This window comes from Budorcas taxicolor, chromosome 6, assembly GCF_023091745.1.
Source record: "Budorcas taxicolor isolate Tak-1 chromosome 6, Takin1.1, whole genome shotgun sequence".
Taxonomy (NCBI): Eukaryota; Metazoa; Chordata; class Mammalia; order Artiodactyla; family Bovidae; genus Budorcas; species Budorcas taxicolor.
The window spans coordinates 26,481,029-26,733,718 of NC_068915.1; the positions used below are offsets into that span (position 1 = coordinate 26,481,029).

Consider the following 252,690-nt stretch of genomic DNA (forward strand, 5'->3'; position numbering starts at 1 on the left):
TGTCGTCTGGTAGAAAAGCAGCACTGATATTTTGGCATCAGCTGGTGACTCAGTTATCCTCTCCATTCACTAGGTCTCTCTTTCTGTCTATTTTGCTTGATTCAGAACCAAACAAGCATTTGTTGAGCCTGTATTCTATACCAGGCTGTGTGCTGGATGTGGGGACACCGGAGCACAAGGCACAGCCCCTTCCTGAAGAGACGTGCAGCTCTCAGAGTGAGGGCTGCTGGTGGATGTGGAGGGAAGGGGGTTCTCGTGGGAGAAAGACCTGGAGTAAGGATTCTGGGCACACGTTGGGGTCAGAGAACACAGCTGTGTTCTGGCTGGAGTCCACAGACTGCAGGAAGGGGAGTGTAAGAGATCAGATCAGGCAGGAGGGTGGGACCATATCACGTGTTAGGAGTTGTGGCTTTCACAATGAGGATCCTACGGCAGGGGTGTCAGAAACCATCCGTTGCCTGCTGCACCACCCCAGCTGTTGCCGTGATGAAGCTGGGCAGAGGAGGAGCCATGCCTGCCACAGCTCTTCAAGGACAGCTGGTCTAACTTGGGATGTAAGAGGCCTGCAGATCCTGAGATGCCTGAACCAACCGTTGTGAGCCTACACTGGTGGTAAAGGACAGTTTGGTCATTTGGATGTGGAAGCAGTCAATAAATAGAACCTGGAAGGTGTGTGCTCTGACTGGGATAAGAAATGGTACATCGTGCAGATGTTCACCACTTGGATGGCCCAGCGATCTTACTTCACAGATGTGGCAGGGTAGAACCTCTGCTGACTTCTTTATGAAGAAGTCTATCAAACAAATGTTGACAATGAAAAACCCTGTTAAAAAACCCCATCTACCCAGTCTCCCTGCCTTTAGGCTAATAAGGAATTGTCTCTATTTGACTAATGCGGGCAATGAGGCTAAAGTGAAGTCGCTCAGTCGTGTCCAACTTTTTGCGACCCCATGGACTGTAGCCTACCAGGCTCCTCTGTCCATGGGATTTTCCAGGCAATAGTCCTGGAGTGGATTGCCACTTCCTTCTCCACGGGATCTTCCCAACCCAGGGATCGAACCCAGGTCTCCTGCACTGTAGACAGACGCTTTACCGTCTGAGCCACCAGGGAAGGCAATGAGGCTAAGAGACGTTAAATGACTGTCCTGAAGTCACACAGCTTCCATGGGCCTTGTTGGAAGCATGAAGCATCTCCCAAAAGCACATCTTTGATATGGCTTTGTTCTAAAAGAAAGGGTCAATATGAGTTACAACAGGATTTTTCTAACCTAGTTGACCATTACATTTCATAAATAAGGACAATCACAAATATTTTAGTATTTCTTTTAATATATTTGCACCTAGATCAAAGGATAATAATCTAAACAGAGAATGTTTAGATTTCATTCATTCATAAGCACACATTACATAGAAAGCATGGGGCTAGGATTCTTCAGAGAAGAATATATAGTACATGCTTTCTCTTCTACTTGTACGCACACTAATATAATCCTAAATTGAGTTCTGTATTCCATCAACGTAATAAAATCTATCCATTTTGACATTGGGCTGCTCGTTATCCAATTTAAAGCAAAGGTTTTTTTTGTGTTTTTTTTTTTCCAATTAAGAGTTTTTTAAAAGTAGTTTTAGATTCACAGAAAAATTAAAGGTAACGAACAGAGATTATACCCTGTTCTTATATGGACATAACTTCTGTACCCCACCAGAATGATATATTTGTTATAACTGATGAACCTATATCACTATTGTTACCTGAAAACTGGGTTTTCCTCTTGGTGAGTTTTGAGCCAAAAGGTGCAACCAAGCCAAAGATCAGGAAAAAGACTTGCAGCAAGTAAGAACACTGAGGCTCTTTCTCAAAGCAGTGTCTTCCTGAATGGCAAAATTGGGGAAGTTTTAAGCTAAGGTACATCCACGTACATGACGCAGCTTGGGAGGTCCATAGAGTCCAAGGTTTAGTTGATTGAAGTCACAAGGGTCAGAAAAGGTCAACACTGTCATCCCTTAGGTTCAGGATGATCTGGTCGAGGCTTGAAGCTAACCTTTACCATTGGAATAGAACTGGGAATCTTTACAACTGATTTATTATCTTTGCTGCTGCTACTTCTCTTTCCTGATTGCATTAATTACCAAGGCCTATTCAACGGCAAGTGTTGAGGCTTAGCTCACAAAATGACTTAGGCCCAAAATGCCTTCTCTTACATCAAGAAAGCTATATGCCTAGTTCTCTTGCTCTGGGAACCCCCTATCACATCTGCTTGCATTATCACTCAAAGTTCATAGTAAACATTAAGCTTTACTCTTGGTTTTGTCCAGTCTATTGGTTTGAAAAAATGCATAATGACACATACCCATCATTATGGTATCATATAGAAAATTTTTACTGCCCTAAAAGTCCTTTGTGCTTCACCTATTCATACGTCCCCAATCGCAGTTCTTGGCAATCAAAGGTCTTGTTACTGTTTCAATAATTTTGCTTTTTCCAGAATACCATATGGTTGGAATGATATGGTATGTAGCTGTGATACTGTGATTTGTAATAAGTAATATATATTTGGTCTTCATTGAATTTCTATCACAGGGCTCCTAAAACACTTGGAATTTGCTAAGCCAGAAGAGCGACAAACGGGTCTTTTATTATGTCAGTGAGATGGCCTGTGGACTGCATCTAAGACTGATTGCCAGGAGAACCAACCATGGGCTGAGACAGCTGGAGCTTTTAGTGCTGCCCCTGACCTCCAGGGAGGGGAGAGGGGCTGGAAATTGAGTTCAGTCACCAATGATTTAATCAGAGGTTCGGTGACAGATGATTTGATCATTCATACCTATATAGTGAAGTGAAGTGAAGTGAAGTCGCTCAGCTGTGCCCGACTCTTTGCGACCCCATGGACAGTAGCCTACCAGGCTCCATCCATGGGATTTTCCAGGCAAGAATACTGGAGTGGGGTGCCATTTCCTACTCCAGGGGATCTTCCTGACCTGGGGATCGAAGCCAGGTCTCCCGCATTGTAGGCAAACGCTTTCAGTTCAGTTCAGTTCAGTTCAGTCGCTCAGTTGTGTCCGACTCTTTGCGACCCCATGAATCGAAGCATGCCAGGCCTCCCTATCCATCACCAACTCCCAGAGTTCACTCAGACTCACGTCCATCGAGTTTGTGATGCCATCCAGCCATCTCATCTTCTGTCATCCCCTTCTCCTCCTGCCCCCAATCCCTCCCAGCATCAGAGTCTTTTCCAATGAGTCAACTCTTCTCATGAGGTGGCCAAAGTACTGGAGTTTCAGCTTTAGCATCATTCCATCCAAAGAAATCCCAGGGCTGATCTCCTTCAGAATGGACTGGTTGGATCTCCTTGCAGTCCAAGGGACTCTCAAGAGTCTTCTCCAACACCACAGTTCAAAAGCATCAATTCTTCAGTGCTCAGCCTTCTTCACAGTCCAACTCTCACATCCATACATGACCACAGGAAAAACTATAGCCTTGACTAGATGGACCTTAGTCGGCAAAGTAATCTGCTTTTGAATATGCTATCTAGGTTGGTCATAACTTTCCTTCCAAGGAGTAAGTATCTTTTAATTTCATGGCTGCAATCACTATCTGCAGTGATTTTGGAGCACAAAAAAATAAAGTCTGACACTGTTTCCACTGTTTCCCCATCTATCGTCTGAGCAATTCCGATGTAATTACCAACATTTGCTGTTGTTAGTGTTTGATCATTCTGAAAAGTGTACAAAATTTTATCTGTATCTATATGTTTATGTATCTATTTATTTCCAATGGTTTAGTGGCAAAAAGATAAACCTAGGAATCTAATGAGGATCCCAGCCCCATTACTTCCTAGCCATATGGCCTTGGGTAAACTACTTGAAGTCTCCATTTCCTAAGTGAAAGAGGAGTGAAAACGTTGGCTTCAAGCTCAACATTCAGAAAATGAAGATTGTGGCATCCGGTCCCATCACTTCATGACAAATAAATGGGGAAACAGTGGAACCAGTGGCTGACTTTATTTTTCTGGGCTCTAAAATCACTGCAGATGGCGATTGCAGCCATGAAATTAAAAGATGCTTACTTCTTGGAAGGAAAGTTATGACCACCCTAGACAGCATGTTAAAAAGCAGAGACATTACTTTGCCAACAAAGGTCCATCTAGCCAAGGCTATGGTTTTTCCAGTGGTCATGTATGGATGTGAGAGTTGGACTATAAAGAAAGCTGAGCACCGAAGAATTGATGCTTTTGAACTGTGGTGTTGGAGAAGACTCTTGTGAGTCCCTTGGACTGCAAGGAGATCCAACCAGTCCATCCTGAAGGAGATTAGTCCTGGGTATTCATTGGAAGGACTGATGTTGAAGCTGAAACTCCATTACTTTGGCCACCTGATGTGAAGAGCTGACTCATTTGAAAAGACCCTGATGCTGGGGAAAGATTGAGGGCAGGAGAAGAGGACGACAGAGGTTGGGATGGTTGGATGACATCACCAACTCAATGGACATGGGTTTGGGTAAACTCCAGGAGTTGGTGATAGACAGGGAGGCCTGGCGTGCTGCGGTTCATAGGGTTGCAAAGAGTCAGACATGACTGAGCGACTGAACTGACTGAAACAGGCCATGGTAATGGAAACCTCATTTTGAAAATATTAAATAAAGCAACATGTGTAAAGCACACAGCAGTGTCCAGTCACATAGCAAGCACTTAATGAATACACATCCTTGCCTTCTCCCCTCGTAAAACATATGGTTCTGGTCACAGTCATCTCACTCTCACTCCCTCTCTCTCTCTCTTTTTCTTTTTTTTTTTTTTGGTAAAGTACCTTGTATTATTATTATTTTAAATTAATTAATATTTACTTATATTTATTTTTGGCTGCGCTGGGTCTTTGTTGCTGCTTGCAGGTTTTCTCTAGTTGCTGTGAGTGGGAGCTACTGTCTAGTTGCAGTGCTCAGGCTTATTGCTGAGGCTTCGCTTGCTGGAGAGCACAAGTTCTAGGGTGTGTGGGCTTCAGAGTTGTGCTCATGGGCTCAGTTGCCTTGTTGAATATGGACTCTTCCCTGACCAGGGATCCAACCCATGTCCCCTGCATTGGCAGGCAGATTCCCAACCGCTGGACCACCAGGGAAGCTCCTGGTCACCTCTCTTTATTATGACAACACTTCTCTATTATCTTACCATTATCTCCTGTCAGTTACTAACATGACTAGACTTAACCTTCTGATTTTTAAGGATACAGTTTTAACTTTATTTACAGAATAATGATGAACTTAAAGCTATTGCCTTTTGTTTTACTAGGGGCTACACAACCCATAGAATATAACTTAAAGCAGTATAGAAACTAATATTACCGGCTCTTTTCATGTAGTGTCCTTTTAAATGAATTAATGATCAAATTCTCTAATCTGAAGAAACTTGTAGATTATTAAAAACCCACCAAGTAATAATATATTGTCCTGATGGTTTACAGATTCCGTACTTAGATTACCTATCCAGAAACATTAGAACTGAGACTTAGGTTTCTGTTTCTAAATGTGATAACCTTCAAAGGGAGATTATTAAGCTGTTTCCCATTAGGAACGTAGCACATAAATAAGTTATGCCCACATGCAGAATACCTCCCGTACAAGAACTGCAAGAGACCCACCAGAAGCATTGCAAAACTTCCATAATTAGAACAAAGCACTGGGACAAGCAATGGTGGTGGTAGAGGAAGGGGGAGCAAGGAAGGAAACAGAACTTAAGAGAACTGGTTCAAACCTCAGTCAAAAGAATTAGGAAACTGGAAACTCGATGGTCCAAGCAAGATTTGCCTTTGTTTATTTCTCCAATAAAAGTAAAGGAAACCATAAACAGTGGGAAAATTCCTTCCACCTCCCCAAGGGGAGATAGAAGGGGCCTAGGAAGGCTGTCACCCAGATTTATAAATAAGAAACTGAAACAGAGCCAGTTTTCCTGCCATCAAAATGTGAGCTCTTTCAGATGTAGCTAATGATGGGCACATTGAGCTAGGACAACTTAAGTTTAATTCCGGAGCACACACATCAAATGCTTGGTTATCTTTATCCTACTCTTCTGTTATTGCCATAAATGATGTAAATAGTACATTCTCTCCTTTGGGAAGAATAACAGGAGTGACTGTGGTTTGTTTTCTTAACTCTTCTGTTTGTGTTGATACACTTGACCAAGGAGAAATCTGCCAAACGTAATGTGTAAGCGATTCAATGTGCAGCTTGAGGCTGCAAGTTGCTTGAGGAGGAGGACCATTATGGTGCTCTCGTTTTTACATCCTTCGGTTTCTAGCTTGTGGATGTGGGGGAAGGGTCCACAGAACCTGGCTTTCAAACGAGAATTAGGGAAGGGTTCCTAGAGGCCTGAGACTGACCTCCTCCCAAGGACCAGAGAGAGCTGTTCCCATCGACTGGAGGAGGCAAATTTAGATGTGGAGTCAGAGGAAGGGCCCTCCCTCACTGTACACCTCTCAAGCAAATTGCAGAGAGAAGGTAGTAATGAATCCTTCAAGGAAATCCTTTTGTGCATCCTAGGTATGATAATATCCTGTATGCATTAAACACTTAGACTGTCTTCCACTGGCATTTCTGCCTTGTTCCAGCATGTGACTAGCTGTGGATCCCGGGACCACCATGGCGGATGGACACCCTCCCTTCCCTTCCTCACCCCTCAAAACGTCTATCTTTTGGGCTCTTCTCCTTCCATCTTTACTCTTCTTTTCCTTCCTCCTTGCCCTCCTTTTCTTACTCACTCATCAAATCAGCATTGTCATCCACTGTTTTTCACTTAAGATGCATCTTCATAATTATAGACCGTCATTACCCAATTGGACTTTCGAGTGGTCTTAACACATCAATAGGTCAATGGCAGTCAAAGCAACTGTGATAAATTAGTCATTTAGTTCAGTCATAGTACCACTTCTAGTGGCAAAAAGAATAAATTGTGCCATAATACTACTAGTATTACCTACTAGGATTTTTTGAGACCCAAGTGCCAGAGAGGCAATGTGCTAGGTATCTATATATATCCAGGCCTCACACCACCCGACTGACTAGCTACAGTTATTCCTTTATCACATGTGGGAAAACTGTGGTTTAGAAAGAAAAATGAAGTCACTTACCAAAGCTGCAGTTGCTCAGCTAGTAAGTGATGGACCCAGATTTGAACCCAAGAATTTTGATTCTCCAACTTAGACTCTTACTTATTATGCTCCCCTGCATTGCTTCCTCTAAGGAGAATAAAGGGTACCATTCTTGTCTTATTCCCTTGAAGTTTCAGTTATTTTGTGTTCAAAGATCTTGTCACATCAGTTTTTTTAAGTAAGGTCTTGTGAACTTCTAGGAGTCTGAAAAGTTGCCTCAAAGTCCTTTAATTATGCAAAAAATCCTTGTTTGGGGATGTAATTCCACGAATCTTTTCAAAGATTTTCTTTGACTTAGCGATCTTATTTTATTCAACCCAACATCTATAATTTAATACTCTGCTCCAGCTTCTTCTAAATGTTCCATACACTGTAATGAATGTTAGGACAAAAACAGGAAGAAAACTCAGGATCTTAAAACTGTTTTCTTTATAAAAGGCGATGAGTCAGACTTGCAAAGTCCACAGCACAAAAGCTCTTAATAATGTTAATTCTGTGGAAGCAGTGCATACCACTCTCTTTTATGAAACAAAACTTCCTTTAGATGTTTGTTCTATTTGTGGCAGATTTTCCAAATTTAGAGTAATGTTCTCATTCCTTGCTGATGTGTGGTAGAAGCTTTATTGAGTCAAAAAAAACCATGACAGTCCCATATCTATCACTGGGAGACCTTGAGTAAGTCTTTGAATTCTTGTAGAACAAAGGCTGATATAGTGAAGGCACCTCTGGACCATCCACCTTTCCCCCTCTACCCTGTGTCCTGGGGTCTTTATGGACCATCCCAACGGTTCCCTTGCCTACTGACTTCCTGTTGGGTTCAACCAATGGGAGGCACCAGGGTCTTCCCAAACCAGGGATTGAACCCCAGGTCACCTGCATTGCAGGCAGATTCTTTACTGTCTCAATCACCAGGGAAGCTGGTAGAAGATCAGAGGAAGGCATGTTTATTTGACTGGCTCCCTTCTTGCTAGCAGTGTGTGGCAACTGCCACATTCCTCTCTCAAAGGTCATTGCCTCTCCTACAACCACAGCTTTTAAGTTCCAGGGACCACACCCTCCCTTTACCCTTCCTCTCCCAGATCAGCAATGGCTTCTGGTCTATGTTAACCCTGTCTGCACCCTGATACAAAAGATACGGGTTTAGGTAGACCCTAAAGTTTCTTCTAAGTAGTATCGCTTTTCAATAGGTTCTAGAAAGACCTTTTCTTTTGGGAAAGGAGATGATTGTAATGCTTAATTGACAGAATGTGTCCTAATAGGAGTTAGCATATGTAAATAAGAGGATATGGGACTGGGAGTCAGAGGATCAGCATGCTACCAAACAGGATACAACCATCTTCCTCTTTTTAAAAAAACTGGTAAAATACACATAACATAAAAATTACCATCTTAACTCTTTTAAATTGACAGTGACATTAAGTACATTCACATTATTGTAGTACCATCACTACCATCTGTTCACAGAACTCTTCATCTTGCAAAACTGAAGCTCTGCGGTCTTTAAACAATTAATATTTCTCCTGCCCTCAGCTCCTGGGAACAACTGTTCTATTTTCTGTCTCTTTGAACTTGGTGAATCTAGATACTTTATATAAGTGAAATCATACAGTGTCTTTTTTTGTGACTAATCTATTTCACTTGGTATAGTGTTCTGAGTTCATCCATGCTGAGCATGTTTCAGAATTCCCTTCCTTTTAAAGGCTGAATAATATTCCATTTTGTGTATGTGCCACTTTGTTTTAATCCATTCATCCATCTATACACACTTGGGGTAGTTCTACTTTTTGGCTACTGCAAATAATAATGCCACGAACATAGGTGTTATGGATACCCAACATTGGATACCCAAATGCCATGAACATTTGGGTATCCAATACCCAAATATCATCTTCAAGTCCCTGTTTCCAATACTTTTGGATATATACCCAGAAGTGCAAGTGCTGGATCATATGGTAATTCTGCTTGTAATTTTTTAAGGAACCAACATCTTGTTTTCCATAGTGGCTGCACCCATCAACAGGGCACAAGAGTTCTGATTTACTCTGCATCCTCACAAATCATTTGCTATTTTCTGTTGTTTTTTTTGATAATAATCATCCTCTAGGTATACGACTTTGAACCAATATTTATTTAGTGCCTGTTCATCCATTCACTGTGTTAGGTACTAGGAATATCACAAACAGATTCTGCTCTAATGGACCTTATAATTCTAGAGGAAAGAGCGACAAAAACAAAAAAGTGAAATAAAATAATTACAAATCTTGAGAAACACTGTAAAAGAAACATAGAGATGAGACAGAAAATGATGGAAACTTACTTATGGGGGGAAAAAACCTTCTCTGAAGAAGTAACATTTAAACAGAGATATGAAAGAGGAAAGAAAGAATATAGAAAAGAGCAGACCAAGCAGGTGATATGAATGTGCAAAGGGCTGGAGAGAGCTTGGAGTTGTAGCGGGAGCAGCAGTGTGGTAGGGGTGGGGGTGGGGGGCTGGGCCCGGCACAGACATGGAGAGGACACAGTAAGGGCCTTGTTGTTCAGGTCCTTATAAAGCCACATTTTAGATCTGAGATTTTGCTCAGTGTTCAGTATGAGGCCATTGACGTTTTCCATGGGAGAATTGCATGCTCTGAACTTTGGACTAAACACTGACCTAAGCTTCTGCTCACCAGGTGTCTTCCCAGGAGCCCTTGCAGCTTTGGGGCTGTGGGTCTCTGGCTGCTGGAAGCTGCATTGTACAAGGTTAAGGACTCATGCTCTGGAGTCAGAGATAGTTGGATTCAAATTCCAGTTCTACCACCTACTCACAGTGTGACTTTAAAAACTTTACTTAAGTCCTCAGAGCCTCAGGTAAATAGTAGTTTCTTCATCAAATTGTTTAAAAGTAAAATGAGAAAATATATGTGAATCCCTTAGTGCAATGCCCAGCATACATTAAACTTTAATACACATTAGCCATTATAGTCATTCATTTAACAAGTTTTTATTGAGAGCCCATTATGTCCCTGGCTCTGAGCTAGGTGAGAGGGGTAAAAAGGTGAGACCATTGTCCTGGTTTTTAGAAGCAGCAGCACATCTAATTATAACACAGAATGCTAAATGCAATGGGAGATGTATGGGTAGGATATTATAAATGCACAGAGAAAGTACGTTCAACCTAGACTGGAGATGCGGGGACAGAGGAGTTGCCCAGAACAAGTGATAACTGAGCCATGTCTTAGAGGATGAATTGAGGGGAGTGAAGGGCATCTGGACAGAGAGGGCCACGTGAGCAAAAGCAGAGAGACAAGCAGCAGCATAGAGTGCAAGAGGGAAGCATGCTGCAGTTTAGGGGCTGCCAGGATGTTAAGTGTTGGGATAGGAGGCTCAGGAGAGCCAGATGGGGGCCAGATCAAAGAAATTCTTGCATAATAGAACTTGGAGCTGATCCTGTAGAAATAGTGAACCATTAGAGGATTTCTAGCAGTTTAATGCTCTGTCCAGATTTGTATTTTAGATAATTCATTTTTGGCATGTATGGAAGATGGATGTAATTGGGAAAAGAATGAAGGAAAGGAGAACAAGTAGGAGGCAATTCAGTAAACAAAGAAAGAGACAGTGTGAATGTGAATAAGGTCATTTAACATAAGGATGGAGAAGATGAGGCAGATTTTCTAAACATGAACCCCTTATTGCCAAATTCAGACTTATATTGAAGAAAGTAGGGAAAACCACTAGACCATTCAGGTATGACCTAAATCAAATTCCTTATGATTATACAGTGGAAGTGAGAAATTGATTTAAGGGACTAGATCTGATAGAATGCCTGATGAACTATGGACGGAGGTTCGTGACATTGTACAGGAGACAGGGATCAAGACCATCCCCATGGAAGAGAAATGCAAAAAAGCAAAATGGCTGTCTGAGGAGGGCTTACAAATAACTGTGAAAAGAAGAGAAGTGAAAAGCAAAGGAGAAAAGGAAAGATACAAGCATCTGAATGCAGAGTTCCAAAGAATAGCAAGGAGAGATAAGAAAGCCTTCCTCAGAGATCAATGCAAAGAAATAGAGGAAAACAACAGAATGGGAAAGACTAGAGATCTCTTCAAGAATATTAGAGATACCAAGGGAACATTTCATGCAAAGATGGGCACAATAAAGGACAGAAATGGTATGGACCTAACAGAAGCAGAAGATATTAAGAAGAGGTGGCAAGAATACACAGAAGAACAGTACAAAAAAGATCTTCACGACCCAGATAATCACGATGGTGTGATCACTCACCTAGAGCCAGACATCCTGGAATGTGAAGTCAAGTGGGCCTTAGAAAGTATCACTACGAACAAAGCTAGTGGAGGTGATGGAATTCCAGCTGAGCTGTTTCAAATCCCGAAAGATGATGCTATGAAAGTGCTGCACTCAAGATGCCAGCAAATTTGGAAAACTCAGCAGTGGCCACAGGACTGGAAAAGGTCAGTTTTCATTCCCATCCCAAAGAAAGGGAATGCCAAAGAATGCTCAAACTACCACACAATTGCACTCATCTCACATGCTAGTAAAGTAATGCTCAAAACTCTCCAAGCCAGGCTTCAGCAATACACGAACTGTGAACATCCAGATGTTCAAGCTGGTTTTCGAAAAGGCAGAGGAATCAGAGATCAAATTGCCAACATCTGCTGGATCATCGGAAAAAACAAGAAGAGTTCCAGAAAAACATCTGTTTCTGCTTTATTGACTATGTCAAAGCCTTTGACCGTGTGGATCACAATAAACTGTGGAAAATTCTGAAAGAGATGGACTCCTTCTAGCTTAATGACCCCTACCTATGCTCCTTGGGCAGAGTGATTCTAGTGTTATGTGACCCACATTTGCCAAACACACCTAATTAGACCAGGAGTTACCATATCTAACCCTCAAAGAACCATAATCCATAATCTAGCCAAAATACAGTCATCTTCTCTCTAGATTTTGACTGGGAAGTACAGTGCCTATAGTGACAGGGTCATGGAAATTAGGCATTTGAGGCCCAGTTTTTCCAGTAGTCATGTATGGATGTGAGAGCTGGACCATAAATAAGGCTGAGTCCTGAAGAATTGATGCTTTTGAACTGTGGTGTTGGAGAAGACTCTTGAGAATCTCTTGGACTGCAAGGAGGTCCAACCAGTCAATCCTAAAGGAAATCAAACCTGAATATTCATTGGAAGGGCTGATGCTGACACTGAAGTTCCAATACCTGATGTAAAGAGCTGACTCATTGGAGAAGACCCTGATGCTTGGAAAGATTGAAGGCAGGTGGAGAAGGGGATGACTGAGGATGAGACGGTTGGATGCTATCGCCAACTCAATGGACATAGTTTGAGCAAGTTCCGGGAGATGGTGAAGGACAGGGAAGCCTAGAATGCTGCAGTCCATGGGGTCGCAAAGGGAGGCCTGGGATGCGGCAGTCCGTGGGGTCACAAAGAGTCAGACATGACTGAACAACTGAACGACAGCAAAGCGTCAGGATGGGAGATGGCCCACGAAACGCCACATACAAGTTGAAGTTCTGTGGAGGGCAGAAACCATGAGAGTGAGAGGATGCTGAGCTGCTGTGTGAAGAATGGGCAAATGCAAAGAGAAGCAATGGTGAAAACCCTCTGTACGTGGTTGTGTAGGGAGAGAAAGACAGTTACCATGAGGTCTGACTACACTTCCTTGAGATCCTATCATATTTCTTCATGATTCTTTTTACCTTACCCTGTTTGCGGGGCTCCTGTTCTTTGTAACCAGTAGACTCTGATCTAAACAAGTTCATATTCCAAGACCCAGAAGCTAAAATAACACCAATGCTGATATTAATGTTGGCTTAGCCCTTTGGGGCTGCTATAAGAAAAAATACTGTAGACTGAGTGACTTAAACAACAAAAGTATATTTCTTACAGTTCCGGAGGCCGGAAGTCCAAGACTAAGGTGATAGCGAATTGCCTGGTGTTTGGTGAGGACCTGTTTCCTGGTTCCTAGACAGCTGTCTTCTCCCTGTGTCCTCGTGTGCTTGGATGAGTGGGAGAGCTCTCTGGGGTCTCTTTTACTAGGCTACTCAACCCGTTCATGAGGGTTCTGCTCTTATGATGTAGTCATCTCCCAAATGCCCCACTTCCTAAGACCACCACAGTCAGGGTTAGGATTTCAACATTTGAATTTTGGTGGAGGCACACAGATAGCCCATAATAAAGATAACACTAATGACTTAACAAAGAAATATGAGTCATATTCCCAGTTCATATATGACAGCTGAGACAGGTGTTTGGAAAGGCCTGTGGTTCCGTTGCTGGCCAGTGCAGGGCAGGATTCACGAGTGGGCAGTCTGGCTCTGGAGCACGTAGCCTCTATGCCCTTCCATCCCATGTGATTCCATATACCCATACACCCATGCTTGGGGCGCTGAGGCTGCGGCTGTTTGTTGAGAGTTCATTACAGGATGCCTAGGAGGTAAAGAGTCAAGGCTCCCAAAACCACACAGCAGGTTGTAGGCTGCCTTAAGATACAACGTGTGCATTGTATGAGCGTTAGCAAAAACAGCACAAATGGCATTTCACTCTCCCTCTCACGCTTCCACTTTGCAGTATCTTTATTCATTTTCTACCCATCATCTGACCTGCAAACCCATGATCTCTCAAGAATACTGAGAATGAGTGTGTGTGCATGCTCAGTGGCTAAGTTGTGTAAGACTCTTTGCAACGCCATGGACTGTAGCAAGTCCGGCTCCTCTGTCCATGGGATTTTCCAGGCAAGAATAAAGTGGGTGGCTGTTTCCTACTCCAGGGGACCTTCCCAACCCAGAGATCCAATCTGACCCTAACAGTATTAAAACTCAGGTAGATAGTTTTCAACATGAACCGCAAGTTGGGCCATATAGTGACAAACTGTCTCACCCACTGATACACAAATCTGGCAAGATCTGTTACTTACAGAGGCACTTAGTTTTTGAACCTGTTCTTCTTTCACTGAGTCATGTCCAGTTCTTTGTGACCCCATGGACTACAGCAGGCCAGGCTTCCCTGTCCTTCACTATCTCCCAGAGTTTGCTCAGACTCACATCCATTGAGTCAATGATGCCATCCAATCATCTCATCCTCTGTCACCCCCTTCTCTTCCTGCCTTCAGTCTTTCCCAGCATCAGGGTCTTTTCCAATGAATCGACTCTTCACATCAGGTGGCCAAAGCATTAGAGCTTCACTTCACCAACAGTCCTTCCAGTGAATATTCAGAGTTGATTTTCTTTAGGATTGGCTAGTCTGATACCCTTGCTGTCCAAAGGACTCTGAACTTAGCAGCCACCAGTTTTTAGATTTATAAATTGAGAGCTACAGTTAACCAGCTCAGATGTTAGCAGGGTTTTTGTATCCATTACTAGCCTCACAGATAGACAGACAGACAGACACAAACACACATGCACACTAATCAAATAAGGACAAACTAGGCGAGGGGAATGATTAACTCCTATCTGATAGCACTAGTTCCATAACTAGTTAGAAAAGCTCATTTTTTCCTGAGGTATCCATAACACTTTCTCCTGCTGCTATTTTTGTTTGTTTTTGTGTTTTTTACAAGAAACAGAAATAGAATCTCAAAAACTGTAACATTAAAGAGTGAAGATGGAAATTTCTTTCCAAGATTTATAATGAAGAGATAGGTTCTCCATGTAAATAATGAGCCCAGCATTTCTATGAAGTGAAATGAGGTCAGTCATTTGTAAAAGGTATGTTGTTTCATACTGCAGCAGCTCCCTGGGCCATTGAAAATGCGGCGCACGACCATGAGTTAACGCTTGTACAGGACTGTATATCTTTTAATCCAGCCTGAAAGTCAGCCCTGAAAGCAACGCATTTAACAGGGGACATCAGTGGCTCACGAACGTTCAGGAAAAGGAGAGACCTGCTGACATGAATGTTCAGGAAAAGGAGAGAATGCGAAAAGAGGCTTTCTGACTTTAAAAAAAATGTTTTACAAACAGTGGCAATGAAGGGAAAAGACCATCCTGAGAGACGAAGTGGGAAGGAAGTCCTCAGCTTCTCCCAGTGTGGTTTCCACACTTCTCTGGCCCCGGTTGGCCTTAACACAGAACTTCTGAGGTGCTGTGAAGTCCATAGCCTGCATCCTTGTCTGTGAAGCTCACCAGGCATTATTTATCTAGTACACATTGGTGACTCAGATGGTAAGTGCGCCTGCATTGCAGGAGACCCGGGCTCAGCCCCTGGCTTGGGAAGATGCCTTAGGGAAGGATATGGCAACCCACTGCGGTGTTCTTGCCTGGAGAATCCCATGGACAGAGGAGCCTGGTGGGCTATAGTTCATGGGGTCACAAAGAGTCAGATGCCACTGAGCGACTTACGCTTTTCATTTTTCACTCTGCGTTGTTGCTGGAGCCAGGGTATAGCATCGCCCTCAGAAAGTGTGCCCTTGTGATCTCAGGCTCTGACAGGAAAGCTTCCTGGAGAAACTATGAGGATTTGAGCTTAGAGAGGGGAGGTTCCTGAACACTACAGGAGGGTTCACTAGACATCAGCTCTTTTGCTATGAGCAGTTGATACAACGGCTGTTCCTGGCTATCACACGATGGCCTGTGTCAGAGCAGGCCCCAGGCGTCCTTGCCCAGATGTGGAACTTGGGGAGGAGCCTGCAGCCTACCCCAACCCCCTGTGTTATCAACCTTTAAAAACCTGGCCTCATCATGAAACGTGGCCAGTTCCGGCTGGCTCTCTGAGGTGGGTCACTGAGAGGTGCATCCCTTGACCCAGGGGGTCACGTGCAAAGCCCAGCCAGTCATGGGCCCCACCACAAATTCCTGAGCCATCTGTTTTCAGGAGCCAGAGTCGGCTTGGTGTTGGGGAAGCGCAAACAAGGAAGGCCTGACCTCTTAGAGCCTAACGCCTAATGGCTTGTTTTCATGTGTGGTGGGGTTTGGGGCTGAGAGGTGGGTGCTGATAAACAGGCATTAAAGAAGCTGTTAGGCACGCAGACCCCAAGTCAGACTGCTTGGGTTCAAATGCCTCCATTTCAATCTGGATGGCCCCGATTGATTGCTGTGAGGATTAAATGAATGAAAATATACACAAATCACTTAGAACAGTGCCTGGGATGCGTAAACACCGTGTAAGTAATTACAACAGTGTTGAGTCTTACTGAGAGGGATGTCAGTGTGGTCTAAGGATTAGCGCGTGTTCTCTGAGGGGGAGCCATTCAAACAAGTCATTCAAGGATGAGTAGAGGAGGGAAGTTGGGTGGCGCCTGCTCCAGAATATAGGGCTGTCCAAGGGGTGGCATTGAGGGCACTCAGCAGAATCGTTTCGGTTGTTGTCGTTTTGTAGAAACCGTGTTGTGAGATGAGTACCCTCCTGGTGCGGGACACGGTGTTGGAGGGATGGCTGTCTGAGTATCAGTGTCCTCATCTATAAAGAAGCTCACTACTCGGGAAGAGAAGATGAAAGATGAGGAAGCAAGTGCATGACTGAAGGCTGTAAGGACAGCAAGAAAGAAGCAGTTACTCACTTGGGGTCTGATTTAATAATGGCTTCAAAGAGGAGGTGATGGTGATGGAGGTTGCCAAGTGGGGAAGAGATGTTTCATTTTGAGCCAAGGGCACAGACCTGTGACTTGAAAAGTGAAAGTGAAAGTCTCTTAGTCATGTCCGACTCTTTGCAACCCCATAGACTATACAGTCCATGGAATTCTCCAGGCCAGAATACTGGAGTGGGTAGCCTCTCCCTTCTCCAGGGGACCTTCCCAGCTCAGGGATCAAACCCAGGTCTCCCGCATTGCAGGCAGATTCTTTACTGTCTGAGCCACAAGGGAAGCCCGACCTGTGACTTAGGCAGCACATTCAAGGATTAGTGAGCAGTTTCGGGTGACTGCAGCAGAGAGGGGGTAGGGAATGTGCAGGTGGAGGGTGGGGCAGGGTTGGTTAGAGAGGGACCTGGAAGGCAAGCCCAGATGTCTGGATTTTATCCTGGAGAGAGTTTAGAAAGAGCACTCTGGCAGAGGTGTCGGGAGATGAACTGATGGTGAGGGAGACAGGAAGCAGAGGGAAGAATCAGGAGACTGTTGCCATTGCCCAGACAAGACATAGTGAGGGACGGAACCCTGGGCAGAGAGGGCAAAGTGAAGATGGGAGAATGAAAACCAGAGGTTGATCCTACAGGCTTGGTGACTGGTTGACTGTGGGATGCCTCCTGATGGGGTGACTCAACGAATGGTGTCTCAGTCACCCTGGGGAAGGCTGGCCCAGCACTGACCAGAGAGAATGGACGCCTTCCAAAGGGCATAGCTGTGCTCACTGAATTAGTTATCTATTACTGTGTAACAAATTACCCCCAAGCTTACTCTCTTAAAAGAAACAATTTATTTTCTCGATATGCTGTGCTGTGCTTTGTTGCTCAGTTGTGCCTCTTTGTGACCCCATGGACTGCAGCCCTCCAAGCTCCTCTGTCCATGGAGATTCTTCAGGCAAGAATACTGGAGTAGGTTGCCATGCTCTCCTCCAGGGAATCTTCCCACCCAGGGATCGAACCCAGGTCTCCCCCATTGCAGGTGAATTCTTGGGAGCTTGTATACCGGGCAAGTGGGATCACTGGGGACCATCAGAGGCTACCCTGTGTTATTTGCCCTGTGGGAATACTACCCAGTATTGCTAGTGCTTGACTTTTCAAGAAAAGTTGAAAAGTTAAAATTTTATATGAAGTCTTCCCATTTTAAAATACTGGCCTCTAATTTAAAAATTAAAAAAAAAAATACTATTGACTAAAGCAGATCTCTCAAACATGGCCTGTGCAATGCTATTATGAAACCACCATTACAGAGACCACAGTAGAAAGAGCCGGATTGGAAGGGAGGGGACAGAGGTTTCCTTTGTCCTTTTATTTGGAAAGCCAAGTCATTGTTAAAGTGGTGGGCGCTTGAGAAGTACAAATGCCAATCATTTGATCCAGATAACTGTATTTATATAAATTCTCCAGTCATATTGGTAAAAGTGACTAGTTTTCATTAAAAGCAAGCCTTTGATCCCTGATCTGACAGCTGCACATCTATATAAAATGAGACACTTTGACATCCTCAGCTCTGAGCTCAATTGGACAGGTGGTTTCCTGCACACTAATGGAACAGAAAGACAATTGAGTACTATTAGATAGGAGAGAAGGCTCTCACACACAGGAAAACAGCTTTTTCCTTTGAAGAGAAAAAAAGAAAAACATGATAAAGAACAGAAAATGACTGACAGAATCGGAGCTTCCCAAATGTCAGAAGAGCTGTTTCAGCTGCACTCTGGCCTCTGTTAGGGAAGATTAGGAGAGTTTTTAGACAAGTATTGAGCATACCTTAGCATTAGCTGACTCAGGGAGCAATTTGCTGGTAAAATAAGCCTGCTCTTGGAGGATGTCAAAAAGCTAAGATGCAGCTTGGGTTTTTTGTATTTAAACACAGCAAACACTTTGATAAAGCTTAACTTATACACACTCACTGAAAACATTCATAGGCAGGAAAACTTTAGTGTAAAGCCACCCTTGCTCCGTCGTTCAACAAATACCTATGGAGTACATACAGGTGCTGGACGTGGGAGGTGTTGGAGGAAAGACAACCAAGCCCACTTTGCCCCATTGCTCTATAGACTGGAGGACAAAGTAGATATTAACCTAATAAGGAAAATATACTCTGTTGCATATGGAGGAAGAAGGGGCCCAAAGGGAGCTTTGCCCCCTGGTGACTTGGGAAGACTCCCATAGGACCAAAAATTGAGTTACAGGTCACCAGTTCACGGTGGTGGGGTGAGAGCACACTTTGGGTTGTTAATCATGTAAATGGTAATTAGGAGCTATCTTTTACATAGTTCCAACTCAACTTTGGGTTTCCTTTTCACTATCTAAATGATTATAGCACAGGTTGAAAAAAAGACAGCTCATAGTTGTAGTAGAGCCATAAAGTAGAAAATAAAAGGTCCTACTGTGTAGTATAGGGAACTCTATTTCATATCCAATGATAGACCATAATGGAAAAGAACATGAAAAAAGAATGTATGTATATGCGTAACTGAATCATTCTGCTGTACGGCAGAAATTAACACAACATTGTAAATCAACTGTAAGTAAAGTGTGTAAGTAAGTGTTAGTTACTCAGTTCATGTCCAACTCTCTGTGACCTCATGGACTGTAGCCTGCCAGGCTCCTCTGTCCATGGAGTTCTCCAGGCAAGAATACTGGAGTGGGTAGTCCTTCCCTTCTCCAGGGGATCTTCCTAACCCAGGAACTGAACCCGGGCCTCCTGCAATGCAGGCAGATTCTTCACTGTCTGAGCCACCTGGGAAGTCCCTCATCAAATACATTTTTTAAAAAAGTTGAAGATTACTATTTTCTTTTGTTCTTCCCCCATAAACACCAGGAATGACAACTGTGTCATTCCTTTTAACGTTCTTTTAAAAAATCTTTATCTATCAGCCTTTGGTAATGTATTTTAAGTGCAATGTATTTAATTTGGCTTGGAATTCTGTTGCCTTCCCTTTTGTATTATAACCTAAGACCCTCATTTTCAAATATCATCATTGCTATTAACTACCCTCACGTATTTACATTTCAGGATTTTCCTCATGGCTTGAACCTTGCTCCTTCTTCATTTGCCTATGGGATTCAACTCCACGGAATGCCTGATAACTCACCAGCCAACCACAATGATCAGTCTCTCACTCCAGGGGCCTGGAGAAGGGACTGAGGTCAGACGTGACTGATCTGCTGATCCCATGGAGCTAGTGACAACAAACATTTTAGATGTCACAAAAGATAATTGATGAGAATTAATATTGGTGTTTATACATAGACATAAGCTAAGAGTTTTAAGTTAAAAAAATTAGAAATTTACAAAACCACCCAATATTTGGCCACTCTATCTCCCCATTTAATACAATGAAATTTAAATTTTTACATCTGGGTTGTTCAGCAGTCTTGGCAAGTAACTGTAAGTTAGAGAATCCAAATGTCATAAATGTTGCTTTTATAATGTATCCCATTTGTGACCACAGCTTTACCTTTCTATTCTTGCAATACATATCTTATTATTAAATTGTGTGCATTTTATAAACACATGTGAGATTGGTGGTGGGAAGTCAGCCAAGAGAAAATGAGGAGATCATGGGAAAATCTATTTACTTTCAAAATTTTGCTGGAGCTAATTTGCAAAGAGAATAACCCACACGTGGATTATTGAGGGTTAGCTGTGTAATCCCTGAATAGTACAACACTGGGTAATGATCGCTGTTGAGAGAGATTTTCTTTCAGTTTCTGTATTTCAAGGATTTTACATATATTATCTCAAATTCTTACAATAAATGTATGAGGTGGTTATGATCACACACATTTTCTAGATGGGGAAACTGAGGCCCGCAGAGGCTAACCTGCCCAAGGTCATAGAAATGTTATGGGTGGAGCCAAGACTTGACATACCTGGGTTTATCTACTGCACAACATTGTCTCCTTTGTCCATCCATTCATCCGTTCCATCATGAGTGTAGTGTACGAAGACCTGCCTTGATTGTGGGATAGTATCTGTAGGTAACAATTAACAAAACCATTCAAAGGAAGAACAAATAAGAGGTTAACATCTTGATTGTCAACAGTTTAAATGGCAAAACATAAAAGGAAAGGATTACTTAGCAGAGGCCAATGTCTATATAAGAAGCAATCATTTTCTCGAATCAAAGATCTCTAGTCAATAGATGACAGTCTGCCAGAACATCCCAGCTGGGTCTCTAAGTCGCAGCTGTGACATCTCTCTCTCCATGTGTGCTGAGCTGCTTTAGATGTTAGTCTAAAAAAGTGACTTTTCTTTGATATGTAAAGTTCAAAGGAACTTTGTTATACTGGAGTTTACTTACAAGTTGAATAATAGCATATAGGTAAAAAGAATTCTGGGTTGACTGGTTTGCTGTGGCTCCACCCAAATAGCAAATATTTGGGCTTATTCAGGAAAGCACAAAATGACAAAGTAGCAATGAAGGGAAATGGACCGCCCAGGAATCTGGAAATGGACTTTGATGCCCTTTGGTTTTATTGTATAGTCAGCCAAGACAAATAATAACCAAAGTGGTAATATTTTATCTCCCGGGCTTATGTGCAGGCTGGATAGGAACTCCACTCATAAAAAATACAGCCCTCAGAATTCTTCTGAAGTGGAGAGATTCCACCAATTACTTTTTATTATTGTTATTATCATTACAGGCATACCTCATTTTATTGCAATTCACTTTACTGTGCTTCACAGATGGAGAATGGAATGGCAACCCACTCCAGTATTCTTGCCTGGAGAATCCCCTGGATGGAGGAGCCTGGTGAGCTACAGTCCATGGGGTCACAAAGAGTCACACATGATTGAAGCGCCTGAGCAAGCACGCACATGCTTCACAGATATTGTGTTTTTTATGGATTGAAAGTTTGTGGCAACCCTGGATGAAACAAGTCTTACTGGTATAATTTTTCCAACAGCATTTGCTATGTGACTGTCACATTTTGGTAATTCTTACAATATTTCAAACTTTTTATCATCATTATTATTATTTGTTATGATGATCTGTGACTGGTGATCTTTGATGTTCCTACTGTGATTTACTGAAGACTCAGATGATAACATTTTCAGCAACAAAATGTTTTTACATTAAGGTATGTGCAAACATTTTTTTTAGGCCTAGTGCCATTAGGTGCTTGATAAACTACAGTGTAGCATAAACATAATTTTATGTGTGCTGGGAAACCAAAAAATGTGTGTGATTTGCTTTATTAGTATTTGCTTTACTGTGGGGGTCTGTAACTGAACCCTCAATATCTCTCAGGTACTCCAGCATTACTATTATCATCATCATTATTAATTTTAAAAGAGAAAAGCTGTTCACATCTATCTTAACACCACTGCTGTAGAAAACCTTTTCCTTCATTAGATTAAGAATGGAGATGTTCCATGAGATGTTTCTTGCAGAAGAGTGGGAAGGCTGTTGACCCCACGCCCCATTCCACATTCTAGGCTAGGGAATCGTGGAGAGAAGAATAAACTCCCCCCACCTCCAAAGATGTCCACATTTTAATCCCCTGAACTTGCAAATAAGCTATTTTACATGGCAAAGGACTTTGCAGATGTGATTAAGGACAGATACAGGAGACTCAGGTTCAATCCCTGGGTCAGGAAGATCCCTTGGAGAAGGGAATGACAGCCCCCTGCAGTATTCTTGCCTGGGAAATCCTATGGACAGAGGAGCCTGGCAGGCTACAGTCCAGGAGGTCGCAAAGAGTGGGACACAACTGAGTTACTGAGCAAGCTAGTACATTTGTGGTGATTTGTTCCCAAAGCAGGAGAAAATAAATACAGGACAGAACAAATCAAGGCAGTTGGAGGTTCTGACCCCTTTATCAACCTATTTCTCCGCCTAGCAGTACCAGCAGCTTGGTGGGGAAGACATCCAGTGATCTATAGCTGTTTAAACTGACTGAAGTCAAAACCTGTTAAAGTCCTTGTTACTTTTATTGATCTAGTCTTTGTTTTCATACTAACTAAAAATAGATTGCATGTTAATGCCTTTGAAATTTATTTATTTGCCTTTCCCCTATCTGAAGATCTAATTTGTTGTTCAGTTGCTCAGCTGTGTTTGACTCTTTGCGACCCCATGGACTGCAGCACACCAGGCCTCCCTGTCCTTCACCATTTCCTGGAGCTTGCTCAGACTCACGTCCATTGAGCCAGTGATGCCAGCCAACCATATCGTCCTCTGTCATCCCCCTCTCCTCCTGCCTTCAGTCTTTCCCAGCATCAGGGTCTTTTCCAATGAGTTAGTTCTTCCCACCAGATGGCCCAATATTGGAGATTGAGCTTCAGCATCAGTCCTTCCAATGAATATTCAGGGTTGATCTCCTTTAGGATGGACTAGTTTGATCATCTTGCAGTCCAAGGGACTCTCAAGAGTCTTCTCCAACACCACAGTTCTAGAGCATCAGTTCTTTGGTGTTTAGCCTTCTTTGTAGTTCAACTCTCATATCCATATGAGAAAAAACATAGCTTTGACTATACAGATCTTTGTTGGCAAAGTAATGTCTCTGCTTTTCAATATTTGTCCAATTTGGTCATAGCTTTTCTTCCAAAGAGCAAGGTCTTTTAATTTCATAGCTGCAGTCACCATCTGCAGTGATTTTTGGAGCCCAAGAAAATAAAGTCTGACACTGTTTCCATTGTTTCCGCATCTATTTGCCATGAAGTGATGGAACCAGATGCCATGATCTTCGTTTTTTGAAGGTTGAGTTTTAAGCCAGCTTTTTCACTCTCCTCTTTCACTTTCCTCAACAGGCTCTTTAGCTCCTCTTCACTTTCTGTCATAAGGGTGGTGTCATCTGCATATCTGAGGTTATTGATATTTCTCCCAGCAATCTTGATTCCAGCTTGTGCTTCATCCAGCCCAGCATTTTGCATGATTTACTCTGCATTTAAGTTAAATAAGCAAGGTAACAATATACAGCTTTGATGTACTCCTTTCCCAATTTTTAACCAGTCCGTTGTTCCATGTCCATTTCTAATTGTTGGTTCTTGACCTGCATACAGATTTTTCAGGAGGCAGGTAAGGTGCTCTGGAATTCCCATCTCTCAAAGAATTTTCCACAGTTTGTTTTGATCCACACAGTCAAAGGCTTTAGCATAGTCAGTGAAGCAGAAGTAGATGTTTTTCTGGATTCTTTTGCTTTTTCTATGATCCAGCAGATGTTGGCAATTGATCTCTGATTCCTCTGCCTTTTCTAAATCCATTTTTGACATCTGGAAGTTCTTGATTCACCTATTGTTGAAGCCTAGCTTGAAGAATCTGAAGACCTAATAGTGTAATTTAATTATTAACCAGAAGAGTGCTCCTGTTATTATAAAGAAACCTACCCAATAGCTAAGGTCTCTTCTTACTTAACACTGATGCCTTCAGTTAAACCAAGGAATACAAAACCAAACAGAATTTAGTGGCCTACAAACCAACATTATCATTACTGCTACTTTAACAGATACAGACTTCGGCATTTTCTAATTTACTGTCACCAAGCCTAAAAACAAACCTTGTGTACTTTCCATTTATAGACATGGTTAAGAAAATCATTTGGTCTGAGGCCTACATGAAAATAAGATACCAAGGAACAGCTCAAATTAACTTTTAGTAGATAGGTTCTTTAGTTGCAGACCTTTCTGGATTGAACGAAAGCAAGTCCTCTGACTCCCTTGGTTAAACAAATCAGGTAGACATCTTGTCTTTGAGGATCATTTTCTATCCTTTGTGTTAGATATAAAGGACAGAGGAAATGCTTATATTTTCCCTCATGACTCATAATTTCCATCCACATGACCACTTTCCAATTCTTCTAATAATTCCTCTCTCATTTACCTACTCTCTTTCCATTCCTCACAGTCAAACATTGCCCCAGAAGGGTTGTCTAAACTTTATTTCCTGCTGCCAAAGTGCAAATGATCAAAAATTAACTATACAAAGAACATGGGTGTGAGCAAGCTTTTGATCATTCATTTAGCATCGTGAAAGCTAGGCTTACCATGAGGTGAGTGAAATTTAAGCTTCCCAGTTCCTCTTGTAGAGGTATCCTTGCACATGTGGGCTCCTTCAAAGGTCCTGGGAGGGATCCTGACACATTCACATAGTTATAGAATTTTGTGCACTTTGCAAAAAAGTAAAATACTTTCATGTGTCACAGTGTAGTCAAGCGGTGCTACTAAGGACACAAGTGTTTTGGGGATCTGGTTACAGGAAAGTTGAGTTGGGGGCACAGTAAGTTTTGGCTCAGGGCATATATATTTATGAGGTCCCAGTCACTCATACAGTTTAGCTATTCCTGGCTGACCTGGTACAGAATGACTTTTGGACACTCTTCCTGCCCTTGAGTCAACTTACCAGGCATTGTGGCTTGAAGGACCTGGGTCAGAGGTCATGTCAGGATAAGAATGTGTCCTGTAGCACCTAGCACTGGAAGTATGTGGGGAATAGAAAGAAACAAGGTTTGCAATGATTAGAGCCAGAAGCAATTCTGTGGAAAATTGCTCCAAGTGTCAGATGTGTGAAATTATAAGCAGGAGATTCAGTTATCATCAATGCCGTATCAAAGCAGAAATTCTCTCTTGTCAGGAGTATACTTGATTATACATTATATATAAACTCCAAATACATTTTTCTAGAAATCATCTAAAATAGATTTTATTAGAATTCCTGTCTTTCTGGCTCACCATCCTGTAGCAGTGAGTACATCTGTGTGTGAAGTTGCATGTTTTATGCATTGCATCTATCAATAATGAAACACAAATTTTGACCAGACATGCTAGAGGAAGACACTTTTCTCTCTTTTGAAAACCGTATTACAGACTTGGTGCCACATGAAGAGGTGATCAAAAAGCATGCAGCCAAAGTATGTAGGAAAAAAGCATTATGAAAGGATGTGATGTAATTGAAAAACAAGAATGTTGCCTTTTTCTAGATTTAGGGATATTTGTAGTATATCATCTTTCTAATATTTGTGATTAGTTTAAATTCCTTTTTATTCTAAATAAATATTGACTTCTGTACCTAAGTTTTTATTTATAATTTAATACTTTTAGAGTAGATTGACTTCAAGCCTCACCAAATCTAGACGACTCCTGCATTCCTTTCTATTTGTTGCGTGCATGCATGCTAAATCGCTTCAGTCATGTCTGAAGTGACCTTATGGACTATAGCCCACCAGGCTCCTCTGTCCATGGGATTGCCCAGGCAAGAATACTGCAGTGGGTTGCCATGACCTCCTCCAGGGGATCTTCCTGAGCCAGGGCCTGAACCCATGCCTCATATGTCCCCTGCGACGGCAGGTGGATTCTTTACTTCTAGCACCACCTGGGAAGTCCTCTAATTGTTGAGTACTGCCCAAATTTGGCAATTTGTGGTGGAGACCTTTATTGTTCACTGAACGCCTTTGGTTTGTTTGGTCATCTTTTAGGTCTAAACCCCACTGGGAAAATAAGAGAAAGCAAACTAACTAAACATTGCTATACCTCTGAGAGCAAGCTTACATCCTGTGCACAGCTGTCAAACAAACATTAACACTTCCCAGTCCTTTTCTCCGTCTTTGCTTTTAGGGGACCTCAAAGTAAATATGCCTGGACTTGTTTGCTCAGGCTGCCGTAATGAAGTACCACAGACTGGGCAGCTTCAACACGGTGTTAAGGTGCTGTCTCTCGGTTCTGGAGAATGGATGTCTGAGATTGATGGGTTGGGCCCTTCTGAGTGCTGCGGGGGAGAACCTGCTCCATTCCCCTCTCCTAGCGTCTGGTGTTTGCTGTGGTCACTGGCGTTCCTTGCTTGTAGTTGCACAGCCCCCATCTCTGTCTTCATCTTCACTCGGCATTTTCCCTGTGTGTATGTCTCTGTGTCCAAAAGTCATCCTATATAAAGGCCCACCCTAATCACTTCATCGTAACTAATTACATTTGTTAAAAAAACCTACTTCCAAGTAAGGTCACATTCTGAGGTAGTGGAGTAAGGACTTGTATTTTTCATGTACATAATTCAACCCATAACAATGCCTTAATTTTTTTGTACCTTTCTTCATTTTAAAAGCAAGAACAATAAAAACCCAATCCAATAAAGTGGTCATCCCTCTGTATTGCTTTTGGGAATGTGAATTAGAATGTTAGAAGAATAGAATTTAAGTTCATACTACAATGTGAACTCCATAAAATCAGGGGCCTCATCTATCTTCCCCTTCACTCTAACATCAGGTGCGAAAGATAGAGCTTAGCACACAATAGGTGCTTGACACACACTTGTTTTAAACAAAAGAATGATCTTAATATGCCTACACTAAATTGTTAAGGTTTACTAATGCTTAGAAACCCAGAGAGAAGTGTTGCTAAACACCGGAATCTTGACTAAATAGATGGAGTCACACAGCCTGAAAATCTATCCAGATGAATACTGAATACTTTTGGTCTTTATAAAAATAATAGATTTTGTTGAATATGATGGAGTTAATCTCACTGTATGGAAATATATGTGCTATATGTCTTCCTTAAACCACAAATAAGATTCCCAATTCCTTCTCCACTAAGGAACTGGTAAAAATCCTTAGGTAAATCTTTTTCAGCTTTCAAATTCCACTTAAAATTCCAAATCTCATAGAAACTCAAAGAAGGACTTGATCCTCTGTGTTTGATTAGGTTCTCCTGGTACTTATTCTCACAAATTTCAAAATTTGTTTTTTTGTTAGTTCTTACCACTTTTGAACTTCAGTGATAATTTCTGTTATTTTTGTTTCAATCTTAGCTTTGCTACTATCTATCCTAGGAAAGACATTCTTTGTCTTTTTCACTAAGATAACCTCCAGTACTTGCTTATTGCCTGTTAAATATTTACTGCTCAATAAACAACTGATGAGTCAACTAATAAATTCATGAAAGACTGAATAAGGGAATAGGCATGGAAGTGAGACTAAGTGAGCCATCTCTAGTCTAGATTCCTCTGCTTTGAACTTCACCTGAGTTCTGTTGCTGATCATCATCTTTCCTATGCTGGTTTTGCAAGAATGTCATTTTCTTTCCTTGTAGTCCCTATTTCTCTGCAGAAAATCTCTTTGCCTTGAGTTTGCTCAAAATAATAGCCTTTATGAATCTTATCTCTAAGGAAACTTTGTTTTCCTTCGGTAAGCTCGGAAAAATGCCTACTGCTGCTTATTTGTTATCAGAGGAACTTCCCATTTTATTGCAAGGCCCTGAAGCTTTCTAGTCCTTTAATCTGGGTTCTCTGTTCCTGGTCAGTAGTCTCTATGTTCTGCCTGCGTTGTGTGGATGAAAGCTAAATTCTTCTTTTGGTGGATGAAGTAACTTACTGATTAGGGTCAGAGCTACAAAGAGATTCCCAGTGGAGAGAAATATGCACACAGTGAACCTTCCTTTGTAACATTAAGAATTATTATTAATAATATTTCTGGCTGTAACAGGGAAGACTATTTCCTAATTTAACCATTTCATCCACTTTATCTGTGAAACTTTTCTATTGTTTCCATTTTGAAGCTATTATAAATAATCATACTTTGGGGGGAGTGGTAAAAAGTTCTCTCCTTATAAGAATTAATTTTTTAAGAAAGTCTGTAAGTGGAGTTATGGGGCCACCCATTAAGCATGGACCTTTTTTTAAGGATCTTGATACAAATTCAAGTTGTTTGTCTAAATGTGTATCATCAGAACAAAAGAAGGACTTCTTAAAGACATATTGTCTGAAATCACTGGTAAGTGGAATCCAAAAAATAAGACCAAATAGTGAATATACAAAAAAAGAACCAACTCAGAGATACAGAGAACAAACCAGTGGTTATAGGTTGGGGGAGGAGGGGCAAAACAGGGAGGAAATTGAGAAGTACAGACCATTATGTATAAAGTAAATAAACTACAAGAATATACTGTATAGCACAGGGAATATAGCCAATATTTTTCAGTAACTATAAATGGAATATAGCTTTTAAAATTTGTGAATTCCTAAGTTATACACCAGAAACTTTTATTGAACAATGCCTCAATAAAAAGATAGTAAAGAAAAAGTTTTAAAAAAAATTTAGTAAAGTTCCTCTTTACTGAACTCTTAAGACTGTATATTATGATTTTAAAAAACTAATCTTTAGTAGTAGTATTGATGAAAAATATAATTTATTATCTTATTTCTTTGATAATTATCAAGAATCAACATGCTTGACTAACTGGATTTTCTCTTTTGTGAATATTCTATTGACCATTTATCACTGGGCTCCTATTGCTCTTCTTATCAGTTTGTATAAACTCTTTATATAGAAAACATATCAACTTTGACATTTTATTGAATATATTTTCCTATTTTAACGTTACCACATGGTTTTTTGTGCATAGCACTTTTTATTTTTATAGATTCAAATCTTCTGGTCTTTTGTTTTATAGTCTTCTGTTGTTTCTAAGCTTAGGAAATCTTCCCCCTTTTATAAGTAGATGCTATATTTTCTTTCTAAAAATGTTTCTGTTTTTGATACTGATGTTTTAACTGAAGTATAGTTGCTTGACAATATCACATTAGGTCTTTATTGTTATTTTGTATTTTCTGCAAATATTCCTACTGTTAGAATTTTAAATATTTAACTTTCTAATCAACCTAGAATTTACTTTGGTGTGTAGAATGAAGTGAGAAATCAATTTAGTTTTCACATTTCTTGACACTTGTCCCAACATCATTTATTGAGTAATTTAATGCTTAATTAGGTTTAATATGCTTTCTAATGGTATAAAAGATTCCTATATAAAACAGGGTCCATTTACAAGTATCAAAAGCAAAATTTCTTTGACAGATTTTTCTCAAACAGCTGATACATTTTGTTAACTTGCTCCAGGGACACCAGCAAGGTGACTGAAATAAATGTGCCAGTACAAAATGAAGGGGTTGTATAGTGGGAGACAGAATACTTACATAAGCAAATAGCTTATTTTTAAGTAAGAAAGATTTTCATTTCATTTCACAATGTCATAAAAAACATCATGTCCATATCAGCTGTTATAAGAGAAATGTGTGGTGAGATGGTCCATTTTCCCAGGTGGACATTAAGCTTTGCTGTTAGGTTTTAGAATGATGTTGTTAGTTAATAAAAATAAATCATTGATATTTTTTATGGGAGTTATATTAAACTACTTATTTGGCTTCTAAGACTCCAAACTCTCAGGTTCTTTGCTATTCTATTAGTTGCTTCCCTTCAGTTTTCTCTGCAGGGTTTTCTTTGTTGTCTCAAGCTCTTAATGTTGGCAGGCCCGGGGCATCTCTCCGGGCATTCTTTGCATCGATGACCTCACCCAATCCTCTGCCTTTATGTTCCAGTCTCTTGCTGACGGCCTGAGAAGTTCCCCTGAGTTTCAAATGCGTGGAAACTGTCTGCTCAGTATCTCCACTAGAAGTCTGAGAGAAGTTTCAAATTTGGAATGTTCAAAATACAGCTCTTGTTTTAAACCCACAAGTCCTGTTCCTTTTCCAGTCTTCCTCACCTCATTAAGTAACTCTAGCATCTAAGCCACTTGCTTCCACACAAAAATCAAGCAGCCAACTATGATTCCTCTCTTTCTCTCATCTATCTTACTCAGTTCAGTTCAGTTGCTCAGTCGTGTCCAACTCTTTGTGACGCCATGGACTGCAGCACACCAGGCCTCCCTGTCCATCACCAACTCCCGGAGTTTACAAACTCATGTCCGTCGAGTCGGTGATACTATACAACCATCTCATCCTCTGTCGTCCCCTTCTCCTCCCGCCTTCAATCTTTCCCAGAATCAGGGTTTTTTCAAATGAGTCAGGTCTTCACATCAGGTGACCAAAGTATTGGAGTTTCAGCTTCAGCATCAACTTTTCAATGAATATTCAGGACTGATTTCTTTTAGGATGGACTGTTTGGATCTCCTTGCAGTTCAAGGGACTCTCTAGAGTCTTGTCCAACACCACAGTTCAAAAGCACCAACTCTTTGGTGCTCAGCCTTCTTTATAGTCCGACTCTCACATCCATACATGATTACTGTGAAAACCATAGCTTTGACTAGATGGACCTTTGTTGGCAAAGTAATGCCTCTGCTTTTCAAAACGCTGTCTAGGTTGGTCATAACTTTCCTTCCAAGGAGCAAGCATCTTTTAATTTCATGGCTTCAGTAACCATCTGCAGTGATTTGAGAGCCCAAGAAAATAAAGTCTGTCACTGTTTCCCCATCTATTTGCCTTGAAGTGATGGGACTGGATGCCATGATCTTAGTTTTCTGAATGTTGAATTTTAAACCAAATTTTTCACTCTCCTCTTTCACTTTCATCAAGAGGCTTTTTAGTTCTTTTTCACTTTCTGCCCTAAGGGTGGTGTCATCTGCATATCTGAGGTGATTGGTATTTCTCCCCGCAATCTTGATTCCAGCTTGTGCTTCTTCCAGCCCAGCGTTTCTCATGATGTACTCTTCATAGAAGTTAAATAAGCAGGGTGACAATATACAGCCTTGACGGCTTCCTGACCTGCATACAGGTTTCTCCAGAGGCAGGTCAGGTGGTCTGGTATTCCCATCTCTTTCAGAACTTTCCACAGTTTGTTGTGATCCACAAAGTCAAAGGCTTTGGCATAGTCAATAAAGCAGAAGTAGGTGTTTTCCTGGAATGCTCTTGCTTTTTCAATGATCCACTAGATGTTGGCAGTTTGATCTCTGGTTCCCCTGCCTTATCTAATCCAGCTTGAACATTTGGAAGTTCACAGTTCATGTACTACTGAAGCCGGGCTGGGAGAATTTTGACTCAGCCCATCAGCAAATATTTTATGTCTATCTCCAACCTCTATCTGGATTCCACTTTTGATTTATCTACCCCATTATTCAATATGGACCTATTTTTTCTAGCCTGAGTTATTGAAATAGTCTCCTAATTGATCTCACTATTCCGTCTCACTTTGACCTTTTCTATTCTCAGTAGGGAGACCAGACAAATCTTTTTTTAAATGTAGTTAGACCACATTCTCACCTGATTGAAATCTTCTAATGGCTACCATCAAACTTAGGACAAAACCCAAAATACCTGTGTGGTCTAAAGGCCCACATATGCTCTGTCCCTCATTACCTGTGTCTTTGTCTTCTGTGATGCCCATCTCACTTTTTCCGCTTCAGCGACACTGGATTACTCATTATTCCTGGAAGACATGGTTCTATGTCTGGTCTTTGCTGTTCTCTCTGCAAGAAACACTGTTCCTATAGACACCCACATGGCTTTCTGCTGCACTTTCTTCAAAATATCTGTTCAGATGTTACTTCTTTAGAGGCCTGTCCTGACCCTTCTATTCTAAACAGTATCTCCTACCTTTCATTCTCTCTTAAAACCTATTTTACTTTTATTCAATGCATGTATCATTACTAGACATTTTAGTAAAGTAAGTCTTTGTTTGTTTGGTGTGTCAACTCCGTAAGTGTCTACAAACCATGCGGGCAGAGTGTCTGTGTTTTTCCCTGCTCACCTGGCTATCCTCAATACCTAGAATTTTGGTAAGCATATAGTAGGTGCTCAATAAATACTTGTTGATGATCTTGATTAAACCTGTAATATTTTGAAAATGTTTATAACAATGTCTTCCTGCACAGGAACACAGTGTGTTTTTCCATTTTCTCAAGCTTTAATACGTATATCTCAAAATTTTGCTCTTTTCTTTGAATAGGTGAAAGACATGCATTAAGGCCACTACTAGGATGTCTTATTTTTTGTTACTGTGTATGGGCTCTCTATATTAATTTTTTCTCATAACCATCTCAAATCATTTTTAGTACTACATATAAATATATATTTTAAAAGTGTGTGCATGCTCAGTCATGTTTGATTCTTTGTGATCCTATACACTGTAGCCCACTGAACTCCTTTGTCCATGGGATTCTCTAGGGAAGAATACTGGAGTGGGTTACCATTTCCTCCCTCAGGGGATCATCCCAACCAAGGGATCAAACCGCATCTCCCGCATTTCCCACGTCTCCTGCGTTGCAGGTGGATTCTTTACCACTGAGCCACCGGGGAAGCCCCATGCTTTACAAGTGTCTAGCTAATAATTTCAGTTATGTTGGAATGCTTTTTATTTCTGCTGGCTCATCTTACATTCATACTCTTGTGTTTAATCAACTTTTAAGATTATTTCTTTGGACTAATATAGTGATTTCACCCCAAAATAAACATCATTTTATCTCTCCATTAATAATATATACTTTTCATTTTGTATTATGTCATATTGCATTGGCTATAACTTTCAGAACAATATTAAGTAATATTCCTTCTTTTCTACATATTTTTAATGGTGATATCACTAATGGTTTACTATTAAATATAATGTTTTACTATTAAATAAATATTGGTTTTAATCTTACACTGTTTTCTTATATTAAAGAAATATTTTTTAATTTATACTCTTAAATATTATTAGGGGTTGGTGTTGAATCTTATCAAATACATTTTAAGCATCTATAAAAGCATTTTTTTCTATTTTATGTAATTATTTGATGTATTATGTTAATAACTCTCCTATTATTTAATGATTTCTACCTCCCTGATTATGGTGAATGATTCCTTTACATACTGCATAGTGTAACTTGATAGTATTTGCTTAGCAAATTTGTAGACATTTTATGTCTCTCAATATGTGCTGCTGGGTATTTTAATCCAGACTTTTCTTGCTGCTCTTTCTTCCCTTTTCTTTCTACCTGCCATTTCACGAAGTATTACTGCCAACCCTTAAATTGTTACTGGCCAACAGGTAATAGGGAAGAAGGCAATATTCTGCTTCAGAATCTTGTCTCAAAATTTGAAATAGCCCTGTCATCATCTCAATGAGTAAAGAGAACTGAGTGGTGGAATATCTATAGAGGAAGGTTTCCATCAGTCTGGGTGAGCAGAACATTACCTTGCATGGTAGACAACAGCTTGTCCAGCCTCCGTTTGACATTGCTAATGAGAACCACCCTTTGATGAGAGCCTTTTCTGTGTTTGGTACCTTCTACATATTATATCATTCAAACTTCACACTACTCCTAGGAGCAGCATATCCCCATTTTACAGATGGGGAAAGTAAAACTGGAGGATTAAGTAATGTGAACCAGCTCAAACAGCTGTTGGGTGGCAGAGCTGTAGTTTCAACACAGGGCTTTCTGGCTCCTCTTTCTATACAACTACAGGCTCATGGAAGAGTGCTCTGAAGAGCTCAGCCACAGCTCAGTAAAGGGGAGAAGATACCGCCATAGATAACCACACTGCAAGGCAGGATACAATGACTGCCACGAAAGAGGGCCATGCATAGTGTTTTCCATTGTGCTTCAGATTCATTTGGAGGCTGCGGGAGCCTTCAGAGAGGGAGTGGCTCAGAAGGGAGGAGGGTCTTCTGGGCTGAGAGAGCATTGAGAGTGAAGGCAAGTAGTTACGAAAGCCTAGGACATGTTTGCAAAAGAGAGAGAACAATGCTGTTTGGTTGGTGGATTGTGTGGATCGTGCTGCTGTGTAACTAGAGATGAGACTGGAAACCTAGATTGGGTTCCTACTGTGGCACCTAAAAGATAGATGAGGGAGTTTATGTTTTAAAAGGTAGGCCACAGGGAATCATTGTAGTTAGATAAACAAGGGGCTAACAAAGTCAGGTCAATGTGGATCAAAGAGGGTGAAGATGGGAGAATGGGAGCCCTGTAAAGTGGCTATAGCCCCTATAGACAAGACATAAGGGGAGCATGGTTGAAGCGGGGCAGTAGGAACAGGAGGCTGGGATCTAATTTAGGGTCAGAAACAGGGGTGGGCTTGTTAGGCTTGTGCAGATAGGATGCTGGGAGCATAGAAGTGGCAGAATCAAGGATGCCTTCAGGTCACTGGAAGTGTTAGACACTAAAAGAAGAGCTTGGCCACTAACAGATAGAATGACATCGGAGACAAGGCTGTTTGGTGGGTGAAGAGCTTCTGAAACACCCAGATAGGGGATGGATGTCTCCTGAGAGTTCAGATTGCAGCTATCTGCCTGAAAATAACAACTGACATTGTGGGAGGGAATTATCTTAGGGAATGATCTTAGTGAAGGTTGGTGAGCTGAAGCCAAGCAGAGATTCTCTGCGTAACCCTAGTTACACATCAAAATGACCTGTGGATCTTAAAACCAAACTAGAATGAGGTAGCTGAAAAAGTTCCATCTGTATATCTGTAAATTCAGAATCTCAGAACCCAGACTCCTGCATAATTTAATAGGTCCACAGGAGAATCTGTTCTACCGAGTCGAGAACCATGAGTAAGGGGCAGATATTAGCTGTAAGAAGTGAAGGAAGAAGGAATGATACAGGTCTCTTTCCTAACCCGAAGAGAGATGTGCCGTCTGGATTTCTCCAAGTTTCCTCTTTTGCATCCTTCAAGCGTCTTTTCACTTTGTGGATTCTATCCACACCTACGTATTATAATTGGGAGCTTTTGGCTGCTTTAGCAGGCATTCACCCTTCTTGTCACTGGATGTTGAAGAATCAGAGTGTGTGAGAGCTGAAAGGAAACAGTGGTTCCAGTCCAGGGGTTTGCCAACTTTCTCTAGCATGGGATACTTTTCAGAAAATGAAATCTTATATGAAACACGAACATGGTAGCAGATAAAAAATAGAACCATTCTGAGAAAGCCACAGCCTAGAACCCACTTGTTCTTCCCACTTGTCCTGAGCAGGGAGAGTTCTTCCAGATCAAGATCACAAGTTAGGTCTAACCTGCCCCCTTTCAGTCAAGGGAACAAATTGGTTTTAAATTTTTTTTTTTAATTGGAGGACAACTGCTTTACAATATTGTATTGGCTTCTGCCATACATCAACATAAATCAGCCACAGGTATACATATGTCCCCTTCCTGAACCCCCTCCTATCTTTCTCTCCATCCCACTCCTCTAGGTTGTCACAGAGCACTGGGTTAAGCGCCCTGTGTCACACACCAAATCCCCACTGGCTACCTATTTTACATACAGTAATGTATGTTTCCATGCTATTCTCTCAATTTGTCCCACCCTCTCCTTCCCCACGGAGAAGGCAATGGCAACCCACTCCAGTACTCTTGCCTGGAAAATCCCATGGACGGAGGAGCCTGGTAGGCTGCAGTCCATGGGGTCGCTAAGAGTCGGGCACGACTGAGCGACTTCACTTTCGCTTTTCACTTTCATGCATTGGAGAAGGAAATGGCAACCCACCCCAGTGTTCTTGCCTGGAGAAATCCCAGGGATGGTGGAGCCTGGTGGGCTGCTGTCTATGGGGTTGCACAGAGTTGGACACGACTGAAGCGACTTAGCAGCAGCAGCTCCTTCCCCAACTCTGTCAACAAGCCTGTTTTCTGTGTAGGACATGGAAGCAACCTAGATGTCCACTGACAGAAATTGTGGGACATATATGCAGTGGAATATTACTCAGCTATAAAAAACAATTTGAGTCAGTCCTAATGAGGTCGATGTAGGTAGAGCCTATTATATAGACTGAAATAAATCAGAAAGAAAAAAAAACAAATATCACATATTAATGCATATATATGGAATCTAGAAAGATGGCATTGATGACCTATTTGCAGGGAAGCAATGGAGATGCAGACATGAGAAACAGGTTCTTGAGCAGTGACGTAACTGATCTAAGGTGGTGAATTAGTTAGGGTGGATTCTCTAAGTCCTTATACAGTTTTCCTTCCTTCACAGGGTGTCACCACCCCCTCTAACGTCACCCTAAAATTTCACATTCCGCTTCAACAGAGAAAGGTGCGCAGGGAATCAAACGACCCACAGTCGCTTTGGTGCAGGGTTAAGTTAGGGAGGAGGCCAGAGCTCTGACTGCCCTGAGTGATGTGCTTTATCTGCAGGGATAGCATCTGTCTGCACTGCTCCAGTTTCTGCTCTCTCTGATAATTTTGAGTGGCCAGCAAAATCGTTATCTGCCCAACTCCGGGAGATAAAAACCTTGTTAGTCTTAAAGGGAGCGTTTTAGTGGTTGAAATTTTGTCAGCGGGATGAGTATGGAAAAACTCTGTTTCCATACTGTATCTGAAGAAAAAAAGCGATGAGACCTAAAGAATGATAGCTGAAAATGAGAACAGTTAAGTGTCTCTTGCATGTTTTGTGTGATGGTCAAAAGAGGCTACTCTGAGGTTTATTTGGCATTTAACACACTTTTGGCCTCTAACCTGGAGGAGGGCATGGCAACCCACTCCAGTATTCTTGCCTGGAGAATCCCATGGACAGAGGAGCCTGGAGGGCTACTGTCCACAGGGTCACAGAGAGTTGGACATGACTGAAGTGACTTGGCACGCACGCATACTTCCCAATTATCCCAAAGCTATCTCCTGATGGCAATTCAACTCCTTGGGAATGTTTGTCACAAAAGAAGGAGACACAGATTCTTTTTTTTTTTTTTTTTTCTTTTCTGTATTCCTTTTACCTTTGTTTTGAATTAATTTCAAACATTTAGAGGGTCACTTAAATTGTTCAAAGAACTATACACCATTCAGCAAGATTTATCACTTATGAACATTTCACTCAATTTATCACTATTTATACAGATTTTATATTAGAGGCTAAGAAACATTTCTGACTTTGAGGAGCATACCTTTAAATTCTCATATCTTTAAAAATTTATTCAGAAACTTGAAGGATTTTCCCCAAACAATTTCACTGAGGAGAGGTAACTTCTCTACTCATTCATTCTATTTATTTGTACAATGTGCCATTGCTGAATTGAGTTGCTATTATTTAGTAGTATAAAACATGGCTTTAGGTGAGATCATGAAAAGCTGGTCCATTTCTGTTCCTATGCAGGAACATTGTCAATCACAGGATTCATCTTTCTAAGGAGACCTGGAGCATGATGTTCCTTTTCTTAGTGTCAGGTGATTCTAGAATCTACAATTTAACTCAAAACTTCTTGTTAAAAATCTCAAAAAAAAAAAAAAAAAAAAAAGAGTGGTTGTTATTTCCAAATGGTCTCCCAACACCCTGCAAGAAGTTGCCCTTCTTTCATTTCTGGCATCATTGCAAATTTTCCTCATCAGTGTTGTAAGGAAGGACTTGGTCTTTGTGTCCATGGGGGAGACAGTGCTCTAACTACAGATCCATCTTTAATTTCTGGTGAAGTCAGCAGCAAAACAGCCAGCATAGAGACTTTTCCCAGCTGCGGCCACCCCATGTAGATGACTAAACCTCACAAGCACCCCGCCGTGCAGAGCAACCCCCATACAGCTGCTTATGTTAGCACCGAGTTCCATCTCAGAGGCCAGCTTACATTTATACACATAGTAGCACTAAAAAATAAAATTAGAAGTTCCATAAATGAATAATTCAGCAAACACATTCTGTCTTTAATATCTGGAAAATTCATGCTGTTTACATTTTCTCCCTGACTCTCTCTTTCTTCCTTTAATTTATATCAGGAACCAGAGCAGCTGTGGTATTCATTTCCAGATTCCATCCTGGGCTTCTCCTCCCACCTTTCTCCTCTGCCTTGGGCCACTCCTCTTCACTGGTGGCTCAGTGAAGAATCTGCCTGCAATGTGGCATACCTGGGTTTGATCCCTGGGTCGGAAAGATCCCCTGGAGGAGGGCATGGCAACCCACTCCAGTATTCTTGTCTGGAGACTTTCCACGGACAGAGGAGCCTGGTGGGTTACAAGCCAGGCAGTCGCAAACGACTGCAATAGCACAGCATATCCACAGAGATTGGGACTGGCCCCTTAGCTCGTACACTGAGGAGACGTTCACCCCAGCACTGCACACTGCCCCAGCGGCAACGGTTCAAGTATCATATATAATAATGATAACAACGCCTTGGATTTACAGAGACTTCCCAGTGAACAAAGCATACTCACCTTCATTATCCCCTGAGATGACAAGGCTTGAATCCACACAGGGCAACTCCCTCCCCCCGGGAGACTCAAGGCACACTTTGAAGAATATACTGAATCTCCCCAAATTCCCTGGTGAAGAGCATTATCTGAGGCCTTGTTAAATATTCAGATTCCTGGACCCCAAACAGACCTGCTAAAAACGAACATCTCAGGGAAGGTCTGGGAATCTGCATTTAGGTCAACAGACCTAAATGATTCTTATCACCAGACAAGACTCGGAAATACTGCTCTGGAAAGATTTCCATCATCCTCAGTGGCTCAGTGCCAGCAGTCCTGGGAGGACCCAATGACCACAGTGCTGGGCATTTATTTATATGTTGCCAGTGGTTTGTTAATAGCAGGGTTTAAAGGAGGTTTGATGCCAGAGAGCCCAGGCTCCATCTTTGGCTGTAGACAGGTACTCTGCCCCTTCTGCTGCTGCTAAGTCGCTTCAGTCATGTCCAACTGTGTGCGACCCCATAGACGGCAGCCCACTAGGCTTCTCCATCCCTGGGATTCTCCAGGCAAGAACACGGGAGTGGGTTGCCATTTCCTTCTCCAATGTATGAAAGTGAAAAGTGAAAGTGAAGTCGCTCAGTCATGCCCCACTCTTAGTGACCCCATGGACTGCAGCCTACCAGGCTCCTCCGTCCATGGGATTTTCCAGGCAAGAGTACTGGAGTGGGTTGCCTTTGCCTTCTCCGAGGTAGCTACTCTAGATGGAGGTGAATCACAAGAGACTAAGGAGTTAAGAGGAAAGGGCTAGGCATCTCAGTAACAGTGACTGACCGCCTCTCTTTCTGGCCACAGCGCACAGCTTGTGGGACCATATTCCCCTGCCAGGGATTGAACCTGGCCCCTGGCAGTGGAAGTGTGACATTCCAATCACTGTATCACCAGGGAATTCTCTTAACCTCCTCTTAATTTGTACAGGCCTGATAGCTTAAAACTCAGCATTCAGAAAACTAAGATCATGGTATCTGCTCCCATCACTTCATGGCAAATCAATGGGGAAACAATGGAAACAGTGACAGACTTTTTTGGGGCTCCAAAATCACTGCAAATGGTGACTGCAGCCATGAAATTAAAAGGCGCTTGCTCCTTGGAAGAAAGTTATGACTAACCTAGACAGCATATTAAAAAGCAGAGACATTACTTTGTCAACAAAGGTCCATCTAGTCAAAGCTGTGGTTTTTCCAGTAGTCATGTATAGATGTGAGAGTTGGACTATAAAGAAAGCTGAGTCCAGAAGACTTGATGCTTTTGAACTGTGGTGTTGGAGAAGACTCTTGAGAGTCACTTGGACAGCAAGAAGATCAACCTAGTCAATACTAAAGGAAATCAGTCCTGAATATTCATTGGAAGGACTGATGCTGAAGGTGAAACTCCAATACTTTGGCCACCTGATGAGAAGAACTGACTCATTTGAAAAGACCCTGATGCTGGGAAAGATTGAAGGTGGGAGGAGAAGGGGATGACAGAGGATGAGATGGTTGGATGGCATCACCAACTCAATGGACATGAGCTTGAGTAACCTCCAGGAGTGCTGCAGTCCATGGGGTCGCAAAGAGTCGGACAGGAGTCAGTAACTGAACTGAACTGATGTTGCATCTGACCTAGGTTTGCAGTTTGGTGTGTTCTCCTTCCATGGGGGTTGACAAGTCTATTAGTAGTACAGTATATAGGATTAGTAGTCCATCAGTATTATAATACAGAGCTGTTTCTCTGCTTCTCAGAGAATCTTCTCTGCTCCAGGCAGTCTTGGAGGGAATGTGGTGGTGACGGACCAGTGGGAGCAGACTGGCAGGTAGAAGCTAAGTTCTAGAAGCTGCAACTTGAGACCATATACCTTTCTGGGGTTATGTAAGGCAGCGAGGTGCTAGGATTCAACATGTAATACTTTGGTTAATGGGCTTCTCTAGTGGTTCAGCGGTAAAAAGAATCTATGTGCAATGCAGGAGATGCAGGTTCGATCCCTGTGTTGGGAAGATTCTCTGGAGAGGTAAATAACAACCCACTCCAGTATTCTTGCCTGGGGAGCACCACGGACAGAGAAGCCTGGTACACTACAGTCCGTGAGGTCGCAAATAGTCAGATATGACTTAGCGACTAAACAACAACAGCTTTGGTGTTGGTTGAGTCGCTAACTTATGTCCGACTCTTGTGACCCCATGGACTGTAGCCTGCCAGGCTCCTCTGTCCATGGGATTTTCCAGGCAGGAATACTGGAGTGGTTGCCATTTCTTTCTCCAGGGTATCTCCCCAACCCAGGAATTGAACCCAAGTCTCCTGCATTGCAGGCAGATTTTTTACCAACTGAGCTATGAGGGAAGCCCCAACAACAGGCTTTGGCTAATCCTCACTCATTATATTGAGGGATGATGGTTTCTGTTCTGTACCACAAATTTTAGTTTCCCATGGTGACGTGAGGTATTTATAGAGCAAATCTGCACATAAAGTTTTAGATTCCCAGTGATCTTAGGCCTATTTTATTTTTAGAGGATAAATGATCATTGAATTGAAATAAAGCATGAGTTAGCTTTTAGTTATAAACCGTTACTGTGTATTTTGTGCCTGATAACTTAACCATGTCACTCTGGGATTGATGAATCTGAAGAAACATGGAACTTTATTGGCTGTGGCTGTGAATCTAGTGATGTGGAGATGCTGGATTTATGTATGTTAATTTGAGTCATATGCAAGTCAAAACACGCATATTTTTAATCAGCAGATGGTTTAGTATGCTTTCCACACTTGTAAAAAATGAAAAGTACTGCAAGCTATTTTTTGCCTTGTCATTCACTCTGTCAACAGTATTTATTGTGAACCCAGTGAATGTGGTACATTTGGGTACAAGACAGAGTTACAAATGCAGTGGAAAATAGGTCCCCTTTGTAGGAGAAGATAGGATAAGCATGGACACAGATTTTGCTCACTTTAGGCTTTGAGGAGAGGTTCTCTAAGGTTACCTGTGTCATTTGAACTTTTATGCCTCCATGGATTTCTTATCTATTATAATTTCAGAGCTGCTTCATGACGGTTTTTGTTTGACCTTTCATTGACATTTTGTACTAAAGTTATTAACTAATTCATCAGGTAAGTACATGTGGCATACTTGCAAGGTAACATACTACAGAGAAATCTGATCCCTGCCCTCAAGGAGTTTGTGGTCCAATTGAAAAGGTTGCTGAGTGATTGAAATGAAAGCTCAGGTCATCTACTTACAAGGTAGCTAATGCTCTCACCAGGAGCTTTCCTGGTGGTTCAGGTGCTGAAGTATCCTCCTGCAATGCAAGAGACCTGGGTTTGATCACTGGTTAAAGAAGATCCCCTGGAGGAGGGCATGGCAACCCACTCCAGTATTCTTGCTTGGGAAATCCCAAGGACAGAGGAGTCTGGCAGGCTACAGTCCATTGGGTCACACAGAATCAGACATAACTGAGCAACTAACACTTTCACTTTTTCCTATTCTCACCATCGTAACCCCAACTCACTTCAGCTATGTTGGATTCTCCTAGAAGCCTTGAAAGGGGCCAGAGCTCCTCTGGGGAGAGAGAAACGCATGTGGTTGGTCTCCTGTGTGAGAGACTGTGTGCTAGAGAGAGACCTCAGCTTCCTGATTCCTCTTTCCACAGAGTGTTTCTGCTCTCAACAGACTTTCTTGGGTTGCTCGTGATCAATTAGCAAACAATAAAGTTTACCGGGGAAGCTCCTTTTTAAAGGAATACTTGGATAAATCCCTCTATAAAATAGATCCATTAATTTATATGCTTCTATTAGATTTCCCTAAGCGGGGACACACATAACTTATAGCCTTAGATGCATATACTGGATGTTTAATTTTGATCATAGACTTCAGTGAGCAACTTATTTCTGTATTTCGAACCATTCTTCAGTTTGTTATTTGTTGTAAGTGTAGACTTTTTTTATTGTGCTAAAATATAAAGAGCATAAAGTTTACCATTTTAACCATTTCCAACTGTATAGTTTAGTGGCAGTAAGTATTTGCAATGTTCTACAACCATCCCCCAAAGAAGGCAAGGGCACCCCACTCCAGTGTTCTTGCCTGGAGAATCCCATGGACAGAGGAGCCTGGTGGGCTGCAGTCCATGGAGTTGCTAAGAGTCGGACACGACTGAGCGGCTTCACTTTCACTTTTCACTTTCATACATTGGAGAAGGAAATGGCAACCCACTCCAGTGTTCTTGCCTGGAGAATCCCAGGGACGGGGGAGCCTAGTGGGCTGCCGTCTATGGGGTCAAACAGAGTTGGACACGACTGAAGCGACTTAGCAGCAGCAGCAGCAGCACAACCGTCACCAATATCTATTTCCATAATTTTTCATCATCTCAAATAGAAACCCTGTACCTATCAAACAATAGTTCTTTCTCCTCAACCCCTGTTACTCCCTATTCTACTTTCTGTCTCCATGAATTTGCCTTCTTTAAATACTTCATATAAGTAGAATCATACAATACATGTCTGTATATATCTGTCTTCTTTCACAAAACATAATGTTTTCAAGATTCAGCCTTGTAGCATATATCAAAATACCCTTCCTTTGTAAAGCTAGTAATATCCTATTGTATATCTATTATATTTTGTTTATCCATTCATCTGTTGATGGACATTGGGCTGTTCCCACCTTTCGGCTCTTTTGCTGCTGTGAGCATTGGTATACAAGTATCTCTTTAGGTCCTTGCTTTCATTTCTTTTGGGTATATACCTAGGAGTAGAATTTCTGAATCATATATTAATACTTTTTGAGGAACCACTAAACTGTTTTCCACAATGGCTAGACCAGTGTGGTTAAGTATAAATATTAAAACTTATTCTTTCAGACTCCTGAACTCATTCAAATAAATAACTCAGATACTCAGATACACAGAAGATATTCTGTCTTCATAAATGGAACAAGTTTTTGTTCCTGTGGTTGCACCTTAAGGCTACTATTATAGAAAAGAAAAAAAGAAAGAAAAGAAAAAGTAGAACTGGAAGAGTTTTTTTTCATGATTCTACATCACATTGTACTTGGTAGAAATTGTAGCAGTCTATTCTGACCTGTGTCCTTACCTCTGTTTGTTTATTTCTTCCATTTCACTTTTAGGGCAGAAACCATGATGAAAGGTGCCTTAAGGGGAATTGTGCTCAATAAATAATTGTTGTTGAGTCAATTGATTCTGCATAATAAAACTTAAATGAATATCTGATGAATCTGCTAATATATATTCCCTGTTTCTGGACATTAAGTTCAATGCTCCACCAATACAGATATATCACAAAAGCGAAGTTTTTAGAAGGCAAAAGAAACCAAATAGTGAAAGAGGAAATTACTAGATAGGATTAGCATGTCTAGTGTTAAATGGGGGCAGATTTTTGAGGAGCTGAAATACTTAACTGCAAAATAATTTGAACTGGTGATGGATGAAAGGAAGGGTGGGGTTTTGGGGTGGAAATGGAACTTTGAGATTGTTTGGAGGTAGGAGTGAGTTTGGAATGTAAGGGAGCATGCGAGAATGTTTGCCATGCAAGAAAGGAAACAGACTGATCCGTGGTGGAAAAGGAAAACACTCAAGTGCTAGCGATATGGGGCAATGAGGTTGGAACCCTGACTGGTAACCACAGCCTGGAAATTGAGATGGTCTTGCTTCTGTTCTGATGGAGGGCTTCTCTGCACTATTTGGGGGCATCTGCAAATGGGAAATATAATAGGTTTAAGGTTTTTTTCCTCTGCAGAATGAGATCAATCATATAAAAATATTTATTAATGAAGAAAATATATCAAAATGTTGACAGCAGTTTCCTTTGGAACTGTTGTCATGGGTGAGTTTTGAAAACCTTTCGTGTATTGTCTAACTATTGTATAATAAGTATATCCTACTTTGGAAATCAGAAAAAAAACATAACATTTTCATCTTTTTCTGAAAAGTGCAGTTTCAAAAGTTCACATGCTGTTGCTTAGGAATTTTTTTGGTCTAAGTCATAGAAACAGGCAATGACTGATTTAATCAGGAAGGAGATCCACTAGGAGGAAATAAGGTAGTTTACAGGACTGGAGGGAGACCAGAAGAACCAGGGAGGATCCTGAAGGGCAGCCTCAGGCGGGATGTCCAAGCGCACAATCAATGAACTCCAGGTAGCTTTTGGTCTTTGCCTCCCTCTGCATGATATCAAGTAGGGAGCTTCTGAATGGCCAAACGTGTGTCACGTGCTTGCCCTTGGTAAGGCCTGGCACCTTGATTTAGAGGCCTTGCTGGCTATCTCCAAAGCAGGAGGAAATTGAGGTGATATTTCCAAAAGAAGGTGGAATAAAAAAAATCAATGTCTGCTCTGTCATATTTTGTAAAAGAGAGAATTCATTTTATTACATAAGCAATTATAATTGATTTTTAAAAGTGAAACAACTATGTTCTATGTATGCTTGTTTAATCATATTTCTGAGACAGATATGCTTTCTTCATGTTCTTCCTGGGGCCCTGAAAACTAGGTCTTTTTAATCGGTATGTGCGGGCACAGGATGAGAGGGGTACGGAGGTGATATTGATCCTGGGGGATCCATTGTTTTTTTAGAGAAATATTTTAATATTTTAATTCACTCACTTTTCAACTAAAGAACAGTAGGCAAAATATTTGATTCATTAAATACAACAAATTTATATTAGGCCAATTAAAAATGCTTTAAGTTGATCTCATTGGATTTGAGGTGAGATGACTTGCTTTAATCAAAGTTGTTTTTTTTTTAAATACTTATTTACTTTTATTTTTGGCTGTGCTGGTTCTTTGTTGCTACATGTGGTCTCTCTAGCTGTGGTGAGCAGGGGCCACTCTTTGTTGTGGTGCCCGAGCTTCTCACTGAAGTGGCTTCCTCAGTACTTGTGGCACATAGGCCCAGCTGCCCTGCGGCATGTGGAATCTTCCTGGAGCAGGGATTGATTCCCAGCCGCTAGGCCAGTTGGAAAGCCCTAATCCAGGTTTTTTGATTTGCAAATGCAAGATGCCCACTTTGAAGCAGCTAAGCCACAGTGGAGTACAATGGAAGTATTCTGTCTAAAAACTTCTGAAACCTCAAGGATCGGGTTCTCCTGAAGAAATCCAGAAATAGAAAGCCTTTAAGCAGGGCCGGAAGCTTTTCAGAGCACAAAACACACCACTGTGTTCGCGGCCCATGTTGTTAAGAGTCTCTGCCCCTGCTTCTCTTGATGTCTGTGCTTCCTTCCTCTTTCTGCAGAGAGTGAGTCTTGGCCTTCTCCTGGAAACACAAGCCTCTCCAGCTCTCCTAAAAAAGCCTCACCTCCCTTTCTACTATGCAGGGATTCCTTTGTTAATGAATCCCAACATGAGAGGGACACACTCAGGGGCTGGCCCAGCCTGGATCAACCCAGGCCTGTCAGCCCTAAGGTACAAATGAGGCAGAGGTGGGGAAGCACTTTGTGGTTGAGAAAGTGAGAGAAAGGGGTGGGTGTGAGTTGGGCAGACTGTGCTAAAGGTTCCCTCTGTAATTGCTGAAGAGAGATAGGAATGGTTGGGGAATAGAAAAGAGGAGAGGGGAACAGTGGTACTGAGAGAAACGTGGAAAACTGGTGGCTATGCAAGAAGAGAAATCAAAGGGTTCGGGAGGAAATACCAGAGGACAGTGTTTAATAAAATAGAATCTTTGAGCTGCATGAAACTGAAAACCTTTCTTACAGTGCCTTCCCCAGCAAGTTCTCTCCTGTGACAGGAAGTCCTGAGAGGTTAAGTCAGCGAGGCAACAGCGGCAAGAAGCCCAGGTTCTTTTCACTTTCTCACTCTGCCCGGCTTGGTACGGTCTTTATTATTGTCAAATGCAATTACATCCAAGGCCAAAAAGAAAACTTCTGTTAGACGTGAGGGAACAGCAAGCAGATTCTCCTCATTGACCAGAAGTGTGTCTCATGCCCATTTCTGAACCAAACACTGGTCAGAGCCAGGTCTGGCTCAGAAGGTCAAGATTCACCCAGTGGAGCTGGACCGGGGCTCATTTCCCCAAGCATACGGACCTGAAAAGAGCAGGGACGTTGGAAGAGTGGGTGGGGAGGCAGTCGTCAGTGCTGGCCACAGAGAAGGAAAAGAAAAATATAGGACTAGAGGAGCAGAGAGACAGACAGTGAAAGACAGAAAGGAGGGAGGCAGAAAGGTGGTGGGGAGAGCGAAATACAGAGAGAGTGACAAGCTCATTAAATCTGGTGTCTTAGGTTAAAACGCTATTGTCATATCTTGCTGCTTAGCGAGGCAACTATTGGAAGAACATGCTTTACCTATCTGTACTGCCATTGAAAGATTAATTATCTTTTCAGTAATTAAACTTATTAACCATTTTTTTCAACCTCAGAATTATAAAGGAGATGGCTGTAGGGGAGTCTCAGGGGAGAAAATTACTCTCATTGTTTTTTTCCCCTTAAAATAGGCCAGAATTTATTGAGTCATGAGAGGTAGTGCTGAAATAAATATAATGATTACTTAGTTATTTGTTTGTCTTTACTTATAATTTTATCTTTGTCATTGTGAAAGCAATATAACCACATTAAATAGAAACCAGAAACAGGAAAACACAATCACCCACAATTCCATAGTCTAACAACTATTATCATTTTGAAACAAGTAACACCTAAACTTTTTTCATACATAGTCTACTCATTAACAAGGGAAAGTGTGCATATATAAATTTTCCATTCTTCTTTGTCAACACAATTTATTATTATTTTTAAAAAATGGCAACCTACACTGTATACCATTTTGCATCTTGCTTGTTTCATTTAACTTTCCTATTACTTTGAGATATTTCCACAAAAATAAAATTGAACACTGCAATACAGTCACGTTACCACATATTCTTTATAATCATCCTCTTTAATGCCTGTAAAAGATTTGAGTAAATGACTCACCCATTTTTAAAATAAATATTTATCAAGCACCTGAAACACTGGCTGGGCGCTAGTAATTCTGAGATTAAAAGGAGATGGACCACACCCTTGAAGGAGGGAGCAGCACAGTGGAGGAGACAGGCAGGTAAACAAGTAATTACAGGTAACCTCCAAGTGCCAAATTGGGAGAATGTAGGAGGTGCTGAGGAGATAAAGAGGGAGCCTGGAAAATGCTGATTGGAAGTGTTGAGGATAAGTAACAGGGCTCAGCTCACAGACACAGGGCAAGGAGAGTGCTTAGGGAGAGAGCAGGAATGATGTGTGCAAAGCAGAGAAACACGAAGCAACGTCATGGTCCAGAGTACAGGGAGTTGGGTATAGCCCCTATTCTAGCATCTTCAAGCTGTCACCAAGTTTTCAATACTGCTGTGATGTACAACTTGCGGCACAGGACTTTTCTCATATTTTGGAGTATTTTGTTGGCTAGATTCCCAGAAGTGGGACTGCTGAGTCAAAATGTAGGAGCACCCTGACCTACGACATATAACCAAAATGCTTTGCAAATGGATGGAATCAGTTTATTATGACACCAGCAATGTATGAGCAAACCATTGCTTATTATCTCTATATCTTTACCACTGAGTTAACGTCTATTTCTTTAATTACTGTTAAGTTAATTTTCACCATATTTATTACTATCTGATGTCTTTGTATGTGATCTGTTTTCTGCTTTTATTCAATCACTGAGATTTTGTATTTTACTTTACTGTATGAGCCCTACTAAGATATTCATACTTTTTTTTATATTTGCTGTCACCATTTTTTTGGTTTAGGTTTCTATGTAATACTGATCTATTTGACTGTGTTGGGTCTTAGTCACAGCATGCAACATCTTTGTTGGGTCATGCGGGATCTAGGCTCAGTAATTGTTGCACTTTGCTTGCCCCGCCACATGGAGGATCTTAGTTGCCTGATCAGGGATTGAACCAGGCTCCCTTGCATTGCAAGGCAAATTTTTAGCCACTGGACCACCAGAGAGGTCCTCTATGTCCTTGTTTAAAACAATGTTTGACACATAGAAGTTTTAAGCTATTACCCAGTCATCTCTGTTGATTATTTCCTTCTATTGCTTCTAAGTTGAGAAATACTTCTAGCCAGAGGTTTAACCAATAGTATTCTATTTTCATGGGAAAACATACCGATGCTGGGAAAGATTGAAGGCAAAAGGAGAAGAGGCGGCAGAGGATGAGTGGATAGGTAGCATCACAGACTCAATGAACGTGAATCTGAGCAAACTCTGGGAGATACTGAAGCACAGGGAAGCCTGGCATGCTGCAGTCCATGGGATCACAAAGAGTTGGACATGCCGGTGCAGAGGTTAAAAGCATCTGCCTGCAATGTGGGAGACCTGGGTTCGATCCCTGGGTTGGGAAGATCCCTTGGAGAAGGAAATGGCAACCCACTCCAGTATTCTTGCCTGGAGAATCCCATGGATGGAGGAGCTTGGTGGGCTATAGTCCATGGGTTGCAAAGAGTCAGACACGACTGAGCGACTTCACTTTTCACTAGTGACTGAATAACAATTATATTTTCTGGTTTGCTTTACAAAATATATTTAACTCATAAATCTTCCTTGAACTTGGCTTTGAAATATGAAATGAGAATTCAGCTAGTCCCCCTGCCCCAAATTACCAGAGTTATCTGAACTTCTTCTCTGTTGGGTTTTATTTCAAAGACAAATCCTGCGTAGGATCAACTCAGTCATCAGCTGGATCTGATTTCTAGTACTTTTCTGAGTTGTGTCATATCACCTTAAGAGAGACATTTCCTCTGACTTACCCAGGAATCTGCAATAACTGCTCTACTTACATATACGAAGAATTACAATATGGCATCAACAGCTTATGTAAAGTGTGGCAGCACCTTCCTGTTAGTGGGGAACCGGCTACTAAGGGCAGACTGCCTTTGAAGCCCACCAGATTGGTGGTAGTCTGCTGTGTGCTTTGGGTGGGTAGAGGACATTTTCGAGGTAGAGACGGTTATTTCATCCAAAGGGCTGAAGTCACTGTTACCAGTGTCATAATTCTATGATCTTCTGGTTCTTCCACCTTTGTGGGGACCCTGGCTCCTACCGGTGACCTCAGTATAGCCCCAATCCCTCTCAAGGCCAAGCCTGTTTAAGTGTGGTTTATGGCAAGAAAAAGTAACTTCTTGCTCCTCCATGTAGGCTGTCAACTAGCTAGCTAGGTTTTGAGAAAAGTGAGGGGGTGGTTAACTAGGGAAATGCTATGCCAAATGTTATCAAGCCTATTAAAGGATCTCTTGGGAGCTTAGAAAGCATACAGATTTCTGTGCCCAGTGCCAGGTTTCACTGGTATGGTGCTGAAAAATTTCCCTGATCTTATCTCTTTGCAGCTTTTTCAAGCCTTTTTTTTAAGGCTTGAAACACCCACAGATGTTTACACACAGTTCTGAGCAGTTCTTCATTCTTTTTTCGTGAAATACTGATACCTGCTTGCCAGCACCTATGACAGTGCCCCAGGAGGAAGGCAGTTACATAACTAATGGGCACACATGCTCAGGTAGGGCTCCAAAATAATATCCAGCTTCGTTCTCTCCTTCCTCAGAGGTCAAAAGCTTAGTCGTTCATGATCCGTAAACCCAATTCAGATTCCCCAGAAGACCATCCTAGAACTCCAGGATTGCTCCTTAGAGTGAGGACCGGTCAGGGTCCTTCGGCACTATTCCGTCTTGTGGGGGCATCTGCAGTCCGGATTTCTGTCGCCGACAGGCCCTAGGGCAAGGATCCTGTCGTGCGTCGGATTCCTTTGGACCATCTCTCCTACCTCGTCCCCGTCTCCAGGATAAGCCTCTCTCTCTCGCAGGTGGGGAGGCTGAGTTGGAGCCACATTCAGGGGAATTCAGGGGACTTTCCTATGCAATCCTCCGGGTTCGTTCCCCTTTCCCGTCTCTTCCCCCACCCCTTCCCGGACATCTCATCCTTCCCCTTTGCTCCTAGCAAAGTCTGTGACCTCTTTCCTCTCCGCCTCGGTGGCCCCGCGTCTTTTCTTGCTACAAAACCAGGTGGTGGAGCAGGGGGTGTGAGTGAAGCTACACCCAGAAGGATGCTCGTCCTGCAGTGGAGCGCAGGGGGAAGGATTCGTCCTGAGGATCCCAACTCAACCAGCTCTCTCACCCCGAAGCGATCCTTTTCCCCAGGTCCCTCCAGAAGCTGCCTGCTGCCGCCGGTGGCAGACGGGGACCATCAACTCCAGTCACTCCTCCAAGGCTGCTCCCACTGGGCGTGCTCTCCGGGCATCCTTACACCTCCCTTCGGCCTGCCATCCTCCCTACCTATCCGCAGTGCTCGGGGGTCCGCGGAGCTCCTGGCTGGCCTGAGAAGGGGCGGGGATGAAGCGAGCGGGAGGAGCGGAGAGCTCTGGAAGGAGGGGGCGGCGCGGCTGCGTTGTGCCTCCCGCCGCCCGGGAGCGCCCGAGCCCGCGCGCGCGCGCACCTCACGGAGGCTCGGGCGGCGGGAGGCGGGCGGAGCTGAGGGCGGTGCGGGCGGAGGAGCAGCCGGTCGAGCGGGCGGAGCGATCGGCGGGCGGAGCGAGGGGTGGGAGGGCGCGCGCGAGCGGGCAGGCGGGCGAGTAGCGTCTCCACCAGCATCCGCGGCGGTCTCGTTTGCCCGAATCCCGGAGGCTGACCGACGTCCAGCGGACGGGCTTGGGAGCTCGCCTGGTGCTGGGGGCCAGCCTCAGCGAAGCTCGGGGCTTGCAGCGTGCTTCCCTGCCCGCCCGCGGCCACCCCGGCTCCGGCGGCCTCGGCGCGCGCCAAGGGCTGGAGGTGCGGGAGCCACTCTCCGCTGCTCGGTCCCTGCGCTGCTCAGCCCGGGTTGGCCGCCGCGCCGCGGCCCCGAGCGCCGCCCCGGATCCCCTGCTTCCCGCCGGCTGCTCCGAGCAACGGTGCTCCGGGGCTCCAAACTCGGGCTGCCGGGGCAAGTGTCTTCATGAACCCAGAGGATGTCCGGGAAGCATTACAAGGGCCCTGAAGTCAGTTGTTGCATCAAGTATTTCATATTTGGCTTCAATGTCATATTTTGGGTAAGTTGGAGCGCTTCTGGGATTTCAACTATTGTGGCTGATCGATTCGCGACGATTTCGCGCACGTTGCTCTCAGCCTTTACTTTTCGCAGCCCCTCGGGCGCTTGTCGGAGCTCGCAGAGGCGTTTGCCTTCCGCCCTTTCAGCCTGCGCGTTGGAGAAATAAACATTTAATCCTTTCTAGGAACGCGAAAAGGTAAAAAGAAAAACGGAGCCGGAAAAGGGGCACCCAGGCCTTGAGACTGCTTTTTAAGGGACGAATAACGTAGATGCAGATGAAAGAAAGGGTTCGGCAGTTGGAGCAATGAGCAACCACTCGAATGAGATTTGCTCCCGGTGGAGTATGGATGTTGGGCAGAGCGTGGTGTCATAATAGGGAAGGCTAATCGGACAGAGTCGACCCTGAGGGCCACCTCTAACGGGGATCTGATTGGACGAGGGCTTGGCTCCGTGTTGCCGCGGCCAGTCTGTGCCATGCTCAGCGTGTATCTTCTTGCACCATCTCGGGCTTTGTGTAGGATGCAGATGCGGCGGTATATGGTTCTGTAATGTGCACGTAAATAACGCTTCCTGCACGCTCTTCTCTTCGTCTCCTTCGGGAAAGCGCTCCTTTTGCATAACGGACTGACCAGTGGGTGTGCGGGGTGGAGGTGTTTATTTCTCTGTCTGTATTATTGTCAGGATAATAACAAGTCACCAACATATGTTTCAGTGTGTTCGCACCTCACGACCTGCTTTTCCGAGGAGTGACACATAGAGCGGGCCGTTTTGGGGGAAACCTTGGAGAAATGCAGAGGAGAAGGCGTACGAGACATGTTTTGTGGGGGTACCGGCAGAGCAAATGCTTGAATGAAAGGTTCACCATGCTCTGCTGGCACCACAGTACGCTGGGCACCTACTGTAATTAGGCTGGGATGCCTACTCTTTTGTTTTGTTTGGATTCTCTTCTTGGATCTCACTAACATGTTCAGCACCCAGACAAAGAGTTCACTAGGACAAGGGGAAACGTTGCTTCAAAGACCGTGTGCTTTTTCTTCTCCTTCCCATCCCTTTCCATCCTCTTCCTTACTGGGCACTCCCTTGGCCCCCACTATTCCCCCCATGGAAAGTAAAGATGGTGGCTGGTTGGGGTAGTGGGGGCTGTTCTTCAAGTTGCCGTTTAGTGTGGATTCAGTGTGAGGTCAACAATAATCCAGTGGTGGTGGTGGGATCAATGATAATCCACAGCAGTCTGAACATGGGGTGTATTTGTTTTGATTCTCCTTTAGTTTTGGCCATTTGTTTGAACATATACATTGATGAGAAGATTTGTCAATACGGCTCTTCATATTGTTTTCTTCCTACCACACATTTACTAGGCTATTTTATTTATTCTGTTTTCTCTCGGAGTGCCTTGCATTGCTCTTGCATGTTTTGCGAAAGGGAATGAGAGTGATTGGAAACCACTCTCTGTGTCGGCATGCCATCTGGCCTCAGGACTGAAAATGGGGTGGCGACACATGAATGAATATCAGATCCAGTCATTCGCAAGCCACTTTTTGACAGAGGTTGGACGTGATTCCTGTTAGCAGTCACCCCCCTCCCGCCCCCAGCACAAACACTGCTACAAATGTGGGAAGAAGACATTATTTTCTTTCCTTGCTTCCTTTTTTTCAACCCTTGTTGGACATATTTAAAAGTCAAATTCCTGGGTGAGGCGTTTTGGTTTTATCTGAACTTGAAACTTTCATGACTTTGAGAGTCAGGGACTACCGAATTGGGACTGGATCTTCTTGGGGTGGTGAGTTCAAGCCTCTTGATTTTACTTCCAAAAGCTGAACATTTCAGCTACCAGGCAACAAAAAGCACCCAGGGGCTTTCTCTGCAGTTTCATAGCAGGAGGTGGAAAAGAAATAAAGGGATTTGGGCCTGTTTCCCTGACAGCTTGGTGCAATTTTGTAGTGTGTACAGAGGCACATTTAGTGTTTTCTATGGCTTAGGTTGTAGCAAAACCTCTGGAATTGTAGAGAGCTGCAAAGAATTGCAGCCTGCTTGCATGGAGAGTTCCAAAAGAAAGTAACATTTTGTCTGATTTTGAAGGTCTTCATCTCTTGGGAGGAGTTTTATGGGAAGCCTGAAAAGAGACATAGCGCTGTGGAACTAAACCATCTGTCCCAGGCAGAATAGTTATGTAGATGCCTTTGATATAAAGACCCTTCTCTGACTCTGCTGTCTGTATACACACCTTGTCCCTCCTTACTGTGCCTAAAGTCTTCCACTCATCTACCCCCTCATACTTTTGCTATCCTGCTGTCTGCTTCAAGGTTACCTCAAGTTTGGGAATTATTTGGGAATTATGGAATCTCTGAGTTTGCAGTGCCCCAGTCTCTAGAGTGATGATCAGCAGGAAGGTAGCCATGATATTTGATGACAGTAATTTAGACTAAGATATTAGTGACTGAAGAGCCGGGATTGGTGGCCTGATTCTGTAAAGTTACACATCTCTGCTCTCTACAGTTGCCGTCCTAACTGTGACTGCTGGATTCAGCAGACTGGGGCTACTCTAACACAGTTATGAAGAAGACATTGATTACAGAGAACATGGTTTCCTAATCTTTCCACACCGAAACGCTAGCAAAAAAATTTTTTTAAACATTGTAGACATTTTGAAATAAAGTTCTGGTAAAATAAAAACTGAGAATTTGGTAGCCCTAGTGCTAAGCGTTTGGTTCTCTTAGTAATGAGCAGTTTGACTTTTCACTACTCAGTTAACTGCCCCGGCCTCAGTTTCTCAACTGTTAAAATGAAGAGTTAGTTCTCACTCTGACAGCACATATAATAAAATTGGAACAGTACAGAGAAGGTTACAGACAATGGCTCCTGCACAACGATGACATGCAAATCCACGAAGCATTCCATATATTCACAGCCACTATGGAGAACAGTATGGAGGTTCTTTAACAAACTAAAACTAGAACCACCGTATGACCCAGCAATCCCACTCCTGGGCATATACCTTGAGAAAACCATAGTTTGAAAAGATACATACACTCCATGTTTCTTACAGCATTATATCCTTGGAAGCAACTTAAATGTCCATCAACAGAGGAATGGCTAAAGAAGATGTGGTGCACATATGCAATGGAATATTATTACCCAGCTATAAAAAGAAATGAAATTGTACCATTTGCAGAGATGTGGGTCAACATAGAGACTGTCAGAGAGAGTGAATAATTCAGAAAGACAAAAACAGATATTGTATATTAATGCATATATGTGGAATCTAGAAAGATGGTATGCTGCTACTGCTGCTGCTAAGTTGCTTCAGTTGTGTTCGACTCTGTGCGACCCCATAGACGGCAGCCCACCAGGCTCCCCTGTCCCCTGGGATTCTCCAGGCAAGAACACTGGAGTGGGTTGCCATTTCCTTCTCCAGTGCATGAAAGTGAAAAGTGAAAGTGAAGTCGCTCAGTCGTGCCCGACTCTTAGCGACCCCATGGACTGCAGCCTACCAGGCTCCTCCGCCCATGGGATTTGCCAGGCAAGAGTACTGGAGTGGGTCGCCATTGCCTTCTCTGAGAAAGATGGTATAGATGAGCTTATTTGCAAAGCAGAAATAGAGACACAGATGTAGAGAGAAAACATATGGATGCCAAGGAGGGATAGATTGGGAGGTTGGGATGGACATATGCACTACTATGTATAAAGTAATAACCAATGAGAACCTACTGTATAGCACAGAGAGCTCTGCCCATTGCTCAGTGGTGACCTGAATGGGAAGAAAAAAAAAAAAAAAAAGCAGGGGGGAATATATGTATAGATATAGCTGATTGTAAAGCAACTATACTCCAATTAAAAAAAAACAAAAAATGAAGAGTTAGTCAAGTTGTAAGTTTCTTTCTAGTTCTGAAAAAAAAAGAATGGGTCTTTTGAGCTCCAATATGCTGGGGAAGAAAAATATAAGAGATGGGCACTAAAATATAATGAAAATAGCATATATTGGAAAACATTATAGACTTTTTCTCTCACTGAGATTTGCCTGAAAGTAACTTTTATTAATTAATTAATTTTTCCCTCAAGGATTCTTTCATTTGAAAAAATCTTTCCCTAATTTCTTCTTAGCTTATTCACTTATTGGTGTAATATGCATACTTTTGTGTCCCCACTGTGAATCTCAAATGTAGTCTTATGAGTCATTAAATATATTTTTAACTATTGGAGTTAGAGTTTCATGTGTAAAATCTGGATCCTTTTATATAATACTTGTAATGGTATTCTGAGTAACAAAGTCAACATCTTGTAGATTCCTTTCTCATTAGTTATCACAAGGTGGTGGTGGGGGACTCTTATTCACCCTATTTTATATTGGAAGAACTCAAGCCAGAAGGGAATTGACGTTGTGGAGGGTGTCACCATACTAGGACATTTCTTGGAAAACCTGAGACTGCTCTGGGATAGGGGAGGGAAGAGAGAGCTTCTTTTGGGTAATGAACCTCCACACCCCATCACCCAGCATTAATAGACATTTTGTTCTGGACCTTTTTAGGATCTGACTCTAATACTTAAAAACTGTTACTAGGCAAGTAAATTGATATCAGTATTCTGGTTATCTATTGCTATATAACAAACAACCTCAAAACTTAGTGGCTTAAGATGAAACTTGGTTATATCTGACAATTCTGGGATTTGACCAGGCCCTGCTGGGCAGTTTGCACTTGGAACTGTCCATTTCAGTTGCAGTGAGATGGAGCTGGCTGGAGTTAACTGAAGGCTCATTGGGGTGGGATACCCAAGATGATGCCCCCACATGACTGGCAGTTGGTGCCAGCTGAGAGCTCAGCCAGGGTTGTTGGCTAGAGTACCTCAACGTGTTTTTTTCCCTTCTCTAAGACTGGAAGAAGCAGCTTCCAGCCAGTAGACTACTCCTTGAACTGGTGATGGACAGGGAGGCCTGGCGTGCTGCGATTCATGGGGTCGCAAAGAGTCGGACACGACTGAGCGACTGAACTGAACTGAACTTGCCATTTCCTTCTCTAGGGAGTCTTCCTGACCCAGGGATCGAACTTGCATGTCCCTCATTAGCAGGCGAATTCTTTACCACTGAGCCATTTTTGTTTATAAAGGAAAGGTAACATTACCCAGTGGGCTTCACTGGTGGCTCAGATGGTAAAGAATCTGCCTACGAAGCAGGAGACCTGAGTTCAATCCCTGGGTTGGGAAGATCCCTGTTGGAGGGCATGGCAACCCACTCCAGTATTCTTGCCAGGAGAATCCCCATGGACAGAGGAGCCTGGCAGACTCTAGTCCATGGGGTCGCAAAGAACTGGTCACGACTGAGCGCCTAAGCACAACATTATCCAGTAGAATTGTAGGTTTGAGGATGCAATCGGATAAGATATTACCAAGCACATTGTCTCAATATTTAACAAATGGTGGATATGATCTGTGTCCTTGTCTCCAGATTTCATACTGTTTCCATCCTGGCTATAGAACTTCTAAAATAACCTTAGCCTGGAAGTTTGTCATTACTACCAGGTAGTGGTGCTCCTCTTGATGTCTACCAAGGAGATGGGGTGAATAGATTCAACAGATTTATTCATCACTTATTTGAAAAGAGCACTGTGGATCAGTGGAAGCCTTAAATGACTTAGGAGAGCCAAGTCATTTATCTTCTCTTTGCTGTACAAAGATTAGAAAGCCTTGGATCCTTGAGGCCAAATTTCTCCTTGATGTGCTTGCAAATATTACATTGTGTCTTTAAGTGCAGGTTTACCCAGGTTTGATGGCAGAATGTTGCATCTAATTTGTTTCCACAGGGCTCCAATTCTGAGAGAAGAGAGATTTAGAGAACCTTGTGGGGGGCATCAAGTTGGAAGCCTTATCTTATGATTCACTGTAAATTGTAAGATGTTCTGGAATGATGATACATCAGCAGTTTATAAGTCATAATTTTTGTTTTAATTTGCTAGACATCTGTTAGCTTCGATGGCAACCATATGGGAGTCTAAATTGCCTTTTGAATTACAGGGAGATGGTAGGAAGAAAGCTAAATATGGTTATGAAAGTGTCAAATGGGAAAAGTGTAAGAAGGGTGTGTAGACTTCAGTGGGGAAAGTAATTGACTGCTGACTTGCTTGGTCTGGCCTCTCACTCTTGGGTCAGTGAGAAGGCACCAAAGCATTCTCGCATGATGATATGCCTGGAAGATTGAAATGAAGCCAAGGGGAAGAGTTGGAAAACCAACTAATGTCTCACCTAACATAAAATTGCCAAGGTGAGCTCATTTAGAAGGATCACTCTGTCTTAATACGTCCACAGTAGTAGTTAGTTGCTGGCCAAAGGTGAAAGCAACCTGTATTTTAACAGAACTTTATAATTACGGTGTCTTGCTTCTAAACATTTCAAAGCATCATACAAGCACATCATGACATGTTTGTGACAGATGTAGAAACTGAAGAACAGAGACGTGGAGTGACTTTTGAGGTGATGAACAAATCAGGGTCCACTTTTAAAGTGTTAAGTCTCTAGCAATATCTATAGCCCTAGCTTCTTACTTTAAACTTAGTTTAGAAGATGTTTGTTACTCTAAAATAAAACATCAAGTAAGTCATTTACATCTGTTCATAATTGAAAAGTGATAAGGTTTTTGCATATGCCTCCTTAACACCACCCACAAGCGAAGAAAAGTTAGGATGAAAATGTTGTTAAAGAGTATGATAGAATAATAAACTATTGTGTAGTCTATTGACAGTTCATAAATGAAAAGTGGAATATTAGAGACAGTGTTCCTGAGTCACTTGCTTATTTCCATATGGAACGCTGATGACTATCTTAAAATGCTACCTTCAGACTTCCAAATCATCATCCTTCATTAGGCTATAAAGGCTTCAATTGCAGGGACTCTCAGTTATTTTCATTTAAGTGCAGTGTCTGGCATATTGTCTGGAACACAGTAGGTGTTTAATAAATGTTTGTTGAGTGAATGAATTACGAAATCATTGGAGAGTACATAGACTTCTTCTCTACTCACTATTCAGGGAGACATTTTCCCTGTAACATCTGGCCAACCCTCCTCAGGATGGATTTCTTTGGGACCACTTTAATCACTTGAGAGTTTCATCTTTCCTGCAAACTAGATGGAATCATTCCCCCGGAGTGTCCATTTTCCTAATTTACTGTTGTTGAATTTTTATTTTTATTTTGGAACAGTCTCACACCTGCAGAGAAATTGCTAGTGGTACTATCTGTTTTTATCCTGAATCATTTGAGAAAAAGTTGCCGGCAAATGGCTATCACATACCAATACTTCAGTGTATATTTCTTGAAACTAAGATGTTCTCCAAGACAATCACAGTGTAGTCATCAGTCGTGTCCGACTCTGCGACCTCATGAATCACAGCACGCCAGGCCTCCCTGTCCATCACCAACTCCCGGAGTTCACTCGGACTCATGTCCATAGAGTCAGTGATGCCATCCAGCCATCTCATCCTCTGTCGTCCCCTTCTCCTCCTGCCCCCAATCCCTCCCAGCATCAGAATCTTTTCCAATGAGTCAACTCTTCTCATGAGGTGGCCAAAGTACTGGAGTTTCAGCTTTAGCATCATTCCTTCCAAAGGAATCCCAGGGCTGATCTCCTTCAGAATGGACTGGTTTGATCTCCTTGCAGTCCAAGGGACTCTCAAGAGTCTTCTCCAACACCACAGTTCAAAAGCATTAATTCTTCGGCACTCAGCTTTCTTCACAGTCCAACTCTCACATCCATACATGACCACTGGAACAATCATAGCCTTGACTAGACGGACCTTTGTTGGCAAAGTAATGTCTCTGCTTTTGAATATACTATCTAGGTTTGTCATAACTTTTCTTCCAAGGAGTAAGCGTCTTTTAATTTCATGGCTGCAGTCACCATCTGATACATTACCACCATCTAAATCTTAGACCTCATTCAAGTTTCTCAGTTATTCCAATCTTGTCTTCTAAAGCAGAAGAATTCAGTTCAGAAGACACATTAGTTGGGTCTTTTAGTCTTTTTCAGTCTTTCAGTGGTCAGATTTTTGACACTTTTGAAGATTTTAAACTAGCTGTTTTGTACAATGTCCCTTAATTGGGGTTGGCCCGCCATTTTCTCATTCTTAGATTCAGGCTGTCCATCTCTGGCAGGATAATTACGGAGGTTGTACCGAGTTCTTCTTATTGCATCCATCAGGCAGCACTGATTTCTGTTTGTATTTGTTCCATTACTGATGGTGATCACTTGACTGAAGTGCTGCCTGCCGTTTCTCCATCATAAAGTGACTTTTTTTCCCTTTTGTAATTTATGTATATATCTTGTGGCAAGTTATTGTGAAATTATGTAAATAGCCCATTCCTCATCAAAATTTCAGTTAATTAATTAATATCAGTGGGAACTTCTGGTCTCTCTTTCTCCAGTATGTTTTAATTGAACTGTTACTCTCATTACTTACTTTAATGTTCCCGTTGGTCCCAGGTTTGACAGTCAGTGGCAGTGACTTTATGCCCTTTGACTCCCATCATTCTTTGAACACATCTTTGCTTTCTTTCAGAAAAAGATATTCCAAGCTCATTTTGTAATTTACTAGTGTCATGTTTTATATCAGTCATTTCTCCAAGGAGCCCTAGTTCCTTTGCATAGAAATGATCTGTAGAAACCAATATCTAGTTGCTAAGTATGCTTATTGCTTGGAGGCTGTCACCACCTCTGGGCCCTTTTAATGGACAGGACTGTGGAATATGTGTGTATATACATATGCACACTTAACTCACGTTTACATCTGTGTTTCTATATCTAGCTATATATTTTCAAAACCATGCGTTCACGCTGGTATCTCAAATCCCTATCTGACACCACAGGGCTGACTTTAGTATTTTTCTTTTCCACATTTATAAACTACCTCTTTGACAGTGAGAATCCTGGCTCCCATTTTTCTTAACAGTTTACTCATTTGATTAAATCTCCCCTTATGTAGCCAGTCTTCCACTGCTGCCGATGACCCTTACCTGGTTACTCTCCTTACCTGTTGGTGCTCCAACCTGCATCCCACTGTGAGCACCTTTCTCTGATACCCGGCTCTCGTCTTTCACATCTCCATACTCATTCCTGCACAAAGGCCTGTCTTCCTTTGTCCCTTCTCATGGCTTTAAGACTGAATTTTTCAGGAAGGAGAAGGGGAAGGGCCTGGGTTACTCTTGTGTGATATAAGACTTCTCTGCCTCTGCATAGACCTTCATTATTTAAAAATTCCTAGACCCTTTGCTTTCCATCTTTAGAGGCGCTTAGGTTTTTCATGTTTTCTTCATATCTGCCCAGATTATTGTACTCTGCCTGTGGTCCTATTAATGGAGCAACCAGAATGGAACACATTTTTTTCATGTGCTGTTCTACCATCCAGAGAATGGTGGGTTGTTATTCTCAAAGTCCCCCTTAAGTTCTAGGTTAGGAGGTAGAGCCTGGATTCATCTTTGAATAAGCTACTTTTACACGTTATTGCCTCAGTTGCTCATCTAAAGTAAGTAAAGTGTCAGTTGCTCAGTCGTGTCTGACTTTTGTGACCCCAGGGACTGTAGCTCACCAGGCTCCGCTGTCCATGGGATTCCCCAGGCAAGAATACTGGAGTGGGTTGCCATTTCCTTCTCTAGAGGATCTTCCTGACCCAGGGATCAAACCCTGGCCTTCCGCATTGCTCATCTAAAATACAGTGAAAATAATTCCAATAGCTTACAGAGTTGTTATCCAGTATTAAATGAGATCATACACACGAAAGTGTTAGTTGCTCAGTCGTGTCCAACTCTTTGCAACCCCATACACGGTAGCCCGCCAGGCTCCTCTGTTCATGGGATTCTCTAGGCAAGAATACTGCAGTGGGATGCCATTTCCTTCTCCGTACATGTGAAAGTGGTTTCTAAAAGGTCATTCTTTTGGTACAAACAGTAGTTATTAACGCAGGCTAAACTGCACATGCTTTTTCTGGCAGCCAGAGAACATTGTTGGCTCAAGTTGAATTTCTAGTGGAATGAAACCTTCATCTCTTTTTCAAGTGAACTTCTTTTAAACCTATCTCCCTAGGCTAAGTGCTAATCAAAAGCCCTAACCCTCCAGTTAATTATTTGCATTTAGATTTAGTACTATATATGTATCCTATTTAAATGTCTTATTCTGGCCCACTGGTTTTCACTTCCTTCCAGCAGCTGTAGGCTTCCTTAAGGTGTATGGGGCCTGAGTGGGAGGGTTTCTGCCCTTTGTTGCTCCTGGAGCAGCTCAGATAGTAGGTTTGGTATTTTGGTATACCATGAAGGGTTTTGCTTGAAAAAGGGGGTCTACTGCTTAAACACACAATTGAAAACCACCATCCTAGCCTTCAGATAAATTTCAATCTTGAAGGTCAAGGCATGTTTAGAAAAAGTTATTCCTCATACAGGTTTTTCTCTTATGGATTTTCTTCATGCATTGGAAGTCCCTCTCCCTGGCTAGGGGCTTCCCTGATGTCTCAGATGGTAAAGAATCTGCCTGCAGTGTAAGAAACCCAGGTTTGATCCCTGGGTCAGGAAGATCACATAGGGAAGGGAATGGCTGCCCACTCCAGTATTCTTGCTTGGAGAATCCCTTGGACAGAGGAACCTGATGGGCTACAATTCTCGGGCTCTCATAGTGGAACACAACTGAGTGACTCACATTTTCACTTTTCACTTTCTATAAGGTTGGTTGATATTTCACCCCTTTATAGACACAGCAGCATAATCAGTGAATTGTTAGGAACTTTCAGTCTTCCCACCTGGGAATCTGATTCCGTAGGTCCAGGATGGGGCCCTGGTATTAGTGGGGATTTTTTAAAATCCCTGCAGGTGATTTTGATGTCCAGCTGAAGTTGAGAAGCTCTAGCTTGTTTTTCTTAGCAAGATATGTCATCTCTTGCTATTACTCTCTGGAGGGTCGCTGGGGGAGCTGGGAGTGGGTGGTATAGGGCTCTGACCAGAGGGTGACTGGCTTCGCTAGCACACACAGCTAGTGTTCTTCGCCTATGACAAAAAAAAAAAAGTTATGTGGCCTATTTTATCCCTCATGGAATTTTTTATTAATCAAAAAATGCCAGTTTATTTTTAAACCTGAAAACCCGAAAAACAGAAGGAGAAAATCTCCGCTAGAGAGAACCTCTCGTGCTGCAATTAGTATGCTAAAAATTGGCATCGTATAGGGGTAGAAGCTAGTTATTCATGAGGCAGGAACAGTGAAGAAGCAGACGTTTAGTTCTTTTGCCCTTGTGGCCCTGCACACTTCGGTGCAGTGGACTGGGTCTAACCACGGACGCAGGACAGCAGACTCTGCTCCTCTCCACACACCTGCCTCCCTGTTCAAGGTGCTTGGGTTCCTTTCAGCCTGTTTCCAGAAGCTTCTTCCTGTGCCCCCTGCCCTGAGTGGACTGGGGGTGGGGAGAAGGGGAGCTGCTCTCTGCACCTCTGTGGCGGTTTTGTTGACTTCCCTCTGCCGACATGCCAAGCAGGGACGTTTCTTCTCTCATATCTAAGTTTGCAGCACTGTCATGAAGAGCTGGCAGAAAAGCAAACAGGAGAGATCTTCCAGTTTTCCTTAGAAAGAGAAGTTTCAGTGTGCATAACACGTTTTTTCATTTTTTTTCTGACTTCTTTTTATCTACTCCCTTTTGAAAGAAAGAAAGAAACAAACAAAGAATTAGGTGTTCAATATGGCTGGGCACCTAAAGTGGAAATCTTTTGAGAGAAATAAAATTAAAAAAAAAACTTTTATGTTATATTGGGGTATAGCCAGTTAACAATGTTGTGATAGTTTCAGGTGAACAAAGAAGGGACTGAGCCTTAATATGCATGTATCCATTCTCTCCTGAGCTCCCCTCCCATCCGGGCTGCCATAAACATTGAGCAGAGTTCCATATGCTATACAGTAGGTCCTTGCTGGTTATCCATTTTAAACATAGCTGGGTGTACATGCCCATCCCTGACTCCCTAACTATCCCTTCCTCTCATTCTCCCCCTGCCCCCAGCCCCGGCAACCATAAGTTCTTTCCCTAAGTCCGTGTGTCTCTGATAGCAATAAAATTTTGAATTAAAAGCTGAATGATTTCTCTGAGATGTTTAACTGGAGCATAGTTATCAGCACTCATAAACAAACCCAGAATGGTATACACATTCTGTGGTTAGCACTATGTTATTATCTGTACATAAAGAATCATTAATTATGAAATAGAAGGTATAATATTTAAGTAATGTAATCACCAACCTCAGTAACAAAATAGCATTAGGAAGTGGTTGGCCAAACATTTTGGCTCTTCTCATTGAAAAGGCATAGTAATATTCTATAGCTCTTCCAACTACTATTTACTATTTGGATAAGTATTGCAAGACATAGGGCTCTTTCTACTTGTTGATTTTTTTTTTTCTAAATTATACTTGGCACTTCATCTTGAATTTCTAAAAATCTGGAGGGAACAGCTGGTGCTCTAATAAATATTCAGGCCAGCTATTTTAATGCTTTGTACTTAATTAAGTCGTCCTAATAAAAAAGGAATACTTGACTTAAGCATTTCTCAAAGTATAATGTTTTGCTTCCAACAAAAATTTCCCCCAACTGTTAATATTTCCCCGAAGCAGCCTTAAAACTTAATTCTGCCAAGTGAGTAGTTCTAATCACTTCTGAAGCATTTAATGCCAAAACTCAGTTTTCCTGTTTTAAGGTACAGTCCTATCAATATAGCCCAGCCCCTTAACTTGTGAAAATTCCACAGTCATTGACCTTTTAGAAGAATTCTTTGTAGGGTCCAGTATTAGAGAGTAATAAAATGTTCACCCTGAGTTGGGGATTCTCGTGGTCTGGTGGTAGGCAGAAGTCTGGTAGTAAGGAGTTTGGATTCTGAATGTGTCTGAATTTTTACCCAGTTTTATCCCCAGACTTGTGATCTTAGGCTACTTACTCACCTTACGGTTATGTCTCCTTGTCTGCAAAATGGCATTTTTAGTAGTAATATTAAGACCCAGCATCTATCTCATAGTTGTGAGGATTTAGAGGAGTTAGTATATATAAACTGCTTGGAATGATCGATAGGTATTAGCAATTATTGCTCTTATTTTTCTCTATGCCTATAGTTTCATTTTGGTGGGTTTTTTTCTCTTGACTTCTTTCAGAACCATTACAGTAATCTTACACTGTAACATATATTTTTTTGTTCTTTATAATGTTCTGCCTACATAAGTACATTCCCAAAATAACTAAAGGGAAAAAGGATCTAACAAATGTTCACAGTGTTCTTTTCATTGTAGTGAATGGCATGTAAGTCTTATCATGGATACCAGACCATGAATTCCTGTCGATTGTTTATTGTTAATGTTCCCATCTTTCTTTACCCAATTGGATTCACTCTTCATTTTCTCAGCAAAACCAGACGGTCTCATGTTGGTGTTTTGTACTGAGAAGCTGAGTTTCTGTTGTTGGATCTTGGTGTTAGGCCTAGCACCTGGGAGAAATAGAAACATTTTATTAAAATCTGTTAAATCTGGATATTTTCAGAACACCTAGATGGCTGTAAACATATGTATTTAGCTTTTGTAGTATCATAAGTCCTGTATATTTTAGTCATCGTTTTACTCTGTATTTCCAACACATTCTTTCAGGTTGTGAAGGTGAACACTGAGTTGGCAATACAGATAATTCAGACTTTCCCCTGGATGTCTTTCCTGCTGATGAAGAAGTAGGATTTTGGTCAGAACTTCCAGTATTCTTGCCTGGAGAATCCCATGGACGGAGGAGCCTGGTGGGCTACAGTCCACGGGGTTGCAAAGAGTCAGACACGACTGAGCAACTTCACTTCCCTTCCCTGGATCATTGACTAAATAGGTTGCCCTCTTGGTGAATGAGTGACCGCCTCGCTTCTCCTTTGAAGTGTCACTGAGGTGCCCATAGAGTGTTGCACTTTTCTTCCAGTAGTGACACCTGACGGAGAAGGTGATGGCAGCCCACTCCAGTACTCTTGCCTGGAAAATCCCATGGATGGAGGAGCCTGGTGGGCTGCAGTCCATGGGGTCGCGAAGAGTCGGACACGACTCAGTGACTTCACTTTCACTTTTCACTTCCATGCATTGGAGAAGGAAATGGCAACCCACTCCAGTGTTCTTGCCTGGAGAATCCTAGGGACGGCGGAGCCTAGTGGGCTGCCATCTATGGGGTCGCACAGAGTCGGACATGACTGAAGCGACTTAGCAGCAGCAGTGTCACCTGATGCAGAAGACCTAGGCTGCCCTATTTCCAAGCATAATTCTCTCTCTAATTGGGCTTAACTCTAGGAGAAAGGGCCAGGGGATGCTACTTCAGTAGATACAAGGAGCCTGGGCCCTCATTCCCATGCTGAAGTTGTTCAGAAAGCCCCAGCCATTGAAGGAAGAGAGGAGGGATGACGGGAGGGTTAGGTAGAAATTTCATTATATTATTCATTAGTAAAAAAGATGATCTAAGTGGCACAACTGGATATTATAAGAGGACTTAAATTTTTTTTTTTGATTGGAGGGTAATTGCTTTACAATGTTGTATTGGTTTCTGCTGTACAGCTATGTGACTCAGCTGTATGTATACATATATGCCCTCCCTCTTGAGCCTCCTTTCCACCCCATCCCCATTCCATCCCTCGAGGTCATCACAGAGCACTGAGCTGGGCTCCCTCCCTTCTACAGAAGCTTCCCACTAGCTAACTATTTTACACGTGATAGTGTAGATATGTCAGAGGTACTCTCCCAATTCACCCCACCTTCTCTGTCTGCTACTGTGTCCACAAGTCTATTCATAAGGGCATATTTAAAGTCATTTTAGGTTACCCACAGCACCCCCAAAGTGCTGCTTTATTTGCGCTCACTGACTTCACCATCCATTGATGGCTTGTGACTTGCCAGGGAAGGCACTGGGGTTTCCTCCTGGTCCCCCTGCCCTCCACTGGCTGGTTTTCAGTGAGTGTCTGAAGGATGGCTGGCTGATGAGCCAAAGCAGCAGATCCCAAATAAATGGCCTGCATGGTTTCAGACTGACTTTTGTGCTACCCCTAGCGTTTCTCAACTTTAAAGTCACGTGGGGAATCTTGATTAAAATGCATTTTTTGGTTCGGTGGGCTTGAGAAGGGCCTAAGATCCGGTTCATTAACACGCTCCCAGGTGAGGCTGATGCTGCTGGTTCACTGATCTCATTTTCAGTTGCAAGGATCTAGACCATTTCAAACTATTTTTCCTTTAAATCGACTCCATTTTTAAACCTTAAATACATTTATTTAAAAAGGAAACTTGAAAAATATCACTATTCAGATGCATACAATGACAACTATATGGGTTGTTAACTTCTAGGTAGCTCTTGGTGCCTGCTGGCAGGCCTGAGTTGCAGACTTATTTTCCTTTGTGACAGTGGAGGTTAACAAGTATACCAAGTGCTCAACATCCTGGCATCAAATGGAGACTTTCTCCTTGACTAGACCAGAGGATTAGGAGAGGGTTGAAAAGGAAATGACTTTCTTCTTCTAGGTTGTTTAATGCTATATTCTAAAATTGTCTCCTCTGTCACCAGAGGTCACCAGGGAATCCCACTTTGGGGAACAGTGCTTTTAAGTAATTTGCAGGAAGACATGCATTTATAAGCTGAAACCTACTAGTAAGATGGATGAACCTCTAGAGGGAAAATGACTGGGGGGATGTGTTCAAATTTTCGCCTACTCTAGGTTCTAGTTCCTATTGGGAAAACAGAGGGGTACTCCCAATTTCTGAAGAGTTGCTAACCCCAGCCCCAGTGAATAATTACATCTTAGGTATGAAAGGGAAAATGCTTTGGGAAATTGATTTAGACGAACAGATAGTCAACCTGAAATAGTTGGAAACCTATCTCAGTGGGCTTCTACCTCTACTCCTCTGTCTCCTCTTCCTTCAGTTTACTATTGATTATGTTCAATTTGGAATGAATTTATTTATTTGCTGCATTTTTTAGAATTTGTTTTTGTTGTTCAGTCGTTAAGTTGTGTCCGACTGGTCGTTAAGTTGTGTCCGACTTTTTGCGACCCCGTGGACTACAGCATGCTAGGAGGCTTCCCTGTCCTTCACCATCTCCTGGAATTTGGTCAAACTCATGTCCATTGAGTTGGTGATGCCATCCAACCACCTCATCCTCTGTTGTCCCCTTCTCTTGCCCTTAGTCTTTCCCAGCATCAGGGTCTTTTCCAATTAGTCATTTTTTTCACATGAGGTGCCCGAAGTATTGGAGCTTCAGCTTCAGCTCAGTTAGAATAAGGTACTTTACTTACACTTTTCTAATACATCAACATTAATATACTTTTTTAAGAAAAAGAAACTGTACTGCATTTCCAATAATAACTTTCAGTTCAATTTTATTAAAAGTAGAGAGTCTTAGTCAAATCCTCTGAGAGCAGTGAACAAACACCCCAAAAATACACAAAAAGCCCATTTTAGAATTTTAGTGGCGGGCATCTACAAGAACTAGGATTTAGCAAACCACAGTTACTTAACTTTGTGAAGTAAAAATGTGCTTTTCCATCACTAGCTTTTAAGCATTTCTTCTGACTTTACCAGCATTTCCCCCCTCAGGACAACATTTAGAATAAGTATTTCAACATACAGAACAAATACCTTGTGAATAAACATCAATTTCACACAACAACAATGACAACAAAAAATCAATAAATCTGCTTTAGGCAGTTGAAAGCCCCTGTGCTTTTAAAGGAAGGAGTTATAGTGTTCAGTAACTGAAAAACAAAGCCTTCCAAACTTGAGCTCTTAGCTTTAGATGTTTTTCAGCATGACCTTTACTTGGGCAGAAAAATGTAGTTGGGAACTACATTGTTCCCACTGGATGTTCGTTGAAGGTATCTGCTTATTCAGGGATGGACAGCAACTGCCCACATGGCAACTCATGTGAGTAAAGCTACTTAGTATTTTTTTTTTTTTTCCTAATCTCATAACTGGAATCCTGGGGAAATAGTTTTGTTTTTTTTTAAATTTTTCTTTTTAGTACTTTTTAGCTTTGTCTGTTGGTTTTTGAAAGAATAAACTGAGTGAAGAGGTGACTTGATAAGATCATTATATGTGGCATTTTAATTTTTTTTTCCTGTCTGTAAGATTTGATAATCCCCTAGTATTCTTACTGTATGCTCTGAGAGTTTTACACTTGCTTTCCAGTGAGGGCCTGAAACAACTGCATAAAAGTTAGAAAATAATGTCTTATTCATCCTTTTATAGAAATGAAAGGATTAGTTTCACTAAAAAGAGGACTGAAATATCTTTTATATTTTGTGAAATACATATATTCCATTTAAAATTGATATATATCCTTGGAATTTTTGCATAGTAAATGTTGATTTATGTCTTTGTCTTTTCTTTTTTAAAGAAGTAGATACATGCTTTCTTTGGATAAAGAAAGAGACACTACTTAAATGACTATATGACCTCCAAATAATTTAATTGGCAAGAATACTGGAGTGGGTTGCCATGTCCTTTTCCAGGGGATCTTCCTGACTCAGGGATTGAACCCAGGTCTCCTGCATTGCAGGCAGATTCTTTACTGTTTGAGCTACCTGGGAAGCCCTAATTTGTGATAAAAGATTAAAATTTCCTTATTATATTTCCTATCAAGATGCAAGGGCTTCCCTGGTGGCTCAGATGGTAGAGAACCTGCCTGCTAATGCAGGAGATGTGAGTTTGATTCCTGGGCTCGGGAATATCCCCTGGAGAAGGGAATGGCTACCCACTCCAGTATTCTTGCCTGGAAAATTCCATGGACAGAGGAGTCTGGTGGGCTACATACAGTCCATTGTGGGGATTGAAAAGAGTTGGACAAGACTGAACAACTAAAACTAACAGTATTAAGATGCAAACTAAATGAAACTTTTTTTTTTAAGTTAAAAGTAAAACTCGAGAGATCAATCTTAGTACCTAATACTTAAGCAGGAAAAAACACTGTTCTTGCTGTTTTGATTCTTGGATGAAGACTAGAAAATAAACTCTTTTGAAGTATGAAATTACTACAGCCTAGCTGGAGGCACCAACAAATCATTAATGATTGCTAGGAACCTTTCAGAATGCAGCTTTTTCATTTCAAGCATTGTTTCTATTGAATCCCCCTCCTCCCCCTGCCCCCTTTTCTGTGAATTTAATCCAGAACTGAGAAGATAGGACTTTATGCTTTGGGGGTAACTAAATCTCTTTCTCATACTTTAAAAAGGGTAGCCTGCTGATAAACCATGGAAGGTTGAAACTATTTTGAAGAGGAAAGGCTGTTCAAATACTCGAGTGTTCTTTGGCAAGTATTTTCAGTGGTCAGGTATGGGAACTACCATTTAATTGGTCTTTTGCATTCTTGATTATAGAACCTCAAGACTTACATATTGAAATGGACCTGAAAAATCGGTTCCACCTCTAGGTATTGGCCCCCTTCCCCACCTTTTTTCCCCTCTTAATGGAATCCTTTCTTTCTTCCCATCAACCTTTGCCTCAAAGCCCCCAATTTATAAAGCAGGGACAGCTGGTGTTCTCCGCACAGAGCGTCTCCATGGTCTCAGCGGTTCCGGCCTCGCTGTGTGGGGAGAGCACGGGGAGGGGATGGTGGCGGGCGTCCTGGTGGATTTGCTGTTGTGCTGAGGACGATGGAGAAGGTATCTGTGTACCGACTATTCCTTGAATGAGGATGAAGTTGGCATTTGACCTGGAAGCTGGGTGCTGGCTGAACTGCCCAAGTTTCCTGAGTCCCAGTGCTCTGACTGCCTTTGGTTCTACTAAACAGTTTAGGGTGGTCACTTTGATTAACATCAACCTTACTTATGTTAAGTAAGTATTCAGGTTATTTATTATGCATTACTCTTGTGCTTTGGAATGAGCAGACTCAAAAACTCCTTCGTATGGATTCCATATGTGGCTTTTAAGTCAGCAGAGATGCAAAAGCTTCCAATTAAATTGCACATAAAGTTGCACGTTGAATAGATTAAGCTTGATGGCATAGGTATTATCTGAAATTCTTTGTCATCTCTAATATTGTTTATGTTTCATTTAAACAAGCTATTAGGTGTTGGGTGATTCTGTGGTGATGAACTAAACCTACGAATTCACACATGTCCTATTTGGGTTTTTTATTTCTGAACGAATATGCCCATGGGATTTGTTATTTGTTTTGCACTGATGTGCTCCAGATAAAATTACAAGATGATTTTTTTAAAAATGATACATTTACTCTTTGTTTCTTCCTCACCCCAGCTTCCCACTCCCCCTACCCTCTGCCCCACAAACAATGCAGAGAACATTGAGAAGTTTAAAATAGGGGTTAAGGGTTCAAACATTGGCCTTGGCACTGTCAGGCTTTGTGACTGTGAACAGCTGTGTCATCATGCTGGTCTGTTTCTTATGGGCAAAAGTGGCTGACTGTAATGCCTACCCCTAGGATGATTATAAGGATTCAATGAGATGGTGCACAGGCACAGCCTGAGGGCGCAAGTGCTCCGTGACTGCTGACCTTGGAATCAGGTGTGGAATGGGTGACTGCTTAGGACAGGTGTAGGCTTTTGATTCATTATCACCTGGGAAAGGTGTTGTCAGAGTCCAGGAGCCTCAGCTTGCTCTGCTAGGGAAGTGCTGGCTGTATGATAGGACTTTTCTGGTGGAACTTTGTTTCCTTTGGTGTTTCACCTATTGGAAGAGATTGTATCTCCAGGCTTCCTTTGGCAACTTCCTTTCCTTCTTTTCCTTCCTCTCAGATCTGTCTGAGAGTTTAGGTTTCGAGCCAGCTAGCTGCCCGGTTCCCTTGCCTGCTGGACCCTGAATTCCTCTCCCCTCATGTTTAGCTGCAGCTGTTCATCTTATCCATTGTTGGCATGACCCGATCACCCCTCCATTTCTTTAATCACAAATACCAGCATTTCTCACGGCTTGCCTTAGAGGGTCATTCTGAGGCCACGGACTTACCTGTTGTTTTTTTTTAATGGTAGTATATGTAGAATATTACAGTTCCAATAAAATAATAGTTCTAATAATAGAAATATGTCTGGAAAAATTCCTAAAATATAGCAGGTGTCCAGTAATTGTTAACTGAAATAAGTTAATATGTAGTAATTTTCTTTCTCAATAACCATTTTTCAATTGATGTATAACTAATTTACAATGTTGTGTTAGTTTCAGGTATACAGAAAAATGATTCAGTTATACATATACGTATTCTTTTTCACATTTTTTCCATTATAGGTTATTGTAAGACATTGAATATAATTCTCTGTGCTATACAGTAGGTCCTTGTTGTTTATCTGTTTGATCCATAGTAGTCTATAACTGTTAATCCCCAAATCCTACTTTGTCCTTCCCGGTCCCCTCATCCCCTTTGGTAACCATAAGTTTGTTTTCAATCTGTGAATCTATTTCTGTCTTGTAAATAGTTCTTTTCTTTTAGATTCCATGTTCTATGTGGATATCATATGAGATTTTTCTTTCTCTGTCTGACTTACTACACTTAGTATGATAATCTCTGTGTCCATACATGTTGCTGCAAATGACATTATTTAATTCTCTTTGGTGGCTGACTGTCCACTCTATATAAATACCACATCTTCTTTACCCACTCATCTGTTGATAGACACTTAGGTTCCATGTTTTGGCTATTGTAAATAGTGCTGCAGTGAACATTGAGGGTACATGTGTCTTTTTGAATTATGTTTTTTTCTGGATATATGCCCAGGAGTAAGATTATAGGATCATATGATAGCTCTATTTTTAGTTTTTTAAGGAACCTCCATAGTGTTCTCCATAGTGGCTGCACCAATTTACATTCCTACAAGAAGTTAGAGGAGGGTTCCGTTTTTGTTTTTGTTTTTTTTGGTACCCTCTTCAGAATTTATTGTTTGTAGACTTTTTAATGTTGGCCATTTTGACTGGTGTGAGGTGATAGCTCATTGTAGTTTTGATTTGCATTTCTCTAATAATTAGCAATAATGAGCATCTTTTCATGTACCTGTTGGCCAAATGTATTATTGTCTTAGCTTCAGAAAAAGATTAGCATCCACCTGGGCCCCTCTAAAAAAATTTGTTATGCACAATTAGGCATGTGTATGAAGTTTAATTTATTAATATATAACTTATTTTGATTATAATTACAGATTTTCTAATTTAATTTTTATTTAGATACACATTTTTGTTACAAATGGTGTTCTATGAGCTGTTGAACTTTAAGGGATCTGGCATTTTAAATTGTTTTCCACTGTATAGGAAGTAAAAAATACGTCTGAAAAATCACTGACATTATAGTAAAAGCAAGCAGTTTCCCTCCCTGAAGTTAGTGCCTTTCAGAGTGTGAGCATTTGTCAAGCGGACTTTTGTCTTGTTTTTCGTTTCCCAAGTTATCATAAGTGATTTCTCTTCCTTCAGCTATATGGATGAAGATTTCTGGAACTAAAATTTTTCCCAGATTGAGACTAGCTTCTATTCACTATTAATATATAGTTGTTGTTGTTCAGTCGCTGTGTTCGACTTTTTGTGACCCCACGGATTGCAGCCCGCCAGGCACCTCTGTCCATGGGATTCCCCAGGCAGGAGTACTGGAGTGGGTTACCATTTCTTTCTCCAAGGGATCTCCCCAACCCAGGAGTCAAACCCGCATCTCCTGCATTGGGAGATGGATACTTTACCTCTGAGCCACCAGGGAAGCCCCATATACACATATATGTATATATACACTTTATTTTTTAACCTTATTGTGCATTTCTAACTATAGATAAGTTTCCAAAAGTAGAGGAGGTGAAGCAGGAAGGGGGTGGAGATGCAGAGGTGGTTTTGGTTACTGTACTGAGGGAGGGATATGCTTGAGAGATCTCAGACTGTGCTGTTCAACAATTAAAGTATGGGGTGTTTCACAGCACCTTTCCAACGAAGGTCATAATGTGGCTGCTTTTGCAACCCATGGCATGAAGAGTATAGGGGGCCTCCCATGGAGGAGTTGTTGGGACCATGAAGCCCATAGGGACGGTCATTCAAATTGATGAGAGCACACAGGTTGCTTGGAGATGCTCCTCCACATGTCTCTTGTGTCCTCCCTGTCTTGCTGGGTGGTCTAGAAATGCTCTTGGGCCATTACTTAGGGTTGTGTTTGTGGCGAGCAACGTTGAAAGATGAGATCATGTCTCTCTGGGACAAAGAGAAGTCTCACCTGCTGCTTGTTATAAAGCAGAGGTTCCACAGCTGTGACTCGGACATAAAGCAGCACTTCTGTGGCTTCCTTCTGGGTGCCTCAGTGTCACTGCTGTTGGACTTTGGGTGAGGAGGACTGGCAACCATGGCGCCCATGTTGCCTGCTGTGCTGTGGATAATACAGTCCTTTGTCTCTGACCCAGGAGTTTTATGTCTTCTGCCAGCTTCCATGAAACAGTCCTGAGGCTGATTTATTACCTTGGAAGCAGGGTAAAAGCAAATGAGGACCAGACACAGGTGTGCTGTGTATAAGTTGAATATATCGCCAGTTAAATGTGTTCAGATGTGTCCTATTTAGGACATAATCGCCTGGGCCTCACCTACCAAGAATGTGGTTAGGAAAGCCAAGTTTAGAAATCTCAGGGCTTCTCCGATTTCCCAGACCTGATGAGGGCTTCTCAGATGCTTCATAGCTGTACCCCTGGCCAGTGTGACTCCAGGGAACCAAAGGAGACCAAGGCACCCTTTTACCAAGAAGTGTAGCATCCTGAGTTAGAGAAGACGGAGAGCTGACGCACAGGAATGGCTGATGTTAAGAGCGCCAGGCAACAGGATACAGGATTACTGGTGGCAGTGGAGGAGGGCCCAGAGTGCTGGGAGCCTCGGCAGCCCCAGAGGGCACAGACAGGGCACGTTGCAGAGATTGTCAGGTATCTGGCCCTGAGAGATGAGAGATGGGAAAGCCTGGGCCAAGCCTCGGACAGAGCTGAGCAGGAGCAGAAAGTGCTCATCTCAGAAGCAGCCTGGCTCTGCTGACTTGGACTGGGGAAGAGACTTTCTGTTTGCTTTTTGGTACGTGTGGAATGAATTATTTTCAAGCAATCGGTGAACCGGCTTCTTGGAAAATGACACTGAGATCACCTCCAAGCCAGTATAGGAAATTTAGAGAAGCATTTGAAATGGCACCCCACTCCAGTACTCTTGCCTGGAAAATCCCATGGATGGAGGAGCCAGGTAGGCTACAGTCCATGGGGTCACAAAGAGTTGGACATGACTAAGCGACTTCACTTTCTTTCTTTTAATTAACAGTAGTGTACCTATGAAAGCCAAGTAAGAACATTTGTTCAGAAGAGTAACTTGGGTGTGTGTTTTTTCAAATAGAACTGTAAAAGCCTACTTACTGGTTATCTGCAGTAGATATTTACTTCTTTATCCATCAAAAGAATAATATGTCTGTGTGGTACTTGTTCAGTTGCTAAGTCATGTCCGACTCTTTGCGACCCCAGGGACTATAGCACACCAGGCTTCCCTGTCCTTTACCATCTCCTGGAGTTTGTTCAAACTCATGTCCATTGATTCGGTGATGCCTTCCAGCCATTTCATTCTCTGTCACCCCTTCTCCTCTTGCCCTCAATCTTTCCCAGCACCAGGGTCTTTTTCAGTGAGTCAGCTCTTATCAGGTGCCCAAAGTATTGGAGCTTCAGCATAGTCCTTCCAATTAATAATCTCAGTTGATTTCCTTTAGGATCGACTGGCTTGATCTCCTTGCTGTCCAAGGAGGCCTGCCATAAAGATTCTAGATGGAGAGAGGAGTCTGAGGATGCAAATATATGAAATAAGTTGTTGTTATGTTGCCCACTCCTGTTTCCAGTGTGAATCTCATCAGCAGCTAGTCCAAACCGAATTCTAAATAATAATTTTCATTCACTTAATGATATGTAAAAATGATTAACTTCCTTCAGTCACCGGTTGAAATCCATGATGACTGCTAGAATCTGGGGGATTTGCAGATTAGGTTAAAAAAAAAAATCCATGGATGAGGAAGTGAACTTTGATGGGGAAGTATCTTGGGAGTGACCACCTATCCCTGAAGGCTGCCATCACTCATAGCTGCACAGATTGTGAACTGCACAGCCCTCTGGGATGTGCGTGGTGCTTGCTCCCTGGATTGTGCACTGTGGCAGCTTGCATGCATTGGGCAGCCATCCAAAGGTTTAAATAAGTGGCCTATAAAGTGGGTGATCCTTTTAAGTGGAGTGGATTCAGACATTTCTGTTAGTGTGATAAGCACCACCTGTGCCTTTCACCCCTTGAAGAGGAACCTGGTGGTGATGGTGGGGGCTTCTCATGGGGAGTGGGAACTTTCTGCTGAGGGAGAGGGTTCCCCAGGCTGACAAGGACTGCTCAGGTGTCTCAGGACCTTGAAGACTGAGCTAAGAAATCTCAGAAGAGAGTCTGCAGTCCAGCTGGTCATCATTGACACCAGGAAGACCTTAAGTCCTGCGTATGCCAAACATCTTATTGTCCCCTTGAAGCTAAGCAAGTCATTTTTTCACTTTTATGTTAATAAATGAATAAGCTTGATCACTCATGTTCAAAATAATGAATCCTGTTTATGAAATAACTCTGCAGTTACCTTTAATTCTTGAATCCAGTATGTTTGTTATCAAAATGAAGGGTCTGCTAACCAAGTTCTTTTCAGTTTCTTAATCCAGTTACTTTTGCTGCTATTGTTTGGTGGCTGAGTCATGTCTGACTTTTTTTGCCACCCCATGGACTATATAGCTTACCAGGCTGCTGAGCCACCTGGGAAGCATATATATTTACTTTCTTTTAATTATGTATGTGAAGTGTTAGCTAATGTAAATACACGGATGAAGAGAAATCATCTTTATATGGAAAGTTATTCTGTTTCATACCTCTGCAAGTAGTTTTAGGGAATAAAGATCTAGTATTAACATATAAACTTTCTTTGCCATTCTGATAGCATTCTCCCATAAAACTTGTAATTGTGCAGGGTGGATTTAGGAAGGGGCTAACCAAGGACTTGGGAGTAGATCTCCCCACGGCATGGAGATGCACCACCATTGACTTCTATAGCAGCCTAGTTTTACTCTGTCATTCAAGTTTTGAGATACATGAGCCAAGGAGAACCTTCATCTTTGGAGCTGGGCAGAGTTACCAGCATGGCACCCTACTCCAGTATTCTTGCCTGGAAAATCCGATGGATGGAGGAGCCTGGTGGGCTGCAGTCCATGGGGTCGCTGAGAGTTGGACACGACTCAGTGACTTCACTTTCACTTTTCACTTTCCTGCATTGGAGAAGGAAATGGGAACCCACTCCAGTGTTCTTGCCTGGAGAATCCTAGGGACGGCGAAGCCTGATGGGCTGCCATCTATGGGGTCGCACAGAGTCGGACACGACTGAAGCGACTTAGCAGCAGCAGCAAAGTTACCAGCCTCTAGTGTGTCCCTGTTCCCTTCCAGGTGAGCTGACAACCTCCCGGAGAGCCTGAAGGACCCATTTATCATCTCTATACTCCTTCCACTAGCAGAAGTCCCTGTTTTACATAATAGGATTTTGAATAGTGGGGAGGGCAATGGGACTTGGCATCCTAGGTCTGGGTTTGAATCTCACTTCTGTTACCTTCTAGCTATGTTACCCTGACTCATCTTAAGCTTTTTGAGTCTTAGTTTCCTCATAGGCAAAGTGAGGATGCTGGAAAACAGTTCTCCATAAATCTCATGTTTCTTGCAGGATTCTGCAAGCTGAGGTACTAACCACCTTTGTTCTGGATCATCTTTTCAAGGATGTTTGTAGAGGAAAAAGCCTTGGAAGATAGACGCGCATGAAAAAAATATTTGGGCTCCCTAACTTAAGGGTCCTGTCTTGTAGTGCAGTTCATGTTGTGATCCGTCTCTGCATGGTCCTGTGGAAATTGTTGCCCGGGGGACTGGGGCAGATGCTGTGGCTACTGTATTGCTGTGAGTGATGACCCGGCCTTTGTCTCTGACCCAGGGATGGCACGGGTCCTGCTGGCATCTGAAACTGTGGTAGGCTGACTTGTTAGCTGACTAGTAGGTTGAAACCTCAGAACCTACACAGTACTGTCAGCACTGATACCTGCTCAGTCTTAACCCTATCAGCGGGTTCTCTCATTCTCTTCTCCACCACCTTTCTTTGCCTTGGTTCAGATCATCAGCATCTTCATTTGCAGGGCTGTAATTCTCCCTTCCTTCCCCCACACTCCATCTCCCAGAGCCTTCTCTAGTGGTTAAATCTGATCCTGTCACATCACCTGCTTTAAGTACTTACTAGTATGTGTCTGCTCAGCCGTGTCTGACTCTTTGCAGCCCCATGGCCTGTAGCTTCTCTGTGCATGGGATTTTCCAAGCAATAATACTGGAGTGGGTTGCCATTTCCTCCTCCAGGGGGTCTTCCCAACCTGGGGATGGAATCTGCATCTCTTCCATCTCCTGCATTGCCAAGTGGGTTCTTTACCACTCGTGCCACCTGGGAAACCCTTAAGTACTTAAATGACTCTTAATTTGGATGGGATTAACGTCAAACTCCATTGTAGGGACTTTGCTTATTTCTCATCTCTCATCGGCATCCTGTTCCCCAACCATACCTGTATGGAGCAAAGACATAGGCAAATATGGTGTCCATTATAAAGTATTTGGGTTCCCTAGGTTTACTCTAGGTTCCCTGAGAGTATTCTGCTGTGATGCAGTCTGCGGTGTTTGCAGGCGTCACCAGGTTCTCTCTGCACCATCCTGTGGGAATAGGGGCTTGGTAACTGGCCCTCGATTGTGAACCTATTTATGTTTGCTGACTATAACTTTGCACTTAGCTCTGCTTTCAGTGATTTGTCTGCCATTTCTGTGTTCTATCAATGGTGTGGTATCTACCTTAAAAAGTTGTAAAGAACAAAGAGGCTGCGAGTGCAAAGCACTTATCTCAGGGCCTGGGGGGCTGCTGCTGGAGCTCCTGTAATTGTTCTTCGGAGAGCTGTTTCTAGAATTACAACCTTTGGGAATGCTTTGCTAAACTTCCACTAGGTTATCCCACCCCATCATTTAGCTATACTTCATTTAGCCATTTTGTCCTTCCGCATATATTTCAGAAATGTTTTGAAAACCGTGAAAAATACATCAACATCTACTACAGTACTGAAAAGAAGGAGGTTATATATTTTGCTTCTGGCCAGTTGGATGGCATGTATAGAGGGCGACTGTGGGATGCTCTTAGCTACAGCGTGCCTGGCACTCTGCCTTTCTCAGTTTGAGTGGTTCTGGGCAATCTGTTTTGTTTTGTAGTCTCTCTTCTTCCTTTTAACACCCAGTTTTTCACCTCACAGTCTTTGATTCACAGCAAATTGTTTGTTTTTAAAAGGATACATCAAAGGTGGGTTTAAACAGTTAAAATACAAGCTGGCTATTGTGAGTTTTACAAGCTGTCAGATCATATGGATTGTGTTCTATCTAGCTAGGTCATCCTTGGAACCATTTTAAACAATGGTGAAAATATGAAAACCTGAGGCAGTAAATCCCTTCCTCCTATAGGGATTCTGTCTGTGGAATTACACCTCCGTGGGGCCCTCATCACAGGGGTCGTCTCTGGTCTGATTCAGTGAGGGGGTTCCTTTGCCACTGTATTTGAGGTGTTTGTGGACAGGACCTGAATGAGGTTTCATTCCAGGTCTTGACAGGGCCTGGCTCCTAGAAGGCATTCCAGAAATTGTTCTGCATGCATGAATGCCTAAGTAAGAGAATGTGAGAGGGTCTGATTAACTGTTAGCCCAACTCAGACTAATTTGTTCCCACTTCGCTGATGTGGAAAGATGTGCTGGTGCGGGAGCAGGGGCTGACAGTGGAGACTCGAGGCGATGGGAAATGCCTGTTTTTCTTGGCTTTTTCTCTGCTGAGCTCCCATCCTGCTTGACCTCTCCCTGGAAGTTCAGCAGGTGTGGCTGTGGACGAAGCCCTCAGTACGTCACCCTGACTTCTGTGATCCGTTTCAGCTCAAACCTAGAGGGCTTTCCAAAGATTGGGTGTCTTTTGTTGCTTCTCCCACACCCTCCAGTTGGGTTGATAACCTCTTTAATTCCTTAATTCTCTCCGCCTCTATTCCCTTCTCCATCTGTAGAGACTTCTCTCTGATACAATTTTGCATGTCCAGGAGACTGTATTTCCTCCCAGAACCACAGATTCCTCCTTTGTGTTTTAGGACCTTTGTGTTTTTGAGTGAATTGGAATATGTCTGGTAAGATAAGAGAGAGGTGACTGTATATTTTAAAAAGTCTTGTTGGGGCAAAGCATCCAGAACAGATTTTCCTCTGTTTGTGGACTGCTTTCATAGCAAACGCTTTGTAATCGGCTTCCCTGGTGTCTCAGACAGTAAAGAATCTGCCTGCAATGCAGGAGACCCAGATTCGATCCCTGGGTCTGTAAGATCCCCTGGTGAAGGGAATGGCAACCCATGCCAGTATTCTTCTCTGGAGAATCCCATGGACAGAGGAGCCTGGTGGGCTACAGTCCATAGGGTTGCAAAGAGTTGGATGTGACTGAGCGACTAACACTTTCACTTTGTAATCACATACAAATTAAACTGCATTGAATGAACTGGTTTTATTGCAAAGAATACATTTACTGAAAAAGGGAAAAAAAAAGTGCACATATGCGTGTGTCAGTTGACAGTATTTGAATATTTGAAATCTGGAACACAGCACTCTCAGATAGGGAAACTTTACATACTGTCACCCAGACTTTGGTCCCAGACAGTCTTCCTTTGTTAGCTTATGGAGGGCCCTTGTGACAAATCTTCTCAGTTGTATGTACTTGCCTGCTTGTGCTTTCAAGGTCACTGGGGAGAAAAATTAGAGCTTTGCAAGCTAGAGGGTATGATACGAATGTAAGTTGTAAGTAATTTTTACTAGGATCATTGTTAGTTATGTGCATGGAAATTCTGACATACAAGAGAGGCTGGACACTGTTTTGTTTTTTATTTGTGATATATTTCATGAAAAGCTAACCTTTTAGGGGTCATGATACGGGATGATATAACCACTGTAACCAAAATGATTCCTTTCCATTTATTTATCATATCCTCTCAAAGCGTGACTACTAATCATTTTTAGTTCTGTTCATCAAAGTGATGAAATAAATGGGGACCAGATGTGATTTTATAGATTTTCAATCCTAGATTTCAAATCCTAGGATTTGCGATTTGAATACCGTCTCTAAAGATAAAAGGCAAACTTCCTGTATCACTCAGAGCTCTTAATAACTTCATTTTCAATTGTATTATTGGGTGATCTAACTAAAGAGGTCACGACAGACACCAAGAATATTGGATTGTTGAAGTGAATCTCTCTTTAGATGTGGTGAAGGATTCGTTGGTTTGTGGAAGAGGGATAATTGTGGTAGGGTAGTCTTAGCATTTTGTGTTTTGTTTCAACATTCTGTTGCTCAGAATGTCCCCTTTGACTTGGGAAATTATTCATTTTGGATGACAGGCTACATAGTGATCCTACTGAAAGCCCGAGGATGTTAATCACCCTGGTCAAGGGTTCCCCTGTCGGGCGTCTTTAGAGCAGGAGGCCCTCCCACAGGGTGGGGGAGGGAGAGGCTGTCACTGGGCTCTGATTCCGTCCCAAGGTAATTTACACTCTTGAAACCCTGGCAGCCTGTACAGATGTGCATGCTTTTAACATTTGGAAGTTGAGAACATTCCCTGTGCACCTGGGGTTTTAGAATGTGACAGTGGAGGCATCGAGGCTGTTTAAAAAAAAAAAAGAAAAATAAACACAGGGTAGGGAAAATCCCATGGACGGAGGAGCCTAGTAGGCTGCAGTCCATGGGGTCGCTAAGAGTCGGACACGACTGAGTGACTTCACTTTCACTTTTCACTTTCATGCACTGGAGAAGGAAATTGCAACCCACTCCAGGGTTCTTGTCTGGAGAATCCCAGGGACGGGGGAGCCTGGTGAGCTGCCGTCTATGGGGTTGCACAGAGTCGGACACGACCGAAGTGACTTAACAGTAACAGTGGTAGGTAGGTGCATCCTGTATCAGAGGCTGACAAACTTTTGACTGGAAAGGGTTGAAGATGCTAATGGCATCTTTTGGGGCCAGCCAGTGAGGTCCTTGCCATCCTCAGACTCGGGCAAGCTGGTCTCCAGTGGGCAGTGTGTCTGGGAGTGCCTGGTGGGAAGCACAGAGCTCATCTGTGCTCCAACTTCCCTGCCCATCTGTAGACTCAGAGAAGGTGATGCGGACAGTGCCAAGTGATCTTGTTGAATTAAAAAAATACAAAAATCTGAGAGGCAGCATGAGCAAGACCCGGGTTAGTGAGGTCTGCTATGGCCCAGGCCCCCGGAGACGCCGTTTCTTTGTGTCTGACTTGGAGCTGCCGTGTGCCTGCCTCAGGGAAGACTCTGAAGATTAGAGCAGGAACATGCTCTGTGAGACACTTTCAAATTGCTGGGTCCCATTAGGGGAAACGGGCTTTTGTGGCACCAGCCTGAAGATAATTTTTATCAGATCCCATCGCCTGAGGTCTCACAACAATGACAGTGGCAGGAGCCCCTCTTAGACCTGGCTTCTCTGCACAGCAGCCCAGCCAGACAGTGGAGAGGTGGTTTCCTTCGTGTTGTTCCCGCAGGGCTGGGGAGCCCCCAGAAGACCCTCAGAGGCCCAGGTAGGCAGAGGTACCAGAGAAGCAGACAGACAGCAGAACCACAGATGAGAGCGTGTGGGTGGATGCTCAGTCATATCTGACTCTTTGTGATCCCATGGACCATAGTCCACCAGGCTCCTCTGTCCATGGGATTCTCCAGGCAAGGACACTGGCGTGGGTTGCTATGCCCTCCTGCAGGGGATCTTCCCGACCCAGGGATCGGACCCATGTCTCTTATGTCTCCTCCATTGGCAGGTGGGTTCTTTCTTTCTTTCTTTTCTAATTGGAAGATTGATTGCTTTACAGAATTTGTTGTTTTCTTTCAAACTTCAATGTGAATCAGCCATAGGTATTATCAGTGAACCACCAGGGAGGCGCTGATGAGAGCACAGGTGGGGTCATCTTGAGGATGTCGACTCGACCGGCCGGAAGCTGGGGCAGGAAGTGCGTGTTAAGGCTCCAAGCTTCTGGGATGTGCAGGTGGACCTCGAGTCCTGATGGGTTCCACGAAGCTGAATGCAGCCTGCCTTGCTCTTCTGCTGCCTTTCAGTCGGAAGGTTGCATGCAGATCGGGGGTCTCTGTTTGCTTCGAGTCAGCTCAGGCCCCGGTATCAGCAGGTAGAAGCGAGGCCTCGTGGAGACTTTGCCACTCGAGTGGTTCAGCAAAGCCCTTGCAAGGTTTCTCTGTTAGTTAACAGTCTACAACAGGCGGAATTTGGATTGGCTGAAAAGAAAGGTGAAATGAGGTAATCGGAATTCTGTGATTTTTTTTTTTTTTTTTTAAGTTCTGGCATCTTGTGTTCTCTGCCTACCAGAAATATTCCAGCAGAACCGTGATAATGCCTTTCATGTGCTAAGCCTTCCAGATGGCAGTTGCTCAGCCAGGGAGCGAAAGAGGGAGTGTTGTGTTGGAGATTTATGAGTAAGTTAATGCCCTTCCTCGCGTGACCCAGTGAACTCTTGCTCGCTCTCTGTACCAGCATCCCAAAGTGCTCAGGCCTGCAGGGCCTTTAAAAACCACCACTCCTTATTTTAACGGGCGGGTTCATGTTCCGGCTAAAAGGAGTGTGTCATTAGCTTAAGGTGCTTTCTAAGACAGCTTTCTGGAATCTGGGTAGACTCTGAGTTCCTTGAGGACAGAGGTCCCCCCTTCTCTGGGGAGCACCCGTGTGCCGGGGAGCATGGCATTGGAATCCGTGGGCTCCACCTCAGTGTCTCACTGTTTGTGGGGTCCTGCCCCTGGCTGAGGCATCCTCCTCTTACTCTCTCGCTCCAGGGGTGTTCACTGAGCCTGCAGGCCTAGGGCTGCGGTACAAGATGGACTGGAGTTCTCAGCCTAGTGGAGGAAAGACATAAATACACATCACGGGAAGCGGTGTGTAAGCCCGAGGAAGGAGTGGTCAGGCAGTGCTTCTCAGGAGGCTGTGTCACTGCGCGTTTTGAGGCGGATTAGGGATTTGCTGAGCAGAACAATTTTAGTATATGTGCTGCCATGGCAAATAGATGGAAAACAATGAAAACAGTGACAGCCTTTATTTTCTTGGGCTCCAAAATCACTGAAGATGGTGACTGCAGCCATGAAATTAAAAGATGCTTGCTTCTTGGAAGAAAAGCTGTGACAAACCCAGACAGCATATTAAAAAGCAGAGACATTACTTTGCTGATAAAGGTCTGTCTAGTCAAAGCTATCTTTTTTCCAGTGGTCATGTATGGATGTGAGAGTTGGACTATAAAGAAAGCTGAGTGCCGAAGAATTGATGCTTTTGAACTGTGGTGTTGGAGAAGACTCCTGAGAGTCCCTCGGACAGCAAGTAGAGCAACCCAGTCAGTCCTAAAGGAAATCAGTCCTGAATGTTCATTGGAAGGACTGATGCTGAAGCTCCAATACGTTGGCCACCTAATGCGAAGAACTGACTCCTTGGAAAAGACCCTGATGCTGGGAAAGATTGAAGGCAGGGGAGACGGGGACAGCAGAGGATTAGATGGTTGGATGGCATCACTGACTCAACGGACATGAGTTTGAGTAAGTTCCAGGAGCTGGTGATGGACAAGGAGGCCTGACGTGCTGCAGTCCATGGGGTTGCAAAGAGTCAGACATGACTGAGTTACTGAACTGAGTAGAATACTTTCAGTTATTTTTTTTTTTCCCAAAAACAACAAACACCCCCACCACCCACGCCAGCTTGCTAGGATGGAGAGTGGATAATGCATGTTGCACTTGGGTGTGTGCCGCACGGTGGACAGACACGGCTGCAGTGATGACGCCCTGAAGACCTTCTCCTTGCTCTGGGTCCTGTTCTTTTCACTTGAGGGCACTTGCAGCGTCCCCTGGGTGCCTCTCTCTGTGACGCCTTATAGTAGATACTTAGAGATTGTATACTTAGAGGTTGTTGTTTAGTTGTTAAGTCGTGTCTGACTGTTTTGTGACCCTGTGGACTGTAGCCTGCCAGACTCCTCTGTCTATAGATTTCCCAGGCAGTCTTCCCAGAAGACTAGAGTGGGTTGCCGTTTCCTTCTCCAGGGTATCTTCCTGACCCAGGGATTGAACCTGGATCTCCTGCATTGGCAGGCAGATTCTTTACCAATGAACCATCAGATTAGACCACTCAGAGGTTTATCTCTGTTAGTTTTGTTCCCCCAACTAGATTTTAGATGCAGGGCAGGGACCACCTTGTCAATATGAGCACAAATACATCAATGCATAGAGTGTTGAGGCAACGCTAATTGAGTATTTCCGTATGTCATTATTACCTGGCTCTGTAAGTATGACAAGGCAGTTCAGCATTGACTCTTAAGTATAAGCGTATTAGATTTTTTTTTAAAGAAATTACAAATTTGTGATCAGCTTCATATCTCCAGTTTGTTCATTTGTGGTCATCTGTTTAATTTGTTCATTCACTTAGAAGGCTCTACCTTTGTGAATAATACTTGTCTTTTCCTGCATTGAGGTTTTTATTTTATCTTTTTAATGCCGTGTTTTTACTGTGCTGGAGGTTTTATTCTTCAAACTTGATAATTGTTTTGCTAAATCTCTATCTCTTGGATACTAGCTTAGAGCGAATTCTTTTCTACCAAGTACTTTTTAGAGTGGTTGACCATAAACCATTTGAGAAATCACTGCTTTTATTAATGACTTTTGAGATTTAACTTAAGTTGATAATAGTGGAATGTCCTTTGAGTAGAAAACGACATAAGACAGTGTTTCACTGTGCAAACCAGGGCAGAGATGAGTTTCTGATCAGAGAATATAACATCAATAATTTAGGTTATTGTATCAAGTAATGTAACACTGGGCAGTAGGGATTGTTTCTTTTTAATTTTTATATGATGTTTATGATGTGGTAAGCACTGTTCCCAAGTACTGCTTGTATATTAACTCATTTAATCTTCCTAGTGATCCCATGAGGTGTCTTTGAGTTCTTTACACTGTACTGGTGAGAACACTGGGGGACAGAAAGTGTATGACTTGCCTGTGGGCATGGTTGTGTGCCCATGCACAATTACTCTGGGACTAAAGATATTCTGATTATATATAGAATGCAACTGGGAAATTGGGAAATATTTGAAAAGAAGTTAAAATATTCATTCTTTTGACAATTTAGGGCAGTTAACATTTGTTAAATTTTTTGCATTACAGTATCTATGTATGATGTTTTTCCTTTTTATTTTCTAAAGTGTAGTAAGATATAACTGTGGTGGTTAGTTTTCGAACTCATGTAGAGGGCTTCTAAAACAAACAGCGTCACATTTTGATAAGCTGAGAGACTTTCAAAGGATTCCTGTTCCCATAGCAAAATGGTTTCAAATGATAAACTTTGCCTCTGACAGTGAGGCTTGTGAGAATGTCTTTGGAAGAATGTGAACGTAGTTTATTCTGCATAATGTTATTAACGTGTGCTTTCTCTCTGAAGTCTAATAATGCAGAATTTATTATATAAGACATGGTTCAGTTTTGGTGTCCTTGCAAGCTGGGTGTTTTGGCATCAGTGCTGGGGTTGCAGGTTCCTCCACTTTGAGGGACCAGGCAAAAGACAAGCCACTGAGGGTCAGAGGTGGAGTGTGGTGAAGGGTCAGCCACCCTTCTGCCCAGTGTCTGTGGTGGGGGGTGGTGGCGGGGCTGCTTGCCCGCAGCTGATGGTTGCCCAGAGAACATGAGCCTGGGTTGCCAGATCTAACCAGTTCCCAGGAACAGTTAGAATTTCACGTTTTTAAAATGAGCAGTTTCTCAACTTCACTGCTTTGGAATAAAACTTAAAACCATCCGATCTCAGAGAGCAAGCTGGATCCCGCATCCAGAGGATGGCAGGAAATCGGAAGGTGCTCTCTACCTCTGCGTAGACCCCTGCTGTGGCCCTGAACCGCTTTCTCTTGCCTCGATTGCACTGCACATAGCTGCATCCCTGAGAAGTCGTATGTAAGCTAATTTCGTTTCTTTCCTGTATTTTAAAATAGCCTTTTCCCTTACTAGGGAAGGTCTGGGAACTTCTGGCGAGTTCTTTTTTGTGCAGCATGCCTCTTTTGTATGTTTGTACTAGAGTGTTGCTTCAATTGGAGAACGCTGTTAGTTTTCGCATAGCGCTTGAGATGAGGAGGTCATTAGTTAGGCACCCTTTGGGTCACTCAGAGATTCTTATGGCTGTGGTGTTCGTCGTCATACTATTTGACCTGTCAACGGAGCTGTAGATGTTTGGAAGAGTGTTCAGTCCTTAATACTGGCTTCTAAATTCTAGTCACGTTGCCTGTAACTTCCAGTTTCAAAAAAACCATGCCAATCTGTTTCTTGATACCCTAGTGCTGTTCCCCCCCACTCTTGTTTTATATTTAATCATTCTCTTTGGCTCACAACAACAATCCAGTCCAAAGATTTACTTTTTCTGTTTCCATCCCCATCATTATTTTTATGTGAGAAGTATGTTTTGAGTTACAGCAATTCATGGAGATCAAGCCTCTACTCTGTAGGGAGAAGAGAGATGTCATTTACTACAGAGTTTATACAGACAAATGTCCCGCTGCCTGCTGTTTCCACTGTAATCCGCGGGCTTTATTTGTGTTACACTTAAAGAAAAATGACCATATTTGGCCTGACTCTAAGCCAAGATGCTATGGGCCCAAAGTTTTTCTTGGAGGAGTGGGGGAGCAAGGGGAATAGAAATATTTGGAAGAAATAGTCTTTTTTCCTCCTATTTTATTCATTAGGCATTTAATCCATAGATTATTTAATGCATTATATTCACTCATTCACTTGTGTTTTCTTCGCCTCCCCTTCCCCCACCACCTTCTTTCTCCTTTTGAAACAATTCAGAACTTAAGGGAAGCTGCAAGAATACTAAAAAGAACTGCTATATATATACCTTTGTTGACGGACTCCAGGTTTCTTTAGATTTCCCAATAATGTCCTTAGAGCAAAAAGTTCCAGTTCAGAATAGCTTACAACATGCAGCTATTACGTCTTTCTAGTCTCCATCCATCTGGAATAGTTCTTAATTCTTTCCATGTTTTTCATGATTTTTTGAAGATTGAAGGCCAGTTGCCACAGGGAGTGTCCTTCCTTTTCTTAGAGAGTGTTCTCTGTTCTTCCTTCAAAACCCGGCTTGCATTACCTTCTCTGAGAGAAGCTGGGCTGTTCCCATGAGGAGCTGGTTGTCTCTCCTCTAGTTTCCTACAGCACTCCGTTAGTCTTTATTTGAGCATTTATGATACTCATTCATTCATTCATCTCTCCAGTGAGTACTTTTTAACTTCTATGTGCCAAGTGGGATGCATTTAGGATCAAAAGAGATTGAAAAAAAAAATGCCTGCTTCTTCTGAAGCTTACATTTTCAGACACTAAGAAAGATACAGTAAGTAAATTGGTAAGGAGACTTACCTAGTGGTCCAGTGGCTGAGACTCTGCACTCCCAATGAAGTGAGCATGGGTTCAACCCCTGGTTGGGGAACTAGATCCCACATGCGGCTGAGAGTTCTCATGCCTCAGCTAAAGATCCCACATGCTGCAGCTAAGACCTGGCACAGCGAAATAAATAAATGAATATTGAATAAGCAAACTAGTAAGTATTTCAGATACTGATAAGTGCTAAAGAGGGTAAAATTAGGAAATAGTGTGCGTGGGGGGAGTGGGTAGGTGGAGTGCTTCTTGATAAGGGTGACTGGGTGATGCTGGAGCAGAAGTGACGTGATCTGACTTATGCTTTGAAAGGAACCCTCTGCCGCATAGAGGGGCTTCCCAGGTGGCTCTAGTGGTAAAGAATCTGCCTGCCAATGCAGGAGACATAAGAGATGTGGGTGTGATCCCTGGGTTGGGAAGTTCCCCTGCAGAAGGGAATGGCAGCCCATTCCAGAATTCTTGCCTGGAGAATCCCGTGGACAGAGGAACCTGGTGGGCTGCAGTCCATCCTTAGCGTCACAAAGAGTTGGACACGACCGAAGCGGCTGAGCATGCAGGCACGCACACTGTTACATGGAGAAGAGCAGGTGTGTGGGGATGAGAAGGGTAGAACCAGGGAGGCCAATTAAGGGGCTGCGATAAGCTCTTTGCATGGTTGTCTGAATCCTGTCTAACTTCAGGATACCTAAGACTTGCATGCACTGTTTGTGAGTGATGCCGAGTTCTTCACCAGGAGTGAAATTCCTTAGCCTTTACCTGTGTCAGCAATCGCCTCCTGGTGCTTTTCACATGGATGGTCCTTGAACCACAGGTTGATAAATAGAGTAACAAGTGATTTTGGAATGAGTGAATAATTGGTTTGTGGAATATCGTTTAGAGACACTTGGATATGAAGTGTTTCCACTCTTACTGACTCATTTCTTATAAACATTACTCAAAAAATTATTCGTGGTAGTATAAATTTCCTCTTGCAACTTATCTAGCAGGTAAGGATCTAACTAGGCAAAGCTATTTTCTTTTTAAAGATGAGATGTGTGTTTCATGAAATAAAACATTCTATTCTGACATGCTGTTTTTCTGCCTGCAAGTACAGGGTTTCAGAAGGAATGAATAAATTGTGCTAATAGGATTCATTCACAAAAAAAGTATTAAGTGCATTCAAGAGGAAATTGGATTCAGGGAGTAGTAGGTTGGATGAAGCCACTACAGACATGAATGAGTATTTTAGAGCTGGAGAGAACCAGATCTGGCTTGGCATTTTCTTGCACTAGAGGTTCACAGGACATGTGTCAGAAAGAGCCCTGGAAACAGAGTTGAGTGTAAAGCAGTCAGGGATTTCTCTTTCTTCTCCTTGGTGAAGTATGTTCGGTCTTGCGTGGGTAATCTCGGGTTCACCGTGAAAACAAGCTGTGCCTTGTTTAACTGTCTAATGTTGTGGTCAAGAGCACAGACTTGGGAGCCAAACTAGCTTTGAATCCTCCGAACTCTCATGTGACTCCAGGCAACTCCCAGACCTCAGTTTCCTCATTTGTTTTTCAGTTCAGTGACTAAGGCACGTCCCACTCTTTCTTTACAACCCCTGGGACTGTAGCCCGCCAGGCTTCTCCGTCCATGGGATTTCCCAGGCAAGAATGCTGGAGTGGGCTGCCGTGTCCTTCTCCTGGGGATCTTCCTGGACCAGGGATCAGACCCATGTGTCTGCTGCACGGGCAGGCAGATCTTTATCACTGAGCCACCCGGGAAGCCCTAGTTTCCTCACAAGCTCATTATGGGCATTAACTGTCAGTCCTCATGAGGTACGTAGAACAAGGTTGGGCATATTGTACTCGTTCAATGATAATTAACATTTTTCTTCCAGCCTCTATTACTGGTATGACTCTGTGCGACACCAGAGACAGCAGCCCACCAGGCTCCCCTGTCCCTGGGATTCTCCAGGCAAGAATATTGGAGTGGGTTGCCATTTCCTTCTCCGAATATTATAGTTCAGTGCGTTCAAATCATATTTTGCCTTCTAGCATACTACAGATTTTCAGTTGTTTTAGCATGAGTGTGGTTATTGTGGCTAAAAGTACGTTCATCTGTGCCTCTGTGTATATGAGGAATTTAAAGGCTTCTGTGCAGTGTTTATCCTTCGTGTTTATGACCAACACTTTCTGGAAGTAGGTTACCATCACGTTTGTAACATTGCTTTCCCCCAGCTATGAGAGAGCACAAGTACCTGCTTCCCTGAGTGTGGTGAGAAGTAACGAGTGAGTTCATATTTGTGGCTCTACTGCATTAAGTGCTAATTAACATCAGTTACTGCTCTTTTATAATCTAAGTGCCCTCATCAAGCTGATGCTCTGAACCAGGGCCATCGAGAGGACTCTTCTTATGTACTGTGGGAGATGGTGTTTTATAACACATTGGCTGTTTTATTACTTCCACATCTAAAACATAATGAAAAGTACTCCCCATATGTAAAATTTTTATACCTCCCCAACAACAACAACAAAATCATGTACCCACTTCTCGTAGAACTTTTAGTAATAAAATGTTACTTGGTAGACAGGTGTTAAGTGTTTGTCTTCTGGAAGATCACTGCCTTTCAATTTTGACTTTATTTTTTGTCATCATTGTGCTGTGGTTACAACTGTACTTAGCAGTAACATTCTGAGAAGTTCCACAACAGGTTTTTGAAGACCTAGTACGGTAGAGGCAGTTGTAGTATTCTGGTTTAAAATTAAAAAAAAAAAAAGGTTGAATTTCAATTTCTGTGTCACCAAAGGCAAGATTTGGAGTGTCTACATGTCCAGACGTTTGTCTGTAAAACAGGGATAATAATACCTTTGGAATAACGTATGTCAAATACCAGGCACAAATACCAGTGCATGTGGCTAACTGGCTAATATTCACAGTGATTTTATTACTTTTTCCAATGTGATTCAGTTGTCTAATGTAACTGGAACCAGTTTCCTAGTTTTCTTGTAAAGCAGAAGATATGTTTTAAGTCCTAATGTCCATTGGATTTCTGCCAGCTATGGACTTATAAATAGCTAATTTCCAGGCTTACTCTGGAAGGACACCTCTTCTGTCAAATGGTAATATTGAATCTGAAAGGGATGTGAATATAGAGTGAGTAAGGGAATTGTGTGTTGTGTTCAGATAAAGCAATTCAGTGTAGTGCGATTTTACATTCCCCGATTTTGTATCAGTGTGGCGGGTCACCAGAGGAGTCGGCTATCCAAGCACAGGTCTGTACCCAGACGTACCCCAAGAGGGTCGCAGACTCGGTTCCTCTCTCTCCACTTGAGACAATGTTTGTTTAACCCCAAGAGATCTTTATTCACCTAATTAGAGGTAAAATTCAGTTCCTTGGAATGTAGGCCTGAAAGGTTTGGCTACACCCTCGAGTGATATGTAAAGCTTTATAATCTCTGATATGACATTTGAGGTCTTCCCTGTAGCTCAAATGGTAAAGAGTTTGCCTGCAATGCAGGAGACCAGGGTTCGATCCCTGGGTTGGGAAGATCCTCTGGAGAAGAGAATGGCAATCCACTCCAGTATTCTTGCCTGGAGAATCCCCTGGACAGAGGAGACTGGCGGGCTACAGTCCGTGAGGTCGCAGAGTCAGATACAACTGAGCAACTAACTACTACTATGGCTTTTGAGGAACAAAGTAATCTAAACTGTAATTTTAAAATGGGACAGACGTTATTACAGGTTTATTCTTAGGATTCTCATCTTTTGATTTGCCTCTGTAATTAAATATCTACTTCTCAGCTGGGAGGGTGGGTAGAGCAAGGATTTTTCTTCCACTTGAATCGCTGAGGATTTCTTACTTTGAAGTCGTGCGCAACTGTCCTCCCTGGCTTTCAGACACTTTGATGAAACAATAGGAACTTGTTAAGTACATAACCAGATTCTTTTCATGCGGCTCCCTGATGGGAGGTCTATTTTAAATTAGGTTTGATATCCAGACTGAAAAGCATGTATTCACCAGTTCTGATAAAAAAGATCAAGTAGTTTAACCTCTCACAACATTAAGACTGAGGGAACTAAACCAGTGCCTCTCTGTTACTCTCCACCTCCCCTCCCCACTGAAAAAGGAGGGGGTGTGGTAGAGGAAAAAGGAAAAATGTAGGAAGAGGTAAAATGATGCTTATCTGATTCTTAAAGTATAAGGACTTAGACTCTTTTCAGATCTTCTGTTTCTTATTACAGTTTTCTCTCTCTTTTTCTGTTGTCATTTTTTTTTTGATTGTCTCCTTTCTGTTTTTAATCTATGAGTTTTACAGTTTTGCTACATCTGGTTTATCATGCTCCTTTTCACAGACTCAGTTTTCCTTTCTCCCACCATTCATTTGGAGCTCCTAAAAGACAGGACCTAGCCTGTCTTTTCCTGCATTCTGTATTTTCTCTTGAGAATCTCCTCCATGCTTCAGGCTGCTGAGTCTCAGAATTTTAACTCTGAGCTGACTGTCCTCTTGTCTAAGACGCTCCTAGCTGACATTTCCACTTGAATGTTTGAAAAGGCATGTCAGAGCCAGGAGTCCCAAACGAACTCAGACTCTTTCACAAAAGTTGATTGCTATTTGTTTCAAAGCACACATCTGATGTTTACCCCATTTACTTAAAACTTTCCAGGCAACCCTAAGACATCATTGATGGCAATGGAAATGGTATAGCCACTGTGGAAGACATTTGGTTCCTCAAAGAGTTAAATGATGAATTGCCATAGGACTCTGCAGTTCCACTCCTAGGTATATTCACCAGAGAATCAAACACTGGTGTTCATATAAGATATGACTGGGAATGTTCACCAGCACTGCTACATGTAATAGCCAAAAAATGGAAACAATTCAAATACCATCAACTAATGAATGGATAAATAAAATACACACAATGGACAGTTATTATGCTATATAGAGGAAGGCAGGCTACAAGATGGACAAACCTTGGAAACATTATGTAATGTGAAAGAAGCAAGACACAAAAGGCCACTTAATGTATGATACCACTTATGTGAAATGTCCAGAAGACACAAATCCATAGCGACAGAAAGGAGAGGATTAATGGTTGCCATTAATCGGGAGAGAAGGAGAAGGAAATGGCAACCTACTCCAGTGTTCTTGCCTGGAGAATCCCAGGGACGGAGGAGCCTGGTGGGCTGCCGTCTATGGGGTCGCACAGAGTCGGATACAACTGGAGCGACTTAGCAGCAGCAGCAATAGAGAGAGAAGGGAACAAGATTTCCTTTTCAGATAGGAAAATGTTCTAGAATTCGATAGTAGTAATTGTTGCACCATAGTGTGAAATGACTCAGAATCACTAAATCACTTTAAAGTGGTTTAAAATGGTGACTATTTTGGTTCCCCAGGGCTACTGTAACCAAGTACCACAACCGGGATGATGTAAAAAGCAGGCATTTACTGTCTGGAAGGTTCTGGAGGTCACATGTCTGGCCGTTTCCTCTGACGGGCGCGAGGGTGACTGTCCCACGCCTCTCCTGGGCTTCTGGCGTTTGCTGGCATCCTTGGCCTTCCTTGGCTCATGGACCCATCGCCCCAGTCTCTGCCTTCATCTTCGCATGCCAGTCTCCCTGTGTGCTCATCTGTGTCCAGATTGTCCCTGTTTATAAGGACACAGTCCTATTGGATTAAGACTTACCTTAATTGTCTCACCGTAGCTAATTACATCCCTGGTGGCACAGATGGTAAAGAATTTGCCTGCAATGCAGGAGACCTGGGTTCAATCCCTGGGTAAGGAAGAGCCCCTGGAGAAGGGAATGGCACCTCACTCCAGGATTCTTGCCTGGAGAATTCCATGGACAGAGGAGCCTGGCTGGCTACAGTCCATGGGGTTGCAAAGAGTCAGACGTTACTGAGCCTCTAACACTTACTTGCTTAAATAATTATATCTACTGTGACCTTCTTTGGAAATAAGGTCACATTTTCTGGTCCTAGTTTTGACTTCATATGAATTTGGGGAAGACAGAATTCAACCATAAAAGTGACTTTTATGTGAATTTTTGCCTCAATTATAAAAAAAACCATAACCCTAAAAACAACCGTCCAGGAACTTCTCACTGCTGACAAGTAAGAGACCACAGCCCCGAACATGGTCTGCCCTTGCCTTCCTCGTCAGCCCTTTGCTCCTTTTTCTCTCTGTGCTCCGGCCAGCTGGCTTGCTCCCCAGTGCTGGGCATGCTCCCTCTGACCGCAGGGCCTGTGCTGCAACCTACTTTTATTCCTTTTGGACCATCCCCTTGCTTTGTGTTTGTTGGAAGCCTTTTCACCCTTCAGATCTCAGCTCTGATGTTCCTTGTGTGTGTAGGACTCGCTGGTATAAGGCAGGCTGTTTTACTACAGACACTACCTCTTATCGCTGGGTAACAAAGCGCTCCAAAACCTGGTGTTGAACAACCATTTTGTTATGATCTTTGATCCTGTGGGCCTGAACCTCAGATACACTGAAGATGGCTTGTCTGTCCTCTGTGATGTCTGGAGCCTCAGCTAGGAGATTTGAGCCTCGGGGGCCTAGACTCATATGAGCGCATCTCCCCTCTTGTGTCTGGGGCCTTGACTGGTGTGACTCAAAGACCAGGCTTGGCTGGAACTGTTGACCAGAGCTCCCCTCCAGGGTTTCTTCATGTGGCTTAGACCTCCCCATGCAGGGAGTCCTTGGGCATAGTTGGACTTCTTACACAGCACTTCAGGGCTCCAAGACTGACCATTGTATTAAATAAAAAGGAGCAGGAAGCAACATGACTTTTGTGACCTCTCTTTGCAAGTTACATAGGATCGTTTCCACCCGACACTAATAATGGAAGCTGTTGGAGCCTACCCAGATTCACAACAAGGGGACACAGACCTCACCTCTCAATGGGAGGAGTGTCAGAATCCATAGCCGTGTGTAAAGACTGCCACAGTGCGCACCGATCCATGTTCCTTCATAGTGCTTCTTTGCAAATGACTCCTTTGTGTCCTTATTTGATTCATTTCTGCCTTTCCAACTAGGCAATCAGCTTGTTTTGCTCACCCTAATATTCCCAACATCGAATACAACAGATGGCACATAATAGGTGCCTGGTAAGACTCTGAAATAAAAGTTGACTGTGAAAAATTAAAAAAGGTAGCAGGGGAAGACATTTGCTTAGATCATAAACATCACAAGCATTCGTGGCTGATCCGAGCACAGCCACCTGAGTAAGTGTGCCCTGTGGCCTGTAGCTTTATTGTTCCATCCTTTTGATCTTAGCTGTGGAGCAGTAAATCTGTGGCTGCCTTGTGACTATCGATATTGCATGAGGTGCATGAAAGTTTTTACCCAGGAGAAAGTCATAGATGTCTGAAATAAAGCATGGCAACAGTAGTATAAGTGAAGCCAAATGTTTGCTGAATGAATGCCCCCAAAGAGAATAAACAGCATTAAAAATTTAAGGTTTAAATAGGCTAATATTAATAGGGTTTTTGTTGTGTGTTCACAGATTTCTGTGCTTGTTAGGTGAAGAAGGGGAGGTTAATAAGGAATACAGTTTCCTTTTTTTTTTTTTTTAACCCACTGCCTATCAGAGCTGTATGGTACTGATCATGTTTATTTAACATTCTCTGCAGAATTTAGAATGAGAGTCTCCCTCTCATCTCCTTGGCTTCTCATTTCTTTTAAAAATGTCAAGCCTGAGACAGATGCACATGTAACTTTGCCAGGCACACGGTTCCCTTGTCCCCCCAGCTTCTGCACAGCTGCTTGACATCTGTGCTACAGACTTGGTAGATGAGTGCCAATTTCCCTTCCTTGCCTGTGAAAAAAAGATTTCAGGGAAGTCATTTACACAGAGCTCATAAAATGCAGAGGGATACAGTTTGATAAATTAAAATGCAGTTTTAGTTTTTGCTCCCACACACCTAAGCTCCCAAGCCTGAGTGGAGTAATGTCAAGAACACTGGCTTTGGAGTTACATGGACCCAGCTTTGACCCTTGACCCTGTTGCTTTTTATTGATGTGACCTTAGGCAAGATAGTTACCCTCCATATGCATCCTTCACTTTAAAACGGAGGAGATAATGACAGAGCTGTTTAGAAGAATCCAGTGAGATTGTACTTATAGAGATCCTGGTGCAGTCTGGCACACAGTGAATGCTCAATCAGCGTTAGTTAGTTTATGACTATTATTATACAAATGGAGCTGCTTGGGGTTTACTTGGAATTTAAATGTAATGGTGTTGGAATGGCTTTCAAAGAATGTTCCATCTTCTGGTTTTGCTCTTAATTGGAAAGTCAGTTTATGCTCTTTTTAGGTCTGAGATATTTGTGTTGTTCGAGTGATTGTTTCTACCTTATCTGTAATACTTACAACTTTTGCTTTGAGAAGTGACTGTTAAATATAAATTGAAATGGAGAAATGGTTTAAAATTCTAGGACTTTTAACAAACAGAATGTGTTTTTCTGGCGTCTACTGTGGTTAATGCTGCCGGACAGAATACATGGAGGGGTTTGATTCAGGATGTCTGATTTAAAACCGGCGGCCCCCTTGCTTCTGGGCAAGGTCACCCGTGAGAAGGCCTCATATTTGGCTCAGAAGGCTGTGGCTAATCCCCACTTGTGTAACCAGGGACAGTGGCAGATGCCACGGTGTGTTTTGAAGTGAAGTTGGAGGAGGGAGGGCTTTGTAACAGATGGTTTCTTGATATCTGGGGCCTGTCCAGCTCTAAGCTTTGAGAACGATGGGCTGGACCCCGAACATGTGCATGTAGTCCTGACTGCCAGAACAGGAAGCGAGGGCCTCGGGTGGTGTGTTCGGGGCAGCTGCTGCCACTCAGCTGGCTGGCTGGCCCTGCAGCACTGGCTTCCCGAGGTTTGGTGAGGCCGTTGTGTGTGGCTCAGTAACAAGCCATGAGGTGGGAAACCCAGCCTGGAATCCGAGAAGGTCGTAACCACTTGGGGGCTGTCAGCCTGTTTTGGAAGGAGTGTCAGCTACTGTGCCCCGTGGTGCTTGTGCCACCTTTTGTGCAGATGGAGGTGTGTGAGTGTGGGAGCCGAAGATACGTGTGTCCTGCATCCATCTGCCTGGTGTCCTGGCTTCTGTGGAACAGTAAGCGCTGCTTTGTGGGAGGGCTTGGCTGTCCTCTTTGACATTAGCCTCCAGAGACTAGGAGCTTATCCCAGACTCTGCTAGCATCCTTTGATACCTTTCTGGAATGATTAGATCATTCTTGGCTGGGTCCTAGTGTTTGGCCTGCCACTCACTGGCTGGGTGTCCTTGGACAAATTACTTTCTCTCTCTGTGTCTAACTTTATCTATATAATGAAGAAGCTGGGCTAGGTGAAGTCATAGGTATGAGATGACCTTTAATGTTCAACTCTGATTAAACCATTTTATGTATATATTCATATATCTTGGTATTTGCTTCTTTGACTACTGGGCTTCACAAATTTGCTTTGGTACAAAGTAAGACACGCACTCTTTCTTTTGCATTTTAATTCTTCCCTAAAGACTCAGGTGGTACTTCCCCATATCTAGTATATGGTGTAGAATTTTAGAGGTGTATTATTGCGATGGCAGTAGAGGCTGTCTGGTCAACTCTGTCACATTGAGAGAGTCTGAGACCCAGAAAGGTTTTACCACCTGAGACTGTGCCTCTGGACCCCATGAGGACCAAGGCTGTACTTGGTTCACCTTGACATCTCCAGTGCCTCTTGGGCATCACATCCAGATAATTTCTCCATCAGTGCTTGTCAGAATGCCCTTAGGTAAAGCTGATTCAAATAAATTCTCACCTGGTTCATTAGGTTCTAAAATGTGAAGTCACCCATGTTCCAAAGTACTGTTTTTAGAACCAGTGCCAGGAGCCTTGGGTCTCTTCTTCCGCATGGTCTTGGTGAACATGGGCTGGTTCTCAGGAGCTGGGCTCAAGCCCTGGAAATACTCTTCATGAGAGGTCACTTCTTTCCTTCTCCTCCTCTGCTATCACTTTTTTCTCTGGGGTTTTAATTTGTATGAGGGGAGCAGAGGTATAGTTCTGAGGAGTGATGCAGATTCTGTGGAATACAAGAGAAGGAAGAGCTAAGTGGGTTGGGTTAATAAGGAACTAAGAAATCATTGTGAAGGGAAAATGCAGCCAGAAAAGCCTTGCAAATCTACCTAGTGTGTGGATCTAGTTCTTGTGTGAAGCTCTGGGAAATTGGAAATACTCTCTAGAGATTGCATACACATTGTCTAAAGTGAGTTTCAGGGTCTTTGTCTGGCTTCTTCTTGACTGTCGTTTTTACTTACCTTGCTGCAGCCATCCTTGCTGGAGCCATCCAATGCTCTGTATGCCATTTCCTAGGACTCTGCTGCCAGCCAGATTTGGCCATTTCTGCTTTAATTCCACCACTTCTTCCTAATTGAAATGGACACATTTACCTTTTTTCTTAAGGATGCAGATAGTTCTAAGTTTAACATTTCTTCCAAGTATAAATTTCAGTAAACAGTAATAGAAAAAAAAAAAGGTTGATAAAAGGTTTGTAATTATGCTACACAATAGCAGATTAATTACTTAAGTATGTTCTCTCAGTTTGTAATGAATAGTCTAAATGTGGCTAAATTTTAAGTTATATCAAGAAATTAACTTTGAGCCATCATGTGATAGCTGAGAAATAACTTTGTGGGAGGAAAGATAAAACAAGAGATGGCTTCTGCTTTCTGATGACATTCACTTTCTGGAATCATGTCTCTAAGCTCCTCTGGTGTCCTTGAGGATCTTCCAGTCTCCTCCGATTATCTCCCTTCAGTCCCCATTGACTTTAATCCTCTTTTGGCCTTCTTGATTCAGTATCTAAAAGATTTAGCACTAAGTCTTGGCTGTCTTCTCTGCATACCCCACCCTCCACCCTGGATCATCCCAGACACTCCTGGACTTTAAACACCAGCTGCATGCTAGTGGCTCCCAAACTTACATTATTTTCTTCCTTCTAAGACATTAACTTGTTGTTCAAATAACTCTTGAAATTCTTTCTCAGGTACTTTAGAGGAGCTCCTTCTCTTGAGATGTATTTTAACTCTTCCAGTGGATGCGTGTGGATTAAGTCATCCAGTAGTAGTAAGTTTGAGGTACCCATGTGGTGGCGGTTTAGTTGCTCAGTTGTGTCCGACTCTTTGCAACCCCAGAGGACCCCAGGCTCCGCTGTCCATGAGATTTTCCAGGCAAGCATACTAGAGTGGGTTGCCATTTCTTTCTCCATATTCTAAGGTTTTAACTTTAAAAAACATGTCTGAAATTCCAGTGAGTCCAGGAATCAATGTGTATATTTAATGTGGTCTTTTTATTTTCCCTAAAAGCACTGTTAGGAAATCTCTGTATCTGAGAATCCAGAAATAGCAAGAGTTAAGGACTTGGGCTTTCTTAGTCAAGAGAGAATCTGGGGGACTGAGAGCAAAATGATTAGAAGGAAAGGGCAAGAAAACCATAAAGGTGGGGATGATTGACTAAGTGAGGCGGAAGAGCACTGTGTTCTCTGGCTTGTGTACATTTTGTCCAGGGATATCGTCGCAAGGGTTTTCAGAGAATTATGACTTTGGGCTCTCTTGGTCATGGGTTACATGTGACAAAGGAGATGGGACTCTTGGGACTGTCTGAGGATACAGATGGTGTCCCAGGCCTCACAGGTACTGGGCTGACAGGTTTGCTTTAGATCCACAGCAGCATTGGGATTGTCATCAGCAAGAGTTCAAGATCACCACTTCCTCCTTGAAACCTGCTAAGATGACTTATTGTGGGTCTAGCTAATCACCAGCATCTCCATGTCAGTAGAACTTTGACTTCGGTACTTTGTCCTCTATTGCTGGTCATCAGGGCCTCAGTGTGTATGTGTGTGTGTGGTCAGGGAGGATGGTGGAGGTGGTTAGCTCCAAGGCCATTTAATTCAGGCCTTGCCTTCATAAAGGGCTTCAAATTTATCCCTTTAGTGTTCCCTCACTGGAACTTGTACATTCAGTTGCAGACAAAAACTGGCAAGATTGAAAGAAGATAGCATTCATCATCCAAATTTAGATTTGTTTCTCATTAACAGACATTCTGCCTGTAGCGCCCTATGAATTAATATGTTTTATAAATCTTGTAACTGTCTTATGAAGAGCATAATTAGTCAGAAGTGTTTGGGTGTTAGAAATGTTAATTTATTCAATGTAGGCATTAAAATGTCTTGCCATCTCTTTATTTTTAACATAACTGGGAGAGTGAAGGGTTGAGAGTGGCTCCATCCTCTTGACTCTGAGAGGCCCTGCTGAACTGTCTTCCCCATTGGCTGTCCAGAGTCTCACTCTCACTTCTGGTCCAATCAGCTGGGAGCGGGGCTGTCACCTGATACAGAAAACTTTGCCTCCTGGGTACCAGCCTGGGACCTTTTACCTCAAAAAGTGCTGTAGGTGTGACAAGCTCATGACTGAGCTGAACATGAGGAACCTGGGAGTCTGACTTACAAGACTGAAGAATAAAGCCCTCAGCAGAACTCTGATTTAGGCTTGAGATTCCTGAAGTTTTAGGCAGCTCAGTTCATTTCTGTGCATCTCCTTTTATAAACTACAGATGAATGACACCAAATGACTTTTTGAAAACTGAAGACTGTAGAACTCATTTGTGCTTTGAGATATTGAGCCAGCACTCGTTAAAAATGAAGTAATTGTTCAGGCAGTTGGCAGTTGTTTTGGTAAAATTTCAGAGATCTATGGGAAAAACAGTTCCAGAAATAAAAAGGGGGTAAAGAGATGCAAGGGGCCATTTTGTTGGCTAGATGAAGGCTGGAAGTGATAATTGGTTGTGCTTAGGGAGGGATAAAATTGGAACGTGATGTAAAAAATGCAGCTTGAGTCATTGTTGGTGGGAACTCTGAAATGATAAACTGGTATTCAGTAGTAATAGTGACCATGCATTTTGAATTCATGAATCAGCCTCCCTATCCCTACCCCCATTTCTCTGTATCAAACTGCAATGATTTATATTGTAACCATCACCAAGAAATACCTTAGGCAGTGCTGGATTGCATCAGGCACGCAGTCATGTCTAACTCTTTGTGACCTCATGGACTGCAGCACGCCAGGCTTCCCTGTCCATCACCAACTCCCAGAGCTTACTCAAATTCATGTCCATCGAGTCGGTGTTGCCATCCAACCATCTCATCCTCTGTTGTCCCCTTCTCCTGCCTTCAGTCTTTTCCCAGCATCAGGGTCTTTTCCAGTGAGTCAGTTCTTTGCATCAGGTGGCCAAAGTATTGGAGCTTCCGCTTCAGTCCTTCCAATGAATATTCAGGACTGATCTCCTTTAGGATGAACTGGTTGGATCTCCTTGCAGTCCAAAGGACTCTCAAGAGTCTTCTCCAGTGCCACAGTTCAAAAGCATCAGTTCTTTGGTGCTCAGCTTTCTTTATAGTCCAACTCAGTCACCGTTTATGCTGTTGTTACACCAAAGGTTTGATGTCTGCAGTAGGGGCTAGAACGAGAAGCTTTATGGGGAAAGATTGGCATGTTCATAGACATTGAGGTACGCAGTCTGGGACCTTGTTACATTATGAGAGAAAGGATTTTGGACCTTGCATGCACCTTTGTATGACTAGGGAGCACAGGATTATTTAGGGGCAAAATGGTTGTAACTACTCAACTAGTCAGTATATGTGGATTCTTGTTCATTCACAAAAATAGCTTTTCTGTGTGCTTGTGGAAACTGTAATATCCTGGATGGGTTTTATTACAATCATTTGTGGTGCAGTCAACGTATCTGGAAATTGTATAAGAGAGTAGAGCATAGACGACTGCTATGTCTGCAAGCCTGCTGCTTTCTGGGCAGATTGTGCTTATCAGAATTGTTGCATTACTGTACACTTTTATTCACACTTCTTTCATATAGAGCAATTGGCGTGGTATTCCAGTGTATTATTTTGCCAGGAAAATGCCAGCTCAGTACTCCTCTCAATAGGGCATTGTGTGTCTCAGTCACCTGTGGAATTTAAAAAGGGGCTCAGCCCTGAGCTCTGTGTCTTGGTCTCTAGTCCTGGGCCCATCACTGTCCTTCTCATTCTAATGCTCCTTCTGGCTTCCATTCCTTCTGTAAATACATATGGAGCTGTTGACTGTCTCTGAGATGGGTATAAAATGGCAAACAAAACCAAAGTGATTCTTAACTTCTTGGTGTTTATGTCTGCAAGGGGGTAGGGAATAAATGTATAAATAGTGCAGGAAACAAATTTCTCCAATTCTGTGGACAGAGAAACAAAACCCAGGGGGAGAATGAAAGAAAAGGGCAGGAAGGACAGTGTAGGTGGGAGGGAAAGACTGTCTGAGGAAGTGATACTGCAGCTGACCCAGGGAGGGAGGGCTGAGCTGGAGGCCTGGGAGCAGCGGGAGGGCGGCGGGCGGGAGAGAGAGGGAGGAAGGGGGGAGTGTGTTTCTAGAGGAGATGGCTGCTCTGTGTCTATTCTGCATTCCTTTGGCCTTGAGATTTCAGGATGACTTGCTTGAGTGTCCCTTTAAAGGCAGTGGGGTCCTTGCCAGTGACAGCGGTGTCACTGTTTAGGTCTGCTAAAAAAAAAATCCCAGGTGTCTGTTGGCTTTGTCTTGGGAGTTGTAAATGAATTTCACTTGAGAACATTACAAGAACTGAAAGATTAGTTTAAGCAAAAGAATTTAATTGAAGGACGCATCATTGTTCTTGCAAATCCTCTGATACTTGGCTGTTGTCTCCTAGCCTTTCCATTCAGTGTTCACTCTGCTTGGAGTACAGGGCTCTAAGCCTTCACCTCCAACCTGTCTTTATGTAATGCTTGCAGCGTTCTTTTTTTTTTCCCTCCTAGCACATGGAAGGGAGATGGGAAAACGAGTTCACTTAGCTGCTCTTCTTTGAAATGAAATATACCTCCACTTCCACTGAAGGAGTTCTGGTGGATTTAGTGACCGGTAGTGGGTTCTTTGGACAGGATTGGGATCCCCAGGAAACATTAGGTACAAGTGCATTGCTGATGATAATGCTGCGCATGCGTGCATGCTCAGTTGTGTCTTGCTGACTCTTTGCAACCCTGTGGACTGCAGCCCACCAGGCTCCTCTGTCCATGGGATTCTCCAGGCAAGAGTACTGGAGTATGTTGCGGTTTCCTCTTCCAGGGAATCTTCCTGACTCAGGGACTGAACCCTTATCTCCTGTGACTCCTGCATTGGCCGGCAGTTCTTTACCACTGAGCCACCTGCGAAGCCCAGTGATGTCGTACGCACTTAAAATTTGGGACAGGGGCCTGTGTACAGTTGTAGGGTGTGTTTTTGGCAGAAGGGCCACATGGCCGAGGGCTGAATCCCCTGAAATGTAGCCCACTCCCTGCCTCCAAGGCTGTGGCCATGGATCAGCCTGGAGGAAGGGATTGTCGTTTTGCAAATTTGTCATGAAAGCAACTGAGCAAGCCAAGCCTGTTTCTAAAATGTCCCAGCCATAAGGGCTGGCAGTGACCCTGCCTGGGAGGAACGTCAGGACTCTGCCTTCCCGCCCAGGGATGCGCTGCCCTGACCTGACCTGGTGGCTAAACCATGCTTAGTCCTCATTACACCACACTGGGTTGCCTCACGTTCCTCTTTTGGTGTGTCAGCCGTTTTTAATGGGCATAATTGTGCAGTTAGTGCATACGAATCACATTTGTAAGTATGCATTGTGTTTTAAAATATTTTCATCATCATGCTGAACTCTCATTTTAGCTTGTCCAGAATAATAGTGTGGCATAACTCAAACCTAATTTCTTTCTGAGGCAGTACTTTCCACAAGTGTGTGGGGCCTGAATTAGTTACAATTCATTATAGTTATAATTCATTCAGACACTGCTTCTTAACTTTCCAAAGCATTTGTGCATTAATATTGCATTTGATTCTTCTTATTGATAAGACTGCGCAGATACTTTTATCCTCAGTTTATAAAGGATGAAACGGTGGGATGGGAGATGTTAAGGGGCCCATGCTGCATGCGTGATGAATGTCTTCATTCGTGCCCAACTCTGCGACCCTGTGGACGGCAGCCTGCCAGGCTCCTCTGTCCACAGGATTCTCCAGGCAAGAGTACTGGAGTGGGTTGCCATGCCTTCCTCCAGGGGATCTTCATGACCCAGGGATCGAACCCAGGTCTCTTATGTCTTTTGCATTGGCCGGCGGGTTCTTCACCACTAGCACCACTTGGGAATCCCCAAGCAAATTAAAGGTTGGAATTAGGGCTGAAAGAGGAGTTCTCTGCTTCTTTCTGGACTTAGTCATGAGGTGGATTTGTCTCTTTTTGTGATGCATGTACCTCCAAGTGCAGTGGTCCTCAGATCATAGTCCAGAGGGGAGCAGTAAGGACTGGAGGGGTGGCTCTGCCTTCTTCACCCCTGACCCACATAGCTCTGCTTGCCCCCATGTCTCAGCTAGTGGTTCAGGTGGCTGTGTCTTTAAGAATGTGACCCTGTAGAGAAAAATAAGTATCATATGATATTGCTCATAGGTGGAATCTTTAAAAAAAGCCTACAGATGAGCTTATAGAATAGAGTAGAAATAGTTACAGATGTAGAAAATAAACGTATGGTTACCAAGGGGGAAAGGAGGGAGGGATAAACTGGGAGATTGGGATTGACGCATACACACTACTACATGTAATATAGATGACTAATAACGGCCTACTATATAGTACAGGGAATTCTACTCAGTACTCTGTAATGGCCTATAAGGGAAAAGAATCTAAAAAGAATATATGTATAACAGGTTCACTTTGCTATACACCTGAAATTAACGTGTATGCCTGCTCAGTCAGATGCAACTCTCTGCAACCCCATGAACTGTAGTCCACCAGGCTCCTCTGTCCATAGGATCTTCCCAGGCAAGAATACTGGAGTATTCTGAAGTATTTATTTCCTACTCCAGGGGATCTTCCCGACCCAGGGATTCATCTTGAGCCTTCAGGTTTCCTGCATTGGCACAAGGATTCTTTACCACTGCACCACCTAGGGGGACTTACTACCAAAAGGAGCGAGAGAGGATGCTGGGGGACTGTCTCCAAATTATTCCTCATTCCTTTTCTAAAAATTGAGGTGTAGTTGACTGATACTATTGTGTTTCAGATGTACAGCATGGTGATATTTTCCAGATTATATTCCATTAGAGGTTATTACAAGACGAGTATAGTTCCCTGTGCTGAGCAGTATACCCTTGTTGCTTATCTATTTTATATATAGTAGTTTGTATCTGTTAATCCCATACCCCTAATTTCTCTCCCCCTTTCCCTCTCTCCTTCGGTATTCACAAATTTGTTTTTTGTGTCTGTGAGTCTGTTTGCATATACATTCATTTGTGTTGTTTTTGTGGATTCCAAATATGTTGTTCAGTCACTTAAGTTGTGTCCAACTCTGCGACTCCATGGACGCATATGAGTGATAATTATCTCGTATTTTTCTTTCTTTGTCTGACTTATTTCACTAAGCATAATAATCGCCCTGGGCCCGTCTATACTGCTGCTAATTGCATTATCTCAGTCTTTTTTTTATGGCTGAGTACTATTCCATCATGAGCTTGTGCATATGTATGTATGTGTGTGTGTGTGTGTTTGCATTTTTTTTTCCTGGATATGTACCCAGGAGTAGAATTGCTAGATCGTATGGTAGTTCAATTTTTAGTTTTTAAGTAACCTCCATACTGTTTTCCACAGTGGCTGCACCACTTTACATTCCCACCAACAGTGTGTAGGAGGCTTCCTTTTTCTCCACACACACTTTCCAGCATTTGTTTCTTATAGACTTTTAATGGTGGTCATTCTGACAGATGGGAGGGGATACCTGATTGAAGTTGCATTTCTGTAATAATTAGCAATGTTGAGCATCTTTTCATGTGCATGTTATTCACCTGTGTGTCTTCTTTGGAAAAAATGTCTCTTCATGTCTTCATCCTTCTTAATACTAGAGTGACGGAGGGACACTCTATGAGTGGTTAGCTAATAAAGATACATAAAGAATGACTTCAGAAGAACATTTTATGATGGTTCTCCTGTAGCTGTCAATTTACCAAACTGCTTTTTATACATAGACTTTCATGTTTTTCTTGGAGTCCAGTTCATTCCCTCAGCAAATACATATTGAGTACTGACTCTGCCTGAGCAGTCCAGTGGTGGATGGTACTTGTAAGGTAGCCTGGGCCAACCCTGCTCATAACTCATGATGAAGGTCTTGCTTTGGTGGCTAATTTTGCACCTTAGACAAGAAGGAGATTGGCTTACCTGTCATCAAGTTTTCAAAGAAAGATTTTTGCTACTGAGCGGAGCTCAAGGAGGGAGGGCTGTGTGGGCCCCAGGCGTTTCCTGTACAGCGGCAGAGCTAATGACGCTGCAAATTCTTTTAGTCTGTTTTGAATTGAATGAGGGGCCCTCCTGCTTGTTCCATGAAGGCAAGGTGCGCACAAAGCCGCAGAGATCAGATAGTCAGCCTCCTCTGACTTATGTGTGCTCTTCTGCTCAGAACCCTCTGCTGCAGCAGGTTGTCATGCTCACTTTGGCTCAGCTCTGTCTGCCTAGGCCTGTGATTTTTAGGGGGCAGGCCCTTCCTACCTCATTAAGTAAGATAGGGAACCAATTCTGCTTTGACCCTCAGGGAAGAGGAAGGAGTTGAGGGCATCAGGGGTGCTCTGAACTGAGAAGTGGTAGTGATGGTGCACAGTGCTACAAGTGTTATCCTTTAACACACCCATGAGTCAGAGGGATATCTTCACTCAAGAGGTTGGGGACTGGGCTGGGAGCCGTGTTCTTGTCCCCCATGCTCCATGGGCTGCTGTTCATCTCCACTGTCGGTCAGAGAACACATGCCCTGCAGACACCTGACTTTGTACCAACTTGGTGATTTTTACTGGGAGGACCTGCAAGAGGGACGCAACAGGGACAGCCTGCTTTTTCCGTCTAGCATTCTAGGCACCACTTCCGCTTTTTCCCTGCTGCTCTCTGCTGCCTGCCACTTCCCTCAGCAGAAGGGCTGGTTTGGGTATTTCTCTTCGCTGGCCACTGTAGGGGAGTAACACGGGCGCTTTAAAATATCCAGTGCCCAACTCCCACCTCCAGCAATTCTGAGTTAATCAGTTATGGATAAGGCTTGGGCAACAGTATTTCTTTTTTTTTTTTTTTTTAAGTTGTTTTTAGTTGAATTTCATGTTAAGATTGGGATTGAAAATTCTGGTCTAGGTGGACTACTCAGTGTTGGTGGGATTTGTTTTTCTTTCTTTCTTTCTTTTGGCATCCATTTGTTTTACTACCCTCAAGATCACTGTGATTTTCTAGTCCACGCTGACATGCTATATAAAAACTGTTAAATATGTCTTACACAAGGGAGTGATACAAGGTGTGATTTACGATAAGAGATATCTTGTTGAATAAAAAGAATGAATACAGTGTATTGATGACTGCAGATTTATCTGAGGGAACAATAGGAAGGATTTTAAGGCAGTGGTGGGGGAAAAAGAAGAAACAAGCATCTGTCTTTCAGGGCAAGAACTAAGGTTTTGGACTTAGTGGAAAGAGTTCTCAATAAATTCAAATCACTGGTGAATTTTAACAAACATTTAATGAGGAATTAATTACAGTCCTTCTTAAACTCTTCCACCAAGTCTCAAACTCATTTTATGAGGCCCCATTACTCCTTGGAAGAAAAGCTATGACCAACCTAGATAGTGGGCTTCCCTGGTGGCTCGGAGGTTAAAGCGTCGGCCTGCACTGCAGGAGACCTGTTTGATCCCTGGGTCGGGAAGATCCCCTGGAGAAGGAAATGACAATCCACTCCAGTATTCTTGCCTGGAGAATCCCATCGACGGAGGAGCCTGGTGGGCTACAGTCCACGAGATCACAATGAATCGGACTTGACTGAGCGACTTCACAACCTAGACAGCATATTCTAAAGCAGAGACATTACTTTGCCGACTAAGGTCCATCTAGTCAAGGCTATGGTTTTTCCTGTGGTCATGTATGGATGTGAGAGTTGGACTGTGAAGAAGGCTGAGCACCGAAGAATTGATGCTTTTGAACTGTGGTGTTGGAGAAGACTCTTGAGTGTCCCTTGGACTGCAAGGAGATCCAACCAGTCCATTCTGAAGGAGATCAGCCCTGGGATTTCTTTGGATGGAATGATGCTAAAGCTGAAACTCCAGTACTTTCGCCACCTCATGCAAAGAGTTGACTCATTGGAAAAGACTCTGATGCTGGGAGGGATTGGGGGCAGGAGGAGAAGGGGATGACAGAGGATGAGATGGCTGGATGGCATCATGGACTCTATGGACATGAGTCTGAGTGAACTCCGGGAGATGGTGATGGACAGGGAGGCCAGGCGTGCTGCAATTCATGGGGTCACAAAGAGTCAGACTTGACTGAGCAACTGAACTGACTGACTGATGATACCAGAACCACAAAAGGACACTACCAGGAAAGAAAGCTACAGGCCAATATATTTTTAGGAATGTGTACAATGGAATGTTATTCAGCCATGAAAAATGAGGAAACCCTTCCATTTGCAACATGGATGGACCTTGAAAGCATTATGCTAAGTGAAATAAATCATACAGAGAAAGACAGATACTGTATGATCTCATTATATGTGGAATCTTAAAAAAAAAAACCCAAATTTAGAGAAAAACGGTCAGACTTGTGGGTACCAGAAGCGGGAGGGGAGTTGGAGAAAGGTGATCAAAAGGCATAGATTTCCCATTATAAGACAAGTAGTAAGGGATGTAACATACAGCAGAATGACCAGAGCTGACACAGCTGAATCATATATAAGGAAGTTGTTGAGAGTGTAAATACTAGGAGTTATCATCACAAAGAGAAATTTTTTCCCCTTTTTTTCTTCTCTTTTTATTGTATCTGTGTATGAGAGGTTGGATGTTAGTTGAACCTATTGTGGTAATCATTGACATCTATAGATCAAACCACCATAACGTAGGTCTTATACAGTGATGTAGGTCCATTATTTCTCAAAACTGGAAAATAAACTATTCAAATCAGGGAGAAATACTCAGGGGAGAGACTGAAGGCAGCACTGTGTGAATTTTTCAGTGGGTAAAAATAAGACACTGCATTTATACAATCTGTTTCCTCTGTAACAGCGGTGAAGTGTTAGAATGCTTCTCTTCAGGAAAAGAAAAATCTATATCACTTAATATAGACAGTGAAAACCATTGGCGTTCCGGGTGGGGTCAGGAGACCCAAGCTTCATTCTGCCCCTGTCAGCCTCTAGTGTTGGGAGCTGCTCTCTCACAGATGGCCGGTCCTCCTGGTGATTCAGGGGCAGGGACGGGGAGGGGGGTGCTGGGGCCCTTTAGCTCTGTGTGGAGCTGCGCTGCTGGGCGTGTTAGTGCAGGAAGGACTCCATGTGGCTTCCTGCAGAAGAAACCAACCATCTTCCTTGCCATTTCTCTAGCAAGAAGGGACCCAGATAGGGTGCAGGGTCGGTGAACACCTTAAATTACGTTAGATGGTGTATATTTGAGGGTGTGTGTTTTTCTGGTGGAGAAGTCCCATGGCTTTTAAAAATCGGAATCCTGAAGGAGTTCAAGGACTATAAAAGGAAACGAAGGATTCCTGTCATAGGTACGTTTGTCTGCAGTCAGGGAAGAGGATGTCTATGTAATGTAGTAGAGAATTCCATGAATTGAAACAGGTTTTTTCCCAGTCACAGTCTAGCAGCTTATGTCTAGCATATGACTCTATAATGCATATGGTTCCAAAGTTAAACTCTGACGATTTCTCAAAAAATAAAATGCCATTTTATTAATAGTTACAGTGTATATAACTTTTACTGCAGGCATTACAAAAATTTATCAAGCTGTACTCTAATTGTAGGCAAAATATATTTAAGGAAGATTGTAACAATGTAACTATAGGCAACAAGACTGATAAAATACAAATAAATGTACCGAATAATTTAGGCTGCTGCTGCTACTGCTGCTGCTAAGTTGCTTCAGTTGTGTCCCACTCTGTGTGACCCCATATACGGGAGCCTACCAGTCTCCCCCGTCCCTGGGATTCTCTAGGCAAGAAGACTGGAGTGGGTTGCCATTTCCTTCTCCAATGATGAAAGTGAAAAGTGAAAGTGAAGTCGCTCAGTCATGTTCGACTCTTAGTGACTCCATGGACTGCAGCCCACCAGGCTCCTCCATCCATGGGATTTTCCAGGCAAGAGGACTGGAGTGGGGTGCCATTGCTTTAGGCTGATGAAGTTGCTGCAAATGAGCGTTACATTTAAGTTGGAGCTTCCTGGAAACCAAGGTAAAAAGAGAAACATGCTGGGTATTATAATTCTTTCTTGAAGAAAGCAAATTATTTTGGTAGGTGAGATACTGTCTGTGGTTAATTTCTAAGATTTTATAGCATATCTCCATGTATGTGTCATCGTCTATGCTTTTACCAAACATAGGGAATATCCCCCCACCCCCGCTCCCCACCACTTCTACAGTTATTTTATAGGGAAAGTCTTTGTGTGGAATACTTAGCTGTTGGGATCCCAGCATGTGACTCTGAGGTTTCTCTCTCATCTTCCTGAGAACTTAGTTTTCTTTGCTGCCAGCAATTGTAGTAGCTGACAATGCAAGATTGAACTCTGGAACTGCAAGTATGTGGCTAATGAGGGATAGTGTGCTTTCCTTCAGGACCTAGCAACATCAGTGGTGACTTTCTGCTATGGGAATTCAGGATCTTGACCAAAATATCCGAGAGCTGAGCTACGGCATGGTGCCTTGTTATGGCCAGTCTGCTGCTTGCCCCTTACAAAGAACTGTTTCTCTCACCTTCTTGCCAAGGGCGTTCGCTTCACGACTGTTCATACATGCCTCAAGGTTGAAAATGTATTTTTTAAATTTGGAATGTGAATCGTAATAAAGCCTCTTTAGAATCAAGTTATGTTTCTTTTCTGAACTTCAAGGCTTTCTTTTCTGCTCCTTTTCATCCTTAAAAAGTCATACAAATTCAGGAATAGAAAAGACTTTTTATTCAGTTCCTCATTTTCTTCTGTGTGTGTTCAATAATTGTGTAAGCTTTGGCACTTAAGGCATTACTAATAATAGCTTTTAGGTTGTTTCGGAGAACTAAAAACACCAAGTTTTCTAATACATAAGTATTTCAAGTTACATTTCCTTGATAATAGCCTTTCGTCTGGAGTGAGGGGTAGAGAATGAGGTAGGGGGTGGGAAATATTTAAATGCATAGTTTTTCAGAAGGATCTGTTTCCATGATGATTTTGCCTTGAAATAATATGTGGTGCAGTTAGGTGTTTCCTTGTCTTCCTGGGGAAGCTCATGAGGGTGACCTGATATTGCTTTGGAAAGTTTTGTTCTCTGAGTATTTTGTGTTTGTCCTGTTGTCTTTTGAGAAGTACAGATCTGAGCGTGAACCTTTCAAATTGAGGGTGAAGCTAGAACTGTACGTGACCAATTAGCTTTATGTAGTAAAGACTGTTTCGAGGGTGCAGGTGATCTGCAGAAATAAAATCAAACTTCTTTGGGTCTGTTTTTTTGCTATATCACATGAAAATGGTTCAGTGGATTTCCCTTGATTTGGAGAGTACCTTTAGGGTGTTCTGATGTAAAACGCAAGTAGACTCTTGTGAGGTGCATAATCTTAGATGGTCCTGGTTGCCTGGACCAGCTGAGAGCGCTGTACAAAGAGACACATGTTTATCCGCCCTCTGGGAGAAGTGTGCCAAAATAGTGGTTTCACTGTGAGCCCACATCAGGTAGCCAGGGCGCACTCTATTCCAGGGGCAGAGGAGCAGTGGACCTGCTGCTTGAGGGCAACTCCGTGAAGTCCACACAGCAGAGAGGAGCTGGGAAGGTGTGCATTTCACAGGGATGCTTGATTTTCCTGAGCAACCCTGGACAAGCTGCTAAGATATCAGAAACAAGCAACCCAATGCAACAACAACAAAATACACAATGCGCATTAACTGAAAATGGGTGAGTTTTAAGTAGCTACGTGTGTATCTCCATTTTAAGACTGTTCAGAAGTCTTGAAAATTGGTTCCTCCTACAGTTATTCACAGGGATGGAGTAGAGTGCTACAGGGCTACGTGATCCACGGTTGATTGAATCCATGGATACGGAGGACCGACTAGAAGTCATATGGGTTTTTTCAACTTGCAGAGGGTCAGTGCCCCTAGCCCCCACCTTGCTCAAGGGTCAACTGTATTCAGTGGGATTGACCGTTTGGGCCTGAACTTGTTAAAAGCTTTGTCAACAGGAGGCATTTTAAATTAGCTTTATAAATGAACTGCAGTATCCTGTAGAGTAGTTGCTAAAACTTGTATGCTTGTCTTCTTGGCATTCCTTATTTTAAAGGCTCAAGAGAATCCTGCAGAAGGACATGGTGAGGGCAGCTGCCATGGGAAGAGGTGGAAGGGCAAAGGGACCTTTGCTCATCTCACCTCTGTAGTTGTAGGTCAGGAGTCTTGTCCACAGGTCAGTCCTGGCACTAGCTTTGGAAGGGTGATGCAACATTTTTTGGTGAATTAGTTAGTGCCCCCACAATTGAACTTTAGCCAAGTTGTTGCTTGATAATTGGCATATTTTTTCCCCGACATGCTGATAGTCTAGTTATTGCTTCAAGGTTACATTAAAATGTTTGACTCTTTCAAGCCTTAAGGTTTATGATGATGTCAGCAGAGCACTAGACTTTATGAATAGGCCTTTGTTTTAACAACAACTACCCCCCCAACCCCACAAACACACACACAAAACCGAAAGGGAGGGAACATGAAGACCCAGTAAGCAGTAACCTGCTGTTATTGATTGTTAAATGATCGTGAGCTATCTTCTCTCATGGAAAAATTTATTTAAAATATTTATATACTATTTAAAATGTGGAGCAAATGGAACGTGAATTCAGATTTGGACCTGCTGCCTTTGCAGTGCCTGGAGCAGTTGGATGTTGTAAGAGTGAATCTGAGTGGGAGAGAAGGGTGAGGAGTCCTAGCTGGTATCTCTGGGCAGAGCTGCCTCATATCTTTGAGGCTTGGTTTCCACAAAAGGCATGAAACCTCCCTTTTAAAGGTCATATTAGAGATGAAACAGAGAGTCATATAAAAGGTACTAAGAACATAGAATATATTCAGAAAATATTTTCTTTTCCATTTTCCTTCTTATTGGATTTTGAGGATCATTGTAAAACTTTTGATGCGTTTAGGGAACACAGCTTTCTCGAAGCCTCCTGGGCTCGTCCTGGTTCACTCACAAATCTTGAAAGTTGGAATCTCGGATGACATTTGGAAGCTCAGATAACATATGGTGTTGCGAGACGAATCCCGCCACTGCCTCAGTGATGCTAGGGCGGTAACTTCCCATTCCTTACATGCCTTCTTCTATGAATACGTCTCAGGTCATGTTAGCTGTTTTGCAAGTCGATTCATTGCTGATTCATCTCAGCTTTTTGGTTCCAGGATGGTATGGTGTCAAAGCTGCAGTGACTCTGTCATTTTGATGAGGACATGTTAGAATGATTTTCAGTGTGAGAATCCGCTTGAGCATTACAAAACATTCATTTTTGTGGAAAGAAATCTTCAGGAAGCCCAGAAATGGACTGAAATGACTCTTTTGGTTTAGCATGAAGACGAGAACATCTTTGAAGTTTGGGCGATTGGTGATGGGGAGAGTGATTATGTGAATGGTTTTGGCCTTGTTTCCTAGAGGGATGGTAATGAGCTGGCCTGGTGCCCCATCAGCCCCCGAGTCACAGAGCGCCCCGAGCTTGCTGCTATGCTGCGTGATGGAGAGTGCTAATACCCTCTCTCTCTTCATCCTGGCTCACACTATTTTTCACACAGCTGCAAAGGCTGAGTAAGTGTCAGGAGAGGAAATGGCAGGCGAACTGAGTGGTAGTTCAAAATGGCCAAATAATTCCCGAAATTCAAGAAAGGTAATTGTTTTTCAAGGGCCTATTAGGATTGGGCAGCCTGAGAGTCAGCACAACTCGGAAGTGATTAGAGGGGCTTTGTGGCTTTTCTATCCTCTGGTGGCTGGAGCTGGCTTCAGACTCCAGCGTAAGTAGCAGGGGAGGGAGATGAGAGATGCTGAGGAGTCAGCGTGGCACCGGTTCGCTTTGCCGTCATGGAGAGCTGTGTCTGTGACCTGCCACACGATTAGCCCACCGCATTAGATTGGACCCTCGTGTAGTACATTTACTTTGCATTACTTAATTGAGAGAGCTGTCGTCCACTTCAAAGTGTTTGTTATACTAGAACTCTAAGATGTTGCGTAAGCCAAAAGTGGTTTATCTGTTTCCTGGCTGCTGCTAAGCTCTGTGGGGAAGTTTATTCATAAGAGTTTGAGATAGGAGAAGACAGAACCCACATTGGCATGGATGAATCAAAGGCAACAGGGTTTGTTTCTCTTCCATGCCCTAGTGTGAGCTGGCTACCTAAGAATGATTTTAGACTTGCAGTCTATTGACAGCAGACTTATTTTGATAGTAAAATTGCTTCTGGCTTGAGTTTCTGAAATCTGATCCTCCTTTACAATAGGCCGATGGCAAATGTCCTTTCACAACATCATGAAAATGTGTGATGTTAATGGTATGGCTGGGGAATTCTTCTTCAGCAAGGTGCATGTGTATCTGTTGCTAAGGTCCAGAATGTCACATAGCAAAATGCCTGGTAGGGTGAAGGCGAAAGGAACTAGGGGCTAAAATGATTGTCCCGGATCTTATTCTAGTATAGATGGCAACATCCAGCTTATAAATGACATCTTCTTGCCTTTACCATGCCTTCCATTACTATGGGTTCTAACATAAAAAGAATCCAAGTTCAGAGGTACAAGAGAAGGAAAGAAATGGTGAAGAACAGAAAGAACCATGTGGGACTGAATATCACTAGGCAGCTCTAGTCTATAAACGCAGTGAACTGTCTATCCTAACGTGAGAAAATATATCTTCTCCTGCCTTACCTTGTACACCCACCTTTCATTATTTCAGTCTACTGTACTGCTATATGTCTTGGATGTTAGGGACTCATTGGGAAAAGAGTAATACTGCAGAATTATAGACAGCCATCTCTCTAACCTTTGTTTGAACACTTTTCCTTTAACCCGTCCTCTGTGCTAATGTCCATGTAATCAGATTGCCTCCCTCATCCCTAAACATGAAGACGTAAACAGAGGGGTGGAAGTTTTGGTTTGCAGTGGAGGAGGAAGGCAAGGGGAAGAAGGTAGCTTTAGAAAATGGAACAGTTTGGAAGAGAGATGGACCAGTTCTGTAGCTTCATTAGGGATTTAGAATAAGATTAATGGGAGGGCTGGGAGCACTGAGGCATGGGTGGAAGTGGAGGGGTGGGGGAAAACTGCATAAACGGGACTTTGTCCAAAAAAATTTTGGAATGGGCAAAGTGCTTCTAGTTTTGCCAGCAGAAAAACGGGACTTTCTTCTCAACAATCCTCTTATACTGCAGGGCTTTTTTTTTTTTTTTGAAAAAACAAAAAACAAAAAAACCCAGCTTGGTGGTGATAGTTTCAGGCACACAGCAGATTGAAAAGACATTTGTGGGTCAGCTTATAAACTATACCATTAATTACAATGTCAAATGGTACAGTTACATTGGAAAACGATTTAGAGTTTCTAGAGTAATTAAAACGTGGTCACAAAAGTCTCGTGTGTGAATATTCACAGCAGCATTATTTGTAATAGGTCAAAACTGGAAACGACCCATGTGTCATCATCCAGTGAAACAAATTGTGGTATATCCGTACAACAGAGTCCTAGGCAGCAAACAAAGGAGCTGTGAGTGCCATCTTCCCAGGCAGTTATCAGTGGGTACGTAGAAGGTGCTCAGTAAATGTTTGGAGATGGGAGGAAAGAAGACTAAACTATGGGTATAGACAGCAGCATGCCTGAGTCTCAGAAATGTTGTGCCCAGTCAAAGCAGTGAGACGCAAGGAATACATACGACATGAATCCATTTATATGAAGTTCTGAAACAGGCAAAAGCAGTCTGCATTGATAGAAAACAGATCAGTGGTTATCTGGGGCTGGGCACGAGATGAACAAAGGAATTTTTTGGGGTAGAGGAAATGTTCTATATCTTGATGTGGAATGACCACATGGTATATATAATTGTCAAAACACCCTTCACTGTCCTCTCTGAATGACTGTATTTTAAATAAATTATACCTCAGGATTGCCTTTTTTAAAAGTTTCGGTTAAAAAGTAAAGACATTTCTGGTGTTTTGTTTTGTTTTTGTAAATACTGCTATTTCTTATTACCTTGCTTCTATAGACACATTACTTTCCAAGTTTAAAAAACCAATTTAAAAAGTGACTTTAGATTATAATCTGTATGAAATTGAGGATTATCTGTCCTTTAAATTATTGGTCTGTTTTAAATCTTTTTGAACAGTGTTCTGAATTATGTGCTATTTTCAGAAAGCTTTTGAAGCCTTTTAAAAGTGTGTGTTTTAACAGGATTTCCCCGTATATCCTTGGCACACTTTACACTTTTATTGTTTCAGGAGTATAAATAACAACAGGACAGAATTCTTTTCTGGTGCATTTTCCTCTTGTCCTGATTCTTTCATGTTAGGTAACTCTGCAGTTCCTGTAGCTCCTGCATTTGAACTTAGGGAAATAGACCATGTCTCATATACTTCAGATTAAAGTGCTAAAGACAGGAAAACCCAGCAGGATGAAGATGCTGGTTTCTGATGGGTTATCACTGATGGCAAAAAGCAAGGGAAGTTGATTTCCTACCTGATGGACACAGATATTTGAGGTTTGCTGAATTACCCAAAATGTATGTTCCTTCTTGCTGTCTCTGTTTCCTGCATTGATGGCTGGTTATTTGGAGAGTCAGTTATTTGAAGAACTCATACTTCAGGATCTCAAAATTTCTTAGCTATTATGTTGTCAAAGTAAACCTAAATCTGATGGCCTGCAAATTAAAGGGAAATGTCTGAAGAAATCAGTATCTTGAATGCTGGGTGTGTAAAACATAAGTTGAAGTGGTTTAAGCCGCCTTGCTGAGTTTTCAAGGGAGTGAGGTCTGCTCACTTAGATAATATGCTGGAGTCTAAGACCAACCCCACCTGTATTGCCAGACTATTTATGGCCTAGAGTTATCCTCGTAGAAGCAGATTAGATCACAGGCAATTCTGAGCTTCAAGATCAATACTAGTCTTTTTTTAATGCTGGTCATTAGGTTAAACCACTTCATCCTGGTTTAGGTTATGAGTAGAAATTACACAAGGCTTGGAGTTTGACCCATGTTCAAAGCATGGCACTGGCCAACACCATAACTTTGGGCAAATTAATTCGTTTTTTTGAGCCTTAGTTTCTTTATCTGTAAAATGGGGATGTTAACTTCACAGAGTTTTCTGGAAAACAAGATGAAAGAGGGGATAGTGCTTGGCATCGTGCCTGGCACACAACGGGCAGGTGGTGAGCCTGAGTTTGTTTCCTTTCTTTGTTGGGTAGCTTCCTGACTCTCATCCATGTTATGTACCTACGATTGTATGTCCAATGGCATTGTATTCATTTCATAAAATGCTCGAATGATAAGAATGAGGCAAGGAGAATGTGAGACTGTGTGCTCAATGTTTGTTAGTATATAGTGCGTTTGGAATTGGAGCTAGGCACCTTCATTTCTTGGCCTGTGTTGTGAACCTTACCTTCACAATGTACAGTGATGTGACTGGAGTTGGGGCTGGGATGCTGAGAATAAATCTGAGCATCGGAGACTCATTTACCTATGATTGCAGTGCCAGAGAGGGGAGATGTGACTATGTAAATGGAGCGTGATGTGCTATTGAAATAACTCAGCAAATTCTTAAAAAGAGAAGAAAAAAATCACCCCACTTTCCAAGGCAATTTTCTTGATATGTTTCTGCTGATACTGCAGTGCCAGAGAGAGAGTCAGTGTATTTTGCTCCAACACTATACACTTTGGTCAGAGAAAACACACTTTAACACAAGGTGATGAAAGCTTTTGTGCCAGGGTAAAGTATTTGTCAAAAACTTAATTATTAAGTACAGTATGAGAGCTTTTGTTCTAATTCTGGTAGTCTGTGTGTGGATGGTGTGCCAGTCCCCAGTTGTGGGTCTAGGCAATTGGAAAACAGAAGCAATTATCCAGCTGATATAAAGAAATCCTGCTATGGAGGAAAGAAAGGCACCCCTCACCCTCTCATCAATTACTCCAAATTGGTGTTTATAGGGAATTAAATTCTTTGATAATTGCTTGTTGTCTTCCTTTGTCTGTTAGCATCATCATCAGAGGCTTCACTGAAAACCTGGGGAGTATTTCCAGCCTCTTCTCTAAGTCAGGCCAGTGATCCTGCTGTTAAAACCCACTTGGGTGGGGGTAGGGATCATCCGTGGTGCTTCCAGGCCCGGATTGGTTTTAGTTCTGGGGGATTAATTGGCCCTTAAGAAATATTATGGTGCAAATATATGCCCACTCCAGTTTTCCAATTAGTGTTAAATGTGCAGAAATTCACACTGAGGTGACCTACAGTTGTCAGTATTAAAGGTAACATGCATCCTGTTTCCAGCAAGATGGACATCATGGACCATCATGGACCAGTGCATGGTGATTCCTGCCCACCTGGAGAGCACTGGGGTGGGGTGGGGATGGGGCTGCAGAACCAGCGCTGGGTTGCTGCTGCTGCTAAGTCACTTCAGTCGTGTCCGACTCTGTGTGACCCCATAGACAGCAGCCCACCAGGCTCCGCTGTCCCTGGGATTCTCCAGGCAAGAACACTGGAGTGGGTTGCCATTTCCTTCTCCAATGCAGGAAAGTGAAAAGTGAAAGTGAAGTCACTCAGTCGTGTCCGACTCTTAGCAACCCCATGGACGGCAGCCTACCAGGTTCCTCCGTTCATAGGATTTTCCAGCGCTGGGTTAGGGGTCAGGGATGTGGAGCTGGGTCACCTTCCAGCTGTGTCTCATTTTCATGGCCTCTTACCTGTTCTGGGCCTCACTTTCCTCATCTGTAGAAGATATAGTAATAGCTTACTTTCCTGCCAACCTTCTAGGGTTTTTATCAAAAAAAGAACCATGACATTTATAATGATGCATTGTAAATGAAGACACCTTAAAAATCAGAGCACTCTACAAATGTGTTATTAAATGTAAATTCAATGACATTATTTCAGTGCTCACACTGGAGGAACAACATTTGAAGTCTTCTAAGAGCACACAGATGATTGTAAAGCTTAAATTTTCCCTAGGTGAGGCCCTTTTAGGGTGGATCAGTATGCCACAGGGCACAGTCCTCTTTATGAGTATCATAACTGGACTTTTCTTTGGCTTTCTTTTTCCATTGTTTAATCCTATTATCTTTGTCCTTTATTTTCAGTCATTGGGAATAATGGGGGAAACTGGAAAATTTTTACAAATAATGAAAAATAAGTTGCAAGATCTCTGGAAAGAGAAAAGAGATTCTTTAAAATTGAAAAATGGTAATTTAAAAATTTCTTTTTTCAGAAGTGACAGACTTGGGAATAGAGTTGACTTATAAAAAAAAAAGAAATTGAAACCCAGACTGCCCTTTCTTTACTTTGTGAACATATGGTAGGAACAGACTTTGTGATCCTCTGCAGTCTCTGGTACCGCTCACCGCGTTCAGGTGACATTGCCACAGTTGGCTCATTTAGAAGACTCACTAATGTCTTCGAAGCCTAATGACTCTATTTTATTTTTTTTATCCTGCAGGATGTGAAGCTAATGTCTTTTCAACTTCCAACCACTTTTACAAAACAGGGAAATGAAAGGGCTCTCAAAAGTGGGACACAGAATATCCAGTTTGCAGAATAGACAGTACAGGTCTGTGCTCCGCTGGAGGATGGGTTTTATTTAGGAACTTTAAGTAATATAACATGGTGGGAAGTGTAAAGAATGCCTTCAGGGAGATACCAAAGGGACTGGTGATTATTAGAAAAGCTGGAAATGGCCAGGCCTTGGAGCCCTGGGTCCAAGTGCCCTGGTCTTTGTGGAGATGGAGTGAGCGCCTTGCTTCCCTGATGTCTGGACAGAGGAGTTTGTCTTCCTGACTCGTCCGTCTCTCCCACCCCTGCCCACTGCCTTTAGAGTAGTAAAATATGTTTACCGTTCATGGAGCTGAGAAAAAGGCAGGCAGCCGAGGGAGAGACTAATAATTAGGCCTCTTTGGAAGGTATGGGACAAGTTGGCAGCATGGATGCCCGGGGAAACACAATGGATCTTTGTTAGCTGTTCGGGACACTAGAAATCACGGTGTCCCAGCACTTTCGGGGCAGTCCTGTCAGTGTGGGGAGCCTGGGCCACGCAGGGTCCTCTAATTGGACCACTGGTGCACACAAATGTTTCTTCATCGTTTCTGCCCATGTCCCTCCCCAGCATCTCTTTGGTTTTGTTACTGCAGTATTTTGAATTGACCCATCATGCCCACCGCCCTTCCTTTCTTTGGCTTCTTCCGTTCTTCTTGGAAGAGGACTTGAAGCAGTCGTTGGTATGTGTGATGGCAGCGCTGCAGGCTGGCCATTGGAGGAGAACTGTCAAAGGAAAAGCCGCGCCCCCTTGGGCCCTTACCCCTGGTTTTTGGCCCTCTCTGCCTCCCCACTGCCAATGCATTCAACTCCCTGCCTGTTTCCTATTTGGAAGCCAGAGTCACTCCTCCAGCTCGGGAACTGTGAGCTTCTTGTGAAGGCCGTTGGCTTGTTGCGAAGGTCAGGATGGGGACTCTGGCTGGCTGTTGTGTGCTGAGTTGGCCAGGATGCCTGTCCTGTGCTGGGCTGTTTGTTGTCTGTTATCTGTAAGCAAACCACAGAAACACGCTTCTAGATTTAGATCCATTGCTCTGGACCCCCGTTCCTTTCTCCATGTAGACTTTCTCAACAGGAGCTACTTTTCACTTGATTAACTGTTAACAAACTCTCTTTGGATTTTTGTATTTGTTGCCAAAGAAGGATCACTGTGTCTGTTGTAAATGCCTCAAATTAATTCCTCCTAGTATGATAGAAAGGAGAAGACAGAACAGAGGGCTTTAATGTATCTTCTTGCCTATTAGTGAAATACTACTAAGTGACCTAGTTCATCTGCATATTAAATGTGCTAGACCCGTCTCTGCTTTTTTTCTTGTTACCTTGGCAACTATGCCCTGGCTCAGGAATTGCGTGAGGCATGCTGCAGACCTTCAGGATGGCTTCTGCCCACTGAGAAGGCAGCTAACAGGGTAAAGATTGGATTTTTCCAAAGGGTCTTCAATGGTTAATAGAGAAGAGAGAAGAAGAATATTGAGAGAGGTTGATTCTTCTGGTAATATTTCCAGAATAATATTAATACTTTTAAAGTACTTGGAAGCAGTTTTACCTGCATTTCAAAAGAAAATAAGACTATGGCCTCTGATCGTGTGAGACTGCTTTGAGGGAAGAACTTTCCAAGTGCTGGAAGCACATAGGAAGATCGGCTACCAATCGACACTGGATTCCCAGTCTTTAGGGACTCTTGCCTCTCACTGCTTGTTTAATAGCACTATTCTTCCGGATTGTTTCGTGGCGTCTTATCTTCTCAGGCCAACTTTTCCAGGAGACTGAGAGGCAAAATTTAAACATAGTATTCAGTCAGCAGCCAGAGAGCAAAACTGGCCCATCTTCGCAGCTGAATATGTAGGCTGTGTGTACAGCGGGAAACTTCATTCTTCTGCAGTCTCAGCGCCCAGGGGACTAGATCACCCTTGGCACACCTCTGCTTGGGGGCAGAGTCTGGACTTCATATCAGAGTCCTTGCCTCCAGGCGGAGGGCTCTTTGGACCTCAGTCCTGACCTGTTAAATCGCTTGCTCTGAGTTCTGTTTGAGGTAAAGTTGTGTGAAGCAAGCATGAGATGAATGATCTTTTCTTGAGTAAAGGCATCCACCAGTCACCTTGGGAAGGAAGGAGGCCCTGTGTCCTCAAATTTTAGATCTCTTTCTGTCGGTGTTTGCTGTTAATGGAAGGAATTAGAGTGAGTCTGGAGCTGTGGGGTGCTCTGAGGATGAACTGTCAAAAGGGTGCCTTGCCATTCAAGGCACATTTTGCTCTCTTCGTAACCCTGTCTTTTCTGACGTCCCCTTGACCATGCTTTGCTATGGCCATGGACCCCATGGTTTGAGGAGACAAGGTGTCCCTTAGGCTTTTTTTCTTGAAAACTTGAATATGGACAAGTTAGCCTGAGGCAAACACAGAATCTTTTAAAATGAGACTTCTAGCTAGGAAATGATATTTTCAGTAGGACACAGGATTCTTGACTTTGAACAGGAAAGACTGCAGGTCAGATAGGAACCATATATGATATCTTTTGTGTATTCATTTCTCATTTATGTTTTCTTGGTGGTTTAGTAACTAAGTTATGTCCGACTCTTGCGACCCCATGAACTGTAGCCCACCAGGCTCCTTTGTCCATGGGATTTTGCAGGCAAGATTACTGAAGTGGATTGCCATTTCCTTCTCCAGGGGATCTTCCTGACCCAGGGATCGAACCTGGGTCTCCTGCACTACAGGCAGACTCTTTACCAACTGAGCCACCAGGGAAGCCCTGGTATGTTTCCTTACCTGGTGGTTATTCATTAATTCAGCAGGTACTGGCTTGTATTGAGGGCTACATTGCATTGAAGCTGTTAGGGAAGCAGAGTTGAGTGTTATACATAATCTCTGGCTTCAGTAATACTGAGGCACATACTTGTTCAGGAACTGGAAAATTTTAAAAAGAGATGAGCATTTTGACTGCTTACATTTAGTATGAAGGATTGAGTAACTTTTTAAAAGACGGTGGTAGTTCAAGCATTCTTATTATACTGAGAATAATTAAGAAGGTCTTTCTTTGTAGGGGCTCACCTATCATTTTCCTCAAACAAGCTCTGGTGCCAGAGGGTATGTGGGGTCCTATGGCCTTTGGCTGAGGGTGTTACTTGAGATTGGAGGGTGGGGTGGGGAAGGGCCAGGGCCAAGTTTGCGAGAATGTATGTGTGTAAATACCACAAAGACTTGTTGACTGAACGGTGGAGTTCAGAACAGTGGAGGGAAAAGGCAGTGGGGAAGCAGTGAAGAAAGGCAATATTCGGTACAACTTATTATAATACCCACCGTGGTCCAGGCTTCATGCCGGGGTCTTCATATATATTGTTTCACCTATTTCTCTTAACAACTCTGTGAGGGTGGTCTTGTTGTGTATTCCCTTATTGCTAATTAGGACACTGATGCTGTGAGGATCAACACAGACCAGGTCCTATGGCTGAGTGAGGGAGCTGGTGTTTAATCCAGCGCTCTCTGCTGTCCGAGCCCACCAGCTCTTGTCTCATACAACGCTCCTTCCTCTTGTAATGAATTGCAAATTTGTCAGGACCACAGAGCTAATTTTTTCCCTCCTTTTCATCATTAAAATGGGGTCTCTGTGGACCAACAAACTGGAGGAAAATTGTACTACCGTGTCCAGAAAAAAGCAAGCATCTAGGACCAAAGGGGTAAAATGTAGTAGAAAGGAAAGGCATCACATCCGTGGCTTCCATCCCACTTTGCCTCAATGAGATTATTTCAGTTGACAAGCTGCCTTTGGGTTAAGGTAACGGGCATACAGAGAGGAGGGGCTGGTGAGTTCTGGATAGATACAGCTTTCCAAATTCTAGGTGGAAGTAGGTCTGTCCCCTCTTTTGCTTTTTGTATGGTACTAAGGAGTGTGACTTGCTTTCGTCTCACATGGGGAGCTCATAATTAATGGTAGTTATTTTACCTTTTTAGTGGGTACCATGCACTTCCTTCTTGGGACTCATGCTTTCATACAATAAAACCAACATAATCTCCCTGCCTTCAGAGAGTTTGCAGAGCACGGCTGGTTACAATGTAGTGGGATTAGTGCTGAGGAAGCACCAAGAAACATAGTGTGAATTCATATTTAAACTTTAGTGATGTGGAAAACAAGCTAGTGGAAAGATATTTTGGACTTCATTTTACAAGGAGCTTGAGGAACTCCTGACTTCCCTGGTCGCTCAGACGGTAAAGCATCTGTCTACAATGCGGGAAACCCGGGTTCGATCCCTGGATTGGGAAGATCCCCTGGAGAAGGAAATGGCAATCCACTCCAGGACTATTGCCTAGAAAATCCCATGGACAGAGGAGGCTGGTAGGCTACAGCCCATGGGGTCGCAAAGAGTGGGACATGACTGAGCGACTTCACTTCACTGAGGAACTCCTAAAAAAATTGTTCTGCAGAATTGTTTGTTATGAGACTTGTAATCTTCAGTTGTGATTTAGTGTTGATCATGTGAGATTTGTCAGTGAGTCTTCTGATCAGATCTCTGGTGGATGCCTTCCTTTATTTACTATCAAAACTGCAAGGGACCTTCCTTGGCCGTCCAGTGGTTAAGACTTCACCTACCGATGCAGGGGGTACAGGTTCGATCCCTGGTTGGGGAGCTCAGATCCCACATGCCTCGTGGCCTAAAAACCAAGACATAAAACAGAGCAATATTGTAACAAATTCAATAAAGACTTTAAAAAATGGTCCCCATCCAAAAACTGCAAGCACATCTCTTCTGTACCCTTTTCTGTCTTATTTCCTTTGTTAGTGCTTATGTAGTGTGATAAAGAACCCGCCTACCAGTGCGGGAGATGTGAGACACAGGCTTGATCCCTGGTTGGGAAGATCCCTGGAGAAGGAAATGGCAACCCACTCCAGTGTTCTTTTCTGGGGAATCCCATGAACGGAGGAGCCTGGCAGGTTACAGTCCATGGAGTCACAAAGAGTTGGACATGACTTAGCAACTAAACAACAACAGCAGCAGTGTGCATTTATTTTCTTTTCTGGCTCGATGAATTTGGTCCTAGGTAGCACCACAATTTGAACCAGATTTCAGTGGTAATCACTCAAGGCATCTGAGTCATTCTGATCAGCATTTGAATTTTTCCCCACTGGGACCCTAAGTGACCTCAACTTCTAGCCAGTCTTGTGAAAAATAGTATAATTTGGTTCCATACAGCATATCTTCTAGACAGAAATAACAGCTATAGGCAAATTTACTGGCTGTGCAGGTTACTCCAAAATATTTTTAGTGCTTTAAAAAATCAGAAGGGCTTCCCTGATAGCTCAATGCTTTTAAAAAAAATTCAGAAGGCCAGTAGGGCTGAAGGCAAAGGGAAGTAATTATATTTTTCTTTTTAATGTCCAGCAAAATATGCACTAATGATACAATTACAGTATATTAAGTTAATACAATAAATACAAAGTTAATCCATTTTGGACTTTATTGTGTTGTCCTTGTTTGTGGAGTAATGTAATTGTGACAGGGTAATTAATGTCCCACAGAGGGATTAGCGGTAAAGACTGAGATAAAAGTGCAAGAAGAATAAAAGGGCTGAGTTGTCCAGAAGACAGGGGAGTTTAGAAAGTGCTGAGACATGGAATTGCCTTGGGTGATTTTTAGCTTTCCTGACTCTAATTATACATGTTCACATCTGCTAGTGATAATCAGCTGGGTGAGACAAGTAAAATGTATTAGAAATGATAGAGTTCTAAGATGATGGATCAGCAAGAATGATGTTCCAACCAGGTCACTGGCCCTCTCCTGGGGCTTTGCTATGTTCTCAAAGACTTTCTCATCTCTGTAATTCACATGTTGTTACTTTGTTATTAAAATATCTTTGGGGTCATTGTTTCATCTATATAGGTCTTAGAGAACCAGGAGGAGGAGTTCCCCTCAATGAGTGCTTGGTTTTCTGTCACGCATGGTGGGCCTCTCAGGGCCAACAAATTGTTCCAGTTAATTTTTCTTGCCCCTTTTATTGGCTGTAGAGTTTCCAGCAGTCAGCTTGTGCTGCAGATTGAAATCATTAACTTGGACCCAAGTGAAATGGATTTGAGAAGAGGAGACAGTAGAATAGAGAAAGGGGAGAGATCTAGCTGCTGCTGCTGCTGCTGCTGAGTCGCTTCAGTCGTGTCCAACTCTGTGAGACCCCATAGATGGCAGCCCACCAGGCTCCGCCGTCCCTGGGATTCTCCAGGCAAGAACACTGGAATGGGTTGCAATTTCCTTCTCCAATGCACGAAAGTGAAAAGTGAAAGTGAAATCGATCAGTCATGTACAACTCTTAGCGACCCCATGGACTGCAGCCTACCAGGCTCCTCCGTCCATGGGATTTTCCAGGCAAGAGTACTGGAGTGGGGTGCCATTGCTTTCTCCGATCTAGCTAGAATTTCTTGTTTTCCACAGAAATAATTGCATTTGGGAAAAAAACTCTAGGAATCGGATTAGGTAACCCTTGCCCTTCCTCACAGCCAGGCTGACATGGTAAATATTCTTAAGTGGCAGGTGACTCATTTTTGAATTACAAAATAGGCTTTCATGTTAAATTATTTAAAAGTCTGTGGTTTGGCTTTAAAATCAAATAATTTGTTCACAGATGAATTAGAGGTTAGTTTTAGTTTTCTTGTAGTTATTTGCCCTCCAGTTCATGTTGGCCTTTCTGGGCATGGTCTGATGTTCAGCTGTCTGCTCTGCTTCTGTCCATGGCTCTGCAGCAGGCAACCTTCTCCAGGTTGGTTGTTGCAGTGTCTGCTGCTGCTCTGTGAGCAGGTACAGGTCGGACGTTCTGCCTGCCTTGGAAGACTGAAGCCAGAGTAGTTTTACCCTCAAAATCTTTTCCACAGTTGACATCAGAGTCAAGGAGGTCAGCTGGACAGCGCAGCCTCACTGGACCCGAGCAGTCCAAGCCAGATGATGTTTCCATGGACTGTTTTGTTGGGTCAGATAGACTTGTCTCTGTAGCCGACGTCCTCAGCCCCCATCGGTACTAGCCTGGTCCTAGTGGGTGGTTACTACCTATACTATCTTTCAGAGACTTCTGCAAGTAAGACCTATATCTAAGCATGTATATTTACAATTGTGATGGGCAAGAGCTTGAAAGTGGAAGTGTTAGTCACTCAGTTGTGTCCAACTGTTTGTGACTCTATCGGCTTGTAGCGCGCCAAGCTTCTCTGTCCATGGAATTTTCCAGGCAAGAATACTGCAGTGAGTTGCCATTCCCTTCTCCAGGAGATCTTTCTGACTCAAGGATAGAACCTGGGTCTCCTGCATTAGCAGGCAGATTCTTTGCAGTCTGAGCTACCAGGGAATCCCACTTTAGCTGGTGGTGGTTTAGTGGCTAAGTCGTGTCTGACTCTGTGACCTCATGGACTGTAGCCCGCCAGGCTCCTCTATCCATGGGATTCTCTAGGCAAGAATACTGGAGTGGGTTGCCATTTCCTTCTCCAGGGCAAGAGCTTACTATTCTTAAAAAGGGTAATGGAAATTTGTTTCCACTACTATTTCTATTTTCTAGGGCAAATAGGTATGAATTTTTTTTCTAGACAAAAACATAGAGGAAATTGCCAGTGGAAAAAATACTGTTCTGTACTGTTAAAATGTCACAAAGCAGATATCCTAGCTAGTTATCATATGTACATATAAATTCTTTTAAAGGATAATTTAAACATCCTTTTGGATTTATTGTTTTAAAAAATGTTTTCCTGGCAACTAAATACAAATATATGAACAATTTTACATAAATTCTCACTTAGAACTTCACATAATAATTCCAACCAAATTATTTGCTTTTTTTGAAAATGTCTCTCACATTGTTTATGAAGATTTGACTTGAATAAATACAACCTTGGGAGGTTTTGCTTTCTACAGGTAAGCCCAAATGCCATTCTGATGCTGCATAAAATAGCTAGAATTAGAAGAACTCTTGAAAAGCAAGATTGGTAATGGGGAAGGATAGCTGTGTGTGAAAGCCTAATGTTGAAGTATGTTCTTGTAAAGCAATTTTCTTGTCCTCCTTGTTATCTTACTATTTTAGTGGGAAAACTAATAACAATGTTATTCAAAGACATGGTTTAAAAATAATCAAATTTAATAGAAAATGGAGCTCTGGCCTTTGGTTAAACATTCATTTACTTTGCTCTCCGTGAATTTTTTTTTGTTTTTCTTTTTGCACAGTTGCATGGATTGGTGTTAACTCTTTCTCAGGTTGCTTGTTGGTTTGGGGCTTCAGAGGTTTAACTTGATCCTGGTTCATGTGTGAAATGCTGCACTTGGGATAGGTTTGTGGGGTTGATAATTTATTTTTTTCCTCCAATTGTTTTATTCAATTTATTGAATAAATGCAATAAGTCAAATTTATTTTCTCCTTCCAATTTTTATTGGAGTTTGGCCTATTTACAATGTTGTTGTAGTTTCAGGTGCACAGCAAAGTGAATCTGTTATACATTTATCCTCTCTCTTTTAGATTATTTTCCCATGTAGGTCATTCCAGAGTTTTGAGAAGTTCTCTGTGCTATACAGTAGGTCTCTATATTAGTTCTCTATTTCATATATAGTAGTGTGTGTGTGTCGATTGCAGTCTCCCAATTTATCCCATCCCCTATCTTTCCCCCTTTCCGGTTGGGTTTATGGTGCTTCTGACCTGGGAAGAGGATGATGGAGAGTGCCAAGATGGAGCCTGGAGTGTGGAGGGGCCAGAGCCAGCTTCGGCTCCCTGGAAAAGCAGCACCATTGTAGAGGTCCTGCAGCAGCTGGTGGTGCCCTTTCTGGGACCTGGGGCGGCGGTGGTTCTGCATCAGCCACTCTATGTGGAGGAAAGCTGCCCTTCCCCCTGCGTCTCTCCCAACACATCTCCTTTTTTCCTTGGCATTTATACTATATCGGGGATGTAGCTTCCCTGGTGGCTCAGACAGTAAAGAATCTGCTTGCAATACAGGAGACGTAGCTTTGATCCCTGGGCCAGGAAGATCCCTTGGAGAAGGGAACAGCTACCCACTCCAGTATTCTTGCCTGGAGAATCCCATGGACAGAGAAGCCTAGCGGACTACAGTCCATGGGGTTGCAAAGAGCTGGACACGACTGAGTGACTCTTACTTTTATTTCATGCAAGAACATAGGACAACATGGTCCATGTTGTGGGACATACAGAGGTGAAAAATAGACCATACTTACTCCTTCAAAGCTCTCAGCTGATGTGTGTTGGGGGAGATGTGCCTTAAGGAAGTGCTGTATTCAGATAAGGGGAAAGGATTTCTGAGGAGGACGGGGTGGCTGGAGAAGAGGCTAGATCTTGCACCAGATTTGGAAGGAAAGAGGTGGCACTGGCCACCTGAGGATGTGGCGCCAGAAACAAGAATCTTCCACCACCAAGTAGGTGTTTAACAAGGAAGCGTTCCCTTACTCACAGGGGAGATTCGGGAAGAATGTTCCAGTGTGCATGGGTGTGTGGTTTGGGATGTACAGTTTTGTATGCCATGAGGACCCTTTTGTCAATGTTTGTTCCACCCAATGGCCTGGGAGCCCTGTCTGTTCCACATAACTTCACCTTACTCTGAGGTAGATTTTTGAAAACTTAAATCTAGGTGGTATGAATTTTCAAATAAGGGAAGGGATTGTGGCTCTTTCACTTGTATCCTATTCCCAGAGCCCAGCACAGGGTTTGGCATGTAATAAGTGCTAATAAATATTGGTGGAAAGAAGAGGAAAAGTCTAGGGGTTATTATTTGAGGAAGACCTAAGAGGGGAACTCATTTTTGAGTAGATAAACTGCATATAATTTCAGGATTATTTTCTCTTTAAGCATTTGGAAGGACTGTGATGAGCTTCCTTTGCAGGTGGGTTGGCTCTGCAGGGATAAAGGGGGTGGGGTTTTCAGCTCTAGTTCCAAGTTTATGTCTCGGGAGGCTCAGTGAGACTGAGGGCTGCCTCCTGACCATACAGCTTTACATAATTGATTAACTCCATGTAGCTGTTTGCATTTCTTTTCTAAAATAAATTTCATTTTCTCATGAACTCTCTGGAGTTAATAAATGCCAAAAACCAAGATGTGTGTTGAGTCTTGTGATCTAATGTAACACACTGAGCTCCTCGAAAAGGTATAGTTAATGATGTTGAGTCTCAGGGCATTCTTCGTTCCCAAGTTGGTAGACAGGCCTCTGAAGAAGCTAGTGTTTGTTGTTTACCATGGGCCAGGCATTGTTCTGAGGTCTTGTCCTGATCACTCCCTTTGATTCTCTTTTTTTGAAACCATCACGAACACCAAGAATTAGCACCATGAGTCATCTCCATTGCTAGCTGTGGGAGCAGATTCTCAGAGTGATGAAGCCACTCCAAGTTGACACAGCCAGTAAATAGTAGAATTGGATTCCAGTTGAAACAGTTGGGCTTCTAAAGTCCAGGCAACACAGCTTTCTCTTGGGCATTTCTGTTTCCTTAATGCTTCCTCACAGCTTCTGTCTGTCATTCTAATGCTCCCCTCAAATGTAATAAATAGCATTTGAGTGGGTATGGCACAGGTCTTGAATAAACAGACCCTGAGACCATAACACAGGTTAAGAAAGATTTTGGTAGATCTCATCGCTGTGTAAAGATAGGCCATGATCACAGTAGTGCCTTAGAGGTGAGTTTTGAAGCAATACAATGAGGAAAAGGTGTGTAATTTACACCAGCAGAGACCTGTGGGCTGGGAGAAGTCCCCTGATGAGGGGCCTGGGGGTTTCAAGGAGGAAAAGATGAAGGATTCTGGTCGTCTAGTCTCTTGGAACATTTCAGAGTAGTAAACATTTTACTTTCAGTACATCAGTAATTTTTGGATGAGGTGTTCCAGGTACTTCACCACACTTAAATATAATGTGTGAGCATTGTGGTCGATAAATCAGCGTCATTGAGATGACACTGATTCTTTCTTCTGTGTTAACAGAAATGTGAAAATCACCGAAGATAAAGAACTTTTTCAAAATTAGATTTTAGTAAAGCAGAATATATGCAGGTCAGGAAGCAACTGTTAGAACTGGACATGGAACAACAGACTGGTTCCAAATAGGAAAAGAAGTACGTCAAGGCTGTATACTGTCCCCCTGCTTATTTAACTTCTATGCAGAGTACATCATGAGAAATGCTGGGCTGAAAGAAGCACAAGCTGGAATCAAGATTGCCGGGAGAAATAGCAATAACCTCAGATATGCAGATGATACCATCCTTATGGCAGAAAGTGAAGAAGAACTAAAAAGCCTCTTGATGAAAGTGAAAGAGGAGAGTGAAAAAGTTGGCTTAAAGCTCAACATTCAGAAAATTAAGATCATGGCATCCGGTCCCATCACTTCATGGGAAATAGATGGGGAAACAGTGGAAACAGTGTCAGACTTTACTTTTTTGGGCTCCAAAATCACTGCAGATGGTGACTGCAGCCATGAAATTAAAAGACACTTACTCCTTGGAAGAAAAGTTATGACCAACCTAGATAGCATATTCAAAAGCAGAGATATTACTTTGCCAACAAAGGTCCGTCTAGTCAAGGCTACGGTTTTTCCAGTGGTCATGTACGGATGTGAGAGTTGGACTGTAAAGAAAGCTGAGTGCTGAAGAATTGATGCTTTTGAAGTGTGGTGTTGGAGAAGATTCTTGAGAGTCCCTTGGACTGCAAGGAGATCCAACCAGTCCATCGTAAAGAAGATCAGTCCTGGGTGTTCATTGGAAGGACTGATGCTGAAGCTGAAACTCCAATACTTTGGCCACCTTATGCAAAGAGTTGACTCATTGGAAAAGACTCTGATGCTGGGAGGGATTGGGGGCAGGAGGAGAAAGGGATGACAGAGGATGAGATGGCTCGATGACATCACTAACTTGATGGACATGGGTTTGGGTGGACTCCGGGAGTTGGTGATGGACAGGGAACCCTGGCATGCTGCAATTCATGGGGTCACTAAGAGTCAGACACGACTGAGTGAGTGAACTGAACTGAAAGCAGAATATAAAATAATTGAGTTACTAGGATAGGAGACTTAATGTGCTCAGTCGCTAGGTCATGTCTGATTCTTGCAACTCTGTGGACTATAGTCCGCCAAGCTCCTCTGTCCATGGGATTCTACAGGCATGAATACTGGAGCGCATTGCTGTTTCCTCCTCCGAGGGATCTTCCTGACCCAGGGATCAAACCAGTGTCTCCTGCATTGACAGGCAGATTCTTTCTTGGCAGGCAGATTTCTTTCATAAGTGCCCTGGGGCTTTCCCCAGGAGACTTAATAAAAAGCAATAAATAAGTTTATGCTAGAAAAAAAATCATCAGTCATGACATTTATTTGAATCAAAGTATCTAGAAAATCAAAGATAATCAATGTATTCAGATAATCTAATTTGATGTATGACTTATTTTTCTTCTTTTTAAAAAAGCAAATACAGTGCACGTTGTCAACTTGTTACAGTTCAGTTCAGTTGCTCAGTCGTGTCCAGCTCTTTGCGACCCCATGAATCACAGCACGCCAGGCCTCCCTGTCCATCACCAACTCCCGGAGTCCACCCAAACTCATGTCCATTAAGTCGCTGATGCCACCCAATCATCTCATCCTCTGTCGTCCCCTTCTCCTGCCCTCAATCTTTCCCAGCATCAGGGTCTTTTCAAATGAGTCAGCTCTTCGCATCAGGTGGCCAAAGTATTGAAGTTTCAGCTTCAGTATCAGTCCTTTCAATGAACACCCAGGACTGATCTCCTTTAGAATGGACTGGTTGAATCTCCTCACAGTCCACGGGACTCGCAAGAGTCTTCTTCAACACCACCGTTCAAAAGCATCAATTCTTCGGTGCTCAGCTTTCTTTATAGTCTGACTCTTACATCCATACATGACCACTGGAAAACCATAGCCTTGACTAGACTGTCGACTTGGTAATACAACTTTAAATAACTTTTGTAGCATTACAAGTTGATTTTCAGTTAATTGAATATTTTGAAGCAGTAACATTGGGAAAGTGGATGTGAGCATGTAAACTTAGGGAAAAAGCAAAAATTAATACTGTTTGGCTTTTTAAAAAATCCTCTTGTAAATGATATGAATATCCAGAAAGTGAGAAGATACACTAGGTCTTTGGAAACAAAATAATTTTCTTTCTTTCAAGGGGATGGCATTTGATACAATATTCAGGTTATTATAGTTTTGAATGAAAGATGTTCTCAGAATATTGTGTAAATACTGTTTTAAGTGCTGATTATTTAGGAAAAAAATTTAAACCCTCAGTTCAGTTCAGTTCAGTCACTCAGTTGTGTCTGACTGTTTGCAACCCCATGAATCGCAGCACGCCAGGCCTCCCTGTCCATCACCATCTCCCGGAGTTCACTCAGACTCACGTCCATCGAGTCCGTGATGCCATCCAGCCATCTCATCCTCGGTCGTCCCCTTCTCCTCCTGCCCCCAATCCCTCCCAGCATCAGAGTCTTTTCCAATGAGTCAACTCTTCTCGTGAGGTGGCCAAAGTACTGGAGTTTCAGCTTTAGCATCATTCCTTCCAAAGAAATCCCAGGGCTGATCTCCTTCAGAATGGACTGGTTGGATCTCCTTGCAGTCCAAGGGACTCTCAAGAGTCTTCTCCAACACCACACTTCAAAAGCATCAATTCTTCGGCGCTCAGCCTTCTTCACAGTCCAACTCTCACATCCATACATGACCACAGGAAAAACCATAGCCTTGACTAGGTGGACCTTAGTCGGCAAAGTAATGTCTCTGCTTTTGAATATACTATCTAGGTTAGTCATAACTTTTCTTCCAATGAGTAAGCGTCTTTTAATTTCATGGCTGCAGTCACCATCTGCAGTGATTTTGGCGCCCCAAAAAATAAAGTCTGACACTGTTTCCACTGTTTCCCCATCTATTTCCCATGAAGTGATGGGACCGGATGCCATGATCTTCATTTTCTGAATGTTGAGCTTTAAGCCAACTTTTTCACTCTCCTCTTTCACTTTCATCAAGAGGCCTTTCAGCTCCTCTTCACTTTCTGCCATAAGGGTGGTATCATCTGCATATCTGAGGTTATTGCTATTTCTCCCGGCAATCTTGTTTCCAGCTTGTGTTTCTTCCAGTCCAGCGTTTCTCATGATGTACTCTGCATAGAAGTTCAATAAGCAGGGTGACAGTATACAACCTTGACGTACTCCTTTTCCTATTTGGAACCAGTCTGTTGTTCCATGTCCAGTTCTAACTGTTGCTTCCTGACCTGCAGACAGGTTTCTCAAGAGGCAGGTCAGGTGGTCTGGTATTCCCATCTCTCTCAGAATTGTCCACAGTTTATTGTGATCCACACAGTCAAAGACTTTGGCATAGTAAATAAAGCAGAAATAGATGTTTTTCGGGAACTCTCTTGCTTTTTCCATGATCCAGCAGATGTTGGCAATTTGATCTCTGGTTCCTCTGCCTTTTCTAAAATCAGCTTGAACATCAGGGAGTTCACGATTCACGTATTGCTGAAGTCTGGCTTGGAGAATGTTGAGCATTCTCCTAGCAGGTGAGATGAGTGCAATTGTGCGGTAGTTTGAGCATTCTTTGGCATTGCCTTTCTTTGGGATTGGAATGAAAACTGACCTTTTCCAGTCCTGTGGCCACTCAGGAGATGTTTTTCATTAATTAGGGTATGTACAAGAGTTCAGATACTCTAACTGACTCGCCTTTTCAATATGAAGACGCCCAGGGATAAACCCCCATGGCTCTTGCTGGTGAAGTCACTCAGTAAGTGATCACAGATAGGTTGTAAGCAGGCAGAGAAGAAGAAAGAGATGGGAAACAAGATGTGCAGGGGGCTTACAGACTCTCAGGTCATCCATGTACTGAAGGGTTTAGATCTGAAAGATGAGCGTTTCTCTTGTCTCATTGGGAAAGGGAATGACAGTATGGGCTCTTTCTTCTTTCAAAACAAATACCTCCAACCCCCATTATGGATATACTGTGTTCAAATCATTCCCCAAAACTTAAACTTGTATATAAATATGAGAGACGGAACGAGAGAAAGAGAGGAGGTGGGAGGGAAGCGGCGTCGTGGGGAACGAGAGAGAGTGTGTGTAGGTATATTGGTTGTCCGGTTGATCTATGTTTTTAAACAATTTTCTGTATTTCTGTGTTTTCCAGATATTTGTATATATGTATCCACACCTTCTTTTCTTTTGTTTGTGGTTTATTTTTTTCACTGTAGCAGTACATAGTGCCCCCATGTCATTAGATGCTCTCTGAAGATGGGATTTGTAGGCTGTGAGCTCCAACTTGTCCATCTCTACTCGGATTCAGTGTTCTAGCAGCTGCTCTGTGCTCAGCTCCTGCATTCTCTGTGCTTTTAATCTACATGGTACTCTTATTAAAAAAAAAGTTAGATGGATTTTAATGCTTTGGAAAGTGTGCAAAGACCATTTTCACTGGATTACGAAAAGTAGCTTCTTTGGGCAGAACAATCTCTAACCTCTTCAATACCATCATCATTTGTTGTGTGTCCCTTGTGAGGATCAGCCCCTTGCTAAACACTCTTCATGCCTTCACATTGCATTCATAGTGACCCTGGCTGGGATGAAACCAGGGCTGAAAGTAAGTATGAGGCAGAGACAGGACTGAAAGCCACTTCTGTCTCTTTGTCCTTGGATCCTGTTATTTCTTTTATTTGTGACTCTCTAGGACATTGCCAAGAGCAAGGGGGAGAAATCTTGCACCTGATGAACCACCACAGCCATGGTAACTGTTAGCTATTAGCAAGGCCCTGTTGGACTGGAAATAGTATTCATTAAAAGACCTCATCCTGAACTACCTTAAGGAGGTCTCTGGGAGAATGTTGAAGATCTCTAAGAAATAACTTAAAAATCTAAGGATTGGTCTTTTTTTTTTTTTAATTGGAGTATAATTGTTTTACAATAGTTTCTGCTGTACGGCAAAGTGAATCAGCTGCGTGTATACATGTATTGGCTTCCGCAGCCGCTCAGGTGGTAAAGAAGCCCCCTTCAGTGCAGGAGATGCGGGTTCACTCCCTGGTCAGGAATATCCCCTGGAGGAGGAAATGGCCACCCACGCCAGCATTTTTGTCTGGAGCATCCCACGGACAGAGGAGCCTGGCGGGCTACAGTCAATGGGGTCTCAAAAGAGGCAGTCATGACTGAACAAGAATGATGATACATCCCGTCCCTGTTGAGCCTCCTCCCCACCGCCCAGCCCCCTGCCCGTCCCGCCCCTCCCGGCCGTCACAGAACGGCGAGCCGAGTTCCCTGTGCTGTTCAGCAGCCTCCGACCAGCTAGCTGTTGCACGCGTGATGGTGTATATGCCGGTGCTACTGTCCCAATTCCCCTCGCCCTCCGCTTCCTGCTTCCCCCTACGTCATCCACGTTTGTTCTCTACATCTGTGTCTCTATTCTCATCCTGCAAATATGTTCATCAATATCATTTTCTAGATTCAATATACATGCATTAATACACAATATTTTTCTCTTTCTGACTTAACTTCACTCTGTATGACAGACTCTAGGTCCATCCACATCACTACAAATGACCCGATTTCACTCCTTTTTATGGCTGAGTAATATTCCATTATGTGTCTGCTCCACATCATCTTTACCCATTCATCTGCTGGTGGACATTTAGATTGCTTCATGTTCTGGCTATTTTAAATAGTGCTGATATGAACATTGAGGGACATGTGAAAAATCTAAAGCTTAGTTTTATGCCAAATGTGTATAAGGTAAATGACCGTGGTGCAGAAGGGAAAATAATCTTTAGCAAAATCTCTGATCTCTGAGGAGAAACCCTACCCATCATTAACGGTTGGTATATTTAAAGAAAATAAAAGAACGCAACTCCAGTCAGATCATGAAATATGATGTACTAAACTTTTAAAGGTTTAATAGGTTGTTTCAGTGACAAGGGTTAACTTGAGGACTAAGGAGTCAAAAAAGCTGCAAAGTTAAAATTTCTCTTCTTTGCACCATTCAATTCAGTTCAACGAATACTTTCTTAGGCCAAATGAAATCATTAGCCTTGTAGGAAGGTCTTGGCCTTTTTAAAAAATGATGAAATTGTGGTCAGTTTTGTAAATAATAATTTATGCTTGACTCTGTAGACCTTGAGTCAGATGAATTTTGTGATGACCTGGGGGAAGCTGGTTAATGGAGAACCGGTTTCTCTACATCTTACCCACAGTGTTAATGACCCATTTCTACCATGAGATTCTGATGTTGTTTGTTATCTAAATGCTTTAGTGTTCCCTGTCATATAATTTTAAATCATAGGTACATTTTTGGGGATACATTTTTATTCATATTTCACTTAAAAAATTAAGCCAAACTCCAGAACATTTTGTATGGCTGCTTCTTATTAAGATTGTTTAGTCATTGGTGGGGGATATGAAGAGTATTCAGCACTTTGAAAATTTGCTCATAAATCAAAAATCATTTGGTGACAGATTTTTGTACTGCTTCAAATGATGGTTTAAAATCACTTATGTTCATGTCAGTGTATGGCAAAAACCACTACAATATTGTAATTAGCCTCCAATTAAAATAAATTAATTAAAACAAAGAAAAGCAAAAAAAACATCACTTGTAGTTGTTACCCACCTTAGAGTGGAGTTATTCTGATGGAAAAGTTGATATTTCGTGACTTGGAGTTCTAAAGTGCAGTAGACATTAGATGAGAAGGATTGCTTGTGACATGCATCTGCCTGTGTGTGTGTTCCTCTTCACGGGACCAGGTCAAACCGTAGAAAAGAACCAAAATTTGGGGGCTCTAAGCCTGTTTACCATGTTTCCTGGTAGAGACTTCAGAGACATTTCTAGAAATTGTTAGGGTTGGTAGCCATGGACAAGACATAAACAGAACAAATTAACAATTTTTTAAATTAAAAAAGTGTAGTAAAGGAGGAGTAAGTGTGCCCCCCAAAAGCCCCTGCACCAGAGGGTTCACAGCGTTTTCCTTGAAGCGGGGTGAATGCTACCCTGGCTTAGCCGTTGATGAAAACAACGTATGGTTGGTTTTGTGAGGACTGAGAGACAGATGGTGACCTACGGGCTAATTATGCAGTGGGCAAGACTGTTCAAACAAATCACCGTGACGGTGACAGAACGCTTTCTCGGGAGTTAGACAATCTGGGCTGTTTATTGTCACACTAGGTAAGCACGTTCTAGGTGAATGGGGAAAAGGTGCTACAGCAGGGAAGTATATTTGCAACTCCTTTTCATCTTCTTAATCATTTTCATGGCAAAAGGGAAAAAAGGAAGAAAAGAGGTTGAGAGAGGCAGTTAAAATAAACCTCAGCTTGTACTACTATGACAGCTAACTTTCTGGAGCGCGCGTGCTCAGTCCTGTCCGATTCTTTGCAACCCCATGGACTGTAGCCCACCAGGCTCCTCTGTCCATGGGATTCTCCAGGCAAGAATACTGGTGCAGGGTGCTGTTTCCTACTCCACAACTTTCTGGAGAGCTAAGGGTTTTAAACATCAACATTTGTGTTTTCATTGTTTCGAATGGAACCTTGTTGAAGACTTTGTTGTGCTCGGAAAGCACCGGGAGCAGAAGTAAGTTCTGCGACGGGCACCCCTGCCTCCTGCAGCAAATGCTGCTCCCTGAGGCTTACGGTTCACTTGCGCCCCGCCTGGCTCCAAGATTGCACCCCCTCTCAGACTCTCCCTCTCCCTGACTTTAGTTTCTTTCACCACGCTTTTCAGTCATCTGACATATGTATATATATATATATATATATTTTTTTTTTTTTAACCTATACATATGTTCATTTTACAGTTCTTTCTCCAAATGTAAGCTTCATGAGGGCAGGGGTCTTGGACTGTTCTCTGCTGTGACCTCGAGCCCTGGCGCATAGCAGCTTTTAAATATTTACTGATAAAATTAACTGACTGGTTAGCAGTCCTTGACTCTTCACCACGGTGCTACATGGTACCTTGTTCTTTCGTCTGTGTGCTGGCCCGCTGACCCTCTCAGGCGTGACTGCTTCTGTGCTTCTGGTTGTCGTATTCACCCACTGCCTCGTTGATGCCTTTTCTGGTCTGTCTTGCTCGTTGGACTATCTCATCCTTGACAGTGGAAATTGTAGAGGTTCATCATTGTATTCACCATGCCTGGTGATACTTACTGCTAGCTTATTGACTGTTTATGTAAACTAATGCACCAAGGGAAATGGTCACTGCCTTGGGCTCTTTCCTTCACAAAACCCTATGAGGTAGGTGGTTTCATGCCCATTCACAGATGATCAACTGAGAGAAGCAGCTGTGATTTGAATCCAGATTTGTCTAATTCTCAGCCTTTTCAAGCAAAAGGATTTCCTTTTCATTGTCAGATTTCCCAGACCTCACACATGATGGCAGATGTACTTTGTTTTTATTTTTATTTATTATTGTTTTAAAATATTTTACTTTTGTAGAGCAGTCTTAGTTTTATAATAAAATTGAGAGGATGAGACCAAGATCTCCCATATACCCCTTGCTCTCTAGCATGCCTTTTCAAAACATTTTTTCCTGTTTATTTATTTGACTGCTTTGGGTCTCATTATGGCATGGGGGATCTTCACTGCAGCCTGTGGGACCTCGTTCCCTGGCTACGGGTCGAACCCATGCCCTTCTGCATTGGAAGGCATATTCTTAACCACTGGACCACCAGAGAATTCCCGCCCCCCCACCCCCTGCTGCGCCCTGTGTGCCTTTTGATCACCTCTTCCATTGTTAGTATCACTCACCAGAGGGACACGTTTTTTTAACCAAGGATTACCTTATGCTGCCATATCACCTAAAGTCCATGGTTTACTTTCAGGTTGGGTTTCTCTTGTGGCTCAGCTGGTAAAGAATCCACCTGCAATGGGGGAGACCTGGGTTTGATCCCTGGGATGGGAAGGTCTCATGGAGAAGGGAAAGGCTACCTACTCCAATATTCTGGCCTGGAGAATTCCATGGACTGTATAGTCCACAGGGTCACAAAGAGTCAGACACGACTGAGCGACTTTCATTTTCACTTTTTCAGTTTCACTCTTAGTGCTGTACATTCTGTGGGTTTGGACAAACATAGAATGACATGTGGGGGCTTCTCAGGTGGCGCTACTGGTAAAGAACCTGCCTGCCAGTGCCCGAGACTAAGGAGACCTGGGTTCAATCCCTGGGTTGGGAAGTTCCCCTAGAGGAGGGCATGGCAGCCCACTCCAGTATTCTTGCCTGCAGAATTCCCATGGACAGAGGAGCCTGGCAGGCTACAGTCTATGGGGTCACAAAGAGTCGGACACGGCTGGTGACTTAGCATGCATGCATATAATGACACTCATCCGTCATGATAGTAGATGCATTTTTTACTTATCTGATTGAAAAATTCTATAATAAAAATGCTGTAAGATTAGTAGTGCTTTTATTTAATAGTTTTATTAATGATACTAATGTAATTTGGAAAGTAGCCTGCATACTCCATGGGAAGCTTCTCTCCTGTGATGATGCTTGGTGCTCCCTGGAGCTGGCCAGCTTGTTACAGTAACCCCATGTCCTGCTGGCAGCCCTGGGTGTCCTGTAGCCACTTCTGCACCCCTGGGCATCCTCCCCTCCATGAGAGCCGCAGACTTCTGGACTAGTTTGGTCTCTACCGCCTTTCAGCCTGTGATGCCCCTTGACTGCCAGTACAGCTTGTGGCCAACCCTTCTCTTCACTTCTAATCTGCTGCTCTGTCATAGGACTCTGGTTTGAAAGACAGGTCATCAAGCCTGCTGGAACTTGTTAGAATGAGGAAAATGGACAGGTGGGCTGAGGGAGCTGAAAGAAATTGGCGTTTGTTAATGTCAAGCCGGGCTTTGGCCCTGGGAGGCCCAAATCTTGGGTCCTTTCAGGGTCCCTGCTGCCTGGTGTTGCTTGGACACTTCCTGCACACCAACAGTTATGCGGGATGTGGGCTGTGGACTTTGGCTGGGAAAAGCAAAGAGGGCGAAATGAGGTTCAGGATGAAAGAGCATGGCCCTGGGAAGAGGTGAGGACTCAAGGGGTGAGTCAGCGTTCTCAATGCTACCTCAACCCCTGTCCCTCTGTCTAAGCTGCCATCACCCTGAGTGTTTCAGATTCTATCTTGTTGCTCATCAGATACACGCTTCCCCCCCACCCTTGTAGAAGGCTGAAATATGCAGTCAGGATTTATATATACCCTATGCTGCTGCTAAGTCGCTTCAGTCGTGTCCGGCTCTGTGCGACCCCATAGGCAGCAGCCCACCAGGTTCCCCTGTCCCTGGGATTCTCCAGGCAAGAACACTGGAGTGGGTTGCCATTTCCTTCTCCGATGCGTGAAAGTGAAGTCACTCAGTCGTGTCCAACTCTTAGCAACCCCATGGACTGCAGCCTACCAAGCACCTCCGTCCATGGGATTTTCCAGGCAAGAGTACTAGAGTGGGGTGTCATTGCCTTCTCCGATGTATACCCTATAAAATAAGGCAAATGAGGGGTACACATAAGACATTGTCGTGGATTGTAGCCTTTGTACTACAGGGGAGTACTTCAGTCAGTTCTGTTCAGTTGCTCAGTCGTGTCTGACTCCTTGCGACCCCATGAATCGCAGCATGCCAGGCCTCCCTGTCCATCACCATCTCCCGGAGTTCACTCAGACTCATGTCCATCGAGTCAGTGATGCCATCCAGCCATCTCATCCTCGGTTGTCCCCTTCTCCTGCCCCCAATCCCTCCCAGCATCAAAGTCTTTTCCAATGAGTCAGCTCTTCGCATGAGGTGTCCGAAGTACTGGAGCTTCAGCTTTAGCATCATTCCTTCCAAAGTACTTAAATATATAAAATTTAATATATATTAAAAATACTTATTTGGTTTAAGGAGTCATGACATAAGAGATGTATGGATAGGCTATGATATTAGAATGTCTAGTAGTCAGCACTCGATCAATATTTGCTATTGAAGGTTATATATATATATTTTTCTTTTTGTTTATTGTTTTTAACTAGGAGAATGTGTGAAGGGAAGATCAGAAATAAAAGTAATAGCTTTATACTGGCAGGTGGTTGAACTTGCTGAAAGTGTGCTGCTAATGTTTTCTGAGCTTCCTGTTAGCCCGTGCAAAAAGGGAAACATGTCAGACTCATGTTACAAAATACATGATACTGCTTAGAGAAGTCACAGGGCCTGGTAGCTTGGATACTCTGTTATGAAGTGGAAAACAGCTGTAGCAGAATCCCTGCAGTAAACACAATAAGGACTTTTTCCCTGTAATATTCCTCAGTATTGGCCACTGATGTTGTGTTGTTTGAAGTCGCTAAGTTGTGTCTGATTCTTTGTGACATCGTGGACTGGAGACTACCAGATTCTTCTGTCCATGGGATCTCCTAGGCAAGAATACTGGAGTGGGTTGCCATTTCTTTCCATCTGTGTCTCCTGCATTGCAGGCAGATTCTTTACTGCTGAGCCACCAGGGGAAGCCCATGTTGGCCACTGGGACAACCAAAAAATGCCATCTCAGTAAGAGCAGCCCACCGGGGACAAGGTAGTTTTGAAGGTGTATTCTATAGAATGTATGATGGAAGTATTTGCTGCCAGATGTTACAGGTTTAGCCTTCTGCAAATAGTGTATTATAACACAGTATGTTAGTACTTTATACTAAGACTGGTGGAGTGTGGGGTGAGGGAAAAATGTAGGCAGGAACTATGAACTCTAACCAATGCTGTCTTTATTTCTGCTTTTCGACCTCTATCTCCATTTTTTTAAAAATGTTTGTTATTCAGTGCTCTTAGTTATGTATTTTTCTATGTACCTCTGTCAATTCTATCATTGTGATTGAGGAAGATCCTATGTCTTTCCAGCACTTCCAATTTTTCATGGCCCTAGAATATATTCTTTGATTTATACTCTGGACATCATTACTTTTTTTGGAGAAGTCCGTTGGGTTGCATGATGATAATATCCTGGATTTGTCTTGCTTTCTAATTTTGTCTTTCTTATCAACCCTGAGATTTTATGATCTCTAAAATTCTCAGTGACTGGAACATTAAGTTGTTAGTATGAATTGCATTGGGGAATTCTGTACCAGATGATGAAACCGGATGAGTGTGTGGTCTTTACGTAGGCAGTGTCTTACGAGTTTGGTTTTTGGCCTGAATATTGGAAGCCTGCATTTTCCTGGGCTGTCATAGATCTGGCATCTACCTTTATTTTATTATTGGAGTTTTCTACACATGTTGCGACACATATCTCAGCTAAGATCATATTTTTCAATCCTCTTGCTATTTCTTTAGCACCACTTATAGGATGGACAGAAGTAAAGTTAGATATGATTTGATGTCTGATTTAAAATTCAACATTTCGTTGGATTCAGAAATTCAAGAAGGTGAAAAAGGGCATTGATTCTTCTCTTTGAAAAATGACTGTTCTCTTTTGGCTGAAAAACTTTGGTGTTCCTCCCCTATGTGTGTGCATGCTAAATTGCTTCAGTTGTGTCCAGCTCTTTGTAACCCTAAGGTTACAAAGAACCTGAAGCCCCCCAAGTTCCTCTCTCCATGGGATTCTCCAGGTAAGAATATCAGAGTGGGGTTTCCATGCCCTCCTCCAGGGGATCTTCCCAACCTAAGAATTGAACCCTTGTTCATTATTTCAGAGCATGTACTCTATGCGTACCCTCATCATAGCAGCTGTATTTACTAAAATAGTAAATTAACCTGTTAACACCACTAGACTGTAAGCTCTTGGAAGGCAGGGATTCCTGGGGATGGTGGAGTAATATCTGGCATGTTGTAGGAACTCAGTAAACCTTTGTGGAATAAGAAGAGTGGCCGGCAGCATAATAAATGCCTTTATGGTCTCAGCCAGTCATTGGATTGGACATAGCCATGGTTCTGTCTTGCAAGCTAGCTTTGCTGACACCAGTCTCCCTTGCTGGCCCCACCCCAGGGAGACTGACTTCTCCCAATATCCCTCCATGAGGTCACCCCTGGAGATGGTCAAAGTGGGTTTTCTCAGGACGTTTTGCCAAGCGGCCTATTCCAGTAGGCGTCCTTATGATGACCCAAAGCTCTAATGTCTCAGAAACAGATTTAAGGAGCATAACAAGAATTCATCTTTGTATTGTGTTAACCTGGTTTAAAAAGTGGCTATAGAGCCGGATTGCCAGCTTTACTGACTTAAAATGAGAAGCAAGCTGTTGATACTTGCATTTCATGGGCTGCAGTTCCAGTGTGGGAACAACCGGTACACATTCTCTTCCTGTGGCCTGTGTGGGAAGCCAAATCATAATCAGATGCTTAGTTGGCCAGTACGGAGTGAAAACAAAGAGAAGTTAAGTGTCAGATGGCATCAGGTTAAGTCCGAGGCGTCCATTTCACGGTCAGTAGGCATGACAGCAGGAACACCCAGAGGGAGTTGGCTACAGCTGCCTGTGTCCTGTTTGGCGGTGGGGCAGACTTTGCCAGTGGGTCCTGCACTCTCCGAGGCCCAAGAATGTTGCCTATGGCTCTCCGTGTCTGTTGCTTAGAGTGGCAAGGTCACTGTGGCTCTCTTTAGATCTCCACTTTTCTCCACTTTCAGATCTGACCAGGTCCCATCTGACGGTCATTCTTGCCCCTGGATTTAATGCTATCATGTTAGTAGGCTTTGGAGCTGTTTCTCTTTGTGTTTGTCTTTGTGGATCTTGGCTTTCAAAGTGTAGCTCTGAGGGCAGCACTCTTTTCCTAATTTCAGAGTCTTAATATCATCTAACACCCCCTACCTCGAAGCTCTTTTCCTCAGAAATCTTGCAAACTCCTTGCCTCTTGGTGGTGGATGTCTGGATTTCTCTGCTTTGCCTTTGAGGTTCTGTTGGCCACTGTGGCACCATTATCTGCTGTTCTCCTTGTTGGATAAGCCACCCAGAGCAGAAGCCCCAGTGCAAGTTGCTCTGTGTCTCTGCTGCAGTTTCTTAAGCTTCTAAAACTTTGTCTACATCACAGGATTGTTGTTAGGGTCACATAATGTATGAGCAGTGATTTATCGGTGCATGGGTGAGGTGCCTTTCTTTTTTTTTTTAAAGCTACCGTATGTTGAGCACAAGCATTTTATATAGGACATAGTGCCTCACTTAGTAGGTACTATTATTGTCCTCATTGTACAGATGAGGAAGGGAAAGCTCAAATGTCTCAGCACTGATAGGGGCTGCCAGAATCTGTCCAGCTCAGTTCACTCTGAACTTCCCAGTGTCCTCTGCTACATCAGGCTGAATCTTCCACTCACCTTCAAGCCAACTCAGCCTATCTCTACCTATCTGCCCTTCCTTCCCAGCCAAGATCTCCTCACCTTTCCAAGTCTCTCTCCCTCCTTTTCTTTCTTATCCAGCCCTCTTTGCTCAGCATTATTCCTGAACTCCTGTGGTACTCAAGGATGTACTGGAGTCAGAACCATCTGGGATTACATCCAGGCTCTGCTGTGCTGCCTTGAACAAGTTGATTAAAATCTCTTGAGTCACTGAAAAAAACGGGCAGCTTCCTGATGGGGTTTCTGGATGATTTCATAACCAAGTATGTGTGGAAGTTCTTTGTAAAGGGCTCCACATTCCTGTCTTCTACTACTTTCAAGCACTTTTTGAAAGATTTGATCATTTCACATGATCAGCTACGTTCAAACATTTGAATGGTGATCGTTTGAATGATCAGCTGCTTTCAAACATTTTTTTTTCTTTGACCTGCAGTAAGGGGTATATTTTAACAGCATGACATGGTGTTAGTGAATGCACACGTTTGAATCAAAAGTTCCGCAAGCATGTTCTCTTTTATTCTTGTATGTGGGTGAAAAACAAGGCTGATTTTGACCCATATAATTGATTTTGACTACCCGCTGTGGGAGGCCACCCACGGTTTGGGAAAAAACCGTCTGGCCCAGACGACAGTAAGCCCTTTGAGGGCGGAGGGAGTATTTCCCCGATCTGCCCCGTCACAGGCTGACAGGTTAGGAGCACCTTGGCCAGGTCTGATGGATGGGGTTTTTCATCTGAGAGGGCCGGAGGAGGAGACTTGAGCCAACTGGACAGTCATGTATTGAGTGCCCCTTGGCAAGACTTGGCCAGCAGGACCCGGGGGCACTTTGTGTCTGCCCTGCTCAGGAGCCTGCACCCTCTTGAGGACATGGTGCCGGCAGCCCCGCATTTGGCTGCCCAGGGTGCGCACAGCTGTTTCCGCGACAATTGACTCCAGTGTTCGATTCCTCCTCTCCCGGCCGAGGTGTGTTTGCTGGCCCGGACGGAGGTGCTGTGTCGGATTTTGGATCTCCTGCCCTGGGGGCTCTGCCTCTGCCCAGGGCCCTGCACCCACCTGTCTTGCAGGCTGGCCTCGCTGTGTGCACCGTGTCTTCCCTGCTGTGCTGGCGGGGATGGCCTCGCGCAGCCTCAGCGAAGCCTGACTGTGTCTCTTGTCGCCTGCCGGCCCTCCCCAGCATCCAGGCTTCCAGGGTGAAAGCCTCTCACAGCTTACATCCTCAGAGCCGGAGAAAACAAGCCTGCCGCTTGTGGTGCCTTAGCACTAATTTGTCACCCACTTCACTCAGCGCTGGCCCCCGGCTTCTCCTCTGTATGGCATCTTTCTTTCCCATGGCTGCTCCAGCTGGGCTGAGGCCTGACACTGGGATCACATGTCTTGGCTCCAGCTGTCGGTATTGTTCTCAACGTTGTCAGCATACCTCCCTACTGCCACCTTTCTCTGATGCAGAGGTCTTTGCATTAATAGACGTTTTTCCCTTTGAGACTTGTCTGGGCTGATGCGTCAACAAACCTCACCCCGCCCCCCCCCCCCGGGGATTTTCCATGCCAAGTCAAAGCCTGATTTCCAACCACCTTCAGAAAAGTGTTAAGGCTTTTTGCTTTGTTTTCAGCACAACCAGCACATGTTACTCTTGTTCTTTAGGTCCATTAAATGTCACGTGCTTCTGACCCTAGAAAGAGTAGAATTACAGGTTTGGGATGCTAAGCACTTGTAATCTCAGGAGCCAGAGTAGGGAAAACTGTTCTGCACCATTTTCCCCAAACAAGCTGAGCAGGCAGCTCCACCTCTCCTCTCGTTTCCCATCCAGATGGATCCAAGATGCTCTCTGCCTCTTTCCTCCACTTCTCAAAAGCCAAAGAACTTTCCCCTGTGTTTCCTTTCAACTTCTAAATTGCTCGCTTGGCTTTTTATCCAAGCTTGTATTGAATTGCTTCATGATTTCATGCCTGCAGAGCCTTTGGCATAACCTGGCTCAGAGAAGTGGTGTGTGTGTGTGTGTGTGTGTGTGTGTGTGTGTGTGTGTGTGTGTGTGTCTCTGTGTGTGTGTGTTCGGAACACTTCACTGCAGTGGCATCTGCTTATATCTAAGTCGGGCATGCGGGTGAGAGGCTTGCACTCTGGGCCAGTGGAAAAGGAGCGAACACAGCAAGCTGGCCATTGACAGCTATATTTTACTCAGCAGAGATTTTGCTTAGGTGACTTTCAAACAGCCCCCTGGGGTCCTCAGCTGTTTGTGATAAAGGCCACGAAAAAGCAGGCAACTTCAACCCCTCTGGTAAGTATATACCTTGCCCACTTTAAAGCAGGCAGAATTTAACGCAGAGCAATGGAATTAGATGTATATGAATGATGTCACACCAACAACAGAATCTTTCATCACAATTTTCAGCAATTCTGTTTCAAGAGGATTAAGTAAATCTGGAAATCCATACGGGGAAAAGTTTCTCGACCACTAAATGTGAGGTCTGCTATGTGTCTGTATTCTCTGCAGTCCTGTAAGACCCACCCCTCCCCAACCCCCTAAACCCCCAGCCAAATGGGAAGCAAAATTGCTTGAAAGTTCTCATGCAGAATTACAAGAGAAGGAGATCTGATCCACATGGAGATATATTAGGAAATAATCAGATAAATATGTTCCTAAAATCCTATTAAAATGCTCAACAGTTATATAAACCATGCAAATATTTAGATATTCTAAGATTTAATTGGCATGGGGAAATCGGATGTTCCTGTGATTTTAATTTAAAAAATGTCACTGCACAAGGGGAGAAAACACCCCCTAAGAGTCAAAAGGGGGAAATGCCCTTTATCTACTCAGGCAAACAGTTGCCTTATTCCTAGCTGTCACAGAGGACATGGTGAGCCATGTTGTGCAGGGTCCAGGGTTCATGAGAAGCAGGTCTGTAAGTGGCAGGTAGTGGGAAAGTGATTTATGTTCCATGAAAATCCATTCAGCAGTTGTAGCACTCCCCAGGCATCTGATGCTTAAGGGAGCCATTGTCTGGACCTTGGAGGGACAAAAAGGCTTCAGTTACCAAAGGGTGCTGGTTTGGGTAGTGATATTCTTTCTCCCTTTCCAGTAAGGGCAGGAGCATGATTATCTAGGTTTTTGTTTTTTTTTTAATAGCTTTTGTTCTTTCTCATTTAGTTACAATGCAAATTAAAATAGAACCTTAAAATTTAGGAACACAGTCAATTTCAGTGTCAGGACCCAAGCAAATGGTGGAACGTAAATCAGATGTCTCATTGGAAAATCTGTGACTGTAGTTCACTTCCATTTAAATTTGGGGAAAACAAATGAATGGCTATTGAGGTTAGGTGTGGGAAGCAGTGATTAGTAATGGGATAAAACGACTCTGAGTGACATTAACTTAGATCACATATTAAGCTTCTAGTTGTATTTTACTCTCTGGTTTTTTAATTAATCTAAATTAACTGTCAGAATTGCATTTCTCAATGTGGAAAACAATGGTGAAGAGGTGTTTGTATTTTAAAATGGACCATTATTTATAAGAATTTGATAGAAATTTATAGAATTTGCTTTATCAGAAAGCACTTATATGTACCATTTATGTTTCTAACACTTTTAGTCAGCTTTTTTGTAATCTGAATTGGGAGCCTAAATGGAAGGCAATAATAGCAGGAGAAAAAAAATAGGTGAAATTGTTGCCTATTTCTTCAATATAGTGCAATCACTTTCTTCCATTTTACTTTGTCTTATAAACACTTTTGGGCATCACAGGTATTTATTGGACATCACAGGTACCTAGGCCTCAAGAAGTTTATAGTTTAACAGAGTTTTTCTCAACCTTGACTCTACTGATATTTTGAGTCAGCTAATTCTTTGTGATGGGAGCTGTCCTGTGCACAGTGAAGTGTTTAGCAGCATCCCTGGGCTTGACGCACCAGGGGCCAGTAGAATGAACCCCACTCCATTTTCCTGTTGTGACAACCAAAAATGGTTAAACGTCTCATGTAACTGTGTGTGTGTTAGTCGCTCGGTCAAGTCTGTCTCTTTGCGACCCCATGGATTGTAGTCTGCCAGGCTCGTAAGTCCATGGAATTTTCCAGGCAGGAATGCTGGAGTGGATAGCCGTTCCCTTCTCCAGGGGATCTTCCCAACACAGGGATCTAACCTGGGTCTCCTGCATTGCAGGTGGATTCTTTACCGTCTGAGCCACCAGGAAAGCCCATGGGGCAGAAACCGAATCACCCCACTTCAGAACCGCTGGTTTGACTCAGTGCATCTTGCTGTAGAAACTCAGCAGCATCCTGTGCCATTCCAGATTTTCAGTTACTTATGTTAATTCCTAGTTTTGGAAAGGAAGGTGAAGGTGAAGTCGCTCAGTCGTGTTTGACTCGTTGCGAGCCCGTGGACTGTAGCCTACCAGGCTTCTCCGTCCATGGGATTCTCCAGGCAAGAATACTGGAGTGGGTTACCATTTCCTTCTCCAGGGGATCTTCCCGACCCAGGGACTGAACTCAGGTCTCCTGCATTGCAGGCAGATGCTTTAACCTCTGAGCCACCATTTTCAAATGCCTTGCAGTGATTTTTTTTATTCTAGGCCAGGGAAGAATTGTTAATCATGTGTAGCGAAGTGTATAGGTGTAGCAGTGTTTTCTTTATCATCGTTATTACCATTTTACAAAGAAAATGCAGCCCTGGAGCCTGTGAGCTGAGGAAGACCCACACTGAGATCTCATGAGTGAGCAAGCAGGGTGAGGATTGCTTTGAGTAAGCTCCTGGTATTCCCTGTGGTAACGGAACCCGGTGAGACCATGAAAGCTTTAAGGGTTAATACAGTTGTTGCAGTCTTCAGTGTAGAGGATATAGGAGATTTTTATAGATCAATTTTGGAATGGATTTGCTTTGTCCTGTTTCTCCCCCACCTGCCTTCTCCCTTTTTCTTCCTCTTGCCTCTGCTTGTTTAGGAGCAGCTCTTTTGCTTGGAAAACCTGTTGCTCATCTATACAATAACTCTGATGAGATAGAAAATGATGCTCTTCTCTCCAGATAAAGCATGGTAGTTATCTACCAAAAAAGTGCTGTATTATCTGTACAAAACTGCAGTGACCTGGGGCAGCTGATGCTTCGGGAGTTGTGCAGTGCATAACTCGTACAGCAGTACATGGTGGCCATGTTGAGCAATTTCTTTCATTCCCGTGACCTGGATGCTGCTGGTTCTTCCATTTCTGAACCCAGACCAGATCTTTTCCTGGAACATGACACCTGCATGCCCAGCTGCCTTTTGGACATTTCCTCTCAAAAAAACCCTGGAGCATCCCAAATGTAACATATGCAAAATCAGGTTACTGTTGTTTTCTCCCAGCTTGCTGTTCCTTAAATGTAGGAGTCATCTTAGACTCTTCTTTGTGTTTGTGTGTGTGTGTGTGTGTGTGTGTGTATAAAACCACCACAAGCCCTGAGTCCTCCCCATATAATTCCTGAATCCTGTGATCTTCATTCTACCCACCCCCGCACAAGCACACTCCTTCTTTCAATTTCCATCTCCTCTCATCTGGAGCCCAGGCCCTTGGAGTCCTCTCCTTAGGGTCTCTTCTGGTAGCACACCCCTTCCTGCACCTTTTAACCAGACAGTTAAATCTGATCTTGTCGCTGCCCTCAGGGTTTTCTGATTCCTTCTCTTATCCGGTCCCCTCCCCTTCCAGCCTTGTTTCTAAACTTAACCCTTTTTCCCCAAATCTCCTGATCTGCTCAGGGCAGACTGCGTTCCAGGCACTGGACATTCTGCAGTCAAGAACACAGGGCGCGCTCTCCTGGAGCTTACTTTCTAGAGGGCTGAGCTGTTGGCAGGTCCATGAACACTCTGTGCCAGGGAAACCTCTGCTCCTCCCCTTCCTCTGGGGTGCCCACTGTGACCAGTCTGCCCAGGGAGTTCTGCTGCAGCTTCACGATCTGCCACGGCCTCACCATCTCCAGTAGAGTCCCCATTCCTTTTTATGCCGTCTTTGCATCCTGTCCTTCAAGATTCCTCTCGAGCAGAGCCTAGCTAGGGGCTTTGTGCCTCTAGCATCTTCGATAGTGCCCAGCACACAATAGTTGCCTAATAATTGCTTATTGAATGAAAGGTATACAAGTGTGGGCACCTTTTGGGTCCTGTCCTTCAAGTGTATTCTATATTTTCTTCCTCTCTTTGCTCAGGCTCTTTCCTCTGCTCAGAATATCTACCCCTACACCCCACCCACCCCTTGTAAGTCACTCACTCTGTCCTTTAAAATGTCCTTATTGTGAACCCTTTCAGATTCTTTTCCTTAGTTACCTTTTCATATAACTTGTTCCCCCCCCCCCCCCCCCCCCATTTAAGTAGTGTTTGTTCAATTAGTGCTGGGAACCTGCCGTTCACCAGAAGTCATGCTGGGTGTTAGGACTATGAGGATGAGAAAGACTGGTCCCGGTCTTCAAGGAACATACAGTATAACAGGAGACAGCATTTTCTTCGTGCTTGGTCATCAGATGGCTGTCCTGATGCAGGAGGCCAGCCCCTTCCACGTGGCTCTGCTGATGTCACCGTACTGCAACTCACAGAAGGGAAAAGCAGGCATGGAGTAGCCAGGCCTGCTCGGACAGCCTTGCCTCGGAAGTGACACGCACCGTTACTCTCACATCCCTTTGACAAAGACAGGTCACAAGTTCTCAGCTGAAGCTCTGGAAGAAGAGATGGGCTTTTGGTAGGCATCTAGCAATCCCAGCCACACCTGTCACTATGCTGGTCACAAACTGGGTTATCATTAGTTGCCTGCATATTAGTTAATTCTCTCTGTCTAGAACACTTTAACCCCCAATATTTGCAAGACTTGCCCCCTCATTTCTTTTAAATCTAAGTCTCATCTGAAAGATCTTCCAAGTGTAAGGCCACCCAGTCGAGAGAGGCTCCCCGGCTTCTTCACTGCTTTTTTTCTTCCCTGTAGAGCCTCTGTCAAGCATACTAGATTTATACATACACACACATATATAAATATATATATATAGAGAGTTTGTGTATATGTATACATTATATATATGTGGTATGTGTATATGTATACATTATATATATGTGTGTCTGTGTTGTATAAAATATTCCTTACCACTAGCATCACCTGAGAAACCCACATATGGGCGTCCCAGGTGGTGCTAATGGTAAAGAATCCGCCTGCCAATGCAAGAGACGTAAGAGATTCAGGTTCCATCCCTGAGTTGGGAAGATCCCCTGGAGGAGGGCACAGCAACCCACTCCAGTATTATTGCCAGGAGAATCCCTTGGACAGAAAAGCCTGAATGGGCTGCAGTCCATAGCGCTGCAAAGAGTCACACAGGACTGAGCATCTGAGCATACCATACATATAATTTATTGCTTACATTTATATATAATTTGTTATTGTTATATATAATACATATTACATATAGTTTTAATATATTGTCTTCCGCATCTCACCCTCTAAAGTATAAGGGCCTCGAGGGCACAAAGTGTTGGCTCACAGCTGTATCTGCAGAACCTAGAATAGTGCCTGACGCTTCAAGGATTATGAACTCCTTGAAGACATTCACGTTTCAGAATTGTATAGTGATGCTGCCTTTTGCTGGGCATGCCTTGATGACACATACTGAACAAAGTATTGAAGCCCCTCTCCTTCTAGAGCATATCGTTGATTCAGTGTATCTTTCACCTTGTGCTAAGCATTTACAAGTATTTATATTTGGGGAGTGAGAAAAAATCATTAACAGCATGCTTAGGAAAAAAAATCTCCCTGTGGTAAACATATTATTTAATTTTAGAAACTCATGGCAATTGAAGTGAAATACTTTGCAGATCATGAGGAAAAAACTTGGATGAAAATCTGTGCTGTGCTCTAGCCTTTGAAAAAGTCTGCCTCTAAGTCAGGCTCTTCATTGCTAATAATACCACCAGCCGGAGGACACTTGAATAAAGAGGCATTTGTCACTAAATGGTAAGTTAGCAGCATGTCTTGTTATCTGGGTGGAACACGTAGTCATTAAGTGGCATTTGGACTGAATCTGATTAGAATTTAGAATCGACTTGGGGACAAGCAGAAGTATGTTTCTATTTAGAAAAATTGCTTTTTTCCACCTCAAATGCTTTGAATTATAAAAAGATTAAAATTAATTTTTAAGGGAATGCCTTTGAAAGGACGGTTGTATGTTGGTGGAAATTCATCAGGGAAGTCACATCTCAAGAGAGGGAAGCACAGAAACAGCTCAATACAGTCAATTCATTTTACTTTGAAGAAGAAAATAACTGAAAGTGCTGGTTGGTTTTCTGTAAGCTGTAACAGTTGGTTGACTCAAATTTTTATTCCTACCAATTGTGAATATTCAGGCTCAATTTGAAGAGTGCCTGAATGTTCCAATTCTGTACAAAGATACTAAGGCTAAGGAATATAGCTGTGGCTTGTGTGTGGTTAAAGTTTCAGCAAAGGCAGAAAAGTTTTTGGAGCTAGTTACCACGTTTTGAAGTATTTCCAACTAGTTGTTATGAAGTAATGCAAGCAAAATCAGTGTCTAAGGATAGTGAAAAACTGCTTTAAAAGTGTTCAAGAAAATAGTGTGTATATAATTTAGCATGTATAAAGCCACAATTTATATATTATCCTATTTTAATTTATATTTATAAATTCTCTTTCCTTTTTGGATAAGGACAGGAATAAATAAGGATAGATATAAATTCTGCCCCCTTTCAGTATAACATTGCCTCATTAGACCATTAATACGAGCCACACATTTTGCATATCTGCTCGTGTTTAGCCATTTGTGTTGTATTTAAACTTGTCTTGTACAATTCTCAAATTTGAGAAACTTGGGAGATTCTAGGCTGTTAGACATTTCACCAAAACAGTGATGCCCTTTTGCTATAGGGAGTGTAGAAGACACACGATCTTACTGTTTTTACTGATGCTGTCTGAATTCTTGAAGAGCTGTTTCCATCTGTGTGCTGCTGCATGGTACTGGGGGAAGGGGACACCCCAGCCAGAAAGAATACAGGTTTGGGACAAAGAGGCATGGGTTAGAATTCTGCTGTGACATTCCTAGAGGGAGTTACTTCCCACTGCTGATTCTGTGTCATTGTTAGTTAAGTGGGGATATTTCCAGGACATACGCCATGGGGTCCTGGGAGACTGAATAAGAAAACATACAGGGACCTAGCAAAGGATAAGCAGGAACTCTGGGCCTTGCTTCTGTCCTGTGGCTAAAGCAAAGGAATGAAAGTTTTCTATTTGTTGTCTAAATGATGGTCTGACAAATCTTGCATTCTCTCAAGACTCTGGTCTATTGCAATCAGATCAGCTTGCCCATGAAGCTGGATACACGTGGACGGGTGATCCTAAACACAGAAGGCTACGGTAGAAGCTACACAAAGCTGAAACTAAACATCAGAATTCAAAGACTGCCTACTGAAGAGTTCACATGATTGGGGGTGGGAGGCGGGTGGTGGTTTAAAGGCACTTTGGAATAGGCTGCATATGTTAATCAGCAGCCTCAAAGCTAAGTCGGTAGAGACCTCTCAAGTCGACCCACTTTAAAGGCCCCCGCTGGGCCTGTGGCTGGCAGCAGTGCACTGGTCCTCTTTCTGCAACTTTTAGAAAAACTTTCTGCTTAGTAAGCTCAGTTCTGTGTTCAGTCTGGGCTGACTTTGTCAGCCAGGAGATTGAGATCCTGGGGCAATGCAAAACATAAATTTTAATTGCTAGTTTTCATTAAAAATAACTTTTTAAAGACTTTTTTTGAGCTTTTTAGTTTTTTAGTCTTAGACTCCAGTAGAATTTGACATGCTTTTAATCTTTTAGTGGCTTTTTAATATTACATGAATAGTATTCTAGTAGCATAATATTTTAGAGAAGCTTGTTTTTCTTTTAAGTTGATTATGCTCAGTTCTCTGAGAAAAACATACTTTTTATTTTTATTAGTCTTTTTTTTTTTTCAAACAGCTATATTTCTAAAACTGATACTTGAGTGATCAATAAAATAGCCTCAATGACAAAGAGGATTCTAAGGCTGATTCCTGTGTTCTATTCAGGGACTGGCTACAAAGTTTGGGTAAATAAAACCCTTCATCAGCCACATTCAAGGACAGACATAATACTGTATAACTTCTACATTATAACCATGGTTAGAATGGCTAGGAAGGGAGATGATTTCTTTCAGTATTCATTAAATCTAATTAATATTTTGGAGTGCCATGCCAAACCTTCTATCTACATACGTATTTGATTTTTTTTTTTTTAAATTCTACTTTGGGACTCTGTGGGAGAAGGTAAGGGTGGGATGATTTGAGAGAATAGCACTGAAACATGTATATTATCATATGTGAAACAGATCGCCGGTCCAGGTTCAATGCATGAAGCAGGGTGCTCAGGGCTGGCGCACTGGGATGACCCAGAGGGATGGGATGGAGGGAGAGGTGAGAGGGGTGTTCAGGATGGGGAACACATGTACACCCATGGCTGATTCATGAATGTATGGCAAAAACCGCCACAATATTGTAAAGTAATTAGCCTCCAATTAAAATGAAAAAAAATTCTGTTTAGTGAAGAAATTAAAGAAGAATGAATAAATTTGAGTAAAAAAAAGTGTTAGGTTTTTCACCATGTACTGATGGTCCCAGCTGTTTGACTGTACAGTCCTTAGAGGATCAGCTCAGAAGGAACCCTGGGTCCTGATTCTTGGCTGAAAAAATTCCTGTTCTTATCTGCAGTAACTGATCCACAATTTATGAAGAAATACTCCCAAAGTCCTATAACTCTTCCTTCCAAATTAAAGTCAGTAATCATATCTGTGGGGTGCCTAGCAATGAGAAAATATACTCTTTGTAAGCTTTCCTTTCTCCCAGATAAAAGCACATGTTAAACCCTCCCACCGTGACTTTTTAACTATAAACTTAGATAGAGAAGTGAAAAAGTTAGATAGAAATCTGGGCTTCCCAAGTGGCGCTAGTGGTAAAGAATTAGCCTACCAATGCAGGAGACCCAGGTTTGATCCCTGGGTTGGGGAGATCCCCTGGAGTAGGAAATGGCTCCAGTATTCTTGCTTAGAAAATCCTACAAGCAAAGAAGCCTAGCAGGCTACAGTCCATGGGGCTGCAAAGAGTTGGACCAGACTGAACACAAGATAGGAGTCCATCTGCTTAAATAAATAAAAATAATACCTAGTTGTTAACTCTGTGGGGTGGGTAGATGCACAGTGTCAGGAAGCTAAGAATCCTGCAAGTCCTGGGTGCCATAGTGGGAGGTGCAGCTTGGCAGAGGACGCTTTTATAGGGACTCTATGAAGAGCTCTGGTAACACTGCCTTCAGAGCTATGCTTTCCAAAATTAGACCATGACACCTACTCTGAGGGGATGCCCCCTCCCCACCTCCATCCCTTCAAAGTTTTCTGGTTGAAGAAGGTTAGAAGATGATACAAAAAATATCATCCTTTTCACTGCACTTTGGATTATAGACTCTTAAGATGTTCACCCTCAAAGGAGCCTGTTTTACCTTGACGTTACTAAGCTTGCCAAGAGATTTTGGCACAGAACATCTGCAACACACACCCACATTTGATTCTTCTCCATAATAGCTTTGTGGAGCTGGCAGCCCTGCATCGACTTTGTACAGGAAGTTGGGAGATGCCTGTTAGATTTAACAATATAAGAGATACCACTGCTTCCTGAGAGGGAAGTACATAATAAGTTCATCTTTTTTTTTTTTAAGGCCATGTTGTGTGGCATATGGGATCTTAGTTCCCCAAGGGGATTGAACCTGTGCCCCCTGCATTGAGAATGTGGAGTCTTAACCACTGGACCCCCAGGAAAGTCCAAGGGGCTCATGTTTGTCTTCTTCTTGGGGTGATTTTGTTAGAATCTCTTGTTCTCAACCTAGAACAGCAGCCTTCTGCACAACAATGGAAACAACCTTTAAAAGGTTGGCAGAACTTTCATCAGCATTTTTCAGTCTTGTCTGTGGGTATAAGGAAACTGAAACATCAAGCTCAATCAGTTTTAAAAACAAACCTTAATTTTTTAGAAGAGTTTTAGATTTACCAAAAAAAAAAAAATGCAGAGGTAGTATTTTATAAAGAGTTAGTTCCCTTTGTTCCACACCCAGCTTCTCCTTATTAACATCTTACGTGCTATTGTCATACATTGGTTACAGTTAATGAACGGATAGTAATGCATTGTTATTAACTAAAGTCCACATTTTATTCAGATTTCCTTAGTTTTTACCTTACGTCTTTTTTTTGGCCAAGATCTCATCCCAGGATACCACGTTACATTTAATCATCATGTTTCTTTGGCTCCTCTTGTCTGTGACAGTTTCTTAGACTGATTTTGATGACCTTGATGGTCTTGAGGAGCTTCTCAAAGCTCTTTGGGTATTTTGTAGGATTTATCTGATGTTTTCTTTACGATTCCACTAGGGTTACAGTTTTTGAGGGAAGATCACAGAAGTAAAGTGCTATTGTTGTATCAAGGGCCCCTACTCTTATCAGCGTGACTTCCCGCTGTGGATGTGGCCTTGGCACTTAGCTGGGGAAAGGGCTGTCATGCCTCCCCACTGTTAAGTTACTCTTCACCCCCTGCGTCCCCCCCATTCTTATTGGAAAGAAGTCACTGTATAAAACCCTTACTTAAGGAATAGATTTGTACCATTGTGGGGAGAGTGTGTGCCATACTTTACTTTGGAGTCTACATATGTTATTTGGAATTCTTAAACATGCATATATTATCACACATATTATTTGGGGTTCTTAAATGTATTTCTAAGTGTGTGGCTTTGAAAACTCGGGTGGTGGAATGGTCACTGTTGAATTCATCATAGGTACCTACAAACTTGTTTTGATAAACACTTGATTCTAACGAAGAGGGAAAGAGAGCTTTCCCAAATTGAAGCCACCCAGCCTTGATCGGAGAATTTGTGTCACTGCCAGTGTTTGTTCTTAGTAGAATGCCAGAAGTTCCAGATGCCGCCCTCTCTTCTTTTCTGTGTCAAGATCTAATCCTGTTTGTGCATCTTCTGCAGCTTCAGTTGCGCTGGTGTCATGCTTGGAGACCACAGACATGTTTGTGCATGTGTTACTGTCAAGTGTGGGCTCTGTTTAGAAAAAAACTATTAATGACAAAACTTACCGTTTTAACACCTGTATGTGTTTTAAGGGTATTTCCATCAAAGACGTCCTTTTGTTTCTATTAATTGCTTTGACTTTAGTTATCCCCAGTAAGAGAATATAAGTAGAGATTTTTCTGTGTAATCAACTTTCAAATTACTTCATATTTGACATTTATGCACATTTTAATATGATGTCATTGTGGGGATCATTTTGCTTCTTAGTTCTTTCAAAATATTGGTGTAATTTTTATCAAATTTATTTTAGAATAGTCATTTCACTTTTTGATAAACATGTACTTGGTGAGAATTGGAAATTTCTTTCTAACATAGAAGTGTGTGTATATATATATAAATATATATATAATATGTATATTTCATTATCTTTATGTAGCTATTAAAGATGAAAAAGAAAAGATTTTAAAATATTTAATATTAACATATCTTCCCGACCCAGGGATTAAACCACATTTCCTGCATCTCCTGCATTGGCAAGTGGGTTCTTTACCATTAGCACCACCCAGGAAGCCTATATATACACACACATACATATATACATGTATATATAAAAATGAATAGTCTTTTCTTTAGCAAAGAATGAAACAATGATAATATTTGGACTTTTAGAGATGATTTCTCTTAAGGTAGTGATTCACAGATGCTCTTCCAACCCAGCAGTTTTATTTCTAAAAAAGACTAATGCCCTATTCCTATTCATAGAAGAAGAAAATGGGTTAATAGAAATAGGTTTTCAGTTTCAAGTTTTTATCTTGTCAGCTTAAACATTTGGCGTCAGCCTCCACATACCTGTTAAATATTAGTAGACGTGAATAAGTTGTGAAGGAATATGAACAGAAAAACTCAGACAGCCAATGAGTTCAATAACTGTCTATTAATTTTGTTGAGTTTAGGCTGTGGTTTTACATGGCATTCATATTCTGCCTCTTCGGCCAGAGAAATTGCTCCTGATTCATAAGCAGCAGCCAAGTTTCGGTATTTCATGCTGTTCCTCAGTGGGCGGCATGGCTGTGAGGTGCACCATCATTGAGAAGTTGGAGACCCACTGCCCTGGTGAATAAGAGGCAATTAGGGAACCTCTGGGAGCTTCCTGAGACAGGAAGGCATGGGTCATCCTAAAGTTGTGTAATAATTGTCTGTATATCCTTCTTCAGGAAGAAAAGAATTGGCTTTCCCACCCACAATTTTGGCATAAAATGTCTGTATCTCAGGCCAAGGTTGTGTGTAAGGATTATGAAGTCCCCAGTGGGTTGAGCTGTAGGTGGAAATACCAGTTCAGTGCTGGAGAACCATTCTCCACTGGGTGTGTGTCTGTGTGTGTGTGTGTGTTCATGCAAGTGCCTGAAGTGTTTTTCCAATCTTTTTACAGGAAGGAAAAAAATGAATTTATAGAGTTGCTTCTTTCCCCTAGTAACATCCTAACAGTGTGGTAGATCTTTTTTAATTTAAAAAGGGTGGGTTAGACTACTGAGAAGCTGCTAGCTTATTGTTTGATCATCAGCATTGTGTTGATACTGATGATGGTGGTGAGTAAAGCAAGATATGTGAAAGCAGTCTTTAAACATAGTTTGTATTCTATTTAACTTCAAGCTAATTCTTAATTTTTATCTACTTATTTTTAAATCTACCTTTTAGCATAATACTTGGAAAATTTTTGATGTGGGGTCGCATTTATTCATTCAGCCAACTTGTTTTTGAACACCTGTGTGCAAGGTGCTTTGTGGGGGAAACAGAAGAGGAAATGACATGTATGGTCTCCATTCTTGCAAAGCATACATTCTAGTAGGGGAAACAGCTGAAAAAACAACTACAAATACAATCAAAAGAGATAATTTCAGGATGTGGTGAGGTGAAGGGGGAAGTAAACAGCTAATGGAGTCAAGACTAGCGAGAGTGTGCCAAAAAAGAGTTCTCTGAGATGTCATTTGAAATGAACCCCTAGGTCATGAAATAACGCATCTCTGTAAAGGAAAAGGAAGAGATTTAACTAGCACAAGCGTTGAAATGGGAAATTCTGTGGTGTGGTCAAGGAGTTGAAAACAGACCTGTCTTACTGGAGTGAACGGTGAGAAGTGAAGTTGGAGAGGTGGTAGGAAGGAGGACGTGGAGATCCTTACGGATCGTGAAGTATGATGTGTCTGCAGAAAAGTGATTGCAGTGATGAGTTTTTACAAATTGAATATAACTGTAACCAGCACGGAGATTGAAAAACCAATCATTTCCACTGGGACCGTTGGGAAGCATCATTTGGGACTATAGTTCACTCCTGTTGTTACTTGTGTGTATGGTCCAACCCGGAGAAGGCAATGGCACCCCACTCCAGCACTCTTGCCTGGAAAATCCCATGGACGGAGGAGCCTGGTGGGCTGCAGTCCATGGGGTCGCTAAGAGTCGGACATGACTGAACGACTTCACTTTCACTTTTCACTTTCATGCATTGGAGAAGGAAATGGCAACCCACTCCAGTGTTCTTGCCTGGAGAATCCCAGGGACGAGGGAGCCTGGTGGGCTGCGGTCTATGGGGTCGCACAGAGTTGGACAGGACTGAAGCGACTTAGCAGCAGCATGGTCCAATCAGGTGTCAGGGTTTTGGTTTGATTTAAACTTGTAGTTTTCTCAGGCTGTTTCTTTTATAACAACCCAATGCCTAAATGCTTTTAGCAGCACGCAGGGTATTTTTCTGTGGGATTTCATCATGAAAGTGAAAGTGTTAGTTGCCCGGTCATGTCCGACTCTTCGTGATCCAAAGACTGTAGCCTGCTAGGCTCCTCGGTCCATGGGATTCTCCAGGCAAGAATACTGGAGTGGGTTGTCATTCCCATCTCCAGGGTATCTTCCTGACCCAGGGATTGAACCCGGGTCTCCTGCATTGCAGGCGGACTCTTTACCATCTGAGACACCAGGGAAACCCATCACAGTGCCACATTTACACCCCACCTCCACCAGCCTTTACCATGAACATGGACATGGAATTATTTGGTAGCTAGTATACATATATGTTTTCCAAAAGTCTTTTTAAAAAGCGAGCATTATTCTATCAGAGGATTCTTTCTCAAAAGGATTTGTGAATCTGCCCTTTGGGTCCAAGCTGAAATGTTTGTTTTCATTGGGAATTTATGTATGTTAACAGAGTTTATATTTTCTGTGGTAATGGAATTTTGGGGGATTGTTGCTTCATTATATTTATAATCTTGCATAAAAAGCCTGCAGGGGCATCTAACTGAATTTAAGCTAGAAATAAAGATAATGCAGTAATTTCAAGTAGTCATGTGTTCAAGATGAAGATTTTAAAGTGATGATTCCACGGTGAATTTTAATGGTTATTGTGTACAATGGCACTTATGGACCATCCGTTCAGTCACTAAATGAATATAACTAGTATGTTAGGTTAACATACTAGTTAATCTAGTTAGATGTGTAATGTGAGATGAGAACTTTTAATAAGCTTTCTCTATAATGGTTCATGCTGCAAACACAAAGTATGAGGCACTGCCCTAAATCATAGCAGGGTTTTTGAAATCAAAAGGCTCATGTTTCAAATCAAGATGAGTTTCAAATTTTTAAAAACACAGCTAAGATGTCAAAAGGCAGTTACATAACCAGATATTTTATATCCTTTTGGGGATTTGGGATAAGATGTTTCTTTTTCTAATGTAAAGAAAATTTTATTTTTGAAGGGATCAAGTATAAAATGGAATTGAAGTTACATTTTGAGAAAAACTTGTTGATTGTAAGACCCTGTTAGCATTTAACACATCACTGAAAATGCTTTTGACATTTTCTTTGGGAGACTTTTGGAGAAAAACTGGCTGATGTGTGAAATCTAGTTTGCTGTGGTCTTATTCAAACTGGTGGTTAGTTATTTTGACCCCCTGATCTGGTGATTCCAAGAAACTTTCTGAAGACATCGCTAAAAATGCACAAATGCCTATTTCACCATTAAAGGTTCTTTCAGTAAAAGCTTATAAATAATTTTTTAATGAAGTGAACCCATTCTTATGACATTTTGAAGCAGAAGCATATTATTATTTTCACTCCGTATCATTATCTTGTCTTTTATTTTTAAAAGCTCAATTTATCCCCCCCATATCAAAACAATGTGATTTAGATGGCCAGTTTGGGAGAGACAAGATTCTTTTCATTCTCCTTTTCTGTAATACCGCCACCTAGAGATAACAGTTTTCAAACTATCTACTACTTAATGCATTGTTTTCACTTCCAGATAAATTTGAGTGTTTTCGCCTTGGACTTTTTTTTTTTTTTCTCTTGGAGATTTTGGTTGGTCTTAAAATACTATTATATTGTTTCAGCTTTGCTTAATTTACTCTTATTACTTTGGACAAGAAATCAGGTAATTTTATACTAGTAGTGTTATCTAGCAATATGTTTTGCTTACTGAAACGTTTTAAAATGTTAACTCATTTTTTAAAAGTTTTAAATATAAATGCATATTAAATTCAATATTGAAAATACATTCTTGTATAAATAAAGACCATTGTGCTGTTGACTATCCTTGTAGTGGCATCAAGTAAAGTAATAATAAATGAATCATTCATTGTTTTAAACCTTCCATCTTACATGAAGTACTTAATAAATTCTGGCTAGTTCTTGAGAGGTAAACCAGTTATAGGGAAGGGATGGAGAAGTCTAGAAGCTGAACTTACTGTGGTGATCCATGAAAGTGTTAGTTGCTCAGTCGTGTCTGACTCTTTGCAACCCCATAGACTGTAGCCCTCCAGGCTCTGCTGTCCATGGGATTCTCCAGGCAAGAATACTGGAGTGGGTTGCCATTTCCTTCTCCAGGGGATCTTCCCAAACCAGGGATCAATCTCAGGTCTCCTACATTACGGGCAGAGTCTTTACCATCTGAGCCACTGGCGTGAAGGGTGGAGAAGTCTGGAAGCTCATCTTACTGTGGTGATCTGTGAAAGTGTTAGTTGCTCAGTTGTGTCCAACTCTTTGTGACCCCATGGACTGTAGCCTGCCATGCTCCTCTGTCCCTGGAATTCTCCAGGCAAGAATACTGGAGTGGGTTGCCATGCCTTCCTCCAGAGTACTTCATGAGATTGGAGTCTATTAGCCCATATGCTTGAAAAGTGCTTCAGCCACAGCTGCATCCAATGAACAGACCACGTCATAAGGGATCCGTCCATTTCTTGGCTCCATTTTCTCTTGGGTTGATTCCATTCTCCGTCAGGCTATCCCCATATGGTTTCAAGATGGCCACCAGCAGCTCCTGGCATCTTTCCTACTAGTTTAAAAACCCAAGCAAATGAGAGTTTTTCTTGCCAAATGCTTGAGTAGAAGTCCCAGTATTGAGTCTCCCTGAACTAGTTCCGCTCTTTTCAAACCGATCATTGTGGTCGGGTAGGTGGAATGCTGGGATTACCAGTGCTGGATCACGCCCCTCCCATCTCACCCAGTGTGTTGCCCCAACGAAGATCAGGATGATGTAACTAGAAGAGAAGAAACAAGACTCTAAGCGGGAAGAAAAGCCCCTGGCTGTCTGATCTGATGATCAATAAAGAGTAGAGTCGAGTTCCCATCAAACCTTTCGCTGGATGCCATGTGACTTAGCATGTGACTGTGTGTGGACTTCTTTTTCCACCATTGCTTCATTGCACTGGGTTTGTTAAGATGAAAACCAAACTTCTACTGTTTTAGAATCTCCTTTCAGCACTAAGCAGGTCCTAAATAACTGACCCCAAATCCTTCACTGATTATCAGTCTCTAAAGCAGACTTAAGTAGAGTTCAGTAGGAAGTGTTGAAATCATTGTTTAGTTTTTGTTTTTGGTATGTGTTTGAGAGAAGTCACTTAACTCCCTAAGTGCGCAGATTATTATTTTTTTGCCACAAGGATGTGGAAGAATTTTCCCTACAAATGTATTTAATACTGTAAAAAGCAACAGATTTGGACTGAGAATAGTAACCTGAGGTTAATATGATTTCTGAGAGGTTATGGAGGACTTTTTGGGTGTCTGTGAACCCTCTGAAATCCTAGCGAATTTTTATGTGTGCACATTTGTACCTGTGTGCAACTTCCTTGAGAGAGCATGCATAGCTTTTGGTAGATCCTTAAAGTGCCATGGTTAATGACAGGGAATGTGCTGCCAGCTGATTTTGGCTCAGGGCTCTGGAGCAGGTACAGACCGCCTCTCCTCGTTAGGAAGTAAAGGGAAAATGATAAAATGCATTACTTTGCTCATAGGGCTTCCCTGATGGTTCAGATGGTAAAGAATCCACCTGCAATGTAGGAGACCCAGGTTCCATCCCTGGATTGGGAAGATCCCCTGGAGGAGGGCATTGAAACCCACTCCAGTATTCTTGCCTGGAGAATCCCATGGACAGAGGAGCCTGGTGGGCTATGGTCCAGGGGGTCACAGAGAGTCAGACACGACTGAAGGCACTTAGCACACATGCTCTCACAAGCTGTTTATGACAACAGATTAATAAAGGCGTGAGAAGCGTCCTTTGCTGGGGTGAGGAGGGAGGTCCAGGTGGCAGTTAACATCAGCGGCGAATCCCCTCGGCATTTCTTTGTGAGAAAGAGGGAGGAGGGGTGAGTCTGAAGTTTCACTTCACCCAGTCAGGGCTGCTATTATGCTTGTCTCAATTTTGGCTTTTCCCTCCAAACTCAAGTTGGCCCAGTGAGTCTAAGCTTCGGCCTTGTGCCTGTGGGGCTGCCTGGAGCCAGGTGCGAAGCTTCCTAGTTCATGCACAGGGCATTCTGTGTTCACACGCTGACGTCACTCTTTTCAGTTTTGAATGACTACATAAACATCAGGTGTGGAGGGTCTGGTGGAAGGATTCAGTCTCTCATATTTCGTGAAGGAACAGAAGTTCTCCCAGATAGGCCAGTGGATTCGGGTGAAGGAGTTCCCTGTGGCAATGCCGTGCTGCGTGAGTTGGTTTGTTTCCCTCAGCTCTTGAGGCCATTTGGTTTTCATGTCTCCCTCTGTCCCCACCTGGACCCTGTGAGTCCTGGTGTCAGTGACTTTACAGCCAGCATGCACAGAGCCTTTTGCTAATTAATGGCTTAAAACTCTTTTGACGGTGACCTATAGTATAATATAATAAGGTATATTTTGCAGCGTGACCCAGGATATACCTGTATAAACGTGCAGAGTATTATTGTTGTTCAGTCACTAAGGCAGATCCGACTCTTCGCTACTCCATGGACTGTAGCACGCCCAACTCCCCTGTCCTCCACTAGCTCCTAGAGTTTGCTCAGTTTCATGTCCGTTGAGTCAGTGATGCTATCTAACCATCTCATCCTCTGCTGGCTCCTTCTCCTCTTGTCCTCAGTGTTTCCCAAGCATCAGGTTCTTTTCCAGTGAGTTGGCTCTTCGCATCGGGTGGCCGGAGTATTGGAGCTTTGGCAGCAGTCCTTCCAATAAATATTCAGAGTCGATAAATGTGTGTGTAGATATATCTAAAAAGGTTTCAGAAAGGAATATTTACTCTTCTACACTGTGCTCTAACGCTGGATTTTCTATGCCATGGAGGGACATACTGCTGATCTCCTCTCGTTGAATCATGACTCGCTAATAATAGTTTGCTACCTGTACTTGGAAAGCTACCTTTCCCAGGGAGGTGCTACCATGTATTGGCTTATATCACTGGGGTAATGGGGGCTCAGGGCACCACCGAGCAGTTGAGTCTCTGTGTGGCACAGCAGAACCAAGTTGTGTATTGGCAGGAGCAATTGTGATCTCTTAGAGGCAGTAGGCATAGCAGTTAAGTGAGAATGTTCCAGTTAGAGTGTTCCATTTGTTCTTGGCTTTATGACATTACCGTTTGTCTTTGTTGTTGGGTAAGTTTCTTAACCTGAGCTGGTTTCTGTATATTTAAAAGACAGCTAATAAGAAAAAATTTAGCATAAGCATGTAGTAATGTTTAACAAATGTTTGCTGTGAATGTTGTCAATATTCTAGCTCAATATTTACATGGACCCCAGTTGGCATGCATTTTCCTTCTGCCCTTTGGAATAATTTATATTGAGCCCATTTAGAGTAGGTGGCTTAGGTGTAGGGATAAACCCTATGTTCCAAAGTGTGGGTTATAAGCCATGTAGTTAAATGGAAACAATATATTGCAACCATTTACACCTTGAATGAGTCAGGGCTGCTTTCAATTACAAGTAACAGAAACCCCAATCAAACTGGCTTCAGCGAAAACAGGAAATTATCGATTCACATAACGGAAAAGTCTAGATGTATTGTTTTTGGTGTTGGCCTTATCCAGCTGTTGTGACAATGTCAGAAATGTCTTTCTCTCCCTCTCTTGCTCTGCCTTTCCCTGTTGGCTTCATTTTCAGGCACGCTTGCCCCAAGCAGTGGCAGAAACAGCCACCAGCTGCTCTGGTTTTATATATCTCAGTAGCAAAAAGAGAAAGTCTCTTTTGTGGTTTCGACTTAGTGCTACTCTGATGGGCCTTGAATTGGATTGTTAATTGAAAATGCAAGTCCATGAGCCCGAAGCACAGTGAGGCCAACCGATACTAAAACATCAGAGTTTGGAACAGAGAAAGGTTTATTACAGGGCCATGCAAGATGAGTGGCTCATGCCTTAAGAACCCCAAACTCCCCAGGAGCTTTCGGCAAAGCCCTTTTACAGGAAAAGCGAGGGAGGGGCATGGTGAGTTGTTGCAGTTGGTGTCAGATAGTTTGTTCTTGAAGTCGGGTCATGATCAAGTAATGATGCTCCTGTAACTCTCTACCAAACGAATGTTACTGTCTGTTCCGACAAGGAAGGGCAAGATCCCAAGACACAGCTTTACCCTACAAGGTCCTAATCTGGACTAAGAGGAGACAGATCTCAGCAGCTCCCTCAGATCCCCAGACCCTGCCCAGTTGTCATCGCTCAGGGAACCAGGCACCCAGGACTCAACTCCTCAGGTCTCCCAAACATTGGTGACCAGGTCCCTCAGACTGTGACCTAGGCAGATGGCTGCTGCTGCTAAGTTACAGAGACAGAGATGGGGGAGATGTTCACTGCCATCTCAACATCCAGGCCCAATCAGTGGGTGACCTTGGCAAGGGTTTTGGGGCCCTAAGGGACCCAGTCCCCCATCCTGTTCCCTGAGCCCCCCAGTTCACCCACTGGCCTAAGGCCGGGTGAGCTGGAGAGCCTTGGGCAGAAGGCCAGGATTCACCTCTGACCTCACTCCTCCCCTGATGACCAATGGCTGAATTGCCTCACTAATGGTCCTCTCATTGATAGTTGGTTGTTTATGGGCGGGGCCCACTGTAGCACTGCCCACTGACTGAGCAGGACTGCTAATGGTCACCCATAGACAGTTGGTAGCTTGTGGGTGGGGCCCATTGTGATGCCAACCAATGGTTGAGCAGGACCCATTGCCTAGTAACTGTGCCAAGTAATGAGGCACAGCAATGGCTGCATGCTAAACTCACCTTGGTCTATTAACAATGGACTCTGGTCACCCCTCTGACTTCTGACACCTCAGTCACTGAGTCAAGGTGGGCAGTGGTGCCTGCCTGCCCCACTCAAACCACACAGGAATAACAGGGCAGGGCTGCTGCGTGGGGAAATCACAACAGGTGTGCACTCTGCACCTCTACCATTCCTTCTTGGAATGTAGGACTTTTTGCATAAGATATTGTCTTTGACTAATCCAGCTGAGAGTAGTGTTATCACTTACTTCTCATTCCAAACTACCTTTTATTTCCACTTGTTATAGTACAGCTATGTAGGAAGATGAGCCATCCCTTCTTTTTTGATTACTGCTAAAAAAAAAAGTCTTTCCCAGACATCCAGTCTTTTTTGTTGCTGCTTAGAAGTTATCTTGTCCTTCTGTCTTATTTTATGCCTCCCTCTCTCATATGCTTTCCCAAGCTTTTAGCACTTGTTGCTCTAGTGGTAAACAATCAAACACAGATATGTGACACTCCATTTCCTCAGTGGGCGACCAGTGATCTGGCCAGTCTGAGGGTCAGATCGTGTTTGCCGTACCCTTTTCAGCCCTGGCTTTGAGTGAGGATCACTGCCATACTCCGGGAGGTTGGGCCTCTTGAGTTGTTGGACAGCCCCTGACTTAGTGCCTGTACCTGCATGCATATTGCACACACACACACACACACACACACACACACACACACACACACGCGTGCACACAGACACACACGCACACAGACACAGATGGGGCCAGAGACATTGGGCACTGTGGACACTGGGGCTCCAGATGGTGAACTGGGTCTGCCAGGTTGTGTAACAGAGTTATGGGTCTGGAGCCAGTGAAGTTGAGGTCACAGCCCAGAGCCTTTCATCTGCCATGGGCAAGATATGTTGAGCCCACTAATTAAATTAGAAATAAGGTAGGCACTCGTTTATTTTTTATTGTGTTAAAATACGTGTAAACTTCACCACCGTAACCATTTAAGTGCCCAGTTCAGTGATATATTTAGACTGTTATGGAGCCATTATCACCATCCATTCCCTTCAAGCTTTGCATCTTGTAAAACTAAAACTGTGTGCCTGTTAAACAGTAACTTTCCATTCTCCTGTCCCTCTAGCCCGTGACAGCCACCACTGAACTTTGTGTCTTAATCATTTTGACTTTTAAGTACCTCATATAACTGGAGTCATGCAGTATTTATCTTTTTGCGACTGGCTTGCTTCACTTAGCATAATGTCTTCAAGAGTCACCCATGGTGTAACGTATTAGAGAATTTCCTTCCTTTTTAAGGCTGCGTAGTGCTCATTGTATGCATATACTACGTTTTGCTTATCCATTCATTCATTGATAGACACTTGGGTTGCTTCTATGTTTTAGCTATTGTGAATAATATTGCAATCAATATTACTGTACAAATATATCTTTGAGACCCTGCTTTTGGTCCTTTTGGGTATATATCCAGAAATGGAATTGTTGGGTTGTATGGTAACTCAATTTTTTGAGGAACCTCCATCCTGCTTTCTGCAGCAGCTGTACCATTTTGCGTTCCCACCAACAGTGCAAAAGGATTCAGGTTGCTTCACATCCTTGTCAGCACTTGTCGTTTTCTGTTTTCTTTATAATAGCTACCCTTTTGGGTGTGAGATGGTATCTCATTGTAGTTTTGATCTACATTTCCCCGTTAGTGATGTTAGCATCTCTCCATGCTCTTATTGGCCATTTGTACATCTTCTTTGGGATGTGTATTCAAATTCTTTGGCAATTATTTGCATTTCTTTATTTTTAAAGCCCAGTATTGTGCTCTAATATTTTATGACTGTGTAGGATAGATAAGCCAAACGTTGAGAAGTACAGATATACACAAATACATGAATTTACTTATTCCCAAAGTGTTACTTTTGGGGCAAAATTAGGAAGTTCCCTAAAAATATTTTAAAATTCTTTTTAAAGTCATAGAGTTTTTATGTGTAAGTTTATACATAAGTGTATGTAAAACATAAGTATATTATATATCAGACAAGAAACAGATGTGACCTGGATGTATTATCTACTGGGAGCTTTGTAACTTCTGGCATGTCCACTTGTGTGAAAACACATTCACACACACGGTTGCAGCCCTGTTGTCAAACTCAGAAGAAATGGTCACTAGTTAACCTGGAGAGTTGGTTAAAATGATGAGGATACGTGAAAACTGACACATACCTGACACGTTTTGTTTTAAATGAGAAAATTTATAAGCAGCGTGTTGATTAGCATTTTGATTTTTTCCTAGCTAGTAGTTTACACGTGGTGACCGTGATAATTTTTTCCCCAGTGCTCTGTCACTTGGTATAAAATTTGGAGTACCAAAAATTTTCTGATGTTGGCTCGAGGCCTTTTCCTAGAAGAAGGATCCTCTGACTGTAGTGTCTGTTATATAAACTCAGGCATAATCTGTTGCCTACATCTTCCATTTATATTTCTTTAAGGCAGACCTAGGGTTTAGCAATCCTTGCAAAGGTAATCTATGTTCAGGATTCTTCTAGACTTTTTCCAGTCTTTAAGAATTCTCTCTTGCACATCTAATTCAGCAGCAGAATTTTTCATGATTTGCCTTCACTGAGCCTTTACAAGGTATTTAATTTTGTTTTTAGAGAAATGACTCCTTTTTTGACATTCATAGTTAACTGCTTTTACATGGTGCTTGGAGAGTATAAATGTGAAGCAAATGCAATTGGCACAGAAAGGAAGCCCAGTTCACCTGGCATGAGCACACAGCTCTATCGGTGGGAGCAAATGTGAGCAGGTGTGTTGGTGCGCTGACCGCGGGTGACTGACACTCGTGTGGGAGTCACCGTGTGTTCTGAGCTCTTCACGTGGACTGACTAATTTAATCTTCCCAGAACCCCATTGGGTAAGGCACTGTTGTTTCTTTATTCCAGATGGGGAGAATGATGCATGGAGAGGCTGTGAGATTTGCCCAAGAGTAGCCTTCGAAGAGTTGCCAGCTCTCAACCTGCCTTAGTCATTTCATTTTGGAAAAGGAATGAGAACATTTTACATGGAGGTTAATTAAGAGCAGGGAGGGTGAGCGAGAGTGCAGCTGTGTAGAGATATTTGTCCCTTAAACAGAAACCCCGTCATAACACAAGGCCTTCCAAAACATTCTCCACAGTGTCCTAAAATTAGAATCTAGGCTTCTAGAGGTAGAAATGACCTACATAATCACTTATCCCATCGCCTACATATCCTGACAGGGTAACCAAGGCCCAAAAGGGTGAGATGACTTGCTTTACAAGGATCCAACTAGTTAGTGGCAGGTTCTTTGTGAAACCAAGCTTCCTGGTTTGCTCCACATTTTCTTCCAGAAGAAAGGGATGCATGCCTTTCTGAGAGAAACATTCAGGAAATGAGTCAGAGCCTGCCAAGGGAGGAGGAAGGTTGGTAGATAGGAACACCTTAGTGTTAAATCGAATCCACATCTGTCTCAAGCCAGTGCAGAGCTTGTACCAGGGATTCTTAGAGCTGGAAAGGGTCTAGTGATGTGGTTTTATCCATCCTGTCTAGAAAAGGAAGGAATGAGGCCAGCTGAACATCTCCAAGGCAGAGGATTCTCTCACCACTTGAGAAAGCTGAGCCTCAGAGAGGACAAGTTGTCATCCAGAGTCACACCGCCAGAAGGGACTGGAAGCTGGGAGTGGACCTCTTCTGATAAGGTTGAGGCCTTTGTGATGCCCCTCATGGGGCAGGGTGGTCGTGTGACAACAGGTTCTCTTGGCAAGAAGTTCTTATAAAAGCTACTCCTAAATGTCTCTTTAATTTCAATCTCTATCCTTCTGAATTGCTTCTCTGCCTTTTGGCTAAGGTCAGTGTGTATATCCTGCTGCAGTCCTCAGTAACAATGAAAGCAATTGGTCGTAGTATTTTGGGTAATAATCTTTATATATATATATTTTTTAAATTGGGATATAAAGAACAATTTATATATAATTTATATACAATTAATTTTTGTATAAAGAACAATTGTATACACTTAAGGTGTACAGTATGATGAGTTGATACACACATGCATTGTAAAATGGCTTTAAGGCTTTTTCTCTTTTTGAACTTTAAAAAATTGAAGTATAATCAACTTTTAACGCTGTTAGTTCTTGGGGCATATCATAGTGATTTGATATTTCTGTATGTTTCAAGGTGATCACCACCTTAAGTCTCGTTATCATCTGTCATCATACAAAGCCCTTACAAAACTGCTGACTTATTCCCCTCGCTGTACCTTCACCCCCGCGACTCATTTACTCTGTAACTTGAAATTTTTCTTCTTCATCTGCCTCACCGATTCTACGCATCTCCCCCTCCCCAGCCCCTCTGACAACCACCTGTTTTCTCTCTGTTTCTATGACTGTTTTGTTTGTTCATTCGTTTTATTTTAGATTCCACATATAAACAAAATCATTTGTCTGTCTGCCTTATTTAACTTAGCGTAATACCCTTGAGATCCATCTATGTTGTCACAGATGGAAAGATTTCATTCTTTATTATAGCTGTGTAATACTACATTTTATATATATACACCAACAAACGCACACTCGCTACGTATTCTTTAACTGCATCTATTGATGGTTGCTTCCGTGTCTTGGCTGATGAAAATAATGCTGCAGTGAACACGGGGGGTGTGTGTGTGTATATATATATTTTTTTGAATTAATGTTTTTGTTTTCTTCAGAAAAAATGCCCCAAAGTGGAATTGCTGGGGCATATGGTGGTTCTAGCTTTAGTTTTTGAGGAAGCTAAATCCCATGGACGGAGGAGCCTGGTAGGCTGCAGTCCATGGAGTCGCTGAGTCAGACACGACTGAGCGACTTCACTTTCACTTTTCACTTTCATGCATTGGAGAAGGAAATGGCAACCCACTACAGTGTTCTTGCCTAGAGAATCCCAGGGATGGGGGAGCCTGGTGGGCTGCCATCTATGGGGTCGCACAGAGTCGGACACGACTGAAGCGACTTAGCAGCAGCAGCCGTAGCAGCTTCCTGTTCTCCTAGTGGCTGCACCAGAGTACATTCCCACCAACAGTGCTTGAGCATTTCCTTTTCTCCACATCCTTGTCAATACTTGTTATTTGTTGTCTTCTTGATGGTAGCCATTCTGATGGGTGTGAGGTGATACCTCATTATGGCCTTGATGATATTTCGTGAGGGAACTTGCACCTTGGGTATTTTTGAGTCTGCCTGAGGTGGGAAGGAAGGCCAGTTAGCAGTGTCTGGGCGCTAGTCGAATCTTAAGGTGGAGGGAGTCTCTTTCAGGTCACACTTCTCGTGTTCACACCTGTGGTGTAGCATCTCCAGCAGGCCTGTGCTGGGTAGCTTTCAGTTCAGGAATAAGGGATGTATGACAAAGGGAACTCACCACCTTAGACAGCCGACCCCATCTTCAGCCAGGAAGTGATGCTCACGTATAATCTTTTACAGCATGAAGCTTTTTAAAACATTACTTTAGATTTATGTTTACAAAAATAGTTCATGTTTAGCATGGAAACTTGGACAACCGAAGAAAGCTCAAGGAAGAATATGAAAACCTATGCATACTGGCTATCTTTTGCTGTAAAACAAATTCCCCAAAGCTTAGCAGCTTAGAGTGACCAAGTCTTATTATTTCATATTATTGGAGAGTCAGGATTCTGGGAGTGGCTTAGCCAGCTCAGTGGCTTAGTTCTCTCGTGGAGTGCTGTCATCTGGAGGTTTGACTGGGGCCGGCGTGGCTGTTTTCAGACTCACTCACACGTGTGCTGGCAGGAGGCTTCAGTTCTGACCACTCCTCTCCCTCGGGCTGCTCACGGTGTTGGCTTCTCTCTGCACCAAATTGATCTGGGAGAAAGACAGCTTGCACTGGGGGGTGACCAAGATAGAAGCCAGAATCGTTTATAAGCTTGTCTTAGAAATGGCCTTCCATCACCTGTGTTGAATTCTGTCAGTCACATAACAACCCAAGTATGAAGTCGTAGGATGGACTAGCTGAGGCTGTGAATACCAGCTGGTGGGGATCGCTGGAGGCCACCACGAGGCTGCCTACCACTGTTTGTCAATTAAAATTTTGTTAGAATAAATTACGTATGATTTTACTCACTGGTCTTTCTGTTCCCCTGAAGAGTATTACAAAATAGAAAAGATCACTGGGGAAAAGAACATCCGAAGGGAACACGATGTAGAGGGATGAAGGCACCAATGAACTGTTGAGGGCACCCCCATCCTTGAGACACTTGCTGACTTTATTCTGAGTCTGCAGTACTGAGCTGTGTGTAGTCTGGGGAGAGGGGCGTGATGGGAGTGGCATGAATGGAAGGATCTGGACAAGCCTTGATCCTGAGGTTGTTCGTGTGTTGGGAGATGGAAGAGTCTTGCTGCCTCGGAGATGGGATAAGGACTTTGGGATTCTGTCCAGGCTGAAACGTGGAGAGAGTCTTGGCCCCTGGACCTCATTCACTCTCCTATTTTGGATGCATTATAAGAAGCAGAGATGTGTAAGAGATATTCCAATTTTTATAGATAATTATTTGAAGAAAAATATGTAGGCACTTCAGTCATAAATATATAGAAAGTGACTTAAAAGTGTTTTTTGGGGGAAAGAATTTTGTTTATGAAAAACAGTGTACTGAGATTTAATAGGAAATTGTAACATCTGGATGATGTTCTGTAACCCCTGCCTAAACTCACGGGTACACAGTGGGTAGTACATACTTATAGATGTGACATTTTAAAATCACACGTGCAGAGCGTTAAAAAGAAAAGCACATACCTGTATAGTATTTTGGTGAATCATGGTATTACAAAAGCAAACTGTAATATTGAGTACATTTAAATGAATTCTTTTATAGTCAAAGGAAATTTGCAAGTAAAAATTGGCACAAAACAAATAGCACAATGGAATAAATTTGAATAAATACCTGCATAGGCAGTCACAGGACATGTTGATAAAAATTTCAAAATAAACGGATACAAGTGTAACAAAATATGAATTTTGAAGGAATTCCTCCGTTACCTGTTCAAGAGAAGCTAATACTTCACTGAATGGTAGTGTGTGAGGACAAAGTAACAGCAGGGAAACCGCGTTAGTTTTCCAAGGGTGGCTCGAACCTGGTGTCTAGGATTGCTTGTCTGCTGCTTTGGCTTGGGTATTACACTAGTCATACAGCTGTGACTCCTGGAGGCTAGTGGGTGAGGAAATACCCAGACCCGGCCTCTGGTCAGCACAGTGGTCCATGGCTCCCTCCCCGCCCATTTGGGGACCCTTTGGCAGATGAGGAGCTAAAACAGCAAACTGGTGTGACCTCCCCATCCTGCATGCCTCAGCCAGGGGCGACTCCTGGGTTTCTTCCTCCCAGGCCAGACCTGTTGGTGGCCCTGGGTGGACAGCAGGCAGGACAGCCACAGAGGCGCTACCACTGCTCTTGGGCTGGGCCCTGGGAGGTGAAGTGCCCAGAGGCATTGTTTTGAAGATGGAGCGACTTCATGACCAGCAGTTGGCTCTGGAGCCCTTTGCACATCGGCCGTTTCAGGCCTGGAGCTCTGTGCGTCCCATGATGGATCCAGATGTGGTCCCCGTCAGAGAGTCTGAGGAACCTGAGACTTCCCCTGGGCACGTTTGCTCCTGTTACTGCTTATGCTTTAGAAGATTCTCTGTCGGGCATCAAGCTGAGCCCCTTGCAGGCGGCCACACACCCCATCTTGTCCTGCAGTCGGCTGGAACCCAGCCAGCCCTGCCTGGAGCATGCAAGAAAGTAGACCCTGACTCCTCTCCCTGGGGAGCAGTGCTGCGCCCAGTAACAGAGCCGCAGCGAAGATGGAGCCCAGGCCCGGCGACAGGATGCCGGGGGACGTGGCTGCAGACGGGAGCCACAGCTAGGCTTGTTGCGTGCGGGTCCCTCACAGACTCCTGGCAGGGAGAGGCTGTGTTGCAGACCTGAATGTTGGCTCGTTCATTGGCCAGCTCTGGGTGGGCGACGAGGACTTTGTGGGGAACACAGGGTTTGGCAGCAGAAAGATCTAAAATCAGTTACATAACCTCATTTGCACTTTCGTGTCCTTATCTATAAAGTGGGGCACCTGCCCAAGGGAGTCACGGCGAGGATTGAATTAGGTCATGTGCTGGGAGGCACTAGGGTCATTGCTGGTACGGAGTGAGGGTTTAGTAATCCTGGTTGAAAATATAAACGTGTAATCCTGTGTGACTCTAATAACCTCTCTGTGCTGTGCTAAGTCGCTTCAGTCATGTCTGGCTCTTTGCAACCCTGTGGACTATAGCCCACCAGGCTCCTCTGTCAATGGAATTCTCTAAGCAAGAATATTGGAGTAGGGTGCCATTTCCTTCTCCAGGGGATTTTCCTGACCCAGGGATCAAATGCACATATCATACCTCCTGCATTGACAGGCGGGTTCTTTACCACTAGCGCCGCCTGGGAAGCCCAAGAACGTCTTTGCTGCTGCTGCTAAGTCACTTCAGTTGTGTCCGATTCTGTGCGACCCCATAGATGGCAGCCCACCAGGCTCCCCCGTCCCTGGCATTTTCCAGGCGAGAGTACTGGAGTGGGGTGCCATTTCCTCCTCCAATGCATGAAAGTGAAAAGTGAAATTGAAGTCGCTCAGTCGTGTCCTACTCATAGCGACCCCATAGACGGCAGCCCACCAGGCTCCTCCGTCCATGGGATTTTCCAGGCAAGAGTACTGGAGTGGGGTGCCGTTGCCTTCTCCAAAGAATGTCTCTGCTGCTGCTGCTGCTGCTGCTGCTGCTGCTGCTGCTGCTGCTGCTGCTGCTGCTGTGTTGCTTCAGTCGTGTCCGACTCTGTGTGACCCCATAGACAGCAGCCCACCAGGCTCCCCTGTCCCTGGGATTCTCCAGGCAAGAACACTGGAGTGGGTTGCCATTTCCTTCTCCAATGCGTGAAAGTGAAGTTGCTCAGTCGTGTCTGACTCTTAGCGACCCCATGGACTGCAGCCTACCAGGATTCTCCGTCCATGGGATTTTCCAGGCAAGAGTACTGGAGTGGGGTGCCATTGCCTTCTCCAAAGAACGTCTTTAGTTTACTATAAATGAAAGGACTGGACTATATCTTTCTCAGATTGACTCCCCTCTTCTTCTCCCCAGGCCCAACCTCCACCCAGTCTCCTTGCCCCTACTCTTGTAGTGGGGCACGGGTCGAGAGGAGCAGAGCTGGGAAGGTGGGAACAGCTGTGAGCTCAGGGGGCCTTGGCCTTATGCTGCTTCCTAAGGCTGTCTGCTTTCTGAGCTTCAGTCTCCTCGGCTGTGTGGTGGGTGGAGGCTAGCACTGTCTACTTCATGGGGCGGTGAGAATTCTTACTATATGGTCTGTAGTTCCTGGCACACACTGGTGAGCAACATGAGGAAGCTGTTGTCACTGTGTCTTAAGAGTCAAAGGACTTCCGTCCCCGGGCATCTGAGGCAGTGCCATGGGGTGTGCTTATGAGCCCTGTCTGTCCTGTCCCTGTCTTCTGTCCCGATCTCAGTGGCCTCGTCAGCCTCTGGCAGTGCACATCCTAAAGAGTGAGGGGATGGCTGGGTGAACCCGAGCCCGGTGCCTGAGGCTGGCGGCAGTCTTCAGCAGTCCTTTTCCCACCAGGTAGTCAATGCAAGAGACTGCAGGAACCAGCCACGCTCTAGTTTTCTGACCAAAGCTGAGCTTTGTGTTTCCACAGCACTGTGGACCTCTTTGCTGGAACATTCTCAGACTCTTCATCTTTAATTGCACCACTCCTTAGGGTCCTACTAGTGTTTGGACTCAAAGCCAGAAGGTTCTGATTTATCATAAATCTGTGTTCTTCTGACAGAATGATCTCTCTTGACCAAACAGGGCAGGCAGGTTCCAGGGGAAGCTGGTTGCAGAAGTCCCAGTTCTTCTCCAGCGGTAATGTAGATGGGGTTCAGCCTCTGGAGTGGGATGCCTGGCTCCCTGCTCCAGGCTAGGCCACTAATGTCTTCAGGTTCTACACTTGCACAGTGAAGGTGGTAATGGTGTTCAGCTCAGAAGGTTGTTGTGAAATGTCAGTGGGATCACACGGAGAAAGTGCTCACCTGTACCAGGGCCATTTCAGGGATTCAAGTAAATGTTAGCTCTTGTTTCTATTTATATCAGACACGTGATTTCTACACTTGCTCCCACATCTGGCAATTTCTTACTTATCAGAATCCTAAAATTGACTCTACCAGTTTGCAGGGCAAGTCTCTGGTGTTTGAGGGCACACCTGTCTTGGTTGAATGTGGAACCACCAAATGAAGATATCTAGTGGACAGTTAAAGATGTTAGCGTCTTCTGGATCACGTGCTCGACCACATTATAAGATAATGCTTGGAGGCAAGGGCTGCACCTGCCTGTGTGTGTATTCTCAGTGTGTGAATGGGGGCCACGTGGCGATTGCAGTGGTCAAGAAACATTTGCGGTTTAGAGCTTGGGGTCTGGTGTCCAAGGAAGGCTTCCTGGTTTCACATCCTGGCTTCACCACTGTCAGTCTGACAGTGGTGACATGGGTGAGCCACTTAATTCAACTGTCTCATCACCTGTTAAACGTAGACAAAGTACATTTTCCCCTGGGGTAACTGCAAAGATGGAATAAGATCAATGAGAAGGGTTTGCACTGTGGTCGCTCTGGACTGGCAGCAGTCAGCACCATACTCCCACGCCCTGTGGAGGGTGGGCAGGACCAGCCTGCCTTGTGCACCTTGCACTGTAGTTCATTGGTAGTGAGCATAGCTGGGAAATACACAATGGAAAAAAAAACCTGTTTCTCACTCTAGAAGTGATTGGATAGATATCCAGTTAATACACAATCTCATTTATATGTGGAATCTGAAAAACAGAGTAGAATGGTGGTGGTCGCCGGGGGCTTAAGGGAGTGGAGGAAATGAGATATTGGTAAAGGGTACAAAGTTTCAGTTATGCAGGGTGAATAAGTCCTGGAGATCTAAGGTACAGTAATGTGACTGTAGTTAACGGTACTCTATAGTATGTATGAAATTTGCTGAGAGCAGATCTTAAGCGTTGTTAACATACAGATACACAAAAAGGTAACCTTTTGAGGTGATGGCTGTGTTAATGAGCTTGATTGTAATCATTTCACAAAGTATCAAAATATCACATTGTTGAGTAAAAATTCTGTTTAAGGTGTACAATTATATCTCAGTAAAGCTGGAAAAACGCAAGTCTCAATAATGTTGCAGGGCTACCTCTGAAGGACTTCCCAGCTGGCGCTAGTGATAAAGAACCTGCCTGCCTACACAGGAGACGTAAGAGACTTGGGTTCAAACCCTGGGCTGGGAAGATCCTCTGGAGGAGGGCATGGCAACCCACTCCAGTATTCTTGCCTGGAGAATCCCACCAACAGAGGAGCCTGGCAGGCCACAGTCCACAGGTCAGAGTCAGACATGGCTGAAGCGACTTAGCACATGCACACACGGACACATACGTGCACATGCATGCTGCCTCTGCAGTGAGCAGGAGAGCTTTGCGGAGTTATCATGACGCCTCATTATAGTAATTGGCTGGCTTTGGGTTAAATATGAGGTCTGATTATCCCAATCTGCCCTCTGGGTTTTTTGTTATTTTATTCAACATTCTTTGATAAACAAGTGTTGTCTAGGTAAACATTTATGAAAGTCAAAACGCCAGAACAGATTAAAGCTGGAACCAGGCAGGATGCTCCATCAGTGTTTTAGTGGCAGTGAAAAACATCATCTGTTACATTTAATTATCATAGCCGGTTTGAGTTCTGTTAGTTTGGTGGTGTTGGGAGTTGATTTCCAAATGTATTCGGGACTTTATACAAGTTTTCTGATTCTGCATGCTTAAGGAATATGTTAATAAAAGTAAATTAAGTCAACACTGAGTCAGAAATTTTTTCTTTTAAAGAGGGTCCATACTTCAGTCAAGAAACATCAGCTAGCTCATTCAGAGTGTGCAGGGCAGCATCCTGTGCTCAGCTGGCTTTTCTGGCCTGCTGGGCACTCAGTACACGTTCTCTGTCCAGTTCACACACTGGGCAGGGCGGTACTTTTACTGTCCTGGTTTCTCTGGGCATTGGGTGACTGGGTTATTCTGACTGTGTGGAGGGCTTTTTCAATTCTTGTGTGTATTTTTTCATTCTTGTGTGTTGTTTTTAGCAGAAAAAGGGAAGCATATTTTCTCTCTTTTGCCATGCAATACTCCTGCCTTCCATATTATATTCATCAGATACAGCCACTTCTTATTTTCCCCCTGTTAAATGAGACAGACCATTGTTCCATCAACTGTTACTTCTTCATCACATTTTTGTGTTAGGAGGTTGACTGTTGGCAGGTTCTCAGCACGCACGCTTCCACCCCACTCCCGTGATGATATCCAGACTTTCTCCAGCCTGTCTTTCCCCGGGCTCTGTGCTCTTTACAGATGACAGTCTGAGTCCTCACGGTTGTCCCCAGATAGAGCATCTGAGTGTGAGATAGAGGGCCAGAGTGAGGGAGTCTGAGGAACTCAGTGGGTTACTTATTTTATGTCAGTGTTTCTGCTTTTGGCCAACTTCTGCATTTGGACCTATTTTTGTATTTTCCTCAAAGAGTTTTTCAAGTGATAACAGTCACCAACTTCATTACTGCAGAATGAAATAAAAGGTATACTAATGTAGCTACTGAGAAATAAGAACCTTCACTCAAATCTTTTTAGGGTTATTAAGAAAGTGCAGTTTTAACTGTTGATTTTGGTGTGAATGTTTTTCCCCCCTAAGATTTGGAGTCTATTTAAATTGATCTTAAATTCTGAAACGGAATGATCAAAAGAAACCCCACTAATAATAGTCGTCTAAAGTCTATTCAGTTTAGCTGTTTGAAGGTACAAGATTAATATGCCTAAAGCCAGGCTCTGATCATTTCATAGTTTTGTTTTGTTTCTTTTTAAATATTAGGAGCTTTGAAGTCAAAAGACCTGGCTTCATTTTATGGGCTGGTTATATAACCTGTCTGATCCTCACTTTCTTCCTCTGAAATGGAGATAATAATACCCACTTCAAAGGAGGGTTGTTGAGATTAAGTGAGATAGTGTGTGTGAGATACTAAGCATAGTACACGCTGGCAAAGCCTAAAAATAGAAAAGGTGAAAAGCTAAAAACCTATGATGGCCTCTTTGCCTTTAAAACATAAAATCTATATTCTTTGACACTATGTTCTAGACCCCCTATAGTCTGGCCTACAGTGGCCTCATTACCAAGCTGTTACTTTCCAGCCAGATAGACAATTTCACTCTTCATTTTCCATAAACCTCTCAAACGTTTTGACCAAGACCCTCAATAAGAAGTACATTTTATATATGAAACAAAAGTTTCATGAAGCAGTACTTCATTTTGCCACATGAAATACATTCTGTTCCCTATAAAACATGCTGGTCTGACCTGCTAAACTCATATCAGCAGGTTTTCAAACTTGCTGGTTGAAAACTCACAGATTAGGAAGACTCATCTCCATTTCTTGACATTCTCACCCTCCCTTGATACCCATCTCCCCCTGCCCCACCTTGTAATCTTCCTTCATCTTGGCAGCTGGTGGCCTTCTGTGAACTTCCCGTTTTTTTCTCAATCTCATTTATGAAATTTACTGCAAATTGGTTTTTAGGTTAATTATTGACTTATCTCTGTGACTAGATGGCAAATGCTTGGTCCCTGTGGTCATTTATCAGCCTGTGTGTGTAGCAGGAGTCCTGCCCGTTGCTCTGAGGTTCAGACACCAAGCTGTTTGTTGAGAAATTGCCTGGTATCTTGGCTGCTTCAGTCTTTTGGCTGCTTTGCTGACATTGGAAAGCCATAAAACTGGGTTTGGGATGGACTCGGGAGCAGCAGGAGGTTCTTGCCATGACTACTGCCTTGGATTCCTGTGTCTCTGGAAAAGAATGATACAGGTTGGCATCAAGGTTCTAGCTTCTAAATGGAGATTCTCAATTTCCTGTTTCCTGACATGACTTTGCTAGATCTGAGGTGACTGTCAGCCCCAGCAGTGTATGAGCAAAGATCAGTAACAGCCTCCTCTCTGATTAAGCACAGCCTGGTATCTTTAAACCTCAGGCCTTTGCAGCATGGAACAGATAATGATTTTAGCCTATGAGACCTGCATTTTATAACATAAGACATTTTTAGATATGTTTCCATGTGTAGATACACTGTTCTCTAGATCCTATATTGAGGGGACAGAAGAGCTTGGTGGGCTGCAGTCTGTGGGGTCGCTGAGAGTCGGACACGACTGAGCGACTTCACTTTCACTTTTCACTTTCATGCATTGGAGAAGGAAATGGCAACCCACTCCAGTGTTCTTGCCTGGAGAATCCCAGGGACGGGGGAGCCTGGTGGGCTGCTGTCTATGGGGTCGCGCAGAGTTGGACACGACTAAAGCGACTTAGCAGCAGCAGCGTACATAGTATTATTGGTGTAGACCCTTTCATCTACCATGAAAAAATATTATATAAACTGTAATAGAGTATTTATATCTTAGCTATGCACCATTATCTCATGTTTGGAGCCCAGTTTTGAGATCCTGACTAATGATGAGATTTAGAGGCATACAGGACCCATTTTATGTTTACACAGATTATCTACCCAAAGGTCGACCTCATTTAAAGGGACTGATTTAATTCAGGAAAGTTATTTTTCTCTCTTAAATCTAATTTAAGAAGCTTGTCTGAAATAGTAATAGATAGCAGAGAACTGTTTGTGCAGCAGTATAAACCAGCAGATCTAGACATGGTGACATCTTTCCACAGTGAAATGGACACAGCAGAAATACCTAGGGAATTATAGATTAAAAACAAATTACTTAACATCCAGTGAAGCAGTAAAAAGGTAAATAACACACTGATAACTGCATAAAAAGCATCTAGTAGAAGTTACTGATGCACAGTTTTTATAATAACTTTGTTTTTTAAGAGGCTGATGGACCCTCAGGTTTTTACAGTAAATCTGTTCATCCATAGGCACGTTTTTCTCTTTTGAGCATCAGACACTTGTAGGGACTTATGAAGTGAGCTTAGTTAAATTCAGCACTCAGAGAATTTGCACAGAAGCTTCCTTATTTTGATTCTTCCCCATCTAGTCTGCCATTTATCAGAGCTAAGATGTGTGTCAGAGGAAGTGGGATTTGTCTTAAAAGAGATTTGGAGGAAATCTTCCTTCAATATTTATAGTGCTTGACAAAGTCATGTTCACACGAAGTCAGCATGGAGATGAGAAAGTTAGAATCGGGTGGCTTATTTTACATTACTGGCTGAAAGCCTGTCTGATGGGATTGATGTGGAGCACTAATTAATCACCCAGGGTCTCCTCATTCACTAATCACATTGCATGAAACTTCCTTGTTGGCTGAGACTCAAGGGCAAACCATAGGCGTCCAGCCAGCTTATTTTTCATAAGCATTATGCTACCTTTATAAATTAGTGTGAACATAATGTATACTGTCAGCGGTTTACTTCCCCATGGCAACCCTCTCTGGTTAACCAGCTTTAAATGAAATCTTATATTGAGAATGAGAAGAAGCTTCTTGAAAAATTGGGGGGTGGGGTGCGGAAAAAAAGGAAGTTTTAAAATCTTCTTCATAATCTTTTTTTTCCCACGGTATATACATTTCAGTTCCAGTAAAAAATCTGCTGGATTGACTTAACACACAGATGACACAATCATTGCTTTTTATTGTGAGCCTACATGACCTTTAAGGAAGAGACTTTTTCCGTAACATTTTAAATTGCAATAATGATTTGTTCATTAGGTGCATAGTATACACAGAACACTTACCTTAACTTAGATCTTCTCACATCAGTCCTGTGAGGATGCTGTTACTACCACCATTTATGGGTGAGAAAACTGAGCTGTCCCCTTGTCCAGGGTCACATCTATCTTGGCCAGGGCCCAGATTTGAACCATGGTTTGTCATCAAAGGCCATGCTCATTTGATTGTGTTGCTATTCATGGCTCCTCTGGTCCCTTTATACTATCCCTTTTAACTTGAGGAAAATGTGGTCTTAGTCTTTAAAAAAATATTCCTATTTCCATATTCATTTTTTGCATTCATCTGGATTAATAAATCCTTTTATAGAAGCATGTTGATCTCTAGCACATTGTTTTATGTCTTCAAATCATTTTAATGTCTTGCAGCTTTGGTTCAGAGAACAAAAAAATTGTGGGCATCTTTAAACCAGAGGAAATAGGTACAGCTTATTCACACATCACTTATGCTGTTGTTCATCTTGAAATGGTTCCAGACAATTCCAACAGAAAAGGAAAATTCCAGAGTGCACATACACGGATAGTTTCCAAGGCAGTGCCTGTTGAGAACACAGTCTTCCATCCTGAAGCTGTGAATGCTTCAGCTACAGCTTGTCCTATATGTAAATTAATTTCCGAGAGTCTGTGTAATAAACTCTTCTATGAAAGAACATATAAAAGAGTGATTTGTCAAAAGCCACTTCCCCTATTAAAAATACCTAACTAGAGAGACTGGGTTGATATTTAGTGGTTTATATGGGTCCTGTGTTAAGCCAATACTTTCCTCCTTAGTATGCAGTGCTGATGTTCCTGGTTGAAAAGAATCCATCCCATCTCTTTTTATGGTTTCATGAAAAGTTGGAAAGGGGAAAAACTGAGCTGAACATACAGAATAAATAGCTAAATGGTGCCGGCAGTCTGCCCTTTTGTTTTCAGACGTTCTCTCTCCCCATCCTTTGTGAGTCATTGAGCCAGTAGGACCTATCAAAGACGCCTCAGTGTATAGAGCATTTTATGTGGGGCTTATTTGTCATCCACGGCAAAGGCCTAATTGCCTCCAGGCCGCCTTTCACATGATAATCAATGGATTTGTATCTCCTGGGTGTGCTCTATGTATTCTACATTCATCTCTCAAGATGTCTTAGGTTGTGATCAAATATTAAGCATCAGAAAGATGCTGTCAATCCAGTAAAAACATTAAGGGCATTTAAAACATGTATGTGGAAATGTAAAAAGGGCTTGAAATGAAGGTACCTACTATTACTCTTTTTTGTGCATATTTAATTGGATCAAAATTACAACATCTGCGATAGCTGTTAAGAAGGCTACATGGCAATTCTAGGGTGTAGCATGTTTCTTTTAGAACTTAGCATTTCAAAGGCCCACTGGGAGAAAATTCAAGTGCTGTTTTAATATGAACTAGTGGTTCTCCAAGGTGACTTCATGGATGCCTTTGTTACTGATGTTATCAATAAGATTTCATTTTATACATCCTGGATTCTAACAAGAGGTCAGTATACTCTGAATATGGTTTCCTATAGGAGTTTTGTCTAAGTGGGGTGGAAGCAGGCTGTGCAAGTGGGTGATGAGTGGGTGATGGAGGCGGAGAGGGTAGGCACCACCATTCCACTCGTTGTGTCTATAATGCCTGGAAAATTGGAGTTACACGCCCCTAGTGTTCTTTAACAATTATTTCTAACTAAGACACACGATTACTAAAATTCACCTGAAATACGCAGTTATTTCTTAGAAGAATTTTTAATACTTACAGTTAAATGAGAACATTTTTAAATGAAAGAATTATACATTGACTATAGCAAAAAATTTTGTTCAGTAAGGGAGTCACTTTCCCCCCCGCCCCCACCAGAAAATGTGTAAATGTCACTATATTTCTCTGAGAAGAAAGGATATATATGTATATGTGTATTTGATTGATTGGTTTTCTTTTTGCTGTGCCTCAAGGCTTCTGGTTTCTTAGTTCCCCGACTAGGGATTGAACCCAGGGCCCCGGCAGTGGAAGTGCTGAGCCCTAACCACTGGACTGCTAGGAAATTCCCAAGAAAGGATATTTTATGGAATAAGCAAACATTTTTTTTTTAAAAAGCATGCTCTGCTTTTTGTGTGCTCAGTTGTGCCTGACTGTTTGTAATCCCCTTGACTGTAGCCCACCAGGCTGCTCTGTCCATGGAATTTTCCAGACAAGAATACTGGAGTGTGTTGCCATTTCCTTCTCCAGGCGATCTTCCCAACCGAGGGATCAAATCTGCATCTCTTGTGTCTTCTGCACTGCAGGTGGATTCTTTACATCTGTGCCTCCTGGGAAGCCCTTAAAAGGCATAACAAAAATTTAAAACACACAGATACACAGGCATAGGGAGTATTTGTATTAGGGTTTTTTTTTTTTTTTTTTTAAAGAATACCAGAAATAACTGAGTTAATAGCTTCTCTGCCTTCTCAGCTCTGACCGATCTGACTTCCAACATGGTAGACCAGGGCAAGCCTTGGGAACAGTCTGTTGGGTGAGAGGGGAACACCAGCCCTCCTGTAAAACTGTACCACTAAATGTCAAGAGCTGTGAGGGAGCCGAGATTGTACCCTACCCGCCAGCAAGCAAGTTACCTACCTCACTGTCGTAGATGCTGGCAGATGCCAGACTCCTGGGTCAGAGATACAGGACACAATGTTAGTAGCCAGTGTATCAACATTCTTCACTCTTTCCCTGCGCCCCAGTTTCCACAGGGTGATGCGCAGCAGGCCAGCTGACACCTGTGCACATAATGAGCTGTGTAATAGGCTGGGAGCCCTGAATTTAGGGAACTCAAAACTTTTATAATGGGTCGCAGCCTGCTGCAGCCTTTGCAACGTTTCTGGGAACACTGTCTCCGTCTTCTAAGGCTGTCTGCTGCACACGTCTCTCGAAAAGAGAGTCTGTCACAAATGACTCACTTGTAATGCCAATCGATTCATAAGGAGTGCAGAAACTCAAGAAAATGATCTGCCAATATAAAATACTCTGGAAACAGACCCCAAATAAGCACAGATTCCATGAACAGCTCCTGTGCACTGACGTTTAAGGGCTGCATATGTTCCGACAACACAGCCAGTGGCAACAGCGTGCGTCTCACTAATTTTATCAGATGGGTGAAATGTGATATTTTGATTATATCCGGTATCTGGATCACATATCCTTTTCAAAACGTCTTCCCTTTTCTCGTGTTGGTCACTGCAGTCCTGTGTATCTAGAGCAGGAGTTGTTATTCTCCACCTATACTTGAGACCGTTGTCCAGTGGCTTGACCAAATTCACACGCTAGTATGAAACCTGGGGTTTCCTGACACCCAGTCTGTTAGTCTTTGAGGCCCATTGCCTAACTGTTTCCCTTTTGTCTTTTACAAAGGCAGAGGGCATTACCGGCCATTACGGAGGTGAGCCCAGGCCAGTCCCAGGTTCCTTCGTGGCGGTCGCTGACTCTCTCAGCACATCTTGGGTCTTGCTCAGGCATCCTGCTAGGACTGTCTGGTGGTGGTGCCCCTGGCCTCCAAGGGCAGGGACGAGTCTGAAATAAGGGAAGTGATCGTGTTGAATGTTTTCTTGTTGCTCTACGTTTTATTTCCAGTTTAGCTGAACACAAGCAGTCTCCACTGTGTCCACTCTTTTGCTTAGCAGAGCAGCCCCATCAGCTTCTCTGGTGGCTCAGACGGTAAAGAATCAACCTGCAATGCAGGAGACCTGGGTTTGATCCCTGGGTTGGGAAGATCCTCCGGAGAAGGAAATGGCAAACTGCTCTAGTATTCTTGCCCAGAGAATCCCACGGACAGAGGAGCCTGGTGGGCTACAGTCCATGGGGTTGCAAGAGTCAGACACAACTGAGCGGCTGACCCTTCACTTCAACATTTAATCACAAGTGGCAGACTTTTTATCTTTGCTTTTGGGGGCAGCTGTCTGTCTTGGTCTCCTGCCGCCCCTCTGTCTACCTCTGCAATCCCCCCTCCAATTCCCTCTGTGCACTTCACCATGAATCTTACTGTCCTCTGGGATGATGCCTTGGCCCTCTTCTCTACAGACTCTTTACGTGGCCTTAATGATAACCACAGGAACAATTACTCATTGAGCAAGTCCTGCATGCCAGGCCCTTTTCAAAGCACATTCATGCATTATTGCTTTCAGTCTCCCTCAGTGGGCCTATGAGATGGATACTGCTGTCTCCACATTTGGAGAGGAAGAAATAGAGAACTGAGAGGGTCAGCTGTTTGTCCAGGGTCACACAGTAAGTGATGAAGCTGGATTTCTCACCTGAGTGTGTGCTCTGTCCTCCTGGCCCTCATGTGACTATGCCAGGACACCTTAACTTGGATATCTGAGTCCATCTGAGTGGTAACGTGTCTGAAACTGATTTCACAAATTGATGTTTCTCCTAAAATCTTCTCCCTCACCCACATTCCTAACTTTGAGAAGGACAGTAGGCTATTAAGTTATTTCAGCTAAAATCCTGGGAATTTTCACAGATTCCTTTCTTTGTCATCTTCCACCGCTAATTCACTCATTCACTCAACAAGTGTTTATTTAAGACCTACTGTGAAGCACGCATTATTCTAAGTTTAGGGGGTACAGAAGGAGCTGGAAGAATCTCTGCTTCCATGGAAAAGTGTTTTTGTAGAGATCAGTATCCTCATTTTATGGATTTGGAAACAGGAATAGAGAGATTGAGTGACTTGTCCATATTGGCACATATTTAGGGTGGGAACCAAAGCATTCTCGTTGAGAAAACCGTGATCTTGACCTGATACCCCATGCTTCCTGTCACCGTGTCCTGCAGAGTCTCCTCCTTCATCTTCTGTCTTCACTAGAATGCCACTGCCTCTGCCTTTCGGGGCTCATGTCACCGTCACCAGCATTACTGCAGGAACCTCCTTATCCATCTCACCTGCAGTCTCACCTCCCTTCTCTTTGTTCTCTGTACTGTACTGGAATGATTTTTCCAAAATGCAGTCTGATCCCGTCATCGTCTCGCCAGAAACCCTTGGTTGGCTTCAAGTAGCTTAGTGGTGCCTTGGCCCCCAGGACACACAAAGCCTACTTAGCAATGTCAGCCTTCACCAGGTGCCACAGATAGCTGGAGCGCTGGTTAAGACAGGGCTTGCAGGGCCCCATTCCCAGAGTTGCTGAGGAGGTAGGCCTGGGACCCCCTGAGAATCTGCATTTCTGACAAGTCTGTGGAGCAGGACCCACAATGGGAGCTGCTGCTGGCCCGGGGCCTGGCCTGATGTCTCCGCTCCAGCCCAGGCAGCACTTCTGGTTTCCTGAGGGACAGGCTGTTTCAGGCTTTGTTCCTTTTGCACGCACTGCTTCCTCTGCAGGAGACACTTCCTTTCTCCTTCCCTGTCACTTCCTAGGAAGCTTCCTCTGATCCCCTGCCCCCACCCCGCCCCACAGGGAGCCCAGGGCCTCCCCTCTGTTTCTGGGGCTCTGCATCTCCAGGCAGGTGCCATGCCATTCCGTGTGCTTGAGTCTTGGATTTCCTTACCTGTTCCCACTTTCTGCCCCTCGACAGTTACCTCTTTAAGAGACCATCAGTTATGCTTGTGACCTTCCTGTCCCTGGCATCTAGCATAGTGCCTGGTGTATATAGAAACTATGTATTTATTGAGGGAATTGAAATACATAATGCTACTTGTGCTTTTAAAAAAGAGTAATCCTATTTTAATTTTTCTCTGCATTTTATCATTAAGCCTTGCCTCAGATGTTTGTTTGAAACTTTACGATGTTTCAACACAAAAACAGTGTACATCTGAGAGTCTTAAACTTTTGAAGCTTCTGTTCGCTGGAGCTGCACTGCTTGGCTGTTTAATGCAAACAGGAGCTTATTTCCACAAGGCTGATGTTTGTCTGCAGATAGCTTACTTCTCATACTTGTCATGTGAAATTCTTGAGTCCTTCGGTCCTCCTCAGCTTTCAGAACATCTGTGTGGTCTCTTCTTAGCCTTGGTTTTTATCTTATCAGAGAAGTATAGATGGAGTATCCAGGCAGTATAAGCCTGGCTTTGACCGAGATGAAGATCAGTGGTCTGTAAACTTGCAGGATCCATGTTTCCATACAGAACTGCACAATCCCCTGTGTTCCTTTCTGTGTGCGTGCATTGCCTGAGAGAGTTCCAAGAGGAATATGGGTTATATGGCCTGCAGAGCCCTCCCTGCCTTTCTCTCCCTTCCCATCTCAGATTACTGAGAAACTGAAATTGCACTAGTTCTTGCCAAAATGTTAAGCTCCAAACTCTTAACAAAGGAATTTGTGAATGAGATTGTCCCTGGATTGTAGACGTTTCTTCAAGAGGTGCTCTGGCTGTCTCCTGGTGCAGAGTGAGTTCAAAGGCAGAGAGAGCCCTGCCCTCCTCTCTGGGAAGACAAGAGGAGAAAACACAGATCTAAAATGCTTGGGAACCACGTCTCTGCCTGGGAACCATTTCTGGGGTTCTGGCTGTATCATTCTGCTTCCAAAATTCAGTCAGCAAGCAGAAGGTAGCCCTTTCTCTGAGGAAGAACATGGCTGAATCGCGTGTAGCTTCTCACAACAGGTCACAACAGCTTTCCTGGTAGTTCAGAGCCACCAGAGTCTGTCCTCAGCTATGGGGAAAAGCACCCTCCACCAGATCATTGTCAGTCTCTGGAGCCCCATCGTGCTCATGCCTGTCCCACACACTTAATTGTTTATAGCCAGCTTGTCACAAGACTAAGCGTGAGGGAAACTGGTCTCTTATTTCTGTCTTAGGATCCTCTTGGTAGCAAGTAACAGGAAGCTCCCAAAGTAACTTGAGTCAGGATGGGAGGAGGAGATGTGCAGTAGGGACCTGGGGCATCGCGTGGAACTCAGGATCAGGACGTGTGGCCAGGGTGCCGGGGATGAGGGGTGGAGAGTGGGCAGGAACAGAAGCCCCTTTTCTTCTTCTGTATCTGCATGCTCCCTCCATAGCAACCCAGTCTATTCCAGCCTAAGGGAGACTGAAGCTGACAAAATCACCATGTCCAACACTCGATTTCTGGGCAAGAGAGACTCTGGGCTCGTATTGAGTAAATAGCTCTTTCTGAGACGCAGGCCCACTGCAGTCTGCTGCTCAATCTATAGAGGGTGGAGAGGGCGTGGGTCCTCCTTTGCATACGTGACTGCAGGGGCCCACCCTTGAGGGGGGTGGCCAGTTTTCATAAAAGGGGGGTGTAGATGGAGATGTTGCCCCAGTCAATATTACTTAAAATTTTTTTAGATTTTTTTTTTAAACGTAGACCATTTTGAAAGTCTTTATTGGATGTTGCTTCTGTTTTATGCTTTGATTTTTTGGCCATGAGACATGTAGGGTCTTAACCTCCTGACCAGGTCTTGAACCCATACCCTCTGCATTGGAAGGCAAAGTCCCAACCTCTGGACTGCCAGAAAAGTCCCGATATTGGTTATAATTTATATTCCACATTCTTCCCCAAAGATTCTGTTTTTAAGAATGGATATAAAGGAACAAAAACAAATCATGAAGGGTATAAAGTAAAAGTGAAGAGTGATAAGCTTAGGACGATGCATTGTGAAGCCCTGATGGGGAGAAACTTCCTATAATGTGGGGTTTCAGAATTAGCAGGTTTTGAAGTTCTGATGCCGGTGACTCTCAGTATTCATGAACGAGACTGACGAGACAGGAAAGAGGAAAGACTCGAGGTTAAACTCGGTCTCGGTATCCTGACTGCAGTGTTTCTTGTAAACGCACAGGGGTACTTGTAGACACTGTTCCTGGAAGGAGCCTCCCGCCTGCGCAGAGGAAGGAGATGATTCATTGGAGGCAGGTGTTCCTGCTCCTTAAATAGGCACATGCCGTGCGCTTAACACAGCCCCCACCACTCCCAGAGTCTGACCTTGGGCCACGTGGCACCTTTTCAGCCCTGTGTGAGTAAATGTCAGGTAAGGGTCCACGTGTGAGAGGTGCAGCAGCTGAGAAGAGGGGCCGCTGGTCACTGAACAAGGATGCTTTCTCATCCTTGGAGGAGGCAGGACTGCACCTAGAGGAAGCAGGGGTCGCCCTGACCTGGCCTAGTCTGGGGAGAGGAGGCGGTGGCTGAGAAAGGACTGAGGATGGGGAGGGAACTGACATGTAGGGAGTGCCAACTATTCCAGGCATGTGAGTCGAGTTTGAGTCACCCAGTCCTTACACTGGCACGTTGACCCCTGAAGTTGCTCTCTTTCCTCAGGGGCCTTTAGTATCTCTGTTTGACACATTAGGACCAGGGGGCTCTGGGAAATCAGGAAACCCTCCCATGGTTCTTTCTGTCTCCTGGAGAAACCAGTCACTGCCACGGCCTTCAGAGCCTAACCAGTGTGGCCCCCGTTCCTCCATTAAACCTGGACACCTCAGCTCAGGCCCTTAGCCAGGCTGCTGCTTTGCCTGGAACTCGGTTCCCTGACACCTACCAGCCAGCTCCTTCATGTCCCTCGTGTCTTTGCTTACGTGACTTTCGTGGTGGAGACTCGCTCCATTTCAGTGTCACAACAGCTCACTCCTCCCTGGACCACACCTCACTCCCCTGTGCTGTTCTCTTTTCCCGCAGTGTTTCTCGTCTTCTGCAGCTGTACGTGATCTAACTCATGTATGCTGCTTTTCAGTGTCTTTCGTTCCCCACATGGCCTGATGAGAATGTCAGCTGCAAGAGCAGCCACATTTGTCTGTTTCACTTCCCAATGATAATTATCCAGGGCCCCTAGAGGGCTACCTGGCTCATAGCAGATGCTCAGTAAATGTGTGCTGAACAAACAAGGAGCCTTTCCGAGGTCACGAAACCACAAGCCCAGCTCTGGCTGGGCTTCTTCCGGCTGCATGTGTTCAGGCTGCGTGAGGAGGCCACGAGGGCAAAGTGAAGGGAGAGGTGGACCCTAGTTCAGATGGGAAATATCCTGTTTACAAGTCTGGACATTATCTGCCATGCCATCTTATCATGAGGATTCTGGACACTTTGAATGTACAAACTGGGACGTGGGGACCCAGTGGCAAAATTGGGATTGCCTTTCTGCGTATTGAATTTTCCACCAACCCATGTTTATACTCCTCTGACATGGCAAGAATTATGCCCAAAGGCGTTTTATTCCTGCGTCAGCCCATGTTTGATAGAGACAATATAGATTTTGTTAACAGAAGTATTTAACACACTTGTGTGGACTGCTCCGCTCATCCACCCCGCCAGACCTGGAGTCTGGGTCAGACTTAGGTGTCAGAAAAACATCTTCATAAAACGTACACGTGCTCCGGGAAAATACACCTCTTCTTTCCCTTTCCTCTCTTCTGTGCCAAAGGTTTTAAAATGCACCTCTCCTGTTTATTCAGGCACAGCTTATGATTTTTAAAAACAACGTCATCAGAATGATTAAGGATTCAAAGTTCTTTCCATTGTTATTTAGGATGATATTTTCCAGGTTCCAGTTAGGTGAGAAAATTGACCTGATTTTTATTTTCCCCTACTGTGTTTACCTTGCTGCATTGTTATTTCGAGTCTGTTGATAGGGTGCCAGACAGATGTCATTGTTATTTTTTAAGCAAAGAGGATCAAAAATGTCCATTTAAGAACTGCCTGTGGGGGGAATAAAAAAGAATTGCCTGTGAACTTTAACATACAGCTATACATAACTGCTTCCTTTTATGAATAAAAGTTGTAGGAGGTAGTGGACATGTATACAGGTTTTAAATAATTTATTTTTTAAAAGTATGCAAGCTGAAACTTACTTCAAAGAGAATTCACAGAGCAGCCAAAATACCCATGAAAGAAAACTGTCCTTCAGAAATGCTGCCACATCTCAAGCTAGTTATGAAATTGACACCCGAGCGTTATTTCTGTCAGAGAAGACATAAGATAGATTTAGAGGAGCCATAGTCTCCATTTAAAAGATGTCAAAAACACATGCATTATCCTTAATACTATACTTCCCTGTCCTTCACCCTTAACCCCACGCCATCCTGTCACCATATCCAGGCATCTCTGAAGATACCAGTTTTATTTCCAAATGCTCTCGATTCCATGTGCCTCTTCAGTACATTTCAGTCCAGGATGCAGTTGGGTCTTACCTGCATGACCAAAGCTCTCTCCTAGCTGCTATGCATCTGCTCTGAACTCTCAGCTCAACTTTTCTGCAACTCAGGTCATTTTCCCAAAGACCAAATCTGATAAAAACCTGCTTTCTCGCCCCATCTCAGCCAACTACGTACATACAGCCCTGAATGTCTTCCTGTCACTCTTAGGGTGAGGACTGGATTCCTTAATGTGACTTACGAGACCCTGAATAGGCTGGTCCTGCTTACATCTCTCATTGCACACCTGCCATACCTCCCTGCTTCCCCCCTTGTCTGTGCACCTGGCATACCAGTCACCTTTAGACCCTTTACTTGCTGTGCTTCTCTCAGCCCAGGGCCTTTGCACATTCTCTTCCCTCTACCGGAATCATTCTGCCTTCTTTTCTTTACCAGTTAACGTCTTCTCATCTTGCAGACCTCAGTTCCTACATCGCTTACTTAGGGAAGCCTTCCTGGACTGGCTTCCCCGGTGGTTCAGCAGTAGAGAATCCACCTGCCAGGGTAGGACATGTGGGTTCAGTCCCTAGGTTGGGAAGATCCATCCTCTGGAGGAGGAAATGGCAACCCACTCCAGTATTCTTACCTGGAAAATTCCATGGACAGAGGAGCCTGGTGGGCTGCAGTCTGGGGTCGTGAAGAGTCAGACACGACTGGGCATACACACACTTTCTGGACTACTATTCTAGGTCAGATCTCCCTCTTATCATTTGTATTGGTCTTATGTTCCTCTCCTTTAGAGCACCGTCAAGGGTGATTTTGTCTTTTACACATTATTTGGTAAAGATGTATCTTCCTATCTAGACTTTAAGATCTCTGGAAACAGGGACTATGTCTGTTTTCTTACCTACATTTATCACAAGATAATAGCAGTGCCTAGCACAAGGTAGGAACTCGAAAAACGTTTGTTGAAGGTTGTAGATAGATGAGTGAGTGGCTTCTCGAAGCACCCGTTGTTGTACCAAGTAGCATAATGGAACACTGGTCCATTTCTGATATGTTGGGAGCTCAGCAAGGACAAAAACAACAGATGGAGGAAGAGGAAAGGGGACAGGTGTGACCTTCCTGGCAGAGAAGCCTCATCGTCCTAGTCACATCACAGGGCCACTGTCCTCTCCAGCTTTCCTTGAGGATCAGCTCTGCTGGCTCTTGTTCTGCGAAGCCTGGTGGGCTTCCATGCACACGCTCCTCTCTGTTTCTACCCACGTGCTGTTCTCATTCCTATTCAGGAAAACATCCTTTGCTTTGAATACCTAGAAATTAAAGAAGTACTTTTGAGTCTTAAAACATGAGTTTCAGTATCATTCCCCATCCTTTGTTTGGCTGAACAGACATTTTATGCACCTTAGCAAAGTATAATACTATAATAGTCTGGAGCTTGGACCGAGGAGTCAAGTTGCCTGAGCAGCCCAGCTCAGGCACCTATGTAATCTTGGGAGACATACTCCATGTGTCTAAGTCTCAGTTTCCTTATCTGTAAAACGGGGATAATATTTCTACTGCATGGTATTGTCGTGGTATACTTTAGAACAGCACTGTCCAATAGTAATATAGTGCAAGCCACATATATAATTTAAATTAAATGTTCCACTAGGTGTATTTTTTTAAAAATCTATTAAATAAGCTTCATGGATACATTATACAGCACAGGGAAATATAACCATGATTTTGTAACTTTAAACTGAGTATAATCTATTAAAAATATTAAATCACTATGTGGTACACCTGAAACTAATATGATCTTATAAATCAACTGCTTCAACAAAGAGTAAAATAAGAGAAGTTAACTTTTTAATATATTTAACCCAGTATAGCTGAAGTATTATCATTTCAATGTGTAATCAAAAATAAAGCAGCTGTAAAAAAAAAAAGTCATAAAAAAGAATGAAATAATGCCATTTGCAGCAACATGGTTGGACCCAGAGATGGTCATACTGAGTGGAGCAAGTCAGACAAATATCACGTGATATTACTTTAATGTGGAATCTAAAAAAATGATACAAATAAACATATACAAAACAGAGACTCACAGAAGGATGTATCATATAACACAGGGAACTACGACATCTTAGAATAACTTATAGTGGAAAAGAATCTGAAAAAGACTAGATATATTGATATATATGTATTACTGAATCACATCACATGCCAGAAACTCAGACAACGTCGTAAGTCATCTATACTCCAGTTACAAATAAATAAGCAGCTGTTAATGAGAACTTTTACATTCTTCAGAATGTTAAGTCTTTTAAATCCAGAGTATATTTTACACCTACTAGCACATCTCACTTTGAACTAACCATGTTTCAAGTGCCCAGTGGCTGGGAGCCTGCTGTGTTAGGCACTGCTGTTTTAACTCATTCATATAAAACAAGTACTTAGTATGGTGCTTAGTTCATAATTAGCATTTGACAAATGTTGGCAAAATTAATATTCATTTTAAAACATCAAAGTTGGATAGACAAACATTTGACTGTGTGTTTGCATATATTGCCACATGGGAGGATGCCTCAGATCTGGTCTTGTTTCTATTTCAAAGGAATAAAGAATTGACTTTAATGTTCTCATTTGTTCCCTGTAAAGTGGCCTTTGGGTTTCAGAACAAGGTCAGTTTGGGGGTTTTATGGTCGCCTTTTCTTCTGGAGGTGGGAAAGGGGAAACTCGGTGTCCTTCAAGTGCTACGTGCCTATGTGTGTTTTTTTGGCTCTTCCCTGTTTAATTGTTGGAGCTGGAACAACTTGATTTTAAAAGAAAACACATGGGCCGAGAGTCATTGGGAGGATGCTTGCTGATGATGGAGCCGTAGAGCTATGTACGGGCTGAGGTCCCGGCCCCACACCACTCGCTTAGCGGTTGAGTGCTTTCCTGGACTTCAGATTCAGTGTCTTTCTCCAAATCCTCAAACCTTGTTTGGGAGGTCACAGTCAAGGCAGGAAATATTGGAGCGAAATTGTAAAGGAAATTGTCTTTCAGTCTTCTTCAGATCCTGATTTTTTTTCTCTCTCTCTTCTTTGTCAAAAATGTTGTTTCCAATCTGTTTATATGATTTGGGAAAGAAAAAGATTTTTCAAAGGGACAAATAATCTTTCTTTTTCAAAGAAAAAGATTATTCAAAGAGGGGAAAGTTGACTCCCCACTGAATTTCTGTTTTCTGTGTTACTCTGTTGCTATCACCAGCATGGGGAATGTCTGTTCTACAACCAATTCATGTGAAGGCAAAGTTCTCATCTCTTTTTACCCTCTCAACTTCCCATTGCTTCCTTGGGTGGGTCCTCATCATATCCCATGTACTTCTAATCTGAATGTATCAACTTTCTGTCCCACAGAGGAAAATGGGGACTTATCACTACTGGTAAGCACATGAACGTTGGTGTTACATTCATGTTGGTCCAAATCTCTGCTTCTCCACTCAGAAGCTGTGTGCCTCTGAGCAAATTGATCTTTCTTAAAATGGAGTTAATAACAATGCCTCCTTCAGAATAAATAGTTGTGATGCTTAAGAGAGACATGGCATACAAAAAGCACTAGGCACAGTGCCTGACACGTAATAAAGAGAAGTTAATGTTAGCAATGAGGCAGGGCACCTCAGCGATGACCTGTCTACCCTCCTCAGCAAGAGGGGCGGTAGGCCATGCTGTCCTCTGTCACAGCACCCCAGCATTGCTCGTGATGACACTGGGACTCACTGCATCAGGGGAGTGACTGCCTTTGTCCTCAAAGTGCTTTAACATGAGAAAGTCTCGGATTTCCCTGGGCTGAGTTTGATGTCAGTAAGGACGGAGGTCTAATGGTCTCCCGTGTGTGCCGTCGTCTCTGTTACCCTACTGTGCTGGGACCTATGAAAATGAGAGTGACATGCTGAGTGGCATTATTTTTGTACTATAGAGACCCAGAAACATTTTGAGTCATTTGAGAGGCTGGTGCATTTGTGACTTCCGATAGGAACTGTAAAGTGAAATAGCATTCTGGTCAGGGCACTAGAGAGGCTGAGCATACTGGTTTTTTGTTGGCATGCTGAAAATACATTTTTCTAAATGTTCTCAGACTTCCGTGACCAAGGGTAGCTTGGAAGAAGGGGTCCTTCGGTTTTGCTCCATCAAGGCCACGGTGCTGAGCTTTTCTGTGTAGGAACTCAGAATGCATCAGTATCACTGCAGTGTCAGATAATTGTCCAGGGTTTGGGAAGTTCTGCTTATAAAAACACCACCACCTTTTCCGAGCAGTCACTCCTCTGTCATTTTCCGTTCCCTCTTTTCCCTCTGCTCCTGTTGTTTTCCCAGCCCCTTTTGGATTTATTAGCCATTGCCTACAAAGTGTCAGTAACTCCCCGCTGCGAATGGCAAAGACCTCGCCAGGTGGACCCTTCTCAGATTTCCCTGAAACTGCAAAGAGTAACCACCCTCACTCTCATTTTCTCCACGGCTCCCTCTCAGTGGACAGCTTCCCTGACGTTTAACTTGATCAAGATGTTAGTAAAATAAATAGCGTACGCCACGACCCTCAGTCTCAACCTGCCCACCCTCTTTTCACCTCACTGTTTGGAGAGTTGCTGTGGATAATAAAGACGAGGACTAAGATGTGTCTTTCCTTGTGGCCAGTTACACCCAGTCCTGATCACTGAGCTCTGAGTGGTAGACAGCCATGTGCTATGTGTTACCAAACCTGTGGAACTCTGGTTATAAGACACACTATTATTTGAGGTACAGTCAAGGGGGGGAAAAGGGCAATTAAACTGAGACACCATCATTTTTAAGACACATCCCAATTTCAGAGATGTTAAAGTGTGCTGGAAAAATGTGTCTCTTAAAGGAGATGGAATGCTGTGAGAACTGATTCAAACGAACTATCCCCCTGGTTGCTGTTGCTGCTCTCTCTCGCCCCATACTCAACGCAGCTGCTGGATGGCTGAGTCCATGTATTTTCAGCTCAACCTTGCATGTTATTTGTGTGCTCTGTGTTATGCATGAAGTTATAGCTCTGAGTTTAGGCCAAGTCATGAAAGCCCTTTCAACTACAATGTAAGTATTAGTTTCTGACAAAGATTCCAGGTGTTTTCTTTGGGTCATCCTGGACTTGATAAGGGTCCTGTTCCCTTTTGAAGGGGTGATAAAGAGTTGACTGAGGGACACTGGGGGTTTCTGCAGGCCCTCCCTGCCCCAGCCCATTCATGATGGCGTGATGGCAAGGAGAAAATCTCCAACTCTGCTAAATTCATGCCCCTAGTTATTTGTTTTCTAGTGACATCATGCTTAGGTTTATGGGGTAGTCACTGCTTCCTCTCCAGTCCAGAAAGGCAGCATCAGACATTATTGATGACTTTAATTTTATTCAAGATTCTACCTAATTATTATTCTTTATAATCTGAATGACTTCTAAGCAAGTGCTGTTCTTAATGCGGTAATAATTTTATCAAGGGGATGGTGGTATTTCTTTTCCTGTTGAAGACCATTAGATTTTAGAGAAAACTTTCTCAGCAGATAAAGTAACCCGAAAAAAGTGATTGAAACTTTGTTTGTACTAGTAAAAATATGGCATTTTCTCTCATACTTACACCATTTTCTTGCTTTCTTTCAGTTTTTGGGAATAGCATTTCTTGGAATCGGACTCTGGGCATGGAATGAAAAAGTAAGTCAAACATCATTAAAATGCACACATTTTGTTTGTAAGAAGCTGCATGTTATATGCTGTCTCTTTTTCCTCTTTGATGACTGCCAAGTGTATGGAAACATGGCTATTTAACGAAAAAGTACCCCCCCAAAATAATGTCACAGTTCAAAGACTCAAGAATGGAGCCTAAATTGGTCATTGCACCAAAATAATTACAGAAGTAACAACACACGTGCATAACACAGAATGTGTAATTGGAATTTTATCAGTTAGCTGGAGAGACATGTTCCCATGGAACAGGGCCTCACTCTGGCATAAGAATTTCAATAATGCATATAAATAATACTAACAATACTAAATAAGCACCTGGAGCCTTTTTTTCCTCTTTTACTTTTTAAAAAACCCTTTGGAAGATTATTCAAGTCATGAAGATTATATTTGAGTGTGAACATTATGTGCTAAGCTATCAGCGTGTGGTACGTATGGAAGAAACTAGATACAATTCATGTTTGAAAATCAGATAAACTTATCAGTGTTGCTCAAGAGTGTGAACACTTGTGTGCTGATTGGAAATGTTAAGGAATATCCAAACTTTGTCATCAAATATCGCACAGTAAAAGAATAAATCTGGATCTATGGAGAAGGCTATATGAAGACACAATGTTCTGGGTGGTTTATTATGTAAATAACATCCTCACGACAACACTGCCCTGTGTCCATTCCTCCACTTCCCTTCCCATCCATACATTTTAAGTTTTTTTCTGCAGCTTCTCCTTCTGACGCCAAGCAGTGGAATTAAAATATAAATACATACTCCTTTTATCTTCCTTCTTTGGACATGAGATCATTGGCAGCATTTTATCTGTTCTGGTATTTGGCCACACAGTAAAGCTTTATCATCCCCCACCTATGAGAGTGAGGGAGTGCATGGATTGGTTAAAAGTTGTAAACTAAGACGTTAGCTGAAATTTTCCCAGACCATTCTCTTATCACATTGACATTTCACCCTCGGAGCTTGACCAAGGCCTGGAGTCAGGCATTCCTTTGAAGTGGTCTATGTATTAGGAAAGGAGAGAAAAAATGAGAAAGTCCAGCAAACAAAAGCCCTTCAGCTGCAAGAAGGCATTTCCACAAGTAAAACAATGTTTAGATAGATTGTATCCAGTAAAACTCAAAGTAAATCCAGAGTTTTGAAATTGAACCGCCATCTGTTTATTTTCAGAATACTTGTACAGACTGTGAAATGTTTATGGAAAATGAACCACCTTCCAGCAACCTTATGAGGAAGAGTGGTGACTATACATCAAGGGAAACAAATTAAGTTCCAAAAACAGAATTTTATCTCCAGAAACCTTTCTGTTGAATAACTGACCTTCTTTTGGATTATGATCAGTTTCTGTGTTGAGCCCTTTATAAGCCTGAAGGTTTGTACTGGTGGAATCTCAGAAATTCCACTTTTAGAAGCCCTCTGTTTGGTTCAGGGCCAGATCATATAGCTTTGTATAACTCTCCGTTAATCAGTCTATTTCTATCTGCTCTGAAAAGATGCTGGAAGGCATTATATGAACTAATTGTCTGTTCTAGCAATAAGCAGACAATATGTTGTTTTGAAGGTTTTTCTCTTTGTGAAATATAATTATCCTTTTGTCTCATCAGTCGCCCTGATGTCTCTTCTTTGATAAAATCACCAAATTCTAAAACCGACAGTATCATACAAATATCAGAGCAAGGGGATGATGTGGTCTCTAGGGAGGGATGAAATAAGAGTTCCCTCCTTTTTCAGGGCTGGTATCAGCAAAGGGAAGGCTTCTCTGCAGAGCTGGAGTTACCTGGCTGGGGTTGCCCAGCTACTGTGTAGCAGGACTCTGTGAGCTGGGACTACGCGGAGGTAGCGGAGGGTCAAGGGCATGTGACAGCTCAGTATGGTGCACACTGGCCATGTGTTTGGGCCCTGAGTCTGGGGGTGAGGATGCTGCAGCAAATGATGCTGAGTCCGTGTCCCGTGGGGCTTCTTTTTAGTGGGGGCACCAGCAGTTAACTAGCCAGGAACACGTGTGCAGGTGTGGATGAGTGCTGAGAAACGCAAGGTATAGAGTAAGGGCTGCTTAAAGAGTGGTGGGGAAGAGGTCTCTTACTTTTTATTAATTTATTTTTGGCTGTGTTAGGTCTTTGTCGCTGTGCGGGCTTTTCTCTAGTTGTGGTGAGTGGGGCCACTCTGCAATTGCAGTGCCGTGGCCACTCTGGTGGAGCACAGGCTCTAGGGCACACGGGCTGCAGAAGTTGCAGCTCGTGGGCTTCGTAGTTATGGCACTTGGGCTTTAGAGCGCAGGCTCAGTAGTTGTGGGGCATGGATTTAGTTGCATGAGGAATCTTCCTGGACCAGGGATCGAATCTGTTTCTCTTATTTTGGCAGGTGGATTCTTTACCACTGAGCCACCAAGGAAACCCTGAAAGGGATCTCTTTTAGATAGAGCACTTGGGAATGGCCTCCCTGACAAGAGGGCACTGGAGCAGAGACCTGGATGAAGTAAAGAGGGGTCTGCAGAGCACTGGGGGAGTAGCAAGTCCAGCGGCCCTGAGTCAGGCACGTAGCGATTCCGAGGAACAGAAAGAATGCCAGTAGGAAGGGAGAGCTAGATATAAGGCAGGTGGCCAGAGAGGCAGGCAGAGCCAGGAGGGGCAGGGGCCTGTAGAGGCCCGGGCATTAAGGGAGTGTCCTAATCTGGCTTTTGTTTTAAGATCACTCTGGTTGCCATGAGGGAAAAAGAAAAAAAAAAGCACAGCTCTGGGCTGAAAGACCAGAGTTCAATACTGACTCCTTCCTTTGCTGTCAGCATGACTTTGGGCAAGTGGTTTAGCATCTCTGGGTACCCTTCCCTGGTTTATCCAAAGGACACTCATGTCAGCTTGTAGGGTTGCTGTGAGGATGAAGTGGGGTGGCTCCCCACACTGAGCCTGGTGTAAGGTACTTGCTTTCTGGGACATGGTTCCCTTCCTTGGATGCCCTGGTGGAGTGTGTCCACTTCTACATGGGCACCAGCACAGAATGGGGGCTTTGGGAGCTGCCTCAGATTTTAGGAGCATTCCAGGCTCTGATCTGTGGACTGAGAATCGGCTTTGTTCTGGGGTCGCTTAAGGAGGGTGTGATGTTCATTGACTGACTTGGTAGCTGCAGAGGCTGCTCCGCTGAAGCCCTTGGGGATAAGTTCTAAGCTAGACCAGGCCACTGCTGGGATGATGTTCTGAGGTGAACCGCAGCCAGCCAAGGGTGACGGCCCCGTGCACCTGCAGGGTGGCTCACACCAGCCTGTGAATCAGTAAATCCCCCCAACGGAGATGTGGTGACATTTACTTGAAAAGAAGCCCAGAGGGTAAATCCCCAAACTGGGTCATGGCTGGAAGGATCAGATTTCTTTAATAGATGGGGTTTTGCACATTTTTATGTGGAGCACAGAAACATTGGAGGCAAAAATCATTAAAAATACCAGCCTGAGATTTAGGACTAATATTACAGTTGAATATTAGACTTAATAATTAAATAATACATTTAATCTAGCTTCCAGATCACCATCAAGATGCAAAAGATGAATGTGTCTCCAGGGGAAACTGGTTTATGTGCAGTTTTTCAGGAATCATAGGATCTGCGATTTTAGAAGGAACGTTAACAGTCACGTTGCATGAGTTACCTCCACAACAAGCTTGGCAGCGTCCGGCAGTAATCACCTCATCCATTCAAAGAACATTATTGAGCACACAGCATGGGGCATGGCTTGCGCTTGATTCTGGGCATGTAATTCTTCAGGGGGTGCATGTTCTAGGATGGGCGTGCATATATACATAAACTATGAGTGCTAGTTTGTTCGAGGACGGGCGTGCTGATATACATAAACTACACTTCAGTCATGTCTGATGCTTGCGACCCCACGGACTGAGGCCTGCTAGGCTCCTCTGTCCATGGGATTCTCCAGGCAAGAATACTGGAGTGAGTTGCCATTTCCTCCTCCAGCGGATCTATAAATAAAGTAATACATTGCAATTCATGCTAATTTGGAGTGTATAGAAGTTGAACAGTTCCTGGGGCAAAGCACTCACCACTTTTCTCTGGGTTCCTCTTACTGTTAGAAAGACCTTCCTCCTACCAAATCAGAATCATGTCCTACTGGTTTTCATTCATGGAATGTAGGTCTGCCCCACTGGGTCCCGTTGTAAGCCCTTCTCTGTATTTAGTCCTTGGTGTGTTTCCTTGCGAGTTTCCAGGCTCTGGCGGAGGTGGGGGATCCCTCTGCCATCTTGATCTCGCTCCTCTGACCTCCCTATGGGTCCTCTTCTCCAGGGAGAGGATGTTTTAGGGGCCGTAGAGGGTATGGCCAGATCACGTCCCCTCTCTCCTGTCTGCGCTCAGTACCACTTGAGGTCACACAGTGTGTCACTGAGTGGTCTCAGGTTGGTCCAGGTCCAGCTGGGTTTCCTCCCTCCATCTCACATCTGGCTGATTTTCAGAGGCAGATTCAAGAGTCCAGATTGCCCCAGATCTGTTCTACCTGTCTGTCTACCTGCAGAGATTGCTCTGGAGCTGGAAGCTCTGTGCTCTGTCAACCAGCACATTCCCCACTCCGCTCAGCTAGGTTTTGATCAACATCCTCGCTCAAGTCCTCCTTTTAACTCAGACCTTCCTTTAACTCCTTGCTCCAGTGCTACCTGGCAAATTCGGATTCAGTAGGTCTGGGTGTGGACACCAGGAGGCTCTGTTTTACAAGCTTCCTGTATTATTCTGATTGCAGTCAAGTATAGTTATCACTGATAGAAGGCAGTGACATATTGAGCAGGCTGAGGACAGAACCCAGTGACATGTCACTGGAAATTTCCTTTGGGGTTGACATCATTGACTTGTGTGTGCCCTTGGGTGTCATTAGTCAAGGAGTCTCTAATCCATCTACTTGTCATTGTATCAGACTGTCTTTCTGCTTCTTCTCTTTTCTCTGAATAACTAGCCTAGGACTCATGAACCTGGCTGGCACTTTCTCATTGAACGTCATTTTCTTGCCCAGGTACCCAGAAACCTTTATCAGTCAAGTGAGGACTGAGGCATGTTTAATCATTCTTCTCTGCTAGGAACACTTTGCTACTTGGCTTCCAAGATCCATCACATTCTTGGGTTTCATACCTCAATAGCAGTGCCTTCTCATACTTGTTTGCAAAGTCCAGCTTCCTCTTGAACTTCTGAATTTTGGAGAAACCCCTTGTTTCTCTTCACTCACGCTCTGGGAGTTCTCATTCAGGCTCAAGGCCTCAAGCATCATTAATCACTGGTGTGAAGTCACTCAGTCGTGTCCGACTCTTTGCGACCCCATGGACTGTAGCCTACCAGGCTCCTCCCTCCATGGGATTCTCCAGGCAAGAGTACTGGAGTGGGGTGCCATTTCCTTCTCCAAATAATCACTGATGACTTCAAATTTACACCTGTGGTCCTGCCCTCTTCTGAACCCCAGTCTCATGCCCAGCATCTCTGCTGAAAGGCCCGCCAGGCTTCTGAAGCTTCATAGCCCAGAGAAATACTCCTGATTTCTCCCCTCACACCTTCTCTTCCCAGTTGCAGGAGATGGCGGCTTGGTCCTCTTCACTTGCCTGGGTGTTCTTGACACCCTTGTCTTTTCTTCTCATACCGCATCCAGTCTGTCAGCAAACACTGTCAGCTCTGTTTTGAAACTGCACTGAGAATATGATTTCTTCCAACCACCTCCACTTCTACACACTAGTCTAAGCTGCCGCCTTTTGCCTCTGTTAGTACAGACGCCTCTGTTGTTCCCCAGCCTCTGCTCTGTGCCTCCACTCCCAGCCCTGGCCATCTCCAAACAGCAGCCAAAGTGATTCTTTTATTCATTTTTTATTTTTATGATTACTTTCTCTGTTTTTGGCCACACTCACAGCTTACGAGATCTTAGTTCCTTGACCAGGGTTTGAACCTGGGCCCCCAGCAGTGAAAGCGTGGACTGCTAACCACTGAACTGCTAGGGAATTCTCCAGAGTGATTCTTTCAAGCATAAGGCAGAATCCTGTCGCGTACTTCAAGCCCCCCAGTGCATTTACTGTCTCACTCAAAGCTGAGTACAGTACTGTGTTATTTCCGGGTCCTCCTTTCCTACGGTGCGCTCCCGCCCCTGGTGCGCTCCCGCCCCTGGATGGATGGACCCGCCACCCCGGGGCCTTCGTGCCACTCATCCCCTGCGAGGTGCGCTCTTCGCCAGAGGTCCACACAGCTGCTTGCCTCTGCTTCCTGGTCTCTGCTGCAGGGCCACCTTTGTCTGTGGGCCTCCCTGGCCTACTTGAAGCAGCCACTCTCACGCTAGTCCCGGCCCCTTTCCCCACTTCCGTGTGCTTTTCCCCCACTCTGTGTTGTAAAAGGACTTACCACTCACACAGTTTTTTTTTCCCCCTAAACAGGGACTTCTGTTTACTACTACACTCTAGTGCTCAGAACGTTAACTGACACGTAATAGACGTTCAAGAAGCATGCTTGTGGGAGAATGAATGCGCAAAGGGAAGATGAAAGCATTCTTTTCAGCCCTGGCTCTATCATTCATAAGCATATTATCAGTTTGTACAGCCTAAAAGGAAGTAAAGTGATATGTGGTTTCTGGTATCTGATATGGTAGGGGTTCATTCAGTGTTAGAAACAGCAGATTTCTAACATCCAGAGGAAAAAAAAATTATTTCTAGCATGTAAGTGGTAATCTGTGTATGATTGTCTTGACTTCAGAAGAATTGGGGATATCTTCCCTTTTCCGTTTTGCCCAGTGTTTATACCTTTTCCCTGCTTTGTGCGGGATTTTATGCAATTTGAGTTCCCCCATCCAGATTCCCCCATCCTGGGCCCTCGGCAATGGGAGCGAGGAGTCCTAACCACTGCACGGCCAGGGAATTCCCATGGTAATGCTTTTGACTTAATTCTTAGGTAGGGGCGAGAGGCTGGGTGATAGATCGCTAACAATCGTTAAGTAGGGCTGCTGCCCCCAACACTGTTGAGCGCAAGGGGGAGACTCGGCTTTTCCAAGTGGGAAAAGTGGGTTTCCCTGGTCCTCAGTGTGAGCTTTTGGCTCCTCCTGTGCCTCCTGCCACTGCTCACACAGTACCAGCCCTCTGGGTGGAGGGTGAACCTGGCCTGGCTTGTCTGACCTGGAAGCTCCTTGAGCACAGGAGCCTGTCTTCTTCAGCCCATTATGCCCAGGTCTAGCTGGGTGCCTCCTGCATCTTGGATGCCGGGTGCTCATGACCACGTGAATGAGAATGTGCGGGAGAGCTGTGTACATTGTTGCAGACCCCATGGGGTCTCCTTCCCGAGTCCCCTCTCTCGTCTGTCACTGCACTCTCCTGGCCTGGCAGGAGGGAGCTGGGGCACAGGGCTGACCCTGGCAGGCGGACTGGCCATGAGAGGAGCTCTCTAGTCTTTATCAGCTTTCTCCCAGGCTGTCCTGGGGACAAGAGTGAGTCTTTTTCCTGGAGGCCTTCCCCATGACCACTGTCTGTAATGCCAGTCTCACTTCAGAACCCACCGGTTGCTGCCTGTCACGATTGTACAGAAGGCTCAACTTGGAAGAACTTTCCCAATTTTCCCAGGAAGGAAAAGTTAGACAAGGAGATTCAGTGATTCAAGCAATTCATAACGGTGTTGGTCAAGGTAGCCAGAGGGAAGTGGTAGGTGGAAGCGGTTACCCAGGCAACTTAAAGAGAAAAATGCTTGCCTCCCCTGAGAAAGTACTTGAAGGAGACATTTCTGAGATGCCGAGAATACTTTTGAAGGCTTCATTTCATGGACTGAAATGTACGTTTGCATCTCATTCTCAATTGTCCATGTGATCCCCACAGGTTCTCTGTTGCCGTTGAAAATCTGCAAACTGACCAGCTTTTGTTGAGTACCTGGAAAGTCAGCCTGTGCTCTGAGGTGCTGTAACCAGTATGCTTAGCAGAGGCATGAAATACATTAGGGGAAAATCCCTTAATTTTTCTCTTTTTGTATGTCCCTGTAAACTTTTTTGCAGAGAAATTTATCAGGAATGAAAATTCAGGTGGATCAAAAATTGAGTGTCTTTGTTGTCCACCCTCAGATACCACAGTCCTACCCCAGGTCAGGAAGATGCCCTGGAGGAAGAAATGACATCCCACTCCAATATTCTTGCCTGGAGAAATCCCGTGGACAGAGGAGCCTGGTGACTACAGTCCACAGAGTCGCACAGAGCTGGACATAACTGAAGCGACTTAGCACACACACGTTCTCATTTTAGGCATCAGTCCAGGCCCAGTTATTAGAAATGAAAATACTAGTCAGTCATGTCTGACTCTTTGCAACCCCATGGACTGGTGCCCCCCTCTGTCCATGGAATTCTCCAGACAAGAATAGTGGAGTGGGTTGCCATTTCCTTCTCCAGGGAATCTTCCCAACCCAGGGATTGAACCCGGGTCTCCTGCACTGTAGGCGGATTCTTTACCATGTGAGCCACCAGGGAAGCCCAGTTATTAGACAGGGCTGGATAAAAATTGAAACCCCAAACCTCACTTTGCTTTAAAATGTTTGCCTTGCCTGGCACAGTCAACCTTGGGCCCCTGGAGAGAGGAAGGGGTGAGGCCTTTGCCCCCTATTTCCTCCTGTCCCCCCTCCCTGATCCCCCAGAGGTTTCTTTCCCACTTCCTGCCAGGGCAGAAACGTGGGTGCAGCTTTGCTCTCTGAGCCTGGCAGGTGGTAAAGGGGATGGTGCCTTGGCCCTTTTGAAGTTTCCCCAAGAGTCCCTCTGTCTTGCAGTTCCCCTCCGATGGGTGGGCATCCCTGTTCTAGGTGGCCACCCAGTACCGCTGCTTAGACCTTGTGTCTCCGAGCTTCCTCAGGGATCCTCTTGAAACTTCCTTACTAGGTTTTGGATGAAAAGAAATCTGCTCCCTTATCTAGGAAGTGGAATCACACAACACAGCAATTGCTTTCTCCAGAGAAATCTCATTCCATAACCCAGCCCGTCATCCCCTTGCTTTCACTGAGGTGTGCAAAAGAAGGAGGTTCTTTGCTTCATGGTGTGTGTGTCTGTGTGTGCACACACAGTAGGAGGTCATCTCCTATTCACTTGGGTTTTCAGATCGTGACCAGTAAAGTGTGAGATAAGACTATCATATTTTTCTTAACATTTTAGAGACAGGTATGTGTTTCCCAGGTGGTGCTAGTGGTAAAGAACCTGCCTGCCAATGCAGGAGACATAAGAGACTTGGGTTTGATCCCTGGTCAGGAAGAGCCCCTGGAGAAGGGCATGGCAACCTACTCCCGTATTCATGCTTGGAGAACCCATGGACAGAGGAGCCTGATGGGCTACAGTCCATAGTGTTGCAAGGACTTGGATGTGACTGAAGGACTTAGCACGCATGCATGCACATATGATGTTACATTGGAAACAAGAACAGTCTTGCCCACTGCTCCTTTTTCTCTTTAGACTGTAGAGCATCGTGGTTGGAACACTGCTCTGGGCTCAAACCCCTGCTCTGCCACTTTCTCACCTGGGTCACCTGGCAAGTTACTCCATCTCTGGGTCTGTGTCCTGCCAGGGAAAATAGTCGTACCTGGAAAGTTAACTGTGAGGGGGAAATTATCCAGGTAGCTCTGAGCCTGGCAGAGTCAGTGCTCAGTTGTGTAGCTCTTACACGGCTTTCATCCCACAATTCAGCATCACCACAGGACCTCCCAGCAGCTTCCTTAGCCTCTACCTGCTGCCCAAGGAGTGAGCTTTCTAAATTCACGTGTGACCCTCCTCTGCTCAGAATGCCTTCAGAGTCAAACCCAGCCATGCTCCACCAGCCTCTGTCTCCTCTCACCACTTGTGACAGTCACACGTACACCCTGTGCTGGGCCAGGTCCTGCCACTTTGTCTCTGCCCTTGCTGACATGACCTCCTGCCCCTCCTGTGTACACTCACGTAACACACACTAATACCTCTCCCCAGAACCCTCCTACTAACCTGTCCCCCCTCTAGACTAGCTCCTGAGGGTGTCCCCATACATTCACTCTGAATATCCTTGACTTGCACAGTACCTGGCACCTCTCAGGTGATTCCCAGGAAACTGTTTGCTCAGGAACTGAATGAGTTGTGCATCTCTGAAGCTCTAGGATACAGTGATCACCTACCACTACATTAGACTTTCGTTTGTTGTTTGGTTTTTTGTTTTTGTTTTGTTTTGTTTTGCTTTGCTTTAGTTACAGGGACACTGTGATCAGAGCCTTTATTACATATTTCAGTTTAAACTTTTTACTTAGGAATATTCTGGATATGTTTCTTATCTTCTGCACATGGACATGAAATACCTGGAGAGTGTCTCGGAACATGCTGGGTTTTTGAAAAATGACACTTTTGCAGGTGGCTGTGTTTCCTTGTTCGAAGAGGCAGTTGCTCCACCCAGGTGGCGGTGGTGGTTTCCTGGCCTGAGCACGGTACCAGTGAGGGCACCACATGGCTGACTTCCCCATCGGAGGCTCGGTTGCAGGATTTTCTGGAGCCCTGAGAGATGACTGTCTCTCTTCTTCTTTCTCACCACAAAAGCAGGTCATGGCCATTTTTTATCTTTAAGAAAGGATTACTTGAATCTCACCATGACCTTTTCTGACAAGAAAAATACGGGAAACCACATGTCTTGAAAAGCGTCTGGTCTTCCTTTAACCTCGTGTCTCTTTGCCAGGCTGTGAGTTATGCTGCCCTGCGCCCTTTCATCTCCCTGAACTGCTCAGGTCCCAGCAAGCTCCTGTCTCTCTACATCCTCTCCCTGGATTCTGCAGCAGTTGCTTAGACAGACGGGGGTTCTGGGGTGTGCAGAGCAACTTTGTCCTGTAACATCTGTAGAGGATCTCTGATGACTTGTTGGGGGCAGGTGGCCCTGTGGCCCAGCTTGGACTTCCTGTGGTCATCGTCACCGGCTTTCCAGGACCACCCCCTCCAAGTGGCTCATTTTCTTGAAACTGTCCTGTCTTGGCATTCTTTCTCAAGTAGGGAAATGCTGCTCCCTCTCTTACTCTAGGAAAACTGGTGCCCGTTTCACCCAGTGAAGTGTAGAGAGGGTGGGCAAGGCGGGACGCAGGATCATAAATTTCAGAGGGGCCCATCTGGCCTGGCTGTGCCTGCACATTCCATAGGCTTGTCTCTGTTTCTCATCCAGCCGCTGGAAGGAATGTGCTCGTATATGCCAAAGCAGAAGAGTCCCAGACCTTAGGGGCTTACTGATGCTATTTTTGCTTTTTTTTTTTTTTTTGCTGTGTGAGTTGAGAGAAAATAAAGTGAAGCTTGCCAGGTGGCACACACAGGCTGCTCTGTGCTGCTGGGGAAAACCACAGATACTCCTGAGGTTTATGGGTTTGAAACCCTCCTGGAGCTTTGCTTGCATGTTCATTTCTGCACATGTGTAGAAACCTCTTACTGGAAGAAACAGTAACACTCAGAACATAGTCCTTGATTGCAGAACCCTGGAAAGAAATGACTTAAATTCCAGAGATTATTGAATGCATGAGGTGCTGAGGAGATGGAAGTTGGAGGGAAGATGGGCTGGTTTTTCACATCCTGACTGAGACATATCAGCGTCTTCTCAGGTGGTGCTAGTGGTAAAGAACCCACCTGCCAAGGCAGGAGATGTAAGAGAGAGGAGTTCGATCCTGGGGTAGCGAAGTTCCCTTGGAGGAGGACACGGCAACCCACTCCAGTGTTCTTGCCTGGAGAACCCCTGGACGGAGGAGCCTGATGGGCTACAGTCCGTGGAGTTGCAGAGTCGGACACAGCTGCAGTGACTGAGCGCACGCACACTGAGACATACCAGGCCGATCAGACCCCTGATGGATGAGCCCTCACAGGGAATGGGACGTGGTTTAGGAACGAAAGTCACCCGGGAGCCGTGACTCTCTGGTGCCCAGGGTGCCTGGCCGGGTTTCTAAGCAGCAGCAGTGCCCCAGCCTGGTTGAGGTGTATAATCTCGGCCGCGTGGTGGCTGACCTGCACCTGGCTGCTTCTCTCTGCTCCCTCCTCTGCTTCACCGCTTCTTTGTACTCTTGGCTCCCACCCCCCTCGTGGCTTCTGCTTACTCCTGACCTCTCTCTCCCTTCTGCCTTTACTCTGAGTGCCTTTCAGGTGACTTCCCACTTCTCGAGAAAGAAGGTTGATCGGCAGGTCAGTTCCTCCCACCTCCTTAAGACATCATCCTACGCAGGCCTGGCTTTCTTGGAAGTGGGTCAGGCAGGCCAAGTGCCAGAGCAAAATAGATTTCTCTCCAAAGCTGTTGGTTAGAGGCCCCTCCAGCATGCTTCTATAGCAGCGGTCCCCGACATTTTGGGCACCAGGGACCGGTTTCATGGAAGACAGTTTTCCCATGGGATGGGCTGGGGCCGGGGGATGGTATGGTTCAGGCGGTAGCGCAGTGATGGCGGAGTGGCACAAGGAAGCTTTGCTTGCTTGCTTCTTGCTGTGTGGTCCCGGTTCCTGACAGGCCGTGAGCCAGGGACTCTGTTCTGTAGCATCCGCTGTCATCCTCTTGGTCCAGCTTAGTAGTGATGAAATGATGATGCTGATCAACTTTGATTGAATTCTTATTATTTGCCAAAGACATAGCCTAATATTTGAATTTACTTGGATTATTTTCTACATCCTCATAGTAACCTTATGATGTAGGGTACCATTTCACAGGTGTGGAAATTGAGGTTTAGGCAGGTTTGGTACCTGAACCAAGATCACTCAGGTAGTAAGTAGTGTAACTGAAATTCAAGACAACGTAGTCTTCTACGTAGTCATCCTCTCTGTCTGTCCTACATTTAACCCTTGTCTGTTGTTCAGTTGCCAAGTCGTGTCCAACTATTTGTGACTCCGTGGGCTGCAGCACGTCAGGATTCCCTGTCCTTCACCATCTCCTGGAGTTTGCTCAAGTTCATGTCCGTTGCATCAGTGATGCCATCCAGCCATCTCATCCTCTGAGGCCCTCTTCTCCTTCTTCTATCTTTCCCAGCATCAGGATCTTTTCCAAGGAGTCAGTTCTTCACATCAGGTGGCCAAAGTATTAGAGCTTTAGCTTCAGCATCATTCCTTCCAATGAACATGCAGGACTGGTTTCCTTTAGGATTGACTGGTTTGAGCTTCTTGTTGTCCAAGGGACTCTGAGGAGTATTCTCTAGCACCACAGTTCGAAAGCATCAATTCTGTGGTGCTCAGCCTTCTTTATGGTCCAACTCTCACATCCATACATGACTACTGGAAAGAACATAGCCTTGACTTTACAGACCTTTGTTGGCAAAGTGATGCCTTTGCTTTTTAACACACTGTCTAGGTCTGCCATAGCTCTTGTCTGAAGTGAAAGTAGCTCAGTCGTGTCTGACTCTGTGATCCCATGGACTATACAGTCCATGGAATTTTCCAGGCCAGAATACTGGAGTGGGTTGCCATTTCCTTCTCCAGGGGATCTTCCCAACCCAGGGATCGAACCCAGCTCTTGTCTATAGACTACCCCTTTTTCTGGATTCCAGGGGAGATTGCAGGTGAGCCAGGGAGCTTGAGTACAGGGTGGTTTGTGCAGAAGGAGACTGGAATGCTCTCTGCCACACCCTAGAGCAGGCTTGTCTGAGTGGCTGGAATTTCAGTCTCCCTTGTAGGACTTCCCTGGTGGCTCAGACGGTAAAGCGTCTGTCTATAATGTGGGAGACCTGGGTTCAAGCCCTGGGTTGGGAAGATCCCCTGGAGAAGGGAATGGCAGTCCAGCCCAGGACTATTGCCTGGAAAATCCCATGGACAGAGGAGCCTGGTAGGCTGCAGGCCATGGGGTCTCAAAGAGTCGGACACAACTGAGCAACTTTACTTTCCTTCTTTCACTTTGTATGGTGACAGATGTACATCAGTACATTTCTTGTTTGTTGACTCTCTAAACTTCTGTTATAATGATGCTGCCTCAGCTGTGTTCCATTAATGTATCTTATTTCTTAGACACCTATTGGTCCCGCTGCTTAGTTCTGCAAGATACTGTCTAGTACTTCGGGGATAGTGGAAATCTCTTTTCACTGGTGAATCATCACTTGAAAGCTCCAGATTGATACGCCAAGAGCTAGGTGTCTTATAGCCAATTTGTGCACTGGCTGATTTGCTGCAAGTATTTGTTTCAACTTTTTAAATTGGCTGCTGTTCATTTTGTCTTTATAGCAGCACTTTGTTATGGTCAATTTGTTTTTGCTTCTGCTGCAGCAACAGCTGTAGACTTGGAGATGACTGAGAGTCACAAGAATATAGACACAGGTATAGATAGTATGGGCTTCCCCGATAGCTCAGTTGGTAAAGAATCCGCTGGCAATGCAGGAAACCCCGGTTCGATTCCTGGGTTGGGAAGATCCATTGGAGAAGGGATAGGCTACCCACTCGAGTATTCTTGGGCTTCCCTTGTGGCTCAGCTGGTAAAGAATCCACCTGCAATGGGAGAGACCTGGGTTTGTTCGATCCCGGGGTTGGGAAGATCCCCTGGAGAAGGGAGAGGCTACCCACTCCAGTATTCTGGCCTGGAGAATTCCATGGACTATATAGTCCACAGGGTTGCAAAGAGTCAGACACGATGGAGCGACGTTCACTTTCACGTAGATAGGATGAATATGAAGAATTCTTTTGAATGCTCATTTACACTAATTTTTCTTAATATAATCTTAATACATTAACAGGCTTCCCAGTTGGTGCAGGTGGTATAGAACCCACCTACCAATGCAGGAGGCGTAAGAGAGAGGGGTTCAGTCTCTGGGTTGGCAAGATTCCCTGGAGGAGGACTTGGCACCACACTCCAGTATTCTTGCCTGGAGAATCCCTTGGACAGAGATTTGCAAAGAGTCTGACATGACTGAAGTGACTTAGCATGCATGCAGTGTATTAACAAAGAATATGTATATAGGGAATTCGCCTATATTCTTGAGACTGCGGTATTTGAATATATTCTTCTTGTGACCTGCAGTCTTGGTCTCTGGCTTTCTCTCTCATTCTGCCTCTGTCCTTTCCTGTCTTTGCCACTGCTGTTCAGATTTTCACCTTCACATCAGCCACCACAAATGACTAAAGGAGCAAGTACATGCAGACAGCTGCTCTGCTTCTCACCCATTCATCGTTATGCCAATTAGACTCCACTTCAGAGGATATTTTCTGAGCTCACACACAAAATCTAGTGCCCTTGACGTCTTTGACTCCCAGGGCTTTGCTGCAGGATACACACAGGAGGAAGAGGAGGACTTCCTAGTGGGGTGCACATGCAGGCTGTGTGTATTCTCACATCAGCAGTAGTCTGGGGTGCAAAGGAGGGCAGCCAGGTAACATTTTGTATCAGTTTATTTTTTTCAATAAGTTTGAGTTTTAAAAAGTTGTTATTTGAACCCAAGGACGGAGCACTCAAGTCAATACGGAGAACTAGAGCTGAAGTCATGTCCGGATTGTCGGTGACATAGGCAAAACCTGAAAGCTCCTTCCATAACTGCTTGTTTCATAAATGATGCCGACTTGATAGTGAGTCAACATGAATGAGACTGTTTACACTGACTCAGTTGCTGTGTGGACTGGAAATATCAACTAGCTGAGGAAAGGTATCCTTAAATCTAACACCTTCCCATCCCACCTCCCGTCTGTTCCTCACTCCACCCCCAACACTTTTTTCCAGTGTAAATTGGGAGCTTTAGTTTTTGTGTTTTTTTTTTTTTAAATAAAAACTCAAATGGATAAATTTTATTTCTTTTTTTTTCCTTTTTTTTTAAAAAAAATTGGAGGATAATTATAATACTGTGTTGGTTTCTGCCAAACATCAACTTGAACTAGCCAACCGTAGGTATACCTATGTCTCCTTCCTCTTGAACCTCCCTCCCACCTCCTACCCCATCCTGCCCCTCTAGGCTGTCAAGAGCCCCAGTTTGAGTTCCCTGCATCATACAGCAAATTCCCACTGGCTATCTATTTTACGCATGTTAGTGTGTATGTTTCCATGCTGCTCCAGAGAGCCTTAGTTTTGGTGGTGCTTCTGTGTGTGTGTGTCTGTGTATGTAGCCATACATGTGGAGATAAGGCACAGTGTTTTCAGTGCTTTGTTTTGTTGTGTGGAGCTCCTCAAGTACAAATCAGCTCCAGATAGAACCCGTTTGTGCAGTCATGGAGTCTAAGGATCCTGAGTGACTTGCAGAACTCATGGGCAGGCCAGGATCGAATAGCAGCAGGATTTCTCTCCCTACTCTCATTACCCGTTTCTCACTGCAGACTGACTTTCTCTGCAAAGTGAAGAACACACAGCACGGGGCTCCAGAGTTGAACCTTAAGCTTCAGCCACTAGAGACAGATATTTATTCTAAATCCTGGGGTTGAGAAAGGGGAATTTCAAGCTTTCTGACTCTCGTCCAGAGAACTCTTGAGTAGCTCATGGAGTGGGTTTGGGAAGAGTGAACCTTTACAAGGAGAAGGAGGCCCTGTTCCCAGAAGAACAGGGCGGTGCCCTCTTCTAGGTTCCTCGAAGCCTAGGTGTCTGCTGCCGGCGGGCTTGCACATTCCTGAGGATTTACCACGAATCTGAATGTCTATTTTAAATCCCTTGGCTGACTTAACTGTAATCTTAGATTTTTTTTTTTTCCCTTCCGGCGGCTTGTTAACTACAAGCTTGAATTATAATTATTCTTCAGCTGGCATGTTCTAGCACTTCTTACTCATTTGTCAAATTGAGCTTAACACAATCAAAAAGTCCAGGGAAAGACCCCGTCTTTAAGGCAGCGGGAGGCTGAGCTGTATGCGGCCCATCATTTCTGTAAATCCTCGGCCTTTGTGGCCACGATTAAGTTCAGCTCCTCTTCGGTTGCTCTGTGTCGTTAGAAGCGGTGTGACTGCTCTTTAGTGACTATTTGGAGGCATTGAACAGGTGAAAAAGTCTATTTTACTTATCTCCATTCAGGTAAGCCATCCTAATCCTAAGGAAAAGAAAACTGGGCATTGACTGCCGCACTTTGTGTTTTAAGATTTGAGTCGGTTTCCAACAGATAACTACCTGGAATTCATTAAAAATAAAGTTCTTGGTCGTCTTTTCTGTCCTTTGCAGAATTTTATTTCCTCCGCGCTCTCAGTATCTGGCTCCAGCCCTGTCTTTTGCCACAATGTAGGATTAAATGAGTAGGATCTGCAGTCCAGCTCGGGCCCCAAATGATTGTTGTTTCCATGGAAACAGTTGAAGGCCTCTCAATTAAAACTGCCCCTGCAGGCTGGGGAATCTAAAAGTATGGAAATGAGTTTGTCTGAGAAGCCAAATTCTCATATTCCAAATTAAACCCAGAGAGGACAGTGCCCCAGGAATCCACTGACAGTTGGGATCGCACTTTTTTTTGCCTTTAAGGGAGGGAATGTCGTGGTATTTCAGGCCCAGGTGTGTGTATGTGTATATGTGTGTGTTGGGTTGCTTGTTTTGCTGAATTCCCCAGATAACTGTCCTTGTTGTCCACGGAGCTCTTTGTGAACAGCCATGGATCACCAAAGAGTGTTTGGGAACAATCTGATCTTTGCTCAGACTCTGGTGTGAATCACAAACAACAAGCCCATTAAACATGGATGAAATCATAGAATGGTCTTAAAGTTGGAAGGAACCTAAAGGTCAGTAAGTCCCTATTTCCTCTTCACTTGAGAATCCCTCCTGGAGTCCTGCTGACGGAGGTTCCCAGCTTTGACTCCCCCATGAGGGGAAATACCCCCATGAAGGGAAGCCCTGGTCTCTCAAGCAGCCTTCTCCAGCCCATGACTGGAGACCTGCTGGCATTAGAAAGGTCTCTTTATGCTGGAACTGACATCTCTTCCTGTCTCTTCTAGTCTTGGTGCCAGGCAAATTGAATCTACTTCTCCCATAATTGTTGACTTTATAAAGTGTAAGAATGTCATCACATAGCCCAAAAGCCCTCTCCTCTCCTGGCTGAGTGGGTCTGAAACATCAGGACCTGAAGTATTAACACTTACGTTCATAGGCATTTTAAGGGGAGAGGTTGATTTCTCCCCATTGCGTGACCCTCACCACTTACTGTCACTTAGATTTTGTCTGACTTCTCTAGCAATTTTTTTCCCCTCTCAGCATCGTTTGTGTGGGTGGACAATTGGTTATGGTATTTCTGTGTTTTCCTTTTTCCCTGTGGAGTACTCACAGGTCAGAACTTGGAACTCTAAGAAACACAAGATTGGATCAAACCATTGGTCTATGCAGTTTCATGAAGGGTGTGGTTGCCTTGTATGATGTCACCCCAGACATTAGTGAATACACCCTACATTCCTAAGTGTTTAATAATCTCTCAGCCCTTCATTTGAGACTTTATTTAAACTCTGGCCTTTTTCATAAGGTTTAATTGAACATTGGAAGAGTCCTTTATGCCTCATGTGTACTATTATTACATTCTATTATTGTCCTTAAGGTGATCCCTGCCCACCCCCACCCACCCCAAGAAACAAAAACCTTACAAATTCTCTTGTTCAACGTTGCTGCAACTTTAAAATGGGTTAAAACATCAAAACCCTAAACTCCAGTGTTGATTAGTGCTGACTGAGAAGTGCTGGGAAGCAAATACATAGCTTCCATTTGGTAGACAAGGATTATTGAAGTAGGTATCCTGTTCTGGTTCTAAAAAATCAATAGCTGTGAGACCTTCAGCTAGCCACCAGACCTCTCTGTTTCCATTTTCTTCAAGTATAAAAGGAGATGATTGCTTCCTATTCTTCCAGGTTGTTGGGAATGCTTTGAAAACAAATTGTTTAATTTTAAAGGCTTTATAGCAAACTATATCATGGTACTCTGGGGGTATTTTGAGAGCTCAAAACAAATTTAATAAGAAAAAAATATTGATGATATTGGATATTTAAGACTCATAGACTTCCACAGTTTCAAAATAACAGTAGCTGGCCTCTGTAAGAATGAATATTAAATATATACCTTCCATTATAAAGAAAAAAAAATCTCGTATAATTTCTAACATAGATTCTGGGTGGTATTTGATGTGATATCACACTTAAGGAAGAAAAGACTTCAGTAAAGAAGTGGTATTATTTGTGGAGACATGAAATTACTCTGGGTTCTTTTGGCAGGAGAATAAACAGGTTGCAAGCTGGGGAATAACCTCTGATTTGTAAGTCATTTAAATCCCAGTCCTTAAAAAAGGGGGAGTAAGGAAATACCCTAGTAACTCAACATGGGCAGCCTATCAGTACAAATCACCCAAGTGGGCTTTGGGGATATGAGCTTGATGGGATCTCCTGAAAGTTCAAGGGTAGGCCTGAGGTGAGTTTTTCCCTGGAAAACTTTTAGAGTCTTGGGGCTGGGGCTGGTTGCCATGTTAGCTTTAAGACTGCAGCTCTACCCTTATTTTCCTGAGAAATGCCAAGAGCTCGGAGCTGGCTCTGGTCTGGCAGCTGCATGCCCCGGAGCTTTAAGGATGACTCCTTTTGGGTGCTGAAAGGTGTTTTTCCTACACATCTGGTTTTTACTCAAGACCACTTGTATTTGGAGATACGGAAAGCAAAGGTAACAACCGTATCTTTTCCATACAGGGTCTAGTGACAGTTTCTTGGGATCATGTCTTCGCTTTACATAGTTTTATCAAAAATATGAACCCATCTAGACTTTGGAAAGAAAGTAGTTTTTCTTCTCTTTTTCTTTTCTTTTCTCTATTTTGTAGTGTTTCTTGACATGATGTGATGTGATCAGATCCCCTGTGAAGGTTTTCCTGGGGTGGGGCAGAGAGAGACCACGGCAATCATTTTTTCATACTGGAAAACTGACCCTGCCTCCTGATGCCCTGTTGTGTGTCTGTCCAACAGGGAGTTCTGTCCAACATCTCTTCCATCACCGACCTCGGCGGCTTTGACCCGGTTTGGCTTTTCCTCGTGGTGGGAGGAGTGATGTTCATCCTGGGATTTGCTGGGTGCATTGGAGCTCTGCGAGAAAACACTTTCCTTCTCAAGTTTGTAAGTATCGTACTCCACTTACACACCGAGAGCCAGACCCTCATCTCACATCAGGAGGACACCCTGTCGAGGCAGGAGTGAGCCACAACCAAAGGCACTGGGAATACTGTGGCCTGGGTAATGCTTCTCTTTTAGGAGAGCACTTTGGATGCCCAGCACCACCCTCCTCTACCCATGTGCCTGCGTGCTAAGTTACTAAGCTGTGTTTGACTCTTCGCGACCCTGTGGACTGTAGCCTCCAGGCTCCTCTGTCCATGGGATTCTCCAGGCAAGAATACTGTGAGTGGGTTGCCATGCCCTTCTCCAGGGGATTTTCTGGACCCAGGGGTTGAACCCATGTCTCTTATGTCTCTTGCATTGGTGGGGGGGTTCTTTATCACTAGCACCGCCTGGGAAGCTCCCTCTACCCGTGGCTCCTTAGTAACATCAGCACCACCATGGAGGTTTTGTACATAGATATCGCAAGTTTGCAGTCCAGCCCCGAAAGTAGCTTTAGGACTAAAGTAGGCCTGTATACGTATCTAGTTTTCTTCTTTTGGGTGATTTTTGCCCCCTCTTTTAAGCACATAGTCAGTAGAAAGCTGACTGACTTTCAGGTGGTCGGTTCAGAGAAGCCAGACATAAGCACAGTGGCTGTGACCTGTCCAGATTAAATCTGTTAAACAGTAGGTTCTGGTGACTATAGAGAAACAGTAAACACACACTTCCTGTGTTCTCTGCTAGTGCAAAGGCCGCCTTTGTGTGACCAGCATAATTTTTCGATCGCTTATAGGATATTTGGTGTGATCTGTTAGCATGAATATTTTTGGAGGAGTTTGACTCAGGGGTAGGTAAGTATTAAAAGTCAAGAATGAAAAGGAAAAGCCTCTTCCTTTGGAGATTTCTTCCATAGGAGATCAAAATGGCATGTGCTTCCCTGTGTGTCTCTGAAGTCAGTTTGGTAGATGTAGTCATTGGTCAGGAGTGTACCTGTCTATCCGGAGCTTGGCATTCTGGTGGGTGTCTGTCTTCTGGCACAACAGCATCCACGTCCCGCTCCAAGAACAGAAAAATGAATTTAAATTAAAAAAAAAAAACAAAAAAACACCTTTCCATGATGAGGGAAGACCGTGGGACTTGGAGAGATCTGCACTGGTGTTCCAGCCGCTGTCCCTGGCTCCTCCTCTCCGTCTGCTGACGCAGCATCATCTAGGGACATGCTCACCTAAAACAAGAGCATCAGCTGGAGCTGGTCCCAACAGCCATGCTGCCTGAGACTCCCATCTTAGCACTTTCACCACGTCGCCTCTGGCATCTTTTCTTGAATTTCCCTAAGAAAAGCAGATTCAGTTTCATCATATGTGCCCCCAGGCTAACTCTTTTTGAATTTCAGCGCCTCTGCCTCAGACAAAGTTCTGGAGGCTGTTTAACTTGAAAGTTCATATAACTCATGCTAACAGGGAAAAGCAAGGATTGCTTGGTCCTGTGTACAATTTAATGAGCGCTTGGTTCTCTGTTCTTAATATGTAGGTCTGTGTTGCAAGTAAAGACTATTCCTGCAATGCGAGAGAGCTGGGTTCAATCCCTGGGTTGGGAAGATCCACTGGAGAAGGAAATGGCAACCCACTCTAGTATTCTTGCCTGGAGAATCCCTGTGGACAGAAAGACCTGGCGGGCTACAATCCATGGGGTCACAGACAAGTCAGACGTGAACTGAGCGACTAATCACAGCACAACCACATGTTGCAAACAGTTTTACACACACACACACACACACACACACACACACACTTTATTCCCCACCTAGTCTTGATATCTGGAGTCCTCAGGAGAGCTTTGTCCCTGATTGTGACCTACCAACCCCCCAGTCTTCTTGACATGAGATATTTCTAAATGTTTGAGCTCACCTCACTCAGCTTTTCTATAGCCTCAGTGGCCTCGGATCATACTCACTGCTGGCCACTGTTTTATCAGTGTTCGTCTCCTTTTCCCCTTTAATGTGATTTACTTGCATATGGTTTAGTTTATAAGGGTAGTATCTTTAGTAGATGTGATGATTTTTGTAGTTGAATATACCAGAGTTAACTGAACAGACAGAAATACATACATTTCTCTAGATTAGCATCTTAATTTACAAAGTCCCACATTGAAAATGAAGAGAATTGTGTTGCTTCTTGTTTTGTTTTGTGTTTTTTAAGACTTGGAGAATATTTTAAATGCCCTCTCTCTCCACTTAGTACAATCAAAACTGGCCTAGAATATGCTTTGAGCAGGAGCTGTGACAGAAGTAGGAAGTAAATGTCAACACAGCTCCAAACAGCCTCAAAGGTTGGATGCCAGAAGGCTAAGAGAACTGCTGAGGGAAATCCAAGAGCTGGGAATGGAGCTTCCTGGTTGACTGAGGCCCTGAGATGAAGCCTGTGCGTCAGTCTCTGCCCCATAGGAAATGGGGGAAATTAGCTCACGGCATCTGAGGGAGGCAGATTTCTGCCAAATACTTGAGAATTTTATTTGGACTCAATTTCTGATTATGTACGATATGATTCATTATGGGAAAACATACCAGAGTGACTGGAAAGTGAGCTTACCTCTATGATGGAGGCAAGGACAGACATCTGATTAATACCTTTGCATGGCCTCTGGTTTGCCTGTACACACCTGTGCCCCAGCTATGGTTTTTCTCATTCCTATAGTGTGTTATCTGCTATATTTACATGTGTAGAGTACTCCCTGATAGAGGAGGGAGTCATTTTATGTGGTGGGGTAGGCACTGTGTGGAAAAGTGATAGGATTTTTTTCCTCTCTTTTTTCTAGATTGAGGAAAGCTTACTTTGAAATTATTGGCACTGCTGACGACTGTTAAGGGCTGTTTAGGTTCCTTTTCTGGTGAAGTCCCCAAGGACCGACAGCCAGGAGCTCTGTGGAACCTGAGGGGCTGAGCCAGAAGGGCTAAAACTGTGGCCCAAACCGTGGTGCCCTAGACGTTGGCAGGCCCTTCTTTCTTCCTTCGAAACCCTCCGTCCCCTCCCTCTTGCCCCTCCTCCAAGCATTTCGGATAAACACTGTCTAGTGTGGAAAGACCTGGCCCCACGGTCCTCTGCGACCCCCAACCCCAGTCACAGAAGACTGTGGGCTCTTTGGGGGCAGGGCTGTGGTCCTACCTGCCCTTGACTCTGCAAGGCCCACCCAGGCCAGGGCCTGCGCTCTTGGGGGCCATTCAGTAGATGTTTGTTAAATTAAAAAAAGCATTTTTTTTTTTTAATTTTTGTAAGCAAATTACGACACTTTCTTCGCACCCCTCGCCAGTGTGTTTTCCTCTCCTGAGCGCCTTGCTGTCTGCTCGCTGAATGTAGACACAGCGGCAGCTTTCGCGCCTTTGCCCCTTAGCCACTCAGTGAGTGGCAGGAGCCCAGCAGAACGGGTGGCCCCAGTGTTACCCTCTCTTTCGTTGTCACCAGAAGTTTACCCTCTGGTCCTTTACAGCTTCATTTCTCATAATCCGTGTGAGTGAAATAGTTTGCAAAGGGTGAGAATGTGGGGGTGGGAGGAGGCGGAAAGAAGCATGGGCGTGAGCGGGATGTAGATATGACTAAGATGAGGCACTTCTGGGTGTTTTAGATGAAAGGGAAATTTCTCCAGATTTATGGGCAATGACCGTGTATCCTGTGGTCTCCAGCCTTCTTCTTAAATTCTTATTGTCTGCGTCAGCCGGAAGTCTTCCTCTGGCTGTGTGTTGATGTTATTTAAAATATCACGAGCCTGGTGCTTCACAAGGGAAGGCTGGCATGGCTTGCATTCCCAAGAAAGTGCTCAAACCAGTGGTTTCATTTTATTTTCATGATGGGAAATTTTGTTCGTGTCACAGCTTACCTCCTCCCCACCCCCTGCTCCCCACCAACTTCCTCTTTGACCTCTTCATCTAAGATGAACACATCTCCTCTTTTACCCTATGTAGCAGGTGCAAAGGGGAATTAAAAAAATGGTGTCCTGAATCCAGAAAAGGAATGTATTGCATCCAGAATCAAGGCCACAGTAGCAAATGACAGTCTTAAAAAAATTGGGATAATTTATCTTTCAACATTACAAAAGCTTACCAGAGGTAGGGGCAGGTCATTGTTCAAGCGTCTGACAAGTGCATTAATCAGGAGAAACTCATTAGGCGTTAATGTGGGTCTAATGAGAAATTCCTATTATCCATGTTTGCTTATGGGCTTTGTTGGTTAATTACCAAAATGGAACACCAGAGCCCCTAAAATATGATTATGAAATGATTTTTAGAAATTCTTTTTTGGAGTGTAATACTCTATTAATGAATCTTAAGAAATTGAAGGTTATCTGCTTTGGGCATGGGTAATAACCCAGTATAATTACAAACCTTTTTAGAAGAAACCATTTAACTATATATGACCAAAAATAGCACTTATAACTGTTCTCTCTGTGTCTTTTGTTTTAGTTTTCTGTGTTCCTGGGAATTATTTTCTTCCTGGAGCTCACTGCTGGGGTTCTGGCATTTGTTTTCAAAGACTGGATCAAAGACCAGCTGTATTTCTTTATAAACAACAACATCAGAGCATACAGGGATGACATAGATTTGCAGAACCTCATAGACTTCACCCAGGAATATGTAAGTTTAAATGTGGCTTATTTTCAGGTTGAAAGCCTTCTTGGAAGGATGAACCCAATGAATGTTCCTCCTGGCTTCTGCGTCTACCAGTTGCAACCTACCTCTGACTCTTCTGCATGTTTTTTTTCATTTGTTCGCTTGTTTTCTAACTTGCTGTATAACTTACATGATTTGTATTCTAATGGGAAATGTCTGATTTTTCACTTATCTCAGTTTCTACTAAGAACAAAGAAGAAAACTTAGGCAAAGAGGCTATCATCAAGGGTGCTCACTCCTGTCAACATTTGAAGACTCTTGCTTTGCTATAGGTTTACCCTCTTTTTTGGCGGAGGGGAGGTTAAATGTGGATTTTTTCTATTCTTGGTCCCCTTTCTGGTCATTCTCCATGCTTCATATCTCATAATAATGTACTTAGCAATAGAATATTTATCCACCAAGTTCCTAAAATTATGCTTATCCGAACACCTGAAACTGAAAACTGAGAAACTTCTAAGCCTTGGTGACTCGTCACGAGTGAGTAATCTATAGAGTAGAGCTGCCTCCCATTCTAGTTTCTCAACGTGTCTGTGGGCCAGTGGCCTCTGCGGTGCAAATGAGGCGGCCGGTGCCCTGTTCCACTCAAAATGCAACATGGTATAAACAGGGAACCAGAAGACACACAGCAAGTGCCAAAATCGCATCAGCTAAGGGACCTTGGGCTAACAGGACCTTGAGCTGTTTCCCTAAGAGTAAAATGGAAATAATAGTAGCCACTGTTTAACTCATGGGGACATTCTGACACTAATAAGAGGTACACGGGTTTGTATTAGGCTTCAGGTGTTATTGTCCTGCAAACTGACAGCCTTTATCTGCATGCACTGAAAAGCTAGATGGGGGAGCAGACCTGATCAGCTGTGTCCATTGACATTCGTGTATGTGTCGTGTATGTGGCGGAACTGGAGGCCAGACAGAAGCTCAGTGGGCCAGTGGCTGTCTCTTGGCTGGCTGGTTTTCCAGAGTGAGCTGGATCCCTTTGATAAAGGGAGGAGAGGGCTGTGTTGGCGCTTGCCATGGGGGAGGCCCCCTGCCCTGATAGGCACTCAGAAGTGAGCTGAATTGTGCTGGTTTTGTTTTATGATGCAATGACTGTCCTGGAGCCTGCTGTCCCTCAGGTGTGAAATTAAGCCCTGATTCATTTCCTCAGCAGACTTGACTGTTTTGTTGGGTCATAATGGATGCAAGCTCACACCTTGCCAAGTATTATTGCTGACTAGTTTGCATGACAGATCTGATGGAGCTTTGTAGGCCAACTGGAGATGTACAACCCAAGCCTTCGGAGGATCCAATGAGCTGGAAGAACATGCGGATACACGTTCTCTTGAGATGCTGTCTGCTTTATATTGGAATTCTGTTATTTCATGTGATTTCACTTTTCTCTCTTGGATTTTAATACTTTGAAGTAGCTATTGATCTTGAAACCCTTACGATGGTCAAGGCTTGATGTTTATTTAACTCAGAGAAGTCAGACTGGGCCAGCATGGGGGAGTGTCAAAGGGGCTTTTGATGGAGCCACCCTGAAATCTAGCCTTAAGACTCACTGAATTTAACAGCTTGCTTTGTTATATTTTAACTGATTGCAGTTTTTCTGTTGAAAATCTAAATCCATGCTCTTGTTTTTAAAAATTCAGAATAGAAACAGATGCAGAATAAAAAGTATGCCTTTCAAACTTGGGGGGTGATAACGGATATGTTCACTATCTTGCTTGCGATGATGCTTTTATGATGTATAAGTATGTGAAAACGTACCAAGTTATACCCTTTAAATATGTGCGTTTTACTGTATGTCAATTCTATCTCAGTAAAATAGATAAAAACTTGTAGAGATGGAAATTTAAAAAAGAAGTAAACCCATGGATCTCCTACCACAACCCCAGTTGCCTCCTTCAGACACTGCTGCTGCTTGCTGTCCTAGAGTGTTCCTTCATGGACTTGAACCAAACAGACTTTGCTCTGACTGGGCCCTGCTTGTACAATCCTTCCCTGCCCTTCCTCCACCTCCCACCATGGGCCCCGTGGCTTTTTTGATCATCACCAGCACAGACTTACTACACACCTTCAGCCTTAATTCAGAAGCTTTTACAGTGGCCCTTTAGGTTCATCTTGGTTTAAAAGTAAAATTCTGGGCCAGAGAGAAGGTTAGAGCTGGCAGAAGCTGGGTATGGGTCATTCTGCCAGGTGGAGCATAGGCACCTGGTCGCCGCCAAGTTGAGATGTTCTAATTCTCTCCTGTTTGCTCTAGTGGCAGTGCTGTGGGGCTTTTGGAGCTGATGATTGGAACCTAAATATTTACTTCAATTGCACAGATTCCAATGCAAGTCGAGAGCGATGCGGCGTGCCCTTCTCCTGCTGTACTAAAGACCCCGCGGTAAGTGACTGCCAGAAACCCGCTGGCCGCGCATCTCATCGACAGTGTGTGTGGGATGAGCGGTTTCTTTTTTTTCTGGAAACCTCTTCTGACCCACCTATTCCTAATTGTAGCTCCTCTTGCAGGGGGTGGGGCGTTAGAGCTCAGATCATCTCAATAGGAGTAATCATATATATATATATATATATGTTAGCTGCTCAGTCGTGTTCGACTCATGCCCAACATTAATTTAGCGGTGCATGCTGGTTCCTGTTCTAAGCCTGTGTGCGTGTTGGCTCATTTCACTTTGGAACCTTCCTGCTGGCAGATACTACCATTATCTTCCCTTTTCAGGTGAAATCAAGGCCCATGGAGTTTAAGTAGCTTCCCCAGGCTCGCACTGCTGGCGAGCGATGGGGCCGAGCCTAAACTCAGGCAGCTGCCCATATTGCCTGTATTCCTTCCTCATGAGAAGGATGGGCTTGTACGGAAGCACTGTGTTGCTTGGGGTTAGCAACCCTTTTCTTGCTGACTCAGCTCTGAAGCAGTCCTAGGAATAGGAGAGGGGTCTGAGACAAGCCAGCATGAGACCACTGCAGGAAGACTGTGGCTGCCCACCCTCTTGGCCAGAACGGTGACAGTCACTGCAGTTTGTATTTTAGGAAAAATTATAAAACCTGTCCACAAGCCACCCTCTTTACTGTGGATTTGATTGCATTTTGAGTCAAATTATTTGTCTGGTATAGTGAATGTGTCTCAGTCTAGTCAGACTCTGCAACCCCATGGACTGTAGCCCGCCAGGCTCCTCGGTCCATGGAATTCTCCAGGCAAGAATACTGGAGTTGGGTTGCCATTCCCTTCCCCAGGAGATCTTCCCAACCCAGGGCTCGAACCCAGACCTCCCTCATTGCAGGCAGATTCTTTTGTCTGAGCCATCAGGGAAGTCTCATACATAGTATGGCTTAAAGTACAGCTCCCCAGCTGTATATAAAAGCCAGAATTGAAGGTTAGAACAGTAAATGTGAGAGAGAAGGTGCCCTTGGCCTTTCCTTGCTCCTCAGCCTCTCTCTGACCGGTCAACCCCCCGGTGTCTTCCCCCAGACCCACCCTTCCCTACAAGGGACAGGGCCACATGGGTGCTGATTTCAGTGGCTGGTTCTCCCCTGCAAGGTGGGTGGTGCGGGGCTCTTTAAAAGGGGCCGTTGTTCATCTGTAAAAACACTGAATCATTATGCTATGCCCCTGAAGCTAATATAATATTGTAAATCAACTATCCTTCAATTTAAAAAATGAAAAAAGAGAGAGAAGGGGACAGTGGTCTCAGGTAGCAAAGGAGTACTTTCCTAGGCTCAGCTTGGGCTGTTCTCTTTTTCTGAAGGAGACTGAGAATCGGTGAGGACTGGGCTCTGGACCCTCCCCTGGAAAGCCAACCTTCTTCACCAGCTCACTTCTCCTTTCCCCTGGGAGGACTGGGAGGCAAGAGCGTGCCCAGCACAGAGCCCAGGGTGCCCGCCCACCCAGGCAGCAGGCACAGCTACACTCTGTCTGTCTCCTGCCTCCGCCCTGAGTGAATATTCCAGCAGAATTCTGAAGATTTTCAGAAGATGCCACCCCCACCTTTCAGTTGCAGATCCTTTGGGACGAGATGTCTCATTCCATAAATGCTAAGCTAGTAAAATCCACCACACGCCCTGCAGAGGAGACGCATAAACAAACCTGAAACGGCAGAACCCACGTCTCTTCTCAGGCCTGTGAGGTTTCGGAGCGCCTATCCACACACGTGTGGTCAGGGCGTTGCTTTTAATTATCAGAATTACTTGTTCTCGTGGAAAAACCATTTAAACAATACAAAAGTGTATGTATTGTATCTTAGACACTTGGTCATGTTTGACACTTGTGACCCCATGGACTGTAGCCCGCCAAGCTTCTCTGTCCATGGAATTTTCCCGGCAAGAATAGCCTGGAAAAATGGAGTGAGCTGACATTCCCTTCTCCAGGGAATCTTCCTGTCTCAGGGATCAACCCTTGGTCTCCTGCATTGCAGGTAGATTCTTTACTGTCTGAGCCACCAGAGAAGCAAGTATACTAGTATATAGATTCAAAAATAGAATTCCCCACTGGAGAGCATAAATGGAGACAATCATTATGAAAGTCACTAGAAGAAACTTTTAACCGTGGTTTTTGTCTGTCTCCAGTTCCCTAAACCCATAAGCTTCTTGAGGTTATCAACTTTGAGTTCAGAGACTCCCACATAATGGAATTGCTAGTCTTTCTGATATTTCCTGAGTCTCAGTTTTCCTCATTTGGAAAGGAAGGAATATTTAATACCTCCTGAGGATGGTTATAATAATTCTATGGAATTTTCTGTGAAAGTGTTTAACATGGTGCCTGGGACATCTGTGTGCCCAAATAAACATTTTGTAACCAACATTTAGCAGGGATCTTCTGCTGACTGTGGATGGACTTTCTGTCTGACAAGAGTGAATTTCAGTTTTCTCTTTCTTTTCTCCACCAGGAAGATGTCATCAACACTCAGTGTGGCTATGATGCCAGGCAAAAACCAGTAAGTGGAATCCCATCTTGTCGCTTAGCACGAAGGGTGTTGGAGGAGCTTTTTAATTCACGTGGTGATGCTATGCTCTCCTTTCCCCTGTGAAGGAAGTTGATCAGCAGATCGTAATCTACACGAAAGGCTGTGTGCCCCAGTTTGAGAAGTGGTTGCAGGACAACCTAACCATTGTGGCTGGCATTTTCATAGGCATTGCCTTGCTGCAGGTAAGGTGGCTGTCCCGGGAGATGGTGCCCTGGGAGAGCCCTCACCAGGACAGAGGCTTTGCTTTAGTCCCTCCACGTCACAGTTGTTAAGACACCTTGGAGGGCTGGGGAACAAACCTCAACTCTATTTGGTTTGTATTTTGTTAAGGCTGTGATGTTAGATGCTACTATCCTGAAAGACTTTAGGGAACCTTTGTTCCTTTTCAAGATGGAAAAATTGCTGGGGTCACTAATTGCCTGCTGGCTTTCCAGCATTTCCATGGGGTTAGTGATGTGGCATTGTGACAGCTGATCAGACAGGAATGGTCAGATGGAGAGCCTTGCCCAGTGGCCCAGGCTAAGGCTTTTTGGAGTTTCTCAGACACTCTGTGCTCCTTTCTCTCCCTGGATCATCTTTCCAAAGTGCTGGGAAGGAAAGGGAGCACCCACTTTTCCTCCTGGGAAGCCCCAAGAACTGGGCTTTTCTTTTTGTGGAGATGTGATACTTTCAACAGAGAGGGCCACAAATGAGGCACAATGATTGAAAGAAATTAAAGAAGACCTGAATAAATGGAACGTCATCCATTGTCACCAATTGGAAGATTTAATATTGTTAAGGTGGCAGTACTCTCCAAGTTGATATACAAGATTCAGTGCGGCCTCTGCCAAAATGACAACTGGCTTATTTGCAGAAAGGGCCAAGCTGATCCTACAATTCATATGGAAATTCAAGAGACCCAGAATAACAAAGCACACTTTATAAAGCACAAGGTTGGAGAACTCATACTTCCCAATTAAAAACTTATGTCAGAGCTACAGTAATCAAGATAGTGTATACTGGCGTATGGTTGGACATATAGTTTAGTGGAATGGAACTGAAAGTTCCAAAAAACCCTCTAGTCTATGGTCAGCTGACTTTTTTTGACCAGGCAACCAAGACCATTCAATGGGGGAAAGAATGGTCTTTTCAGCAAATGGTGCTGGGCTGTTTATACAAAAGACTGCATTTGGATCCCTAATCACATGTAAAAATTAACTGAGAACTGATCAAATACCTAAATGTACAAGGTAAAGCTATAAAAGTTTTAGAAGAAAGTATAGGTGTAAATCTTTGTGATCTTGAATTAGACAAGTGTTTTCTTAGATATGATGCTAAAAGCACAAGCAACCAAAAAGAGTGGATAAATTGGACTTCATCAAAATTAAAAACTTCTGTGCTGAAAAGGATACAATTAAGAAAGTGAAAAGAAAGCCCACAAAATGGGAGAAAAAAATTTTGCATATCAGTACATCTGTTCAGGGTCCTGTGTATAGAATATATAAAGAACAACTCAACTGTTAAAAAAAAAGACAAAGCCAATTTAAAGGTGAGCAAAGGATTTGAATAGACATTACTCTGAAGAAGATACACATTAGCTCTTTGTAATGACATCGTTAATTATTAGAGAAATTCAGAACCACAGTGAGATACCACTGCACACATATTAGGTTGGCTATGATAAAGACAGACATTAATAAGAACTGGTTAGGATGTAGAGAAATTGGAACCCTCAAACATCACTAAAGGGAATGAAATGGACACAATATCTTTGGAAAACAATTTGCTAGTTCATGAGAAAATTAGAGTAACCATATGACTCAGCAATTCAGCTCCTAGGTATGTGCCCCAAAGTACTGAAAGCATGTTTACCCAAAAACTTGTACATCGGTGTTCATAGCAGCATTATTTGCAATAGCCGAAAAGTGGAAACCATCCACATGTCCATCATCTGATGAATGGATAAACAAAATGAAGTTTGTCCATATAATGGAATATTATTCAGCCATCAAAAGAATCAAACTACTATTGCAACATGGATGAACTTTGAAGACATTTCACTCCATGAAAGCAGACCAACAGAAAGGCTGTGTATTACAGGATTCTATTTATATGTCCAAAATAAGCAGATCCACAGAGACAGAAAATAGTGATTTCTAGGACTGCCAGGATGAGGGGGATGGTGGGCTGACTGTCCCAGGGTACAGAATTCCTTTGGGGGGTAATGAAAGTGTTCTGGATTCAGATAGTGTGGTGATGGTCGCACATTTTCATGAATGTACTGAGAATCACTACATTGTACACTTTAAAAGGATGAATTCTGTGGGATGTGAATTCTATCTCAATTTTGACCCCACTGCTGGGCATACACACCGAGAAAACCAGAATTGAAAGAGACACGTGTACCCCAGTGTTCACTGCAGCACTGTTTACAATAGCCAGGACATGGAAGCAACCTAGATTAGATGTCCATCAGCAGACGAATGGATAAGAAAGCTGTGGTACATATACACAATGGAGTATTACTCAGCCATTAAAAAGAATACATTTGAATCCGTTCTAATGAGGTGGATGAAACTGGAGCCAATTATACAGAGTGAAGTAAGCCAGAAAGAAAAACACCAATACAGTATACTAACACATATATATGGAATTTAGAAAGATGGCAATGATGACCCTGTATGTGAGACAGTAAAAGAGACACAGATGTGTAGAACAGTCTTTTGGACTCTGTGGGAGAGGAAAAGGGTGGGATGATTTGGGAGAATGGCATTGAAACATGCATAATATCATATAAGAAACGAATCGCCAGTCCAGGTTCGATGCATGATACTGGATGCTTGGGGCTGGTGCACTGGGACGACCCAGAGGGATGGTACAGGGAGGGAGGAGGGAGGGGGGTTCAGGATGGGGAACATGTGTATACCTGTGGCGGATTCATGTTGATGTATGGCAAAACCAATACAATATTGTAAAGTAATGAACCTCCAATTAAATAAATTTGTATTTTAAAAAATGAGATTCAGTAGCCGAAAGAAAAAGCCTAAACTTTCCGCCATCTGACGCCATCCCTCCCTTTCTCAGATCTTCGGAATCTGCCTGGCCCAGAACCTGGTGAGTGATATCGAGGCTGTCAGGGCTAGCTGGTAAAGCGCCTGCCACAGCCACTTGCAGACACTGGACAGACCCAGCCTTCCTGACCCTCCAGTGCGCCCACCTGACACCCATGCTGCACGGACTCTGACCTCAGAGGCATCCCGCAATCCCAACTGATGGAGCTGCCAAGAACTTAGTTTTGGTGGGGGGTAAAACTGGGAAATGCTGCTCACTGACAGAATTAAAAAATAACCAGTATGAAAGTCTTTGCGCCATGAATCTCTACTGTAGCCATGAATTTCTGGAAGGTTGGATACTTACCAAATGAAAAAAAAAGGAAGGGTGGGGGAGCCAGATGTACTAAGTTTGTGGAAGAGTTGTTCCTGCTTCAGTGATGGGAAGGCTGTCTCCTGTGCTACGGCCTGAGGAAGTGTGTTATTTCTGAAAGTCAGCCCCTTACCTGGGAGGGGTGTGTTTTCAGCATCCCTTCACTGTACGTTTCAAGGAACTGTTAACAACCATCATCCAAGGAAGAGAACAGCTTGCCTTTGGGTTCCCATTTTGTGACTGCATTTGACAAGGAGCTTGGGTGGACTCTTCTGGTCTCTCCTGGCACGTGTCCTCGTAGAAGTTGTGTATTCCTTGCGTGCTGAGCAGGGGCTTTGGAACATTTCACGATGCTGAATTCTAGCAGGACAGATCTTTTCTGTAAGTAGGCCTGAGCTTTATTTATCAATGAGATCCAAGGAGAAAATGAGGTTAACGAAGAGGTAGTGAATGCTGCAGCCCTCCAAATTAGTTTTTGGGGTTTTTTTTGAAACTCTGGAATACTCTAGGGCTTTGTTTGGTTGTGGGCCCCCCTTTTTTTGTCTTCCAGAAGCGAAAGCTATGATACAGTTTCTCTTAAATTTTAGGGTTTTTTTTTTTTACTCAGCTCGAATATTAATTTTTTATATAATCTCTCTGCATGAGCTGTGAATCTGAATCCACCAGCTCCTTTTCATGCCGTCTATTCCTACAAGCCTTTATAAATGTTCTTCTGTCAGGATTTATTTCGTGGGTCTGCAGCCTGGAGTGGTGTGTCCCCCCACCCCGTCTGGGAAGGGACCAGCTGGGCGTCACAGGGGCGTCTATGGCCTCAGTGTCTGAACCATGTTGATCGATCGTCATGGCCTCTTCTGCAGGCTCCCTCTTTCTCTGGGAATGAAATTAAACCTAGTTCTGAAATGGTGTTGACAGAGTCAGAAGCTTCTGATGGTTTTCTCCTTCTGGTTTTTGTTTGTTTTTATGAAACAACAACAAAAACAAACCCAGAGTGCAAGACCAGAGCTGCTTCTGTCCTCAGAGCCGACTCACCAACAGCATGGCAACGAAGCACAGACGCCTCAAGGGGGAGTGCTGATTGGCCGAGAGTTCTGTGATAAGGTGGGAAACACTTGCAGAGACTGCCGCTCGCCCTGTCCCCTCTCCAGGTGAGGGGTGGGGATGAGTTTTGCCCCCAGAGTTTAATCCTAACTGGTATCTATCAGGATGTCAGCAACCCCGGGGAGCAGATCTTAATCTGTGGGAAAACCGCAGGCATGTCTCACAGAGATGACACATTTGCCCACACAGAACTGGGCAGCCAGCTAGCACAGCTTGTGGAAACTTAGCAAGGTTTTCCATTGCGGCCCCATGTTGCATCACTGTGGCTGATGAACGTGTCCGTCTGCTCAGAGAAAGGACAAAAATGCTTTGAAAATCTAGTCTCCAGAGTGAAGGTGTGTATGACTCTGCACGTGTGTTCTTGTGTCTCAGTGTAGTTAAGAGATGTTCATTCCATCTTCTGGCTGTGAGATAATTTTATTTCACCTCTGTCCCCACCACTGTTGTCATTCCATGTTGATTGTCATTCCAACCTGGAGAAGACTTGAGCCCTCTGGTTGGCACTCTTGTTTGTTAACCTCATTCATTCTCCAGTGAACTCCACCTGACCAGTTGATTCAGAATCAGGCCAGCTTCCCTTCCTTTGGCACATCCAGTAAAAGGCCAAACAGCAAGTCCGAGTTCTAAATTTTAATTAATCACCCTTTTTTTTTTATATATACTTGAGAGTGGTTATAATAAAGGCTGTCATTAATAAACTTGGTTCTACCTTACATGGAGTTCTATCTGTCTTCATTCTCTCTTGTGGTTGTGAAATTCTCTAATCCAGTGGTGATCACACATTAGCATGCATTGGAATCTCCTGGAAAGCTTGTTAGCACACAGATTACTGGGTTTGCCACATCCCCAGAATTTATCATTTAGTGGGTCTTGGGTGGAGCTTGAGAATGTGCATTTTTGACAAGTTTCCAGGTGAACTGTTGCTCCGTGTCTGGGAGACACTTGTCAAGGCACCCCTCTGATCAGGTTCTCTCAGAGTGAAAACAGAGAGAGGGAACATTTTGTGTCTGGGGAAGGAAAGGTCCTTTGTGCTGCTGAACACAAACTAATGAGAGATGGGGCAGAACTGAGGATGTAGGAAATCTGTCTCCGAAATCACTGTCTGCGGTCACCATCACCTGGGGACCAGGCAGAATACAGATCAGGTTTTGCCCCTAGCAATCCTGGAGTGGGAGTCAGAGCTTATATTTTTTTTAAGAAACTCCCATGAAAATTTAACACACAATAAGATTTAGGACCCATAGACCTAGGTAAATCTTAATAAGCTCTTCACAGGCTCTTTATGGGAAAATAATTTCTAGCAGTCTCTGAGCAGGATTCTTAAAAACCCACCTGAGTTTTTAAGATTAAAATATCAGTGTATTGATAAATGTCCTTTCATTGTGAACTATCTCTGCAGAAGGCTTCTGTCTTGCACACTACTAAAGACTTTTTTCAAAGATAAAATAAAAATTGAAAGTTCATACAGTATTCTCAGACCTTGACGCTGTGTTCCCATACTTGTTTGAGATACAGTGTAGCTCACTTGTCTGGATATTTGAGACAATGTTATTTTGTTATTATGGCTATAAGGAAATTTATCAGGGGTAACTGGAGATAACCAATTCATATTTCTTGAGTTTTCTTAGCTGTGCTGTAGAAATTATGTATACATGTGAGGTAATTGGATCTCTTTGTTCAGAGCAAACTCTGGGCCAACAAAGGAGAAATGTCACAGCTCAGAAGTAAAAAAGATGCTTTGTCTACAAAGCTTAGAATTTATAGGAAGTTTCTTCCAAGTTTGGGAGATAGACATTGGAGGATGATTATTGGATTTGTCTTTATCTCTCATTTGACCAGTTGCCCACAAATAGCATTCCCTTCTGTGATTTACAAATATCTAATACAGTTTTTTTTTTTAATGAATGCAGGAATTCAAAAGTAGAATTTCATGTCATGAAGCACTTGAAAAAGAAGTGCCTTTCCTTGTTCTTTCTCCTTTTTTTTCCTCACAAAAAATAAACCTCTCCTTCTCTTTCAGCTTTCTTCCTGCTCCAGGTCCCTGCCACCCTTTTCTCAAGGGGGTGCTGAAAAGTGTTGCTTGGCTTTTTCTTCTTATGCAGCCCGCTTCCTCCTCCAGGCTTTGTGCGTGCTGGTTGGCGGGGGTGGGGGTAGGGGGAGAGCAGGCATGGATGCACTAATTCCACAGTTTCCTGTTTCCGGCGGGCTTGGACCGGAGCCCTGGGAAGCTGGTGGGCTGAACAGTGAGAACCCCTAACCCAGGGACCTGGCAAGGCCCTCCCCAGCTCCTTTATCATTTATTCCACGAAGCCCTCCTCTAGGGAGATCCTGTGGAGACCTCCAAGGAAGGACTGGGAACCTCTCCATAAACACTGGCCAACAGGGTTGGTGGCCAGCTCTCTCCAGGGAGGCCAGGGGGCTGTTTCTTTGTGATGCCTTCCGAGGAGGAGGAAGCCTAAGCTTTGAATGAGAAGGAAAATGCAGTGTTTGGAAATACTCTATCTTGGCCTTATTGTGGTGACATGATAAAGTCTAGGCATGACAACAGACAAAGCCGGTGTATCTGGTTTGGGGCAGGGGTCAGAGAAGGGAGGCCAGACTGCTTAGGGACCAAAGCCATCTGTAAACTTGAGCCTTTCTTTTTGGAAGAGTTTGCAACAAAAGAGTTTATAACATTAAAGTTTTCAAGACTTAGTTAAGGGATACAGCTTATACAGTTAATTGAATAGTTAATTGAATACAGCTTCCTTTGGGGGATTTTCATGCTGAGTAGTTCTTGTGTAAGTTTGGCCTCCAAGGGGAGGGATGCTCGAGTGAGTCCATCTTGATTTCCTTTAACCCAAACCAAACTCCTCAGGACCTGTCCTGGCCATGCAATTTACCCCTTCACTTCCAGGAACTCCCAAAAAGCTGAAGGAAGAGCTGGTTAGTTCCTGGGCTTCACTCTGTAAAGCTACTCCAAAAAGCAAACTGTAGCATACAAACAGGGTAGCCGTTTGCATGCTGTTGCTCGTCATTGACTGTGTAGTTGCAATTCCTGTGCAAGAGGGCCAGCTAGAAAGCTGCCTTTTAAATGTGCAGCTCGTCAGCTTGAGTTAGCTTTTGCTTTTGCAGAACCTCTAGTTTGCAACGTTTTAATAGCCTGCCCTCTAGTGGCGATCAGGTAAAAGCACTCCTGACAAGTTGGAAGAGTGACCGCACTCTATTCAGAGGCGCTAGCTCTTTGGAAGAACTTGAGGGTGTACAGCCATATGTTGCTTGCTGAGAGTGGGTAGGTGTTCTATTCCTTTGACATTCGTGAAAATGACAGAGCTTACTTTGGAAAGTCGGGGAGCAGGTGTTAAGCTTCCTTCACCATCTAAGTCCTGATATTGCTGCTGAAACTTTCTGGGGGCACTACAGCAATGTGTACAGGTTGAAGCTGGGCCCTGCCCTGCTGCCTAGAGTCAGACAGAGTTTATAGATGGGGTGGCGATGGTCTGAAAGTGCTAATCTGTGGGCAGGAAGCACTGCCTCTGTTGAAATGCCCACCAAGGAGGAGAGGTGAGCTGAACTTTTATACTTCCCCCCACCCTCCCCACTGGCACTCAGGGGGTTTCTGTGGCCCCCAGGGTCCTGATCTGCATCTCAGTTCCTCTTCAAAACAAACAACACCCCTGAAACAAGGATTAGACATTCCTTGTATGAATGTTTCCTCTGAAAGCTCCCCTGTGGATCACCACGTGGAGGTCCCTTTGATCTGAGAATCTGCAACGGTGGTTTTAAGGGCTGTGAAGTCTGGTGGAGTGTTCCCGACTGTACCTTGTGTTTTAGGAGTTTGTTACAGATTGAACCGTGTCTTCCAAAAATTCATGTGAAGCCCTAAGCTTCAGGACCTCAGAGTGTGACCTTCATTTGGAAATAGCATGTGGGAGATGTAATGAAGATAAGGTCATACTGGGTGGGTTCCTACTCCAATAGGTTATTAAATTTGGACACAGATGCATGCAAGAGAATGCCATGTGAACGTGAAGGCGGAGATTGGGCGATGCATCTGAAAGGCAAGAAATGCCAAAGACGGGTGACAAGTCACCAGAAACCAGGAGAGAGGCATGGAATTGATTCTTCCCCAGAGCCTGCAGAGGGAACCAGTCATGCCAACACCTTGACTTTGGACTTTTAGCCTCCAGAGTTATGAGACAATAAATCTCCATGGTTTAAGCCATCTACTTTGTGGCATTTTGCTTCAGCAGTTTCTAGGAAACTAGTAGAGTCTGAACATCTATTGCTGCCTTTCCTGACTTGGGACTTGCTCTCTGTATTTGCTTTAAGCTCTTTGAAAATTGCTTTGATGTGTTTTGTGGGACATTTAAGACATAAGCAATGTTTTATTACATGATGATTAAAAGTGGTCACACTGCTGTATGTGTTTCTTTGAAGTAAACCATCTTAAATGCAACTTGTGAGATGGATTAAAGTCTTATAAATAAAGCAGTCGATGTCCACAACAGTGCTTTCTTTAGTCTTGTTACTTTGTGACCCATCAGCCCACTAATTCACCAACCCCTGCTGCAAGCCAGCTAACAGGTGTGTGTGCTATTCCAAGCCTTGAAATAAAAGGTGACATTCACTGAAAGTTTACTGTGTTCCAGGCACTTTGCTGTAAGCACTCTGCATGCATTTTTGAGGAAAGGTAAACTGAAAAAATAAAACCATACTTGTGGAAAATACAGACTTCACCAAGAGCTTACCGAGGTAGTGCTGCTGAGATGGGAGGAATGCAAGCTAATGGAAGCAGGCCCAGCGGAAGAAGAGAGGCCTGACCCAGGCCCCTGAGGGAGAGCGAAGGAAGAGACTCCAGGGCAGGAATGAGGAGGTGAGTGCTGCTAGGGATATGGGGAGGCCCTGGAGCTTCCAGAAGAGGGGAGAAGCATGGATAAGCCACGAGAAGTTCAGGTACAGAGAGTCCAGGAATTGTGGCCAGTCCCTGGCCCATGTCGGGCACTCAAAAACTTGCTGAATGACTTGGGTAGGTAATTGTGGAGATGGGTTTGAATGAGGAGGTAACTGATGCAAAGTAGAATTTTGGGTAAAGCTGGACAGTGTCTGCAGTTACAAACCCCCTGCCATCTGATTCACAATTTAAAAATGTTTAAAAAAATCAGACTTGTCTATCAAAGCATTTTGTAGAAGGCAATAGTGAGTTTTTTGGTAACACCCCAGGCCTTCTAAAGGGACCATAACTTCGCAAACTGGCAAGTCAAACAGTCTTAGAGCTCTGCAGGCCGTGGGAAGTGCCATATTTTATCCCTGTTCCGAAATCCACCTTTTTCCTCCATCTAGTTCCACCATCCCTCTGACATTTCTATGACCTGGGGGCTGGCATGGAGCTCGCCGTGTGGCAGGAGGGGACATTGCCCTGAAGCTGGCAGAGGTTGGAGTTTGTGTGTTCCATGGTAGTTCTCAGCTCTAGTTACCGTTAGGATCACCCAAGCCCTTTAAACAAACCCCCGTGCAGCCCAGGGGGTTTGAATATGCCACTGGGGCATCTCAAACTTTATACACATATATGACCTGGGTCTTAATTTACTTGGGTCTAAATTATCTGGAGCCTGGCGTGCTGCAATTCATGGGGTCGCAAAGAGTTGGACACGACTGAGCGACTGAACTGAAAGCATCCGGATTTGGGAGTTCTCTGGTGGCCTAGTGGATAGGATTCTGAGCTTTCACTGCCATGGCCTGGGTTCAGTCCCTGGTCAGGGAACTGACATCCCACAAGCTGTCCGATGTGAGCAAAAAAATAACAACGAAAAAAAGTAAAAATAATCTGGATCTGATTTAGCTAGTCTGGAGTGGGACTAGAGAATCTGAGGCTCTACAGGCTCCCAGGGGACGTGGATGTTCTCTGCAGAGCACGCTTGGAGAGGCAAGGGCAGTCTAGAGGTACGCCTCATGTAGAGCCATGCAAAACCACTGTCGTATTGATATTGCTGGTCGAGATCCTTCCTAAAACTTCAGTTCCGCCATTCAGTCATGTCTGACTCTTTGTGACCCTATGGACTGCAACACGCCAGGCCTCCCTGTCCATCACCAACTCCCGGAGTTTACCCAAACCCATGTCCATTGAGTCTGTGAGGCCATCCAACCGTCTCATCCTCTGTCGTCCCCTTCTCCTCCTGCCATCAATCTTTACTAAGCTGAAATTTTCAGATCTGGTTAGGAAAATAAAGGGTGATTATACATGGGCAATATGCATATCTTTGTTACATACATTTTATTTTGATTACAAAATAATGCAGAAAACAGAAAAAGAAATAACCTGTATTTTCATCAACTAGAGGCCTATGCTGGTATACACCATCTAGAGCTATGTTACTGTGTGTGTCTTTCTGTTACTTTCATGTTTGTTTTAAATTGTATAATATGGTTTATACTATTCTTTAATCTACTTTTTAAAAAACAGCATTTTCAATATCAGTGAATATTTTATACAATAACATTTTAAATTTACTATACTCTATATACTGAACTAAAAAGCCTCTTGATGAAAGAGGAGAGTGAAAAAGTTGGCTTAAAGCTCAACATTCAGAAAACGAAGATCATGGCATCTGGTCCCATCACTTCATGGGAAATAGATGGGGAAACAGTGTCAGACTTTATTTTGGGGGGCTCCAAAATCACTGCAGATGGTGATTGCAGCCATGAAATTAAAAGACGCTTACTCCTTGGAAGGAAAGTTATGACCAACCTAGATAGCATATTCAAAACCAGAGACATTACTTTGCCAACAAAGGTCCATCTAGTCACAGCTATGGTTTTTCCACTGGTCATGTATGGATGTGAGTTGGACTATGAAGAAAGCTGAGCCCCAAAGAATTGACGCTTTTGAACTGTGGTGTTGGAGAAGACTCTTGAGAGTCCCTTGGACTGCAAGGAGATCCAACCAGTCCATTCTAAAGGAGATCAGTCCTGGGTGTTCTTTGGAAGGAATGATGCTAAAGCTGAAACTCCAGTACTTTGGCCACCTCATGCAAAGAGTTGACTCATTGGAAAAGACTCTGATGCTGGGAGGGATTGGGGGCAGGAGGAGAAGGGGCTGACAGAGGATGAGATGGCTGGATGGCATCACTGACTCGATGGACGTGAGTCTGAGTGAACTCCGGGAGTTGGTGATGGACAGGGAGTCCTGGCGTGCTGCAATTCATGGGGTTACAAAGAAGACACGACTGAGAGACTGAACTGATATACTAGTCTATTGTTATCGATCAAGGGTCCGCAAGATGTGGTGAAGAAAATTTGGGAGCTTCCCAAGACCCTCTCAAGTCCACAAGCTCAAAATTTTTTTGTAGTATCATAGGACATCATTTCCCTTTTTGGTACCTTCTTTCCAAGTATAAGTGTCATTTTTCAGAGACTACATGATGATATGATATCACTCTGACAGCTAATGGAATATGTGTGTATTTTTGTGTTTAACTATTTTTCCCTTTTAATTTCTAATATAGTAAATATTCATGGAAATAACCCATAGACACAAAAACTCTTCAGGGGCTTAAGCTATTTAAAGGGATCCTGAGACCAAAAAGTTCGAGAACTCCTGATACAGATAAACTATAATTGAATTAATCAACCCATCACTATTAGAAATTTAGACTCTTCCCAATTAAATAACAGTACAGTGAACTTTCTTATACATTTCTCATACTTTGCACATAGATACCCTGGTGGCTCAAATGGTAAAGAATCTGCCTGCAATGTGGGGGACCAGGGTTTGATCCCTGCATTGGGAAGATCCCCTGGAGGATGGCATGGCAACTCACTCCAGTATTCTTGCCTGGAGGATCCCATGGACAGAGGAGCCTGGCGGGCTACAGTCCATGGGGTTGCAAAGAATAGGACACGACGGAGTGACTAACTCTGAGTCCTAATAGCGTGGAATGACTAGATCAAAGGATTCAAAAGCATCTCATTTGTGGCACCAAATGAATACTTTACCATAGACATTTAAATTTTATTTTTTTTAAGCAAAAATTGTTTCAGTCAAGATTTGTACCCAAGTAGAAAGAGGAAAAATTAATGTCTTCTGCTCCAAATATGGAGAAGGAACTGGCAGCCCACTCCAGGGTTCTTGCCTGGAGAATCCCAGGGACGGGGGAGCCTGGTGGGCTGCAGTCCATGGGGTCACACAGAGTCAGACACGACTGAGCGACTTCCCTTTCACTTTTCACTTTCCTGCATTGGAGAAGGAAACGGCAGCCCACTCCAGGGTTTTTGCCTGGAGAATCCCAGGGACGGGGGAACCTGGTGGGCTGCAGTCCGTGGGGTCGCACAGAGTCAGACACGACTGAAGCGACTTAGCAGCAGCAGCTCCAGGTTAACATTTTTGTTCACCTTGTGAATTAGAACGCCAGTTACACCACAGCCCAGACCTGTCACGATGGAGACGCTTGACTCCACAAGGTGTCTCTAGTGCGGAGCTGCATGCCCTCCCCCGTCACATGCCTGGAGTGTGAAAGCTTGAATGACCGAACGACTCTCAAGGGTCTGTCAGGCCATTTTAGGAAAGAGCATCTCAGGACTCCAGCTTCACATTCTAATTTATTCTAATGTAATTTCTGCTGATGCTTTCTTTAGTCTGCTTTCTAGAATAATTGGTAATGGGGACTCTCCGCACACTCTTTTTTTTTAACAAGGAAAAAAACATACAAATTTATTGTTTTACATGAATATGGGAGTCTTCAAAAGGAAAATGAAGACCAGGAGTTATTAGGATCAAAAGCTTAAATACCTTGTTACACAAAGAGCAATAATTTGTGGGGATGACAAGACAGAGGGGCCTGGGCTGGGGCAGTGTGTTGGGGGCCAGTTACCAGCAACTAAGTTGGGGGGAACGTCATCTTAGCAGATGTGTCTGTATAGGTCCATTTTGGCATAGATTCCACATCTCTGGTGACATAAATGTTCTCTTCCTAGTAGAGGCCGGGCATCTTTCTCAGGGGCAATTTCATGTTCTGCTGTTTCTCAAGCTGGATGCACATTTTGAGCCTTCTGTATATGAAACATTCTGTTAATACTGAATTCTAAAGCAAGAGAAGGGGAGATCAGGAGGTATTAAAACAAGAACAAAGAGTAAGGCAGGGCTCATTCCTCCCACCTGCAGGGCAGAGCAAAGCCTGGAGGAGATGTTGATTCTTTTATTGACTGTGTCGCGGAAAGAACTGGAGTTGAACCGAACAGAGGAGCATGTTCCTTAGTGACGCAGTGTCTATGGCGACCCTAGCTGGTCACTCACTGAGCCTGGTGGATATCATATCGTCTGTACTCAGTGAAAGAGTCTTCAAGTTGCTTTAGTCCATGTGTAGCAAAATAAGAAAGTCACAGACAGTGTGCTGGTTGGACCCAGAGCTTTGGCCACTGATGACAGTGTGGGTGTGGTTTCTCTCTTCAGCCCTCAGTGCCTGCCTCATAAGATGGAGATGAGCATGCCTACGTCACGGAGACGTTGCAGAGATGAAAAGGGTCAACCTGCTCTTCTCCCCCAGACCTCACTTAAATCAGCGTTCTCAGGGAGGTCCCCTCAGAACTCTGTTAAGCCCACCAAGATGCGGTCTTGCAGCATCCTGTCTGGGAGAACTCACCACATTCGAACTTACTTGATGACATCTCTTTTCCATGGAATTGGGAACCTCTGTCTCTAGCACCCGACCAGGCTGTGGCTTTGAGCAAGTCAAAGGAGGATAAACAGATCTTTGTTTCTGGGTAGAGAGTACCCGGTCCACAGAGCTCAGGAATCCCCCCGCCCCCATTTTTTTTTTTTGGCCATGCCACACATCTTGCAGGATCTTAGTTGCCCAACCAGAAACTGAACCTGGGCCTACCACCGTGAAAGCACTAAGTCCTAACTACTGCACTGCCGTGGAAGTCCCAGGAGTCCCCCAACTTTATAAGGGGTCTGCAAGCAATCCTGACCAACTTTCCCCCGGGGGCAAAGTCTCTCTATTATTCCCATGGTACAAAAACCTGTCCCTGCCTCCAGTGGGAGGCACTGTCTCTCTTACAAGTATGCTAGGTGAACATCCTTGAAGAGATGGAGATGAAAGCTCTTCACAGAAGTATAGAAATGCAAGACACCCATGAAGAATTGTCTCCCAACACCGGGAACGCAGCACAGTTACCTGCAGATCGCTGTTAGTCTTTCTGTCTTCCATTAGCTGTAGTTCTGGTTCCAGATCAAACCATAAAGCAATTTGCCAATCTTCTGTTTAAAATTTAGTTTTCCGCTACGTAACAAGTTAAAACGTCTCAGGCCCTCTTCTGTCTGCTCTGCTCTGTATTTCCTTCCCTGTCTCTTGCTTCTTCTCTGCTTTCACAGGTGCCTTCTGCCCCAGGAGGCCCAGAGCTGAGTCATCTCTGCAGAACCCCATGATTCTATTTATACAGCAGTTAGCATCCTTGCTTGCTTGCTTTACTATGACAGTCAGGTAAATGTCCCTCTTCTCCTCCCTCAGTGGCCCATATCTATCTAATATATCCAGAGTGCAACACAGTACATGCTCAGTAAATCTCTGTAGTGAGGCAGGCTGCTAGGTCAGCAAGTCAGGCTGTTTGGGGGTTTTCTGAACTTTGAGGGTTAGAGTGTGTAGCCCCCGCTCTTTCAATCCACTGAGTTCTGTGGCATGGCCAGTAAGCACAACAAGTTGTTCTCGGAAGGCCTTGATGCTTTAGTGACTAGCCGTGTGCATCAAGATTTCATCCCGATCCAAACAACAGAGAACCATGCTCTAGGGGTGGAAGCAAGCAAGCGTGTCTCCTGCCCTGTCTGAGGTGCTTCGGTACATAGCTGGTCTTTTGGTTCATTAGTGCTACCAGGGATCTAGGCTGCTCCCACCTTTCTGCTCCACTGTCCTTAATGTGGAGGCTTGCATTCTCCTGATTGTACCTCACGGTTGCAAGAGGGCTGCTTGTGAGGTCCCAGAGTGGGACAGAGTGGGACCCATGTCAAGGTTTGAGGGAGGGAAAAGAAAGAAAAAAAAAAAAGGCAAAGGGCCAAAGGCCTTCTAGCAGGTCTTTGCCTAATTCACTAAGGGACACCCTCCCCATGAACTTCTATAGAAGGGTAATGCCCACTTGGAAAGCTGGAGAACTGGAGTGTTTTAAGCTTGGTACATTGTCCCCCTGAACAAAATTGGGGTTCTGTAAATAGGGCAGAAGGGGTGGCTGGATGTTGGGTAAATCACTTGCAATATCTGCCCCAAAGACAAAAGGTCCTTTTTCTTTTTTGTCTTTGTATTTTTAAAAAATTTATTCTTTTGGAGTACAGATGATTTACAATGTGTGTTAGTTTCCGGGGTACAGCAAAGTGACTCAGTTCTTATATATATAATAGTTGGCATCTGCTGTGCTGTGCTCAGTCGCTCAGTCGTGTCCTACTCTTTGCGACCCCATGGGCTGTAGTCTGCCAGGCTCCTCTGTCCATGGGGTTTTCAATGCAAGAAGACTGGAGTGGGTTGCCATGCCCTCCTCCAGGGGATCTTCCCAATCCAGGGATCGAACCCAGGTCTCCCTCATTGCAGGCAGATTCTTTACCGTCTGAGCCACCAGGGACTCTATATTATTTATTTATTGGTTCTACCAACGTCAGCCTTTGCTTAGGTCCACTGTTCCTGTCGCTGATTTTGAGTCTTGATTGATTTCTTCTTCCTCTTCCATGTTCTGCCTCATCTTCTCAGAAACTGAAGGGGTTTGTTTGTGTCTCCTATTGATATTATTTTCATATTCAATATTGATATTATATTCAATCATGGCAGGGAGGTGGGGAGCCCTGGCATTTTTTGACCCTGGGCTAGTCGCCTCTAGGAAAGTTTTACAAGGTTTGACGACCATTTGTGCGCTGTGCTGCACTTTAGCTCCTGATCTGTGTGACTCCTGGTGGTCAGAGGCGTGGAGACTTGACCTGGCTCCGGACTCCTCGACTCCAGGGGAAACGGGGAACGTGCTCTCCTTTTGTGCGTGATGCCAGGGAAACATTTAGCGGCAGGCTGTTTCTCTTTATGGGTGTTTTGGCTGAGAGTGGATTGAAACTTTGAATTGTATGTGCCTTTTCAAATGAAGAGACTTATTTCTGAAGGATTAACTCTTGCTAAGTTGCTTCAGTCATGTCTAACTCTCTGTGACGCTATGGATTGTAGCCCCCCAGGAGCCTCTGTCCATGGGGATTCTCCAGGCAAGAATACTGGAGTGGGTTGTTGTGCTGTCCTCTGGGGTATATTCCTAACTCAGGGATTGAACCCACAGGAAATTGTGGTTGATCAGGTTACCCCAGAAGTTTGGCAGGTTATTAGAATTCTGCGCTTCTCTAAGAACAGAGAATAATTGCTTGGCTAGCGGGTCCCCCATTCCATAAGAGCCACTTAATCATGGGGTAAAGGGGGTGGGGAGGGTACTGGGGCCTCAGGAGAAGGGCTGCATTCCTGATCCAGCTGAGAAAGGATGTTCTAAATTCCTGCAGTGCCCTCTGGGTGCTGCTAGCCGTGTGAGAGCACAGGAGGTCAGCAGCACCACCCTCCTGTCAGCAGCATGGCGTGGGTACACATGTGGGCATGGCTAACAGCTGTCTGGGTCTCCATGTTCCTGACACCAGACAGACTGCAGCTGTCACTGGCCTTCAGAACGTCTTTTTTTCTGAGGTGCTAAAAACAATGCAAGTTTGCACAGGTCATAAAAACGCCCTTAGGTCAAGTGTCTGGACCTGTGTTTGACAAGGCCTTTCCCTTGGCACCGCTTTTCTCTCCCTAAAAATCCCCACCCCTTACTCCTGCTCTGGAAGCAGACAGATGGCACATGAAGTCTCCACAAGGTCAAGCCACATGGGCTTCCAGGGGCTGTGGTGTTGAGGGGAGCTGGGCCAGGTGTGGGGGACTTGAACAGGCTGGAGATGCATGCTCTGTCCAGAGGCACAGGGTCACAGTCGCACGTTGCCCTCCTGAAACAGAGAATGGCTGGCTGCCAGCTCTCCCCATTATAAAAGGAAAGTCAGTTAACCGGATTAGTGTGGGTGTGCAGATTCATCCAGATTTTCCATGTTTACAGCTGTTCATTTTCTTATTTTTTCAAAATACCACGTGGGCCAGACAAAGATGTATGAGGGCCCACAGTCTGCCATCTCTGAGGAAGAAAGGGGTCAGCCAGGTCACAGATGCCTTGGGAGGATGAAATGAGGATTCCTGTGGGAAAGAAGGCCCTCTACCGCTCTCCCTCCTCTCCTTGTGAGTGGTGCCTGGAGAGTGTTCATCACCGGGAACCAATCAGAATGGCGGTTCACAGGCTATGGTGAGAGGTCTGTGTTGAGTGTGGTGGATGGCAGTGCTGAGAGGCAATTAGACTTCCATTAGCTATAGTTCCAGCGGGTACTGGGAGGTGTGTTCCGTGCCCTCTCTAATATCAGGTAAGTGGTGGTGCTGAAGGATGAGTGGGTGGAATTGATTTAAGGCCTGGATGTCAGGAGGGGGAGGTGCAGTCACCCCACCTTTGTGACCCCACTCCCCCTTGTGGTGGTCGTCCCTGGCGGCTCAGCTGCTGAAGAATCTGCCTGCAATTCAGGAGACCTGGGTTGGATCCCTGGGTTTAGAAGGTCCCCTGGAGAAGGGAACGGCTACCCACTCCAGTATTCTGGCCATGGAGAAGTCCATGGGGTCACAGAGTCAGACACGGCCGAACAACTTTCACTTCTTTCCCCCTTGTGGTGGGTTTCCTTAGGAGACTAGGAAGGGCTGGGCGGGAGCCAAAAGTGTCCAAAGGTGACAAAAGTACAAGTGGGTCAGGAAGAGTGCAAAGAGGCTGCACTGGGAAACGAAGGACCCTTGAAGGAGAAAAGGAACGTGGCTTTTAACTGAGGATGAGGGGCAGAAGGCAGAGGGACTGACAGGTGAGGTAGTTTTTAGTTGAGCATCTGTAAATGTTCACAACTTAGCACTTGGGGTTTGTTTTTCTAAACTGAAATTACGTCTTTAATGTCCAGATGTGAGAAAATGGCTAAGTAAATTATGGTACATCCATATAGCTGAAGAACATGCAGCTATTAAAAATGAAGTTATGAACCAGAGTTCTTAGTAATGTGGAAAAATGCTTATTGTATAAGTGGAAAATAGGCATAGAGCTACATGTGGCATAACACCTTGACTACATAAAATACACACACAGGGCCACTGCTGTGGAGAGCACGCCAGGACATCCTTCCGAGACTGCACCAGACAAAGCCCGCACTTTAGAGTAAGGGCCTGGCAATTCAGGTTGTGACGTCCAGATGTACAGTCAAGGTCAAAGGCAGCTGACCTCCTCCGGCCCTGGTAGTGGGGTGATGGTGACTGTGGGAAGGCACAGTAAAATGTCCTCACAGGAGCAGGGGTTTTTCATCTGAGGTATGAATACCCCGAGGGCAGCATCTCAGCAGGCTTGGATCCATCCTTTGTAATACACAGTCCATTAAAAACCACCCCCTGCCCTGCCCCCAGTCCCACCATCTGGGTAGAAGGGAGGCCTATGTTAAAGTAGATATGGCTGTAAGATTCAAAGTGAATATTTGTATAGGAGTTTATTTTTGACAGTAATCTGAGGGTACAGCTAGAGTTTCTTTCCTTTAGGACTCCTGGGACTCAATAAATGACAGAAGAACTACTGCAATAGTAAGTAAGTAATATGTGTCACCTATACTTGAAAATGATGCTAAAGCTGAAACTCCAGTACTTTGGCCACCTCATGTGAGGGGCTGACTCACTGGAAAAGACTCTGATGCTGGGAGGGATTGCGGGCAGGAGGAGAAGGGGACGACAGAGGGTGAGGGCTGGATGGCATCACTGACTCGACGGACGTGAGTCTGAGTGAACTCCGGGAGTTGGTGATGGACAGAGAGGCCTGGCGTGCTGCGATTCATGGTGTCGCAGAGTCAGACACGACTGAGCGACTGAACTGATACTTGAAAATTAGATTGTTAAAAAATTGAAGTATAGTCGATGTGCAGTATGTTAGTTTCAGGTGTACAACATAGTGGTTTGATATTTTAACACATTATGAAATAATCACCATGGTAAGTCTAATAATCATACGAAGTTATTACAATATTCTTGACGTTGGAACTGGAAATTTGTAGCTCTTAATCCCCTTCACTTATTTCGCACAACTACACACCCCTCTCCCTTGAGGCAACCACCAGTTTTTTCTCTGTAAGTTTGTTTGTTAAATTTCACAGTACGTGAAATCATATGGTATTTGACTTACTTCACCTGGCATAAATACCATCTATATCCATCTATGGTGTTGCATATGCTAACGTCTCACTCTTTTTTATGATTAATATCTCATTGTAAATTATAGTCAAACCTTAAGGTTTCAACTGCATGGGTCCAGTTATATGTGGGTCTTTTCAGTATAAGCTTTGGCACTACGCTCTTCAAGGTCGGTTGATTCCACAGACGTGGGACCATGGTACTTGAGCATCTGTGGAGTTGGGTATTCAAGGTAGGTCCTGGAACCAGTCCTCAGTGGATATTGAGGTACAACTGTGTACACTATCTTCCTCATCCATTCATCTATTGATAGACCCTTAGATTGCTTCCGTATCTTGAACATAGGGATGCATGTATTTTTTCAAATTAGTGTTTTTGTTTTCTTTGGGTAAATACTCAGAAGGGGGACTGCTGGATCATAGTGTAGTTCTACTTTTATTTTTTTTGAGGAATACTATATAATATTCCTATATTTTAGAAGATCTGTGGTTGGATTTAAAATTTATATATGGAAATCTGGCTTAAAGCTTTAAAATGCTTTATCTCAAGATAACAGAAATCTAAAAGATATCTTTTTGAATTATTTAAGGAAAAAACCCAAACTTGACACTAAGCAGCTTCAAAGTATGACAGGATTAGGTTTTCAACTTCCTTGACGAAGATTGAAAATCCCAACTAATTTTCTTAAAACTGAATCCTAAAACAAGAAAATTCTCTATCTATGTGACCAAAACCAACTGAACACTATAAAATTTCACACACCACTGAATGTGGTTTTACCTTTATAGTGCTAAGCAGATTAATATGATTACACACATGCCTACCAGCAAAACCACAGATCTCTGAGTCATGGATAAATTCCAAGAATGTGCTCTGAGGTTGGGGGTGAGGGAGAAAGCCAACTTTGATTTTTAGGTTGTATATGGTGTTTGAATTAAATCACTTCTCCTTTGAACCTGTTTCCATGATTCGGCCATCCAACATGTGCCAGTTTTACTCCCTGAAAGCTGCATTAATAATTATGGGATGAGAGAAACCATTTCATTTAAGTCACTTGGAAGAAGAGGGCATGGCTCATGACATCACCCTGATCCTCCAGTTTGCTTAGGAAGTGGGAGGCTCTCCATCTCTCTGTGGACAAATGTGACATCAGGCCGTAGAAAAGCCAGGGACTCGGGAAACAAATGGCAGGAGAACCCAGCCATCAGTTCCTCCCCGGCTTAAGTTTGGTCCAATTATAACTGGTTCCAGTATATAAATGAGTCGTTGCCATGTTAAGTGTCTCTCTAGTGTTATAAATAGCAGACAGATGCATATTGCCCATTTTTTTGAAATGTTGTTAGATTACAACCTCTATGGCCATGGCTGAAAAGCTCAATTTGGTAAAAGGGTTTGTTTGTTTTTCTGGGAACAAACAGAATAAGGATAAGGAAATAATGAACTTTAAAAAGTCAATTGAGAAAGAATAAATAAACTGAACTATTGAACTCTGGAGCATAAATTCCATGCAAAGCTCATTTTTTTCTTTCAAATACTGTAGCTGACCATATACAGTAAATAAGAAACTAGTAATGCCTTACCCCTGAAACAGGGACTCTGTCTAGTCAAGAAGCATAATGATAAATAGGTGGATCCTACCAGAGGATTCAGGGCACAGCTACCATAAACTGTTATGCAAAGCACACAGCAATTATTTCTAAGAAAAACACGAAGTATGTATATTAAAAAGGTATACTGTATATATAAACAATTGGCAGCACTGAAAATGGGAAAGGGGGATTGTTTTGTTTCTATATTGAGAAAAAACTCATAGTACTACAGCTTTAATTATATTGATTTAGTAATTCTGCTAACAGAAGCTAATATCACTGAGCTAGTACTATGATTCCCACTTTACAGATGAAGAAATCTGAGACAGAAAGAGGAACTACTACAGTGGGGAGCTATGCTCAAGGCCTGCTCTGCCCACCTGGCCATCTTCGTTTCAGGAAGGAGGTAAGGGGTTATGCATTCCACATAGAGGATAACTGGGTGCTCCTGAGACTATGAATTGTTTTTAGTTGCTAAGTTGTGTCTCCTTTGTGACCCCATGGACAGTAGCCCGCCAGGCTCCTCTGTCCATGGGATTTCCCAGGCAAGAATACAGGAGTGGGTTGCCATTTCCTTCTCCAGAAACTAATAAGAGACACAATTAATGAGACAGAACCTAATATCAAAAGAAATTCTCTCAAGTCAGACAAATATCGAAATCTCAATTTCTCTATCTATGTAGAACTAGTTCTCCTGTTTGGCTCTTGTTCTCTGAATTCCCAGGGCAAGGTGGGGAGTATAGTTTAGGCCACGAGATGCCAGTTCCCTCCAGCCTCAATGTCAACCTCTTTAAAAGTTTCAATTGTCAGAAAAACTCTAGAAAGTAGAGATTATTAAATGCAATAAGAAAACAGGCCCAGAGAGTTTAAGTAACGTGGTGATGGTCACACAGCCCGTATGTAACAGAACCAGGATGTCACTACAGGAGAGACAGTATCCAGAGACCTTACTCCTTCCACTTACCACACTTTTTAAAATAGCTATTTCAACATTTTAGACACACCTTTAAAACCTATCTATGAAGCTATATGACATATAACTACATAAACTAATAGACCATATCTGTGGGAAACCCCCTCAATTTTCCTGGTTATAGCCATGAAGATTCACCCCAAATTATCACTGTTTTTTTAACAGACACTTGTATAATTCAAATGTACAGCTTCCTCACATTAAGCAGTGTCTTTTAAGCATACTGATTCTAGTAACAGTTGGATACAAAGGATAATGCTCACCTAAGTAATAGAGAGCTTCACCCTTTATGTTTAGCAGAGTTAGATAATAAGCCTTCGGATGATACCAAAGAGTACTTTTTTTTGAAATGTTCACATGCAGGGTTTTTCAGAACAATTCAAACTAATCCATATCCAAGAGCATCCTGTTACACCCAAGAGGAAATTGTTTTAGAACTGAAAAACTTTGTTCCACATCTCTACTGTTATCAGAGTATGCTCAAAGCATATTTTATCAAGGAAAACACAGGGTTGTGGGCCAGTATTTAATCAATTTTGCTTTGAGCACAGTATGGGTTCACTCTGGGTGGGGTGGTTAGCAAGATTCCAAGGAGCTAACAGGGCCGGGAGGGAGGAAGGGAGGACATTCCAGTGCATTTCACTCAGACATCTCCCCTCTAAGTTTTGGCCTTTTTGCTTTTCATCTGTGCTCCAGTCCTGGCACAAACTGGTAATAAAAGCTTTGTTGTGTGGCACCTCCCATCTTTCCGTCAGAATGCACTCTTACGAGCAGCAAACTAATGTAAAGGTGGAATCTAAAACTAAGTAGTGGGAGAGGGATGGTATGGTCTGTGGGCTCCCACCCACCGCACAGCAGCACATCCTGAGTTCGGTGGAGCCCTGTCATCCTAAGGGCACAGCCTCTGGTCTCTCTGTAGAACAACTGGTGATTTGAACTGCATTTCGTTTTGCCAAAGATGAGAGTTCCTAGCATATCAGCAACTTGATTGCTGGCAGCTGGCCCATTTAGTATCTTTTCTCAAATCCATGATTTTTGGATGCTTTTGTTCTGAGGTTTTCTGTATAATGCTTTTCAGTAGAGACATCCTACTATCAAAAAAGAAAAAAAAATTTCTTGAAGTCAGACAAATACCTACATCTCAATTTCTCTATATATCCAGAAATAGTTCAGGCACTCTGGAAGTTTCATGGAAGTAGGGAGTCACTCAGTGAATATCTACAGACCACCAGAGATCAGCAGGTACTATTCTAGGAGCTGGAAATAGAAGTACAATATACAAATAAAGCAAATGATGCCATTACAGTTTGATATACTATTTATTTAGTTATTAATATGGACAGCCTCTTATGCAACATTATAGATATCTTTCAAAACCTAAAATACAGTCCACTATCCAGCCCAGGAGGAGACAATGAACAAGATCATTCTTACAGTAAATGTAGCATAAGCACTCACAATAATCTTCCTTTTCTTGGACATCAAAGGGAAGTCAGTCAAAAGGTTCTTTTACCTCTACTGGGGTTTTAACGTTCTTGAATGACAGCTATTTCAGAGTCAGAAGTCCACCTTTGAGCACCCCCCAGAGGTGTGCAGCATCAGTGCTGGAGAGCAAGGAGCCTGCCTTACCTTTCAGCTAGTATTCGTCAAACTTAAGCATACGGAGAAGGCAGGAATGTCACAGGGGTGTTCTGATTAATTTACAAAGATTGAGTTTCAAAGCTCTAAAAACCCGTTTGGTGGTGGTGGTAGTGGTAGTGGCAGTGAAGAGTATACTACATTTTGCCAAGGGGGTCTTCTCATCTTGAGTCTTGGCACTGTCAGTTTTCCATTAGGCTTTAAGATCTACTG

At 43.6% G+C, this 252,690-nt stretch overlaps 1 protein-coding gene and 2 non-coding genes across 3 annotated transcripts; 2 read left to right on the top strand and 1 right to left on the bottom strand.

The window, feature by feature from the left end:
• The first annotated feature begins 51,386 nt into the window (after positions 1–51,386).
• TSPAN5 (tetraspanin 5) lies at positions 51,387–231,823 on the top strand. Its single transcript, XM_052642038.1, has 8 exons — positions 51,387–51,515; positions 198,930–198,980; positions 218,792–218,938; positions 223,371–223,541; positions 225,820–225,945; positions 228,440–228,487; positions 228,583–228,699; positions 231,581–231,823. Exons 1-8 carry the CDS (start codon positions 51,435–51,437, stop codon positions 231,644–231,646), a joined length of 807 nt encoding a protein of 268 aa, XP_052497998.1. The 5' UTR covers positions 51,387–51,434; the 3' UTR covers positions 231,647–231,823.
• On the top strand, positions 54,308–54,418 carry LOC128050157 (U6 spliceosomal RNA). The gene has a single exon (XR_008199664.1). It is a non-coding gene; the product is annotated as a U6 spliceosomal RNA (small nuclear RNA).
• On the bottom strand, positions 122,444–122,516 carry TRNAY-GUA (transfer RNA tyrosine (anticodon GUA)). The gene has a single exon. It is a non-coding gene; the product is annotated as a tRNA-Tyr (tRNA).
• Positions 231,824–252,690: the final 20,867 nt, after the last annotated feature.

Excerpts from the sequence above, each read along its gene's own strand:
- TSPAN5 (XM_052642038.1), top strand. The coding sequence starts at position 51,435 with ATGTCCGGGAAGCATTACAAGGGCCCTGAAGTCAGTTGTTGCATCAAG. Across the intron at positions 225,946-228,439 it reads GCTGTACTAAAGACCCCGCG|GAAGATGTCATCAACACTCA; the intron begins GTAAGTGACTGC and ends TTTCTCCACCAG. Across the intron at positions 228,700-231,580 it reads TAGGCATTGCCTTGCTGCAG|ATCTTCGGAATCTGCCTGGC; the intron begins GTAAGGTGGCTG and ends TCCCTTTCTCAG.